Source organism: Podarcis raffonei, chromosome 4, assembly GCF_027172205.1.
Source record: "Podarcis raffonei isolate rPodRaf1 chromosome 4, rPodRaf1.pri, whole genome shotgun sequence".
Taxonomy (NCBI): domain Eukaryota; kingdom Metazoa; phylum Chordata; class Lepidosauria; order Squamata; family Lacertidae; genus Podarcis; species Podarcis raffonei.
In genome coordinates, this window is record NC_070605.1 from 35,903,940 (window position 1) to 36,147,054 (window position 243,115).

Here is a 243,115-nt window from a genome sequence, read left to right on the forward strand (position 1 = left end):
AATTAGGAGCTGTGGCACAGCCTGCCTCTGTTTTCGGCTTCTCTTCTTTCCAGGTCAGAGACACAGCAAGAGCTGTTGGGAAATATAGTTCTGGGGCTCCACAGTCTCCATGCAATACTAATCATGTTCTGGAAGCTCATTAACAGAGCTTTATAAAGCTCTGTTAAGGAAGTATGGATAGGCCCTATCAATGGCAGACTTTGGGCTCTCATATTTCAGGGGCGCCTTATGCAACGCTAAAATATTGTGCCCACTAAAACTTGCACTCCATTCCACAGCATTGTTGTGGTCACGGCACCCTAAAGCTGCCTCTGCCCACATCACATTCTCCAAATGGTCAGATTAACAAAAAGAATGCACATGGTAGCTGTTTGTGTTAGCGAATGTATTTCTCTTTTCCTGGAATTAGCAATTAGCATCTTTGTCAATAGCAAACGTATCACATTCTCCAAAGGCAGATAAATAGAGAGATTAACAAAAAAAGAACACGCATATATTAGCCAAAGGTATTTCTTTCCTGGAATAAACTATCAGATCTTTGTCATCAATTAATATTTTCCCTTTTAGACAAAGCAATCACCTTTCAGACTAAACAGTTCTCATCCAGCCTGTTACAGGCAGTATTCACAATTAAGAAAACAAAAGGCCTTGCTATCTCCATACTTTATTCAAAGCCATTATCTCAGCTTGGAGTGCATGCTGTGGTGACAGGAGTGTTTTAAAGCATCCCAGCGGTCTTTATCGCTGGTCTCAAACACAAGTCAGAGTTCTTTCACTTGGACGGTACTTTTCCATTAGTCAATATTTAGCCAATTTGTTAATATAGTTATTTATATTTCATAAAATGTGTGCTTGATTAAAAAGAAAAAGAAACAACCCTCAATGCAGTTTACAAAGAGAATGTTCCCTGCTGCCTAACAAATCCAAACCCCTCCTTCCAGCACCATCATCACATCAACACATTGGGACCACAAAGCTGCTCCTGTCTAACTGGCCCTGTACATGGAAGAGATAGCGTTTCAGAAAAAGCTACCTTGGAGGTCTTGGCTTTCAACATCCTACCTAGCAACCTACATTTGGCTTCCAGGACCTCATAGCTACATTATCTCATATCACTGATGCCAACATGCACCATAAGAAGAAGAGTAGAAGAGTTTGGATTTGATATCCCGCTTTATCACTACCCGAAGGAGTCTCAAAGCGGCTAACATTCTCCTTTCCCTTCCTCCCCCACAAGAAACACTCTGTGAGGTGAGTGGGGCTGAGAGACTTCAGAGAAGTGTGACTAGCCCAAGGTCACCCAGCAGCTGCATGTGGAGGAGAGGAGACGCGAACCCGGTTCACCAGATTACGAGACTACCGCTCTTAACCACTACACCACACTGGCTCTCACCATGACCACTCCTCCCCAGCATTATCTCTCAAGCTATCTAGGCAACTGGCAACATCCACAGTCTTCATGCCAGGTAGGCAATTCACCCTGTAGTCTGTATGCCCATTGCACACCCAACCTTCTATCAAATCATCCAGTACGATGATCCTGCCACCCACTGGAGAAATGTCCTTGGTATGAGAGAATAAATGTTCGTCCCCCCAGAATTGGTATCTTCTGAGGAAGGTTGAGGTTTTACATGCCTTACTGAACACAAACCTTTGCATCACTTTCAAAGGAACGGCTTTAATGTTTCAGGGGACAGCAGACCAAGGAATGGGTAAGGTCTCTATTGCCTGGTTGCCTGTTAATGAAGAAGCAGTGAACTGAACTCTCATAGCATGGACTTCTCAATCTTAACCTTGGCTCCTGATCTCCTTTCTTTCATCCAAATGCAGGCTTACTCTAATGAGAAGCTGAGGAAAGTACAGCTTTGCTCCTCTTCCTATTAATGTTACAGCATCATAGAATTGTAGAGTTGGAAGGTATCCCAAGGATCATCGTCCACCCCCCACCCCCCCGTAATGTAAGAATCTCATCTGAAGCATCCGTTAAAGATGGTCATCCAGCCTCTGCTTGAAAGCCTCTAAGGAAGGAGAGTCCACCACCTTCTGAGGGAGTCAGTTCCGTGGTCAAACATCTCTTACCATCAGAAAGTTCTTCCTGAAGTTTAGTTGGAATCACCTTTCTTGTAATTTGATTCCATTGGTTCGAGTCCTACCCCTCTTTGTATATTATAGTAAATGGATGCTTCTTGTGTCTAAAGAAGCCTTTGGTGTGGTATGAATAAACGGTTGGAACACATTTTATAAACAAGCGTCAGGTCTGATTCCTGCAATAGTTCCCACCTCTCATAAGTATGGATTAGGGTCACGTGTGGGATGCATGTGTAATAACAGAAGCTGGATCTGGACATATCAAAGAAGCATTTCAGTTAAACACATTGTAAATTTAAACAGGGAAAACAGGTAGAGAAAAATGGGACTCCACTGCGCCTTCTGGTGGCACAATGTTATATGGCATATACAATACATATTAATCACTTTTTCTTTACCAGTCTAGCTGAAACACTAAAGAGAAGGACTTACAGGAGAAATTATCATGCTCTACCAACTAAGCTACACACAAAAATTGGGAAGATGTCTTCATCAGATCAAATTCTTTGTCCATCTAACCACTAGATTCTAGCCATTGGTAGCTCTCCAGGGTCTCAGACAGAGAACTTTTGAGTTGGATATATCAGGACTTGAGTTTGGGACCTTGCACACACAAAGGCCTGAGGTACAGCTCCTTTTCCTAGCATTGCATTCTGACCATTTGCTGTCTTACTAGAGGCTTAAAATTTTAGCTACCCTATTTAATTCAAGAATTACTATGCTATAAACAGCAGATGATTACCATTTAAGTCTGGCACCGCTTTGTCAGAAGTTTGAAAAGCCTGGCAAAAAACCTTTGTTTGTAAGCAATGGAATAGTTTAAAAGAGCCTTTTTTATTATGGAGCAGGTTTCTTCATATCCTCCCACACATTTCAAATTTATTGTTGATTGTTCCATGCTTGGATAGGAAAGTGCTGAATATGGCAAACCCACAACTATGTAAAGAGTGGGACACACAAAATAAAGGAGAGATTTATGTCAGGTTCATAAATTCAGACTTTTATATGATGCTTTTATTCAAGCACATGATATCAGATATAAGCCTATAAGCCTTGAATTCAATGTGCCTGAAATCAGTAGGGGTCTACAAGTTTTGGCTGCTCTTGCTAGCCAGCCATTGCTTGTAGTCAATTTCTCTCTGGGAGAGGGATTGGGTCAGACTTTCACTTGTCACAAGACTTTGGAGGTATATAGAAACAGCAATATAATTTCTGCTTGTAAGGGTCAAAGTATACACGACATGGAAGGTCTGTGATGAGATTTCCTGATATCTTCCATAGTGACGACAGGAGCCATTGATTTGGATCAGGGCTGCCATGCAGGGAAAAGCAGGTTAACCCCCACACCCTGCTGATCTTCCCATTGTGAACCATTCCCCTGGAACCGAGCTACAGAAAGGGAAACATGCATGTATGCATATACGAATAATTTTTAATAGTGCAAGGAAACCAGTAATTAAACCCAGAACTGAAACTGACATTGGAGCAACAGAACAAGGATCTTCAAGGGGTGATTAAGAAGCTATGCATTAGTAATCCCCAAGCACGAAGGAAGACCTGCAAACAAGAAATGTTTAATTTGCACTAGTGAGGATTTTGTGGGCCATTACCTTGTTTGCATAAACAAATCAGAAGATCATGGACAACGACACTGCTGGGGAATCCATATTAAGTGTTCCATGGAACCACCAATTTTGGGCTCCATGGTATTGTGTGAGGTCGTGATCCCACACATTTTGCCCAAAAACGTATGCTTTGAGGCTCCCTGATTCTGTGCAGGTGACAGGACCCATGTGGGAGTGGGGCTATGACCCAGATTCTAAGGTAAAAATGTTGGAGGCTATGAAATATCCATCTTCCAAGTTCATTCATAACAATGAACGGATGCTAACTACAGATACAATATCAGGCAGGTGTGGCAGTTTCCAAAGGTTGTTGCTTTGTTTCCAAAATGCAAATAAAAGAAACACGCTAAAATAAATCACTGTCTAGGGTATCACAAATTTTCAGTTCATGAAAACTGAAATAAAAATCTGAAGCAAATTTGCAATTCAACATTTTCCAGAGGATCCTAATCCCTGCCTGGAGGTTATGTTGATGGCAAAGACTCATGCTGATGGCTTGGTTGCAATGGGTGCCATGATCTGTTAAGTCGTAGGCCCTGTTACAAGCATGTGCATCAGGATATAAGTGCTTCTGGGAACCATGGAAAGATTAGTTCCCAAAGTGCAGGGTCACCATGTGGCCTTGTGCACTCACAGAGGCCTTTTCTGGTGCCCACACTGTAATTAGGCTTGAAATAAACATTCTGTTGTAACCTGTAGAACAGTCTGCAGTGTGTGCTAGATTGGGGAAGAGAGAGGCAGTTGTCCATGATAGTTTCTCCACTTTGAAATATGCCCATGGGCCCCCCAAAAGTTGCTGACCCCTGCCGTAGTGCCTATTGTCCCTGGGATATTTTATTCAGATATATGTTGAATGTGTTCCTAAGGAACCAGTTTTACATCAATATACTTGGTTATGGCTCGAAATACAGTGCACAGAGTGAAAAAAGTGTGTGACAGTTTTACAGTTTTAGCATTTAAAAACCTCAATTATATGACTATATAAAATTAAATGAATGACGTTGCTTCATCTGTGTAAGAGACATTGTGGAGAACCTGGGAGCCTTGTGGTTTACCCAGTTTTGGAGCAACTTTAAATCCCATTTTAAAGTCTCATATTGAAATGTTTAGCCATTGTAAAATTCTCTTTATTCTTCGTTCTTCTGTGCCAGTGGATGTGCTCTGTTCATAATCAATTCAGATTAGGAGATGCCCCTTTTCTACCGCATTTTTCCTAGTCTGTGCCCTGATTTATCACTGGCTTGATTATTCCACTGGCTGCCATATAGCTATGCTAGCTATTATTCCCACCAAGGGAACGTGTGTTGATGCACAGCCATAGAAATCTAGTAATAAATTCCATTATCTACTGAATGGATGCTGCCAGACAATATGTATGATTTAGTTTTGACTTATAGTTTTGAGATCAGTAGAGACACAACAGTAACTAAGGCTGCAGCTCCTAGAATCACATCTTTGTGTCCAACAGCAGATGACACTTATCTAAGCACCCAGCAGATATGTTGTCAGGGTTGGCGCAGTGTGGTGCAAACACACCAGCCAAGTGAATCCTGTGCTCTTGCTGGCATGTTTGCATTGCACTGGCCTTGCTGCTGCCCCCACATCCTGGTAAGCAGCAATGACTCACCTGCCATGAGTGCTAGTAGGCACCTTCACCCCAGTCTGCTACTGTATGTGTTTCAATGCTCGCACAACTTGCTCCCTCTTGTTGGACCTGAATCCACCATAAGTGATGGCTCAGTCAACAGCACTATCACTGGCGTTGTGCCACCAGCTCAGCCCAGATGTGATTCCATTAGGACTGACTTTTCTAGAGTGGAGTAGAACAGAGAGTCATTTATGTAGCATAGGGATGGGAAACTTGCATCTCTACAGGCGCTGTTGGATTCTTAGCTGCCATCAGCCCTAGACAGTGTTGTTTGTAACTACACTGTGATATTTCTCAAGTATGACAACAGGAGACCCAGTAGAAAGGTCACTTACAAGGTGTTTCTCCCACTCCACCCCTGCCGAGTAATTTATGAGGTAGGTCCTCCACAGTCTGGAGGATGCTGTCGACTACTGGAGTCTTGAGAGCACCAGGCTGTTATTTGCCGCATGGCTGTTGCAGGGAGACCCCTAGTGCTAGTCCTTGAGGCGGTTGGAGCAGCAGCCAGCAGTATCCTTCAAAAAAACTGCTCATTTCCTCCACTGACAAGGCGATGCAAAGGCCTCTGATCTGTCTGCTCCTTGTGTAACGAATATTTAGTGTTGCAGTAACAAAGACATGGATGAGTGAAGCCTTGAAAATGTCCTGGCTTTTGTCACAGACCTATTATACTCTACTAAAAACAATTGTGTTTTGTTCTTCCACAAGTGAATGCAGATGAAAGCGACTATAATGAATAGATTAACATCGCAGAGAAGAAAACAACAGAAGTCTCCAGATGCATTTATGAAAAATTAAAAGTATTGACGTAAAAATGCTTCTCTTTGACCAAGGTTAAGATTTAAAGCAATTGGAATTTTCTCTCTTAAATGAATTTAAGAGAGAATTCATGTCATTCTTATTTTCTTCTCAAATATGTTTATTACTCCGGTGCCTGTTTCTGTATCACTTGAGCCACAGTGCCATGGTGTTTTAATGCTCTTTCTGTAGCAGTTATGTGCCTCCACGAGCACTGTTTTCTAGTAAACTGAATGTGCTAGGGCTGGCATAAAAGAAGAACATAGACAAGCAAACCAGGATGTAAAATGACTGCATGTGTCAACACATAAACAAATAAAGTTTCTCACTCTTCCTCTCATCACCTATATTTAGAGGAAAATGCTTTTGCTTAATAATTTCATAACAGCCCTTAATACTATCTCGAAAGACAGCTTTTGGAGAAAAAAAGGAAAAGCAGTAAGCAATGAAAATGAATATAAGGGCTACAGAAACTTATCTTGGCAACAGAATTCTGTTAGGGTCATCTCATAAGTAAACGATTTATAATAGTGCTGTCTTTCAAAGCTTTCCCAGTCAGTGTTGTTTCAGCTGCTGCATTTGGGCTCCCTTTGCTCCCTCAGTACCTTTAATAATTATTGCTTGTTTCATGCACTATCACTTTGTCCTGTCAGGCTAAACCAAATTGATTTCCTCCCCAACCACAAAACGTCTTACTTCAGAGCCTAGATAGCAACAACAACAACAACAAAGCAGGTCATGTATTAATATTATATGCCTAGAACCCTTTTTTAATATTTAGAATTTTTGAGTGAATCTTTTCCCACCCAACATCATTTTTGGGAAAATTCAACATCTCCTGGAGAAGAGTTATACACTGTTTTGAAATCCCTCAAATTGAAGTTTTTGGTTAATGTGGGCAGAGGTAAATTGTGGGCAGAGGTAAATAGAAGAGAAGGCCTGCTCAGGGCTGGGTCCATGGGTGAAGTAAGTTTATATATGTGAAGATGATCAGAGATGGTCTCAAGTTCTTCTGAACATCTATTCAATAAAGAAAACCTGTGTGCACATTTGTAAGTCTTCATTATTAAAAAATTAGATAAGTATATTCTCCTGTCTATTGATACTTTTTTCTTTGTTCTCCACAAGTAACTCAGGTGTTAATCCTATGTACAAATAGTGAACTCATTTGCTGAGCACTGAATCTGATCCTTATACAGCCAAAATCTACACAGAAGTGGGTTGTTTAGCAGACTTAGGAGAGCTCCAAGGTTTGCCAAAGGGCTCAGAAAATGAAAGAAAGACTGGGGTACAGCGGCGTAGCGTGGGTTGTCAGCACCCGGGGCAAGGCAAGTAATTTGCGCCCCCTAACCCGGGGCAAGGCAAGTAATTTGCGCCCCCTAACCTGGGGCAAGGCAAGTAATTTGCGCCCCCTAACCCGTGGATTTGCGCCCCCTAACCCTACAAATCTATGCCTATGAATGATGGTCCCTCCCTCTCTCTCTTTCTCATATTCCAATTGATTCCCATTTCCGCCGATCGATCCCCGAAGCTCTCACCCAGCGAAATTCGTGCGTAATTACGCTTCGCCATCCCTAATCCTGCCGCTTCCACCGGGAAATCATGACGGTGCGTTTCTCCTCTCCAAACTTTCCCCGGCCCTTTGCCGGCCGGCGCAGCCCTTTTGGCTACGAGCTCCCCTCCTTCTCTGCCCGCTTCCGACCCCACCTCCCCGTCCAGCCTCCCTACCTCCTGAAAAAAGGCGCCGGCGCCGAGCAGGACACCCCCGCGGCCATCAGAGAGAGGCGGGGCCGAGGGAGGCAAGCCAATGGGCGAGGCGGGGGTAGGTGGCCACAGGGGCAGGCGCTGCCGCAGTCCTCGGGTGGGCAAGGTAGGAGCAGGCGGAGGCTGGCTGGCCGCTCTGACAATAGGGGCGGGCCGAGGGCACGACGCGGCTGGGCCCTCTGGACTCGCGCCCCCCCCAGATGTTGCGCCCGGTGCGGCCGGCACCCCTGGCACCCCCCACGCTACGCCACTGCTGGGGTAAAACACCTAAGGAGGGGAAATATCTAATACACCCCAGTGATGACTGAGAACATTCAGTAGCCACAGAATGGTGATTGTCTGTTGGGGAAGGGAAAAACAGAAAAGAGGAGGGATGGAATGGAGCATGCTGGGAGAGGATGTGTCAGGAACCCTGAACAGGAGCACTGCACACTGTAATCACAGTACAGTACAGTGGTACCTCTGGATATGAACGGGATCCGTTCCAGAGCCCCGTTCGCATCCTGAAGCGAACGCAACCCACGTCTCCGCATGCGCGGGTCATGATTTGCTGCTTCTGCGCATGCGTGTGAAGTCACTTTGACCGTCTGCACATGCACGAGCGGCGAAACACAGAAGTAATGTGTTCCGTTCCTTCTGGGTTGCCGTGGAGCGCAACCCAAAAGCGCTCAACCTGAAGCAACTTCAACCCAAGGTATGACTGTAATGATGATGACAACAACCATCCTTTTTTAAAAAGGAAAATTCTGAGCCTGAAAAAAACATATTCTGGGATTCCACATCTGGAAAACATCCCACAAGCTGAAGACAGAGTAGCGTTAACATGTCAGCTTCTGAATCCACATCAGGCTTACAGAATAAAATATTAGCATATGGAGAAAATACCACTTTCAAACCTCAAATTTTATACACTAATGTTCTTTAGGCTTTAGCTGTTTACAGAGAAGTATTAAAATGACTTTGTACCCAGTTGTTTTGATGTGAGTTTCAGTAAGTTAAATGGTTTGGCAAATTTATAGTGGGAAGTATCAGAAACCAAATCCTGGTATATATATCTTTGACTTTAGTCAACACGCTTACTTCAATGTCTGTTGAATGTTGACATGGCTGGCTACCTGCGGTCAAGAAAGATTGGGTTTGGACATCTAATTGCAACTGACAATGTTTAGAGTCACTGTCAGGGCTTGAGTATAAACCTGATACAGGAGTAGAACCCTGAGGTAAATATATTACCCAAGAGGCTCCCTGCTTGTGCTAGGATGGGAAAGTCATTGTCTGCCAGGTGTTGTTAGACTCCAGCCTAAGCACAGGTTCCCCATCCTTGGTCTTGAGATTAAGCCTATTTTCTATTTCTTCTTTGGTACCCCTCTGAAATTCCCATGTTTTTCAAAACGTTGTGTCTATTCTGTTACATTCTAAACAGGAGGACAGTTCCCATTCTCCAAGTTTGGGAAAAACGTTAGGACTGTAGGAAGTTGTCTTACACCAGTGCAGACCATTGATCCATATATTGTCTATACCAACTAGCAGCTTCTCTTCAGGGGTTGAGACAGGGGCCTCTCCCAACCCTATCTAGATTGAAGATTGAACCTGGCAACTTCTGCATGAAGAGCAGATGCTCTACCAGTGATCTGTGGCACTTCCCAGGGTTAAACACAGGTAACCTAGAGGACAGAACTTACTTGATGCCAAGAGCCATATAATGGAGAATCAGAGTTGTACTAGGATTTCTGGTTCAGCCTCATAGAAGTCACTGCGTTACAAAAAGGCTATGAATACTCTGGGAGTCCTTGCCACATACTGAACAAGGTAAAGGTAAAGGTACCCCTGCCCGTACGGGCCAGTCTTGCCAGACTCTGGGGTTGTGCGCTCATCTCACTCTATAGGCCGGGAGCCAGCGCTGTCCGCAGACACTTCCAGGTCACGTGGCCAGCGTGACAAGCTGCATCTGGCGAGCCAGCGCAGCACATGGAACACCGTTTACCTTCCCGCTGGTAAGCGGTCCCTATTTATCTACTTGCACCCGGGGTGCTTTTGAACTGCTAGGTTGGCAGGCGCTGGGACCGAACGACGGGAGTGCACCCCGCCGCGGGGATTCGAACCGCCGACCATGCGATCGGCAAGTCCTAGGCGCTGAGGTTTAACCCACAGCGCCACCCGCGTCCCTTACTGAACAAGGTAGTTTAGCTTAAACTTCAGAAATCCATTATGGAGTCCATTTATCCACACTTTATCTGTAAAAATTAGCAAACATTTGCAGAGCACTTGAAGAGGCGGCTGTCAGGCAGCCATTACAAAAGGGCTATCGGATGTCACTTAACTAAATCCCTGAGCTTATTTTGAGGAGAAACTACAGTGGTACCTCAGGTTACGGAGGCTTCAGGTTACAGACTCCGCTAACCCAGAAATAGTACCTGGGATTAAGAACTTTGCTTCAGGATGAGAACACAAATCGCGTGGCGGCGGCGCGGCAGCAGCAGGAGGCCCCATTAGCTAAAGTGGTGCTTCAGGTTAAGAACAGTTTCAGGTTAAGAACGGACCTCCAGAACGAATTAAGTTCTTAACCTGAGGTACCACTGTAGTACACAACATCTTGTGGGATTCTCTTACAGCAAGTGTCAGCTAGCTAAACCCAAGTTAGGAAGACCAGTATTACTAGGGACTCAGCTATACAGCTGCAAATGAAACGTTTTAAGTGTGTTTTAAGTGCAATATACAATGTGATACTAGATGACGATGGTGAGCCTTATGGAAAAATCAGTTTATTTTTTTAAAAAAGCATTTTCAGAATTTTTTTTATATGTGTGTAGATTCCACCCTGGCCTCTGCAAATAGATCAAATAAACGTTTGCCATATGATAGGTCTGCAAAGAATGAAACCACCCTTGTGGCAAATACTTTTAAGTTTCATTCCTACACATACCCACTGGGAATTACAGAGCTGAAGGGAAGAGAAGTTTGAGTGTACGTACTGGATCACACTTTGGATGGTCGAGTGCCCACAGGAAGTGTGAAGAACTGTACAGCGCGCAGCACTTAGAAGTTCCCTCTACATCCATAGTGTTTGCCCTTTTAAAAATGAAAAGCTCAACTAACTATGCCACAGCATTAAAAAAGCAACAACCCCAAAACTAATTAGCCGTCAGTGAGCTTGACATTGTCCAGGATACCTATATCAAGAAGATGGTTTAACAATCAGCTTCTTATATTAAAAATGGGTCATAAAAGACTGAGCTGGTTGCAACAGAAAGAGGGAAAAGTTGGCCATCACAGTGGTATTTGGAAAGCTGTCTTACAGTAAATGTCACCAGCAATGGGCCAAGTCTATAAATGAGCATCACAGCTGGTATGGTATTACAGAAAGGCAGCACACTTTGTCTTTTTCTACTTAAGTTGTACTTCTTGTGATGCTAAATGTTGGACAGTAAATTTGTAAAGATTTGCAGTATTGGCAAAAGTGCTCAGAATGGGCAAGAGAGTGGAGATTTACTGAACTGTCCTATTTCTCTGTATTGTATTGTATATGCAATATCATGATGCCTTTTCTCTCTTCATTCCCATCTATTATGATGCCTGCAATCCTATGAAATCCCACCGAGATCCTATTTAAATCAGCAGAATTACTTCGTTCCAAGTCAACATACTTGTAATTGGACTGTCATTTTTTTGGTTTCGAGGGTCAATAAGAATACATCACTTTCTTGTTCCCCATACTTTATTCTCGGCTTTAGACCACAATTACAATAAATTATACAAATCAAAAGCAGTAATGGTTATTATTTAAGTCTACTATGATCAAACTCTTCCAGGATGGATAGCAAAAGCTCATTAAAGTAGCAATCCCTTATGAGAAGGAATTAATTTGTCAATTTCTGATCTGCGTGACTTTTGCATGCTTTTACCTACAATTCTGTTCCACCCCTACATTAATTTTTGAATTTTAAAAAACCCTCAAGATATCATTTAAATACATTTGTTACTATATATTTAAATGCATATTTTCTCTCAAAATGCATACTGTATTCATAGATGTAGTTCTCTCAAAATGATACATGTAGGTCCCACTATCTGACCACAATGTGCACAAATTGTACTCAAATAATTATACCTAAACCTCATTATATGCATGACTCATTCAGATATCCCAGCAGCCAGAGTTTGATCAGATTCCTTACATGTTTGTCCTTAGCTGATTGGTGGCTGCCATTTGGGGGCAGAAACCATGCAGGGAGGGAGATCTGACAAAGTTTTTACTTTGTTTCTCTTTTGCGGGTGGGCTGCACCCATTTTTGGAAGAAACCATTGTTGGAGTACAATTTTTACATAGGAGATAATGGAAATTGTCAGCCTGTTATGCAAAGACTTGCCTAAAGAATGATTTCCTGGGAATGTATTGTGTTTGGTAAGTGGGAGTTGCATGTATGTAAATGTATATTATGATCCATTTATTAGGTATGCACACAGGCCCCAAGACTCATTTTGTATCATGATTTTTTACAATTCTGATCTGTTTCTGAGTCACTTGGTGCACTCTGTGCTGAATCTGAAGGGGGATGGCACACAGACTAACTGAATGTGGATGCTCATTATGCACTGTATTACAGTATAGCACAGTGATTATAAAAGTATCTGCTGGAGTATACGTTCTCATCACGTGTAAAACTCATAAGGAATAAACAAATAGTTCTATATTGTGAGCAAGTAACTCCTAGAACAAAATTGTAAGTTTTAGCTTCAGAAAACCAAACTGTTTCCAGTTGCTTCTAGCCAACATCCTGTTGCCAGTGTAGCTAAAATTTTAGCACTTTTGATTGTTAGTTGATAGCAGTAAAGTATGACAAGAGATTGGTGGGATCCTCTCCTACAGATTTCCAAAACTGTTGTACTACAGACACAGCCAGGACATTCCAGAACAATTCTATCTGATACTGTAAATGTCAGGTTTCAGTTTCACTCTAGCTAGAAAGAACTGGTATATATGCAACATGTTCTAGAAGATTGCCAAAACTGAGCTCTTGGCCAAAGCATTATCCACTTCAGTGAAGTGTTATTTCTCACAAAACTAGCAATTGGTTTTCTAACTATACATGTTCCCTAATATGGTTAAAGCATTGGAATTATGAAATTCCAACTGTTGGGTTTAAAGGCTTACTAGATCCTAGGACTAAGAATGAAATCATTACAGTATTGACTTCTTCTTTACAATTTTGCCCACAGCTGCCCTGCTCGCTGGGAGAACAGGAAATGGATCCGGAACACTTCAAAGCAGTACCATTGCTCCCAGGTGTCATCCTGTTTGGGCTGCCATTTTGTTAAAGCTGTGGTCTTGCTCTTGTAGTTGATCTGGGTGAAAAAAGGCAGGTTCCCCAGGAAGAAATAATTTCTGTATGAGGTGTTATGGAATGATACATTTGGTTGCCTAATAATCTCAAAAGGGGGGTGGGTCTGGGAAGGGGTGCCTCTGTCCTGGAGACCAAGCAGGTGCTAAGTGGTGGCCCTGTTGGGTTCATCCCAATTAGATGTATGCCATAGTGTGACTCCAGAGGCGGAGCTAGCTGCTCCGGCACCCGGAGTGGCGCACATGCTGTGCACCCAGGGGTGGGGCTAGCTACCCGTGGGGTGAGGTGAGCGTCCCGGGGGAAGGGCAGCGATCCACCCAGGGGGCATTTTGTCACCCCCATCCTAGATGACACCAGGGGTGGGCCGTCCTCACCGCATCCCCCGCCACTGGGTGACTCTTTATACAGGGTTGACCCAACCTCTTATCAACCTGCAGGTGGGCTGCCTGATACCTGATGCAGACCCAATGCTTTTGCCCAAGCCTACTTACATCTGCAATCGATAAAATTTGTGGCCTACTTCAACCCAATACTGATGTCCTGAGTCTTATTTTCACTTGAGGTGGCCTCGCACATTTTGCTTTACTTCTTCCTTGTCCTTATTTGTTCTTCTGGTCTCATCACCTCACCCTATTTCAGCCTTCATTGAAATGCTTTTCTGAAATAAAATAAAAATCCCTGGATTTACACTCTAAAGAAATGTGTTTCAGATGCCCATGGAAGGAGACATTCAAAGAAAAAGGGAAGAGTGAATGGTTATGAACAGAGTTCAACATAATGTTTTGTTCTCCTTGTTTGCCTCCATTCTAATTTTGCCTTTACTTGAGTTAGGGTCCTTTTTTATCTTTTTTGCAAATATGTACATCACAAGCTATTCTGCAGCTACACACACACAAGATGGGTGATAATTTGGATCTGAAGCTTGATAGGACACTTTTTCATTAAAAAGTATGATAATTTAAATGATGGGATCATTTCTGCTTTGCAGGATATTACCCCCTTTTTTGTTCAACACTATACTTATCAATATGGTTTCAATAAAATGCATTCAAGTAATTATGCTAACAGCCACGCTAAGAAAAAAGGAAATTCTTATGTAATTTCCTCTGAGGCAGTATCTTACTCACAAAGAAGATAATCATGAGATTAATTCAAGTCAGATTTTTCTTTGAAGTGGCAGGCAGAATTTGATGAACATTGAACTAGTTATGAATATGAAATACTGGACAAGAATGGAATGAGAGTGTAAAGCCAATCTGAACCTACCAACATACTTATGGAAGTGTTTTCATTGCTATCTATGATCTGTGTAAATTGCACTTAGAAACTGCAGATAAATATAAAAATATTTTTATTTTTTTTTTGCTTTTTAGGGGGCGGTTTGTCTTCCTAGAAAGATTATTTATGCAAGTAGTAAATCTTACCGTCAGCACAGATATGTTGAGTCTCTGTATACAATACTTCTAAAGTACTGACTTCTAAAGTAACCCACTACTACTTGAATCATATAACAGTCGACAAGTCCCACAAGCTCAATGGGATCCCCCCCCCCCCCGTTTATCATTTTGGTTGCTCTCCTCTGCACAAATTCCAGATTGTCAAAATCCTCCTCAAACTGTGATGTCCAGAAATGGACACAGGTCTCCAAGTGGGGTCTGACCAAAACAGAATAGATACGGTCCATCATAGAGTCCGTCAATGGGTTACCAAGAATGCCCCCCTGTGTGTGGTGGTATTCTAAGCTGATTTGGTGCCAAACCATGATTGGGTAGACTTGCTATTGATGTACCAAGTGAAAGAGAAACAGAAAGATAGAAAGATAGAAGATAGACTTCTGCTTACCAGCTAGCTAACATCTGGGCTAGACACAGACTAACAATTTTAAGAGAGGTGAAAATGCAATGAGAGAGGCTTCATTGCCCATAGTCTACATACATTTCTTTGGCCGCACTGTCATTTCTGCTCAAAGAGACTTGCAGGTATGTGAATTCCTGTCACGCCTGCTTAGCATAGGAGAAAGTGGCTAATAATAACTATGTCACATCACCTGCAGCGTGCTGTAAACCAACAACCATCTGTCTCAAGCCCTAAAGGCTTTCAGGCAGAATGCAGTATGATGTTAATTCCATGTTTTGTGAGTCTTTGGGCAAGATGCCTTCAGATGACCCGCCTCCTGAATAGCCCCGCCTCCTCTCTTCCTTTGGTGCCGATTCAATTACCATTCTGGGCCCAATCCCAGAGGGAGAGAGCATGACAAGTGGAAGCTCCTCCTCCTCTTCCTCCTTGCTCTTGTCACTCCTCATTCACTTAAAGGGGAACAGGCAGCAATAACAAGAAATGGGAATAGCAGTTCAGAGGGCTCAGGTGATTGTTTTAATTTTTTTTTATTATTTAAGGCATTTATCTACCACTTAATCATTAGCATTTCTAAGCGGTGCACATTAAAAAATGACCATAAAGAGAATGAAAATAGAATGAAAATTCATCATAAAACCAAGCAGAAACCCAAACACGCCTGCTGGAATAAGAAAGGGCCTGAACAAATCTCTTGCTGGAAAGGCTATCCTGGCAGATGTTTTCCCTTGTGGGCTATGCGCACTGCAATCAGAATTGCCGATAGTCACAAATAATTGAAAAGGCAAGTGCACCAAAGTATTAGCCAAGTGACGAAGTCCTAAACTTTGGACAGTTCATTGGAAATAAGTATGGCATTGTATTTGTAACTGATGGAAGATACAGCTTGGAACTAACTGTGTTGAGGATAGATTTAAGGCAAGTGATCTAGGCATGTAGGCAGGCAGGGATTCCATCCACTCAGTATTTTCTGCTTCCCCCCTTTTCACCTGCTTGGATACTGCATGGGAGTTGTTTTAATCATCTGTAGCAGCTGCTTTATGTATAAGCACTTATGGGCAAGACTGGTGTTTCACCTTAGGCCACTAGTTTTAGAAAGTGTGAAGCTTTAAATTCTGTTAAATAAAATACGTTGATTGGTTTGAAATGTTTTTGACTGTTTTATTGATAATTTTAATGTTTATTGCAAACCGCTTGGATGTTTTAGTACAATCATGTTTTATATATGGAAAGAGGCACAGGGACCAGACCCCGCAGCAGACTCAGATGCCCACTCTGTCTCCATGCCTAATCCTGAAAGATTATTACAGGATACAATAATGTCATCTGCAACATCAGGGATTCATTCAGCTGCTCATCTTTTGGTGGGTTCTATGCCAAAATCTCCCAACAATGCCCTTCTGCATTCTCCCTCAGGCAAACAGGCCAGTCTCTACCCAAAAGAATGAATGGACATGTATCTGACATCAGAAATGAGAATATGCAAAAACTAGTAGGGGAATTTTTAAAACCCCTAGTACATTCTGTAAAGGACCTCAAAACCACCAATTCTTGAACAAAGGAACTTCAAAGGGAGACTGGAAAGTAAAACTGCACAATTACAATTTATCAAGAGGTTCAGTGCTATCATGTGTGGACTGATTCAGTACAAATCAGTGCTATTAACCATCTTTATAATTATGCTTGCCACACCACATGTGTTAACTGGCTTATCAATGTTAGCATGTCTGTTTCATCAACAATTTGTGTGCTTGAAAATTCAGCATTGCCAATGTAATTATCACAGTACTTTCTACATTTCCTTTGCTTCTGACCACAGTATTTACAGCCCCCCTTTTCAACCACATGACTCAGGATAACACTTCATTTGTCTAATGAGGCGGGCTGGAGTCCATAAAACTTGATGTCATAGTAAATATGTTCGTCCTCAAAATGCTGCAAGGCTTCTTGTTGTTTCCTTCCCCTTGTGCGTCTTTACTGGGCTGGAATGCAACACATAGTTCCCTCCACTGACAGTGAAACAGGAAACTGTTTCTGCTTCAGTGGATCCTTATAGGAGGATCTCAAATTGTGCTGTAGATCCCCCTTCATCAGTAAAGGGCCAGTGGGCAACATCGTTATTTGAATATCTTCTCCACCTGCCCTTCCCTTTGCTGATATTTTCCCCATATCTTTCTCTACTGCTCCCAGTACCCACTGCTGTGCCATTCTCAGCCCTTTTATTTCCTTACATCAGTAGCTTTCAACCAGTGTGCCATGGCACCCTGAGGTGCCTTGAATGATGGTCAGGGGTGCCACAGGCAACACTGGCCTCTGTCCCTCTTTCCTTCCTTCCCTCCTCTGATGCCCACTCAAGTCTGCCTCCCAAAGGCTTGCACAGCTGTTCGCTGTGGCAGCCCTGGCTATAAGCTCCACAGGCAAATGGTGCCTCTTGGAGGCATCTCTCTTTGGGGTGGGGGGGCAGCTCAGAGACCAGGGGCTGCAGCAGCGGCTGCCCAGAGGACTCTCAAGGAGAGAGGAGAGGAGGCTGAGGGAACACTCCACAAGGGAGGGTGTTCGAAAAGGAGTGAGGGGCTGCCAGCTCTGCAGGCAAGGAGTGACATAAACCCCACAGGAGTGCCACAGAAAGAATGTAGTTGGTTAAGGGAGCTGTGGACTCAGAAAGGTTGAAAACCTCTGCATAGTTGATGCAAAAGATTCAATTCCATTTGGAAAAGAGAGGCTTATTCTGGAATGCACATTCCTCTATGTACTTCTCCACAAGTAACAAATTCAAAATTCCGTATCATCTTGCTAGGCGCTTGAGAACTGCAAAGTGTGAAGTCATAAAACTCTTTGCCAGGATATATTGGAACAACCAGAGAATGTGTCGTGGTTAAAATGAGACTTGAGTGAGACTTTTTTTCATTCACCCATCGTATCTGAATGGAAAGAAACATTACATATAAGTAAGGTATTTAGAGCAGTTTCTTTTTATTTTCTTGTTCTTTTTTAGCCTGGAGACTTAACTTGTTAACATTCCCATAATAGCATGATTATATTAAAACGGGGGGGGGGGGGCGGACACCCAGAACTCTTATATAGCACAAGCTGAGACAAAGTATAAAATGTCCTGATATGCCCTTTGCAAATATGTACAGATGTTAACATATTGCGCAAAAATAAAATGAGCTTGATTAAAAGGGTTTGACAGCACTAGCACTTTTCCTCCTTTTCATCCCCAAGTCCTCAACAGTACTCGTTGCCATAGCCTTACGCAAGCTGTGATGATAACAATACTCCGACCCTCAGAGGCTGAGAGGTTCCCAGCAGTGAACTTGTTTTGTCTGTTGAAAATTGACAATGGAATACAAGCTTCTCCAATAATTTCACAGATTTATTAACAGCTCGCTAGCAGGGCTCTTACGGAGACACAGGTAGCATTGTGGGTTAAACCACAGAGCCTAGGACTTGCCGATCAGAAGGTCGGCGGTTCGAATCCCCACGACGGGGTGAGCTCCCATTGCTCAGTCCCTGATCCTGCCAACCTAGCAGTTCGAAAGCATGTCAAAGTGCAAGTAGATAAATAGGTACCGCTCTGGCGGGAAGGTAAACAGCATTTCCATGTGCTGCTCTGGTTCGCTAGAAGTGGCTTAATCATGCTGGCCACATGACCCGGAAGCTGTACACCGGCTCCCTCAGCCAATAAAGCGAGATGAGCGCCACAACCCCAGAGTCGGTCACGACTGGACCTAATGGTCAGGGGCCCCTTTACCTTTACCTAGCAGGTCTCTTAACACAGGCCTACAGCAGGGTTTCCTCTAGGAGAAAAGAGCAGTAGCAGGAAACAGGCAGCTGAGTTTTAGTTTGAAAAGGAGTCATATTTTGCTCATAAAGTCTTTGTTTACCTTGTATCAAGATTCATCATAGACTTTCTAGTTTTGAGGGAGGGTCCATTGCTTCTATTTTCATCAAATGGTTGAGTTGCCTAATGAAATTGTGGCTTGTGGTGGTTGGTTATGTATTGACTCCATGTCTAAACCAGGGATATTGTGTTTTTGCAGCCTGTTGGTGTTATCTTACGTGTGTGTATTTACATGCTGCTTCATCATTGAAAGCTCAAAGCAGTTTACATAAAGTATTCATTAAAATTACTAATAAGTTAGCCTAAATTTAAACATTGACCAGGTGCTTTTGAGTATGCGCACAATGTTCCATCCTGACCAATCAGCTATGAAGGTCAAGATGGAACATTGCTGTGCGCATACTTACATGGTAGAAGAACATGACTGGTGGGTCCAGGGTTTGGTGAACATGTCTTTGTGTGAAGGGATGGAGCCTTCCACTTTGAAGGAGGCAGTACTGTGGCCATTTCTGGGGTAGGAGGTACCATTCTGGGTCTGACAGTATTTAACAATCCAGTTGCAAAAGCCTCCTTTGGGGGCAAAGTACTGGAGATGGTTGTGGCAATTCAGTTCCAGCTGCAGGTCTTGTTTGAGGAAACACATTAGCTGGTGACATTTATTTACAAGTTAAAAAGCACTGGTCCCAATACCAATCTTTGGGAGACTACTTTCCACATCCTCCATTGAGAGATCTGTCCATTTATTTTTACTCTCTGTTTCCTTTTTCTGAATCAGTTACTGATCTATACTAAGGATACATTTAAACTAACACTTTTGCATATCTCTTGATTTGAGTGATCAAGATGATATAATACTGTGAGCTTCTACTGCCCTCTAGTGAGATGCTGTAAATAAAGGACAGATGTTTGAAGGGATCCAAATGTTAAACATTATTGTTTTTAAAGAATGTATTCAAACAAGAACATATGCCAAAAAGAATTAATATAAAACCCCAACAACGCTGTGATTTTCAGAAAAGTCTTATGTGTACATAGAACATTAAACATGTGGACACTACAAAATAATATTTATAAGGCACAGCAATAAGAGCATTCAGAAATATATTTAACAGCTGCAGTCAGTTTGGATAGGGACTAAGGGTGCTTCCTGACTGTCACTGTTTTGCAGGATGGAATCAAACGCATATCAGGAAATACAATTCTGCCCAATTAAAGTAGATTTAAGCACTCAGCTGCCCTAGCACAACCAGCATGCTTTTTAAAAAGTGGAGATTTACTGATCCGTTCTGAGTACCAAATGCATAATTCTTTTTTGTCTTTGCTCTGTCAGCTTTCTCACCACAAAATGAGACTTGATAAGATTGTACAGTTTCTAGGCAAACTGAAGTAGAAGCAAACTTCATCTTCCGCTGGTGAAGGTTCTCACAACACAAGCATATTTCTCCCTTTATTCCTGATCTAGAGTTATGGACCTTCAGGTGCCTTTCAGATGCCACTTTTATTGTGCATTCATGATTATTTGTGCTCATGATGGTACCAGGACACTTATACACAATCCCTTTCAATGCTGTTCTTGCCTGCAAAAGTTTCAGAGCAGACATTGTGCTTTGTTTCCCATCAGTGCGTGTTTCCTAAGTTCCTGATGAAAGCTTGTAACTTTTTGTACCACAAATGTTCCAGTTTATTTGTTTTTGTCCTGCATTTGTTGGGCTGTGGGTTAAACCACAGAGCCTAGGGCTTGCTGATCAGAAGGCTCCCGTTGCTCGGTCCCTGCTCCTGCCAACCTAGCAGTTCGAAAGCACGTCAAAGTGCAAGTAGATAAATAGGTACCGCCCCGGCGGGAAGGTAAACAGCATTTCCATGTGCTGCTCTGGTTCGCCAGAAGCAGCTTAGTCATGCTGGCCACATGACCTGGAAGCTGTACGCCGGCTCCCTCAGCCAATAAAGCGAGATGAGTGCCGCAACCCCAGAGTCGGTCACAACTGGACCTAATGGTCAGGGGTCCCTTTACCTTTACCTTAGTTAAAGAATACCCTCCAGACAGCGATATTGCAATAACATTTAAGTCCACCACTAATGCACTATTAGTGCATCAATATCATGCTGCAGAATACATCTCCAACCCCCCCCCCCCTAGTTATCAGCTACATTATCCGTGGCTTCCAAGATGTGTAAGGAGTAACAGAATTAATTGTCCTCCTTCTTAAGTAGCTCTCAGTATTGTACAACTATCTTAACTAAGACTAGGCAATACAATTCCTTTAGTCCCATCAGCACACAATTTGTAATCTAGTTTGATTGCAAGAGCTCCCTAAATAGGATCAGTGGACCTTCGCTGACTTCCAAGCAGAAACGGCATATGGAAAAGCAGCAGGTTTTTCAGTGACAAAAGGGGCTGAACCAACAGTGGCCAATAAATTCAGCATTTCACCTGCATTCTATTCTCTTTCAACTTTAACAGTGAGGTTTTGTTCGCTCATTTATTCTTATAGAACACACGGAAGGGAAAGAAATGTGACAATGTTTTCATTATAGATAAATCAGTGTTGGTGGAGATGGGAGAACTGTACTACAATTTTTATGCACTTACCAACTGAATTCAGGATCCTTGACCTGCTTCCAAAAGCCCAGTGGCATCTCTGGTACTTATAACAGGACAGGAACAAGAAAAGCAAATGCCACTTAAATTGCATCTCATTTTCAAGACAGGGACTCTGCCAATCTGCCACCCGGAGCAGCTTCCTGACAAGTGCTCCCTTTTTAAAAAAGACAATGCAGTTGGAAAGTTCCCAGTAATTGTTGTGTTACAATGGAAAACTGGAAGATGTTAGTAAATGGCAAGCTGGCATGTTCAGAAATCTGTGGTTTTTAAAAGAAAAAGCAGGTTCCTCTAAGCCACTTGTTTTTCTTCCAGCTGTAATATTTTTTCCTGTTTCCCTTCAGTGGCTGGAGCAAGAAAACATGCCAAAGTCCAGGGCCAACCAGCTCATGAGGCCATGTGAGGTAACTACCTTGGGAGGCAAGATCTGCCACCCACCTCTTTCTTATTCTGGCCTTGCCTTCCAGCTTGGCTTTGGATGTAGCTTCTGCCTCCTTTTTGCCCAGAGACCCCCGTGCAGCAACTCTGCCTTCTTTTTGCTGAGTTAGGAGAAGAGTGGCAGCTGGAGGAGGAGGAGGAGAAGCCGAAGTCGCCGCTTTACCAATGTTGATCTTCACTCCCTGCTTCTTCCCCACGTTGATCTAACCACTACACCACACTGGCTCTCTACTTCCAACCAGGATTACTCCAAGTATTAATTGTGGGTCAGACTGCGAATTTAATTTAATCATGATGATATGAAAGACACCAATGGAGGAAGGTCTTCAAAAGATCTATATGGGGTCTGTGTCCTTCAACAGGCTCAACCTAGATATTCTGTTAACTAAGAATTTGTCACTCAAAATGGCAGCCGTGCTTCTCATTCGCCCTCTTCTCACAGTAATATCTAATTAGAGATGTATGACATGACACCCACCCCCATTTCTCTAAACTGGCTGCACAATATTGGCTGATCTTAGTTTTCAATGTAAATTGAACACATTTTAGCAAGTACTTAAATCTTGAATTCTTGATCCCTCCTGTATATTTTTGTTGATATTCATTGCATTTTCTGTACATTTTGTGTGTGTGTGTGTGTGTGTGTGTGTGTGTGTGTGTGTTTGCAGTGCTCAGCCCCCAGAAAATTTCCTGAAATGGCAAGGCTATAAATTATTAGAATAATTTGTATATATGCCATACCAGTGGACTGAGTCTTGGACCTAGTCGGTTGTATAGACCTAGTTTAAGAGATCAAATGGGAAGTAGAAAACTCTCAAACCCACTTGATTAGCATAGGATGCTGCTGTAGCTGAAATTTTAAAATGGCCCTATTACTGATGTAGAAATCAGAGTCGAAGCATAGGACTGGGCTCCTGGGCAACTACTTAGCTTATAGACCATGACTACTGGGATTCAGTGTATACTTTAGTATAACTTTAGTATACAGTGGTACCTTGGGTTAAGAACTTAATTCATTCCGGAGGTCCGTTCTTTTTTAAAAAAAACAAATTAATTTTTATTAACCAGCCAATCAAATCAAATTAAATCACATCACATAAATTCCGAATTACAAAGCCGAATTTTAAATTTTGTTGGGGGGACCCATATTTCAAGATCCGAAGGGGGATTCTGATCATCTTCTTGCTACTGCGTTAATGTCCAAATCAATCCAAATCAGTCCAAACAGAGTTCATAATTCTATCCAGTCTTATCTTGCTGTTTCCACATCACATCTTGTTCATATATTTTCTCTTTTTTCTTTATGATCTCTTCTGATAGTCTCCTTAAGCCGATAAACACCAATAATAATCCTGTGTGAATTTTTCCGTTCTTCCAATCCTCAAATCGAGATGGTTTCCATATATCATCACCTTCATAGATAACATCGCTCTTTCCATCATTAATCTCGCAAAACTGTCGCTCTTAAGTCCCTCTGAGGAGTTTCACCCACAATATATAAACAGCTCTATTTCTCTCTTTCTCCTCCCAGACTCAAGACCTCCGACAGAACTTCCCAATATGGCGACGGCATTTTTAACTGCGTCATTCCAAAGCCCTTATACATTCCACACTCTTCTTAAAACATGCTTTGGTTCAAAAGTTTATCTCCACACAGCCTTAAATCCACAGCTTAAGTCCTTAAAACGACATTTCTGACTCGTGAGGGGAGGGGATTCTTGTTTAATCACATAAGGAAAGAAAGGAAAGTTTTTTCCCCTCCCCCATCAGTCATTTGCCATACTGTATCTTGGCGTATCTTCTCATGTTTTATTCTTGTCTTGTTTTATCAGAGATCTCTTCTGTTAGCAGTCTTTACTCCCCCTCCTTCCTTGAAATATGTGCATTCCTTCATCCAAATTGTTTCTTTTGAAGTTCTTGCAGCTAGTGGCGCGGATCAGGGACGGCGTCCAGGAGCGCCGGAATACCACAGGAGGGCTTTGTGCCTAGTGCCCCCATCCCCACAAATTCGGGGGTGGTATAGGGCACAGCAGGCAAGGGCAGTCCCCCCCACCATCCTGGGGGGGGGTAGGGAGGCTAATTACTCCCATCATAGCCTCCAAATTACCTCGTGTGGGTTGGAGAGATGTTATTGTCAGCCATCTTCCGATGCGCCCCTAGGGGCCCCCCTCCGGAGGTCCGTTCTTAACCTGAAACTGTTCTTAACCTGAAGTACCACTTTAGCTAATGGGGCCTCCTGCTGCCGCTGTGCTGCCGCTGCACAATTTCTGTTCTCATCCTGAAGCAAAGGTGCTATTTCTGGGTTAGCAGAATCTGTAACCTGAAGCGTATGTAACCTGAGGTACCACTGTACTTTAGTATATACTTTAGTATGAACAGCAAATATTTGTAGCTTTCTGTTCTTCTGTGAGTCTCAAACCATAAGTGAATTTAGATTGTTCTCTATCAGACAGTTCACATAATCCCAGTTTACTTTCGACCGTGCTACCATACATAAACCATTGTGGGAGTTGGATGGAATTCCTTCTTGGCAGGGGACCTGAGAGACAAAAAGGGAGCCCGTGGTCACACAAGGTAATTTGGCCTGTCTGTGAGCTCATGATTTAGCCCTTCCCACACAGTCTGACTTTAGCACGTTGCATCAGCAACAGATGTCCAGAAACCTGCAGTTAACTCCTTCTAGAAAAGGAATCACCCCCTGGTGTTGGCATCCATTTGGTTCAGGAGAAAATGGAAGTGTGTGCCTTTGGGGGTGAAGCCAAACCATTAAACCATTGGAGAGTTATAGTGCCTGCTGTGGCTGTTGAAACCAATACAGAAGAGACATGCTTTGTTGCAGCTGGGCAGATGAAGGTGCCCAGTTGTGCTGGTGTAGGTATATAAATATCAACCATTAATCCTTAACAGTTTGCAATCATCCTAAGTGTGGTTTATATAAAACCACAGCCAGATAGAAGTGTCCCACAGTTGAGGGGGGGAAAAACCATAAGCTCATATCTAAATAAGCACTCACACTTTTAGGCAATTTTCACACACCCAATGCTTCCTCTCCTCTTTCAATAGTCTATTTATTTATTTATTTATTTATTTATTTATTTATTTATTTATTTATTATATCAGTTGTAGTGGGATGAGCTATTCAGGATTTGAACCCCTTTGTTGTTGTGTTTGTTGAGTTGCTGTACATTTCTGTTATGACTTATCACTGCTGAGAATGCATCATCTGATTAATGTTTGGATCAATCAATTTGTGGCAAACGCCTATTGAATTTCATGCTTGATTAGTTAGATAGCTGCTGGCATGGCAATAGCCTATATTTAACCTAGCATTTGCCATCAGCTGAGATAAAGGAGCTCATCTGACTTATGGGAAATCATACAGCATACATTTTCCCAGCCTCAGGAGGGGAGAGGAGGGGACAGAGCCTGTCAGCTTAACAGAGATTTTATTCCACAGTTACCATGACAACTTGGTGTGTTTTTTAATCTCTTCCAATGGAATTTTAAATTCCTTTAAACTAAAGGAAGTGTGGTGTTCCTTCCCCCAATTGCATTTTGCATGCATTTTCTCTCTCTTAAATCTAGCACTGTTGTATGGTTGTTTGGTTTTAAGCCAAAGATCAGTAATGACTCCACTATCCAGGACACCTGGCTTTGACATCACTCTTAATAAGGTATAGTTGAGGTAAAATGCCTAGGCGTAAAGGTGAACAGCAAAGGTGAAAAGCAAGTACTCTGCTGTGGCTGAGGAAATAGCACAGTGCAGCAGGTGGGAGAACTTAAATCGAAAGATTCTTCACATGGCTTCCCATACAAACGCTTCCAGTTATTGTGAAGACATGATGTTGTTTTCAGAAACACTTTCCTCTCATAATTATTGTTGACTTCATGTGCAAAGGAAGCCTTGGAGGGAAGGAGGTTCCTCCTGAGGTTATCCCAGCCAATCCAGGGGTCATGTGGGCAACATGGAGTTAAACAGCAAATTTTTAAACAGCAAATAAAATTTTGGATACATGCTAACTTCACAAAGTCAGGAGTGAGGACAGGAAGCCTTGCTTTGATGCCTCATGTAAACAATCAAATTATGCTTTGTGATGATCACACAAAACCAAATAAGTGCTTCTTTTTCTTCTTTTGAAATTTTAGCTTATTTTGCAAACTCCTGCTTGAACAATAGCCAAAAGACAATTTTCACAATATGAGCTCCCCACTTTCAACTCAGCCTGAGTCCTAACTATTCAGATTCACTCTGTTTTTCATACAATACCATGTCTGTGTTTAGTATTATTTAGTACAGACTTCTGATAATATAAAGATTTTGGCCATTCTTCAAATCATTTGGGGGCAAAATCATTAAGGAGACACAAGTACTAAATTTGGAGATGAAGAACAGAGCTTAATAGATTTGTGAGGCAACTTTTTCCTTCAGTGGAAAATGTCTATTTAGTTGGAAAAACGCATTGGAAAATGCCTCTCAGGAGAAAGCAAAATGTAATTAAGGAAAAGTCCTCCTGGCTGAGGTGGTCAGTTTTGGCTGCCCACAAGGAAGTTGAGCCAGATCTCCACGTTAATGACTGCAGAGTTGAGCTGTCATTATGACCACCTGTCCATTCTAAACTGGATTGAGAACCCCAGTTAACTTCTCTGGGGTAATAAATTAACAGATGGTAACAAAAACAGATGGTAAATGCTGATCTAGCTGGATTTGAGCCGGTAATTGGGAAGAGAAAGGAACCATATGCTGATGTTAATCTCCGGAAGCACCAGGACCCTTAGCACACCTCTTTTTCCCATCATTAGTTTATCCTTCTATTCTCTCTTACTAGCAATACTGTTTTTCTAGAAAAAGAGGTGCCGGAACTCATACGAATGCCTCCCTTATTCACTTATAATGGCAATGGCGCCCACTTGAGAGGTGCCAGAACTGAGTTCCAGAAAATTCTAGCTGAGAAAAGCCCTGCTTACTAATCTATGTACTCATGGGCCTTGCCACTGAATTACAGTTTGTGAATACGGGGGTGGGGGTGGGGGAATGGACCTAGGCCATCCAGGTAAACGGCATTGATGCCACTGCAAAGAGGGCTGCTCCATGGCACTGTCTCACCAAAAGAGCCTCTCCTGACCCTGCCTTGTACTTGGTAGATACTACAAAGAATAACATCTCAATGTGTCCCCTGTTTGACAAGGGAGCCAATTGCATCATCTTAAGGAATGATGGCATGCAGGTTTTCCCTGAACATGGAGGAAAAGGCTATTCATGGCTACTAAGTGTAATGGCTCCCAGAACGTTTCCGAGCGCAATTCAAAGTGTTGGTGCTGACCTTTAAAGCCCTAAATGGCCTGGGCCCAGTATACCTGAAGGAGCGTCTCCACCCCCATCGTGCAGCCCGGACACTGAGGTCCAGCTCTGAGGGTCTTCTGGTGGTTCCCTCACTTCGAGAAGTGAAGTTACAGAGAACCAAGCAGAGGGCCTTCTCGGGAGTGGCGCCCACCCTGTGGAACGCCCTCCCATCAGATGTCGAGGAAATAAACAATATCTGAGTTTTAGAAGACATCTGAAGGCAGCCCTGTTCAGCGAAGTTTTTAATGTTCAAATTTTTTATTGTGTTTTTAATATTCTGTTGGGAGCTGCCCAAAGTGTCTGGGGAAAACCAGCTAGATGGGTGGGGTATTATTATTATTATTATTATTATTAATATTAATATTAATATTATTAATATAATAACTATGTTCTACCTTCACTTCTGGATGCAAAGAAGTGTGACTAGCCCAAGGTCACCCAGCAGCTGCATGTGGAAGAGCGGGGACGCGAACCCAGTTCAGCAGATTACAAGTCCACCACTCTTAACCTCTACACCACACTGGCTCTCAGGGGAGAGTGCTATTGTACTCAGGCTCTGTTTGAGGGCTTCCCATAAGCATCTGGTTGGCCACAGTGAGAACAGGCTGCTAGATAGGATGGGCCTTTGGCCTGATTCAGCAGGGCTGTTTCTTATGTTCTCATGGCAGAAGCAAACTGGGAATCAGCAAGGAGGAACGATCGCAATAGAAACTATTGATTCTGAAACACGAATGGGAAATTAGGACCGAAGCTTCAACAAGGCTGAAATTAGAGTCACATGCCTTTAAATTCCCGAATTTATGTTATAGGCACATAAACGGGCTGTATCAGCTTTGGAAATCTATATTGCTGCTGATATTGTGGCAACGTTTTAAAGTTAAGTAAGACTGTTTGAAATGTATCAGCTTAAGAATTCTAAGCAACCAGTCAACACATGAAGTCAAAGTAGGAAGAAAAATTTGAACTATGGAAAAATCTTTTCAAGCCTGCTGAGCCGAAAAGGAGGCACACTGAAAGAACAAGCATATGGTATACAGCTTAACGTGATGGAGTAAAGATCCTTACCATCTGTTCCTGTGCTATATTGTGCTAAGCAACCCAAAACCTTATTTGCAAGACTTCTACCATGAGAAATGTATTTATTTGGGCATTCATTACTTTTTATCATTGAGCTTGTACTTATGGTCCCGTTAGCATTCTGGACAATTCCTAAAATTCTTAGTCTTCAAGAATGAGTGCAATAATATGTCAGTATTTAGTCACCCTTACAAGTATTATCTTGGAAGTAGAACTTAACACTTCAAATGTCATCTAGTTCTGTCTGTGCTTGAAATTTCTCCCTCACTTTAGCTAGTTTTGGACTCTTCACGACTTTGGAAGATTGAAATGATCAAAGGGGAAGCTGATTCAGGCAGCTTTTTATCCCACAAGATATGTTTAGACTATGTTTCAGAAAAGGTTTGAGTTGCTGATAACTCAGTATTTTAAAGTGGAAGTTTGCAAGGAAACTTATATAAATCTCCCTCTCTCTAAATGCAGACATTTCTGATGTAGAGAGCTTGGACTCTCTACATCAGTTTTATGAAATACAAAATGGGCTTGAAATGATACAAATGTTTTGCTCTGGTATTCTTTTTAAAGTTAATAGTGTATTTTTGTTGTCACTTGTGTTATTTTGCATCTAGTGTTTTGTATACAGAAAAAGTAGAAATTAGCAACTAACAGGCCCTGAACCATAAAGAGGCTCAAGGAAAGCCATCAGAGATCCCACTTATGACTAGAAAACACACTCTGCTTCACCGTGCACCTGGTAATTCCTCACAACCACGCTACTAGCACTTAATACTGCATATTGCTGTAATTTTAAATATGTAACATTACAATACATTCACATTTATTGCATGTTGTAAAAAATACATGAAGAGAGTGGCAACAGTAACAAGGGAATTTGTGGCCCATTTATGGACTATCTGGCTTAATGCTGTGCAAAATACACTCTCTGTTATTACAAAACCCTATACATAACACTGTATATTTCCTTTAATAACACAGGCAATTGCAAAACTGTTCCATGTTGGCAGGTAAATTACTCCTGGTTCCAACATTTGTCCATGTTCAAAATGCTGGTCGTAAACTCTGTAGAAAGAATGCTGACCTATTTACAGTCCATTGGAAAAAGCAATTGACTCCTGTTGCTGATGTCCCCAAACTGCAAAATGATGCAGAACTAATTTCACTAGACAGCACCATTGAATCATCTCTCTCTCTCTCTCTCTCTCTCTCTTTCACAGAGGAGGCACAGACACAGAACAAACTCCTCTAGGAAATGTTCATGCATGTGTCCAAGTGAAATAAACAGGAGCTCAGCATCTACTGCACTTTTGTTCAATTATGGCTTCTCTGAAAGAACTTCCTGGTTGGAATGGAGAGGAAACTCAATTCACTTCACATTTACAGATGAACCTCCTTAAGTCACACTTTGGGAACCAATATGTGGACTGAAACACATTGAAATTCGCATTTCTCTGAATTTTACGTTGCAATTTTCCTGCCAGGTAATGTGTACAAAAATGCCTGCGCTAGGGTAACATGTGCATATTAGTGAAAATAACGTCTGGAAATGCATTATATTGGGGGAAATTGCTTTGCAAAAATATGTAAGGCAGGCAAAATTGCATACACAAAGATGCATATTAGAGGAGGTTTGCACTAAAATCCAGTGAGGACTTTAAAACATAATACTTCACAAACTTATGTGGAAATGTGGGAGACCTAAACTTAAAATTGGAAAAAAGGAGAAACTGAGAAAAAAACAAAACTGAAAAATTCATGCACCACTGATGGATTGTGTTAACCGTGTTCTCCATTGGATCTTGGGGTGTAAACTTCTAAAATTCTAGACATAGAACATATTTTTAATGGAAGTAATATTACTGGTCACAGTATGACCTTTGAATGTATGCATATAGGTGTTGGTGAGGTCAGTTTTTCTCAACTTTAGTCCATAGAATAGTCTTTTTATTTTTAGGTGTGATAGCTTTGATGTCTTGAGTGTACTTTGGAGTTATATATAAACATTCCTGTTTAGTCATATAAACCTATTAGCGTTATCTCTCTTTCTGGAAAGAGCAGAATGGAAGAATGGAGGTGCTCACTTCCTCAACAAATGATTATAGATGGATGCAATGTGTAGCAGGAAACCACTACCTGCAGGTCAAACAAGGAAAAGCCCCTTCATTTAGTCCTTCGCGAGGCTTGAGCTGCCTCAGGAAGTGCTCTGTGGTGCCCTCTTTCTCTGCAAGACGCCACTAATCTTTTGCAATATTCTTTCAGCTAATCCTCTTTCATCCAAGCTGAGAGGGCTCTTTTGTAACTGCCTCTGCGAGACTGTGCTGCTGTAAGACTGCATTTGTCCATATTGAGCACATTCCGCAGTCCCCTTTTCACAGTCATATTCCCCCAGTTTTACACATAGTAGAACTAGCTGCTGCTGCCTTGGTGCTTTTAGCTCAGAATGCCACACTTGGTTTACTATAATCTGTCTTTCAAACAATGCATCAAGCTGAACAGGTCTTTGACTCACATGATTTGGACTATTTTTTTCCTTTTTAAAAAATAATTGCAGCCATGGAGAATGGGGGGCGGGTATCCTGATCAGTGCCCCAACTGGGATGAATGGGTGAGTTAACCCCTTCCTCCCACTGGCGGAGGAAGGGGGATGCAATGGGTTCAGTCCGCCCCAGGTGGAATGCTCGCCCTGCCCCCACGGGCAGCTATCCCCACCCCTGGGTGCACAGCATGTGCACCCCTCCAGGTGCTGGAGCAGCTAGCTCCGCTTCTGTTCCCTCCCATACTGTTTTCCTGCTGAAAATTCCCTCTCCTAAGCCACTGACAGCAGCAAATAGCAGCTTCATCCTGTCTAAGCTCTATACCCATATAAAGAACACAGCTCAAATGCCAACTGGCTGGAAATTGAACATCATGCCAATTTATAGGTGTGGCAATATGTGCCATACAGGCAGGGGCTCCTAGATTTTGCTGCATGCTAATAACACTGGTCAACACCCCTCCCCCAATTCTGTCCAAATTAGATGGACTCCACTTGCAGTGCTGGATCCAACACTGTCGTTGGAAGCTCAAGTGGCCTCAGCGGCACAGAGTGTCTTCTACCAGCTTTGACTGGTTGCCCAGCTTCAACCCAGCTTCAGTTGGCTAGACTACTCCAATGCACTGCACATGGGGCTGTCTTTCATGTTAGTTCAGAAACAAAAATGAGTGCAGAATGTGATGGCTCAATTAACTGGGACAAGAAGACATGAACATGTAGCACTGGTTCTGGCCTGACTGCACTGGCTACCAAATGGTCTCCAGGCCAATTTCCAAGTCCTGTTTTTGACTTTTCAAGCCTTATATAGTTCAGGAACCCTAAACCTAAAGCAGCAGCGCCCCATATGAACCCGTCCAGATCCTGAGACCCTTCCCTGGGTGCCATCTGTGAGAGAGGTTTGGAGGGCTGTGGTGAAAGAATGAGCCTTTTCTGTGATAGCTCCCCCTCTATAGAATGCTCTCCTGAAAAAGGCTTATCTTGTGTTAGCTTTGTCATCATTTTGATGCCAGGCAAAGGTATCTTTGTTTCCCCCAACATGCGAATAGCACCTGTTGGATGTTAGATATTGGATGTTTTTACTCTGGTTACATTTTTAATACTTGCTTGTATTTTCAACTGTATTTTTTTGTATTTTATTTTTGTAAATCACTTCGGAACTCTCTGTTGTGTGAAGCAATTCAGAAATTCAGTCAGGTAATTAACTAACCTACAAGCCTTTAGGGCTTCTCAACAATTATACTGTTGCATCATTGCTATATAAATGATAAATAATAATCTTGGGAATTCTTGAAACAACAAAAAAGTTTTATTGCAGTGAAAAATAAACAGATATTATGTACAATAAGAAAAACATTTCCTGTATACACAATGAAATATTCATTTTTAGCATGACCAGAACCTCTTCAAGGCTAGCATTCAAGAAATCAGAAGCTGTTGTTGAAGGATGTGCACAGAGCCACATCAAACAGAGTTTGCCTACATGCTGGAGAATTTTCTCTCAGACTACATGATATATTACTTGTCAATCTCTAATGATAACTAAAATATTATTTATTTCTATAACGGAAGCTGTGTCTGCACTGCCGATTAGTTTGCTTGCTTTCGTTTTCATTGCTTTAGGCACATTTGCCTATGCAGTATCTCTTTTCCTGTGAACCCATTAATTAAATTTCCTTTCTCCACATGTTTTCATTAATTATATTGTGTTGTAACTGAGCTGTGTTTTAAGACTGGAGGATTATCGCAAGGATTTCTTCACAAGCGCATACATAGCAATAGCAAAAGTCATATGATAAGCTGCTAATTAGACAAAAGTGTGCACTCAGCTCCACCCAACTGTGACAACCTTGACGACAGTGTTTTGTTCAGCTGTATCTTCAGATGATGTAATATGGCCCCTTTTTATACTGGGATGATTTTTAAGTAAGATTAACTAGTGCCTCAACTCCAGCTGTGCTCCCTGCGGAAGCCACAGGGAAAAGGCACTTCGGATTCAGCCCAAGAGAACATTTGTGTGCAGCAAAGCAGCAGTGCAGACCAGCCCTAAATGGCAAATTATTGGTAGAGTATGAAGGCAGGAAAGAAGCATGAAGAGGTGGTTCCTCTTGCACCATGTTACACAGCAATGCATTTCAGAGCTAGATCCTAGGATGTACCTCCAGCTGCAAAGAAATGGAAGCTGGAGGATCAATCCTTTCACTTATTGGTCCTCTGCTCCTCAAATGGATTGCAATGGCCTTGGGAATCCCAAACTTTGCATAAATTGCATGGAGGAATGTTAAGGCTGCAGGGTAGCATTGTACATGTGGAGACAATGAATACTGATCACAGTTAAAACAGGCTACTTCTGGGAGAGAGGGCAAGCATATGGGCTGGAGTTATAGTTTTGGATTTGCCTTGATCCTCCATAAGGAACAGAATTACTAGAATCAACAATATGACTCAAACTAGAGGAGTAACGAGGTGTGCCGGATTTGAGCCAGCAATGTCTTTAGCACAGCCCCTCCCCCCCCCCCAAAATCCTGGGGTCATCACCTCTAAACCATGCAAAACTGCATCAAACCTTCAAGTATCTATGACTAAAAAAAGCTAAGCACCAGAGAGACACACAAATTGTGTATGTGAATTCACATGAGAAATAATTATCCCCTACTGGTATTTATTAAGAGTTACCTAAACAAAGTCATGCAGTTACATTCCAGGAATTACCTACTACCCAAAAGTATTCATTCTTGCCTTGTTGGGGGCAAGACAAAAATTATTCTTCAGTTCAGAATGATCTCAACCAAGAAGAGACAGTATGCAGATACAGCCAAGAAATAGTGGGGAGGGCAAATCCATAGCAAATCCAAAGAATTAAGAACTTGACTGGTATCTCTCTAGTGGGATATTTGAACCCAGTACAAATCATAGCATACAAAAACATTATCATGAATCCATTAATGAGAAAAAAACAAGATGCACAGAAAATACACTAAATTAAAACAAAACCTTTTTTAATTAAAAAAATCAGCAACAACAACCATACACTTAAGCAAACTTCTGACAAACTTCTGAACCCTTATTAGTTTAAAAATCCTTTATTTAACTGTAGCCCTTCTTGCCTTCAGTAACATGTGCCTGTGATATATGTAAAAAAAAAACGAGTACACAGCCACTCGTATTTCTTTTGGTGGAGAGATAACTTCCTAGATGATTCAGGCCATCTTATCTAATAAGTATAGCATGAAAGCCAACAGTCCGGACAACTTTGAAAATATGAGGAAACTTGCAGTCTGAAATTCTTCATTTAGTATGTTCCTAATAATAGATTTTCTTCTAATTTTATATTGGACAAGAAAGGCTAAATATGCCTTACGCGCAAAACAGCTAGATAACTAACTTCTCTTTTACCTTGTTCCTGTCAATGGACCAAATAGTTTCTTCTTTAAAAAAATTGCTTGTGCAGAAACAGTCGTTACCTATAAACCTGTCACATGCAACACAGCATTTTCCTCCCTACTAACACTTTTTCAACAGCAAAAATTAGCCCTCCAAAGCAGGGAACACCATCACTTTATTTTATTTTTTTATTTATATAGCCCCTCCCCACCAAAAAGAAGATGTGAGAAAAAAGATTTACAAAGCAAGAAAAGAATCATGTGTACAGTGGCCAGTAGCCCATTTAATTAAAACCCGCCCCTTTTTGCAAATAAATCAAACTAACTTTCATGATTGTTACAGCTTTGAGTCATCTTCAGTGATGTCCATTGCATTTGAAAATCCAAGGAAAAAGAGCTTTTCTTACATTTTTTTTTTCATTCATTTCAAGGTCAAAGGAATCCATTCATGAACCATTAATATCCATATGCATCACTGAAAAGACTATAAGAAATTCTGAAGCCGCATCAGTGCCTCGTTCCTGTAGCAACACCATCCATCTTCATCTTATGTGATTCTTGTACTGGATCCACTTTTAAGAGCAAAATTCCTGAAAAGAAAAAAGAGAAGTCTGCCATAATTGTGTAAGTTCTTATCAAAGGCTGTGTACAGATTACAAAAACACCTGGAGCACAGGTTGTTCTTATTCATAGCACCAAATTCATGTTTTAGGCCCTGCTATTTAAAAAAGTTTTTCAGGAAGCACCCTGGAATCATGGGGATGAGCCCCCAGAATAAAACAATGTTAACTACTGCAAAATTTTGATGTGATTGGAATGAGTCTCTGTCGGTTAGGAAACAACTCCAATAAAGACAAAGTAAATTTTTGAAGTAGTTTAAAACACATGTGTGGTTCTTTTTTCTTTAAAAAAATAATTGTGTTTTAGATGGAAAAAGGATGGTTGCATACACACATACATTCATGTAGGCCTGCACAATTTTTACAAAAGTTCGTTTTCCTTTTGGAACAAAATTGACTAGACCAGCCCCATAATTTCTTCCGAATTAATGAAACTGTACAATGTGGCTACAATGAGAAACTAGGAAGACAAAGAGACTTCATCACTTGCAGAGGGGCTCTTCCTCTTCCATTCCTTTAGTTTAGTTATCATGGTTACTCGGTTGCTGAAGAATGGACACCCTGAATGTGCTCAGGGGCAACCTGTAGTATATCCCCCTAATGTTTCAGAAGCATAAGGAGCCTCAAAGACTAATACATTTATTATGGCATGATCTTCCATAGACTAGCATTCACTTCATCAAATGCATTGATTATGATGGCTAAAGTATTTAAAATGATAGTCTTCAAAATGCTACAAGAACCCTTTCTGTTTCTGATGAAAAAAACAGTCTAAGACTTCTGGCATTAATAACATGTTCTGGGACAGAGCAACAGTACACAGCACCTGTGAAACATCATCCTAAACTGAGGAAACACATGAGCTGTATCCATTCCAAATAAATAAAATATTTATTTCTTGTAAATAAAAATGTTTTATGTAACAAAATCTTCCTTGTGTATGACATTCATGTCTTAACTCCAAGAACTTTGCGGCTTATGTTAGAGAAAGGCATTTAAAATAAAATATAGCTAATAATGTGATGACAGAGGAATTTAAGATAGAGAAAGGGACACGGCAAGGCTGCCCAATTTCCCCATTGCTCTTTATTTTGGTCCTGGAGGTTTTGTTAAATATGATTAGAAGGGACCGTCTGATTCAGGGTATTCAGGTCGGTGCCAAACAATACAAATTGAAAGTTTTTGAAGATGACCTATTTTGACATTACAGGAGCCAGAATCTAGTACGAAAAGAGTATTAGAACTGATTCAAGAATTTGGTCATGTGGCAGGATTTAAATTGAACAAGTCAAAAACTAAAGTACTTGAGAAAAATTTAACACCGATTGAGAAAGAAAGGTTTCAGAAGGAGACTGGTTTAACATTAGCTAAGAAAGTAAAATATTTGGGGGTTAATATGACTTCTAAGAACTTAAACTTATTTAAAGATAACTATGAGAAATGTTGGACAGAAGTGAAAAAAGACTTAGAAATATGGTCAAATTTGAAGCTTTCCTTGTTGGGTCGAATTGCAGCTATAAAGATGAATGTATTGCCAAAAATGTTATTTTTATTTCAATCATTGCAAATTTTGGACAGGATGGACTGTTTCAAGAAGTGGCAGAGAGATATTTCTAGATTTGTCTGGCAGGGCAAGAAGCCCAGAATAAAATTTAAAATACTAACTGATGCAAAGGAAAGAGGCGGATTTGCCCTGCCAGACCTTAAACTTTACTATGAATCAGCAGCATTCTGCTGGTTGAAAGACTGGCTGCTTCTTGAGAACATGGACATTTTGGACTTAGAAGGTTTTAACAATGTTTTTGGGTGGCATGCATATTTGTGGTACGACAAGGTTAAAGCACATAAAGCATTTAAAAACCATATTGTCAGGAAAGCATTGTTCAATGTCTGGATAAGATACAAAGACTTATTGGAAAATAAAACCCCAAGGTGGTTGTCACCAATGGAAGCAAAGGCTCAGAAAAAGCTCAATATGGAGGCCAAATGGCCGAAATATTGGGAAATTTTGGAACAAGAAGGAGATAAACTGAAATTGCAGAGTTTTGAGAAATTAAAAGATAAAGTGCGAGACTGGCTTCATTATTATCAAATAAGAGAGGCCTATAATTTGGACAAAAAAATTGGCTTCCAGGTGGAAAAATCAAAATTGGAAACAGAATTGTTAGATCCCAAAACTAAGATACTTTCAAGAATGTATAACTTGCTGTTGAAATGGAATACGCAGGATGAAACGGTTAAATCTGCTATGATTAAATGGGCACAAGATATTGGTCATAACATTATGTTTGCAGACTGGGAACAGTTGTGGACCACCGGTATGAAATTTACGGCATGTAATGCCTTAAGAGAGAATATTATGAAAATGATATACAGGTGGTACATGACACCAGTCAAGCTTGCAAAAATATATCATTTGCCCGATAACAAATGTTGGAAATGTAAAGAAAATGAAGGTACATTCTTTCACCTTTGGTGGACGTGCCCAAACATTAAGGCTTTCTGGGAGATGATCTATAATGAAATGAAAAAGGTATTTAAATATACCTTCCTGAAGAAACCAGAGGCCTTTCTCCTGGGCATAGCCGGCCAATTGGTGCCAAAGAAGGACAGAACTTTCTTTATGTATGCAACAACCGCAGCAAGAATACTCAGTGCAAAGTATTGGAAGACACAAGATTTACCCACTCTGGAAGAGTGGCAGATGAAGGTGATGGACTATATGGAATTAGCGGAAATGACTGGCAGAATCCGAGACCTGGGAGAAGAGTTGGTGGAAGAAGACTGGAAGAAATTTAAAGACTATCTTCAGAAACACTGTAAAATTAATGAATGTTAAAAATGATGTTGGATTGAAAATAAGTGGCATTAGCAACAAAGTTATGAGAATATGCAAAAATGGACTGATAATGGATGAAAACATATAGCTATAATATGTTAAGATATAGAGTTAAGATAAACGAAAGAGGGTAAGGATTTGCTGACTTGATTACTTAAATGGGAATACAAAAAGGGGTGGTGTGAGGAGGTCAAGGAAACAAGCTAACAAATTTAAAGTTATAAAAAATGGATTTGTTTTTAATTCTTTTTTATCTATCTGGGGGTTTTTTGTATCTTGTATCTTGTATTTTTATTTTTATTTTTTATGAATTTTTGTATGTTTTTGTTTTTTTATCTTTTTCTTTCACTATGTTTCTCTTTGTATTTTCTAAACCTATGTTTTTGTAAAATCTCAAAAAATATTTTATTAAAAAAAACCAAGTAAAATAAAATAAGCACTGTGTATTTTCGGTTGCTGCCTTTTGCTAAATACTAGCCTAGAATATATTTGAATGCCACAGTTTACCTTGCCCTGCTAGATATGCCAATAGATGTCATGACGACTGACCATATACTCAGTTAAATTATCTACCCAATTTGGCTTCTTCAAGATGAGAGCAGCAATAGACAATTAATGTTTTGGCAATACATTGCACTTTAATGTCCCTCCTAGTAATAGCAAAGTAGTCTGAGCAACTCAGAAAGTTTGCAGACAAAAACTTATGGTCTAATATAATAGAACAATCAGAATCAATTCTACATAATTTCCATCAAAGATGGCAAATATGGTTGAGCTTCAGGCACCAGCTGGAACAACCTTTGTAATGATATTCTTTGAAACGAACAAGCTTTGTAATGACATAACAGCATGACAAGTTTGCAGTCTCATAGAACCCACAGTAGCAGACATTACATTCTACTAATAACTACATATTCTTAGTCATTACCTTGTTGAATGTGTAGAACTCAGGACTAACTTGTAGTGGGATTTGTGCTTCTGACAGCTTTCAAACTCCTATTTTAAAGGGGAAGAGACTATTGAATATTATCTAGTCTTAAACAAAAATACCGAAAATAATCTCTTTCTCATATCCATTTGATTCTGCTTAACCTTAAGCTTTTCAGCAGCAAATAATGGTTCTAGACTGGCTCATTTTTACTACCTCCTAAACATTTAACTGCTTTTGTAATATGTTGAGATATAATTTGAAGTTGCAATGGCACTAAAATTGCAGTTGTCCTTACAATATGGGATTTAGAGTTACAGTATTAATTTTCCACCATGAAATATAAATAACTGGGGAACAGTGAGGAATTCAATTTTAATAATTAGGGAAATAAATGCTATTGACCTAAGGCTAATAATTAACTCTTTTGAACAGTTTTATACTTTCAATATGCCGTATAATCATGAAGGTTTTGTATCTACTTTCTTCCTTGCAGCCTACAGTATGATAATTTAGCTGATCACTGAATGAATCAACTGTTGCGTAGAACACAATGAGTAGGTTCAATGGAAAAAAAATCTACAGAAGTAGTTAAGAAACATTTAACTCACATTTGATGCTGCCTTACAAATTCCGCAAACTGCCGATCTTTGGCATAGAGTTCCAGGATCCTAATTCTGTCTTGAATTTCCTGGAACGTTAGAAAATAATACATTACACAATTGTCCTATATAAAACACAACAGTTCCAAACAAAGGTGTTCTGTACTTAGTACAATACGGAGCAGCATAATGTACAAATTTTATATTTTCAGTACTTTTGACTATGCTTTCATCAAATTAGCCTTTCATATTTAGCACTGAAATTGCACACTGATGTGCAATTAGCTATTAGCAAGTCATTCTGATGTGATAGAGGTCACATCAAAACAAGTAAGGTTACCCACCTCCTTAGTTAGCTCGCTGTGTTCATAAATGTGCCTGATTTCTTCACTGCTGTACTCAGTGGATGTCTCATTGCTTGTTGAACTATAGGAAGTAAGCTGTGGATATCTCCGATAATAGTGGCTGTGTCCAGTAGCGTCACTTTCATACATTGGGTTGTATTTCACTGCATTTTCAATAGATGAAAGGCTGTCTCCTTGCCTGTAAAGAAAGTAAAAAGAATTTATGTCAAACACAGGAATCCCCTCTTTGCAAAATATTTCCCAAAGCTTAACTGACAATCTCTGACATTCCAGGGAATAAGCTAGACGTTAACCAATGTTCATGCTGCAAAGTGGAGCAACACCTCAAACAGGTAACTGACAGTTGTGCTCTTCCAGAAGCTGTGTTCAACTCTTATTGGGGATGCTTTTCTAACATGAATAGAGCTTCCATGTCTGAACCACCTGAGGGGGTTGACTTTAAAGGTAAAGGTAAAGGGACCCCTGACCATTAGGTCCAGTCGTGGCCGACTCTGGGGTTGCGGTGCTCATCTCGCTTTACTGGCTGAGGGAGCTGGCATACAACTTCCGGGTCATGTGGCCAGCATGACTAAGCTGCTTCTGGCGAACCGGAGCAGTGCACGGAAATACCATTTACCTTCCTGCCAGAGTGGTACCTATTTATCTACTTGCATTTTGACATGCTTTCGAACTGCTAGGTTGGCATGAGCTGGGACCGAGCAACGGGAGCTCACCCCGTCATGGGGATTCGAACCGCCGACCTTCTGATCGGCAAGTCCTAAGCTCTGTGGTTTAACCCACAGCACCACCCACGTCCCTGGGGTTGACTTTAGATCTTTTCAATAGGCTAGCACTTTGCAGCAGTCACAATGTATGTGCCCATTCCTCTTCAGGCACCTATGCTTCCCTCCCATGACCAGGTTGATATTGCCTATTGCTACTCCCAGCTCCCACTTATCAAGCTAAAGTTACCCACTAGGATTTTTTTGGCATTTAGTCCTAACAAGAAGCAAACTGAAAGTCAATTAAAAAAAGAACTGAATTTAAGATTGGAAAAATGAGATACTGAGAGAAACCACAAATCAACAGATTTGTTCATCTCTAGTATTTGTTTGTTATTTTTTTTTTATAATAAATTTTTATTAAGATTTTACAAAACAAAAGATTCATCATTTCAAAATGTATCATTTCCATAAATAAGATTCATATAAAAAGCAAAAACAGTATAAAAACAAAAATATATAGCAGAAAATAAAGAAAAATAGAAAAAAGAAAAGAAAAGTGAAAAACCCTTTTTCTTAAATTTCCAAAGTTCCATACCCCTCTGTCTTGACCTCCTCACATCCCCCTTTTTTTGTGTTCCTCTTTATTCCAATCCAATTCAGCAAATTCAAAACCTTATTTAAGCCATACTTAATTTTACATTCTTCTAATTATTATGTCTTTATTTTTAATCCATATCTCCTCTTATATACTATGACATAATGATGTTCTGTTCATAACCCCCTATCCTTTTTAACATTCTTCTTTTAAATCACCTTTAACCAAGTCACACAAACCCTGTTACCTTCACTTCCCACATCATATTAACACTCCAAGATTTTACAATATTTCTGTAGATAGTCCTTAAACTTTTTCCAGTCCTGTTCAATCAAATCTTCTCCCTGATCGCGGATTCTGCCAGTCATCTCAGCCATCTCCATGTAGTCGATCACTTGCGTCTGCCATTCCTCCACGGTGGGTAAATCTTGTGTCTTCCAATACTTGGCGAGAAGTATTCTTGCTGCTGTTGTTGCGTACATAAAAAATGTTCTGTCTTTCTTTGACACCCATTGGCCAACTATGCCCAAAAGAAAGGCCTCTGGTTTCTTAGGAAAGGTACTTTTGAATACCTTCTTGAGTTCATTATATATCATCTCCCAGTAAGCCTTGACCCTTGGGCATGTCCACCAAAGGTGAAAGAATGTTCCCTCAGCTTCTTTACATTTCCAACACTTGTTGTCAGGCAGGTGATAAATTTTTGCAAGCTTGACTGGGGTCATGTACCACCTATAAATCATTTTCATAATATTCTCCTTTAAGGCAATGCATGCCGTAAACTTCATACCGGTGGTCCACAACTGCTCCCAGTCAGCAAACATAATATTATGACCTAAATCCTGCGCCCATTTAATCATTGCTGATTTAACCGTTTCATCCTGCGTGTTCCATTTCAACAGCAGGTTATACATTTTTGACAAAATCTTAGTTTTTGGTTCTAACAGTTCTGTTTCCAATTTTGATTTCTCCACCTGGAAGCCAATTTTTTTGTCCAAATTATAGGCCTCTCTTATTTGATAATAATGAAGCCAATCTCGCACTTTGTCTTTTAATTTTTCAAAACTCTGCAGTTTCAATCTGTCACCTTCTTGTTCCAGAATTTCCCAATATTTTGGCCATTTGGCCTCCATATTGAGCTTTTTCTGAGCCTTAGCTTCCATAGGTGACAACCACCTTGGGGTTTTACTTTCTAGCAAATCTTTATATCTTATCCAGACGTTAAACAGAGATTTCCTGACAATATGGTTTTTAAATGCCTTATGAGCTTTAACCTTGTCGTACCACAGATATGCATGCCACCCAAAAACATTGTTGAAACCTTCCAAATCCAAAATGTCCGTGTTCTCAAGAAGCAGCCAGTCTTTCAACCAGCAGAATGCTGCTGATTCATAATACAATTTAAGGTCTGGCAGGGCAAATCCACCTCTTTCTTTTACGTCAGTTAAAATTTTAAACTTTATTCTAGGTTTCTTGCCCTGCCAGACAAATCTAGAAATGTCTCTCTGCCACTTCTTGAAACAGTCCATCTTGTCCAGAATTTGCAAGGATTGAAACAAAAATAACATTTTTGGCAATACATTCATTTTTATAGCTGCAATTCGACCCAACAAGGAAAGCTTCAAATTAGACCAAATTTCTAAGTCTTTTTAAACTTCTGACCAACATTTCTCATAGTTCTCTTTAAATAAGTTCAAATTTTTCGCAGTCATATTAATCCCTAGGTATTTCACTTTCTTAACCACCATTAAACCTGTTTCATTCTGAAACCTATCCTTTTCCATTGGAGTTAAATTCTTCTCTAATACTTTAGTTTTTACCCTGTTTAATCTAAATCCCGCCACATGACCAAATTCTTTAATCAATTCCAAAGCTCTTTTCATACTAGATTCCGGCTCCTGTAAAGTTAGAACCAGATCATCTGCAAAAGCTTTCAATTTATATTGTTTGGCTCCGACCTGAATTCCTTTAACAAACCGGTCCCCTCTGATCATATTTAACAGCACCTCCAGGACCGAGATAAATAATAATGGAGAGATAGGGCAGCCCTGACGTGTTCCTTTTTCTATCATAAAATCTTCAGTATTTGTTTGTTATCTGGCTCCCCTTCAATACTAATGGAGTCTCCAAGATTAAATAACCTACAAGTTATAGTTACCCTAACGAGTCTTCAATTTCGCTCTTTGTGTACTGATCACGAAGAGTTCTAGCCAGGAAGAAAATAACAGCAGATGCTACGAGAAGGAAGCCAGCTACCGAAGCAATTGCGATACCCACGACTAATGGCTCCGAGACGTACTCTTCGCAGTGCTCTCCTCTGTACCACCAGTTCTCACCCACACGGCATCTGTGATCCACCCATGTCAAAAGGGATGTGATAAAGAAAATAGTTATTCTACTGTCAACATGAAATGACTGAAGCTCGTATTGGATGCTAATCTTCACCCATCTAAGATAGCAGCTGAGTGAAAGGCTAAAATATTCTGCAATGGGTCAATTGAATAATGTGAGAAGAAGCTGAGCAGGGGAAAAATCTGTATAGCTGCACCGCTTCCTGATCTTGGGAGGGTCACCTTTCAGGGAAGTATTCTGGGTTTCTTTTGTTTTGAAACCAGATTCAATGTTAAAACTGGATTATCACATTAATAGGCCTATGCCTCTGATCTTCTGCATTTGAAATGTTTCACAAATGTTCACTTACCTGCATATTGCCCCTTGCCCTGGGATTATATCACATTTGCCATCATTTTGACAGAAGTCAGGCTGCAGATCACAAATGCTATTACAAGGCAATCCTTCAATGCTTAGATAGCCAGGATAACAGACACATTCTGCCTCTCCACTCCACTGGTTCACAAGGCATTCAGAGAACTCATTGCATGCCTGGAACTTGCAAGGATCAGCTTGATCTCCTGGAGGCACCAGCAAAAAGAGAACTTTTACTGCAGTGGCACCAGCATTTTGGGAAACTATTCCTATTGAATTCAGACAGACACCTACAGTTTGTATATTTCTTCCCCTCCTGAAAACATTTTTGTTTCACCAAGCATTTTTAGAGAATGAATTTGATTCAATGGCAGTCATTTGTTTGGCATTTGATCAATCTCCTGGGCACAGGAATCACGACACTCACTGCCTCCATCTTCCCAGGGTTCAAATACTGTTTATCTGGACTCATCCAGTTCACTGTTGTGCCCAGACAATGATCCAGATCTTGCACAGCCCCTTGTGACATCAATATTATGGAGAAATAGACATATGGAGAAATGGAGCTGTGTGTTTTGTTGGATGAGACCAAAGGCCTTCTGTTATCACAGTGGCCAACCAGATTAGCAGGACAAGATTGCAACAGCACTCTCCCCGCTTGTGATTCCTAGCAGTGGAAGCACAGCTTATTCACCATGGCTAGCAGCCATGGGTAGTCATATCCTCCATGAATTTGTCTAATCCTTTTTCAAAAGCCATTTAAGTTGGTGGCCATTACTGCATCTTGCGAGAGCAAATTCCACGGTTTAACTATGTGCTATGTGAATAAGTGCTGTATTTTGTCTGTCTCAAATCTTCCAACATAATGTTCAACTGGCCATGAGCAGTAGTAGCTCACTGGGTGAGACAGTCACTATGGCTCATTTTTGCTTACACCAGCGGAGAGGAGGAGGGGGAAGATAGAGGGGAGGCTCCACAGTGCAAACACACCACTGGAAACAGCCAAGTGCTCCTACTACTAAATTTGTACCATGCTGACCTGCCACCACCTTGCCCTCTATCCCTCCAATAAACAGCAACTCATCTGCCTGGAAACAAACATAGCAGCTCTGCCCCCACCTAGTGAGCCACTTCCAGCCACAAGAAAAACCTATCCCTATCTACTCCCTTCACACCAAGCATAATTGTACACGGGTGGCGTTGTGGTCTAAACCACAGAGGCTTGCCGATCAGAAGGTTGGCGGTTCAAATCCCCATGATGGGGTGAGCTCCCATTGCTTGGTCCCTGCTCCTGCCAACCTAGCAGTTTGAAAGCACGTCAAAGTGCAAGTAGATAAATAGGTACCACTCCGGCGGGAAGGTAAACAGCATTTCTGTGTGCTGCTCTGGTTTGCCAGAAGTGGCTTAGTCATGCTGGCCACATGACCTGGAAGCTGTCTGCAGACAAAAGCTGGCTCCCTCGGCCAGTAAAGTGAGATGAGCATCACAACCCCAGAGTTGTCTTGTGTGTGTGTAACCTTCAAAATGATTCTGGGTGTTTTAGCTTGTGAAATTAACTGACTTGTCACTTCAGTGAGAATAAGGCTTTATCCTGACTCACTGACCAAGCAGCAAATACTCCTTCCTTATCATACCTGATTCCACATCGAGGGAGTACTTGTCGATAGCCAGGTTCATGGTCTGGTAGGCAGTGTTGCAAAAGTCTTCGAGAATCATGTATACAGCATTAGTAACATTGCGAGGCACAGGTCTTGCAAACTTCATTCGGCTGTTCACCACAATGCTACCATTTCTGAAGTTCAGAATTTCCAAATTCTGGAAGCCTGTTAGATTGGACTGTAGGTAAGGAACCAGCTACAAAACAGGAGAAATAATATAACAAGATTACATCCATTTTTCTCTGTGTTTGTGTGTCTATCCATCTATATGTCTGCACTTGTATGCACATAAACCTAGTTGTTTAATTTAGTTCGGTTTAATTCTGAGTAAACAGGCATATGATATGTGATGTTAATTCTGTCGGGCTCATTTGAACCTGAAGTTTGAATTTTCCCGTGTATGCCTTAATGTTTAGTTAGTATGCAAGCGGGATGAAGCTTGCATACTTTGCCATTAGTATGGGCAGGAATAAGTATTCTTAACAATTTCATTTGATATTTTGTTTTGCCACATAGGTGTAGTCTAAAAGAGGAAATAATAAATCTGAATAGAAGTATCTGAATGTGAACTATCACAGCAGATCAAGGTGCATTTTAGTCAATGTAGTAAACAAAAATTTAATGTGATGTGACTGGCTTGTAATCATTTGTGCAAAAGGTGTTTCGAACCACCTTGTGCATCTGGGTTGATGCTCATGTGCTAAATGCGCCCTGGCAAAAAAAACTCAGTTCGAGACTATATCTTACCAGCTCTAAGAATCTCTGTTCCAGGGCTTTATATTCAGGGGAATTTTTATTAAACAAGTCCTCTGAAAACATCATGTTGGTAACTCGAAGACTAAAGAATACCACTAATGCGCGTGCAGGGACAGTAACATTGCTGAGGTTTTCATGTGTTGCCCCAGCGACACTGGCCATCTCTGTGGAATGGGCACTTGTAGAAAGCTCCACATGACTTTCAGTCATATGTCTTCCTTGGTCCTGTTCTGTAACTTCCAGATCTTTTGCAATCAAATCTTTTTCCAATTCTGCTAGGATAACTGTGGATTGAACTACAGTTGGCTGTGTGGTGGGCTTGTCAGAGAGGGCATGGACAGAATACTCTGTAAGAGTCAGAGTTGAGGAAGAGCTTACTTCACTGTCAAAACTGCTAGGAGGAGTATTAGTGATTAGGATTGTACCAAACTCTCCAGTGAAGTCACTGGGGCCAGTTGTCATGTCTTTTAAATAGGGTACCAAGGTTGAAATTTCAAAATCAGCTGATGCTATTGAACTTGTGACTTCAGCTGCAGGCCGATGGGTGGAACTTTCAGCAGAAGGAGTAACAACAGGCTTCAGAGCAATTGATCCAGAGGCCTCTTGAGCCGTTGTGTCAGGGATCTGCTGTTCTACTATAAAATTATCCAACACTGGGCTTTCCCCAGAAGGTTTTGCTGTTAAAATTATTTCTGGTTTATCTAGCGCACTCCATGGAGAGAAGCTATCAGGTGGTGTTATTGTAATGGTTATAGGTGGATAGTCTGTTGGTGACAGTTCTGTTATGATTTGGTCTTGAATTCCAGTTATTTCAGAAATGATTTCACGATCCTCACTGGAATCTTCCAGTTGTGTTATGCTGTAGGTCTCAGTCAATGTTGCCATAACACTTTCTACTGTAGGGCCTTCTATTTCAAGAGATGACAGAGATACGACTTCATCTGGTAGGTCTTTAGATGTGTAGTCCTTTAAGGAAGGCAATATATAATCTGTTTCCTTGTAGTCATATACACCCGATCCCTCTGTCTCCAATGTAGGTCTATACCAAGGCCATATGCTTGTTTGTGGTTCTTGTCCTGAACCAGAAGCATAGTCATCTACGTGGTCTTCTATATGTACAGTGGGTTGCAGAGTTTCCTTTTCTACTAAAATTGTTGGTAATGGTTCTTTAGTGCTAGGCTCTATGGCTGATACAGAGGCCACTGGTGATAGAGGAGCAAGAGGAGTCACAGAATCACTTGTGGGTGGGATGTCACTTGGCACAATGTGAGGGGCAGGACTTGAAGGCAAAAGGAGCTCTTCCAACTCTTTAGAATCCTCAAGCCCTACAAATAAACATATGCAAAGTTAAGTAGTTCTTATAAATTTAGCTTATTGGATTTTATTTACTCAAATTCTCTCCCCCACCCCACCCTGGCAGATTATTATCATATTCTTTCTCCAGTAAATGCCATCATCTCTTCAGGTTACAATGACTCTTGCTTACACAGGGAGGGGGCCCTGGAAAGGAAGTAACTCCCCAAGCTTTCTAAGATCAGACATGTAACTCTGCTGCTACCAAGCAAGACAAAATAACATACCATCTTCTAATGAAGACAAATCAGAAATGCTTTCTAAGTCCACAAGTGAGTCAATCTCTAATGCTGTTGGCGTGACAGGATGCAATTTCTGCTTTTCATCCACAAAGAGCAGATCGTCTGGGGGAATGGTGATATCAGATTTTGAGAGGAAAGTATCTTTTGGTGTTGAACTGAAGTTGCCCAGAAATCCATCTGGTCTTAACCAGATTTCATTGCCATTGAACTGCTCGATATCAAAGATGAAACCTGGCTTGGTAAAATCAAGTGGCAAGATGTTGCTTACAGTTGACTCATCCGCAGAGGGCCATTCAGATACCACAACACGATCCTAAAATTCAGATCCATAATGGTTATAAGCCATTATGACTGCCCATATTACCTTACAAATCACAGTGCATAAACCCCAAGGCATAGTCCCACATTCCACCACATCAATAAGCTACACACCAAGACCATAAGTGACCTATGAAGTTTACCACACAATAATTTCAAAATTACTGATCAGAAGTTGTATCTAGCACTAGTCTTACTCAGAGTAGACTCATTGAAATTAATGGACACAACTAACATATCCATTAACAACAATGGGCATGTAGCCACCATCTATAAATTTGTATTGTCCCATCTGGAGAACCAGGTGTGGCGGGTGGGGATTCTCTGTACCACTTTGCAGGCAACTGATTAGCTGCACACTATGTCTAATTACCATTCTGTTCATTTATATTCATCCATCTTCATGTAGCCATTAGTTGAATGCCATTGAGCATTGCTGACGCAGTACTAGAAGGAGAAAGTGCTAGATTCTCTGGCCATCAAGCTTAGAGATGTGAGCAGAATATACTTCTGATCGGGGCGGAGGAAGGGGGCAGTGGGGACAAGACGCCCCGGGTGTCATCACTGAGGGGGGGTGACATTCAGTGTGCTGCCCGTGACTCCCAAGCCTACCCCGAGCTGTCAGGGGAAAGGGGGGAGCTGCACCGCTTTGCTGGTGGCCTTCCCCCCTTCGTTTTGACAGCTCGAGGGAGGCTTGGGAGTTGCAGGCAGGCGGTGTGCCATTGCCCCCCGCTCCCGGACTGCTTCCTGGGGGGGGGAGCCTCCCCTGAGCTGTCAAAAGGGAGAGGGAGGGAATGAAGGCTGCTGGCAAAGTGTCTTGCCCCTGGGATGCTCACTGTGGCACCCCCCTGGCCCTGGGTGCACAGCATGTGTGCCACTCCGAGTGCTGGAGCAGCTAGCTCCACCTCTGCTTCTGATCTGCATGTAGTTAAATCAATCTCCTATTTTCAACAACCTGTGCTGTCTTAGTGGCAGAGATGTTACACAGTAATCAGACAAAGCTACAACAGCTCTTTTTTGTAAAGTGCTCTCCAGAAGCAACCACAGTGTGCAGAGAAGTTACAGGAAGCTGCTTAATCCCTACCCACAATTGCTCCAGCTCAAATTGCTCATTTTCCGTGATTAGAAAAAGTGTATAGATGCATGTTTACCTTCCATCATGCACCCGGAGCTCTGTGGGGTGGGAAAGCAGCTGGGGAATTCAGAGAATAAAATAGCCAGTGGGGAAAAGGTTCAGCACCTACACACTCTACTGAGAACTTCCCAATCATATCACTGCTCTTCATTGAAAAAGCTGTGGGGCTTCACTGTAGAAGACAGAAGATGATCTCTCCTAATGCCTGACTCCCACCCTTCTCCCAATCTTCATTGGCTGTCATATGAGTAACTAACATTTTAAAGGAATGTGAGCAAAACCATGAAAAGATAGTACTATGTAACCTAGAGAAATGTACACAAGTAGCAAAATAAACACAAAGACTGGGAGCAATTACTTTTCAATAGAAACATTTGGAGCATTTGCATATGTCTGCCAGGAATTACACTTCATCACTTACTTAAATTCAGAGAGATGTTCCTGTGGCATCTAATATTATTCAAGAATTCTCAGAATGGTACACTACATTAAGAAATGCAATATGATGCTGGCAAGTTTGGATTTTTATGCACAAGCTATTTGAAGAATCTACAAAATACGATAGAAATACCACTCTGCAAAAACAAATTATTTTCCAAAGCTTTCTGCCAGCAAGACAGCATATTCAGTCTAATATTGTACCTGTTTCGTGGATATATCCAAAATAATTTAAATGACTAAGAAAGGACTAAACCCTGTATGAAGTACTTATTGTTGCATGAAGGATTTGAGAATATTTTGATTCCCCCCCCCAAAGAAAATATTTGAGTGTTACCTTATTGTACTTGAATTATTCAGTTAACTTCATAAGTGGCTAAAGGGCAAAGAACTGCTAGAACAAAAATGGCTTAGTGTGAATGGCTGAGCCTCTTGGCTTTCTAAAGAGAGATTGTGCCTCCTTTGACCCTCCCCAGTTATTTTGCTGCTGCACCACACTGAGCTTAGCCATAGTTTGGTCCAGCATATCAACCAAATTCCTGCTCATGCTTTAACTGTTTACAGATGAACCACGAGTTGTAATCAAGGTTCGTCCTGTGGTACTTTATGTCATGTGGTTTTTACAGAAGAGTTAAACCATGAGCTCAGGTTTAAACTAACTGCTAGGCCAAACTACAGATTAGCTCAGCACAGGCTGCAGCAAAGTGACTGGGGATGAGCAAAGGAGATGTGGTCTCCTCTTCGGCAGCCAGCATGCTTGTATGTTTGCACGAAGCCAAGATTTGGCTTAGCATGATGTTTGAACCAGGCCAATACAAGAAAACAAACTTACATCATCAATGGGCCTAGCAGTAATTCGAGTCGGGTCTTCTGTTACAGAAGAGAACACTTCCTTTACTGTGAAGACAAGAAACAAGGAAGACAGTCATGTATCTTATACAGAGTTCTAAATTGCTTGTGATCTTAAGTGCACTGATTTCATTTCCTATCTCAATGAAGAAACACGCATGCTTCTAAGCAACAATACTGCTAGTAGGAGTTCGGAGAATAGCAAATGTGCACAACTCAGCTTGCTCTCCGGGGCAAGTGCACGACTATACTCTACTTGAAGAGTACTGAATGTACATTTTGTACTCTCTAAATTGATGATCACACAAAACAGTTACAGAATTTGATTGCCCAGTTTGACTTTTCTTGAGATTGTGCTCTCCTCTGGCAAAGGATTAGGTTATTTTCAGAACAAAGGTTCTAAATATTTCCTAAGACTTATGTGTAGTACTTTCTGAACAGGGTATATTAAACACACACACACACCCTGCTCAGTCCTATAGGAGCCAGAAATGCTAGAGTAATGCCCAAGTTGTGGCTGGAGCAAACAGAATAGATACAGTGGTACCTCGGGTTACATATGCTTCAGGTTACAGACTCCACTAAGCCAGAAATAGTACCTCGGGTTCAGAACTTTGCTTCAGGATGGCCCTATTAGCTAAAGTGGCGCTTCAGGTTAAGAACAGTTTCAGGTTAAGAACGCACCTCCGGAACGAATTTAACCCGAGGTACCACTGTACATCCAATGGCATGAAGAGACTGAGGAAAGCAGCCACAGGATGCAAATTAGCTTATTTCCCAGGATCCACTGTGGTTTCAAATTATACTAGAACACGTTTGGTTCATTTGCATCTTGCACTAGAATGAGTTGCCTAAGAGCCAAACTAGAAGTGATGTTAAATGTGTATTTGCATTTAAAGTGTGTTTCTATGAGTGTGTCAACTGAGGGATCCATCAACTGAGAGGACTGATTAATTATCAGGAAACCTGGAAATGGAAAGAAAGATCTAATGTCATATACAGATTGGTTCTAAGGGCAGTGGCTGCAGAGAAAAGCAACACGTGTTAGGCTTCTCTGCAGTGCTGTAGAAGATTCTTTGATGAATCACTTTGCTAGCATCCTGAATTCATTTCCCTTGCTCAGTTTTTTACTCTGTAGCCCACTTCTCAGCCACCCATCCTCATAATCTATGGACTGCATATAATGGGGACATGGGCAAGGACTACTTGGCCATAAATTCAAATACATGAGGCTTGATCTAGAGAGACAAAATAGTGGCTTTGGTTTAAGAGCTTGAAGAGGAAACCCATAACAAGTCACAATCTATTAAATTCCTGGGGGCAGACGTTGCACATTTTTAAAGTGGACAGAAATGACATTTCTTATTTAATACACACCATTAATGAGCTGGAGAGAGTCGGGGTCCAAGTTCAATGAGGCATTCTCAAGTAAAGCATTCTTATGAAGGATTTCAGCAATATAATTTCTGAAGTCACTGACTGTGTAAACAACGGTGGGATTATCTTCCATCTCTAGAAAGGCATTGTCTTCCACTTTGTTGGACTGGAGGTTAATCAGGTCCCAGGTGGCATTGCTGATGGCTTCTCCATCAAAAACCACAGTGTACAGAACCTCCACGCCACTAAATGTTTAAGAAAGGAGCTGTTAGAGAGAAGGATGAATGGTACTACTGTTCTATTCTTTCAAAGATTCCATACCCGTCACAAATTATATTTCATTCTGATCTTTCTCTCCAAATCTGATAATGGCTAAATACTTGGGAACTGAACTTTCACAGGCTAAGTGGATTTATTCACATGAACAAACATAAAGAACCTGGAAATGCATTGATCTCAACAGCTTTCAAACAATATCCTGCTGCTATAGTTTGGCTCCATCGTTTCACTGGAAAGGGATGCTACTGCATATAAGGAAGGAAATTAATTAGCTATCACACAAGTAAGCATTTGAAGGTTTTGTGTACCTTTCATCCTGAGAAGATCTAAAAGTGAGGGGAGAAGGGAAGGCAAGAAGTTAAAATGAAGTTTTTTCCCCATATGTAAGCATTACCATTCAGTGCACCTCTCTAGCCCCTGATAAGCTAAAGAACACATATCTGAAAATATTTGTTCATGGTTCATCATTATTCTACTTCCATACTGCAGCAAACTTGAATTAAAATACACCTCAGTTCATTTTTATCAGTTTATATGAAGTCAGAATTATGCCCTTGCCCACAGTATGTTGTGGTATACAGAACATTTTGAATTTAGACTGCATACAGTACACTCAGTGCAGCCCTGAAACTCGCAGTGTGGTGTTTGGATATCTCCCAAACTAACAAGCTGATTGTGGAGAAGGCACAACATCATACAAATGTGAATTATTATTACTATATTCCCCCCTTCACCAGAAGATTCCAGGCCACGTCACAGCAGTGTAAAATAAAACATTAAAAACAGTTTAAAACAGTTTACAACCACAACCAGTCCTAAAAACAATGTAACATAATATCAAAGGCCAGAGCAATTGATCATGAGAATGATTCGTTCTTCTGTAGACAGAATTATGTCATCCACTAACATTGTTATAATTTTTAAGAGGAGAGAGAAATAAAGCAATGGACTTATATGACTTAAAGCAAATGACTTTCTTCAAAGAATTCTAGGAACTATTGGTTGTTAAGGGTGTAATATAGCTCTGAGAGGGGTAAGCTACTGTTCCCAGAATTCCTTGAGGGAACTCATGTGCTTTAAACACATGATGTGCATGCAGCCTATTGTTGGTCCACTTAAGTGCATTTAGGTCCACGTAATGCTGTGCTCGATAGTGGCCAGTGGAGGATTGTGTAAATAATTAGAATTACTGTTCTGAAATCTGTACTAGTCTGAAGAAAGGGAACATTTCCCTCGTATAAAAATTGTGGTTTTTTTGAAATGACATAAATGGGGCATCACTTTTCTACACGTTGGGAAATGTAACATATGAAGACACCCTCAGTCTAACAAAGGAAACCAAACTAACTCACAACACAAAACAAATGAGTAAGTCAGCAGCAGTATAAATGTGAAGTTTTGTACCAGCAACATTAATAGAATAAAAATGTTTTTATATTACAGGATATCATACCTGAACTCAGTTACATGGATATTCTTGTATCCAGGCAGCCCTTCATATGCATTTTGAATCTATTTGAAAGACAAGAGGGAGATTATAGCTCCTTTCCACTGCCCAAACCCTTTGTTGTTCCATCTAAACATTCACTTATTGCTCATTGTAGTGCAGGTTCTGGAGGCTAAGTCTCTAGGAATAGTTGCATGAAAGATATAGCATTTTCCCTTTTGCAGTGTGTTCTCCTTTATGTGAGGGCTGAAGTATACATCTGCCCCCTTTTTTCTTTTCTTTTTTAAGCAGCAAATGACTATAACCTCTGGAATAAAGGATAATGTATAAACTGTATGAAGGGATATCAAGCCATCAGTTGGTCTTCAGTACGCTAAAATATTGGGATGTATTCAATGTAGTGCAACCAAACAATTCCCCCCTCTCCTCCCCCCATGAGCCCCCCAATGTGTTCCAGGGACTCCCCAACTCTCCAGAGCAGATTTAGAGGGGGTACAGGATGTGCATGGGGGTGCACAGGGGGAGCAGAGGGGGAAATTCCCTTGCACTAATCCTTGTGCTAGTGCAAAAATGCCGTTTAATACTACCCAATGCTATTTCTTCCCTATGTACATAGTGTTGTAAGTTTGCAGAGGGCGGGTAGGCTGATTCCCTTCTAATTGCTAAATCCAACAAGAATTCAATGTTGGAGTAGCCAGGCAAGTTTCTTGGTAATAGGCTAAGTATGGGTCGTCAAAGTAACAAAGGAAGTGTCTCTGTGCCAGAGGAAAAATGGGTGGGGCCTGCTCTGTCAAGTGTCAGTTGGAAAGACAAAAGGCAAAGCTGAGGTGTGTGAGCTAAAAGCAGGAAGCAGGCTGGGCAGCTGAGAGGCAGAGCCAATACCTGATTCCTGCTGAGATCCAAGGTCATGGCTATGGGAGAAGCAAAACCTTCTTGGGGTGTTAATGCTGTGAGCCCCTCCATTGTAGGCTTGGGTTGTATATATGTGTAAATAAACAATATCTCATAAGACACCACAGTCTCCGCTGCCCCTCATTCTGAGGAAACCGAACCCTGGAAATCCTTTGATTTGAGAGGTGTGCAACAATATAATACAGTTTAGAAAAAAGACAGGTTTACTTAAATAGAATGTAGGTTATGCACAGCTATGAATCCTAAAAGCAAAGTCTGCTAAGGTTTAGAAACGAAAAGCAAAAGAATTGTAGAAATGCATCCCACACCTCGAAGAACAAGGAAAAGGCTGCTTCATGTGCATTCACAATAAAGCAGAAAAGCAATTTGACCCTTCATCTCAACAGAATAATTCCTTTCCATTTTTAAAAAATCTGCTTTTGAAACACACTTTGCCCAGAATCAAAACCATCCAAGTGCTGCAAAATAGGAAGGGTGTCTTTGTCCAAGCACAGAAAGAACTAGGCAAAGGATGAAAGGGCCATTCAGATGCCAAGTGGCCTTTGTCCGATCAGACATTTCTTTCGTTTATAGTATGGCACCGTTACTTGGCCACGTATGTAGGAAAATTAAGACGTCTCTCCTAATCTGGCCATGTATAACAGTTGCAGTGGTTCTCTTTGGCTGTGGGATAGAATTTATCTATTCCCCATATGATACAGTATCTGTCAGAAGATGAGTCCCAGTATATTGAATTCAAAAGGGTTTGCCAAGGCATGATCCAGGTGAGTTGGGGGGGTACTGTAATTGTTACTGTTATTTCACAGATCTCACAATAACAGCTGGACCAAGGTGGTTAGAGAGGCAGTGGTGATCAAAAGCACATAATGCTATTGGCAACTTAAGGCAGGCCCAAACTAAAGAGACATTTGGAAGGTGCCCAGTCGTGCATGTGAGCGCCTTAAAATGATCCCGTCACCCAGACCAACTTGCTTTTATAAGGAGGGAAAGATCAAAACCGATCATTCATGTCGCTTATAATATAAACAGATGTTAGGTTATGAGAAAGGGCAACAATTGTGAGACGAGGAAGGTTTGGTTACAGTAATAATATGAGGTCACAAAGAACACACCTGCATCTGTGAGCTCAGATCCTGTGAGAGCAGGGGAAGTCAGGAAGATTTCCAGATTCCAGAGGGTTTGTTTTCCTCCAGTGCCAACCTCTCTCAGCAAGGATGCCAGATGCAGAGAAAAACAAGTCTCAGCTCACAGAACTTCCTTCACCAGAAGGTAGAAGGAAGGGATGAGAGACCTTTCTGTGGTTGGTGTGTGGATGGGTGTGACAGAGAAAGAGTGGGAAAAAGCTTAGGGGCAGAGCATCTCTTGTAGGCACAAGGTCTCAGGTTAAATCCCCAGGATCTCCAGGAAGAGACACTTGTAGAAAGTACTGAGCAAGATGCACCAATGGTCTCACTCAGTATAAGGCAGCTTTCTATGTTACTAAAGATTTCAGTACTGAAGAGCTGGAAGGATTAGTCTGCTCCTGGTGCATGTCACATTCCTAAGTCCTCTTTCCACTTTATTTCCTCATGAATACAAAAATTCGTAAACAAGTACATACATACATATTTACATATATCAGTGCATGCATTTCTAAATGTATTTCATTGTAATATATACTACATTTTAGTACTTTTCTGAGTTTAAAATTATACCGCAAAATTTTTGAGAAGTGTAATCTGTAGTGTATTTATATTTCAGTCCATATATTGGGCTATGTACACACTATGCCCGTGGTTCCCAACGTGGGGCACATGCCCCACAGGGGGGCAATTTGATTTTTAAGGAGGGCAATTTGAGAATGAGTTATTAACAGTTAATGGCCTTTTAGGCTTCCTCCACGTGAATAGGACTTTAATTTCTGAATAATAAAAATTATATGTCATGGGGGGGCAGGCATTAGGATTTTAGAGATGCTTAGGTGGGGCATGGCGAAAAAAAGGTTGGGAACCACTGCACTAAACCATTAAAGCACATTCAAAGCACATTTCCCTTCTCAAAGAATTCTGGGCACGTATACCATATCAAAAAAGTACAAGTAATGCAATTACTTCAGAAATAAACTGCAGCGAGAGTTGCTGGGATTCTTCAGTAAAGGGGTCGCTCAGCTCAGTGGTGTATTTCTCCTCAGGAAGAAGAATGCTGAACTCAACCATCTGTTCATGAGCTGGCGTCACCAGTTTCTCATCTCTCTTTATCTCATTATTGATCTGATGAAAAAGAAATTAATTTTACTTAGCGAATTGTGGTTAGAAACCATCCTTTCACCAGTACAGGTTAAACACCAACTTAAATTAGTACAAAGGGGGCTATTCCTCCATTATACATGCAAAGGGTTCCTCACGCGATTACTGGGCAGCAAGGCTGAATTGATGGCTCCACCTTCAAGGCTGGGTGGCTTCCACCAGCTCCAGCCCCAACTTGCCATGTTAGGCTTTTCACCTGCATACAGTTACACCTATGTGCATAGATCTCTATGCAAGTAGGCTTCACAAGGAGCTGAACCCCTGGAAAACCGGAATTCAAGTTCCTGGGGAAGCCTACTTACATAGACAGTCCTTCAACAGAGGTCCCCACCTATTCCAGTGATGTTAGTGGAGAGAAAGTCATGTGATCTTAAAGGTGGAGCCAGCGGGGCAGTAATTAAGTGAGGACCCTTTCACATAGGAAGGCTCTATTGTGCCACTTGTTTCTGGTGCAATGCTTTTCAAATTTCTACCTCTTAGGCATAGGAATGTGGTTGAAGATAAGACTCAATTTCCACTGCACCTCGACTAGAAACAAACAATAGTTTCTGAAAAACAGTCAAAGGTGCTATGGAAGTGTCATAGTTTCCTATAATGTACTTATTTATTTCATTCAGCTGCCATTGCTAGTCAACCACTTCTTATAAGGTTTTGAAACAATGCACAATCCTGCTAAACCTGCTTACCAGAACAGAAAGTGAGGCAAGGGAGATATTGGGGAGTGGTGATGTCAGGACATATTGGGGAGTAGGAATCAGGAAAGATGGGGCTAAATCAAGGGAGGTAGGTGGGGTTAGGAGAGAAGAAAGAAAAGGTATTTGCACCTCTTATTTGTCTTGTAGGCATAAGGACCAACCAATTTGGATGACTTTTGTCTCCCTTCTAGACTTTTAAGGCTATGAAATGCTATCAAACACTGAATAGAAATAGAATTCTTTCTAAATAAAGTGCTGGATTTTCAAAAGTGTCAGCCTTCAAGGATTTGGAAATAAAAACATATGTTACACATCATCTTGGTTACACTTCTGTCATCATCATTGTGATCCCACCTCCCCCCCCCCAACAGAGACTCAAGGTTACAAGCTAAAATAGAAACAGCTTAGAAACATATAAAAAGCAACCACTCCCACACACACACACACACACACACACACACACACACACACACACAATGATCACATAAGATAATTACAATAAAATCACCACAGCACCAACTCTTGCCTTAAAAGCAGTCAGTTCCCCAAAGCCTGTTGGAACAAGGAAGTCTTCACCTGCCACAACAAGGAGCCAGTCTTACTCCTCTAGGTAGGGAGGAAGTTCCAAATTAAGGGAGCAGCCACCAAGAAGGCCCTCTCCCAGGTCCCTTACCAAGTGTGCCGGTGAGGGTGATGGGATACAGAAAAGAACCTCCCCGAAGGTCTCAGAGCCCAGGCAGGTTTGTATGAGGCAATACAGTCTTTCAGATAGCCTAGACCTAAGCCGTATAGGGCTCCGTAGGTCATAACCAGCACATTGAATTGTGCTTGGAAACAGAGTGATAGCCATTGGAGCAGTTGTAACAGGGGAGTCATATGCTCACTATAATTTCTAGAGCAGGCTTCCTCAACCTCAGCCCTCCAGATGTTTTGAGACTACAGTTCCCATCATCCCTTACCAATATTCCTGCTAGCTAGGGATCATGGGAGTTGTAGGCCAAAAATACCTGGGGGCCCGAGGTTGAGGAAGCCAGTTCTAGAGAGTGCCTTAAACATGAAAGACATTTTTACTAAGAAGCATTTTTATTGCTTGGAGTTATTTACTTATTTGTTTTGTTATTTCAGTTTGTGTGCTGTTCTTCCACATAAACAGCTTGACAAATCTAGAAAGGAAAAGTGAATGAAAAGTGAATACAGTTTCTTATCCCCAAAACCAGTCTAACAAGGAGCTCATTACACATACTTCTGTGTCTTCAATTTTGTCAGTGGTACTCTCTGAAGGACTCTCAACTGAGACCACATCAGGTGGTGGAACATTGGCAGCTGCATCTAAGGTGGAAAACATGCAATATATACCCTTAGTCAATTAATTCATTGCTAGATGGTATAAACAAAGTTGAAAAAAATGAAATCTGCCAACCTGGGGGGGAAAATGTCTTGAAATGTTCGCAAAATTTAAAAATGGTGGTCACTGTGATTCAGTAAAGCTACATCAGACATTTTGTGTTATTTTTATGGTTTGCTTCATGACAATGTGGCAGGAATAACACTGACTCGAACCTGAGCCACAACACAAATACTGACTTGCCCTACTGCAGCTTAATCACAGCTTTCTGGACACACGCAAATATGCCCCTTCTAATTTCAGATATGTTTAGAGCAGCTCAGTGTCAACCTCCATGTACCCACAAGACACCAAAGAAAGGAAAGTCATGAGACCCTGCAATCCTATGAATAAAGATGTCCTTCACTAATTGAAAGCCTCAAGTCTTCTTACTCATTTACTGCAAAATTAACATATGAATAAAGGAGAACAGACCTCTCAATGTGGTAGCATCCCCAGTCGGAGAAGGCGTTGGCAGCCCAAAACTGAGAACCAAAGACAACAAAAGGATTAAGTGTAAAAATGGGATTAAGTTTTCTTTCAAAAACAATCTTGCCCTTAACATGTGTAAGCCTCAGGGACCTTTTAACAAGCTGAGGAGAATTGCTGAATAAAATCCTCATAAAACTTTGCTGGTTCATGTTGTGTGGGGGGGGGGTATATGTGCATCACTGGTAGGTTGTATTCAGTGGACCCCATAAAACATGAGAGATGGGTGCAGATAAAATATGAGGAGGGCAGAGTTTGGCGATCTCCCACAATGTTTCTGGTACTTTTCCAGCCCCAAAACTGAGTGTGAAAGAGGCAGTGGCCTCTAACTATCCTAGTGTAATAATATCTCACCAGCCACCATTCCATGGTGAGGTGTACTTTGCAACTTGTTCTTGACATAATGATGATGATGATGATGATGATGATGATGATGATAATGCATTAGTGGTGGATTTATTCTGCTTGAATTGATTATGTGATGCTTCCCCAATGCTACCCACATGATTACTGCCCAGAGAGGCTATAGTACAACATAAACAGGTCAAAAATGAACCAGAACATTCTATGTTATGAAAAATTATGGGATTTCAGCAGGGAGTTACAGGATATGAACTGACTGGAAGGAAATGAAGCAATGTGACTGTCCCAAAACTTTTGTAGGTGCAAACTTTATTGAAAGCAAGACCGCACATGACCACTCTGGCAGCATCTGAATAGGGAATAACAACCAGACGTCTGGAGGGGCCCATAGTTCTTTGAATTAATCATAAGGAAGAATTCACTAGCAACAAAAACCCAGTTAAGATTCTCACATTGGGACTATAAATCCCACCTCTTTGTAAGATGGGGTACAGTCCTTTTCACACGCTGAACACCACACGTACAGAATAACACGATGCATTTTGTCCATGCAATAAATATGCTTGATAGAGATGGTTGCCACAATATTTCCCTCTAGCAACAGGAATTGACCATATTGTCTCCTGACATTTTAAGTCTACGTTACAGTTCTGCATATATATTGTCATGGCCAATCCCACTTAGTGCAAATGATGGTTAGGTTTGCCAACATGTAAGCCAACTCCAGGAATAAATTTATGGAATGTCATGTATAGTCATCATGTAATTTTGGACTTGGAGAAAACTGTTTGAATTTAGGAATCCAGTACTAAAACCACTCCCCATAAATGTTTATCTGGCACCTTCTTCCAGCAATACATTGCACAACTCCAAGAACGCAGGAAGCTGTGTCGTATTATTTGTCCATCTAGTCCAATACTCTCTGACTGCCAGTGACTCTCTAACATCTCAGGCAAATGTCATTCCTGCTGCCTGATCATCTTTTAACTGGAGATTTCAGGAACTGAACATGAGATTTTATACAACATATTCTCTACCATTGAGCTGTGATCCTTCCCTCTTTAAGGGAACTTTTCTGTTGTTGAATTCCTAATAGAAATAGGACCTATTTTCGTATTATTAGATTAAATCTAAACAGCCATAACTTAAGCACATTTATTTCATGAGTTTTTAAAATAGCATAAGAATATAATAGTTGTTGGGCCATTTCTTAATTCTTTTTTCTTTGTCAGCAATAAATTAAGCAAATATTCAACCAATTCCTAGAAGGAGAATTAAGAAATATGGCAAACTAATCCAATCTTGTTTGTCGTTTATCCAGGTTGGATGCTAAAGAACAGCTTTGCGGCAAGATGCACAAATTTAGGACATGTTGATACATGAGACAGTATGATACAGCATATGGAAACACCAAGATAGGTTAAGTGAGATGTGCTTTCTCCAAATAAAGCAACACCTTTCACATTTTACCGTGGGGAGAGATGAGTGGATTTTTACTTCATACATTATAAAGGAATGCAAAGGGGAAATACAAGGGATCAGTACTTCCTCTGTCTCTCCTAAAATCAACCAAGGCACTGCTGATTGAGGTGTGATTTTGAATGGTGTTGTTCTTGTCTAAATCAAACACTATCTTCATCTCTGCACCACACTATATGTGGTTCAAGCAGAACCAGAACAGGCTAAAAGACAAGAAGACACAGCTATTACAAAGTTCACAGGCTGTCATGTTGCTGCTGTTTATACATTAGCTTTGATTATTATATCATTACAAAACCTAATCATTTATTCTAGCAACCTATTTTCTATTTAAAGAATAGTTTTGATCAAATTACAGCTTTCTCTCTATTAGCAATTTCATTATTAGTTATATAGATGAATCTTGGAATGAAAATATAAAGTTATAATATGTTAAGATATAGAATTAAGATAAAAATAAAGAGGGTAAGGATTTGCTGAATTAACCATGTGAACAGGAATACAAAAAAGGGAGATGTGAGGAGGTCAGGGAAATAAGTAAATGAAATCTAAGATATGAAAAGATTGATTTGTTTTTAACTATTTTCTATTTTTTCTGTATTTTGCTTTTTCCCCCCCTATGTATTTTTGTTTTTTTGTAGTATTTATCCTTTTTCTTCTTTTTTGCTCTGTAACTTTTTTCTCTTTGTAAAACTTCAATAAATATCTTTTAAAAAATATATATAGATGAATCTTGGATAGGAAAAGATTATGACAGCAATTGTAGACTCATTAATAGTTTGGAAAAGCTTTTTCTAGAAGAAATGGTAAAATACCCTCTAAATACAGGAGCTTTAATTTCCCATATAATCATGCCTACACCTACTAAATAATAAAGTATAATTTCCAGTGTGACAGAGTAGGGACAGCCATTAGGCAGAAAGAGATAGACCAGTTCAGAGTTTGGAGAACCACCAAAAGGCAGCAAATTGTCACTTGTTATATTTTTACTACCATGGAAGCCATTTGGATTTTCAAATCTAGACAGAAATTTTGAACTAATTTCACCATGCCTTTGACCAAAGAGGATTCTTCATATTTTTGGACATCTTTTTCTTTCTTCCACATGATTATAGTGGTTTTAAAAAAATAATGCACACCACCACTTTCTCAGAGAGAGAAACCACAATTCACCACTAGCTAAATCTCATCTTTAAATGATAATATTAGAAGCTGTGTATGGTTCTTGAAAGAATGATAATAGCTACATTACTAGGAACTTTTTCGATGCAGCGTTCAAGCTGGAAGAGCTTGATAGTAGCCTCAGTTAGGATGTCATTGCATAAATAGTAACCCTTTTTGAGGGAGGAAATAGTCACGTTTGCACAAAATGAACCACCACAGTGTGCATTCTCTCCTGCCATTTGTTTCTGAATACTGAGCAAAGAGGGGAGAAGGGAAACAGCAACCCTACCAAGGAAGTAGGTTCACCCAGTCAGCCATCTTTCGTTGGCAGAGGGAGTGAGACTCTCTCACTAGGAGGCCTAAAATTATTCTCCTGGTCCTGAGTGAGGCCTCCTCACGAGTAGTGGCCTGCTTGTGATTGAAGTAATAAAGACAGGAAATTGACAGGACACACACATATAAAATAAAAAGGAAGGGGAAAGCATAGAAGGAACACCCTCCATGTCGCCTCATGGCCAGAGAGGGAACCAGGAATCTCAGAGAAGAAATTGAGTGATTATAACTTCCCTGCTACTGAAGCAAATGGGGCCTGAGCCTTGTTCTACACTTCCTTTCCTCACAATATGTAAAAGACAAATTATATAAAATGAAATCCAGGGGGTAACTTATGCTAAGGGCATTTTCTGAACTCTTGCTAAAAAGGTGTTTTAATGTTGATGAAATATTTTAAATATTTCTATCCCACCTTTCCAAATAAAATTTCCAACGTGGCTTTCAACATATAGTTTTAAACAAATAACAATTCATTACAACTGCAGCTGCAGAAGGAACAACACCATCTTTTCCCAATAGCAATGGATCCCACATAAACCATTTAACAACCACCAAATCACTGAAAGCCACTGAAACCATAGGAAAACACTTTTTTTAACCTGCTGCCCCCCACCCCACATCATTAAAGGTGTTACTATGCAAACTGATTGGTACAACTAAGGTACCAGCATTGAGAAGACCTGATTAGCCATCCCATCTCTCCACAGAAAATAATATAGAAAAACAAATGTTTACAGTCAAATAGTCTTGTTTGTTTTAATTCATAATGAAGGAGAAGAGAGCTGTAGGGTTTTAAAAAACCAACAACAAAATAACAACTAGAAATGTTTGTGTAACTTTTAGTATTACGCAATGTAATGTTGTTATATTTAAAGTAAAAAAAATGTTAAGGGGGAAATCACATGGAATGTAAGAGGTAACAAATTTATCCCTAAATACATCTTGAAGCCAATGACGTAACTTCTGGACAGAACCTGGTCTATTTAATTGCCTAATTTTTCTCTTTAGAGTTCAACCATATTACAAAATTAAACAGTGGTGCTTTATTGGTTCAGAAGGGACATAACACACCACAAACTTTTATTTCTCTTGCAGAATGGGAATTCTTGTGAAAGCTCAGATCAAGGTATAGGGGTCCCCAGATATTGAAAATGAAATATCTACTACCTGTTTAAATTAAAATATATTTTCTTTTTCCTTTGTTCTACCCTTGCTGCAGAACACAAAACTGGTGAGGTGGATTTTACCTTCAGTTATGCTTGTCCAACCCAACAGCTTCAGTGAGAAAAAATTGGTCCATGGAGTTCCTATCATAACTTACTTATCGATAAAATGATACATAACAATACTATAATATCTATTGCCTACCTGCATAAATGAAGCTCTGGATCAGCTTGGCTGAGTATTAAGCAAAATATTAAAAATGTATTAAATGTATAAGCAGATTTTTGTAAACAATAGAGACCTAAGTACAGAGAACAGAGAACTTCAGTCACCTAGGCCTATTCAACACTGTTAAGGTTTGGAACTCAGGCAACCTCACCAATAGACAAATTCCATAGTAAGTGTAGCCATGCTTCTGCTGAAAACCTGAGGGAATCTGCATGTTAATTTTTACAGAGATTTCCAGTTATGAGGTAAAAATACTCTCTGCAAAAAGGAAACAGGCCAACTGTCCTGCAATGTCATTGTACCCCTTTTACTTTACCAAGGGTGAAACAACTCAGGTAAATGCATAGTTTGGACTATTCACATGCTTAATATTTCTATTTTACATACCACCTTGAGGGGAACTAATTGGGACTGGGACCTTCATGAGGGCAGAGTGGTCTTCTAACATTTCAATTCCATAGCAAAATCCTGACAAATATCCCACCCCCAATAGCTGCTATTTGTATTGGCAGCTTCCCTCACAACACAAAAAGCAGCTTTTGAAGAGGGATTTTCCTTAAGATCACATCATGAAGGTAAAGGTTTTTGTTTTGTTTCTAAAATCCCCTTCTTCATGACTCCATTTTGATTTTTCTCCTGCTGCTATTTAAAGTAGAGAAATTTAGCATGGAAGTTATACTCTGCTCAACAATTATTTTCAGAGTAGATAATTGTTTTATTTTTATGATATGCCAGTCAGGTGAGCAAGGGCTGTTTCCCACACTGGCCCCAATTCATCCAAAATTAGGCTGCAATCCTAAGAACACATGTGCTTGGGAGTAAGTTCCATTGAACTCAGTGGGACTTACTTCTGAGTAAGATGCACACAAGATTGCTCTGTCAGTCTACAATTTTGCTTGCCACTGATTGCCAACCGTTGAGATTCCTGCATTGCAGGGAGTTGAACTAGATGGTCCTCAGGATCCCATCCAACTCTACAGTTCTGCGATTCTAAAAGGGGAATGTACTGTACCATGAAAAAACACAAGTATTTAAGCTAGAAGCATATTTTGGATCTGTACTGAAGTCTCCTGGGGTAAACATTGTAAGTTTAAACACATGCTGGAGGTTGTGATAGAACTTCAAGGTTCTAACTTTAGGTGGATCAGAGCCACAGTGTAATATTTTTGGGAAGCTGCAGAAAGGCTTCACACCTTTGTTTTCTAGAAAGGCATTTCTGGGCTTTTTCTGGGTTTTCATGGAGGAAACACTATCAAAAGCATAGGAAGAGGGCCAGGGCTCAGTGGTACAGCACGTGCTCTGCATGTAGAAGGTTCCAGATTCAGTCCCTGGCATTGCCCGATAGGCTGGGAGAAAGCCCTGACTGAAATCCTGGACAGTCGTTGCCACTCAGTGTAAAGCAGATTCCTATATTCATTAGCTCCCAGACTGCTGGAAAATCTAAATTCAGTTGGTTAAGTGCTGCAGGATTACTAATTGCTCTGGATTACTGGCATTGTCGGGGTTACTGACAATGTCTGATGCACACTGTCAGACAGAAGACATGGGATCATTATTGAATCCCACCCTATCAGCAGAAGGCCTGTGCAAGGACTGCAGGGTGGGGCGGGAGACCCCTCAGAACAGTGAGGAGGTTAGCTGAGGGAATTGTTTCATTAGGCAACCTGCAATGCTTGTGCAGACAAAGCATCCATCATAGCACAATGTTTAATTTTACTTTAGCCTTTGTATCTCCTATTATCAAAAAGTGGTAAGATACTCTGAATTTGCCATATAAGGTGCATTTCAGGTTGCCATATTTCAGAAAGTTTTTGAGCTATTTTTAAGGAAAATCGGCAAAAATGACACATGTCTTGCCATACGTCTGTATTTTCCCAGACATTTTTTTGGCGATCAGACACTGCTTCCGACTACAGTATTCCAGGGATGTCCAGGAAATTCCAGCCATATGGCAAACCTTAAAGCACCTGATATCCTTTGTAATTAAATGAATATGAATTACTGGGAAATAACTCATTTTTGCATTGGGCTTATCAACTATTAAACATTACGTTTCAAAAATCTGAGATATAAATAAAAGAGCCCCCAGCCCCTCTTTTAAGATTAGACAATACTTCTCTTAAGTTTACATCCAATTATAATAAGGGATATCCAGTGTTAGTTAGGATTTAGGTCTAACTAACTCTGGATTCCACACACATATTCCATGTTTAATCCAATGAATTTACAAGGTGGATTGCAGTCAAAGAAAACAATTATAAAACAATGAAAGAACATATAAAGTTCCAAGTAAAACAACTACAACCAATAACATGAGCAGCATCAACAAAACACCAAATAAAACAACAGCAGAAGCAGTATATTCATTAAAATCTGACGTGAATAAAGCCGTTTTAGGCTTGCCAAAACCTCAAAACAGTGGGCACTAGTCGGGCCATGCTACAGTTTCTATTGTTCTGGTAACATATATTGTGTGCTGTTTGGTTGTGTGTTGCATGTGGGGCTGCCCTTGAATACAGTTCAGATACTAGAGTTAGCAGTTAGCACACAACTGCTAAATTTATAACCAAGGCCAGATGTACGGAGCACATCTAGTCAGTCTTGGAAGAGCTGTTCTAGCTTCTAATCCTTTTCCAGGCCTAAATTAAGGTGCTAGTATTTATCTTTAAAAGGACTGTACAATATGAACTGCCCTTCTCCCACATGATTCTGCCAAATAATGGATTTCTTCTACAGAGGCATTTCTTCAGTTTCCCCCACCTACTGTGGTAAGAAGGTTGGTGCAAGGTGCTCTTCTCATTTACCCAATCTTTTATTGCTGTGGAGTCTTGCATTGTTTCAATATTATTCTTGCCTTCTGTTTTTTTACCTCTACTGCTATTGGTTTTTATGCCGGTTTATATTGTTTTTATGTATTTATTGTAATATTTTGTTTTTGATTTTGTTAGCTGCCCTGAAAAACTGACATAGAAATAGTACAAAAATAATCATGAGTGTAGAAGCCAGCTATTTTATTATCTGCTTAAATTCTATAATATAATCATAAGGCCAAAATTTGAAAAGCTATGTGTTGGAGCATAAAGTCAAAAATACCTCAGCATATACACATTAAACACACATCAACAACAATAATAGATGGAAATTCTCAACTGCTGTTTCAAGATCACCCAAAAAATTGGAGGCTGCAAACAGTAAGTTAAGGAACTATTCGTCATTTGCAAGTAAACCAATAGTACTCTAGGTTACTTCAAAGGGAAACAGCCATAGCTCAATGGTAGAGCAAATTCTTAGAATGCAGAAAATTGTTGGTTCAACCCCTGATATATACATGTGGAGCTGAGAAAGATGCCTGTCTGAAACCCCAATGAGTTGGTTGGGATGTAGACAATACACTGGTACCTTGGGTTACATACGCTTCAGGTTACATACGCTTCAGGTTACAGACTCCGCTAACCCAGAAATAGTATCTCAGGTTAAGAACTTTGCTTCAGGATGAGAACAGAAATTGTGCAGCGGCGGCGCGGCGGCAGCCGGAGGCCCCATTAGCTAAAGTGGTGCTTCAGGTTAAGAACAGTTTCAGGTTAAGAACAGACCTCCAGAACAAATTAAGTTCTTAACCCGAGGTACCACTGTACTGAACTAGGTCTGGACCACTGGTCTGAGTCAGTATAAGGCAACTTCCTATGTTTTGCAAATCAGGAAAGAGTGAATGTTTGTTAATGTTTGTTTGGCTTATGTGGTGTGAGAACCAGGACATTGAATTGTCCAAGGGAAGGCCCAATTTTAACCTTCGCCTCCCAAAGTTTCATAGTATTTGTTCTGAAACGAATGTACTCTCTTAGCATTTATTAACCATACATGACGTTCTAAAATCCCACACCTGATTTTTCTAATTATAATAGCAGAGGGTGGGGTTGTATTTAATAGAATTCGTCCATTCTGGCCACAATCACAATTTTGCGACGTTATGCGACATTTAGAGGGCTAACAACCTACGTTTCCCACGCTTTGCAAATGCTGCATAGGTCTGTGTTTTACCGTAAATGCTGCTGGTTGCTGTTTTGGTTAAATAGTGAGTCAAGATCTGTATGCCTTTCTGAATTCAGGCAGTCAGCTGTTTTTTGTTTGTTTTTTGTTTTGTAGTTCCTTACATAAGTGGGATTTTGGGGTTAATTGGCATTCCCAAATTATTTCCCAATGACATCTACAATCACCTATAGTGCAAATCCATTTCAGAACAAAGAAGTCATAATCAGCTGTCCATGTTGTTATTTATTTAAGCATCTTCAATGTGCATGGTGTTTCAAACAGTATAAAAGGGCAGATCCCTGCCCCAAGGAGCTTATAACAAGAAATGTAAGAGCAGTTTTGCTGGATTAGACCAAAGTTCCATCTAGTTGGTGATCACAGTGACTAACCAGATGCCTGCAGGAAACCCACAGGAAGACATGAGCTAAATAGCACTCTTCATCTAAAATTCGACACAAACAACAAAAGAGGAAAGGGAAGGCTGGAACTTCCTAGGTAGGGCATTCTAGGTGGAATGTGCCACTGCAGAGAAAACCCTGCTCTTCATCACAGACAACAGCAGAGATGCTCTGAGGATCTTAACTGAAGAGGAAGCAGGTGTTCTTTCAAGCAGGGCTGGACCAAGACATTTTGGTGCCTGAGGCAAAGCACAAAATGGTCCTCCCTCCCCACTAGGAAAGAATGGGGGAGTGAAGAGATACATCAGGAACAAGGGGGGCGGGGAAGATCTCCATTGGGATCTGCTGCCCCTGTGGATTTTGCTGCCTGAGGTAGTAACCTCACCTTGCCTCACAGGTGGGCCGGCCCTGCCTTCAAGTATCTCAGGGCCAGATTAGTTAGAAGCTAGACAACCATCTTATGAGTCAGCACTCTTGATCTTTGGAGTAAAAACAAAAATTAAGTCAATTCCTTCCCACTCCTCACAAGAATCCACAGGTGCTTATTTGATTTCAATAACAATTTCGAGCTTTCATTATGACATAGATTATATAGCAAGGTATGAAGGCAAAGTTTATGATTTGGTGTGCAGTACTGAATATATTGCCATTTTTTCTTTCAAGTTTAAGGCTTTTTTACCCTGAACACCATTTCCCATTTAAATCATACATGTGTATAGAAGGATACAAAGCCTAATAAAAAAATAACAATCAATACTGATTTAAGGACTTGGTCTTCTACAACTTTTAAAGAGCCAAGTCTCTTTCTACATTCATGAAACATCAGTTATATTGGAACATACTTTTATCCTAGTGTTGCATAATAGTCAGTAAAACCAACTGAGCTATTCCTGGAAGTAAGTTATGCAATAAAAACAAAACATCTTCATTTTCTAGCTACTCCAAAACTATCCAGTACACAATAATTAGCTGAAATCACCTATGCACAACTATTTTCCCAAGTCCGGGTGAGATTTTATGAGGTGCTAAGGGAGACATAGCCAAAGCTGTAGTTTTATAACATTGTGCCAGACTTTTTTTGTAGAACAACTTGTTTTAAGACTATGAAAACAAGGCGAAAACTAAGGCTGCCAACAAAGCATTTTAAGTTGATTTGCCACCTTAATTTATATGTCCTTTAAGTTTGAACCCTTCTCTTTGATCTCTAGAAGTTAAATATTTGAGTGGCAGGTTGGGTACCTCTCAACTCTCATACACAAGGCAAAGTGAAGTGGCTACCTTAAACAGGAGACACTGGTGTGTGGGGTGTGGCAGCAAGGAGTTGGAGGACAGATCTGTGAGTGCCCCACACAACCTGAAACTGCACCTTCTAACCCTTCCCATGGCTCTCAGGTGCAGAGGAGGATGCTGTCTGGCCACCAGTGTTGAACTAAAATTCAACTGCCATTGAAAGGGTGTGTGTGCACCATCTTGTCCTTTGAATCGGGATAAAAATATCTTGGGCTGCCCTGCTCATGCATGCATGTATGTAATGGCTGGGCAACCTTTTTGAAATTGAGGACTGCATCGTGTCGGGGGAAAGTCACTGGGGCCATTTATAAATGGTGAGCAGAGCCAAAGTGCATGTGAATAACTGATTCTCACATTCCCTCTATCACCCCTTCTCTCTTTCCCTCCTTATCTCCCTCTCACACATCACCCGCCCATTCAGAGAGACACAAAAGCACACAAGCAAGACCCATCCATTCAGGCACATAACCCATTCATCCATTCTCTCTCACACACACACAGCCTCCAGGCCGGGGGGGGGGGCAGCCAGTTACACTTGCCCCGGGCCTTGGAGGGCTAAGCTGGCTGGGGAGTGGGCACCAGGAGCCTGCCAGACTTACACTCTCATTCGAAGAACACCCTGGGCCTTCCAGCCGACTGGGGACATCTGCTTCGGGCCTCAGACAAGCTCTGTACGGGCCTGTCCTCATGCCTTCACAGAAACACAAAACACCAAGCCAACTTGCCCATGCATAAGACCCTCACTTTCCAAATCTGAAGCCAGCCTGATAGCTCTGCCACTATATTTCAGGTCACTAGTCCAACCACCATGTTGCCACTGGAGAAAGAGAAGAGCAGGCAGGCAATGCAGTACCTCTTCCCTTTGTCCTCTCCATACTCTCCCCTGTGAGAGTGTTAAGGGAGCAATCAGCCTTGAAGTGTTCATAGTATTTAAGAGTGCAGTTGGCCATCTCTGCCCTGTGGTCGGCATTCTTGAGCATGCCTGTTGGAGCATCTCTTTGGCACCTACTCTCAAAGGGCAGAAAAAGGAGTGTGCACAATAACTGGACACCTTCTCTTTGTAACCCCCATATTTTAGTTAAACCTTCTCATTGGAGAACTTCTAAATGCATTCATGTGGACATCAAATGCCAGTGAACTGCCTCCTTTCCATTCCATCTCCCCAATGGCCTATCCACATAGGATTGTATCCAGTGGTATCACTGTTGACAATAAGAGTCAGCAGAACAGGGGGTGAATAAATTTCCAGCTGTTCTATTTTCCCCAAGCTCCCCAAATGTCCTCTTCAGGGTCCTCCAACCATCTAGAACAGATTCAGGGGTGTGAGGGAGCTTCAGTGGGGAGGGGTATCTCAAAAAATGGCCTCTTTCCCCATTCTGCTGACAGAACTCCTACTGTCAGCTGAGCAACACTGTTGGATACATCCTAAATTCTTGTGGAAATTGTATCAGTTGTGAAATTATAAATATTCTTAAGGTGCTCCTTGCCCCAAAGGAAACAGTTATAGTCAGTGTGTTTATAAACTGCTTCAAAAGCCACTGCAGGACAGACTACTGCTGAGTTAATACATCAGAGTAAGTTAAGACAGGAAATGAAGCTTTTTGTGAAAATAGATGTGTTACAAGCACATCAAGTGCATCTCTGTTTTCTTCAATGAAATGTTGGAGAGTATGGTAGCCACATTTGGCACCTGCCTAGCATCTGGTGTAAGAAGTGAAAACAACACATCTGCTAACTCTTGCGCATGCTTGGAGATGCATGCATCCCCTTCACACTTGGTGCATGTTGGACACATAATACAGCTGCCACACAGCATGTGAATCTGCTGCGATTTCAATTATTGGAATAGTAACTATGCTGAAGTTAATTCTACTTCAGACATATTTGTTTTCTTCTCTTAGCTGCTCTTTGAAAAAGAGCAGCTTTTCCTGTCATGTTTAATAGAAAGCAGCATGATTTCTTGACATCTAAATGCAGTTCTGATTCCTTAGTTACAATGCCAGTTTATTGCTCCATGGAATGTCTGGACTTGGAAGCCATCCCTGGCTGCCTCCTGATTTTCGGGGGGTGGGGATGGACCACGTATTGGAATTTCAGCCTTGCAAACAGAATCCAGCCTCTCAGCACTTGAGTACACATGTCCCAGTACTTCAAAAAATAATGACACTATAAAAATTCCTTTAAAAATTAGTTGAAGTTGTTTCTCACACAAGAAAAATAGTTGGTTTCAAACAACTCCGTGTTTGAAGTGCTCTTGTTCTCTCCAGGACAGGCCTCAACTTAGACAGATCTTTGTGGTCAAGATTTAAAAGCACATCCAAAGACACGCCAGGTTTATATAAAACAATGCAGTATTGAAACACATAGTGCAGAAAATTCTGTTCAAAATTAAAGAGACTAGTGCCATATAGAATAGGAAGAAATCTAAAATAAAGGAGTTTTGGATCTCAAAACTTGATACGTCCAAACTTGAACTTGGAGACAGATTTTGCATGCAACTGTAATTACTCTTCCAGTAAAAAACACACAAACCCAGATTTTGTTCATGGGGAATTCCACAAATGTGGTCAAACCCCAGCCTTGCTATTCAAACTTTTTACATGGACAGCATAGTCAAGAAGGTATCTCAGTAGTTGTGGTGATTTGGAAAAAAAAGAAAGAAAATGGTCTCTGGATATTTAAATACCAAAAACATTATATAATAATAAAGCACACAGCACTTATATCTATGGCCCTTTGAATGTTGTTGGACGACAACTGCCACAGTCCCCTAACACTGGCCATCCTGGCTAGGACTGATGGGAGTCCAATAACCTCTGAAGGACCACAGGTTTACTATCCCTGGTTTAGAACCTAAACTAGTCAAACTCTTAGAATGTCATTTTTTTTAAAAAAAAGTGCTATTGTAGTTATGCAGTCATTTTATAAGAGCATTTATATTCTGTTTAAGAGTATTTTGTGTTATCTTTCCAGTGAGTGCATTGCTTACATTTGCATTCCCAAATCTACCTGCAGAATTTATTTGCAATGATGGCCAATGGCAGCCACAGTTAGTTCTAGCCCTTATACACAATATATAGACAGGAAGCCAAATAGTTCCTTGGACCCACCCAGCCCAGGAGGGTTTTTAAAATGCTTTTCTTTGAATAGCAGGCCTCCATACCACATCACAAACTGCTTTTGAAAATCGCCTGCACTTTTGTCACGTGGGATGAGCAGCTGCTATTCCAGAAGCACAACTGCAAAACTCCCTTGAGTGTGAGGAAACAGTTGCACACAGTTCTTTGATTAACAAATTGAATCGTTTGTTATCTTATCTTTTGGAACCCTGGTTATCAGAAAAGTGCATTAGGGTTTGAATGTCAACCCTTCATAGGTATGAAATTACATATATATATATGAGAAAGACACATGCCAAAGGTGCATTGGGTCGTGAGTCTGCTTTGAGGTTTACACATGGTACCTTCAGTCTGTTTAAGCCTCTAGTGCCACTTTTTGATATTTATATGAAGCATATTCTTACGATGCTTTCATAAAACTGAACACCAGGCAGAGCAGGAAAGGGAGTAGACTAAAGCTTTAAAATTGTATAAGTGACTTACCCACACGCCCAGTCGCTGCAGGAACTGACAAGAAACCAAAATTTTAAAAGAAGCACAAATGGTTGAAATGCTACTTCATATGTCTAATGATATACACTATTTGTAGAATGCAGGGTAATGTTGATACTCACCCACCCATTGCGTCTTTAGCATAGGACAGCTTCTAGAAAAATAGAAAATTAAATTCCGGGTAAGTTATTGCATTTTGCTAATTTAAAAGTTATATTTTTGCACCCTCTGTGATCCCACTCCCATTCTTGTCTAGCGCAGGTGAGCCTACAGAGAGAAAGCCCCTTGCAAAGATCCTTGGCTGCATCTGTTCAGGTGAACAGGAAAACTTCAGATGGATTACTCAAATCACATTGCTAGGTTTTTTGGTTTATATTAAATGGTGCTTTACCACATGGCCTACTGTATATTATATTCAGAAAATTCAAGACGGGGAGGGGAAAGGTTAAATTGAAATCCAATTTCTTCATGTCGCTTTGGAAAACTTATGTGGTCTTGTTAATGTGATCAAACGCCATTCAAGCTTTCTGAGAACCACCAGCAAAACTGAACGCAAACAACTGGAGGAATATGATTTGTTTAACTGTTGAAGAGCTATGCCCAAAGCCATCCACAATTAGTGTGGCATTCATCACTACAGTTCTCTAGAACCATTATAATACAGGCAAATTCAGAAGAATAGAATGACAGATTTTGGTTGCTGTGTGTGTGTGTGTGTGTGTGCGCGCGCGTGCGCGTGCACAAGCAATATCATTTTGTGTTTTTAATGTATTATATATTTGGTGTTAGCTGCCCTGAGCCCAGTCTCGGCTGGGGAGAGCGGGATAATAATAATAATAATAATAATAATAATAATAATAATAATAATAATAATAATTAATTAGGGCAGCATAAAAGCAAGCTATCAAGGGAGTGACAAGTATACAATATAAAATTGTACTTTTATCATAGGCATGTGTACAGGCTAAAAAAAGTACCAAAAATTGGTATTTTGTGCCTCATTTTTTAAGTTTGTATTTTTAAAGTAACATAGTTGGAAATTTGTTTAGTTAAGTTTTAGTTTCTTTGTTTGATGAACAAAAATTAATGTCCTTTTTAATTATGTGTTCAATGTTCACTTTTAAAATAAATGAATAAAATTTGCTGAGTGCACGCCCTCATGAAATTTTACGCAAATGCCTATGACTTTGCTAATAAAATCCAATAAAAGGTTAAAATCAGGAATATCCCTTGAATGAAGGACACTTCAAAAGTGTTTGTCTTTCTTAACACCTTAGTCCTATGACTCTGTATGGCCAGAGAATATTATTACAATAAATTGCTGCGTTCTCGACACCTTTCTAAAACCACCAATAAAGCAAAGCATCAGTAGTCCATTTGCTCCCTGAATAACAACCAGGAATTATCCTTTTTCCCGCTCCATGGCCATACAATTCCTCTAAGTAGTAAACTTGAATAAGGAAAATAACTATTTCCCCAAAACGCATCTCTCTCTAAATTGCTTAGGCAGGTGACCCGGTCAAGACCAGCAGGCTTAAAATAGCACTTACCAGAAGTGTTTCGGTTTGATGGCACATGTAAGCGTGCTGTCACCCTGGATATTGTGGGATTAGGCACTCACTCCTGCTGTCTGGGCTTAGGACTCTGGGCAGGTGGCTTTGAAAGAATGCACGAAACACACTGCACGGGATCAGAAATACTGGTGCTCATCCCTTGGCTTTATTTTATTCTATTTATTAAATTTATGTCCTACCCACAGGAGCCCAAGGTGGCAAACATCAAAATGTTAAAACAATACAATTTAAAATAAGCACAACGGCAGACGACTGCTGTATCTGGAGACAGGCACTCAGGTTCTGTACTCACAGCGGTGACCAGAGGAGGAATAACCATTGAGAAGAGCACAGAGAGAAGAAATACTGTGGTGCCTCTGTAGCAGCACAACTGGACACCTTCATCTGCCCCAGCTGCAACAAAATATGTCTCTCCCGCATCACTCTCTACAGCCACAGCAAGTGCTGCAACCTTCCAACCGTTTGCCTTGACCCCCTAAGTCTCACTCCTCCACTGTCTCCCGAGATGGACGGATGCCAAGAGCATACCAGTTTGAAATGAATTGTATTATGTCTGCCTTCCAAAAGTTTCCTTCAAGTCGAGCAATTCTCATTGCTCCCTCAGTGCATGAGTTTCAGGCAAACTCGGGATTTCGTATCTAGGGGCATTTTCCCAGCTCAGCAACAAGATGCTTTGTGCTCCCTTCCTTGGCCCAAGATGCACATAGAGCTTCCTTGCCTGCAAGGAATCCCCAGTTCAGTGGTGGGAGAAGCTGCGTGCAAAGGCTTATATGTGTGTGCAGGACCTCCTCTGCCTTTAGGCTGAGTGAGGCAGCTGCCTTAGGCAGTGAGAGAGCATGGAATATTAGTGAGGTGTTGGAGAAGAAAGCTTGTAGCCTTGCCCCTATACCCTCTAAGCTAGCCTGTTGCCCTCAAGCGCAGTCAAGGATGGTGTCCTGTTGCCATTGTTAGAGTAAAACTCAATTGCTAGTCTGATTAGTTTCTGGGTGTGTAATGGGGTAGGGGTGACTAATTCTCTCTTGTCTAAGGCAATCCTATGTCTCTGTGTATGAGTAGTTTCCTTTTCCACTGAAAAGAAGCCGGCCGGCTGAGTTCTTAGTGTGCTTCTCAGTGGCTCCGAATTGGCAACGAGAATACTAAAGTAACCTTGCAACTATTTCATTGGACCTGCCAGTGCCTTGTGTCTAATTCCATAAAATATACAGGGTCACAGTCTAAACAGGCCTGTTAAAATCATAATCAATCCCTCTTCACAGGGAACTGCTATCATTCCTGTATTGCAGAGGGCTGGGCTAGACAATCCTATGGGTGCCTTCCAACTCTCCAACACATAGAAAAACCATTCTGAAAATGCTTTTTTTTTAAAAAAAGATTTTTTAAAAAATACATTGGATTTTTCCATAAGCCTCACCATCACTGTCTAGTGTAACATTGTGTATTGCATTTAAAACACACTTAAAATGTTTTATTTGCAACTGTATAGCTGAGTCCTATGACTCCCCTAAAAGAAAGGGAAGGCTGTCTATGCTTTTTAATATTAAAAAAAAAACCAAGTAACATCAAGTGCTTCACTAATAAACAACTAACAGATAATGCTACATGATTATTACGCATGCAGTAAGTACATACACTAATATGTTTCAACCATAAGCTGTAACAAAATTGGACAGGGTTTACTATTAAAAGTGAAAAAGACATATCTAGAAAACCTGTGTCTGCATAATATAGTACTAAGTGCCTGGCTGAAAACTAGAGTTGCAAGTTGAGGCAAATTAAGCTGCTAGGGTTGATGAATCCCAAGTAAATATAACTGTGAATAAACATCAAGACATCTGCACATGTTGTTAGTTAAAAAGAGGGAAAGGATAAAGTCGTGCTTATTCATATCTAACTTGAGCCTTGGCATACTTGTCTGAAAGTCTTTGCCAAAGACTTCCAAAAGAAGCCACTTGCAATACTAATGTGATAACAAGCTCAAAGTTATAGGGAAATGTCTGGAAAATCTTGGGGCTCTGCTCCAAAGTCTGGAATTAAAGATAATCTTGAAGTGCACACAAATGTGCCTTAAAAACAGAAATAATTGTTTTTCTCTCTCCCACAGAGCAAAGCACCACTTCTCCCCTCCATTTTACAATGTTTTTTTTGACAGAGGTAGTAGCCACTATGCTTCAGGCTACTTCTGTTTTTTAAAGAATTGCTTGTATATTTGCTCATTTGTTCATCTGGTGCCTTCTTTATTTACTTTTAGCACACACGCACACAAAATTGAAAAACTGTTCCCAGGGTGATGGGAAGATGGGTTTGTGACATCATGAACCTCCAACCAATCAGCACTGTGCTCTGCCAGTTTCTGACCCAATTACACATAGTTTTCCCTGAGTTTGATCCTGGGTCAGAAGATTCTGGGTGCAGGGACTGAAGTACTTTAGAGACATTTCCTGACAATAAACATTAGGGAGAGAGTTTAGAGATGATCCCTTTCGAATGGTGTGAAAGTGGATTTGAAGAAACTCCAGCAGAAAACTGGCTGTTGTTTTCTGCTAATTAATAAAACCACCATGTTAATTCTTGTCTCAAGATATTGAACCCAAACTTGTTGTACTGTGTATGAATAAAATAGTGATTGTGCATCACTAGGTAGAGAGTGGACAAGCCAGGAAACCAAACACAATATAGTTCAAGAACAAACATTCTTGAAATAGGCACAATAAAACCCAAGAAACCATATGGAATGGAGAAGAAAAGCCATTTCATTTGCTTATTTCAAGTTCTGGTGGAACTGTACGTAACTAAGGATAGAACTATACATTACAAAAAAATGCAAAACCGCCACTGCCAACTCTATGTTGCATTCTCCGCATCTCTATTTGAAATGTCTAATTCAATGTACCGTATACTCTGACATCACTACAATGTTTGTTTCTCTTCCCCCAGTTTTCTCCATAGGCTTCTGTAGGGACACACTCAGCATAATGATACCAGAACATAAGGGAAATTGAACTCAATATTAGGTAGGCAAAGGAGGGAACAAGAAAGAGGGCTGCCATTTCCTACAGCAGTTGTTTGGGTAATACCCCTACCGGAACTACATATTAATAATCAAGGGTTAAATTCCAAACGCTAACATTAATTTAGTTTGTTCTTTACTTAAAACTGCCACACCAAAGGGGTTTGAAATTAGAAGGGACCCTGAGGGCCGTCTAGTTCAACCTTCCGCAATGCAGGAATCTCAACTAAATCATCCATGATGGCCAACCAGCCTCTGCTTCAAAACTCAATGAAGGAGAGTCAAACACCTTCCAAGCTTGCTGCATCTTCCTTGCGACAGACCTTTAGATATTTGAAGATGACTATCATACCCCCTCCCAGCCTCTGCTTCTCCAGATGAAACATACCCAACTCCCTCAACTGTTCCTTAGAAAGCTTGGTTTCCAGAACCTTGCAGAACCATATTGGTTGTTCTCCTCTGCACACATTCCAGCTTGTTAATATCCTTCTTAAAGATGCTGAACAACAAGGGGCCCAGGACAGAACCCTGCAGCACCTCACTTGTCACTTTTTTCCAGGATGATGAGGAACTATTAGTGAGAACACTTTGGGTTTGGGTCAGTCAACTAGCTACAAATCCACTTAACAGGTAACTCGTCCATTCCACATTTTACCAGTTCATTGCAAGAATATCATGGGGGACTTTGTCAAAAGCCTTAATGAAATTAAGATATACTACATCCACAGTATTCCCCTGATCCCCTCATCCTCCAAAGCTTGTAACTCTATTAAAAATAATAAAGAAAGAAATGAGATTCATTTTGCATTACATGTTTTTGAGAAATCCATGCTGGGTCTTAATAACCACAGCATCCTTTTCGAAGAGCTCACATACCATCCATTAAATTATCTGTTCTAGGTCCTTTCCTGGTATGGACATCAAGCTGACTCAGGAGTTACCTGGGTCTTCTTTTTTCTCCTTTTTGAAGATGGGCACAACATTTGCCTGCTTCTGGTTTGCAGGGACCTCACCTGTTCTCCAAGAATTCTCAAAGATTATAGAGGCTTTGAGATTACATCCACAAGCTCCTTTAGTATCCTTGGGTGCAGCTCATCAGGCCCTGGAGATTTGAATTCATTTAACATAGCTAAGTGTTCCTTTACTACCCACTTTTCCTATATTGGGCTGCAGTACCAACAGGTTGGGCACTGTTTTCCTATTGGGTGAAGACAGAGGCAAAGTAGGTGTTGAGCAATTCCACCTTCTCTCTGTCACCCAATAGCATTTCTCTGTCTTCTCTATACAGAGAACCTATCACCTGCTTGTTCTTTCTCTTGCTTTGAAAATAACCAAATAAACCTTTTAAAATTATTTTTAACCTCTCTTGCATGTCTGAGCTCATTCTCAGCTTTGGTTCACCTGACCTTCTCCCTATAACTGTTGGCAACTTGTCATTGTCTTCCTTTGTGATTTCCCCTTTATTCCATTTCTTTTACATGCCCTTCCTAAATCTCAGCTCATCTGTAAGCTCTTTAGGCAGTCACACTGGCTTCTTTAGATGCCTCCCACTTTTCTTTATTGTTGGAATTTTCTGCCTTCGTAGCTACAATATTACACCTTTAAGAAATTCCCATCTATCTTATACTCCTTCCTCTTTGAGTACAGTGGTACCTCGGTTTAAGAACAGCCCTGTTTACGAATGATTCGATTTACGAACTCTTCAAAATCGGAAATAGTGTCCCAGTTTTCAAACTTTACCTCGGTATAAGAACAGAAGCCGAACGGTGGAAGGACACCGGCGGCAGCAGGTCTCATTAGGGAAAGCGCGCCTTGGTTTGAGAATGGTTTCAGTTTAAGAACGGACTTCCAGAACGGATTAAGTTCATAAACCGAGGTACCACTTTATTTCTGACCATCACCCAGTAGTTCCTTAAGCTTTTTGAAATCAGCCTTATTAAAGTCCAGAGTGCGTGTCTGACTACTCAACTTTCCGTTGCCTCTGTATCATGAAGCCCAAGAGTACATAATCACTTCCTCCCAAGTTTCCCAGTACTTCCACTTCGTCGATCAGTTCCTCCCTGTTGGTGAGGATAGATAGATAATCCCCTTGTTGGTTCTTCTACCTTCTGGGAAATGAAATTGTCAGCCAGGCAGTAGGGTGTCACCTACCACCACATTTCTCTTCCTCCTAGGGAAGTAGCAGGAATCATTCTGTACATTGTACCTTCCACAGCCACCTGGGTGCATTCTGAGGTCTACAGCAGCTGTCCTTGCTCCATTGGCCCAGAATCAGTGTCTGGGGTGAGGGCATGGAATAGATTCTGCAGCTCCAGTAACATGGCTCCCAACAGTCCTGCTTCGGTGTGCCACATTCCTCCGAGGATTTATCTCCTGCAATGGGTTATCTCCCTCCTCTCTAGGGGCACCCCACATGCATCGCAGTTTCAGGACAGTCCACTCTGCTCTATCACTAATTTCCTCGCCTTGCCCAGCAGCTCAAAGTGTGGGTAGATGGACCTCAAGTTGCTGTACTTTCTCTTCCAGGAAGGCTTGCACTTACTGCAGGTGTGGATTTGCGTACTCTCACGCAGAAAGACAAATATGGTACAGATGTTGCAAGTCACTGCAGCTGCTCCCTTGCCATTAATGTCTCTTGGTCCTAGGTACACCGTGAGACAGAACTCTGGGCCTCCCCTTCAAAACACCCCTATTTACAAGTCCTGGTCACAAGCTCCCGGAGGCTGCAATCAGCTAAATAGAACTGCTGGCTGCTAACTCCTCCTGCAATATGTTCTTTGACAATAAATCCTCTAAGGATTAGGGAATCCCCTTTCTGATCCCGTATTACTTTAATCTTGTGCATCTGAACATTGAAGATACGTGATTAAATATTTCTATGAGCTACAAATATCAAAGGAGCTGTAATATACATACCGATCATGCTATTAAAAATATTAACTGTTTTCAAAATGCAAAAGAAAAATAATTCTTCAGTAGTTAGTGATGTGTTATCATAATAATGAATATTTCTATTTAGTATAATGCCCGCATGCTCATATCTTAGTTTGGTGCTGAGATCTTTGGCTAGGTAGCCCTCCTTCCCTCCCTACCCAGTTTCATTCCTGGGCTCTGTGCTAGCACAAAATGATTGGGTGGTGGGTAGAAGCAAGTTTTGCATTGGCTGATGAGAAAGTGGGCTGGTTAGTATAGCCCTTTGGAAGAACTTCAAATCACTGCCAAATATTACTAATTCTTTGGTTAGGCTTTTGGACACATGCAAAAATTGATAAAAAAAATATCCCCCTTTGCATGCCATGCTATCACTTTGCAAATCCGGATAATGTCATAACATTATTTTTCTTACAAATGTAGCTGACTGGAAGGTAAGCTTTACCTTTTCTTTACTTCCTTGCCACACAAGGCACTTAGAATTATTGTTTTTTGAGCACTAAGAAGAAAGTGGAATAACTTAGTGGAATAACAAAAGCATGGAATCAGAGTTGGAAGCAACCACAAAACCTGTTAAGTTTGAACCTTTGCCTAAATGCCAGGACCAACAATCCCTAAACCAATTTGTCTCTATTCCCCATAGATCAACCCAAGCATGCTATGCCAGAAAACAAGAATAGCTTATTGTCTGAAGGTGCCTGAAAGGCAAATTAGGTACAGATGATTCAAACCAGCTTGGATTATTTATCCCCACCCAGGTTCACACATAGTGCTAAACCAGTACGTTTCCGAGCACAATTCAAAGTGTTGGTGTTGACCTTTAAAGCCCTAAATGGCCTTGGCCCAGTATACCTGAAGGAGCGTCTCCACCCCCATCATTCTGCCTGGATACTGAGGTCCAGCACCAAGGGCCTTCTGGTGGTTCCCTCACTGTGAGAAGCAAATCTACAGGCAACCAGGCAGAGGGCCTTTTTGGTAGCGGCGCCCGCCCTGTGGAACACCCTCCCATCAGATGTCAAAGAGATAAACAACTACCTGACATTTAGAAGACATCTGAAGACAGCCCTGTTCAGGGAAGTTTTTAAAGTTTTTAATCTTTGTTAGAAGCTGCCCAGAGTGGCAAACAAATCAGTGGACTGACTGTGAACATCACTCAGGTGGTCCCCTGCATGGCTGAAGATGGTTGAAGATGGGAGCACATCCATTGCATTAAATACTCATATTGATTTTAATTGCACTTTATTGCTTTTACTTCTTATGCTGTATGACAATGTGAATTCTATGGAATTCAAATTGTAATGCAATAAAATACAATATACAAGCAACATTGAATTCTACCCAGTATCTCCAAAATCTTCATTAGATGGCTTGGGCTCCTTCACCCCCCATAATTGGGGATCTTCTCCTTTGCTTTGGTTATGTATTTTTTGGCAACAATAATTTTTAATACATAAGTCAATATTGAAACAGCAGAAAAATAACAAAAATCAATATAAAAACATTGGGGAATGGAAACAGACCAGTCTGCGGATTGTTAGTCCTGGCATTTGTGAAGCCAGTTTTTTTTTTGGGGGGGGGGTTTGTGTATAGGGAGGTATACTACTACTACTACTAATAATAATAATAATAATAAGCAATAAGCTAAAGAGGAAAGACATCTTTGTAAAACTTCAGAAAGCTAAGCAAGCGTTACTGAAATTTAATTGTGTGAACTACTTCCATTTCAAGGCGTTAAATAAAAGTCGAACCAGCAAAATAACATTTTGGTCTTTCTTACTAGTCAAAGGCTTCCGGCTGAGAGATTTTTAATCTGTTCCCTTACCTACCTTCATTATGAGGCTTTGATGCTCCTCAGACTGGCTGAAGTTGGTGCCCATCTCAAATATACTCATAGTTTCTTCTTCACAGAGATCCAGCCAATTTTGGTACTCTTTGTGTCCTGGGAGCCTATCCCAGAATGTTTTGAAGACTTCCCATACTGCTTCCTGGCACACTGCAAAAGAAAAAATTAAAAGTATTATTATTGTGCACTACCATCACAGGTTGTCATGCAGACAATGAAACAGACTTGAACTTGGTTGCTCTGGGAGGCAAGAATAGCCCCAATGAGCAGAAACTGCAAGGAAACAGTTCACCCAAACGTTAGGAGAAAGTTCCTAATGGTAAAAACTGTTCAGCAATGAAACAGACAGCCTTGAGAGGTAGTGATCACTCGTTCACTGGAGGTATTTAAGCAGATGCTGGGCAACCATCTCTCAGGGATAACGTAAGTCCCATAATGCATTGCAGATCCTGCACTGAGCAGGGAGGGCTGGACAAGAAGACGTCTAAGATTTCTTCCAACTCCCAATTCTATGATTGATCTGCTTGATCAGACCACTCATCTAGTCTCACATCCTGTTTTCAGCTGGGGGGGGATGTCCAGGGGTAAAATCCATTGTCTTTTACTGCAAGAAGTGGGAAAGCAGACACTGCTGTGCAATATATGTTTGTTGTGCAAGCAGAAGTAGCATAACAGTACAAAACAGTGCATGATCGGTTAAAACAGCACAACACTTCAGCTGGCCCAAGCTGCCTGTTGGATCCAGCTATAGCCCTATAGGACGTGGGTGGCGCTGTAGTCTAAACCACTGAGCCTCTTGGGCTTGCCCATCAGGAGGTCGGTGATTTGAATCTGCATGACAGCGTGAGCTCCCATTTCTCTTCCCAGCTCCTGCCAACCTAGCAGTTCGAAAGCACGCCAATGCAAGTAGATAAATAGGTACTGCTGTGGCGGGAAGGTAAACAGCATTTCTGTGCGCTCTGGTTTCTATCACAGTGTTCCGTTACACCAGAAGTGGTTTAGTCATGCTGGCCACATGACCTGGAAAGCTGTCTGTGGACAAACGCCAGCTCCCTCAGCCTGAAAGCGAGATGAGTGCTGCAACCCCATAGTCGCCTTTGACTGGACTTAACCGTCCAGGGGTCCTTTACCTTTTTTATTTTATTGCCCTGTGCTAGAACAGGGCTCTTCCTAGCAGTGTAGCTGCTGCGCTGGTGGGTTGCCACAGTTGAATCCCACTCCAGGTCTTACACCTCTTCATTCATTGAATTGTTAACTTTTATTATAAAAAAATCGTTTCGGAGCAGCAGTATACTGCCTCTGAGCATAGAGACCATGCTTCAAATCCAGTGGTGGGTTGGAACACTTTTGTGAGGGGGTAAACCTGTTTTTTAGTGATTCCACCTTCCTGATACAGCCTCACTACTACTTCCTGCCATTCTAATCTAGAAGGTCGCTCAGCCCCTGGAAACGGGGGGCTGCAAAGTTGTTTTCTCACGTTAACAACTGCTAGCATCAGGACCTATATTCAGTGTGCGGGATTTGGATTGGGGAGCACAGATCGTCTAATTCAGAGCTTGGGCCAGTCACCGCATTTCTGCCTAACTTACCTAGTAGAACTGTTGCAAGGATAAAATGGGGAGCCCCATGAATGCTTCCTACATGCCTTTCTGGAGAGGGAGGACAGAATTACTCTAAAGATTCCAGGTACAGCCATTGAAATATTCCTCTTGCACTTCTCAGCAGAATGGATCAGAGTTGTCCAGTGGCTACAGGAGCGTAGTGAGAAGGGAATGAAACTGCAGCAGCACTCAGCACTGAAATGCTCTCTTAGCAGGCTCTTGTTAGCTCTGCAGTTTGTAACTGCAAAGCTCTCTCTCCCCCACCTCTACCTACCCCTCCCGCCATTCATCTGAGCACATTATAGTTGGTCGCATTATGCTCTGCAACCTAAGATTAAAAAAAGATAGAGGAAGGTTCTTTCTTGTTGCTTAGGGGAAAGAGGGGGAGAAATTGGAGGGGTGGGGAGAATGAAGTGGATTTAGCCTACAAAAATCAAGTACAGTGGTATCTCGGGTTACAGACGCTTCAGGTTACAGACGCTTCAGTTACAGACTCTGCTAACCCAGAAATAGTACCTCGGGTTAAGAACTTTGCTTCAGGATGAGAACAGAAATCACGCGGTGGCAGTGGGAGGCCCTGTTAGCTAAAGTGGTACCTCAGGTTAAGAATTTTCAGGTTGAGAACGGACCTCCAGAACGAATTAAGTTCTTAACCCGAGGTACCACTGTACCAACATTCCAGCATGCTAGCCACAACCTTGTTCCGAGGTTACACACAGAAGGGAGGACAAGTGGGATGGGGTTTGTTTCAGTGAAAGTCTTAAGAGGCAGAAGCAGGCCCTGGCAGAAAAGGATGACCTTGAACTAGTCTCAGGAAAGTGGTTTTCGTCAATCAGCTTAGAAAGGTGGGGGTTGGGACAACTCTATGCTGGATACTCCCTGGACTTAATTTCAAAGACAGTGCAAGCCTTTATAGTATCAACGACCATAAAACCCAAATTTTATTCAACACAAAAAATTATACCGCCTATATTTTTATGTTCATTTACATCAATTGTGCTTTTCCTTCCTATTTTCCCTAAAGATAAGGAGCTTTTGAAATTAGCTTATACCATTTTATTTTATTTTAAATAAACATAGACATTTACATTGCATCTTTACTGTCTGCATCAAGTCAGTCATGTATTAGTAATTTATTATTGTTATTTCTGTAATCTTTGGTATGTGCTAAATGTAGCTCACATAACGATGAGTCGATAAATGCCACACTCTTCTTCCTTATTAAGCAGTTATAAACAGACTGCTTTCATTAACTCGACCTCCAGACAGATAACTTGGGACTGTTGTAGATGGGTTTGGCAACTGCAATAAATTTCCTGTAGGAGATTATAGATTGAAGTAGTGTTTGAAATAGGTGCTGTAAGGTATCTGCCTCTTTATATTGGCATTTGAGGAGGGACTGTGGCTTCCTATTTGAAAGCTATATTTTTGTTGCACTGAGACTGATACATCACAGGCAAATTTGAGTTGCAATAGCTGAAGACTAGAACTGAAATACAACTTCAAAATCTGGCATTTCAGAAACTGGAGGTTTTTCATTTTAAACACTTATTTTAAAAAACTTGCTTTTGGGATTTAACTTCACGGGACACTGTTCAAAAATTACTCTTGTGGCTGAACACAGAAACCAAACCTTAATAAAATCAGTATTACCCCCCCCCATATATATATATATATATATATATATATATATATATCCCTCAAACCAACAATATCATTAATGGTAGAGGAGAATACAAATGCAACAGTTTGCAAGTAACATGTTCAGGAACATTTTGATATTCTCTAAATTTTCTTTCAGCGCTAATGCTGATGCAATGATATCATCAGGGCCAGACTTTGGGGCTGAAGGCCAAGGAAGGGGGGAGCAAGTGGCATAATGAGGCACCTCCTAAAATAATGTCATCCACTACACAAATCCTAAAAAGTACAGGGGCTCTGATCTGCTCGCCTTCACAGCAGAAGTAGCGCTACCTTCAAGAAATAGTCTTGCTCAACACCAGCACCTCCTTTCCAAGGTGTCTCATGTTTGGTTCTATACTGAACAGCGGCAATTTTCAATCATCGGGGGGGGGGGAGTATGTTATGACAATAATTAAAGAAAGACAGGTAGAGAACAGGGCTTCAGTGTGTGGGAATAGTCCACCAGAAAAGTTTGGGAAACCAAGGCTTTAAACACACCCCTGTTTACTCTGCATCAAGTGCACTCTGACTTCTGTTTTGGGAAGCGATGTACGCATGACATTAGCCACAATCCACATCCATCTAATATCTATCCTCTTGCTTCTTATGAAATACTGCATTTTGATGGGCTTTCCCCCCAAACAGCTTTGATCCAAATTGAGAAAAAGAACAACAAAATGCATTTTACGGCAGTAATGTGTATGCAGCCCAAAGCTCATCTGACAAGAACAGAAATTACTACAGTATATAAGTGCTCACTGAGTGCTCACAGGAAGGACAGATCCTGAAGTTGAAGCTCCAATACTTTGGCCACCTCATGAGAAGAGAAGACTCCCTGGAAAAGACCCTGATGTTGGGAAAGATGGAGGGCACAAGGAGAAGGGGACGACAGAGGACGAGATGGTTGGACAGTGTTCTCGAAGCTACCAGCATGAGTTTGACCAAACTCTGGGAGGCAGTGGAATACAGGAGTGCCTGGCGTGCTCTGGTCCATGGGGTCACGAAGAGTCAGACACGACTAAACAACAACAACATGTCTTATATGGCTGTTTCTTTGTATATATTTTAATTTTTTTGTATATGGATGCTTTAAGGTGGTTTATATCTGCAATGCCTAATAAAGGTTTGGAGAAAGAACAATATTTAGTAAGAACACTAAATAATATTTAGCTTCATTTGTTTACAATTCTAGCAAGTGATCCAGTTCATCTTGCAGGGAGGGAGCTATATGGACACACAGGGCACTGAGTGCAGGAAAAAGGGAATGATACGGAGGTGAAGAGAAGACTGTGGTAAAGGACTGGTGTCTGCTTCTACTAAGTTTTCAAATGCCAACAGACAATGGTCTGGCTACTCTGACACTTGCAGTAATTGCAAATGTTAATTAATGGCAATTTTATTTAACACAGGCCAATTTTCTTGCTAAGGACCCCTGTTGTTTTCTTTAATAGTTTCATGCTCCTAGTCCTCTTGATTACAATGCCTCATCCCCTTTTAATTGAGGTTTCATTTAAAAAATGAATTAGGCAAGGCTACGGTATCTGAATGCAAGCTGTTCTTCCTTTTAACTGCCTCAATCAGGTCTTGCTAGCTTAGGGATTTAATATCCGTCCTTCCAGTTAGTTAGTGTGACAGCAGCCACCCCACTGAGTCCAGTCTCAAAAGCTCGGCACCATCTGTAGGTTCTTATTGCATTAGCCAAACATGAACTTAGCAAGGTATGTCCTCTCTGGTGGACAGAAAGGATAAAGCTTCAGGAAGTCAGTGCACCTTCTGCCGTGCCAGGGAAACCCACAAAAACCAGACTTATATGCTTCCACCACACAGGAAAACGAAACACGTTATCGATAGAAATTCTTATTGTGCACACTGAGCAATATTGAAATATGAAAGAGAATCTTATTACTCCAAGGATGTTTAAAGCATTAGCATGGTTGAAAGAGGTGCAATTAGCCACTTCCCTGCTTACCAGCAGTCTGTGATTTTGCAAACCACTGAACCCCACCTTAAAGAGAGTTGTGTGGTATCATGAAAACCACAACCAGTTCAACACAGAAGCATATTTTGAACCTAAGCTGCTGAGTAAACTTCTGTAGCATTCTACTCGGGTGGTTGGACATACAGTGGACTTAATTCGTTCTTAACCTGAAACTGTTCTTAATCTGAAGCACCACTTTAGCTTATGGGGCCTCCCACTGCCACCATGCCGCTGGAGCACGATTTCTGTTCTCATCCTGAAGCAAAGTTCTTAAACGGAGGTAGTATTTCTGGGTTAGTGGAGTCTGTAACCTGAAGCGTATGTAACCTGAGGTACCACTGTATATAGTCAACAAGAGGTAGGTATCAATCAGCACTATCAGCTGTTGAAATAAAACATACTGGTGCCTGAGTAGGGCCTCCAGGCCACAGAATGTATTTGAGCAGCTCTGAGGGAAAAACTGGTGGGTTTCATTGGGTCAGGGGTTCAAGCCTAGCTCATACTCTTTCTGTGCACATAAAGCAGGGTTTGGGAGATTGCGACCCTCCAAATGTCTCCAGCTTCCATCACCCCTGACCGCCGGCCATAGTGGCTGGGGTTGATATGAGTTGGAGTCCAACAATATTTGGAGAGGCCTTGGATTCTTCATATCTGATGTAAAGCTTGAAAAACAGCAGAGGAAGAAAAGGAGCTGGCTTTGCATCTTCCTCTGTCAGCAGCTGGTCCAAAAGCAACACCCACACCACCCACACATGCACAAACCCTGGCCAGGATTAGTAAACCCTAAAGCTGATTTTGCAGCAACTTGTCTCACATAATGGCTAATAATGGATAGCTAAAGCATCTATTGCAGCTGGATCCCTTTGAACAGCCTAGATTTTCAGTATTTATTTATCTCTTTAACAAAATTTATATACTGCTTGATTGTAATAAGACCTCAAAGCAGTTTATAAAAAAGTTAGCAATGCAAAAGTCAACATGTTGGTACAAGCTATATAAATTGACTTTGTTGGGCTGAAATAAACAGTCTAAAGTCTACTGTACATCTACTACAGTAGATGAGGACTTTCACATGGGAAATGTGAAGTTGTTTTTCATTGGCATGACAAGCTTCTGTTTCAGATACTACATTTTGCCCATTACTCAAACCTCAGTATAGTCAATAGGAAAATATGATCCCCCCCCCCAGCTATTAAGGCAATCAAAAATTGGAGTACTATTTGAAATACGTTTCTGCAAGAATCACAAGCACCTATTGGACAGTGCCCATGGCACTCACCAAGGATGTATAATACAACTCCCTCTCATCGATCCTGAACCCTTCTGTGACCTGTTCCTTTTCATCTTTACATCTATGAGTACCTTATTTGAGAATAGTTTTCTGTTATAAATATTGTTGTTTCTACCAAATGCTTTTATTACATTCTCTTTCTGAAACTGTATGACTGAAAAATTCTCACAAGATTTTGTTTCTTACAAGAGGCATGATTCTTTTCAGGAAGCGCTCGTTTGGCATGGGTTTTATTGTTCCAAGAGCTATTTATCTTTCCCAGCAGTAAGAGTGATTTAGCCTATTACGTCTCATTCTATAGAAAGGGATTTGCTAGGTTAACTGGAGGGACAGCACATGACAGGTATGGGATGCTTACAAGGGGGGTGGCGTAGCTTGCTTGGTCATTTGTGTAAGTGAGCAGTGCTCAGATGTAATCCAGCCATAATCCCATTTGTACTTCTTAAGGGTTGAATCATGTACGGCAACTAGTAGTATATTGACTCAGGCAAACTATCTTCTTTTAAAACTGCACAGACAAATGTGCAATTGTTGGTTACTCAAGAGGGAAAAAAATAATGTGGGATGCCTCTACAATTGCCAGCTTTAAGGGGGTGGGTTGCTTAAATTAGAAATTTTAAACCAATAAGATTAACTTTTCTGGCAGCACATAAGAATCCTCTAGCTCTTGACTGCGTGTGTGGGTGGATGTTAAAGAATGCTGGGAATTGTAACTCTGTGAGGGGTAGACAACAGTGCCTGGAATTCTTTGAGGGAAAGAATGAGAGATACTTTAAAGGTACAGACTGTACGCAGAAGGAGAAGGGGATGGAATAATTCACCTAAGATGAAAAGTTAAGGTAAGAGGAGTGCACAAACAGTTTTTCCTCCTTCTTAGTTCTAGAATATGAGGGCATCAAGTGAAGCTGAATGCTGTAAGATTTCAGGCAGACAAAATAAAGCACTGCATCATACAGCGCAAAACTAGAACTATGGAATTTGCTCCCATAAAGTGGTAGTGCCAGCCACCAGCTAGGATGGCTTTAAAAGAGGACTAGGCGAATTAATGGAGGATACGGTTGTCAAAGGCTGCTAGCCACATTGGCTACATTCTACCTCCAATATCAGATGCAGTACCAGTTGTCTGGTACTCACAAGTGAGGAGAATGCTGCTCTGCTCAGGTCTTGCTTGCAGGCTTTCCACAGGCACCTCGATTGGTCACTGTGAGAACAAGATGCTGGACTAAATGGGCTTTTGGCCTGATGGAGAAAGGCTCTTAGAGGAGCCTCCCTCTAACCTTCCCCACCCATAGCAAGGCATTCCTCTACGCAAGAAAGGAAAACCTTGTCAGCATCCTTAAGCTTATCTAATAGTAGTGGCAGAGAAAGAGGACTGATAGGAGGTGAAAGGTGCATAGTTCAAATGCTAGACTATACAATCCTCCTTCGATTAAAAACCCAATGTTGAGTGAGGAACTTTGTTCAATATACTTTCCTACAGTCATAATGATCCCTTGTGGTTTTGTTTATGTTACTCTACCTATTTTGAATGCATTCCCCACAAAATATGCATTTTTAACATGAATTTTAAAGCACATTTTTGTATGCTTCTTGTGTCAAGAACTGCATTGCGAAATCTAGAGAAGCATGGGATCTCATGAATACATCCCAATGTCTGAGGGCAGGAGGTTTAGAGCTTGCCATTTCATACCAGAATTTTGCAAAGAACACATTTCTTAAACATGCTAATCGTAAGTACATGGGAGTGTCCATAATTTGATATCCAAAATGTTAGAGGGAAATAACCCTGCAAATAGGGGCTCTTGACAAGTAATGTTATTTGGCCTGAAATTCAAAGGCAAAGGGATTCCCTTCCCTGCTCTGTGCTCCTCTCTAAATGGTACCCCTGCTGTGTGTTGTCCAGTGCTCTGCTTCTGTGGGGAGACTGACAGGAGATTTGCAAATTGGTTCCAGCTGTGAGGCTATCAGGGAACAAATATTTAGAGCAAAGGCCAATTTCACACAGGCAGGCGCAGAAGACCAATTGTCACTGAGATGTGAGCTAAAATAAACTTTGTTGAGGTCTGCTCTCATATTTCAATGTGTACTCAATTGCATTTTACCCTCTCAACAGCTGGCAGTGCATTATGGGTTGCCTCTGAAACTTCTCTGAACTGTACATATTGGGCGGCATGATGAGGGGTTTGATTTTAGCAAAGGGAACTTCAAAAGTTCTGTTGCATGCCTGACGTTTGCCACGTAAATACAGCTTACTTAGTCTTGCAAAGGCCTTTCACAGTGAACCCTGATATTTTGTACACTTTACAGCAACATTATTATCACAAACCACCTCTAAACTGGTTACATCTCTAGCCATAGCAAACATGTTAACCTTAAACACCCACATGCTCATAAAGACTTTGAGCCTAGCCTGAACATTTCCAATGCTTGTACAGTTTCTGTCTGTATCTACGATCTTTTCTATCTCCATCTTCTCCTTGCAGGGGTGGGTCTAAACCCACTATCTTTACATATTTTATGACATCATTTCCTTGATAAGCATGCATGGGCCTCTTTCAGTAAGCTTACAATTCTCGGAGACAAATAGGTTTGCACATGTATCTATCTAATTGATCAGAAGTCTCAAGAAACTTCTTGAAACTTTTAATTCAGTTTTTTGATCAGTTATTCACCAGACATCTAGGGTTCGCCTCCCTACTAAATGCACTGATTTGCAAGAAAGTTGGTCTCAGCCTTACAACACTCACTTACCTCTGAGTTTGAAGTATTTCAGATGGTTAGCAATAGCCTGCTCAATAGACTCATCTGGACACACTTTAACTCCAGTAGGAAAGAAAATTGATCTCTTTCTTCGCAACAAGCGTCTGCTGAATTTCTCAGATTCCCTGAAATCAAGAAGATGCTTAGAATCTGGAAACTGGGGAAAGCTTCTAACTGATCGCCAGCCATTTGGTGGAAGATCTGATGTAGGCTCCTTGGCTTCTATGTCCTCTGTAGCTGAATAGGTTTCTTCTGCAAAATTACATCACAAACAAATCTCTTTAAGTAGCTGCACATATATTTCACAATACCGCTGAGTTTCAGTTAAATAAATAGATGCAGAGATGGATCTAGACTAAAGTTGTTAATCGTACTCAAGAGCAGACCCATTGAGATTAATGGGTCTACTCTGAGTATGATGAACATTGGACATCATCCTCAATAAGTTTAACTAAAGTCCCATTGAAGTTAATGGCACAAATCAATCCTGACTCAGATTAAGCCCCAATAATTTAAATGGACCTAAGTTCAATTAACTTTGTATGGATCCGTTCCATAACATTTAACCAAACTAATTTGTTTTGTGTATGCTTATTTCTGTATTCATTCAGGTAACATAGGTGCTAATAGAGACAGAAGGTTCTGGCTCCTGCCCTGCCTGTTTGGTGCTATATTTTAATAACTATCCAACATGCACCATTATTCTCTTGTTCTTACTATGTCACTCTAAGGTGGTTGCAAATAAAAAGTAAATCTTCAGTGTAAGCCTAGCTAAAGAAATCTAACTTGTTCATTATTGTTTTCGCTTAGCACACCAATATAATGGACAACACCAAATAATGGTCTATATTTCAAAGGAGGCTATCTTCACTAAGTTTGTTTTCTACATGTCCCCCAAATCTATTTTAAGGTTATATTGGTTGTAATGAGTGAATGCTAAGGAAAACAAGGAAAACATGAGTGAATGCTAAGGAAAACAAGGATTTCTGCTTGCACAAGGACCTGGAAGACATAAATGCAACTGCTTTACCCTATTGCAAAGACATTATATCATTGCTTAGGTGTAGATACATCATGTTCTGCCAAGTCCTTTCTCACAGAGACATGGACTAGTGTAGTAGTCTTCAACTTTTGCAGACCCAGGAGGACCCAACTTTAATACAAACATGCATTTGATGGGCCATTTCCTTTTTTCTTTACTATATATTGGTAAGTCGGTAGCACAGCTGCTGTGACCCATCTTAGATCAGGCTGTGACTCTGAAGTGGGTCCCAACCCAACAGTTGAAGACCAGTGATCAAGTGTCACATCTCACACATTGTAAGACAGAATTACTCCATGTTACAGGGCTTGCAGCAATTTATTTTAAACCTGTTTACAACATCCTGCAACTAGTAGAAGACAAAAACACATTAAACCTGCCACAATTTATGTATCTAATTTCATAAAGGAGCTATTATCGAGTGGACGGCTGATGTGTTCAAGTCATGTTGTATTAAATTTTGTATTTGGGAACCAATCACATTTTTTCGTTCATGTGATGCACCTCAAATGACTTGCTTCTACAAGTGCAGGAATAATCATTTTAACTTGGAAAATTAGATAGGGGGAGATATCTAAACAGTTAAACAGTCCAGTAAATGAAAGACAGCAACTACAGCCAATATAGACTACCACATAAAAGTGTTATGTGATATCAAACTGAACAGCTAACTGTAACTACTTAAAAGACTATATAGCAGCCTATTGGGTGAAAATCTATAGGCAGATGGTATGGGAGATGGGAAACATTATTAATTGTAGAGTGAAGCCCTATTGCAACAAAAGTTGCTACATTAACATTAATGCAAAACAGATACTCAGTTTTTCACTTACCTCAGCACGTATATATTTCAGTGGTCTGACTCTGTATACATGTAACCCTATTTTCTATCACTCTAAAATATTTTTTTTTGGTAAACATAAGATTCAAAGACAGTTCAGAGGATGGCAGAAAACAGGAGTATTTTCTTACCTGCAAATGCTTGAAATTCCCCTTCAATCAATATGAATATCCAGACTCCTAAGTAGATCTTCCAATAAAAGTCACACATATTTCTTTTGGAATTTTTTTTTTAAAGGCAAAGGGAAAAGAACCAAGTTCCTTTTTAGCAGTGCTAGCTGACCTGAACGTGTTAACCATCCAGTAACAGTCTGTTCTTAGAGAAGGTCTGGTGTCACTGGTAATTGTCTTGGATTAAAAAAAGGATTGATTTCTGCAACAAAAGTGAGTCCCAAATGTCTACAATTGTTTTGTTAAAAGAAATTATTCCATTTTCATTTTGGGAATCACAAGAGGCGGCGAAGAAGAAGCTCCTTGATGTTAGCCAATAGACCAGAGAGATAATTTTTCAGTTTTAAGCTGGCCAGCTAAGCCAGATTTACCAGAGCTTGTCATGTCGTTAACTGGCAGTCCACACAAGGACAGTACCTTTCACACTTAATTAAGAACAATTTTCATTGACTGTCTTAAAAGAAAAGCAGCAGCAGCTTGCTGTCCAAACAATAACTTATGTTAGCATCATGGTCATTGCTTGGAGATTCTCTTTCGAGGGTGCTTTTGCTATTGTCATAAGAGACCACAACTGATCCATTTTAGCCATGTGACAACCCTCAGGTATGCTGATGCAAGGTCCTGTCTATTGTTCTTCCTGGCAATTTCTCCACCCCTACCCGTTTTGAGGAGACAGGGCAAAAAGAATACACCCTCCCATCAGGTGTCAAACAGATAAACAACTATATGACTTAGAAGACATCTGAAGGCAGCCCTGTACTGGGTAGTTTTTAATGTTTGAGGTTTTGTTGAGTTTTTATGATTTTGTTGGGAGCCGCCCAGAGTGGCTGGGGAAACCCAGTCAGATGGGCAACATATAAATAATAAAATTATTGTTGCTGTACTAGGCAGTAGAAACAGTGATTCTCATCCTTTCCGTTTTGCATAATCGCACTAAACAAAAACATGTATTTTATACATGCACATACTGTGCATACAAGCGGCAACTATTTGGCGGGGGGTTCCATGGGTCAGCAGAGCACATATAAGCATGGCCTGCCCCACTTCTGTTGTGCCCTCTTCCGGGTCCCAAAGGGCCTGCATATCAATCGGATGTGCCTAAAATGGTTGCTGCCTATACTGGAAATGAAAACTAACTAGAACACAGAATACACAGCATACTAAATTGCACAATACCAGGGATAGACAATGTAATGCTTATGGGCCCCATTGAATCCAGCTAGAATAGTAGCCAACATGGTGCATTTTAGATGGAGTTGGAATCCCAGCTCCCATCAGCCTCAGCCAAAATTGTCAGTGGTCACAGATGATAGGAGTCAATAGTCCAACATTAGGAAAGCACTGTGTTGGCTATTCTTGACCTAGAATACTCCCACCAAACTCATACCCTGGAACTACCAGCACAAAAGACATCACAGGTTGGAGAGAAATCCCAGCCTTTATATTGCCCAACCTCTGCATTTTGTTACAGGAAAGGCATTGGCACAGCTCTCTAGCACTGGTTAGCCATGAAGGCAGAGGCTGAGTGGTGTAGTGGTTCAGAGCGGTGGACTCATAATCTGGTGAACAGGGTTCGCTTCCCCGCTCCTCCACATGCAGCTGCTGGGTGACCTTGGGCTAGTCACACTTCTTTGAAGTCTCTCAGCCCCACTCACCTCACAGAGTGTTTGTTGTAGGGGAGGAAGGGAAAGGAGAATGTTAGCTGCTTTGAGACTCCTTAGGGTAGTGATAAAGCGGGATATCCAATCCAAACTCTTCCTTCTTCTTCTTGTAACAAAAACAACTGTACAACCGAATAGCAAATAAAAGTCTATATTCTGCACAGGAAACACCTATTTAATATACTCTCCACAAGGGCTCCTAAACTAGTGGCTGTACACTTCTTACCATCAGCTTGTAGCCTTTAGGACACTGAATGATTTTGGGGAAGGGACATGATTTGCATGGAAGAGATCCCCAGTTCATATCCACTGACATTTCCAGGTAAGGCTAGGAAAGATTCCCACCTGAAACTCTGGAGAGCTGCTGCCTGTCCATACAATCCTTCTAGACCAGGGGTCTGCAACCCGTGGTTCCGGAGCCGCATGTGGCTCTTTTACACCTTTGCTGCGGCTCCGGGGCGGATAGTAGCGAGGGGAGGAGGTGCATTGTGCGCCCTGACACTCCCCACTGTGGCGGGCGCTGTACTGGCTGTGACGTCGCATGGGGGCGGTGCGTGCGTTAGTCACGCCCTGCCCCGATGTCACCTTCCCGCCCGCCCGCTACATTGTAAGGGGCATGTACGCTGGTCACTGCATTGAAAGGGAGCATGTACGCTGGTCACTGTTTTGAAGGGGAGTGAAGAACACACACACACAAAAAGGTAACTTGTTAATTTAACGTTTATTTCTATGAGGAGGAGTAATTCTGAGGGGTCAAACAAAGAAATAATAAAAAAGTGACAAAAAAGTTATTTTTATAATGATGAGTTTTGCGGCTCCCAGTTTTTTTTCTTTGGAAACGGGTCCAAGTGGCTCTTTTTGTCTTAAAAGTTGCAGACCCCTATTCTAGACAATTGCATGCAGAACTTTAAAGTTTGCATACTGATGTGGAAAATGGGGCAAACGGAACTTAAAACTGAAAAAAACCCTTAACTGTATGCATGTAAGATATGTGGCCAATATGGTATAATGTCTTGGTAGACATGCATCAGAACAACCGCACGCCTTCATCTACCCCAGCTGTAACATAGCATGCCTCTCTTGTACTGGTCTCAACAGCCACAGCAGGCGCTGTAACTCTCCAACAGCTTGCCTTCATCCCTGAAGGCACACTCTTCCATTGTCTCACGAGACAAACAACTGGACAGCCAGGGACACCAAAGTTTAGTCATGTAAAGCTGGCCAAATTATTACCTCACAGGATTGTTGTGAAGATAAGAGGTAGGGAACCCGGTATATGATCCTGAACGAATGGAAGGGTAAAAAAAAATGCAACAAACAATTATGTTCTAACAAAGTTGCTGCTTCTTTTAATTTGAAAAAAAAAACATACAAATGAACTCAAGATCCAAAACAGGCAGGTAATTTTATGGAATAAACTTAAAACAGACATTACAATTTATAAGAATTAAACACCCATCCACTCCAATATGCCATTCAATATAAACAATGTGACCATTCTAAATTAATAAATAAGTTTGGAGGCATTTATTGCTGCTGGGTTCTTACTGAGATGCTTTAGATTCTGAGGGAAGACAGCCCTGCAAGCTTTATCACCTTGTACTCTATATATACTAGGGCTCAGATGGTTCTTCTTTCCTCTGGTATTCTCATTGATATGAAGCAAGTCAATAATACATGAGAGAAAGACAGTGTGGAGCTCATATGAGAAAGAATGAAGATCTGGCTGAACACGAAACATGTAAGCCCCATGAAAGTTACACCAAGACGATTCACATTCGAATGGCAAAGGACATGGGAGTATTTTCAACAGAAATGTGAGCAGAAAATCCAATTAAACAGCCATAGGCCAAGAAATATATGTGTCAAGTGTCCCTGCTAGGTACCACTGGCTGTAGTGAAAATACTTAGCAAAGTAACTTCTAAGCAACTTTTTCTTTTTTCTGTGACACTTATTTTGGCTCAGTGCCACACTTCTCACATACTTTAAAAAAAGGGGGGAAAAGATAGTTACTATGTGCATACAGAAAATGTACATTTGAGGGCAACATCAAATGTCTATTTTGCTGTGATTACATGTATTGGAAATTTTGTTTCAAAATATCTGGAATCATAGCGAAATACACAATCTTACCATGTTCACAACTGGCAGTGTATGTAGTCTCTCCCCCCCCCCCCTTTATCTCATGCAGGAAAAAGGGTATGCGACGTGAGTCTTCAAAAGTATTTGTACTTGATAGCCATTACAATTTCAGTAGTCAATGCAAAGAAACAAGTATTTCTGTGCTTAAAAGGAATTTTCACTTCAAGTTTCCGGGCTTTGTCTTGTTTGTCCCAAGTCATTAGTGGTGGTTCTAGTTTATAATATGGGAGTTCTGGGTTGCTGTTGTTTGAAACACAATTTTCAAACACAGTAATGATATACAACCCCTTCTCTAACAGGTCTCTTATTCCTTCTGTTATGAATTATGGCAGAAGCATGTCCGTGAGCCAACTCACATCTTTCTGAAAAAAGGAGCTATATTTATTCAGTCAGTGCTTGTAGCTTATCAAATACATGATCAATCCAGATTTAAATATTTGACAATGTAACACAAATGACTTTTACTTCAGCTGAACCTCTTGCATGATTAGCTCTTCCTACAAGTATAGGTACTTGGGGGAATCACAAGCATTCAGCTTTTCAAAGTATATTATGTCTCTGAAATAACTGAGTCAGTGCCTGTTTTAAAACCAGCAGTTTTCCCTTCCATAGAATTTGGTTACATTATTCACAACGTAACCCTGCGCATGCTTACCTGGTTCTAAGTCCCATTGTGTTCTGTGGGACTTAACTTGCAGGTAAGGGTGACAACCAATGGTGCCCACCTGATTGTGCAATGGAAATGCAGTGGGGCTTCCTGTTTCTCTTCTCCTTCAGTTCCTGCCACCCACATACCACAAATTCTGCCCCAGAGTCCCAGAGTGGGCGGCTGGAGAAGCAGAAGAGGGAGAAGCCCCTCTGCACAAGCAAATGCCTGCTCATGCTACATGGGCTTCACCCTAAGTGAAAACAGGATTTTAGCTCAAGTGATTAACAATCACATTGCTCTCCCCACTCCCCACAAACAAATACAATTACTGAAACACTAAAACAACTCTTGCCAGGGTGATGCCCTGTCAGATGTAAGCTACAACTGTATCCAGTACAGCGAAGACCATATGGCCTTATATTATTATATCGTGAAATACATAGTATTCATAGCATTCGTTTAACTGCTGCACAGCAGAGAACGATTACAGCTCTGAATCTGGTTTAAGTGATCAAGTCAGACACAGGAAAAAAACCCGAACATCTCTTTCTAAATTTCAGGAATGGTTTTACATTCCACTCTTGAATTCCAAAAATGTAACAGAGCAAGGTTTTAGGCATGTCAACTTCTAAGAAAGAGCAAGGTATGTCAGAATCCAAAAAAACAACAACACTGAGACCAGTAGCATTTGTGACCTATTCAAAGCAACCAGAATAAACATCTGTTCAACAACACCATTTTTGACATGGGAGAGATGTCTGCAAGAGCACACACTATGACTTTAAGACATCACAAGGGAAGAATCCCTACCTAAAATGGGTTGTTAATGTCTCCCTTTCGTGTAGTTTCACACAGTTCCAGATGTATCTGGAAACTAGGAATGAACCCTTTAGGGCTAAAATGTTTTCCCATCTCTGCAGCACATTCCAGTTATGCTGCTTCTATATTCCAAATAAAATTGGTCGATGTCACAAATATTTACTTTAAGTTACATAATTGCTATTTTGTAGTTCCATTTTCTCACAATGACCTACAGATCAACTCGGATATAAAATGCACACAATTTTATCTGCAGTTTTTCTTCTCTGCAAGAATGGAGGCACAAACGCTGCCGATCGGATTTCCAGTACGTCTGGGACAAAGTTCTTTTGCAAAATCGGAAGGAAATTCAGGCTAGCTTTTGGTGCCACTCTGCTGCTGCAAGTGAAGCTGCAAGACTAAGTCTCTAATTTCTTCCCGCTTGCTTCTCACCATCTGGCGAGGGAACCACCGCTCCAGGTGCATTGGAAGTTCAAAGTTAACAATAGGATTCTGGTGATTAAAAAAAGAGAGAGAAAAGAGTAGTGTTACATTAATTTAAAAAGGCACAAAGACACAAAATATCCTGCTCTCCTGGCAAAAAATCCCACTGTTCACTTCGTATTAAACAAACTATAATTAAGACAAACATACGTTGTCAATGAGTTGGAGGGGGGGGGAAAGGGTGCGTGGAATGAGTTTGTGCATTGTTGCTCTTCCGAGAACTGTTGCACAATGCTGGATAGAACTGCACTTCCAGGAGCTGCCTAGAACAGGCATAGGCAAACTCGGCCCTCCAGATGTTTTGACACTACAACCCCCATCATCCCTGACCACTGGTCCTGTTGGCTAGGGATGATGGGAGTTGTAGTCCCAAAACATCTGGAGGGCCGAGCTTGCCTATGCCTGGCCTAGAACAAGCGCAAGCCCATATTGGTAGATCATGGGGTGAGGTGTCCACATCCATCCAACTACTGCTAAACATTATGGATACTTAATGTTCTGTTTATGCTCTGCCTCTTAAGATTCCCCAAGCCTTGTCCTCTTATTGTAATATGAAGCTAATAAAAACTTGGGTGCAAAGGCCTGCGCCGATTATTTCCTTGATTTCATTTTGTTGATGTTTTAGTGTTATGACACTAAAATATGTTAATTTCTATTACTGATTTTTTTTTATTCTTAAGCCTCTTTGGACCTTTTTGGAATCTATATCCATATCCATGCAGATAAGTATTTAAAGTAAGATGAATAAATGAAAAGGGTTGCTCGCTCAGAGTTTTCTCATAGAATGCCAGAACTGCAGACCAGGAAGGGGATTCAGAATAATCAGAGTCCCCTGCAAAGAGACAAGAAATCACAAACCCCCCCACATATTCCTGAAACAGGAATAAACTTATGTTGTTTGTAAATTTAATCAAAGGTTAAATCTGCCTGCAAGCAGAATAAATAGTTACTACCAAGTAGATAGGTCATTCTGCACCAGATATTGAACATAAAGTAAATCCAGAAGCAGTAACAAAAATAGCTAAGAATGAAAATACTACCCCCCCCACCCCAAGCAGGCACTGGAAGCTATCAAATCGGCCTTCTCATTCCTCAAGTTGCCTATGGAAGGAAGGATTTGAGAGTTCTATCCAGAAAATTTAAAATGGCATCCCAAAGGACCACTGAAATGCTTTGCACCTGGAAAAAAGTTTCCACGTATTGGAGTAAATATACTCCACAGTCGCTATTGTTATGCTGCTTGGGAACTCTCGGACAGAAATCCACCATTGTTGATTTGTCAAACACCCGAAATGTGCGTTTTGCTTCACACTCTGCTTCTAGATATCTGAAATAAAAACAGAGAAAGATATGGTGGGTGGATGCAGGTTAAGACTGCAATCCTAAACATGTCTACGCTAAAGTAAGCCCTAAAGGTTCCAACAGGGATTACTTCCAGGTAAGTTGTAACCTAAGTTAGCTGCATTTATATCCTCATCAACGTGGGAAGCTAACCATCGTTAATTTGTCACACTGATTTTAATATTAGGGCAGTATCTTTATTAGGTATCTTTATTTATTGGGACGCGGGTGGCGCTGTGGGTAAAACCTCAGCGCCTAGGACTTGCCGATCGCATGGTCGGTGGTTCGAATCCCCGCGGCGGGGTGCGCTCCCGTTGCTCGGTCCCAGCGCCTGCCAACCTAGCAGTTCGAAAGCACCCCCGGGTGCAAGTAGATAAATAGGGACCGCTTACTAGCGGGAAGGTAAACGGCGTTTCCGTGTGCGGCTCTGCCTCGCCAGGGTAGCTTCGTCACGCTGACCACGTGACCCGGAAGTGTCTTCGGACAGCGCTGGCTCCCGGCCTATAGAGTGAGATGAGCGCACAACCCTAGAGTCTGTCAAGACTGGCCCGTACGGGCAGGGGTACCTTTACCTTTAAAGAGACCCCTGACCATTAGGTCCAGTCGTGACCGACTCTGGGGTTGCGGCGCTCATCTCGCTTTATTGGCCGAGGGAGCCGGCATACAGCTTCCGGGTCATGTGGCCAGCATGACTAAGCCACTTCTGGCGAACCAGAGTAGCGCACGGAAACGCCGTTTACCTTCCCACCGGAGCGGTACCTATTTATCTACTTGCACTTTGACATGCTTTCAAACTGCTAGGTTGGCAGGAGCAGGGACCGAGCAACGGGAGCTCACCCCGTCGCGGGGATTTGAACCACCAACCTTCCGATCGGCAAGCCCAAGGCTCAGTGGTTTAGACCACAGCACCACCCGCGTCCCTAGTATCTTTATTAGGTCTAACTAAATACAGTATCACAAAATAGTATGCAAGCTATTGAGTTCTCCAGAACTCTTCTTTAGGTTAGATGGCAAACAGAGCTATGTATGGGGCATAGAGAGGAAAAACCTGACTGAAGTTGAAGCCATGGAGTCTCCATCTGGCCACAGTCTTAAGATGGATCCTATTTGTTATCAGACTCCATGAGCTTCCCACCCACCTTTCCATCTGGCTTGATTGAACTTGAAAGCTAGCACACTATTTATTATGTGATATTCTGGGGGCTATCCAGGTCTTTGGGTCTACTCAATGTTGGTTCTGGAGCAGATTGTGTTGGCTGTCCACTGCTGCTTATTGGCAATGTAACTTTCAGTTGAAATGTGCAACTTAAAATGTTCAAAACATGCAGTCTCTTGTCTTGATTTACAAAGCAAAATTACATGCAAGCATTTATCGATTCGGTTGCAGGGATCTATAAGAGTAAGGCTATAAGAAATAGAAATGAACATACTAAAATATTAGAGCAACACTCTATATTACATACCGTTTTAATAGCATATCCTTCCTTCAAAATACAAGAGCACCAGGTTGCTCACAGTATATACAATAAAAACAGACTTAGATCAATATCACTTTAAACACAATTATCCGTTAAAAAGCAGAATCAAATGAAACACAGCATTACTCACTCTCTCAAGACCTGAACTGTATTCTGCACAGAACTTGCCTTTAGGGAATCTAAGATGAGGATACATGGCCTATACAAAAGAAAAAATATGTTTATTTTCCATTACACAAAGGATCAATGCTTGTTTTAAGAATTTCAGGAGAAATTTCAATAAAATAGATTTGTACCACTAGGATAACTAATGACTATTATTAGTATGTGTAGAAAAAGTGAATATGGCCCCATATTGTAGTATTATTACAAATGTAAATGCCCACCTTTTGCAAATTTTCTTCATTTTAGAAGTGCTTGAGGAGCTCTGAAAAACACATTCACAAACTATGATCAGAAGAAGCAAGACCAAATAAGCAAATATGACCCTTACCCAATATATTAGCAGTTAAACAAAAGCACTTCTTGTTCAGTTTAATTAATGTATATCCTGCCTTTCCAAACCACAGTTCACTGTAAGCTTCCTGCTTTGACTGGTCACATTGCTGCAGGTGTGAGCAAAAGGCTCATTTACATCACAGCTTGTTAAGCTGAGATATGATCATCCAAACATGGCCAAAGTCACTTACTTTGAGAGCTTTGTGATCCAATCCTGGGGACACAGTTGCTTGCGGAACATTATCTAATATGCCAAAGACAACAGAATATAGTTTAAAATAACAATGACATTGGAGGAGGGGGGTTTATACTGAAAATGTGTGGCATGCAAAAGCCCTGGTCATAAACTGAAGGAAATCTTCTGCAGCAAGGTAATTCTCAGTGACAGAATAATATGTAAAAGAATATTATTTCATCTTTGCCAGCTGGTTACCAACACTTCCACTGCATTAACTCAAGCGCTCAGTTAAAATGAAACATTTTTTTCAGAGCTACTTCTATTATTGCAGCATTGATGAGCAAATGCTGAGACTGTACGCCTTGTGTTGACATTCAGAGATAATTTTATCAGTGAGCGATTCATAGAACACTGGTGTACTCTTAAGTCAACAAACTGATTCTTACATGGGTAAGTAGTCTACAAATTGTTCTCTGGAGCCAATTAGCTTACCTGCAAATTCATTCGTCCAAGAGGTTTGTATACAATTGTATTTCTAAACCATATATCATCATCTAGCATATGTTCTTAAAACATTACCTTTGGACTGTAGGTTGCTATTTAAGTCTTGCTGCTCTTTATCACTCCTGGTATCATTAAAGACCAAAACTGATTCTGTTCTAATAGTGCCATGTTTAATTTCTGGCTGACGTGGAGATTGCTGGGCGCATGACTGCGGTGAACCTTGATCTGGGCAATCCTCATATACAACTTTTTCCAGCCAAGGGAAGCAAATAACTGCAATGTACCAATGAGACCTGGAAAGGAAGAGAAAGTCAGTATCTGATACTTTAAAAAAAGAAAGAGGGGGGGAAAATTGGAACTACGATTGCCTTTTCCCACTGTGATATCCATTAAGATCTGAGAACAACAATGCTCGATATAATCAAAAGAGTGCTTCCCTCTTTCTGCATTGTGCCTAACTAAAAATTAAATTACAATAAAGGATGCATGCAGACATTAAACAATTTCAGGCTTTATACTCACTTTTAGAAACACCTACCCAAGCTCTAGATATCAACTGTACATACACCAAGTACGTAGACCATTTCTATTTTAAATCTGTAAGCAACATTATAATTCCTCCTAATAGCAAACTTGGGCAACTGAGTGCTTATCAGTTTGGAAACTAAACAGATATAGGCTTCTATATACACAGGCAACTCTTTGAGTGTGCAGAGTATAAATACAAGCTAAATGTTCTGCAACTGAAGTTACAAGTTGAGAAAAGACTTAGATTTCAATTAATGCAGCAAACTTACTCTTCATTCACAGGCACAAAAATGTAGTCTTTACTAAAAATGTTTACATGTCGAGTCCATCTTTTTACTCTTCCGTGTCTTCTTTGTGCTATCCTGTGTGGATAACAAACCAGTTAATTCCGTCTGTCAGAACCAGAAGAAGCATTTTCTTCAGACCCTCCAAATCCAGCAAAAGAGGATATAAATTGTTCATATTGATCCTTAATACGCAAAATAGGCAAATCCATTATAGAGTATTAGCTGGCCCACACCAGGTATTAGGAAACACCTTTTTCCAGAAGGAAGTGACTGCAAGGCAGACCAGAAAACACTGAAAGATAACTTACGAAAGATTTGGGTTTTCTTCAGTGCTTGCCTCTGTCCTGGTCAGGCACTTATAGAAGAAGCTGCTAAATATATGGGACCGCTCAGCAAGTTCTTTGGGGGCTTTTTCCAACAACAAATACCTACCAAAAACGCAAAAGATGTGCAAATATTATGCATGTGGAAATTTATCTTGTATTCATTCATGTACAAAGGCAGGGGTGGAAATGAGTCTCCCCACAGGCGTTAGATAGATAGATAGATAGATTCTTTATTGTCATTACACACGTGCAACATTGCACAAGTGCAACGAAATTGGATGCCATCCCTTAAAAACAACAAAAGCAAAACAACAACAACAACCAACAAACCACATTCCAGCCACACCCACACCCATCAATCTCCCAGGTCACACTATCGAGTTACAGCATTCAAAAGGGCCACAGCTCTCGGGTAAAAACTGTTTTTCAGTCTATTTGTCCTTGACTTGATGTTTCTATATCTCCTGCCAGAAGGCAGTAGTGCAAACAGACTGTATCCCGGGTGAGATGAATCCTGCAGGATGTTGTTTGCTTTCCTAAGACAACGGGAACCGTACAATTCTTCCAAAGATGGGAGAGGTTGACCAATAATCCTTTGTGCTGTGGTTATGACCTTCTGGAGCACCTTCCTCTCCCTAGCTGTACAACTGGAGAACCAAGCACAAATACAGTATGTAAGAATGCTCTCTATGGAGCCTCGGTAGAAGGACACCAGCAGTCTCTCACTCAGATTGTTCTTCTTTAAAAGTCTGAGGAAATAAATTCTCTGCTGGGCCTTCTTCACCAGAGCAGTGGTATTTGCGCTCCAAGTCATGCCCTGATCGATAGTTACTCCCAAAAACCTGAATTCCGCCACCCTCTCCACCCGTTCCCCATTGATATGCAAGGGCTGAATGTCCGCCTTTTTTTTCCTGTAATCCACCACTAATTCCTTGGTCTTAGCCGTATTAAGAGCCAGATTGTTCTCTCCACACCAAACACAGAGCCGCTCCACCTCGTCCCGATAGGCGGACTCATCCCCTCCTGAAATGAGCCCTACCACCGTAGTGTCATCAGCAAACTTGATGATTTTGTTGCTGGAATAGGTGGCTGTACAGTCATACGTATAGAGAGCATAGAGCAGGGGACTCAACACACAACCCTGTGGTGAGCCGGTGTTAAGGCTAAGGGCTGTGGACATATGTGACCCTACTCTAACCCTCTGAGAACGTTCTGACAAAAAATCCAAAACCCAGAGACAGGTGGAGTTGGAGAGTCCAATCGCCTCTAGCTTGGACACCAGTCTATGGGGGAGGATAGTGTTAAAAGCTGAGCTAAAGTCCACAAACAGCAGCCTCACATAACTCCCCGGCTGCTCCAGATGGGACAGAGCAGCATGGAGAGTGGTGGTGATAGCGTCCTCTGTGGATCTATTTGCCCTGTATGCAAACTGGTAGTTGTCAAAAGTTGATGGAAGACAGGAAATAATATGACGGCGCATCAGTTTCTCAAAACACTTCATGATGATTGGAGTCAGTGCAACTGGTCTGTAGTCGTTCAAACTACTGATTGTGGATTTTTTAGGCAGAGGGACAATAGTTGACGACTTCAGGCAGGGTGGGACAATAGACTGGTGTAAGGACTTGTTGAAGATCTTAGTAAAGACCCTCGCCAGCTGATCCGCACAGCCCTTCAACACCTTTCCAGTGATGCCATCAGGTCCAGCCGCCTTCCTCGGATTCACCATCCTCAATACCTTTCTCACCTCATGCTCCTCTACCGTGAATGAGGGGCCCCTATGGGCTGGTGGCTGTAATACCGGCGTCTCAGGTGGCTCCTTCTCGAAGCGAGCAAAGAAGAGGTTAAGCTCCTCCGCCAGCAAAGGGTCACCGTCGACAGCACCAAGGTTAGGTTTGTAGTTGGTAATGTGCTGAATCCCCTGCCACATCTGTCTTGTGTTGTTGCTCCTTAAATTGTCCTCAATCCTCAGCCTATAATCCCGTTTTGCCTGTCGAATACCCCTCTTCAAGTTTGCTCTTGCCACACTGTAAAGCTGCACCTCGCCTGACCTGAAAGCCCTGTTCCTTTCCCGCAACAGGCCCTGGACCTCTCTATTCATCCAGGGTTTCTGATTGGGATAAAACCGGATGGATTTGTTTACTGTGACAGTGTCTGTGCAGTGATTGATATAGCACAGAACTGCCGCCGTGTGCTCCTCCAGGTCTGAACGATCGAAAATATCCCAATTAGTTCTCTCAAAACAGTCCTGCAGCTGGTGAATAGCACCTTCAGGCCAGATTTTAACAGATTTTAATATTGTGGGAGCCCGTTTCCTGAGTGGGATATATGCTGGTACCAGGAACAAAGACATATGGTCGGACTGGCCCAAGTGTGGCAGCTGTAAAGCCCTATAGCCGTGATTTACATTCGAATAAACTTTATCTAGTGTCTTGTCCCCTCTTGTGGGACATTTCACATGCTGATAGAGCGTTGGGAGCACTGTTTTAAGTTCTACATGGTTGAAGTCTCCCGCAATGATGTTAGCACCACGTAACCAGAGTGGAATATATTATATACTATACTTACTTTACTCTACTACACTTACTTAAGGTAAAAGTCAATGATCACATCATTGAGGAATTCTCCATACTCTAAACACTCCAAATCTTCTCTTGTGACACCCAGTCCCCCTTTGGCAGGTGGGGGAGGGTAAACAATCAAGCTAGAAAGCAAAAGAGACATTAAATACCTTCTGATAATTCAATGAAAAGCAGATCTAGTTCTTATTAAGTTGTAACGAATGACAGGAGAGTACAACAAGCTATTTTATCATTTATCTATAAAGGTGGACAAGAGATAAATGGCTCTGTTCACAAGTAACACCAAGCTAAGCCATAACATAGCATGTGCTAAGCCATAGAAAAAATCTTGGCTATACCTCATGCTTTGTCTGGGGATAAAACCATGAACAAAGGTTTGGATGACCTGCTCAGCCAAACCACAGCTTAGCTCACAGCAGCACCACGGCAACAGGCCACAGGAGCAAAGCAGCCTCAATCTCCTCTCTGGGAGCCCATGTATTCATGCTATGCCACTGCTGACTCAGCATTCCATGCTAACCAAAAATCAAACAAACTCAAAAAGACCATCCTTTATCTCCTGCTTTGTCTACAATGCTTTCCTGGTTTGGAGCTAGAATGACGAATGAAGAAACACATCTTCACCAACAACTTTATATTTCTGCAATGTATTTCATTTCAGTCTTTCAAGGTAATTCTTAACAACTAATGAAGCCAGTGGGTGTTTCCCTACACAGTGGTACCTCGGGTTACATATGCTTCAGGTTACATACTCCACTAAGCCAGAAATAGTGCTTTAGGTTAAGAACTTTGCTTCAGAATGAGAACAGAAATCGTGCTCCGGCGGCGCGGCAGCAGCAGGAGGCCCCATTAGCTAAAGTGGTGCTTCAGGGTAAGAACAGTTTCAGGTTAAGAACAGACCTCCGGAACAAATTAAGTACTTAACCCGAGGTACCACTGTATAATTTCCTTCTGGACATGTCAGTATCATGTAACCAACCATACATACTTCTGAACGGGTCCAGTCGCTCGCAACTCTTTCCACTCGTTCTTCTGCACGGAAGTGATGGAAAAGGAATAATGACCATTATTTGGCTTCTGCAGTAGCATGTAACTGGGCTTGTTGAGGCTTGGTTTTGATTCCTGCCAGAGAGAAAGGCAAAATCATCTTTCTTTGTCTTTGTTAAAGGCTCCAGTAAGGATAAGAAAGTTGCAAGTAGGTCAGCTGAAACTTGAAAGTTGGCTTCAAGAAATCACATATGGCGACTTAAAATACACTTTCCCATCCCCCCTCACTAAATCTGTTATTTGGCATGTAAGATATAGGAAATCGTCAATTCAGAATAGAAATCTCCTTAGAAAACTGTTTCTCCTGCGTATAGGGACAACTTCTACACAGAAAAGACCTTCTCCTTCAGCACCTTGAAATGTTACCCTATTCCTATTGAAGTATATTCAACATAGAATTATTACAAGAGCAATATCAGACAGAATTAGAATATGTTCCATTAAATACATATTCCAGGGACAGGTTCTAAACTAATGGCTGCTTTCTAAGTGCCTACTTGTTACATAAAGCTGATTCCAGTCAAACAAAATTTTTACACAAAGACTGAGAAACCCCATAAGGTTACAGTTTCTTGCCTTTACATGGCACCTCCTCTTGGGAATGTTTTATAAAGGTTGCTGCCTTGACCAGCCACCCAATGGAGATGGTTATCATCATCAATTTACAGAAAATGGAACAGAGGTGCACAAGGATGAACTGCCAAGTGTTTGGGCCCCAAACAGCTTGCATAGAAGCTGTGGGTACTTCGTACCGCGGAAAACCTGGCCTCTAGAGACATGCCTGGGGACAAAGAGTCCGTGTTAGAGATAAAAGCATAGTTGGGAGTTCCTAGTGCCCAGCATCACGTTCAAATGAAACCAATGTCCAGATATCTCATTGACTAGAATATGCCACCCCTAAACAAATGATATAATCCATAAAAATACTTTTATTGCATACATTTCTCTCAATAATATATTGGGACCAGTTAATTATGTGAGTACACCACACCAAGTTACACTAACTTCCCTTGTTCCTGGTCAATGTGAAATTTTATTTGGCTGCTGAAGTGACCAGCTGAGAAATCTAACCCCTGCTCCCTCTCTCCTGATACTGGAAGCAGAAGCTGGTCTGCAACAGGGAGGCAGGGCGGATGATATAGGTATTGGTCTCTAGGAGCTGACGTCAAGGGAGCGAGCTATGGATGTTTATCTCACTTTGATTATGATGAACTCCACATAGGGAAACCCCTGAATTGCCAACAAGCAAGAATGAGGGCTCTCTCTTCAAATCAGCTCTAGACCCAAGAACTAATCCTATAACTCTGAAAAATATGAATGCCCCAAGGCCAGTGAGACCCTCACATTTTGCACAATATAGAAGTGAATGGTAAAATAGAGCAGGGAAGTGGCCATTGCCCATATAGGGAGTTGCTGGAGATGAGAAGAACACATAAACGCAAAGCTTGGCAACCCAGAAGTGCAGAAGTGGCTTAGAAGATACCCTAGTAGCTGGAAGATAAAACAGCAGCTGGTGGCAAAGGAGGTGCTGGTGGCGTCCTGGACAGGAAAGGGAGGGAGAGCGCATCCAGGAAGGACTAACAAGAGTAAGGGAGTGAATGAAAGAAGCTGTCCAAGCAAGTGTCTGAGTTGGCGAGAGGAAAAGCAGCCTGGCACTATAGGAGAGAAGGAAGTGAGTTGGCGTGCGAATGCTTGAGAGAATAGGGCTGGGGAAATGAAAGAGCAAATGGAGGGGGAGGACAGGACAAATGAATGGGGGGAGTAGAGGAAAGACGAAGGATGCAATGAAGCACCTGCAGCTCAAAGGAATGGCTAATGAGAAAGTTTGGTAGATTCTGCCTAGAAGGAAATCTGTTGAGAGGTAACACAGTCAGGTCTGTTGTTTTGTCTCACTGGTGGCAACTCAAGGGAACATCAACAAAACAGTGCAATTACAGAAGAACGTACAAGGTATGCTGGATGGCAACACCCCTGACTCTAAATTGATGAATGTGTCTGATCATAGTAAGAGCTCTGAACTGGTGCTCTGAAGATAATATGGGTGCCTAGGTATAGAAGGCAGGGGAGGGTTAAAGGCCTTGTAGCAATAGTAAAGGCTTCATAATATGTGAAAATATATGACAATTCTATATGGTCTAGTGGAGATTCCTGCAGGCCCGTGCAGAGGGTGGGGGGCGGCAGTCAGGTACACTTGCCCCAGGCCTCTGAGGGATCAGCCAGCTGGGGGGGGGGGGAGGCTCCACCAGGGACCGGCTGCTTTTTTGTTTGGGTTTATAACTTTAACAAGACTCCTACCCAAGGCCTCAGATGAGCTCTGTATGGGCCTGGATTCCTGCACTGCAGTGTGGTTCTAGAACCAGCGGTTCTCAACCTGTGGGTCCCCAGATGTTGCTGGACTACAACTCCCATCATCCCTGAGCTCTGGCCTTGCTAGCTAGGGATGATGGGAGTTGTAGTCCAACAACATCTGGGGACCCGCAGGTTGAGAACCGCTGGACTAGATGATCCTGAGGGTCCCTTCCAACTCTACAATTCTGTCATTTGTGGGTGGGGGGCATGCATGAGGCTGCAGTGGGGAGGAGAGGATGATGAAGTCTTCTCAAGCGTCTCTGGATTCCACTCTCAGTCTTTCAAGGTGCCGCAAGATTCTGTTGTTTCTACTGCAGAAGACTTAACACAGCTACACCTCTGGAAAGTGTTAAAATTAATGGTAAAGGTTCTGAGTTTTAAATGCACAGTGTTCCCTCCAGGAAACTGTTATTTTCCTTCCCAGCTCTGGCAACTCCAAATAAATCATTTGAGAATAACTGATTTACCCGAGGGGGTGGTTCCATCAGAACTGAAGTGCTGTCCTTCTGTAAGTGCTGCTGGGATGCTTCATAGCACTGATCAAGGAAGGCATTTTCCTCACGTGGGATTTCTTTAAGAAACTCAACAGCGTCCTCCCACAGTAAGTAGTCACAGAGGTCTGGAGAGGCATTCTTCTTGCTCACTTCCACAATTATTTTTTTCAGAATGACCTGATCATCTTCTGTGAGCAGCTGAGGCAGCTTAATAAAAATAAACTCAACACTCTTAGCTGTAAGAAATGAAAAAGCAATGTGTTAGCAGCGACTTACAGGAAGCACTATGGAGCTGCAATTATTCACTTATCTATGCAATTCAGTCAGTAGCTTAGGCAGAAGGCAGAGCAGAAATAATACAAAACAAGTCTATGAGACAAAATCTAATTAATTTAAAGGTGTGCCCACTTTCCCTCTTCACAAAAATGAGTCGATCAAAGCAGCTTACAAACAGAAGTGCAAACATGACAACAACAACATATTGCAATGTCTCTGTAAACTGTTATCTTCCACTGAAACAGTAGATTTAAAATATTTTCTTTCTTTGCTTATTCATCTGTTTAATACTGCTCTCAGCGTGGGGAAACAACAACAAAAATTAAGAAAAGAACAGAAAGCAGAAAACTGAAAATATACAAGTAGCAGAAGCAAACAGGACATAAAAGCATTGTAGGTGAAAAAGAAGAGCAACCAAGTGACATTTAAGAAGTTCTGAGAGCATAAAAAGATATCCACCTGATGCACAAGAGTTACTGCTAGGAGGCCATCCACGAATAGGGATTACAGCTGGTTGCCATCAGTTGCCACCTACTGAACTTGGGCTCGGTGGTGGTGGTGATGATGGGGTTGCTCTCCCAACACTTTAGCTTACACAGAAGGGAAGTGGGAGTAGGGGTGTCAAGGTCGTGGATATGCACTTCAGCATGACTCTTTGCTCCCATGGAGGACCTGGTTCACACTGGAAGCTGCCTACAGGTGACTCCCCACTTATTTGGGGGTTACGTTCCGGTGCTCCGCAAGTGTTAAGGGAAAAGCACCCCCTAGTAAAAGGTAAAGTAAAGGGACCCCTGACCATTAGGTCCAGTCGTGACTGACTCTGGGGTTGCTGTGCTCATCTCGCTTTACTGGCCGAGGGAGCCGGCGTACAGCTTCTGGGTCATGTGGCCAGCATGACTAAGCTGCTTCTGGTGAACCAGAGCAGCACACAGAAATGCTGTTTACCTTCCCGCTGGAGCGGTACCTATTTATCTACTTGCACTTTGACGTGCTTTCGAACTTGTAGGTTGGCAGGAGCAGGGACTGAACAACGGGAGCTCACCCCATCGCGGGGATTCGAACCGCTGACCTTCTGATCACCAAGTCCTAGGCTCTGTGGTTTAACCCACAGTGCTACCCTAAGCGCCATTTAAATATCCTCTCTGCGGCTCTCCAATCCAGATCAAAAATACTGTACCAAAAATATCCACAACTAGAATAGAAGCTCTGGGACCAGCTGGAGGCTGCAAGAAGAAGCAATGGCAGTGGCTGCTGCGTCACCATGCACATCAGCTATTAGACGGGGAGCCTGAGCAGCCGAACAAAGCCCCACTGCGCCTCTAGTCCCTTCTCCGCTCTCACCAACATCCTCTTCGGGCTCGTGAGCCACAAGGACTCTCCAGCTCTCTCCATCCATTTCTGGGTATGAATCAAATTATTTAATTATTTCCCAACTACCTTGCTTGTTTAATATAAGCGTTCCAATTTGTTTTTCAATCTGCTCCACATAATCTGATGACAGCCAAAGAAAAAAGGTATTGCAGTTCCTTGAAGTTGAAGAATCTTTATTTATCCACAGCCCAAACTTTCTTAAGTGCTCAGAATCCACTGACAGTTCAATCTTCTTATGAGCCACTGCAGGGAACAGAATTTGAAATACACAAGATGATATACAGGATTGACTTGCACCAGCAACCACAGCTTCACATTACCGTTTTTCAAGGAAATAATCACTAAGCAAGATGCAAAACCATGATTCTCAAGAACATGAAATCATTTCTGAAAAATGTGAACAGTCATTCATTCAAAACTTGTCACGCTTCTGGTATATCAGATATCCTAAGCTTGACTCATTATCTCTAGCAGCCAACACTTCTTTCCAAAACAACCTATTATGTGAAATTGAAGGGAGACTGACTTATACCAGGTCAATTTCTTTGTCCATTTAATTCAGTACTGTCCATTCCGACTGGAAGCAGTTTACAAGGGTCTTTAAGGCAGAGTTCTTACAGTTGTTTGCTATCATCTTTTTAAAATTGGAGATGTTTTAAACCTGAGCCTGGAGTACTCTACTTCTCTTTTTGCTGGAGTTGTGAATTGTATTCAAAATTGCCATCCTGCCCCAATACATGTAAATATTAGACACTTCTGAAAAAGCTGAGGGAGTATTAGACTTTATTATTTATTAGCAATGCCCTGGCTCCTGCCCAAGACTAAACCACTGGTGTGTTTACTTGTAAGTACTAAAGTGAACATTTATTACAGCAGTCTAACAGTACAAATTCAGTGGTCAGCAAAGAGCAGAATCTAGTCCAGGTGTTTCTGCAAGGCAAAGGAATAGCAACAATAGAGGCCAACAGGAAGGGTCAAAGTTCAGGAGTCCAAGATTTTCACTAAGTTGCAAGACTGGATGGTAGCTGTGAAGTTGTTCCAACAGGTTCCTCTGCTGGCCTGCCTAGCTGTTAAGCAAAGCTTGACTACTTGCAAGAATGGCTATGTCTGTAGGAATTCCTGAACTGAAGCGAGGAACCTCTTCCAGGGGGACAAGACTCCAATCTTCTCTTGAAGCACCATCTCTCCGCAAAAGAGATCGCTGGGCGAGCCTCCTCCTCTGAACTCTCCCACTCTGTCCCAGCTTATTGTGCCTCTGAACCCTGTTCATCGTCCACAGGCTGGGAAGGGGCAGCCCCTGGGACTCCCACCATGTCAGTTGGGGGTTAATTGGTGGCCGGGGGCGTTATCAAGAAGGCTGTGCTGTACAGTCTCACTCCCCTTTCCTCATATTCCGAGCTCTTGTCCTCACTCCTAGTCTAGGAACCGTGACATGCAACACTGTAAAAACATAGCTTATTTCAATCTTCTAAACATAACTGTTATTTATATAAATGGCTGACCAAACTGCAATAAAATATCATAGAGCCTTACCTTCAAATGGGATCTGAATGTAGCTGACGGTAAACTTAAAAAGAAAAGAGAGAGAGAGAAAAAGTATTTTCAACAGTACTGTTTGGAAACACATTCTGCTAATACATTAGAAATTAAATCAGAGGAAAGTGAATAAGTGAGTGTTTTGACCAAACTTTATGTTGCAAATTTGGAATCTAAAATTAACACTTGCCTGGCAATCTTAAGTGCATTTACCTCGCAGTATGTTCTACTCAAAAGGTGAACATTTAATAAACTTATTTTTAAGAAAGTAGCTTATTTTTAAGGTAAATAGCAGCATCCCCACTTCGTGCCACAAACCCTTTTTTAAACTGAGGGACTTTCAAAATAAGATCACATTAACATACAATGAAGCAAGCTAATGTATAACACTTAGACTGCAGTTTTGCACCTTTTTTTTTAGCATGTCTACATCTCACTACATCTAAGCAGGATATGCCTTTGTTTAGTCGTTTAGTTGTGTCCGACTCTTCGTGACCCCATGGACCAGAGCACGCCAGGCACTCCTGTCTTCCACTGCCTCCCGCAAGGCAGTGATCCCTTCATGGATCATGGATCACTGCCTTGCCGTGGCGAAGGGGCTTGAATAACTCAGAGAAGCTATGAGCTATGCTGTGCAGGGCCACCCAAAATGGACAGGTCATAGTGGAGAGTTTTGACCAAACGTGATCCACCTGGAGCAGGAACCGGCAAGCCACTCCAGTATCCCTGCCAAGAAAACTCCATGGACAAAGGCAACAAGCAGGAATATATATACTTGCAATTGCAGACTGGATGCTGGCCAGAGACAAAGCTCATGAGCCAAAGAGCTGCTTAGGCACACATTAGGGGCTACTATTGGAAGCTCAGTGGAATCTTTTCACCTTTTTCCTTTGGATAGCAGACTCCAGTGCTATATTCAAAAAATTATTCTGATGCCTTCTGCCCCCCGTTTCTGGCTCAGAATGAGGGGAGGCTGTTGTTCAAGAAAGGCAAGTTCAAGAACTTTATGCAAAAGCTCCCGACCGCCATGGATCAGTAGCAGTAAACTTACTCTGGCACAACCTGTTGCTTTTCCTTTATATTTTCCAATATAAATTATTTCAAAATTTATATCTAATGCAAGACCCATCTGATCGCCAAAGGTGCTATGATCTGCAGAGGAGCACGGTTTAAGTGGTTCAGCTGAAACCTATAAAATAAACAACACACACATGTTGAGGCTGTCTCCTCTCCCCACTCCTCCAAATTTCAAACTTCTAAGAATGTTTTTTTTAAAAAAATAAAGAGTTTTTAAAGTAGACATTCCATATCCCCCGTTTTACATGTGTCATGCACAGATAATGATAACAATCAAGTTTCTACTGCTTGAAGCAAATGATAAGGTACCATACTGAATGTACCGGGCTGATAATGTACTGAATCCCTGGTAATCATTTTTTGCCACATGGTGGTGCCATTTATGCAGCTATTACCAAAGGAATAGAATTCACTGTGAGGCCGTAATTCTAAGAAGAGCTTCGTGAAGTAAGCTCCACTGAAAATTTGGTTAGAAGTGGTGTGCACTATGCTTTTTGATATCTATGGGGGTGACCAGATCATACAGGAGTGATACATGATATGGCTTCTAGCATGATAAAGGGAGGGAAAAGCTCCTATAGAGCTGATTGTTTACCTGTTCTGTTTCACCTTCAGCTGCAACCTGTGATAGCTGCCCTTCTGACAAAGGTAACACAGCTTCTTGTTCCATTTCCTTCTTCTCAGGTTTGAGGCTTTTCCCAGTCTGCAGGTCTCTCTCTGGATCTTCTGTCTCTGCATGTCCCTCTTCTTCATCGCTAGAAAGCACAACTAAAGCAAAATGAAAGTGGTGTAAGGCTCTAACTCCAAGTGACTGGAAACAAGGGAAGGGAGTTACAGTTACATACTTGGTTCAGCTGAATCAGCCGACTTTTTATTCCTTTCAGATCTATTCAGTGGCTCTTTGGGAGGTAGAGTTGTATTCGCTTTCTTCTTCTGAGGAGAGCTGAGGAGTGGGGAAACCTGCTCATCCTTGCTGGTGAAGGAAGGCTGCTTTCTCTTGGGAGAAGAGTAGGACCATTTTTCCCCTGGACAGTGAGCAGCAGTGTTCTCATTAGTGCTGGCAAATGCTTCACTACAGTCCGTTTCCAATGGTTGGGGAATATTTTCCTGCTGAGGGCTGTGCGTATGACTCTGGCAATTCTCACCTGAGCTCCTGCAGCCAGGTGACTGAATTGGTTCTGTTCTCTGTTCTTTCTGCAAAATTAAAATGCAATGAAAAATTCAGGATGACTCTGGGCAGTAAAAGTGAAGTTTCTTCACACATGGGAATTTACGAATAAGCTTTCAATTAAACCCACTGCTGCGTGAACTCAAAGGAACAGTGGAAAGAACCCGATTAAGGTTAGGAGTGGAAAAAGTTGCACGGAAGCTCCTGAGCCTCAGATTGCCTCGAATGTGACCACAGAGACAGTCACTGCTACGGGCCTCCCAGCTGTTCTCCTCCTCATAAAATCAAGTATCTCCTTCCTGCAAAACCTGCCACGCTCATGCAGTAAACCCGGACCACTATGGGAGGAATATAAGCTCCACCAGAGGTGGGAAGCTCAGAAACCTCTATATCTCAACATGGCCTTGAGCCTAGAGGCCTCTGGAAAATCTAGATTCTTCTAAACCTTTTCAGCCCATTTTTGCGTGCAAAGCTTTTCACATAAGACTCGAAAACAGATTGCCTTGCTTATGTATCTGAGCCTTTTTATTTTCAGAGCTTGGTACAAACACTATAGGGAATTATATCTTACTATATACTGACGTATGTATGCATTAAATGTAAAATGACTTATAAGGCACTGGCACAATTTCTCAATCTTTACTGCTACCAAAACATGCAAAAGTTACTTACACTTGGTAGTGGTGATTTCGGTGAGGAATATATGTTCCATTGATTTGAGAAAACATCACTCCTTCTTTTTCTGCTCTCATTGATTTGAAAGGTTGCTTCCCTCAATCTCGGATAGAGATTCTTGGAATCTTTTCTTGTTTTCTCTGGCCAATCTCTTTCTTTATTCTTTATGTTACAGTCTTTTTTTTAAATAAAGGAATTAGCAAATTAATATAGGCATACTCTTAGCCATGCATGCTTGTTTTACTGCTTTAGACATAAGCAGAAAACTTTACATTAAAGGGGATATTAACAGGGCAACCCTATGCATGTTGCTCAGAGATAAGACTTACTGTGTTTGCTAAGCCTTGATAAGATTGGAGTCTAAACATTTTTGCAACCTCACATGTTCCAAGTTGAATTCTGACTCTGGAAACTATTCCTCCCTCTCTTCATATATATGTTCTATATGTTTCACAATCAAGGTAAGAAATATTTAAAACTTGCCTTATTCCTCTAAAAAAGCCACTTTTATCCCTTATTGAAGAATCTAAGAATGTGAAATAACTGGCACCTTCTGGATTCAGTTATTCAACATATTGGAACTACCACTCATTCATATATGCAGGAAAAAGATATCCATGCTATATCATCCATTAACTGAATTTATGAAGGGGTAGTTAACTGTGCTAAACATTAGGGCAACCTTGAATTTCCAAGACCCTAACCCTAAACTCATTACACAGAAATAAGTTTCATCAAGTTTAAAGAAATTAGCATGCTTACAAAATTTGCATTAAGGCACAAAACACATTTCATGGCCTGAAATCTGTCAAACTTATTTCAAGGATTAAATGATCAAAGAGCCTGGATTTCTATTTTGTGGAGATAAGAAAACTTTCATAAACTGTACTGCATAAAGCATGATTAGGCAAACCAAGGCCCGGGGGCCGGATCCCGTCCCATCGCCTTCTAAATCCGGCCCGCAGACGGTCCGGGAACCAGCATGCTTTTACATGAGTAGAATGTGTCCTTTTATTTAAAATGCATCTCTGGGTTATTTGTGGGGCCTGCCTGGTGTATTTACATGAGTAGGATGTGTGCTTTTATTTAAAATGCATCTCTGGGTTATTTGTGGGGCATAGGAATTCATTCATTATTTTTTTTCAAAATATAGTCTGGCCCCCCACAAGGTCTGTGGGACAGTGGACCGGCCCCCTACTGAAAAAGTTTGCTGACCCCTGGCATAAAGCTTCAGAGACAGAGAACCATGACTTAGTTTGGACGAAGGAGAACCCTATCTCAGCAAATTCCGTTAGTTCAAATGCCATATCCAAATACTAAAATATATTACATAATTTCTAAAATACTAACCTTCTAGAAGCACGTCACATCTTTTTAAAGGCAAAAAAGTGCTATGAGTTTCTGCTTCTTTATATGGTTTCTGGTCATTCGGCCTTCGTTGAGATGTCCCATGCCTGTGGAGAAAAATACACCAAAACATTAATCACCCATATGTTTTCAAGAACAATGAGTACTGTTTAGGTATATTTCACGATGCTACAACTGCTTACCTGGTTTATAACCTTCACAATGGTCACTAAAAATAAAACCAATTCATGCTCCTTCAAACAGATCTCAACAAGACTCATAGTCCATCTCTGGCAAATAATCATAGTCTAAGTGATATCTGTGACAACAATTTGGATTGTATGGTTTCAAGTTAGGCTCAGTCTGTCCCTCCTTCCTTCCATACTATAGGAAGGGAGGAAAAGGAAGGTTGGGGGAAAGAAACATTTTCCATTTCCCCTGATATATGTAATCAAAAATATGTTTACATACACAGGGGCTGCAACCCTACCTCCTAAATGCACTTAATAGGATGTAAGCCTACTGCACACAATGGAACTTAATTGTGGGTAAAAGATTGTGCTGTTATTAAACAAGTTAACTAGACTTACGTATCAAGTAATGGGTGTTACATGCAGGCATATTAAAAAATACAAATATAATAAATTGCTATTGATTTAGCATATCAATCAGAAAGAAGCCAGCAGACAATCTCACTATATTTCCACCGCCTTAGCAAATTAAAGGAATATAAATAAGATCTATCTATCCATCTCCATCTTCTGTGATTATATTTCCATTAGCAGTAACAACTAGTTGGACATATCCAATCCTGATTTTCCACTAGCACAGCAGACTTCTGTTTGCAGAATGGAACTTTCTCTTCTTCTCCTCCACAGCCCCTCGCAAACCCTCACAATCTGCTTCAGAGGGACCCCTCAGAGCAGATTCTGAGGGTGAGCAGTGAGAGAAGACATTCTGTTGTGTGAGTGTTAGACCTGCATGCACAGCGTTAGACACAGCCCACAGAAAAAGAAATACAGAAATCAACAGACACTGTTCAAGAATAAGAATTTTACTATTAATATACTATATATTCCTCTGATGCATTTTCCTGTGATATAAATATACCTTAAAGTACTTTGAGACTTCCCTTTGACTGAGAAAGTAATGTACAGTCGTATCTCCACTTACTTATCCCTCTGGATATGTAAACTTCGGGATGTGAACGCAGCAAACCCAGAAGCATTTTTCCAGGTTTCACCACACCGCACGCATAGAAGCACACATTTACAGAAACGGTCCTCCAGTTGCGAATTCCTTGGGATGCAGCCGGACCTCTGGAACAAATCCTGTTTGCAACTGGAGGTATCACTCTATTTATTTAGCAATACTCAGGAAAAGACTTCCAGTTAGTATGAAATTATTACTTTTCCTTGTAACCATAAATGTCTGTTTGGCCAGTTAGAAAAAAAACCCTCACCTTTCCTAACCATCCTTTTACAGATGGTATTTTCTGTAACCTCCGTTCTTTAGCATACAGTGTTCTGCTGCTCAAGGCAGCATATGTAGTTCTCCCCCCTTGCCCCTCTTTAAGGCCCACAAGAACCCTGTCAGGTAGCTTAGCCTGCGAGGCAGTGACTGGCCCAAGATCACCCAGTGAGCTTTGTGGCCACCTGGGATTTTAAACCCAGGTCTCCCACCACACCACATTGGCTTTCATAGTCTTATGTCCAAACCTTATGCCAAGGAAATGAACTCACTGACAAACAACAGCACTTTGAAATGTGGACAAAAAAATATTTATTGGATCTGACTTGCTGGGATATTTTCAGTGAAATAAAAGAAAGAAATAGGAAATAATCTGTTATGTTGATTCAACTCAAACACACTGAATTTTGAAAGTTAAACCAAGTGCAAGTATCAAAGACCCACATTTTCCCTCTATCATCTCCGGTATCAGTCTTCACACATTTCGCAAGAGTGTAAAATGCAAAAACTACTGCTAAAGTAATTTTTAAAGTTGGTTACTTGTACAGTGGTACTTCGGGTTAAGAACTTAATTCATTCCGGAGGTTCGTTCTTAACCTGAAACTGTTCTTAACCTGAGGTAGCACTTTAGCTAATGGGGCCTGCCGCTGCACCGCCTCTGCGCGATTTCTGTTCTCATCCTGAAGCAAAGTTCTTAACCTGAAGCACTATTTCTGGGTTAGCGGTGTCTGTAACCTGAAGCGTCTGTAACCCGAGGTACCACTGTACTAACTCCCTATAAAGCTTAATCTGTTGGTTTTCAATACCCAGAAGTCCCCCATTTCAAGCAATCACATACAAATATTTCAAGCCCAAGTGCTATATACACGCATACTTCATTTTGCTGTGCTCTGCAGATATTGCTCCTCACGAGGATGTGGGTACAGCTGCAGGCAGCCAAGCCCCCACTGCCCCTCTTCTGGCCACTCAAGTGGAGCTGGCTAGGGCTGCAGCTGGGTTTTCCCCCTCCTGCCTCTTCAGCCAGGGGGGGCCTGGCTTAATAGACCACAGTATAGTGTAAACATAACTTCTATATGCACTGGGAAACAGTATAAATGGTGTGACTCCCTTTATTGCGGCATTTGCTTGATTGCAGTGGTCTGGAACTGAACCCGGAATATCTCTGAGGTACGCCTGTATTCTGAAGATGCAATAACAAATACTGTCTGTTCCCTCTATTATTGTTTGTCCCCCCTTCTGTTTTCTAGTAAAAGAAATGCCAAATAACCCATAGTGAGTTTGAGTGTTTCTGCTTCAAAGTAAACCATATTTTTCCTCCATCTTAAAATAACTGCTGGCCCATTTGCATGGCACCGGCTTGTCACATACTATGTCATAAACTTGTGGATTTCCAGTAGCCGTACCCCACCCTTCCATAGTCAAGATGGCATACAAAAACCAAATGTATATTTAGTGTAACATTGTTGAAATAAGCAAAGCAAAGCAGAATCGGAAGCAGCAGTAGTTGCAAATTAATCTAGTACCCCACAAAAAGTCTGCTAAAATAAGTGAGTCTTTGCCACCTGGGATGGAAGCTCCCTAGGAAAGTTGTCCTAAATTCTGAACACCACTGCAGAGCAGACCGTCTGATGTACAAACTCATCACACATCTGGCCACAGAGGAACCTGAAGAAAGGCCTCTTAAAGTGGCCCATATAAGCCGCCATCTTCTTTTGGAGGAGGGGAGAGAGGACTCTTACGAAAACAGTTTACAACTTTTAAGGGCAAAGCTAGCACCTTGAATAAAGGTTGAAAACAGATAGCCAGCTTAGATAAAACATGATTGTGGTAATGTGCTCCATTTTACCAGTTCCAGTCAGCATCCTAGCAGTCACATTTTGTACCAAATTCACTGCCACTTCAAAGGCATCCCACATAAAGTGAGGAGGCATGTAATGGGATTGCAGTGATCCCATCATGTACCTCCTTCTGCTGCCCAGCTAATAAGCACAAGGAATAGCTAGAGAGCCCCTCTCTGTTAGAAACTCAGATATATAAGCACCTGAAACCTAGGCTACGGTTGCCACAACAGATGGTCTAGTCGTCATTTCTTTTTTACAATGGCGCTTATTAATGTTATTATTATTCATTTCATTTTATGCCACTTTACATTTTAAAGAAAAAAATGGCCAAGTGGTTTACAACACATTAAAATATCAAGTAAAACAATCCAGAATAAAACAGCGACAAGACATCACGGATTGGCTGGCTGGCTGGCAGCAGCGTATTTTGTTGCTGGGGTGCATGCAGCAGCAGAAAACGCTGCTGCGTGCCAGCCAGGTGGTGGAGATGTCAGTCGCAAAACCTGGCAACAAGACATCTTCACTTGGTCACAGTTGGACTCGCGTCAATCCCAAAAGGTGCCTGGGGGATTTTGAACACTATCTCTATGGCTAAACAGCTGGGCAGCAGAGGTGGGGGGAATCAGTTGGGAAGAGGGGTCTGAGGGCTGCCCAGAAGTTGACCACTGCTGGAAGTGGGCTGCCCAGATGCACAACTTCTGCACTAGCTTAACACAAAGGGATGAAATGAGTTCCAGGTCTTTAGTATGACAGCTCCAGCATATAGCTACAGTTTTATATTAAGTGCTATGATGGAAAGAGTTGAATTCCAAATACAGTATAGCTTCCATCATGCTTTAAAAAGAACCTCTAAGCTTCGAGTTTTATATTTTAGGTAGTATGTAGGGATATTATGCTGGCTTCTGATTTATTTCCATGCTGGCACACTAAAAATTCTGAAAAAATGCTTTTCTCCGTAATAGTCTTTTTGGAGGAATAAAGGTGAAAGGCATCATTCTACAGGTAGTTACATCCATGGCAATCATTGCAAATCATGGCTATGAATTAAAACAAAACATAAGCTTGCACAAAAACAAAGGGTCAAAGTTATTCAAAATCCTACTGATTTCAATTAGTGAATTAAGCATGTGCGTAGCTCCCCAGCTGAAATCAATGGCATTTCAAAGTAATTAACTTTGACCGGATTTTGACCAATGGCGATTACGTATATTCCTGTACAGTGGTACCTCGGGTTAAGTACTCAATTCGTTCTGGAGGTCCGTTCTTAACCTGAAACTGTTTTTAACCTGAAGCACCACTTTAGTTAATGGGGCCTCCCACTGCTGCCATGCCGCCGGGGCACGATTTCTGTTCTCATCCTGAAGCAAAGTTCTTAACCTGAAGCACTATTTCTGGGTTAGCGGAGTCTGTAATCTGAAGTGTATGTAACCCGAGGTACCACTGTATGTATTGTTTTCAACCAAATCATAGTTTTAGTGATAAATTAAGGACCAAAAAAAATAAAATTTTTTTTTAAAAAAATCAATAAATTGCTGAATGACGTACCTTTTAGGTAAAATACGGCTTTCTTGAGAGCTTATTTTTTGACATGACTCTAGGCTGGCAATGGTTGAGGAGGTCTGTTCATCTGATTGCAACTTGTTAGCATCAGATAGACTAGGATCAGTTAAAAGGTGCCTTTGAATGTATTTTCTTCCTGTTTTCGTCCTCAGAACATCTGTCAAGGTAACTTTGGGTTGCCTGCCATACATATAATAATTAGCATTCTGAAACCCATCAAATGAATGTTTGGCTGAATTATTGTATTGAAACTGTTTAAGTAATCCCGAGTTTTATTAAACATAACTATCAAGAAGTTTACAATAAAAGTGAAGAAAAACAGATGATGGCAAATAAGTGAAGGGTCCCAAAGGAGAGATTCAGATAAGATCTATCAGAAGAAGTGTTACCGATAATTTTAAGCTCCTGTTGGCATCTCGGCATTGTTTTATTACATGTCATGCAAAAAATGTAAATCCGCTCTCAACAGAAGAAAAAATGTTCAACTATAGCAGATCTTACTATTTAAATAGCTATAAGCTGACAAACTATGTATACAAAAATGAATGACAAAACCCTGATTAACTGTAGTCTTTTGCCATCCATTTCAGAAGCCACTGGCTGATATTCTTGGATGTGCTAATCATATCTGCTGACACTGAAGAGAAGGAGCAGCAAAAATAGACCTACGTAGAGATGGCTATCTGTTCAAAAGTACAAGACTATTGCAAAATTATTTTTCAACCAACTTTGTATGCATGAGTAATGGTGCAAACTATGAACATGCTACTGAATATGGCAGGCACTGCCTTCCTATGGTGATGATCCAGGCTAGATCTTTTAAAACTTTATTGTATTAAGTTGATGGCTCCAATTTGTCTACTTTTTTATGTCACTGCATCTTATGTTATGGCCTGCATGCAGGCGTCTGATTTAAAATTCAATTCCTTCTGCATTCTAATGCATCTGTAGCAAATGAAGAGAAGGGAAAAGTGTAGCTTTGCTAATCATCAAGTAGACACTACAGTACTAGGTTTCTTGCTTATTTAAAATATTTGGCTCAAGCCAGGTTCTTACATCTTGCAAGACACTGACACATAAGTCAACCAGAATACTACAATTCGGGGATGAATGCTTTTTTCTTGATGTTCAGTATAGCTGCACTGAACTATAGGTAAAGTTAATCTATTACCTCTCCACGTGCCTTATCTATCAATCAATTATTTTTCATGTCAAAGGGTATTTTCAATGCAAAACACAGTGTTTGGTTGGGAGGAGTATAAAAAGTCCTATGGGAAAGCCAAGGGGCTCACAAAGGAATGGACAAGTTGCTATTGGTAACATAATTATGTTTTCATTGCAAAGAGAAGGACTGAGAAAATAGTCCAAAGAAGATTCAGCATGTGCAGGGGTGGGGAGGGGAATAGAGGAAAAACTGCAACTCACTCTTTTCTGAGGGGGAGGAAGAGGCAAGAATGGAAATTCATGTCTCCTGAAGATGTTAATGATGCTAAACAAAAGTTAAGCATTACGAGAATAACTCACTATTGAATAATCCAAATAGCCTAGCTAGAATTAGTCCCACTGTTAGAAAGCAACTAGCTGAAGTTTTACAAGAGACAAATGTAGACATATTTAATCTCATTCTAAACAATCCCAAAATGGAAGTCACAAGGGTGCTTCATAATGATGCATTGAAAAGTGAGAAACGGCTAACGTAACAGGGAATACAATCACATGCAATTTATTTTAATAATATGTAGGCAAAGCTGTATTATGTCTGAGACAGCCAGACTTAACAAAACATACCTTCTAGATATAAAAAGGTTTTGCTGAAGAAGACTTAATATTTCCCGTATCTCTACACTGTCAACAGATGGTGAGGTTTGTTGATCTGACTGCAACTGGACACCATGAGTTATATCAGTTATAAGCTGTGTCTTTATGTATTTTCTTCCTATTTCCGTCTTCAGGACATTCGTCAAGATAACTTTGGGTTGCCTGTCATACATATAATAATAATGATGATGATAAATAAGGTAACTAAAGTCTAAATAAGATACACGAGTTCAACTAAGATTCTTCGGAGGGTGTAATAATCCCAACATTGTATTTTCATTTTAGATGCCCTCAGCCAAGAATGTATATTGTATTTTATTTTAGAGAGATGGAAGTAAATGTTCTTTCCACACCTAATCTTTTTACATATTCTTCATTGAAAAAGCTTTGCTTACTATATATTGTGTGCTTGGCCACTGAAGCCTTCTTTAAAGTGAACCTAGTGAATCATGCCTTAAAAGTTTACCAACGCTTGCTTCAGAGGCACCTGCAGTGCACTAATTTATGTCTTCAGAAGTGACAAATGAAAATTAGATGACTTCACTGAAAGATTATGAATGGCAATGTAAAACTCTGCAAAAGCCAAGGTTGGAAATTTTCTGATACAGAATAATCCTAAGGAAGCCAGAGAAATCAGGACTTCAACCTAGAAAGGAAATAGCTGTACTAGAAGAGAACCAGCCAATTCAAAATCCTGGCTAGAAGTGCCTCACAGCTGTGTAATGTCTTCCACTGGGTTCAGAGATGCCAGGAAATTGGAGCAGTCTCTTCTTGTTCCTTCCGAGGTCACTTCAGAAAATCAGCTGGAGTCCAGGACTGTTTAGCAGTGTAGAAATGTCTTTTTTAAAAAATGAAACTTTAGAACTGTACAAACCAGCAGCTGCTACGCTGGCCAACCATAAACCAAAGAAGAGACATGAACGCTGCACAGAACAATAAAGAGGCTTCCCTGGAGGCTATCATGCCTTTATCGCAAACACAGCATGTAAACATGGCCTCAGAGAGATTATATATGGCTGCACCGGATTCTAGTCTGCACAGAGAAAACTGTCACATGCTAATGCATTCAAGATACTTCTTAGATATTTTCCACAAATGTGTGCCTATATAAAACACAAGCACCAAATAAAGGAAGTTGCATTTACTTTAGTTTACTTAAAGTCACAGCTACATGCATTTTTAAACAAGTTGCATCTCCAATAGAACAGCTGCTAGTTCTGTTGCCTAAGAAACGCTAATAGTCACAGTGATGTAGACATGTATTCACTTCACATTTAAGAACCGGCCTGTTTCTTTTACTACTGCTGGCAACAGAGACAACGGTATCTATTTTATAAGATTATTGACTCAAGCCTAAAGTGAAAGTAAAATGAAAGCAGCGCAAGCTGGGCTGCACAAAATAAAATCAGTACATTTATGGAAACATTCTTTGCGTAGTTATACCTATGATCTACATAACTGGCCATTAAAAATAATATCTGCTTGTCACAGGCTTTGAAGGCTCCACTTCACTGACTTGAAGTCAAGAAGCAGAACCCTGAGCAAATCTTCAAGGGCCCCCAATTACATATTGAAGGGGACAGGTTAGGACAGGTTAGGTTACCCAAAAACCTGTGTAGTCACCCCCCACAACCAGGCCTCAAGACTTTTTAAATTACTTTCTCTGAGGATTCAGTAGCTAGAAAAGCATTAGCTAGCATTAGTTTCGCTGTAACAAAAAGGCTGAGAAAACAATGCTTTTTGCTTCCCAGGCCTCCAGTGGCCTTGCCAGCGCGCATCCAGCTTATCTTACCCAGTTGCAACAAATCTTGGACACGCTGACGCGCAGGCTTCTCAACCCCCTTTTCCTGGGAAGGGCGCCAGGAGTCCCAAGACAGGAGTTTCTGTTCATGCTCAGGGAAACTCATGAGGCAGGGCTCCTGGGTCGGGGGGGGGGAGGTGCTGGAGGGAATATATGCTGTGTGCAATGGCTGTAAAAGTTGTACTTGCTTGTGAATTATCACGCAGGTTCCTTCTGCTACCCGGATGGCAGAATAAAAGCTCTTTCTCTGAATTAACCCCTCGGTGTCTGTATTGGCTCCTTCTTCCTTCCCCGGGAGCAATGCTCTTCCCACCCGTGGGCAAGGCCTGAAAGGCTACAATACAAGTCCTCTCCTCAGCTTCCCTTACCCCTCATAATTATAGGCCTAGCACCAGCCAGGTAGAATAGTTTCTATAACAACCAAGAAGCATCATTAAATAAGGATGAAGCACCAATGCCAAGCTTTTTTAGCCTCTAAGAGTTGTTCCATGGGTAAAATGAGACAAACATATACTGTAACATGTACTGAGTCCATGAGACACAGCAGGGAGCATGAGACACAGCCCGGTCCTAAAAGCCACTGCTCCAGCACATAATTGCTTGCCATGGGGCATATCAACAGTCAAACCAGTGCAATCCCAAAGAACGTTTGTTTGTCACCTTTTAGAGCTGGGGTGGGGAACTTGAGCTCCCCCCATCCCACACCAGAAACCTCTTTGAATTCTGTGGTTTTAAATATCAGGACATAATAACAATCATCTGTTCCTTAGCAGGTCTTAAAATTAGGTTAATACAACCTCAGATGAACAGAAACACATGACATATTACACTGTGTCATGTGAATGACAGAATTCAAATGAGGGTGTGCTTTCTTTTTCCCATGACTGTGTGTGTGTGTGTGTGTGCACCCACACACCAAGAACAAAAAAAATACTGGGGAATTAATAAATAATAATAATAATAATAATAATAATAATAATAATAATTGTTGTTGTTGTTGTTGTTGTTGTTGTTGTTGTTGTTGTTGTTATTTATTTATACCCTGCTCATCTGGCTGGGTTCCCCCAGCCATTCTGGGCGGCGTCCAACAAAATATAAAAAATACAATAAAACTTCAAACATTAAAAACTTCCCTAAACAGGGCTGCCTTCAGATGTCTTCTAAAAGTCAGATAGTTGTTTATTTCCTTGACATCTAATGGGAGGGCGTTCTGCAGGGCGGGCGCCACTACCGAGAAGGCCCTCTGCCTGGTTCCCTGTAACTTCGCTTCTCGCAGTGAGGGAACCGCCAGAAGGCCTTGGAGCTGGACCTCCAGTATCACAGTAGTGATGGGTGAGCTGGTATGCTTGGCAAAACTGCTAGTATCTGCTGTGTTGTGATAGAGATGGACCAGGGATTCCTTCCATTGCCTTCCTGTGCTGAGAGGCAGCAGTAGAGGTTAGAGTGCTGAAGCCAACATTGTACAGGGACATGATGGCTGGGGATATTGTTGCTCCTACTGATGTCAGCAATCTGCATCAATGCTGGCACATCTATCCAACATAGCAACAATACACTTTCACATCTCTGACTGTGGCAGCATCACCACGCTCCACTGCTATGCAGTGTTGAAATGTAAGGGCAAAGTTCCCCTCCACCTTCTGTTGCCACGTGGTTGACCACTGGTAGTTTTGCCTAGCATACAGCCTCACGGCTCGCCGCTTCATTCGAAATAATGGAAATCAAGCAGGTACCCACAATGAACTCTCTGAGGTGTCCAACCATCAGCCTGATTTTACTAAGAGAGACAAGAAATATTCATATAACAATATGTAAGAGAAATAACAGAAAATCTGGAATAATCCTTTAGCAAATAGCAGGACCAGGCATCTGCTTCCACCCATTATGGTCTAATGATTGGTATAAGATTTTCATTGCATTCTATACTATAATATGGAATAATCATTTTTACTGTCATATAAATTGTTACGGGCCTGTCTAAGCAATATACAGAACTTATTATTATATTTATGCTTAGACCATGTATATGTGGAAACTCACCTGAAAATCATTTGGATATCCATGTAAATATGCTTGATATTGAGGTTTTAGATGTGCAACAAGCCATTAAAAGTTTATAACATTCAAGGTTGTGTGAATCGTTACAAACACAACTTACAAATAACTTGACTATGAATGTATGTCAGTATTAGTTATTGTAATAATCTATCTCCCATGAGTTTAATCTCAGGTATGTTCCTATATAAATTAGAAGTCACCCCTTGCCTTGAGAGCAAACAGAGGAGCACTCTCAGTGGATTATTCAATGACATACAGTCATGGTACAGTGGTGCCTCGCAAGACGAAATTAATCCATTCCGCGAGTCTCTTCGTCTTGCGGTTTTTTCATCTTGCGAAGCACGGCTATTAGTGGCTTAGCGGCTATTAGCGGCTTAGCGGCTATTAACGGCTTAGCGGCTTTAAGAAAAAGGAAACAAACTCGCAAGAACTCGCAAGACGTTTCGTCTTCCGAAGCAAGCCCATAGGGAAATTCGTCTTGTGGAACGACTCAAAAAACAGAAAACCCTTTCGTCTAGCGAGTTTTTCGTCTTGCAAGGCATTCGTCTTGCAGGGCACCACTGTATTCTCCTCTTGGAGATTCATCAAAGTGAGCCAATAATTTCCCACAAGTGTTGCAAGATTTGTTTCTTTGTACTGGCATTCAAACCCAAACTGGTGGAGTTTAAACTTCTATGAATATTTTTGTTGTGGTATAGACAATTTTATATTTTGCTTGTTTCATTGCTTATTTTTAATACAGATCACCTCAAGATTGGTGAGCTTAGAAACCTAAATCCCCTAAAAATTCAACTTTGAAGACTATGGCTTCCTAGTCAGGCTGTCTTCTGATTAAAGATGTTTAAACAAGCATATGACTTGTAGGCTGCAATTCCACTTCCCTGGAAGTTATGTCCCAATGACCTCCTCTGAGCACACAGATACAGGATTCAACCACATTCTACTAGATTAAATCTGCATACATTTGCATATGAATAAAACGCTCTTTCTTTTCCTTTGTTTCTAGATCGTACACACAGTACCATAGCAGGAGTCACCTTAGAAAATATACTCACTCCTATGTGAAAGAAAACAGAATTCTTCTAGGAAGGCACTTGCCATCTAGCTTTGATAACTTACAAAAAATTAAAAACCTACTATCCGATTAATCAGGAGCACTATTTTAATTTTTCCCCTTAATTGATCAATCTAACTAACTGTTTAATTAGCTAAACACTGCTGTCCTACATCATAGGCTTGCAGTACCCAAAATACTCAGCACTGTGGCCTTGAGTTCTGAAGCATCCTCCACTTACCCAAATGCTGGTCCTTCATCATTGATGTAACGTTTCTCAAAAGGTCTTTTTCTTCCCCACTTTGCGTTAAAATTGTTATTTTTAGACCTTGATGTCCACTGAAGTTGACGGTCAGGCAGCAGGGTGTTTGAACAAGGGGGGGGGGAGGTGTGAAAAGAGGACAGAAATAAATGAAGGAAAGCCACTGCCAGCAAGTATTGACAATAATGGGCTAGATGGACCAATGGTCGGATGCAATATGAAGCAGATTCCCAAACAATTTCATTTATTTCAGTTACAGTCTTGAGTCTGTGGCCCTTCTCACTCCTTACACTTTACCCAAAGGGCTGCACAAGCATTCAGCAAATGAACCCAGTTTCACAGTGGATGGAACTCCTCTAACTCTCTTATCTCGCTAGTATACTTCAATCTGCTCCATGTCCCACAAATCTATGGAAATTATGGAAATGGAATGCTATACAGGCAGACCCCCCCCCCCACACACTTTCAATATGTGTGCGACCATGTAAACACAAATTGCTCCAAACCAGGAAGTGACACAGAATCATAATAAAGACGTCACTGAAACATCTCTGAAAGGATGGAACCAGGGAAGGGGTGGAGCAGGGTATTTGCAGGCTTTTTTAATGGGTTCCAATTACAGTGGTACCTCTGGTTACGTACTTAATTCGTTCCAGAGGTCCGTTCTTAACCTGAAACTGTTCTTAACCTGAAGCACCACTTTAGCTAATGGGGCCTCCCGTTGCTGCCGTGCCACCGCCATGCGATTTCTGTTCTCATCCTGAAGCAAAGTTCTTAACCCGAGGAACTATTTCTGGGTTAGCGGAGTCTGCAACCTGAAGCGTCTGTAACCTGAAGCGTATGTAACCCGAGGTACCACTATATACACGATTTGGCATATTGCATCCCTGAAAACTAGCAATCTGCACGTGTAGCCAAAGGCTGTGATCTCAGACCTTGCACATGCGTAGTGCAGGGCACAGAATGATCTCTTTTAAGGATAGCCTCCCTTCTGCCACCAGGTCTCTGTGCTTAGTGCACCACCATTGAGCAAAAACACTGTGGAAGCTTGGCCAACCTGCCCTTCTCAATAAAGGATTGGAAAACTATGACCCTCCAGATATTGCTGGACTGTTAATTTCCATCACCTCTGACCACTGGCCATACTCTTTAGGGTTGATGGGAGCCCTGTAACTCTGGAAGGCCACAGCTTCGCCAACTCTGCTCTAAGTGGAGGCCTCTCCTTATAGCAGTAGGTTCCGTAGTCAAGCCTTCAGCGCACAGATGCTCCCAGCAGAAGCAAAGTCATGCATGTGAGGAGGAGCAGCCTGCTGGATGAGCCAAGGCATCCTCCAGTCCATGGGCTGGATGCAGCCAGCAGGCCTCTCCCCATGCTAGCCCCTCTCTCAAGCCTCTTTTGTCCTGCTGGTTCCCTCTGATCAGCTAAGCATGGAAGAGGGGGGGGACAAGATTGCAGGGTGGGGAGGTTTCCCCTGTACAATTTGCCACCACCACAAGTATGGAACAGCTCAGCAGCAGGGAAGAGGAAGCATGACTGAGTCCTGCTATCAAGTTGCCCGTGAATAAAGAGTTTGCTTTCTTTCACAAGGGCAGTTTATTGCCTTTCTGTGGTGTACATTGAGAAAGGAAGCCTTTCAGTACACAGCACAGAGACGCTCTCTTTCTCCCTGGGCACTTGCTGACTTTTTGTCTGTGTCTGAGTGAGAGAAAGGGGTGTGTATGAGATATCTGTCTGTCTGTCTGTCTGCTTCAGACCTGCCCATTTAAATGGATGGGCTTGCTGAGATGCAGTGTCCTTGCAACAAGCACGTGGGGAGGAGAGGACATAAGTGCTTCTTATGAGAGACCCCTCCTCCGTATCTTGCTTTTATTGCATAGAAAACTGCAGTCAAAATGAACAAATGAAAGGTGTTAAATAGTTTCGTCCTTCTTCGTTTTTCATAAAGTGTCAGCTCAATGTGTTATTTATCATAAAGTGCAAAACTAGATATTTAAATACAGTGGTACCTCGGGTTACATACGCTTCAGGTTAAAGACGCCACTAACCCAGAAATAGTACCTTGGGTTAAGAACTTTGCTTCAGGATGAGAACAGAAATTGCGTAGTGGCGGTGCGGCAGCAGCGGGAGGCACCACTAGCTAAAGTGGTGTTTCAGGTTAAAAACAGTTTCAGGTTAAGAACGGACCTATGGAACAAATTAAGTACTTAACCAGAGGTACCACTGTAATTATAGAATATTTAATTTTCAAAACATGAATAATGCGTGCCCTAAAATAGCTCTTCCCAAGCCCTTCATAGCAGTGCAGAAAACAATAAACTTCTGTTTACCTCTTGCAATGTGCGATCCCATGGGTGGGAAAGTCTAGACAGTGGGGACTGAACATGGACATCATCTGACTGTGAGGATTTCTTCTTTGGTATTCGATACTGGAATGAAACATTGCATTTGCATTTTTTGCAGCAAAAGAATGGAAAAGAAAACAACAAAACAACACTGAACTCCACACACTAACATTCAAGGAAAAAAGAGTTAAGGTACAGAAACTAGTAAATTATGATATTTGCATTTGGAACTCGGGGCACTGAACTTGTGAGACTTCCAGTGAAGATGGCAACAAGTAAGGCGTTGTTGTTGTTGTTTAGTCGTTTAGTCGTGTCCGACTCTTCGTGACCCCATGGACCAGAGCACGCCAGGCACCTCTGTCCTCCACTACCTCCCGCAGTTTGGTCAAACTCATGCTGGTAACCTCGAAAACACTATCCAACCACCTCGTCCTCTGTCGCCCCCTTCTCCTTGTGCCCTCCATCTTTCCCAACATCAGGGTCTTCTCCAGGGAGTCTTCTCTTCTCATGAGGTGGCCAAAGTACTGGAGCCTCAGCTTCACGATCTGTCCTTCCAGTGAGCACTCAGGGCTGATTTCCTTAAGAATGGATGCGTTTGATCTTCTTGCAGTCCATGGGACTCTCAAGAGTCTTCTCCAGCACCATAATTCAAAAGCATCAATTCTTCGGCGATCAGCCTTCTTTATGGTCCAGCTCTCACTTCCATACATCACTACTGGGAAAACCATGGCTTTAACTATACGGACCTTTGTTGGCAAGGTGACGTCTCTACTTCTCAAGATGCTGTCTAGGCCTGTCATTGCCCTTCTCCCAAGAAGCAGGCGTCTTTTAATTTCGTGGCTGCTGTCACCATCTGCAGTGATCATGGAGCCCAAGAAAGTAAAATCTCTCACTGCCTCCATTTCTTCCCCTTCTATTTGCCAGGAGGTGATGGGACCAGTGGCCATGATCTTCGTTTTTTTGATGTTGAGCTTCAGACCATATTTTGCGCTCTCCTCTTTCACCCTCATTAAAAGGTTCTTTAATTCCTCCTCACTTTCTGCCATCAAGGTTGTGTCATCTGCATATCTGAGGTTGTTGATATTTCTTCCGGCAATCTTAATTCCAGCTTGGGATTCATCCAGCCCAGCCTTTCGCATGATGCATTCTGCATATAAATTAAATAAGCAGGGAGACAAAATACAGCCTTGTCGTACTCCTTTCCCAATTTTAAACCAATCAGTTGTTCCATATCCAGTTCTAACTGTAGCTTCTTGTCCCACATAGAGATTTCTCAGGAGACAGATGAGGTGATCAGGCACTCCCATTTCTTTAAGAACTTGCCATAGTTTGCTGTGGTTGACACAGTCAAAGGCTTTTGCATAGTCAATGAAGCAGAAGTAGATGTCTTTCTGGAACTCTCTAGCTTTCTCCATAATCCAGCGCATGTTTGCAATTTGGTCTCTGGTTCCTCTGCCTCTTCTAAATCCAGCTTGGACTTCTGGGAGTTCTCGATCCACATACTGCTTGAGCCTTCCTTGTAGAATTTTAAGCATAACCTTCTAGCTTGTGAAATGAGTGCAATTGTGCGGTAGTTGGAGCATTCTTTGGCACTCCCCTTCTTTGGGATTGGGATGTAGACTGATCTTCTCCAATCTTCTGGCCACTGCTGAGTTTTCCAAATTTGCTGGCATATTGAGTGTAGCACCAGTTAGCTTTTATTTTGAATACTGTTAAAGACAGCATGCTCAGCAGCATTTAACAACAACAACAACAATTAAATTTGTATACCGCCCTTCATCCAAAGATCACAGGGCGGTTCACAAAATGAGAACACAAGATACATAATACAACAAAAACCAATAACCCTTCCCCCACAAACACATTTAACAGGCCACAGAATGTTAATCAGGCCTACTCACAGAGGAACATATTCACCTGGTGCCTTGATGGGTAGAGAAGGCACCAGGCAAGCATTCCACAAACGGGGAGACACTGCAGAAAAGGGGCACTCTTGTATTGTCACCCTCCTCATGGAGGAGACACAAGAAGAAGGGGCTCAGATGATGATCACAAGGTCCGGGTTGGTTCATACAAGAGCCATTTAAGGCTTTTTAAGTCTAAACCAGCATTGTGAATTGGGCTGGGAAACTAACTGATAATCAGTGCAGTTGGACCAGGATCAGTGCAATATGTTCACACCATCTTGTCCAGGTGACAAACCTGACCACCAAATTATGCACTAGCTGAAGTATCCAAACTGTCTTCAGATGCAGCCCCATGTATAATGTAGTACAGTGGTGCCCCGCAAGACGAATGCCTCGCTAAACGAAAAACCCGCAAGACGAAAGGGTTTTCCGATTTTTAGCGGCTTTGCAAGACGAATTTCCCTATGGGCTTGCTTCGCAAGACGAAAGCCCATAGGGAAATCTCCGGGGACAGCGGGGAAGCGCAGCGCGCCTTCCCCTCTGTTCCCGGACCTGTCCTGAAGGCTTGTGGTGGGAGGAGGGCTTTCCTCCCCACCGCCAACATTCAGAACAGCATTCATCCTGCAGGGCTCCCCAAGCTGCAGATGTCTGCCCCACGCGAGGGGCGCTCTGCTTAAGAGCACCCCTCGTGTGGGGCAGCAGGCTGCTATCCGCAGCTTGGAGAGCCCTGCGAGGAAGTCCTGCAGGGCTCCCCAAGCTGCGAATGTCTGCCCTGCGCGAGGGGCGCTCTGAAGCAGAGCGCCCCTCGCGCGGGGCAGCAGGCTGCTATCCGCAGCTTGGAGAGCCCTGCGGGGAAGTCCTACAGGGCTCCCCAAGCTGTGGATGTCTGCCCGGCGCAAGGGGCGCTCTGAAGCAGAGCGCCCCTCGCGCCGGGCAGCAGGCTGCTATCCGCAGCTTGGAGAGCCCTGCGGGGAACTCCTGCAGGGCTCCCCAAGCTGCAGATGTCTGCCCCGCGCGAGGGGCGCTCTGCTATCCGCAGCCTAGGCAACCCTGCGGGAACTCTTCTGAAGGCTGGCGGCGGGAGAAGGGCTTTTCTTCCCACCGCCAGCCTTCAGAAGGCTGGTCTGAAGGCGGTCTCCATAGGAACGCATTAATGGATTTTCAATGCATTCCTGTGGGAAACCGTGCTTCGCAAGACGAAAAACTCGCAAGAAGAAAAAAACTTGCGGAACGAATTAATTTCGTCTTGCGAGGCACCACTGTAATAGTACAAACATATATCAACGTTACGTAAATAGAAGCAATATTCATTAGACATAAGAGTTTTAATTATCCAAACAGGTCAGTCTTACGGCCATTGTAGTTATGCTCATATATTTTTCATTTCTAAGAATGTGGCAGACATTTGTTTATTTACATGTAAATGTTATTCCGATCCATCCAAATGGTGACATTTTAGAAAAGCTACCAAATATTATGAGCTACACTCCCAAAATAATGGATGTAGATCAAGGACAACTTACTTTAGGCTGACTTGGTGATGATTTTTTTCCATGTCCCTCCATAGCTGCTGCTGTAAAAGGCAGACAGAAAGTAGCAGTATTGTGAATCGTGTTATAACCAGCATTTCCAAAAGTAGCTAATTAAAGTATCATCAGGAGGCAATGCATATTTCCCAGATGTTAAAGGTAGGCACATCCCAGGTGAATAAAAATGCTTCTCTGGTGATTGCTTTCTCCAAAATCTGTATACAGCTCCAAGGCAACTGCTGATCCCAAGGATGTCAAATCATAAGGAGGCGGCATTAACGACATGCCCATTGTTTTCATTTCTGCTACTACAAGGACATTAACTGATAAAAAGCTGGTCTGTGCCGTTTCGTTTGGCAAGTTCCAAGTTGATTGGGAAACAGAACATCCACCAATCCAGGAGCCTTTTCTATGCTAAGCACTACTTTGAAAGAAAAAGGTCTAATTGGTATGGCATCTTCTGCATCACAGATTTAGACTATTAAAAGAATTCTGACACAGGCAAATGTAATGGTGCAATGGAGAGGAAACTGAAAATGCCCCATGGACCGGCATATTCCTCCCTCTTCTTCCTCCTCCGGGCATGTTCCTTCCTTTCCCCCTCTATTCCACACCCCTTTCTGCACTAGCTATACTGAGCATTATGTGTAAATGATTCTAAATAGACCCATTGGGTTCAAATTTCTGAGTGGCTTTTGGCAGATTTGACTACAACATCAATAGGTAAAGGGTAAAGGGAACCCTGACCATTAGGTCCAGTCGTGGCCAACTCTGGGGTTGTGGTGCTCATCTCGCTTTACTGGCCAAGGGAGCTGGCGTACAGCTTCTGGGTCATGTGGCCAGCATGACTAAGCCACTTCTGGCGAACCAGAGCAGTGCACGGAAACACCTTCCCGTATTTATCTACTTGCACTTTGAGGTGCTTTCGAACTGCTAGGTTGACAGGAGCAGGGACTGAGCAACGGGAGCTCACCCCGTTGCGGGGATTTGAACCGCTGACCTTCTGATCAGCAAGTCCTAGGCTCTGTGGTTTAACCCACAGCGCCACCCGTGTCCCTGTGTTCTGTCTGGATTTTGAGTCGTGCTCCTCTTTATAATTGGTGCACACTCAGTGAATCACTAGTAATGTTAGCATATCTCCTTGTGGGTTAACATGTAGTGGTCCATAAGGCTTGGTACAGCAAGAGATGCTGGGAAAGTGGTAGTGTGAGACATCATCTACAGCACGGTTGGAGAACCTATTTTTTAGTGTGAGAGTGACATTCCCTCCTGGGAAACCTTCAGAGAGGCCAGCGATAGGCTGACCAGAAAGAGCAACAAGTGTAAATGTTATGTCTGTAAAAGAAGTGAGTTTCTACACACACGCACATACCTCTCTCCCTGTCCTTCATCCAGTTAAGCAAGAGGCATTATCAGAGTTCAAGGACACATCCCAACCAAGCAAAAATATGCAATGTGCAAAGCAGAACCAGCTGGAATGCAGTCTTGGAAGCGTTCTGAAGGCCAGTCAGTGATGCCTGGAAGGAGCCACGTTTGACACATACACACACCGCCCAAGTTAGTGCTAGTTAACTATTAGTATTGCATTTCTAATTGGGAGAGTAAAAATGATACATCTCCCCCTATAACACATACATGTGTGTGAAGTAGAGATATTAACCCACCATGACAGCAACAAGAACACAATACAATACAGTGGTACCTCGGGATGCGAACGGGATCCGTTCCAGAGCCCCGTTCGCATCCCGAATAGAACGTAAGACGCGACAGTGCGTCTGCGCATGTCACGTTTCGCCACTTCCGCACATGCGCGTGATGTCATTTTGACCGTCTGCGCATGCACGAGTGGCGAAACCTGGAAGTAATGCACTCCGTTACTTCCAGGTCACTGCGGAGCGCAACCTGAAAGCGCTCAACCTGAAGCGTATTTATCCCGAGGTATGACTGTATCAATGAACAATTGGGGGGGGGGACAAAAACCAAAAGCTGCATGTCACTGTAAAAAAGGTTGTTCTCTAAAAATCACCTGACAACAAGAGTCTCACCCTTCTTTCAGCAAGACTTTTGTAATTAACAGCTAGATGCTTGACATGACAAAATGCCACAGTCAAACCTTTTCTTGGCCTGGAGACGAAGTAATAAGAAAAGCTTCATAGCTGAATCAATGTCTTTTTGTGAACTTGAACCTTGCAAGGAAACATCTGTACATCTAGACTGCATCTTTTGCATTGCCTCAATGTTTACAGTATTTTATCTATTCCTGTTATTATTAATGACTGGGTGAACCGGGGATAACACACCATGCATCTGATGAAATGGCCCGAGCCCCCAAATGCTGATGGCATAAATATCCGTTAATTTCCAAGGCAATAAAAGGCTCTCGGTTGTTTTCGCTGCGGCAGCAACAAGGACTCCTTTCTGTAAGACAGGTGGGCAAGGGCTTCGTTGTTGTTGTTTAGTCGTTTAGGTCGGACACTTCGCGATACGCATAATATAAAAAACCTGGGGATTTACAACCCCCTGTGTACGTTTAACTAGGACGTGGACGCCAACCGAAAGCAGCCCGGCTTCCTTCCGAGCAAGCATGCACAGGGACTGAGACTGCAACCCTAAACGCGTTTACATGGGAGTAAGAAAGGCACACTGGCAAAAGAGCTACGCCGTCAACTCCTATTAAAGATGAGCCTCCCCTGATCCCACCCGCTCGCCTCTGATGGGACAAACATCACATTATTTATGGTGCCTGGGAGTATTTAAAATGCAATCACGACCGCAGGACCAGCATCCCTCAGAAAGGAAGCGGATCCGGGCGTGTTCCGGGGAAAAGAAAACAAACCCGGGGTAGGTCCGGCCCCTTCACCACCCGCCCCTCTCTCCTCTCACCTGGCCACGGAAACGCCACGGCACCCCTCCGAGCGCGCTCGGCTTTGTTGATCCGGAGTGGCGCCGGGAGCCGCTTGGTCTGCCCTGCGCACTTCCGGCACAGGCGCCGCCCCGCCGCTTTCTCTTCGGTGGGGAAGCCGAGCCAGGCGGCCACGTGCCGGGCATGGCGCATCAGTTTCCTCGGCTTTCGGGCCTCTCTCCGCCCCACTTTGCCTCTCCGGGGCTGGCTGAGGAGGCCCTCCCCTCGCATGCACTCACGCCTCCCCCCCGCCGCCATCCCTTCATGGTCTTGTTTCGAAACTGCAACGGGAAAACAAAGCTTTAAAAAGTTAACATGGGGGGGTGGTGGTTGCGTTGGTTCATTTAAAGTAAGAAAAATAGTAAGCCACTCTTGAGTGAGCTTTGCAGCGCGCTTGCCTGCCTTTTCATACAGTGGGTGTTGCGCAAGCGAAGGGAGAAAAAGGTTACTGGTTTGCCTCTTGGAAAAAACGGAATACAGTATGAGAGATGAAGTGACGCCCTGCAAGGAGATGGCTTTCTGGGCTGGGTTCCAGCCACCTGTTTCCTGTTGCTTGCCCTTTTGTGCTAATTAAGCATAGCTCTAACTGCTATCATGTTTTCCTTTCTTTTTCTCTTCCTAAAGATGTACTCTCACCCATTTCAAGTACAGTATTGTTCATATGACTTGGCTTACACTTTCTTTCTGCTTGGAGGTGTAGACACAGTCGTGCTCAATCCCAGCAATATTAAAATCTTCACTTCTGTCTCTAGAAACAGGCATGAGGAGATAACTGTTGTATGAATTTTAAGGTCTTTTTATATCTATCTATACAGAAGGGACGCGGGTGGCGCTGTGGGTAAAACCTCAGCGCCTAGGACTTGCCGATCGCATGGTCGGCTGTTCGAATCCCCGCGGCGGGGTGTGCTCCCGCTGCTCGGTCCCAGCGCCTGCCAGCCTAGCAGTTCAAAAGCACCCTCGGGTGCAAGTAGATAAATAGGGACCGCTTACCAGCGGGAAGGTAAACGGCGTTCCGTGTGCTGCGCTGGCTCGCCAGATGCAGCTTGTCACACTGGCCACGTGACCCAGAAGTGTCTGCAGACAACGCTGGCTCCCGGCCTATAGAGTGAGATGAGCGCACAACCCTAGAGTCTGGCAAGACTGGCCCATACGGGCAGGGGTACCTTTACCTTTACCTATCTATCTATCTATCTATACACACACACACACACACACAGTCATACCTCGGGTTACAGATGCTTCAGGTTGCATTTCTTCGGGTTACGGACCTGCCGAAACCTGGAAGTACTGGAACGGGTTACTTCCAGGTTTTGGCGGTCGCGCATGTGCAGAAGCAGCGAATCGCAAGCTGCGCGTGTGCAGATGCGCCGCTGCGGGTTGTGAACGTGCATCCAGCACGGCCCACGTTCGCAACCCAAGCGTCCAGGCTTTAATAAAGATCAGGCTTCCTAGTTGCTTTTATTCTCAATATTCTCTGGTTGGTCTGTTATTTTCTCCTACCAATAGAGAACCTACAAAAGGACTCTATATGGGCTCTTGGATACCCTATAAGGGAAAAGGAGCAGTTTTTTTCTCATCTTGTGTATCTTGTGGGCTTTTTTTATTGATAATTTATATACTACTTAATTACAATAATCTCTAAGTAACTGAATACAAGAGAGATAAAAATCAGTTAAAACTATAAAATTAGAATACAGTTAAACTGTCTGCTGGGATAAAAAAAGGTCTTAAGCATTCACCAGAAATTCAAAAGAGAGGGTGTAGAATCTTAGAAATATATTTCTAGTCTGTATGTAACATAACTACAGTCATACCTTGGGTTACAGATGCTTCAGGTTGCGTTTTTTCGGGTTACGGATGCGCCAAAACCCGGAAGTACTGGAACGGGTTACTTCCGGGTTCCGGCAGTCGCGCATGCGCAGAAGCGCTAAATCTCACTTTGCTCAAAAGTGCTGAATCTCAACCCGCGCGTGTGCAGACGTGGCACCACGGGTTGCGAACACTGCAGGTTGCGAACGTGCCTGCCGCAAGGATCACGTTTGCAACCCGAGCGTCCACTGTAATGCCATTTGCTTCTGTAAACAGAAATGCTTGCTGAAAGATATTGCCTGCTTTTTCATATGTGTCAAAGGAAGTTAGTGGAAAGTTTTCAGATACCCTTTGAAGCTCCTCCCTGTTTTTGTATCCTGCAATCCATCAAGTGCTTGAAGTAATTCAGTCCCTGCTTTGTTTCGCCACTAATGGCCTTTTCTTTCTGTGCTCGCCAAAGGAATGTAACAGATAAGGGGCCTGAATTATAAGGTGTGAAGGAGTTTCCCTATGTCTGGTTTTCTCAGGTCTTGATAATAGCCAGGAGGCTCCTGAGAAGGAGGGAGGAGGAGGAGGAAAGGCAGGGACAGGGTCTACATTTATCTGGGAGTTCCATAAAATTGGAAACCTGAGTTTGCTGCTTCCTTTTCTTCGTGTGTGTATATGATTTTGGTTATATCTTTCTGCATGTAATTTTCTTTATATAAATAAATAAGGGTGCAGTCCTATAATGCTTCTTTGAAAATAACTTGTTGAATAGTAGAAATTGTGATGCACAAGTAGATGTTTAGATGTGTATTGTGGGCATATGTAGGTTTACAATCCCCTAGGTATCAAGGTTAGTTTCATACATCACATTCATAAGGAGTAGGCCTACAATATTCTACCTAGTGCACATTTCAAGTTGTGTGGATTGCATAGGTGTAATGTTGTATGTGTTTTGGCCATATAGGGCACGTATGGCAGTTTTAACTTGGGAGCAATTTAAAAATTCAATATGGTGTTTACAGAATTAAAGAACTGGATGAAATGCAAAGAACAAGGAAACCTCAATACAACGATTAGGAAGCCCTTTCCTACATTATATATTTTCATGCCTATCTTTAGCATGTGGTGCACAACTGAGTTTGTATATTGTTTGCCCTTAAATTTGGCACCATAGCTATAATTGATTAGGAAACAATAAGCCCTGAACTACAACATCTTAATAGTTGACTCTGTTCAGACAGATCTCTGAAGCAAAATATCCAGAACTGCCTAGAAGCCTTTGCTGTTTTTCTCAAGCAACATGAATGTAAGTATGTTCTGTATTTAGGGGTGTCTGTGCAGGGGGCATAAGGGGAGAGGAGATGGAGAGGAAAGACTGCTTCACAGCCAAAAGTCTTGGCACCAATAGAACTACTTCACTGGATACTGGCAAAAGTCAAGTAGAAGTATACTAGAAATATATCCTGGGTTTAAACTGATCTACTTTTTATCTGTTACTACAGTGGTGGCTAATATTACCCAGTTTAGAGAATGATCTGAAGGTATCTACTAAAGTTTTACACTGAAGTTTAGTGGGTTTGGGCCTCACCAGCACTTTAAAACATCTAATAAACCTCTCATCATTCTGTGCTACTTTGAAAATGGAACAGGATACAAATGCAACAAACAGAAATATTTGTCACTTTTTAAGTTGCACTGATTTACGGTAAGTTAAAGTTATTTTTACTGCTGTCCCCACCTGAACAGTGATATTTTAAGATTTTCTACAATATTTTTACAAGAACTTGAATACAGTTGTTTAAGAAAAGTATGGTTTTTTGTTTATGTCATGATCTGTCTGTTTTATTTGTAGTGGTCACAGATGAATGAAGACTTGAGCTTCAGAAAACTAATAAATGGTTCAGAATGTCCAGAAATTCTCAAATATGACTTTAATAAAAATGGGGAGCTTAGGCATATGGATACCAATGAACCTTTTGTTTATGATTATCAAGATTCAGATAATGCTAATCACCGACATTATCAATTTCTTGGATGCTTAATTACGCAGTATGTTTTCGAGCTCCTGGAAAAGAAATGCAAACTGCAAAAGGTTTACATCCCAACAGATGCTCCAGACAATGACCTCTGCAGTTTTTTTTTCATGAGTGAGAATGCCTTAACTAATTGCTCAACTCTTGTCATCCTTCTTCAAGACAAGGGACCTTTTCATGCAGGTCAGTGGGGACGAAAAGTCATCGTTCATGAGGGCCTCCAACACGGATCTCAAATACCATTCATCATAAAGGCTCTGCAGTGTTCTTGGGGAGTGATTGTTTTAAATCCCAATGATAACTTCATTGAACTGAAGACAGAACAAGAATGCTTAAGCCTGTCTGAGAAAAAAGACTCCACATGTCCACTACAATTACCCTTGACAGTCCCAAAGAGAGAGAGCAGTAGTCCTGAAGAGCATACAAGCTACGTTTGGGACCATTTCATTTCAAAGAGCAAAGCGGAAAAGGTGGCTTTCATTGCCCATGGCTATGGAGGTTTGGTTTTCATCGACCTCCTCATGCAGAGAACTTCAGAGGTAATGAACAAAGTAGGTGCAGTTGCACTTATTGACTCCGCACACCACACACCGCACCAGACACAAGGCATTTCCCAGGTGCAGGCCTGGATATGGAAACATTGCCGAGAGTGGGTATCACACAGTGAACCTTTAGATAAGTCAATAGGCTTTATGGTGAAAGTGGATTGCCCTACAGTCTCCACAGGAACTGAAAATTATAGCCTGGCTCCTTCCTCTAGTCTACAGTCCATTTTCAATTATCTTAAGAATGCACTGAAAATCTTCACCAAACAACCGTTCAATCGTTCACCTATTCTTACAAGGAGCAAATCAATGAAAACAAGTTAAGCATCTGTTATTCATAACCATTTTTTCTTCTAATAGAAGTTTTGTACTAGCTTCGATGCTTAAGCTTATCGTTGAGGTAAAAGTACTTTATCTAAATATGGAGCATACCATTACCAGTTTAATATTTGTTGTCCCATTTCCATTTCTGAAGCTTTATGTGAATGTAAATGTAACAACTGTTCCTTGTTTCTGGCAAAACTTCCTTCCTTCCTTTGAAAAGTCTGGGGTTTAATCTGAATAAATCACTGTATACATTGCAATTTTGAGTGGAAACTTCAGTGCATAGCAAAAAGAATGAGAAAACTTTGCTTGAAAGATGGGTTTACTCATGCATCCTTCCTATTGCATCATCATACTTTGACACAATACAGTTGAGTTTAATTCTTAATATCTTAAAATATTTATTTTTTAAATAAACCAATTTTAATATTTAAACTCCCACCCCCATCCTTTTCCAAAAGAGAATTTCCCATTTTGGGTTGTGAAACTAGAAATACCTTATATTTCTGAAGATGTAGTGTTCAGCTGATGGCTGGGAAGTTAGGACAGATATTGGGAGTAGTTATAACATTTCAGAATAAAAACCCAGTCATTACTTTTACCTTTTCTTCAGGATGCTTCTACAGGACATGGCAGCTCTAGAATGATTCTTGTTAATTATATCCTTATATAGCCCGAAAGCATTTATTTAGAACAAGAACATATTATTCTACTGCAGCTTCTTTGACATATTAGAATTAAATAAGTTGCAGCCTAAGCAATTCCAGTCAATTCCATTGAAAAATGAATTAATGAATGTCTGTCTCTGAGGCTGACCAATATGATCCTGTGTACAAAAGACCAGTCTCGGCTCCTTTCTTCCATTCGCTTTCAAAATGCAATTGGCATATGTTTGCAGAAGACGTGGAATCATCAGCTTTAAGCAGTTCATATTCCACCTGTCACTCCTCTCCCAGTGGGGCATTAAATGCCTTGATACAGAAGGTCATACTTGGGAATATTCTTTGGATCAATCGGGCTTCGTACGATTAGTTTTCCACGCATTGCTCCACGGTAAATCACCTCAATCAAATCTATGAAGTCTTGTTTTGTTTTGAAACTTCCCACAAATTTAGTGTGATCTGGAGATCTAAGTAGGAAAGCAAAAGGGAACAAAGTAAATGAAAGCTGGAAGCTTAAATTCTGAAATAGTCATAGCTCCAAGTCTGAACCCTAAAAAAACTCATGCCTCAAATCATTTAGTCTTTAAAGCAGGGATGAGAAACATTAGGGGCCAAATGTAGCTTTTTGAGACTCTACCTCAGGCTTTGAGACTCTTCCTCAAGTACCTTGGCCAGGCTGGAACATGTTCTTAACTGTGATGTTGCATTTTGCTTACCTGGATGGAGAGATGCAAGCCACTTAACAGCAGGCTGGGGAACCCTATGGGCCCACTCCCCTGGGCCAATTTTGACAGGTGGGCTGGATAGTTTTGCATGAAACAGCCTGGCTGACCAAATAAGGAGGCCTGTTGGGCCAGAGGCTCCCTACCCCTGGCTTAGAGGCGTTGATGATTAAAAGGTATATCCTGTTAAATGTAGTATACAGTGGTATCTCGGGTTAAGAACTTAATTCGTTCCGGAGGTCCGTTCTTAACCTGAAACTGTTCTTAACCTGAGGTACCACTTTAGCTAATGGGGCCTCCTGCTGCTGCCATGCCGCCGGAGCACAATTTCTGTTCTTATCCTGAAGCAAAGTTCTTAACCTGAAGCACTATTTCTGGGTTAGAGGAGTCTGTAACCTGAAGCGTCTGTAACCTGAAGGTACCACTGTAGAAACCTTTGGTTTTTGTGTGGTTGAAATGTAGCTTATTACACAAACGTAAGAGCTGCATCCTTCACTTCCACTTTTGCTTGTCTCTGCCCACGAGGTTGTCCAGGACAAACTGCAACCTTCCTGCTAAACAAAGTTCCCAGCCCCTGCTTTAAAGTGACAGAATGCCTACATGAACCTTGCAGGATCAGATCAAAGATCAATGTAGTCCAGCATTCTGTTTTCCAGAGAGATGGTTCCAGGAAGCCCACAAGGAATTCAAGGCAGCAGCTTCAAGGGCAGGCCTCCTCTGAACATGGATGTTTTATTCAGCTGCAATTGTTTTCTCCTTGAACTTTGTCTCATCCCCCTTTAAAGCAACCTGAGCCTGTGGCTGTTACGTTCACTGTGGCTCTTGTGGGTTGTATCCAATGTTAAAACAATATTCACACCAAACCCATTAATGGACATGAATAATTTAGGTCTATTGATTTCATGGAGTCTACTCTGAGTAAAATATAGTGGGATACATTTGGAATTAAGGAGTAAATCCTTTGCAACTCTAGATTTGATATGACTTCTGTGCACAGAAGGTATTTACAGAGGGTGGTGAACACAGCACATGATATCATGGGCTGTCCCCTGAGCCAGCTAGATGACATCACAAGGGATCAATGCCTTAGTAGAGCAAGAAAAATTCTCAGGCACGATTCACACCCTGGCCAGCACCTCTTTAATCTTCTACCCTTGGGCAGGAGATATAGAAGTATAATCAGACGTACCAACAGGCTAAAAAACAGTTTCTATCTGTGGGCTGTTAGGCTGCTGAACGGAAAATAATATAGAGCAACTAACTTTCGGGGTTGGTGTGTTGTGCAACAAGCACACAGAGTGCAATAAGATTGAGTGTTTTTGTGGGGGGGAGGGAGACTCGGTTAATTTAATTGTACACAGTTTGTACATTGACAATAAAGGTATTATTATTAATAATAATAATAATAATGGTTTTACCTCTCAGAATAGACACCTCTCAATGTCTTCTTGCCTCCAATATTAACAAATAGGTTCTATAGACAAGATACCAAATTTGATTTTTATCCCATCTGGCTATATACGCACACATGTATGTCCATTTGTTTACATATGAATGCTCTGTGCTCCAGTGTCAAAGCAAAACTAAGAATTAAAAGATGTTAGGCCTTTATTATAGAGATCCTGATTCGTAGTAATGGCCATAGTGCATTTGATACATGCATTTAAAAATCTATGTTGCAATTAAGCAGCCACTCTCCTTAGTGTTAAATTACTACCTATATTGTTAATAGATTTCTGTACCATTTTTTATTTACAAAGAAAATACCAATTATGTTCACAGTAATAAAACAATATTCAGTAAAATATTTATCAATAAAATCAATTAATGACCAAGGACCTTGGAAGCCAGTATTAATAATATTAAGGGTTAGGGAAAGGCTATAGATGTTTAAAAATTACTGGGGGGGAAGTAGTGTATTGTGGCACCCACACAAATTTCTACAGTAATGTAGAAGGATGGAGTAAAAATCAGAACATAAAATAAACATAAGGACTTGGTCATATTATGATAAATCTAACAATAATATTTATTAGGTGCATTTATTTGTGCATAATATTTGTGCATTGTTGATGCTTGCTAACATCACAAATGGCCACAAGCAAATATCATACCAAGAATAGCTTGGACTTGGGTTACATGCAAACCAACTTACCCATAATCCACTTTCATATGCTGCCCGTTGAAAAAGAAGACAGTTGATGGAATATAGCTGATGTCAAAATATTGGGTGTACACTGGCACTTTGTTTACATCCACCAAGTAAATTGCAGCCATTTTACTTAAGTCATGAGATGTTTTTGCAAGCTGTAGAGAAAAGGTTATAAAAAGTTATACTGCCCAATATGAGAGGGCAAGAAATAAAGTATTGAATTAAATTTAACACATTTTGAGAACAGATTGATAATTGAAGCACCAGTGCATGTGGGGTTTTCTTTTTTGCGGGGTGGGGGGGTGGGGGCGGGAATGACATGAAGGAGTAGCTAATGCCAGTTTAATTCTGGGGCCAACAGCAGCACAACTTTGTGCTGTCAAAATATCAGTAGGGCTGAAGTGTTGGTAATCTGGGTTAGGACCAGGATACCAAAGCACTATCTCTTGCCATACAGTTCTATGTAATGTAAATATTTTAAAGGGGGAAGGAAATTAAACCAGTAAAAATGAAATTTAAGTCTTCCAAAGAGTGTTTGATATTTTACCCAGTGTCTCCTTTTCCCTCCCTTGCCCTCCCGACTTCCCTTATTATATTTTTATACTTAAGCCTCTGCATGGGACCCGTTCTTTGTAAAGCACAATGTACGCAGATGCTACTTTATTAATAAAACATTTATTATTAAATTACTTCTTATTAACACTGAATACTTTCATATGAAATTTGGCAGTAAAATGTCCTCTTTTGTTCACAGCGGTGGGTGTGTGGGGGGAAAAAGTGTCTGACTTGGTTGCCCCAGACAACAAATTCCTACTGGGAGTGCGGGGGGAAAATGCGATTGCAAGGAGCAAAATTCGCCTGCTCACAGTATCGTCCAGCTGCATGCAGACACGATCTTCATCTCTACCAAAGCGGAGGACCAGGACTTTCTCGGCCACGCTCTTGATTGCCTCATCCACCTCCTTTTTGCTGCCGAGCTTGGGCAGCAAGAAGCTCATGGCGATTGAGAGAGGTGGGAGGCTCAGACAAGCTGCTGCAGCGCGGCCACCGACCCATGCGGAGCGCATGCGCACAAGCTTCTTTCACGCAGAAAGCGGGCAGTCGCGAAGCTCTTACTTCTCTCCTTGCAGCGCCCCGTGATTGGCTCGGAAACCGGCCAACCAGTGGCAACGATTGCTCAGCTCCTTCCGAAATGGATAAATGGCCTAGTGACGTTAGCGGAAGTATTCGAAGGGAGGGGAGAAGGGAGCATGCGCATACCCACTTCCGGCGGGAAGGTGATTGGAGCCGGACCGGGCATGTGCAGAGGAGTGGAGCGCGCGGAGCTTCAGTTTGAGGTGATTGTTTAGGATGGCGCCGAAAATATTTTCTGAGCGGGTGTAGTGCTGGGATAGCAGAATGTGAACGGCATTACGGACCTTCAAATATATAAAGTTGCGTTGGCGCACGTTGGATTTCTGGGTGTACCTACTCAGAAGTAAGTCCCCTCGAGTCCAGCTAAGAGTTACTCCTGGGTAAACCAGTATGCCAGGCATGGCCAAACTTGGCCCTCCACCTGTTTTGGGACCCCAATTCCCATCACCCCTGACCACTGGTCCTGTTAGCTAGGGATGATGGGAGTTGTAGTCCCAAAACAGCTGGAGGGCCAAGTTTGGCCATGCCTGCTGTATCCTATAGGTTTGTAGCCTCCATCTGGTTGAAACTAATGGGCTTAAGTGCACTTAGCTGTGTTTTACTGTGGCTGCTGTGAGGAAGACACTTGAACGAATGTGTGTGGAGCTGGAAGATGGGTGTTAAAAGTGCACAAGGCAGTGAATGTTGATTCCATAGAGAAACAGATAACTCCCTCTTTTTCCTGCTTCTCCTTTTATCAGAAAGGCAACTGATTTCCTCGTCTGGAGTTAAAAGATCATAGGAAGCTTGTTTATACCAAGCTAGATCAGCGGTCCATCTATTTTAGAATTTTCTGCAGCTCTCTTAGGGTTTCAAACAGGAAAGCCTACCTGGAGATTGAATCTTGGACCGTCTGCACAGTGCTCCACAACTGAACTATGGCTCTTCAGTTTCTCTTCCCCAATGGTGTAGATGGCAAAAGGGAGGTGTCCTGATAAAGGACAACACAGGGGTGAGAAGACTGACCTGGGGGGGGGGGACCTTTAAAAGAGTTATCTGAAGTCTTCAAAAGAGTTCTATATGACATGTGTCTTTTGTGCAGCTTAGAGAACAATTCCCTATGATGCTGTAGCTGATCATTGGTGGAGGAAAGTTGTCAAACTTCTTATTTCTTAAAGCACTTTAACCATGTGGAAACCAGTTTTAATATTCTCAAACCTATGCTTTCTTCCAGAACCTGTGGGCTTCAAAGCATAGTAGCAAATAACTGAATACTTGACAAAAGGAAAGGTAACTTAATATTTCTATAAAACCAATCTTCTTATTTCATAGATATTTCTGGCCCGAGGCCCAATTGCTCCTAGTCCTCATTTTAGGACTGCAAATTGTGTTTATTGAATTTAGCCACCAGCAATAAAATTAGTTATATATAAAGTTATTTTGAATCAAGGTGGTAATGCAGATGGAGCTCATTTGAAAGCTTTACTGAAATTAGTGGGGCCCATGTACTGTAATTAAAGATGGGCATATCAAAAAGTTTCTGGTCTGTGAGATTTTCACATGAGTTCATTTACAAGTCTTGTACATGCTGTTTCCACATTAATATTTGGGTTTTTAAAAATGCATTTTGAATGTATTTTCTCATATGAATTTCTAAACATTTTATTTCAAAATATTGAGTTTTTAATAAATGTCTGATGTAAAGTGAATAACCTATTTTTCCCAGTTAGGAAGACTTTTGCATTATGCTTTGAAATTGGATGACTTTGTTGCTGATGTAAGCGAAGGGCCTATGAGGGTGAAAGGAGAAAAGGCTGATAATTCTATTGGTTCTTCAGTGTTATTTGTTGTTAAAATATCAATGCATGGAGCTATATAGAGGGCAGGGTTATTGAACTGAGGAACTCTGATGCTCCTCCTTATATCCATACACTGAGTTTTCCAACAAGTTATTCATAAGAGACAAACTTATCCCTCTCTTTGAAGCATCCCACAGCTTTGTCCCACCCCAGCATTTCCTTTTATGTCCAGCCTTTTATTTCTCAGTATCTATCACATTCATTTCTCCAACTGGCATTTTCAGTTGCCTAAAGTCTCTTAATTTCCACAGTACAATCCTATTCATCAGGGCTCGGGGAGCTTGTTTTCGTTTTAGGGTTGCATTCCCTAATGAGGAGACCTCCAGGGGCTGTATGCAAGTGGAGGGTAGGGTCTGGGGCAAAAGAGGGTGGAGCAGTGAATTGTAGCCACCCAAAAACCAGCCATTTCTACAATACCCCTCCTCCTCTTCTAGGAAGTAAATGACATTATTACAGTTCAGTGACACATTCCAGGTACACTCAAGCAGGGCATGAAGGAGGCCTAGTGAGGGGGTGTGGCATTGCATAGGAAGGGTCCTGTCGGTCAGAAGAAACACTCAGAAGGCTGCCTTTTGGCCATGGTTCCCCCACTCCTTTAAATCTTTACCCTGAAGAAAGTCCCATTGAGTTTACTTCTAGGTAAAGAGGTACAGAACAGCACCTTTAGACAGCTTCATCAATTCTCCCTTGCTCTATTACAAGACTAGAATGCATGTTTTTACTGACATACAAAGTGAGCAGTATTTTAAGATAGTTAAGATTAGGAGCAGCTTCAGCTTGCTAATACTGAATTATCTTCTGTTTTCTATGTATAATTGCAGATAACAGCCAAACATCACATTTCCAATTACAAACTTCTAAAATATGCATCTATTTAATATTATTAGAAGATCTGTCTTCCAATTAGCAGCATCAGATGGGACAAAAAGGAGATTCTTTTTAATAATGCCCAGCAGAGTCATAACTTGTAGAACTTTGGTTTTGTCGGCTTGGTTGAACAAGGACTCCTCCCCGAGTGCTACTGAGAAACTAGATTTGGATGGATGGAAACATGTAATGCGGTCTGCACAGCAAGAAGAAGCCACTGAAAGAACATCACAGAGTGAAGAAGATTCTCCTTTAGCGGTTACTAGGGAACTTATTGAGATGTGGAGACTATCGGGCAGACTTGTTCCAGAAAATATTAGCGAAGAAGATTTCAAGACTTTAAATGAATGTCCCACCAAGAGTTCCATAAGGAAGTACTTAAAATTCTTGGCTATAAAAGAAAACAGGAAGAAAGCTGACAGAGAAAAGAAAGAAAAACGAAACGAAGCAAACAAGGAACGAATGCTAAACACTCAGGAAAATGCTGGTGGTGAGCTACCAAATACATTTCTCCCTAAGTTTTGGACTAGGTCACAGGATGCCGTGTACAACTGGAGAGCAGCCCAGTCTATGATCTTTGGTCAGCCTCTGGTGTATGATATGAACTACGAAAATTATATGTCACGCAGAGAAATGGAGAATACAGTGAAACAGCTGATGGAATCTGAAGGGGCCAATCGTAGAGCTTTGGACCCATTTCACTTGCATTATTGTAATCTCAAAGCAGGTGGTCCGTATCACAAAGAATTTGTCAAACGTTACGGAGAAGCATGGGACAAGTTGTTTGTGACTGTGACAGAAAAGTCTTATGTTGAAGTCTTTCCAAAAGATCAACTTGTCTACTTAACTGCTGATTCTCCCAATGTGATGAAAACATTTGAGCATGATAAGATCTATATAATTGGGTCAATAGTTGATAAATCAATGAAGACTGGACTCTCCCTTGCTAATGCAAAACGGCTGGACTTGGCAACAGCACGCCTTCCTTTGGATAGGTGCTTGCAATGGGCGGAGGGTGCCAAAAATCTCACTCTGGATCAAATGATGCGCATCTTATTAACACTGAAAGATACTGGGAATTGGAAGGAAGCTCTGCAGTTTGTTCCACAAAGAAAACACGAAGGCTTTGTGAATATGTCTTCCTGGTCAAAGGAGCAAATTGACACATGGAAGAAAACAAAGTTGCATGAAAAAATGGCTGGTCAAAGAAAGGCACACAAGCAGTTTGCACAAAATTTCTCCAGGCGGCAAACACAGAAAAACTGGTGGGAAGATGTGTCTTAATAGCATGTTAGCCACCCAGTGTTTGACTGATTGTAAGTTTGAATTAAATCAAGATTTAACCTTAAGATTTTAACTGCTTAAACTTTTCTCTTGCTCTTGAGTTGCATGGGTGTCAGCCAAAGTGACACAAGAATATGCTTTTCTACAAAAATGAATGTGACATATTTATTGCCTGTTATTCAATATTCAGTCATAAGTTCCAGAAGTTATTCAAGAGCCCAATAATATCAAAATGTGACAGTGCATGTTGTAACCTTCACTCCTTCACTACCCTATTCTAGTAAGGGAATTGGCTTTCAAGCTGTGGATGCCAAATGAACTTCCCTCACAATACTTAACTATAAGATGAGGTCATGAAGGTTTATATCATTAACAAGCACCCTTGGCTTCTAAAGATCCACAGACGATGTCCAGGGTGTCAGTGCCCATACTTGGTAAAGCAGAATAGATTTCTTCAGCCCCCACTGGTTAGCTCAGACCTGAAGCAACTGAGAGTTCAGCAGCATGCTGCTGTTGCTGTACTAGGAACAATTTCTGAATGCTAGGGCAGCACAATGAATTTTACCTGCTTTATAAAGTTGTTGGACAAGAAGGAACCTACATTTTCTGGTAAATTGCAAATATGACCATTGTATTCAGGTATTACGTAGATGTATGTAAATACGAGCTTAGCTGTGGTAGCATTGAAAAATAAATGGAAATTTATTTGATTTATGTTAGTTATGTGGCCTTTTTTTACAAGGAAAAAGCTAGATATTTAATGTTAATTACAAATTGGATCCATCATCATTATTGTGGCTTATGTGGTGCTTTTTGGCCCAAGGGCCACCCAAGCATTGAACAACTGATAATTACAGCAAAAGATACAATAGAAAAAACAATTCTAAGAACATAAGAAGATCCTGCAGGATCAGATTCATGACCCATCAATAGTCAAGTACATGTCTATGGAAAGCCCAAAAGCAGAATATGAATGCAGCTCTCCCCGTTCATGTTCCCTAGTATCTGGTGTTCAGAGGCATACAGAGGTAGTATACATCCACCTGACTAGCCACCATTAATACAGTAGTACCTCAGGTTACAGACACTTCAGGTTACAGACTGCCAACCCAGAAATAGTACCTTGGGTTAAGAACTTTGCTTCAGGATGAGAACAGAAATTGTGCGGCGGCAGCAGGAGGCCCCATTAGCTAAATTGATACCTCAGGTTAAGAACAGTTTCAGGTTAAGAACGGACCTCCAGAACGAATTAAGTTCTTAACCCGAGGTACCACTGTGGCCTTATTCTCCATCAACTCCATCCAAATTGGTGGCCATCAATACATTGTCTGACAGCAAATTCCAGTTTATGTACTGTATGAAGAAGTACTTCCTTTTGTTTTGCTGAATCTTCCCATATTCAGTTTCATCAGATTACTCCAGTTATTTTGACAGGGACAAAACCTTTCTACAACTTGCATAATTTATACATCTTTTCAGTTTCTTTCCTAATGACTCCTAATACAGAATTCACATTTTTCACAGCTGCTGTGCATGAATCAACATTTTCATTATGCTGTCCGCAAACCTTTGCTTACCAATTCACTCTTATTAGCATATCTGTCAAGGGTTTTTTTTTGTCCTAATGTGCATCACTTTAGACTTGCATACACTGAATTGTTTTCCTTGATACCCATTCACCCAGTTTGGAGAGATCATTTTTGGAACTCAAAATCCTGTTTTTGCTTTTATCATCCTGAACTATTTGATGTCACCAGCAGATGTGACTACTTCACTTCTCACCCTGAATTCCAGATCATTATGAACCAGTTAAAAAGCATCAGTCACACATAGATGCTTGAGGGGGCCCATTTGTTATAACCCTCTGTGAAAACTGTCCATTTGTTTCTACTTGCTGCTCCTTAAACAATTACTGATCCAGAAGAACACATGGCCCATTATCCCATGACTGATAAGCTTACTTGGGACTCTTTGGTGTAGGAGGGTAAGTGAAGTTAACTCTTTACTCAAGGAAACAGTCGACTCAGGAGGCCAGGCTCCTTCCCACGTATTACTAGCGCGCGGGAGAGGACTTTTATCCCTCCGGAATGCGCTGCCCATTTCACTGGATGGCCTCGAGCTCTTGAGTCAAGGAGACTCCCTCGCCCTAATTCAGCTCAGTCGCTAGAGCATGAGACTCTTTAACCTCAGGGCTTGAGTCCCGCAGCGGGCAAAAAAAAAGATTCCTGCATTGCAGGGGGTTGGACTAGATGACCCTCGTGCTCCCTTCCAACGACGATTCTCCGAAAATGACAGCGCTCCTCAGATCTGAACGATGGAGGGTGGCTGGGTGCGGGGGGGAGGAGCGAAGCGCGAGGGATGACGTCACGACCAATCAACAGGCGTTCGAGGAACACCAATCCCCTTGCGTCTACTGCTAGAAAAAAAAGCGGCAGCTCCAAACCGGAAGTTGCGACCACTTCCGCCCGGAAGCGGAGCGAGCCGAGAGAACGCAGGAGCCTCTCTAGCCGCCTCTTCTCTGCTCCCGCTGACGGCGCGAGGCGTGGGCGGGCTTGAGCGGCGTCGCTGCGCATAGTCCGTGGACGCAGCCGCGGGGAGGAGGAGGTGGGGCAAAATGGCGGACGGCAAAGGAGGCGACGTGAAGCTGAAGCGGCCGCTTCTTGACGGAGGTAAACACGCTGCGTTGCTATGCGAGGCTCTGGTCGGGAGTGTGGGGGGGGGCCCGCTTGTGGCTGGGTTTGGGCGGGAGAGGGTCGAGGGCTGGTTTCGGAGGGGGGAGCGGCGGCGGGCTCCAGGTACCACCTTCTTCCCTCAAGAGCCCTTGAGAGATTTGGCTGCTTACCGGAGGCGAGTTCGCTGCCTCTGACGGGAGCCAAGTCGCAGCTTCGTCTTTCGCGCGGCTTCTGACGCCCCGTGGCTTCCGTGGGTGAAGGTCGTTCTGCAGACTCACCAAAATCCCCTCCCCTCCCCCCCCCGGGCTGCCTGAATGCTGCATTTCCCGGTGCCTCGGCTTTCCAATCTGTATCCTTCACAATTCCGCTTCTTCCCCGTCCCTGTGGCTGGGCGGGAGTGGGAACCCCTCGTGGAAGACGTCGTAGTGCCTAATACACAGTATATCACGCCCTGTGGCAGGGCAAGGATTGCAAAGAGCCGCTTGGCCTGAAACATTGCGCTGCTGAAGTGCAGCTGTTTCGTAAAGCAGATGGGCGCCCGTGTAAATAATCCCAGTCCCTTCAAAATGTAGCGCAACATTGGCCCAAGGCTGCAGTCCTCTATAGACGCAACACTGGACTCTCAGGGGCTTTCGTGTAGCTGGACATGGGCAGGGTTTGACTACAAACACACACTATTCCTTTACAGGGATAATGCTACAGTAGTTGCTTTCTTCTGAAACTTCGCCGTGTCAATTTTTAGGAATAAAAGTTACGTTTCCAACTAAATGTGTTCAACCATATGCCCATATTCTCAATTTGGCATTACAGTTTTCAGTATTTTTAAGGATGTTTATTGACTTTCATATTTTTTAAAAAAGTCAAAGGAGTGTACCATAAAATAAAAATGAATCCAGTAAAATTACGCAATGAACAGAGGCATGTTTGCATACAGCTGATATCAATGTTCTGAAAAATGCCTGGGGAGACACAACAGTGTTAAGCAGGTGTTAAAAACCATCTTCTCTATGTATCGTTATAACTTTTAATGTCTTAAAAATATAAAAGAGCCCTGCTGGATCAGTCCAAAGGCCCATCTAGTCCAGTATCCTAGTCTCTCAATGACTATCCAGATGCTTATGAGAAGACTGTAAGCAAGACCTGAATGCAACAGTGCTCTGACCACCTGCAATTCCCAGCAACTGATATTCAGAGGCATGTTGCTTCCATGTGTTGTGGAAGAACATAGCCATTGTGGCTAGTAGCATTCATAACCTTCCATGAATTTGTCTAATCCTTTTCTAAGAATGTAGGAAGGTGCCCTGTTAATCTGTATAAAGTTAGCCAGTGCACATGAAGAGATACAATATTGGTGCTACCCACCCGCAGTATTATACAATTCCCGCTGTAGACTAGGCCAGGTAACATTTTGGGATTAACTAAGTATAATGAATGAATTGAATAATAAGAGATGGACAGACTTCCCTTTTTTTGCTGGTTAAAACAACTCTAATTTGAGTAACAATCCCTGTAATTTGAGTACAGTTGCACACTGGTTGTGAATTTGTCGAGGACTGCAGCCATTTCCTCTTCTTTTTCCCTGCCCTCAGCATCAAAACTTAAGTCATGTGTCATTTTAGACTTTTTATGGTGGTCACATATTTTTAATCCTGATTTCCTTCTTTGAACCCACAAAGTGCTATATAAATACAAGTGCTATATTCTTAAAAGATGTCAAGCTTTTTTCACTGAACTTCTTAAAGTCAAAGGATGGAATTCAATTAGTGCCTTTGCACTTGCAGAAGGACTTTTGTTCCAGCAGATGCCTCTGCAAATTAGAGGGGAGGCATTTCTTGCTGATTTCTTCCTGTACCACCTTCCTTGCTATTCAGCGGGACTCCCAATTCTCTGTGTCCAGTTTTTCTGGGCACTGTTGTAGGGAGAAACAATGGACACTGTTGTTCCTTAGCAGAGGCATCTGTGATCTGCTAGATCAAAAGCTGTTCCATGAGTGCAAATACACCAATTAGATTCCACCTTAAGAACTTTATTGTGATGTAAGCATTTGTGCTTTAAATATCAATGTTACAACTATAATCTAAGATAGATACAGTAATGAGTATAAATGGGGGCTGTTCAAAGCAAGACCTCTAAAATTATTCAATCAAGATGTGTGCTTTAATAATTTGCTGTACCTTGATCTGAATTGCCCTTGGCAGTAGTAATAGTGGTGCCCTGTGGCTTTAAAGACTTATTTTGATTTCTTTTTGTGTAACTGAAGAATTTTGTTCTGCATTAGTCACGTGATTGGAGCTCCCTTCACTATATGTCTATGTTCTTACAGTGTGCTCTGTATAAACAGTTGTGGAGGTGCTGACACTGTAAGTGCAAAAGTCTCCTCTGCATAACAGTGCTTTATGAGGTTGCTGCTCCCATCAGTCCACTCAGTAAAAATAGCTCATCTTGGTAAGTTGTTTCGACTTCACCAGGACCTGAAGAAGAGGCAGAAAAACCTGTGAAAACTAAGACTGTTTCTTCCAGTAATGGAGGGGAAAGTTCGAGTCACAGTGTGGAGAAGCCGGCAACTGATGAAGAAACTGACGACCCCGACACAAAGCCTGCTCCTGCCAAAATGTCCAAGTTTGGGTTTGCCATTGGCACACAGGTTGCAAAGAAACCACCTGCAATATCCATCAAGCTTGGAGCAAATGTAAGTTATTGGAATGTTTTATTGTGAATTATAAAGTTGCAGTGTCTTTTTTGTGGTAGCATGCTAGTTAAGTAGTAAAAAAACAAATTACAGTTTTTTATTTCATTATTCATTGATCAATAAACATTAAAAATATTGTAACTGTTACAAACTATGTATCTGAACCCACATGCATGTCCAGCATGCACGTGTATTCATACACACACTGCCAAGTGTTTTAGGATATTTTGCTAGAGTTATGGTGTACATCTGTTATGACTATGTGTCTACACTTAATCTTCTGCCCAAAGGAAGTTCTTACACAAAAGGATTAAAGAAAGCTTGGTTTATTATGTGAAATGAAGGTGACAGAATAGATATACAGGCAGCAAATCCTACAATACCGACACACTTTAATCTAAAGAGTGAAAGAATCCCTAACTAGTCTCAAAAATCTACAGAAACTGAGTGTGGCAATTTCGCCACAGAACCCACACTACTAGCAAGTCAAGAAATGGAAGCAGGGTAGATTATGCCTGTCCAGGTATACACAATTGGAGCATGTGTTGGCTCTTTAAGAACGCTGAGTAAGTTCTTGGTTGGGGCTTCAAAAGCTAACTAACAATTGGAAATCTAGGGGTTTTGTATTAATTTTAGGCAGTGAATTCTAATGGAGGAGGAAGGTGGGCTTTGAGATAAGCATTCCCTATAATTCCAATCATTCTAATGTGCTAATGAATTTATCCTAGTTTCCTGTCTATTTCCTATTTTGCTTATTTGCTTAATAATATTTTCATTAGATTTACATATGATGATCTTTACACGAGGAATTAGGAGCGCTGTATGTCTCCTAATGCTTTCCAGGACACATTTGAGATGAGGTTATGCTAACCTTCTTACGCATGCCATGATCAACAGTAATAAATTGTAGAAAAAGTTCAGATTGACATACACCTATTCACAATTTCTTGTGAATTATAAAGTTGTATAAAGGTGTTTTTTGGGGTAGGATGCTAGTTAAGCATAAAAAATAATAAAGCTATTTATTTCAATATTAATTGATCCATAAACATTTATAATAATACACTGCTGCAAGGGAATGAAATTCTGGAAGCTATTGGTGGGTGTGGTGTTTGCTTGAAAAAATTCTTTTGAAGTTGGTGATTTTTCTGACTTAGGTGTTATGCAGTACTGAGTACATAGCAAAATACTGGTGGTCTTGTTTAGCTACACTGGTAAAAGATAGCTACACTAATATATTCTTATATCAATAAATATAATGCATGAGCCTTGGTTAAAGGTACAAATATCCATTGACAAGCATCTAAAGAACATAAGGGGCTTATTGCTGTTTTCTAAACTATTCCACCTTTCAGTGGCTAATGGGGATTTCCAGGTAGATTTGGGAAATACCACAAGAACCACAAATACGTATAACAAAGCAAAAAACCCTCACAACACAGGACAAAAAACAAGTGCTGTCTTTGTTCTCTTTCAGAAACCTAAAGAGCCTATTCCAACCCTAGCTCCAAAAACGCTTTCTGTAGCAGCAATCTTCAACGAAGATGAAGATGTAAGTAAATATATTTTCTTAGAATAGAGAAGTATGGTGTTCTCTGACCAGGACAAGTATGGGTACAGGAAAGAGAAAGTATCATATACTACTAGTCCAATATAACAAACACATGGGATTCTGCTAAAATCTGAAATCTGTAAATGCCCTTTGAAATTTGAATTTCAAATAATTTAAACACTTTGGCATGAGGTCCAATATTGTGTCAGTGATTTCCCCTTCTTCCCGAAGCCCTGCCCCACCTCCTGTTTGCTCTGGAGGGGACACATTTTGGGACACAGCAGGGGGCTTGCAGAGAACAGAAGGGGCAAGCCCATTTGTGAGAGCAGAAGCCAGCTGTGCCAGCAGGCACCATAGCTGGGTATCACTCTTTGTTGCCAAGCTGTCTTTAAAATTTGACAGTTGACATTTTCCCTGTTTCTGCACAAGGCTGATATACGGTACAAATCTAAAGTATTTTTCCAGCCTTTGCTTTTTTCAGACTTGGAGTGGTTTTTTTATTCCTGTGTTTCTAAAACACATTACTACTGCCCCCTGGTGTGTGAAACCAATCGTCCCTCTGACTTGAATTTGAGTCTGTTATCTTTGCTTCTTAATAGAACTGGCAGAAGGCAGATGAGAGAAATGTAAATGCTATGTGTTCTTTGGGTGGGGAACTTGGATCTGTTTTGGTTTTTGTCTTTGGCAGTATTGGTGATAGAACCTTGAATTTTAATTTGAGAATAAAAAAAGGTTCATGGAAGGGGGCATGTGTCAGAAAAACGTGTATACTTCTCCCTGGCTCAGATCTGATCCCTCTAGATATAGAGCTGCAACTGCCTGCTTTGTTCTGAATGTAAATATAAAGTTATTAAGTGTAAACATGAATTTAGAAGAGGCTTGTAATGTGTTCATTATTTCATATGCCACAATTTTACTCCTACTGATCAGAATTTGTAACTATTTTCTTATGTTCATCTTTTCTTTGAAAATAGAGTGAACCTGAAGAGATGCCACCAGAAGCTAAAATGCGCATGAAGAACATTGGAAGGTAGAGTTGCACTTGCTTGTTATTTTAGGGAAATGTGGGGTGACAGAAATATGTTCTACATAGTAGCTTTTGTAGTTTTGCTTTCTGCAACAACATCATTTCAAAACCTTTCACAGTTTTTCTTGTTATGGCCAAAACTATATGAGATCTTCTCATCCCATCCTGTCTTGTCTCTTCTGTCTCATACCCACTTTTCACCCCGCTCAGGTTATGTCTTTCAGTACAATATTTTTGAAAGTTATGTAATATCTCTGAATCATAATGACCCAAAACCTGAGAGTTTATGGAAGCTAATCTGGAAAAAGTATCTTAGCACATTGAACAGTCTGTGACTGTTCATTATGCAGATACAACTTTTATTATAAACTGACTCTAAGGTCATGGTCCATCTAGCTCTAGGCAGACAAGCAATATTAATATATTGGGGTTTTAATATTCAACATATTAAAAGTGTGTGTGTGTGTGTGTGTGTATGCGCACTGCATAGTATTCCCAGGTTCAATATTGTGGGCATTGTCACTAACTGCTGCTTTGTAGCTGCATAGAAGACATTTCTGCACTATTATTTTTTTCATTGTGTGAGAGTAGTTCTAGAGGCATCTTTCATTGCCTCACAATGAAAGATATGATGGTGTTAAATTTTTCTGAACAGCAAACTTAAGAAGGTACCTACTGCATGTTAGCAGGTTAGCGTGTGTACCTGGACTTCTAAACTTAATATGAAACTGATAAAGTTGGCTACATGCTTATTTTTCTGTTATCACAGGGATACTCCAACTTCAGCAGGACCAAATTCTTTCAACAAAGGAAAGCATGGGTTTTCTGACAACCAGAAGTTATGGGAACGGAACATGAAATCTCACCTTGGAAATGTCCGTGAACATGATGACTAGTTGTGTATTGAGATCTGAGTGTTGGGAGAAATGGGAGGGTATGATATTAAAGGAACAGTTTCCTTTTTTAGAGTGGTGTATGGCTATTTTGGGTGCCACTTTTAAAAGTTTCTAAGTGGTGCACAAAAAAACTGAGTTTAAAAGTAGAGGTAATTTATGTTTTGTATACAGATTTCAAAGCATTTGCTAATTTTGTAGCTTCGTGCAATTAATTTCACAAGGTTATGGAAAATAAAGACATTGGAAGTGGTACCTTTTTAAGAATTTTCTTTTACAACTATTCTTATATGAAGACAGAGGAAAGGTTACTGTCTCTTTAATCCATTTAAATTAAATGCTGCTGCGCTCAAGAATTCCAGCTCCTACTTTGTAATAGATTGCTTGTCTCCTTAAGGCTACTTTTATAGAAGGGGAGTAACTTGCTATACATTGAGTTTGATAGACTCTAGCTTTCTGGTCAGCATAGAACCTGAAAAGACTACTGCAAAAAGTCATTTAGTATTTTAAACATCCATAAACTCAGACTTCTGGCTGTGGTAGTTTAGATCTATAGTCCTGTTTAGAAACTTTGTGTAATTTCTCTGTGGCCTATTCCACTCTTAGACATCGGTCTTACATGTGTATAAATATTAGGAAAAAGGTAAATCAGTATTTTGATTGTTTTCTTAATCATGAGTCTTGACCAGTGCTTGTTAATGTTCCTTTGTCAATTTGAGACCGATAAAGAATATCAGCAGAAAAAGGCATTATCAAAATGATGATTGTACTTTTATCCTGCTTTAGTTTTGTTTTCAATATTTCCCATAATCCCTTAAGAGGAAAAGAAAGCCACACACAAACCAACCGTTAGAAGCATTAATCCATATTTTGGTTTAAAGCTTTACTTTAAATACTAGAAGACCTTCATATTGTATTTTTAAGTAAGGGACACTCTTGGATTTTCAGACAGCATTTTAATCCACTTTAGTTTTGTCATTAAAGCAATCCGTGCAACATAACTTTACACTTTTATCCCCAGCTGTTTTACATTTTGTATTGCTGGAACACTGTTGAGACTTAATTTCTTTTAGCAATAGAGTTTCCTGTCAATTCTTATTTCCCTAATCTACCTGGACAAATACCTAAAACACTTGAGGACTTTTCAGCAGGATTTAAGTTGTGTAAGTAGTCTGGGGTTAGGTAATATCAGCAGTCCCAATTGACCGGAGTAGCTGAAATAGATAAAACACTTCAGAAGCAGTATATGGGTCTAAATTACTAGTTTTCATATGTAGTGTGAATATCATGATCATATTACAGATCACCTACTGTATGTTAGTCACTCTCACTTCAGCACAACGAGATTATCTGGTGGGGGAAATATGCGTCCAAGTTTTCTTTTTACAATTTAGAAGAGCTTTGACCATGTAGACATCTGTGTGTAAGATCTAAGCAGTTTTGTATTTGTATGTGAATTTTTGTTTGCAGTTAAAAATCTGTAACGTATATTTTCTTTAAAGGCTTTGTTATAAACATAAGAGATGTAAACAAGTTATTTCTCTAGAGCTGCAGTTGTTGAATTACTTGTGAAAGTTCAAGACTTTAAAAAAGATGATTTATCTTGGCTCCTTATTATTGAAGCCAATGGCACAATTAGCCCTTAACTAACCATTAATCAGGGAAAAGGAAAGATGGCACTTTTAACCATTTATGTACCTAAACTCACCCCCCCACACACACACAGCCCTTCAATTTATTAATTAATTTATAGCCTTTGGGTGACCAATGCCATGGTCAGCTTTAGCCCCATTCTAAATAATAATCTTAATGTGTGCTTGTTTTCAGTACCCTCCCCACCATCAAAGCAATGAAAAAGTTCACAAATCCTTTACCTCGGGCTTATGATACGCTAACCTCTTGAAGTTTCACAAGAACTCTTTGAAGGAGGAAGGAAAAGTCTGGAGTATTTGTCATGATTTATTTCCAAGTTGGGGAAGAAATGGTGGGAACCAAAAGCTGTAACTTATTCTTCTTTGAGCTTTGCTTGTGCTGATGCTGTATAATCTTTAGCCATGGACTCTAGCTGCTGAGGCTAGTGTTTTTAAGTATAAAAACTTGTCAAGTAAAACTAAATTCCATGTCAATTTCATGTATTATAAACAAAGGAAGTGGTATATATGCTTACATTTACCAAGGCAAGTATGAACGCAACCTTTTTTTACAAAAACCCTTGGCTAACGTCACTGTCTTATTTGTGTGTACACAATTTTTTCTCCCTGCTACATCTGACTAGCCAAATTTCTCAAAGTGGAGAATTTATTTAAGATAAAGAATATTTCCAGATTAAAGGAGCTTCTCAAGGCCACCATGAATTTCAACAAATTATGAATCAGACTTGGAAACTATTTTGAAGAGAGCAAGATATAAGATGTGCTCCACTTAATAATTTACCATCCTTTAATGAAGCACCTGTAAGTAGTATGTTTAGCTTAAGCTATCAGCCCTTCATTTTTCTGATTTGAAATACTGACCACTGAAGTGACTGCATTACTTCTACAAAAGGCAGGAGTTGCTTTTTCAATTTGTTTTCTTATCACAGATTTCTTTTGGTGTAGAAAAGAATTTTTCAAAGTGGGTTCTCATGATTCCTAGGATTTCCCAGTGAGATCAGTAGTGACAAATGTACTTGGAAAAACTGCATGTTTTCTGTTGCTGATCTTTAGTCTGTGCAGCCATTGGAGAAGTCTGGGGGCACTTTCATTTCTGGTGATGATGCCCAACAGGCATGGCTACTACCCTCCGTAAACTCAGTGTAAACCTTTCCCAGTCTCCTGCTGCTCTGCGGGTTCCATGATGGGTTTGGACAGGGCTTTGTGAAGATCTGAAAGCCACTACTTTAGAGGATTTGATATGTTTGCATGCTAACCTCTCTGCAAACAAAATATTTGTCATTGCTTGTTTGTCAAATAGAGGTCAGGAATGGGTGTCTAGAGCATTAATCCTGTTTTTCAGGATGCTTTTTAAAAAAGCAGCTTGCTGTCAACTGCCTTTTTCAGGAATCTCAGTGTGCTATTCCTGCTCCTTTGCTTTGTCTGCTTATCTCCAGATCGGAACTGGGGTACATGCTGCCAGCTCAGCAGCCTTCACCTTGATTTATTACTCTTTAGCAGGCTGAATTTGGCAAAATTTCAAGTTATGGTAATAAAGCTGCACTCACGGAGGTTTCTGAATCTGCCCTAATAGTGAAATGGTATCTAGGCGGAATTAGTAATTGGAGAGAAGAATATGGAATATTTGTTTAACAGCTAACACGTTGCTATAAACTTGCTGCTCAATTCCAGCAATTGGAACTAAATTAAAACTGCTGTATTGCCAAAATGTTGGTCTGCTTATACAGAAGTAAAATGTGAAATAAACAGCAGAGGGCCAGAACATTTGTGTGTACATATATAGAGCTCAGTATAAAATATGAAGCATTACAAATAAGCGTATGACCAGGCTGTTACTCTATAACTCTAGCACTATCATACTATAGTTGGTATTGTACAATAAGGCTGGTATTGCCCCCAAAGTCAAATGTCAAAAGTGTGAGGCAAGAACACAAATCTAACCAGCCTCTTTTTGCTGAACTAAGTAGTAGTGAGTACTTCATCTTGGTGTTTGCTGTTGTTTTATTGCTTGTGATACATTAACAAGAGTATTAAAATTGTACTTTTAAATGGGTGGCAAGAGGTTACCAAGCTGAGAGGGCTCCTGTATTTCTAAGAGCTGCTCAGAAAATAATTTCACCCAAAGCTATCATTTCATGTACATGCAGTTGCAGTGACAAGAAATGTTATGCAGATGAAAATTTTGGTTTGAATGAACTTTAAAGGGATAGGAGCACCACTAAGAGCTGGACCTACCAACAAAAAGAAAGCACACTGTTTTCTGCTACCCATCCCATTTCTAGTTGTTTCATGAGATCACTTACAGCGTTTGACTTAGCTCGACTGAAACTGACGTACAAAACACAAATTCCTCACTACACGCAAATTGTGAGCATGTTCTACAATAGTCCCATCTCCTGGCACAATATTTTTATGTGGCTCAAGATATGTAAAATTCCTAAGTGCCAGCTGCTGGTTTCCAGGCATCGGAGCAGTTCCAGTTCATGCACCTGTGGCAAGCCAGTTAGAGGTACTTCAATTCTGTTGATTTTAATTAAAATGTGTCATCACAGGTGTAACGATTGGAGCGTAGCAACATGTTTATTACACTATTTAATCAAATTACAGGTAGTATTTCAAAATGGGGAGCAAGCTTAAGTTCCCTAGAACACACACTATCATACTTTCGCCACCTTTGCTTAATATCTGGCTTGCAAGAGTTCTGGGAAACTCAAAAGCTTGCATACTATTTTGTGCCAGCACTATTGAATCCTAAAAAAGGTTTTTTTTAAAAAAGTTCAATATTGTATACACATCTCAGAAGCTGTCAAAATGAATCAAATCAACTGCAAGATATAAGAGCAGGTGCTGACTTTTAAGACATACCAGTGCATCTTTACAATTGTGGAGCTCCTTTTTCGGAGGACCCACATTGTGGTTTCAGGAAGAATGAAAATATATCAGGGAATCTTGCTGTTTAAGTTTTGTTGTCTTACTGTCATTTGTATATTTATGTGCCACTAAGCTGGTTTGAGGCCTTTTGTTAGGATAGCAGTACATCTGTTTTAATGAATTATAGAAAAACGAGACGATGCAGCAATAAGTAAACCATTTTGAAAAGATAATGTAAAACAGGCACTAGGAAATTAGGGGTGCAGGTTACGATATTAGTCATTACTGCTTCTTTCTTGGTTCAAGAGAATGTCTTGTAATTGGGCATTCCAGGGTGACGAGTTTTGCTTACACAGTGGGTTGTAAGGCATTGTGATATTTTCTAGAGCTGCTTGGAGTATGGGCAAAAGATCCTAGCTTCTAATACCCCACCACTCCCACTGGGTACCAGTATGGGTGTCTGGGATGAGGTTTTTAACCCAGCAGAGGAAGACTACTGGCTGCAAGATTTCCGCTCTAGTCGAAACTCCCTGTTAACTTCAGTAGCTGTCAAAGCCTATGATGAACCTGGGTTTGTCCAGTGGAGGATATCTGTCAGGCATGACACCAACTGCTAGTGCTACCTCTTGCCATTGTTAGTGGTATAGTTAAGGAGTACAGCTTTGGGACTATTAGAGCAATGGTGATGTCATCTGCTGCAGCACCAGGGTAATGGATATTTCCTCCTTGCTCTGAGGAGTTAATATTTTGACAATACCTTAGCCTCCAATACTATACTGCAACTTTCCCCAACCCTTCAGATGTTCAGGACTGCAGCTCATCATGGCCAATGCTTCGAGATTATGGGAGCTGTAGTCTAAAAATCTGAAGGGTACCTGCATGCAAGGTGGTTGCTTTTCTGTAACCAAGCCAGTTGCATATTCTAGCCTGTTTATCCTTCCATTTCTCTCCCCTTCTGCATTGTTGGCATCTGTCTCGAGAGACAATGGAATGCACCTCCAGGGAAGTCAAATCGCTGCTTTAGCAGCATTGAAGTGACCGCCTTGGGGCTCAAGTCTGGGCAGTGCATATGGAGGTTCTGAGCTGCCAAGGCATTACAAGACCCCTTGCTGATGTGGTTCAAAGGAAAGCACAGCTTGGCTGCAGGAGTTGTTGGAAGGAGGCATTCAGGGTGCCATCCAATCATCTTAGGGACTCCACTCTTGAGGGTTTAATCCTTAGCCTTTTCTTCTCCTACAGGGCAGCAGAGGTTTAAAATCAGTTTTCCTTCTCCTAGATGGGCTACCTTCCCAGGTTGACGAGCGCCATCTGCCCCTCACGTCTGTCTACAGCACATGCAGAAACCACCACCTTGACTATTGGACCCACTATTGGTCTTGTCCACTAAATCTGCCAGAGCCTGTATTCACATGCAGGGGAAGCCCCTACCTTACTGAGGGTTTGAGACCCATCACCAATCTTCACCTGCTTTAGCTGGCCAGTTGAAGCTATTTCCCGGGTATAGTCACTGTTTCAGGCTGACAGCTTCTAGTAGCCACTGGTGAGAGCTGAGTGCAGGGTGGGGACCAAAGGTGGACAAATTACTCCAGAAAGAGCATAATGTGCGCCTTCCAGAGGTCCTACCCCTTCCAGTTCATTACCTACAATGTAACCACTTTGTGAAAGAATAGCCTCTCCTATCCTTTGAACAGAGAAATTACATCCCAGTAGCTCTTTTCTCTTTTTCTTGCTTGTAAGTCCCTTGCTGTAGATACCTTCTTTATATAGTACCATGTACATGCATACTAATATAATACAGGAATACTTTTCCAGTTTTAAACAAGCTCTAGTTTGTTTCTACTATTAAAATTTGTGTTTAGATTTAAGGTCAAGACTAAAATACCTATACTGTAGATTGATATAATCCTGAGAATTTAAATTTCTGCAATATCAGGGCTTCTTGCTGTCACTGGAGGAAGCAATGTTTCAAATACATCACGACTGAACAACAAACAACTTCACATCTTTTCTCACACCAACTAGCAACATAACACAACAGTATTCTTTAACTGGCGATCCTTTGTTTAATGAAAACAAAGTGAGACAGATGAAAACTTGGACCCCTGTAAGTTAACTACTGTTGCCAGGTATCAGAATTTCAACCGGAATTTCATGATTCTTTTAAGATAGGTGAAAGCCTGAACTAGTTATGTGTACAGTAAACAATTTAGAATGTTTAGAAGGAGACATCATTACTGACACTATAATATTTTAAACAACTTTTGAGATGAAGCCACGTTGCCACTGACACAGATGTTGCCATACTGGATCCACATGGTTGTGCTTATACCCATTCAATCGCTGGCTTGACTGTATTTTTAAAGTAGGGGGGGACTAGAACCTGTAGCCAAGTCTGCTCCTGTTACACGTCCCTTGCCTTCATGTTTCACATGGTTACATTTTGTTTTTTTAACAAGCATACTGAGTTCTATAGTCCTTGTGAATAGTTTTCTTGAATATATGACTAATCAAGGTATACATAATTTACAGACACTAAACAATTTTGCTTTCTGCTTCAGTAAATTGTTACTGGTAGCTTTATAAGAGACAATCACCACTTACAATCTGCAGAAAACAAAGACTCAATATCCCCATTATGGGAGGAGATGCTGTACTTCATATAAGGCATTGGTTCTGTTGGTCTGTTTTTACAGAGAACAGGTAACAGCTTAGCTCCTAATTGATTCAGAAATTAATTTCTTTACAAATACAAACTTCAAGCCTCTATAATAAATAGTAATTGGCTTGATTAGAGTTTACCAACAGTAGCTCAATATCACTGCTATGGATATAGATTTCATCTGTTATGGTTTGATAAACAACTCAATTGGAACCCTATGGTGCTCTTTTGCATCTATCTCTTAATGGGTCAAGTTTTTCTTTTTAAAATTATTAATCTTGGCAACTAGGCTTTAATTCCTTACCTCTCAAAACTGCATATACAAAAGTTAGGTTTCATGGAAGTTGAAATGTACAACAAAATAAAATAACCACTCTTGGCTTTCATATACACAGCACATTCCTTAGTTTTTCTTTGTTTACAGTGCTCTTAATGAAGCATAATTGCACCAGCATGTATATATAAAGTATACAAATATGTTTGCTAGTTGTAGGACATGCAATCTTAAAAGTACTTTTACAGGTTATGCAAGAGACAAAACTGAAAAAGTGCAGGAATGTACAATGCAGCAGAGATTTGCCCCAACATACACACTGGAGTACAACTCACCGCCTCAGTCCTTCCCATGATCAGAATATTCATCTATATCGATAACAGGTTCATAGGTAAACTTGCAGATCAAACTCCTATCCTGCTTTTCAGTGAACTTCAAACATAGCTGGGTTTTTAAGTGACTGGCACAACTCCGTAGCATACCAAACTGCCCAACAAAGCCAAAACAGCAGTATACAGTGGTACCTCTGGTTACAGACGCTTCAGGTTACAGACTCCGCTAACCCAGAAATAGTACCTCGGGTTAAGAACTTAGCCCCATTAGCTAAAGTGGACCTCCAGAATGAATTAAGTTCTTAACCCATGGTACCACTGTAAAAGCAAACTGCAGAGGGGAAAACAAAAACTACAACATACCTAACACTACCACACCAATGACTTTATTTTTGAGATTTTACTAAGTGATTACAACTGATCAGTAGTCTTAGTACATGTCCATGGCTTATATGGAAAGTCTTTGATTTTGCGTTTTATTACAGAGGTTGGTATTACACATTCAAGAAACTCTGAGCAGTGTTCTGGAGCTATTACTGTAAAAATCCAACCAGTACGACGGTTAATACTTTGATAATTGCATGCCGCTTCACCCAGGTCACCTTCCTTATTTGTGAACTTTTGTATTCAGTCTGGATCAGAAACATGTTCTACCTCCACTTCTACAGTTTGAATGGCTTCTGTGACCTCAGTCATTTTCTGTCCTTGTTGTGCCAACACATAATTGACGACCTGCATGATACTTTGGTCAGAAAGTGTGGAAACTGTTGTACAGTCTTCAGCAGTTGCACCTGTTTCCAGTGTTTCTTCAGTCACTACTACTGTTTCAATCTCTTCACTGCAAACCTCTGTTTCTTGTTCTGGCACATCAGATGTTAGAATGCTGATGGCATGTTCTACTTGGGTTCCCTGATTATGAAACTGAAGTGTGTCCTTTTCCAGCATAATTTTACAAGGTACATAATCCCGGTGGAACTTGGTCATGTGCTTCCTTAAGGTGCGGGCATCTATGTAGGCTTCATTGCATACTGGACAAACATAAGGCCTCTCTCCAGTGTGTGACCGTACATGGCGCTTTAAAGAACGTGCATCAGCCCAAGCCACTCCACAGGTCAGACATTCAAAGGGTTTAACACCTATTTAACAAAATAAGAAAGAAAGGAGGTAACAACATTTGAAAAGCGAAGGAAAACCTACTGGTTACCAAAAGAGTAATTAAGAAATACTCCTGTATCAATTAGTTCAGACCCCCAAATTACAATAGAGTACTCACTCTTTTTTCATCTGCCCATGTTACAATATATTGCTACCAGCCACTTGGAGCGTTTTCTGCATTTGAACCTTTGTTGAAATAGTGTTTTTATTAACATTACAATACTTTCCTTAACGATTTACTGCATGGGTGGGCGATTGGATCTGGCCAGTGGGTCAAATGGTTACCCTCCTGTTTTGTGGGCAAACTTTGGCACATGAAACCCAGTCACCTTTTGCCCGCAGGTGTCTTCAGGAGCCCCTTTCAAAGTGCTCTTGCACAATGCTTTGAAAGGTGCTTCTGAAGAGCCAACAATCAGCTGACTGATACCTTACTCAGTGCTTTGCTTAAGGCTTTCCATGCAACACTGATCAGCTGCTTGGTCTGCAAATGCCCTTTCAGCTGAGCAAGGTTTCTTCCTGCCCCACACCTGAAGACACTGGGCATTTCCAAAATGGCATTGCAGGCCCAATGGGGAGCTCTGGTGGGTCTAATCAGGTCCATGGGCTGGATTCATAAAGCATACTTGAAAGTCACTGAAGTCCGCTACAAAGATTTATGTAGAAAAATTATAGCGAGCTAAGAAAAGCATGGCAGTCTGGCTACTGCATGATAGTCTCATTCGTTCATTAATTTTTTCGTCATTTCATAAATGCACCATTTATTTATACCCAGTCCATTATTTTTAGCCCATCTCAAAGCAGTGCTGACTGGAACCATTTCCCCCTTAAATTTAATGTTTTCTAAGTCCCAATTTTTGTTCATTTATTGAAACATGGCACTATTCTTAAGATTAAACTTGTCAGATTTACCCTCATGGTTGTTCATGTGTCTTCTGTACTCCCGAAGCTGGGTGAATTTTCTCCCACAGTGCTCACAAATACGTTCCAAATTTTGCTTTGCTCTTCCTTTTTTCCCATGAGTTGCTTTCTTGACATGCCTTCTGTACAAAGCTTTCTCATAGAATTCTTTGCCACACACATTGCACCTAAAAAAACGAGAGAAGACGTTTAGAGCAATACAGTGGTGCCCCGCAAGACGAATGCCTCGCAAGACGAAAAACCCGCTAGACGAAAGGGTTTTCCGTTTTTCGATGCACTTCGCAAGACGAATTTCCCTATGGGCTTGCTTCGCAAGACGAAAACGTCTTGCGAGTCTTGTGATTTTTTTCGCTCCCCCCCCCCTTTTCTAAGCCGCTAAGCCGCTAATAGCCTTTTAGCCGCTAAGCCTTTAATAGCCGCTAAACCGCTAATAGCGCTAATCCGCTAATAGGGTTGCTTCGCAAGACGAAAAAACCGCTAGATGAAGAGACTCGCGGAACGGATTATTTTCGTCTTGCGAGGCACCACTGTATAGAAAAGTCCTAAAAGTATTTATAACTCTTACAATAATATGTATTTGGGCTGAGAAGTCATTTTTACCCCAATCAGATTACTTGGTGAGTACAAAGTCCCTGTGTGGCATGAGTTGCAAGCGCACTGTACTCTTTATTCCTCATGCTACAATTGCATTATACAGCTTTTTTCTGGAACTCCAATAGGACACACACTGTAAAATGGATAACCACAGGCTAGATTCTATATGGGCTAATCTGTTAAACAACTTTTGGAAACCACCACCCCCACCACCCTGTCTTGTGAAGGAGGCTGGAGTACCTCCAGGTCACAACAAATGTAGCAAGCTGCCTTTTAACATATTAAGAAACTTTTAAGGAGCTGTAGGAAGTCTAGTGACTAAGTTGAGGCGATAATTTAATATAATTCCTGATGGCTGTGACACAGAATTTTAAAATATTCATCCAAAAGGCATTCCATTATGCACAAGCAGAATTACAAAGTACACACTGACTTGGCTACAGGTCTTTATCATCAAAGCTTAGACTATTTATTCAAAGCTTAGACTAGTTTATTTACCTGTAAGGCTCAGTAACAGAATGGGACTTCACATGAGAATACCAATCTTTTTTCCAACTATAGCACTTTCCACAGGATTGGCACTGGAATGGTTTCACCCCAAGATGCTTGTTCATGTGCTGTCGGAGATCTCGGGGTTCATAGAAACTTTTCTCACATCTGAAACAGTACACAATTGTACACATTTGGTTAAAGGAACCTACTGGGAAAGGTATTTGAGGTACAGCTATAAGCTGCATGCCCAACCAGACTGTTATTTCATGTTAATGTAACTATGGGATGGATCTGGAGAGTTGCTTATTTTTATTTATTAGATTTCTGTCCTGCTTTCCCTCCCAAAGGAGCCCAGGGTGGCAGGTTAGAATAGATACACTGAAATTAATGTTAGTCAAAAAAATTAAAACCTATAAAAATAATCCCCATTAACAGGCGTCTAATACTTCACAAAAGTATGGCCCAACTTGCTATGCTACAAAAGTCTGATGACGGGCTAATCCTCTACCCTTATAGAAAACAATTTGATTCCCTCCCCCCCTCCCTTTTTATTCACTTTCTTTTTTTTTCTTGACAAGCAAGCTTGTTTGATTTATAGTGGTCTTAGCTACAAAATGTAATATAACATAAAAATTTTTTGTAAAAAAGAAATGAGTCTGATTTTGAAGCCCAAATTTTCTACTGAAAAATTGTTCCCATGCCTTTTAAAGACAAATAAACTCTCCTTCCCTAAGAAACCCACAGCCACTCACTCACCCCTATGCTATCACAAGTTACATTGTACTGGGTGGGTCTTTTAAAAGATGCCCTGTGGAACATGTGTACTCTGTATCCACGGGGCCTCTTTTAAAGGACTCACCCTGTACAAGTCATAAGAAATGAAGTGTAATGAGAGCAAAACTCTGTTTTCACATTAAAACCACATATATTCTATACCAGGGATGGAGAACAGTTTTGGCCTGGTGGGCCAGGTCTTCATCTCCCAACCACCACTGTAGCTCACCTTTGACAGATGGGCAGGACCAACCACGTGTCTGAAATCAAAGTGGCTTTGAGCAATTGACACCTGTAAAAGTTGGTCCAGGGGGGAGAAGCAGTTTGAAGGGCTTGCTCAGCCTTGTGTGCCACCCTTCCCAAACACCTGACAACCAGTTAATTGTCAGATGATTGGAAAGTACTGCCTGCACACAGCGAGCCCGGTGCTCAGTGTTTGGGAAGCGTCAAGCACAAGGTTTGCAAAGCACTCTGTGCAGCGCTCCCCAAATCCCTCACAATGAGCTGGTTGTTGGGCACTTGAGAAGTGATGTGCAGAGTGCTTTGTATGGCACTTCTGAAGCGCCCAACAGCCAGCTGATTGCTATAGAATCGTTGAGTTGGAAAGGGACCACAAGGATTATATAGTCCAAACCCTCCTGCAAGGCAGGACCCACAATCCTGAGATTAAGAGTCTCATGCTCTACTAACTGAGATATCTCAATGTCAGGTGTCTGGGAAGCAGGGAGTCAAGCCTCACCCTTATCTACCCCACACACGACATCATATATTGTGGAGCGGACATGGCTTGCCTGAAACAGCCTGGCAGATTTCTGTAAAAGTAACATGGGAATTCATTTTGATACCCACTGAATTTGGCAAAAATACACTTAAAACATTTAAAGGCTTGCAATTCTATTCATACTTACTGAGTACACTGATATCCCCGAATTTCAGGTTTTGGCTGGTGTTTCTTTATATGCTTGCTAAGTCCTGAAGCTCTATGGAAAGACTTTCCACAGTGTGAACAAAAGTATTTTGATTCTCCTGACAAAATAATAGCGGCAATGGCTTTAATAGATGCTATCGTATTCAACTTAAGGCAAAAAAACAAAATTCTTTTTAACATTAAAAATGCTTTTGAAATGCATTTCCTTTCATGGTTTTGACTAAAATATGAGAGAAGACAATGCGAGCAAATATAACAGGAAGGAGGTTAGTTGAGGAAAATAGATACTTTGCTCTCAGAGGTAGTAGCAGCTAGAAACCATCAGTGGAAGAAGTGAGCTGTTCATCTGGCCCTCCTCCACAGCTGCTGGAATTCCTCCTCTTGAGGAAGCCAGCCTTTTTTGCATCTTTGGTCCTCAGAAGGAATCCTTTCCCACTCCAGTCTCTGCTGACTGACTGAGAGCCCAACTAGGCTCCATCTACCAGGGAGTGTAGGCTATAACAAGACAGGAGTTTTGGAGTCCATTGTCAGCAAAATGCTATGTTTTTTAATTATGTATTTTTTGTTCTTGTTTTGTATTTTTATGCTGTGTACTGCACTGTGATCTTCAGGTGAAAGGTGGTATACAAGTTTAACAAAGAAGAAAAAGAAGAATATTCACTAGGAAAAGGGGGTAGAGGCAGCAAATGGGATGAAAGGAAGGTGAGAGTAGGTAGGTATGCTGTTGACAATTATGGCACAGGGACAGCTAAGGCACTCCAGTCTTTTTACACATGTAGGAAAAATATTTAGGCATTGAATAATTGACCAATAATTCAACTGACCAATAATTCAAATATTCTTTAGAAGAAGCCAGCTAAGGCAGAAGAAAAGAATGAGTACAACAGGGTCAAGAAGGCATCAGAATTACAGAGAAATTTGTAGAGATATGGTTCTGTAGAAATGGAAGCAGCTCACAGGAGATGATGAATAGTTAGGCAGTGGCTACAGAAAAGAGACTGCGGGAACAGGGACTACAAAGAAGACAGAGGGAAAAGCCTCACCCTGTACTACAGACAAATGGGAGATAAGTTGTGGTAAGGGATGCAGAGAAAATAATTTCATTCCCCTTTTTTAGCTGATTCAACTGTTCATAAAATAAGCAATTAATATAAAAACTGTTCATGAAACAATGAAACAATGTTCATAAAATAAGCAATTAATATAAAATAAAGCTGAATTTAATATACTGATTCAAAGCTGCCAGTTGAAAATTGAAACAGGAGAGCTCTAGTCTCTCAGCTCCCTCATCACATATGGCTGGAATGCTGAATTTCACTGAACTGAAACCACTAGCTAAATATTTGTAGTTTGAGTGCATTCAGTTTATACACCCCCATGAAAGCATAGTGCAGGTGTTACTTTTTCATTAATAAGAAAGGGTCTCTCTCATTTACCTGTGTGAATGCTTATATGCTCCTGAAGACTTCTTTTTGTGACAAAAGACTTATCACACAATTCACATTTAAACTGCTTCTGTGCCTCATGGAGCGCGAGGTGCATCTTTAAACCGTGTTTGTAAGTAAACGACTTTCCACAAATCTGCAAGAGATCAAATTGTCAGCAAATGTTACCATCCCTCCAAACAGACAGCAACTGCCTACGATAAAGGAAGCATTAGATGGTAAAGTAAGAGGAGTTTTATGGCAAAACTAGGAGACAAGAAGACAAAGGGATTTAGTATCCAACTAAACAGATCCACTAGTGCAACTACCTTTGGCTGCTGAAGGGACTTCATCTCCCTCCCCTCTCCTCTTCCTGTGCCCCCTTAAATCTGTTCTGGGGGGCTTCCCAATCCTCTGGAGCAGATTTGGGGAGTACAGAGTGGACATGTGGGAGAAGAGAGGGTGGCAAACCTCCCGTGTGAAAGCAGAAATCCTTGGGCTAGCAGAGCTACTTAGTTGGATACAGCCCACAATTTGTACCTGAAGAAGTAGTTTAGCATTTCAGTGATGAAGAAAAAACTTATTCTAGTAAAACTCAAAGCTCCAGAGAGACAGAGAGCACCTGAGAAATCTTTTTTAGGTAATGCATACCCTTTAATGACAGTGCAAACTGAGATAATAATTGATGATCTTAGAAGCCTAGCATGACCAATTCAAATTTCAATCTTGAAAATTGCAAAACAGAAAATAAACGTAGCAAGTCTGCCTACTAAACTCCCAACACCTATGGTACACCTGCAAATGTAATTAGATGTTTTTATAATCAATGAAATCAATCGCTACTGTTCTGCTCACATAATAGCTTTTGATCCAGTGGAGGCATCAGCTAATGTAAGAAAAGGTGATTTTCTCCCACGTCCATTCCCTCTGCAGTCGTCACACCCCTCCAGTGGGTTGTTGGGAGGTCTTGAAGAACAGGTCGCTCAGAATATTTCAGAAGCGCTCAGACACCACTGCTGGATCAAAAGCTGTTCTGCCAGTGGAATGGCAGCATTGGATTTCACCCAATACATATAAAAGCCAAACTGGCTGGGTGATATCAACATTAGTTGCGGAGCAGACATAATGAAATGAATAGGCTTCAGTAACTTACCTCAATTGATTTCAACTGTACTCTGTACATATCTACTCTAGGTATGACTTAGCTAAATATTATTTAGGTATCATTGGAGCCAATGCGAGTTCAAACTGAAATCTAGGCCTTTGGGATTAAGTAAATGAAACATGGTGGCCATAGCATCCAGCTTTTTGAAGTAATGCAGAATCAAGATTTTAACTATGGTTTATAATTAATGAAAGGTTTCACAGCCTAATACTGAAGTTTTTCAAGGTTTTTCTAGGCTACATTAAAACTTAACACAAAGTTCCCATCCACTTTTCCTTCATTTCAGCAGTATTCATTGTTATGAATTCTGTTACTTTCAGATAGCAATTGAACTTCGTATAAGCTTTAAGCCACATGGCTAAAATATCACAAGAAGAAATACATCAAAAATGTGAGACCATAAAGCATTACTTTTACCTTACATGCATGTGGCTTTACACCTGTATGTTTCAACATATGGATTCTCAGAGAGTAGAGTTTAGGCAAACTTCTTCCACATATATCACAGATAAACTCCCGTTTAGTTCTGCCCTTCATAGCTGCACCACTCTCCTCTATACTGGCAGTTGCAACAGTCACTTCGTTTTTTCGGGTATGGCGAACAAGGTGGGCTCGCAGAGAGGCACCATACTGAAACTCTTTTTTGCACAGCTGAGAAACATAAAATTGTTTTGATATGTCACTTGAAATCTTAACACTAAGAATCAGAGATTCATGTAACAGTTTTGTAGCTGGAAGAGTTCTCTCCATCTACTAGATAAGCGACTTACTTCTAGGCTTGCATACCTTACAGATAAAAGTAATGTATAGATCTGACTAAGAGATCTGTGACAACTCAAATTCTAAAAGTCTGTTCCACTTTATACATATTACAAATTGCAGACAGGAATGGTGACAACATTTGCCTTGTAACACTCCAAGATGTAGAGACTATGAATCTAAGCTATCTGACTGGAGAGCTGAAACATATTTAAGAGCAGTGATGAGAGTTTAAGTTGGAATTGTTATCTTTTGAGAAACCACGCTGGGAGATTATTGCAATGTTAAATGCCAAATGGATTATCAAAGGGAAGTGGTAGGCTGTACACAACTCAATTAATCTAGCATTTAAAGAATAGAGAGATCATAGAATCATAGAATCATAGAATCATAGAGTTGGAAGAGACCACAAGGGCCATCGAGTCCAACCCCCTGCCAAGATGTTGGACATGAAACAAGAACTGATGAATGGAAATGACTGTGTACTCATTCACTAGCCAGGCTAGTTTCAGCAAATTTAAAGGGAAATTTTAAAATCTAATAGCAATTGAATTTAACACCATACACATTAAACCTGATTTATAGAAAAGGACAGGACAATTGCTGGAGCTGTGAGATGACACAGGCAGATTTTTCTGCACATATATTGGGAATTTCCTATCTTTCAGAACTTTTGTAATATAATCAGTTACAAAAACACTTGGGTAACCTAAGCTTTGGTATCCTAAGATACTACTGGGGTTATCTAAAAAACACAGTTCCATATGTCAATTTGCTAGAAGCAACCAAACAATTTTAGCAAAAAACAACAAGGGGAAACAATGCTCCTCTAACAATACTGTATATTGGTTTGAGACATTATGGTTTACCGAGAGACTGTTTAAATTAATATATTCTAGGACAACACAGATTAACAAAACCAAAAGATTTATTGAAAGATCTATATTTCTTAAGTTATTGAATGACAAATCTCAGGGAACGTTCAATCGCATGATGCTTTTAATTTATTGTTAACATTTACATAACATTTGAGCCGTTTTTAAACTCTGTATTAAATGGTAGTTTGTACAATTTAAAAAAATAAAAAAATAAAGTTAAGTAATAAATGCATGAACAAGCATTGCTACAGAAGTGCCAGTTTAGAGTAATTTTAAGGGGAAACTTACTGGACATTTAAAATTCTTTGTCCTTTCATGCTTCAGCGTGTGCATTATAAGAGCATAACGCCTCTGAAAAACCATTCCACATTCACCACATTTGTGCTGAGCTTCTGTCTCACTGTGCTCTGAAGTGTCTCTCTTGGGCTGCTTCATCTTCTTGCCTCTTTGCACTAGCTTCATGGCAACCTAATTGAAAAGGATTGGTTACAATTAACATTACATAGGGGGAGGGAGGGACTGTAAAATCAACAACCCAAATAGCAAAGGAAGTTTTCTTTTAGAATATCTCAGCAATTTTAGCAAAGGGACATGAGGAAGATATATGTGATATTCCCCATAAAACCTACATGCTCGTATTAGCTCAGAATTCCACAACATGTGAACCCTCTTCAGACATGTGAGCCCTCTCCACAGGAGCAGAAGCGTACCAGGTTATTCCAGCACCTGTTCTCTGTGTGTACAGCACCAATGTATGTTAGCACCAAAGCGTTTGTGTGTACAGCTAGAATTCTACATGATTGGGGACCCAGGTCACACTGAAGTCTTCACTTGTACAGCTGTATGTCTGCCATATCCTTTGCTACAGATGTTCATGCTGTACATGTAGACTCCAAGGAGTGACGCTATTTGGTGCATGCTCACCTCTATATAGAGCAACGTAGGAGCTGCAATGACCAAAGTGTTCAATAATGGAGCACAAATCTAGTTTTGAATTAAGAGGCATGTCATGGTGAAGTTGTGATTACAGTTTTCTGCTTACACATTACCAAACCACTCTACAGTGGTACCTCGGGTTATGTACTTAATTCGTTCCAGAAGTCCGTTCTTAACCTGAAACTGTTCTTAACCTGAAGCACCACTTTAGCTAATGGGGCCTCCTACTGCCGCCGCGCGGCCGGAGCACTATTTCTGTTCTCATCCTGAAGCTAAATTCTTAACCTGGGGTACTATTTCTGGGTTAGCGGAGTCTATAAACTGAAGTGTATGTAACCTGAAGCGTACGTAACCCGAGGTACCACTGTACAAGTAGTTTACATATAGGCTGTGCTTACTCAAGGCTTCTACACATTAATTCATAGGTTCTCAAATGTTGCAATAAGTCTCCTGAAAGGAAGGAACAAGTTAGGGCATATTCACAGTGAAATCATCATCATTTATTAAATTTGTCTGTCGCTTTATCTCGCCCAGGCCAAAGCAACTTACAACCAAACAAATAGACAATAAACCCCACACAGATATATTTCAATGAAGAGGAAACAGAAATATATTAAAAACATCCCAACCACTTCTAAAAGGCCAAAGATAGCTGAAGGCAAAGTCCTGGTTATAAAGGAAAGGTTTTGTTTGCTTGGTGCCTAAAGATATATAATGATGGCAACAGGCTAGCCTCCCTGGGGGGGAGCATTCTACAAACAAGGAGTCACCAGAGAAAAGGCCTGTACTCAGGTTGCCACCCTCTAGACCTTGATATGGGGGAAAGCGGTCCTTGAATATCTCCTGCATATCTTTCTAGTGAATTCACATGCTCTGGCAAGGCCCTGTTATGTCTGCCCCTGATACAGTGGTGCCTCGCAAGACGAAATTAATCCGTTCTGCGAGTCTCTTCGTCTTGCGGTTTTTTCGTCTTGCGAAGCACAGCTATTAGTGGCTTAGTGGCTATTAGCGGCTTAGCGGCTATTAACGGCTTAGCGGCTTTAAGAAAAAGGAAACAAACTTGCAAGACGTTTTGTCTTGCGAAGCAAGCCCATAGGGAAATTCGTCTTGCGGAACGACTCAAAAAACGGAAAACTCTTTCGTCTAGCGAGTTTTTCGTCTTGCGAGGCATTCGTCTTGCGGGGCACCACTGTATTAAGGGTACAGCAGGAAGCAGCGAGATCGCAAACAGACAGTGGAACTGGAATTGTTTTCTTGTACTGTTGAATTTACCTTTGTTGACTGTTTTAATCATTACATCTGATGATGTTTCGATTTTGTATACATTACATCTTTTAAAATTATTTTTTATTGTAAACCACCTTGGAAGCCTTGCTGGGATTGAAATGCAAGAAAGGGAAGCAAAGATATATCCTTATTACTACGAACAAACAAACAAGCAAACAAATAGCTCAGTGGACACAATTAAAGTTTTTTGGGCGGTAAGATTTTGAGCATACCTGCTGAATGGCTGATTTGGCTGCTGGCTTTCTATTTTGTAGTTTTTTCTCAATACCCTTGTGCAACTTGATATAGCCTCCCTCACTCACAGAACGCTGACGTAGCTTGCTTTTGTAGGTGTCATCTTGACCGGAAACTGAGGTCTCTGACTGAGACTGAGGAGTGCTCTGCGTTTTACATGGCCTGCCACGTTTTCGCTTAAGTCCTTCCGGATTATCTTCAGAGGCAGCACCTGCATTTGCTTCGCTGATCACGTTTTGTTCACTTCCATCGTTCTGATCGGTATCGCTTTCTGCCCGAGTGCTGATAATGACTTGTTCTGCTGCTGGAGGCTCTGACTGCACTACAGAAACAGTCTGACTTGTGGTACATTCTACGATTTGGGTTTTTTCTTCAGTTTCGGTCATTTCTACACAAGTAGATTGCACTAGAGGCTCTGGAGGATTGTCCACGAGAGGCTCTGAAGCAGTTTGCGGTGCAGCCTCAGGTGTAGCCATTTCTTCCACATCAGTACTCGAACATGTTCCATTCACAGTTGCTACAGCATCTTCTGTAGGTAAAGGCTGCTCCACGCTGTCCGCTGGGTTCAATGGGCTTTCGTTCTGCTCAGAAAGATTCTGAGCTACCTCACTTTCGTTCTGTTCTAAAAGAGTTTGCGCTACCTCGACTATCTGAACATCTCCTTTTTGGTACACTGTGATTTGCTTATCTTCCATTTGCTTGTGCACATTTTCGCAGATTTCCAGGACTTCTGTCATGACGAGATGTTGGGCCAGCTCAGCTACTGCTGCCATATTGCAGAAATCAAACGTCAGCTCAGAGGTATAAGCAAATTCTAGCAAAGGGAGGAAGCTGGCCTTGCGAAAGCCTGCAACAAATAAGGAAGAAGGTGACAAAAGGGTTTTAAGAGATGATCACTATTCAGAAATAAATTGCTGTTTTTGTTCATTACCAGCTAACTATAATAACAGCCTCAAACCATATGAACAAAGTCCTCAGGGATAATTTTTGATTTGTATGACCACATTCTTGGAGTTCTGAAGAGAAAATGAATACTGCCAGGACAAATTAGGCAACTTTGGGAGGAATACCTTAGAAGTGCAGCTGAAGGATTTTAGAAATCAGACACTGTGTGGCCTATCCATATGACAGTCCCAGAAGCCCTCTCAAAGTAAAGGTTGCCTGCTCTGGTCTCTATTGAATAGGAACCCCTAACATATTTTCTGGAGAAACTATACAAGCAGAAAAAGAGATGTTCCATTTGTTTGAAACATGCTTAAGAGGCTTTTCTGCAGCTAGATGTAACTAGTTTCTTTAAGTTCACTTTGTTTTAATGTCTTATGTTTGTGGCTGCATGATTTTTAAATATGGCCAGTATAGCAGTATATTATTCCCTGTATTTAGGATCTAATGCAACTTCTCCCATACACTCTGGCAGCAGAGACCTAACTTCCTTACTCACATATCAGCAGCAGTAGTTCTGTGTCCCTGACATCTCCATCCTCTACTACCACACCCTGTTAGCTCCTCCTGTTTGTGCATATGAAATGCCAGCAGAAACAAAGAAACTGTGGGACTTAGTTCTGGAGACAGCATATCATACTGAATGGTATGCATGTCTTGAAGGGCAGCCCTGCTGGATCAGGCAATGTATATAGCCCTGCATCCTGCTCACCATCAGCTTTCTGTCCTTCCATCGAGGTCGATCATTCATATATATAATTTCAATACCACCCTTCATCCAAAGATCACAGGGCGGTTTATAATATGGCAAGCATCAAACAGGCTCTTTTCAGCAGTGACCCAACATCTTGTGGAATTTTCTCTGTAGGGAAGTATATATGGCCTTGTTGCTATCTGTCTTTCAGCATATCTTTAAAAACTTCTGTTTTGTTCAGAGTTTTATTAATTTTTAATGTGCTCTCTGCTGCTTTTATCTGGTTATTTCAATATTTTTGATCTGTAATTAATATACTTAATAAAGAATTACTGTAAGCCTTGGGGGAGTTTCTTGTCCTGAAAGGGCAGGGTAAAGATCTATTAAATAAATAAACCAGCTGGGGAAATTTGTCTGACTAAATCAACTACCTATCAATCTAAGCATAGTATGCAAACAGACAAAATGAAATCATTCAGTCCTTTTTGATGGTGTTGGGGGTGGGGGGACGGGACAAGATACCCTACAGGTTTTCAACATCTTTTCTATTTGACCAAACAAATTCTGAATAGTCCCCCCCCCCCCATTATTTATGGGTTGTTGTTTTTGCTTAGATCAGATTACCTGAAAGATCCACCACAGCTTCATGACTGGAAATAGCTCCTTTTTCGATGAAAAGTTCTCTGAAGTACTCACTGTTGGCTGCCAATATAGATTTGTGTGCTTTGTGCACTTCACCTTCAATAAGCAAAGTAACATCACAAAACTGACTGGAAAGCCGCTGCTGATTCAGTTGGTTTAAGACTGACAGAGAATGCTTTGGAGAAGTTTGTTTCACAAGACCTTTACTATCAACCTGGGTTTTTTTAAAAAAAGAAAAAGTAACAAGCAGTGTGTTTAAACTTTGTTCACTTGTAAATCCTAGCTTAAATCTTTCATTTACATCATTAAGTAATACAAATATAAAATAAACCTTGGTACCAGATTGTATAAAAAGTTACTTACAAAAACAAGCTCATGTTTGGCTATTGGCTTCTTTTTCACAGGTTTTGGCAAAGTTGCTGGAAGCGACACTGAGTTACTTAATTCATCATCTGTTTCATTACTATCTTCGTGAGATATTGTGTCTAAACCTAGTTCTTCCAGCATTTCAGAAGGATCAGACAAAGATCTGGAACGATCCAATTTTTCCTGGCATTTGCTACATTCCTTAATATAATCTTTAACTTGCTTCAGAATACCTAAAGAAAGGCATGCCAAAAAAAAAAAATCATTGTAAATATTGCTTCATTGATGCAAAAAAGGATGTATTCACCTTTGTCCTTTCAGGTAATATTCAGCAAGTAATTCTAGAAAATAACAAAATTTGTCTTTCATTTTGATGATAATTCCACTCAGACTGTATGGAAACAGAATAAACAAGAATCAACAATTCCACCTTCTACCAGACCTCCTTGTGTGACTTAGTGCAAATCAGAGTTGCATGCATTAATTCAAGACATCCACTCCTTCAAGCTGCATCTCCATGTTGCCTACTTGACCCTTCCTTCTGATCCATGTGCCAAATCATGGCAATGATGCACTTGCTGAAAGGTGCACACATTTCCATGCAAGATGGGCCTGCCCACCGCTTTTTTCCTTTTGCAATCCCCACACTTTGGAACCAACAACACAGGAAGTTCCTCAGCAGATATGTCTTTGTTAGACCGATTGCCATGTCACATTCTTTGACCCTCTGAGAAATGCTCCTGGTTCACAAGCAAGCCTGTGCATAATGCTGCTAAAGGGTTTTGTTTTTTTTGTCCTTTGTAGACAATGTTTAGAGTCTACAATCCCTACCAAGTTGGTCCTCTGCCTACACAGCAGTGAGTTGCTATATTTATATGCTTGAAGTTGCTAGTCTTCTTTCTGTGTGGTCCTCCCATTACAGGCTTTTAAAAACAAACCCCAAATAAGATATTGTGCTAGATATACAGGAAAACCTCATATTTTGAATTAAAATATTCTTAATAATTGTTTTTAAACCATTAATGTCTCTGCAGGTCCACTGTATTAGATCTTCTCTGAAACAGTTATATTATCTAATGAACACATTAGCACATTCTATACAGCTGAAATATCAACTTAACCATGTTAATGTCTGCTCTTATTTTTGCTCTTTATAGTTATGCAAAAAAAGAAAGAAAAAACCTTGCAAAAACGAAGTGCGCTTCCAGGATTAAAAAACAACAACTTGCAGTCAACCCGTTTACTCAAAAATAGATTTTTTTCATCTGGAAATAGGAACTTACTTGAAGATCTGCTGAAATCAGCAGAACTTGTTTCCCAATGAGCACAGTTGAAACTAGACTTCCCATCTGTGCTGATCCTAAATCATGGTTTAGGTCTCCCAGTCAAATCATGATATTGCTTGGTTACAGGATAAACCTTGGACAGAACCAAACCGTGAGCCTTGGGTTTGGCCAACATGCTAAGCCAAACTATGGCTTAGTTCAACATGACAAATAGGAAAACAAACAAGGAGGACAAGTCTTAGTTGAGAGTCTCCTTGTGAGAACCACATCAGGGCAAAGCCATCTGAACACAGGCGATCTATGTAAAATGATAAACGTTAAAACAAAAAGGAGGCATCTACCTAAGTTTCAAAATGTATTGGGGGGACGGACACTGAGCTGAAGACACCTGAAAACTACGTATACCTGAAGCAGCGTCTCCACCCCCATCGTTCCGCCCGGACACTGAGGTCCAGTGCCGAGGGCCTTCTGGCGGTTCCCTCATTGCGAGAAGCAAAGCTACAGGGAACCAGGCAGAGGGCCTTCTCGGTAGTGGCGCCCACCCTGTGGAACACCCTCTCATCAGATGTCAAAGCGATAAATAACTACCTGACATTCAGAAGACATCTTAAGGCAGCCCTGTTCAGGGAAGTTTTTAATCTGTGATATTTTACTGTATCTTTGGTTTTTATGGAAGCCGCCCAGAGTGGCTGGGGAAACCCAGCCAGATGGGCGGGGTACAAATAATAAATTATTATTATTAATTATTATTATTATTATTATTATTATTATTATTATTCACTTTAAGACTCTGCCACAGCCAAAATCCACAAAGCAGCCCACCACCCTTCTTGTCAACATCGCCCTCTGACTGCAAGGGATGCTGCATTGGGGCTGGACAGGCGAGCACATGCTCACTAAGGAACGAGGCTCGGGTGCATTCGGCGGGGGATTATTTGTGTGTGTGTGTGTGTTTTTAAGGGGAACCCCTCCTCCTCCGAGTTCGTCCTAGGACACAGCCAACCCCTCGCTCCCCTCCTGTCTTGCAGCAGCTCCGAGGAGGAGGCGAGCTCCGTCCGCCTAGACCAGGGGCGGCGCTCCTCGCTCCAAGCCCGGAGCAGGAGGTGTGGCGGGCGAGTGGCGCGTGTGGCGTTTGGCTGGCTCGGGCCCGGAGACCCGTCGCTTCCCCGCCCCCCCCTTTCCCCGCTCACCTCGCCACCAGTAGCGCTTGGAGAGGCGCTGCCAGGTCTGCAGGCGCGTCCGGTGGGCGCCGTCGGGCTCCAGATGCGCCGCCCGGATGAGCCGGGCGCGTCGCTCGGCCTGCAGCACCACCTCGAGCTCGGCGAAGCGCTGCTGGTCCCGCTGCCGGCGCTGGTAGTAGAGGGTCCCGCCGCGCACCACGTAGCAGGCGGCCGCCTTGCGGATCTTGCGCTTGGCGTTGCCCTCGGTGCCCGGCGCGTAAGGCTCGCGCTCGTTGGTCAGGTAGCGCAGGATGGCCAGGTAGCTCTCCTCGCTCGACATGGCCGGGCGCGCGAGGGAGGGACGCCCGCCCGCCCGGACCTTGCCCTCCTCCTCCTCACTCGCTTTCCCGAGGCTCGCTTCGGCGGCGGAGGGAGGATCGGGACAGCCGAGCCTTCTGAGGGAAGTGGGGTGCGCACTTGGGGTCCCTCGGAGCCGAAGGAGGACGGGGAGGCTGGGGTGGGGGAAGCGTCTCCTGTCACAGGTTGCCACGAAGGAGACGGGACCGGGGTGAATGGGTGGGAAAAGCAAGAACGGGGAGCAGGTGGGTGGCGGCGAGAGTGGTCGGGGGGAAAGCAAGTTGCCTGGCGGGGTAAAAAGCAAGCCGTCGGGTCTAGACTAGAGTCAGGCCCCAGGGGGTGGAACTGGAGTTTCGTGGTCCGCGGCGACGGGTGGGAGGAAGAAGCTCGGGCAGCAGGATCAACGGAAAGACAAAATGGCTGCTGCACAAGCGGAAGTGAGGTCAGGGATAGATGTCGCCTAGCCCTCAACGGAGATGAGGGAAGGGGTTTGGGGGCGGGGGAAATGCCGCCATGTTTGGAGCGGGCAAGTGATGCCTGCTTCGGCTCGGGTTAGTGGCTGCTTAAGCGCAGGCGATACTAGAGCCCGGTGTTTCGGCTGCCGCCGCCATCTTTAAAGTAGGCAAAATATCCCACCCAAACGTCCCAGTGTACTTAACTGTTTGTTCTTTTTACTCGTATGGCTGCATAATAAATTGTGAACTCAATGTAAAATAATTTATTGAAAGGACAATAGCTAATTTATTAAATTGCCTCGTTTGAAGATTGCTGAATCTTTGGTTTTAGATTTCTTGTTCTATTCGATGATACAACTCTGAAGTCATTACATAGGGACAACTTTGGAGCGTCTACCTCAGCTTCGTCTACTTACAAACGACTCCAGTCCTATGTTAAAAAATTTGAATGCCCGGCATGTGCTTTACCGCTGCTCTTCAGAACTTTCTCTCCACTCCTTAAAATAAGGCCAAACAATGGAGAATATGGAAAATGAAATTACCTTTCTGTACTGTATGTCATTGATATACAGTATAAAATCTAGTAACATGCCAGTCAAGTGCCCATCTCAGATTTCTGTGAAATCTGAAGAGTACTATTAAGGTTCTGCTCATATGCAGATAAACAGAACAGCAAAATCCTATACATTTTTTATTCAGCTCTCAAATTTTGATGCAACTTCTTTGTGTATGCATAGAATTGTCTCTTATAAACCCATCTAGTATCAGGCTATATGGTTTTATCAGGCAGGAACACCTAATGGAATCAGTCAAGGTAGTGGGTAGGGTGCAGTGTGTCTGGAATATAGGCTTGCAGTAATGGACTGCAATCCTAAACATACTTGCCTGGGTTTAAGTCCCTTTCAACGCAATGAGTCCGATTTCTGAATAGTTGAGAAAAACTGTGTATAGGAATCTTAACACCAGTCCTGAAAGACCTACATTGGTTCCCAGTATGTTTCCAAGCACTGAAATCTGAAAAGTGTTGGTGCTGACCTTGAAAGCCCTAAACGGCCTCGGCCCTGTATACCTAAAGGAGCATCTCCAACCCATCATTCAGCACCTTCTGGTGGTTCCCTCACTGCAAGAAGTGAACCTTGCACACCCAGTCTTCAAGGCGCCAGGGAGCTCCAAGATGGGGTTTCTCCAGGGGAGCCTGCTCTCCTGCTGTTTCCAGTCCAGGCTGCCTGTCAGCTCCACCATGTGCTCCAGGCTCAAGGGGATCCTCCACCAGTACTCCCACCACTTGAGAGGTTGTCTGTTTTTAGAATACTTGTTTTGTGGTCAAATTTGCACCATTGTTTAGAAAACATATGAAGCAGTATGGACAGCAAATCTGAGTAAAATTTATCAATTCTGCAGTGGATTTTAGATTCACATGAAACACTGAAGGAAGGCAGAGATAACAGGGAGAACGTAAAGTGGAGTAGAATTTAAGGTGAATCAATCAAGGTGTGTTTGAATACAAATGGAATGTTACTTGTTTTCTTTTTAGCTACCATTGGATTTTACTCATCTTTTGAATGTTTTTAAATACCAGTTATTAAATTGATAATTTAAATGTTTTTATTTTATTTTTCTTAATTAAATGTTCCCCAACATCTTTTTGCATTCTAACGAAATAAACACTAGCATTTCTTAACTGTCTTACAAAAGGCATTTTTAGTTTTCCCCCACAAAAATCCTTGCCTATCATTCTAGCCATTATGCCCACCTTTCTAGTCATTAATGACGTATAAATAACTTTTAATATTTAAGGTAAGAAAATTACACAAAATCCCCAGAAGTGACCAAGAAACAGACAGTTTACATGTCAAATGTTTATTTCATGTAACCAAAGCAGTCAAAAAAGTTAGCGTTTTCCACCAACACGAGGAGCAGAAACTTTTACCGGCTTCATGATTTTTTGCTTTGGAGCAGCCTTTGTAGGTGCCTATGAACAGAAAACAGAATGAATGAGAATATGCTACTTGGTTATTTATCACTGTAAATTAGGTCAATAATTGTGAATGCACAAAGGGAAGTATCAGGTTTAAAGTGAAAATACAAATTAATGCCTGCTATTTAACAGGGACAATAAAGGAAGACAACCCCACACTATTATATTATTCCCAACCAATGGAAGTAACATAGGAGAATGTGAGCTATACCCCTTGAATAAACTAGCAGACCTGAGGATCAACCAGACAACAGTCTAACTTTCACTTTAATTCTTTTAAAGCTTACTGTGGCTGTTCCCTGTATGGAAAGGATCACTCAAGTGTTGACTTTGCATAGCTAGAGATAGGAATGAGACCCATGTGCTACCAATACTCATGGCTATATGACACTTACCTGCTTCACAGCAATTAATGAACTACTATTTTTCGATTATGTTTGTGCCCTGATAGACATGATACAGGACAATTACAAATATGCTTAATTAATAAATTTAGGTAAAAATAGAACAGCCAAATGGTTTCTTAATAGTCTGCTCCTATGCGGAACAGAGCCCCAACATGATGTAATGGTTAGAATTCTGGGCTTAGAAGGACTACTTGTGTCATCTTTTGCGCCTTAGCTAACAGGGCTTCTCAAAGGATAACAGAAGGAACCCCAATGTACAAAACCCTGAAAGGCAGGAAATAATAAAAAATGGGATGGTGCAAGGGATTCAGCAAATTAACTGGAACAGATATTTTCATGGGATTATTATGCAACACAGAAAAATGCTAAATTTAAAGGTCATATCTTGCTTTTGGAGTTTTAAAGAACTATTAGGAGGAAACTCAGAAAGCACACACAACTTCTCATCTTTAGCCATTCTTTGGGTAAACATTACCTTTGTTGTGGAGGGTACAGTTTTCTTAGTAGCCTGCTTAGCCTTCTTTGCTTCCTTGGCAGCTCTGTAAATGATATTTACAGGAACAGACTTTGTGTTAAGAATAAATGCACAATTCACAGTTCAAAGTGTTGGTGCTGACCTTTAAAGCCCTAAACGGCATGGGTCCTTTATACCTGAAGGAGCATCTCCACCCCCATCATCCAGCCTGGACACTGAGGTCCAGTGCCGAGGGCCTTCTGGCGGTTCCCTTGCTGCGAGAAGTGAGGTTATAGGAAACCAGGCAGAGGGCCTTCTCGGTAGTGGCATCTGCCCTGTGGAACGCCCTCCCATCAGATGTCAAGGCAATAAGCAAGTATTTTACTTTTAAAAGACAACTGAAGGCAGCCCTGTTTAGGGAAGTTTTTGATGTTTGATGCTGTATTGTTTTTAATATTCGGTTGGAAGCTGCCCAGAGTGGCTGGGAATTATATTATTATTATTCATTGCTTTCACATTCCAGAATGGATTAAGAAATAGGCTTCGTCTTCAAATACAGCAGAATGAGGTGACAGTATTGGCCAGTGGTTTTCAACCAGTATGCCGTGGCACCCTGGGGTGCCTTGAAGGATGTTCAGGCATGCCATGAGGAACACTGGCCTCTGTCCCCCTTTCCTTCCCTTCCTCCTCTGATGCCCTCTTGTGTCTCTGCCTCCCCAAGGTTAGATGGCTGACTGTTGCAGCAGCCCTGGCTACAATCTCCCCAGGCAAATGATGCCTCTGGGTCTGGCCAGGGCATGCTGGTTGCTAGGAGCAAGCCCAGCCAGGTTCCACGCTAGCTTTTCTTGCCTCGGAGCTGAGTGCCCAGTGCTGAAGGGGAGCCTTTCCGCCATGCAGGTCTGGCAGCCCCCGCTAGCCTCACATTCACTTCTGGCCAGTCTCCATTGGGCCACAAAGGCTGAGGGCATCCTCTTCCCCAGGCTCTTGTGAGGCAGTGTGAGGAAGCACCTCTCTTTGGGCAGTGTGTGTGTGTGTATGTGTTCAGAGACCAGGGGCAGCAGCAGCGGCTGCCCAGAGGACTCTCAAGGAGAGGAGGCTAAGGGAACACTCCACAAGGGAGGGTGTTCGAAAAAGGTTGAGAGCCTGCCAGCTCTGCAGGCAAGGGGTGACATAACTGGGCTCCTGAGCCCCACAGGGGTGCTGCAGAAAGAAGGTAGTTGGGTAAGGGAGCCATGGACTCAAAGGTGGAAAACCTCTGGGCAAGACTATTCCTGACTATAGGTAGGCAACCCCATTTTTGAGCACTTCCTTGCAAACTGAGGAAAGAAACTTTCCCAGCTCTGTTTAGCTCTCTTTACAGTTTCTTTTAAAAAAAAAGTGGAGCATTGAAATCTGAAACTGCCTACCCCATCTCCTAAATGCAAAGACCAGGTCATAAAATGCATTACTTCTTATTGTACCATTTTACACAAAGCATAATAACTGCTTTGAATTATTTTTCTTACCATCAGTAAGTATATTCATTTTATAAAATAAATACACAAAAATTAAAACAAGGCTAATTACTTCACTGCACTACTTTTACATCTGACACTCGAAAATGATATAGACGGCTTTGGAGATTATCCAAGTCCCTAAACTTGGGAGGAGAACTAAAGATAGCCTGTGCTGCATTGTCCATTATGAGGGCTCCAAATGTTTTGAAACTGGTGTAGAATGGATGAACCCCAGCCCTCCTCTTGAGGTTGGGGCAAGGAATTGGGAATGTCTCCATATTTCAGCATGGCATTGGAGACAAGTACTCATCGTTAGGGAGTGGACAGGATCCTGGCAATCACATTTTTTTAATGCAGGCTAACCAATATTTAACCCAATTGTCAAAAATGGATATTCTACAAGGTGTCACCTGTTTACATTCAAACAATGATCACAATGAAAACAGAAAATAAGTTTTTTGGCTGAATTCGCTGGTGGTTTAATTGCCTTTAATTGTGTCAGTGAACTTGTTTTAATATTGCATGGTTTGTTTATCTTTTGTTTCCACCCCATCCCCACAAAATATCTGTATTAACAGCATACTTTTTAAGTAAAATAAACAAATTATAGAATAATGCCATTATTGTAAAAATAGAAACCAATAAAATGTTATAATTACTCACCTAATGGCCTGTTCCCTTTGGGCTTTTCGCACTTCAGGCTTTTGATTTCTCTTGGCCATTATTTCAGCCAAAGAGGCACCTGTAATTGCCCTATGGCACTTGACAGCACGGCGGGTACGTTTCTTTTGTACCTCTTCCTAAGCAATGAAGAAAGAGAAATACAGTAAGAGCCTGCAACTTGTGCACATTCAGCTTTACACACTTGGCAAAAAAGAGGGGCGTCCTATCTGGGAATTTTGGCAATCCCACCCGCCGTTACACCCAAAATTGAGGGCTTACTCTACTAAAAAAATCTATTCACTATTGGGAACACACCTTTTTCATAAACCTCTGAAGAGCCTGATAACATAAGTCCATACACTACACTTCTAAATAACTGCTACGATTTCTTTCTTTAAGCTTCAAATGCATCCACCTCTAAAAAAAGTACAGCTTGTGGAATCAATCATTTGAACTCAGGGTATTGATGTTGCATTTCATTTTTATATGGCATCATTTCTATTCTGTTGCTATATTTGTTATCCAACTTGAAAGGCAAGGTGCAAATCATTTAATATAAATAAAAAATCACATTGAATTTTTCTAGATTTAAGGTCTATTTCACGTTCCCAGAGGAGTGCTCAATGGACACTGCTTTATCATCTAATTATTTCAGACAAAATATGGATATATCAAAGGGTGATTCCAACATAAATCTGTCACAAAGAATGCATAAAAGCTCACATATTCTCTAAATAACACCGAGTCAATGTTATGTTGGCTATTTTTCTCTGACTTTAAGACTGAACATACTTCAGAATATATATGTACAGGATTGTGCTACCAAGCAGTTCTCTGCTTTTTCAATGAACTAGCCACAAGAGTTCATTATTGAAAACATTTGCTACAGGAGGCAAAAAACTTAAAAAGAACCATTTCCAACCCTAGTCACCAACTTCAATTAATAGAATAATAGAATCATAGAGTTGGAAGAGACCACAAGGGCCATCGAGTCCAACCCCCTGCCAAGCAGGAAACACCACCAGAGCACTCCTGACATATGGTTGTCAAGCCTCTGCTTAAAGACCTCCAAAGAAGGAGACTCCACCACACTCCTTGGCAGCAAATTCCACTGTCGAACAGCTCTTACTGTCAGGAAGTTCTTCCTAACGTTTAGGTGGAATCTTCTTTCTTGTAGTTTGGATCCATTGCTCCGTGTCCGCTTCTCTGGAGCAGCAGAAAACAACCTTTCTCCCTCCAAAACAACCTTTCTCCCTCTTTCCTCTAAAGCAACCTTTCAGCCTCTTTCCTCTAAAGCAATGTCCTAATACTGTATTATTTTTTATCACCATCTATCTCAAAACAATATTCACTTTTCAGTCATCACAAAAGAGCTCTTATGTGAAAACCAGACACTACCACAAAACACCGTAGACTAACTGAACAGATCATGCTACATGCTAAGCTGCTACATAGGCATATTTAAATATATATAACCCCTTGTCCATTTATGAGGCACAGCATACTTACCGACTGTCCTTTCTTGTGCTTCCGCCTGTACAAAACAGTCCAGTTGATCTGACGGGGGTTTCTCTTGGAAAGGAATGCAGACTCACATTTTGCATTCAAAAACTGGAAAACCTGAAACATTGAGTTCATTTTAAGTGTTTACTTTACATGCCACACATACAGTACTATGTACCAGATGTAGGCTCACAAGCTTTCCAAACTTTTCATGTTGGTGACACACTTGTTAGATGTGCATGATTTCACGAAACAGTAATTCAGTTTTAATAGCAAATCGTAGGTTAAATTAACCCCTTTCCAGACCTTCTCAGCCCTACTGAGCGAATAGAAATATACGATACTGCCATGTACTATTTATCCTATTCAAATGCTAAACCACCAACATTTTAACTACCGTAAGGTGTAAAAAAAATCACACACATACTGACCAAATGGACTCAATTCTATTTATAACATCGCCAAATACTTTCACGCAAATAGAATGAATCAGATTATTATTCGGACTTCAGTTGTTCTTGTTATTCTTATTTATTATCCAATTTCACTTCAGGAATAGAAAAAGGAAACTTACATCATTTAGAAACCATTATAATCCTCCCGTAACACAAAAATATCAGTCTCGTAGGCTAAGACAGTTTTAGATCAGTTTGCAAGACCTCGAGTCAACAGCAGCTCCTCTCCCTCACGAAATATCACATTATACCATAAAGAATCTGGGACACCATTAGTTCCCACTTGGCTACTTCCAGGGTTTAGCCAAGCCCGCTGCTACTCCCAATTCCTCTGCCCCTTATTTCCTCTTTACCTTGCCGTCCGTACGCGCATAGCGGCGGCCGTGGCCTGGGTAGATCTTGTACCCGCTGAAGCTGCACAACTCGACCCTGCATTGCGAGAAAGAGAACGCGAAACGGGGAAAAAGATTAGCGAGGCCAGCATCCCCCGTCACCCAACCCTCTCCAGGCGCTCCAAGCGAAGGATGGCGCCGGATTAGAGCCGGGCACCGGTCCTTACTTCATAATGGCGGCTGCGGGAGCTCCCTCACAGGCAACTCCAACGGCGAAGAGAAAGAGAGGATCATGGGAAACCGGATTCTATACTCGCGCGGGGCACCCTGGGAGCTGCGCCGGTGCATGATGGGAAGCGGTGCGCTTTCTCCGGAGGCTCGTCTATTTCCTAAAATGCTCGAAAAAATCACTCTTCGCGACGCCGCGGCCCCTTCAGAGCCTTCTATTGCCACCTGCTGTTTCTGAAAATTGTTTTTTCCCTCAGTGGTTTTCACCGTCCAATCAGCGTCCAGAGCCCGCCCGGTTGCCTAGCGTTGCGAGCAAGCGGGAAGTATGGCGGCGGCACCAGCGGCGGCGGCGAAAACGGAGGCGGCTAAGCCAGCCATGGGCGGCAGGGAAGGTACGGAGCGGGTCGCGGTGCCTAAAGGCGTCCCCTGTCCCTCCCCCCTCATTGTGTGTGTTTTATCCAAGTCGGGAAGACTCGGCGAGAGCTCTATTCAAGGCTTGGACCGTTGCGGGGCTGCCGCGCGGTGCCTTGTGGGGGCCGTAGTTTTTTCCTCGCTGCGTATCTTTGTTAACGTCCCGAGTCTGTTTTGCCTTGGACTCTAAATCCCAGAGGGCCCTGCGTAACACAGTTCTCTTTTTCTCTATTGTGGGGAGTGGGTGCTTTTTGAAACCTTGCAGGGCCGGTCAGAGGAGAGGCTAGAAGCTCTGCTGTCCCTTCGTTGGCACGAAAACCTGCAGAAGGGAAAGGGACGCGCGTCCAAACCTATCTTCTCCTATTCCCGATCCATAAGCAGGCGCCTAATGGGCAGGTGCAGCCTGCCATATAAAACACACAGGACAATGGTTGGCATGCAGGGTGCTGCTGTCATGGAATAATCCCATGTTATCTGGCTAGCATTTTGAAGGGTGCTCTGGTATTAGTTGCCAGCATTGCTCAGAGTCAGAGAACGGTTCCACCGTGAAAGAGTTTGCTGAAACTTAGATTCCCGAGTTACATTATAAGGCTTTCTCAGGAAAAAACAACAACTAGCTATAATAACATGAGACATTTTTATCACCCAAGAAAGAACACAATATTACACAGCATTTTTTATTTCACACAAGGAAAGGGATTGACATACTATTGTTTTAAGTTTGCAGAAATACCCTGTAATTAGAAGGAGGATTGTTTTGCTGGATAAGACCTCACATTGCGCACCAGAAATTAACATCTGTAGAATGTATCTTATTAGCAGGCTGATTCCTGGCACATTTTGAACATATAAGTCCTCCTTGGGAAGTGGGAGTTCACGTTCAAAACAGCCCTTTAGTAGGATGTATTTTCTAGATTCCACCCAAGCAGATTGGCCTTACGGAAATGCAGCTGAATGAATGAGGCAGACGGCCCACACCCATTTAAGTGGTGGCTTTCCATAGCAGCCTTTGTATACTGATAAAACTTGATTTTTGGTGCTAATTCTCTGTTTCAAAAATTAATTGGATAAAGATTCATCTTCTTTCTATTATCACCTTTACATTTAAATATAAATATACAGAACTGAGAATTCACAGTGGCTTCTAAGATTAGAGTATTTTGACATTATTTTAAATATGTTGCTTATGGTGAACGTTCTTTTAAACCTTTTTCCAAATATAAAAAAAATGAATTTCCAAGCTTTAGCTGGTTTGTGCATCACATCAAATCATACTTTAAACTATGGCTTAATGCAAACAAGCAGTGTGCCTGTACAATATGCTTGTTCATGAGTCAATACTCTCCCACTTTGGTTGCCACTGCCTCCACATCACCTTCGCTTCCCAATAATAGAAGGAAATGAACCTGAAACATTGGTTTGCATGTAACAGGAAGCCGGCCTCTGATGGGCTTCCTCTCTAGTGGCAGCATCAGGACTGGGGAGGAGTAAAGAATGTGCTCACATGAAACTGCAGTTTAATTTTAAACACTTGTTTAAAATGAAATTCAAACCTGACTACTATGTACCTTTCCCCAGTTCTTCATTTTTTAAAACTTCCATTCCCCCCCCCCTTTTCTCTTAGGTTCATTAATTAATTGGTCAGGCCAGGGTTTACAGAAATTGGGTTCCACTTTGGCTTGTGACGCAGATACACATACTTTGATTTTGGATAAAAACCAGCTAATTAAATTGGAGCACTTGGAGAGCTGCAAGAACCTGATGCAGGTTAGTTCCATATGTCTGTGATACAGTGCTGTGCTTATTAGGTTATCTTTGCTTTATACTTAAAGGAAAAAGCATAGGAAAATAATTTTGGGTGAAGTTAAATATATATTTAAAATCCATTCTCTTCTGTTTAGCTTCAGAGCACTATGCAACTTCTTCTCCAACCATATACACTTGGTGCTATCTTTACTCTCTCAAGCAACAAAAGAGGTCTGTCCTCTGATGCCTTTAGTGGCTTGGGAGGTGGTTATTTAATGAACCTCCTGAACTTCCATAAACCTGGCTGCCAGCTAACATCTGCTTTAAAGGCCCTGTTCTGAGGACCTGGCCTACTGACATTATGGGTAGCTCTCGGAGATGAGTTCCTGTGGAACATCCTCTCCAGACATTTAAACCTGATACTGCCTTTATTCTTCAAGGAAACAGGGGAGGTCCATCCTCTCATGCCTTAAATGACTTTTAAACCCTTCTCATTGCTTTTTATATTGTTTCTGTAAATTCTGTGTTCTTTCATTGTTTTTAATTTGAACTTTCTTGGGCCTACATGCGAAAACTATAGAAAAGGTTGTAATTAGACTGTGAAGTCAAAACCCATATCATTACTGTCTTACATTCTGCTGACTGAATATCTCAGTCCTATATACAGAACTAAGCTGCTTTGAGTTTGATGGGCCTTCCTCCCAGGAAAATATTTTAGGAGTCCTACCTCAGTGAGGCCTTTCTTTGCTCTGTTATTTTGCAGTTGTCAGTAGCCAACAATCGGTTGGTGCGGATGATGGGTGTAGCAAAGCTGACTCAGCTTCGAGTATTAAACTTGCCTCACAACAGTATTGGCTGTGTAGAGGGACTGAAGGATCTGGTGCATTTGGAATGGCTGAACCTGGCCGGAAATAACTTGAAGGTAAACTTAATACCATAATTCTGAAGAACCGCTTCCTCTTATGAGTTTCCCACCACACTAAAAGGTCCTCCTGTCAGTTCTGAACTCACATTTCAGTGGAAAAAGGGAAATGACCTTTTCTGCTGTCACACCCAGACTTCGGATTTTTTTTCATTTTCTCCCGCAATCCCACAATCTTCTTTGGTTCTCCTTCTCATTGACCACCTGCTGCGATGTAAAAAGTTTTCATTTTAAAAAGACCTTTAAAGGCCTAACTATCACCAGGCATATATGCTGCTCTTGGAAAGGGCAGGGCTTTTATGGGGGGGGGGGTATATGAAATTTCATTGTTACCGTCTTAACTGTTTTTAATCTCTTGGCTTGCTATTTTGTTTAGTTACTGTGTTTTATCTTTAATTTTTTGTGATATCTTATGGTTCTATCATGAACCACCTTGAACATTTATAGGGAAAAGCAAGGTGCAAATGTTTCAAATAGGTGTCATATTTTAAAACCAGAATGTGTTTGCTTCCCTAAAAAAAAGTAAAATGTGTTGTCTTTCAGTGGTTTCAAAAACTAAATGTTGTCTTTCTGCTGTTGGCAGAGCAGTCTGCATCACATCCTCATCCTACCTTTGTGTCCCTTTTACTTTATTTCTCTCTACTTCTCCTGCTTCCATAGCCATTACATTTCTCCTCCTTTATTGCCCCAATCCTGCTTTAAAAAATAGGTGTTAGTTTAAGACAGTGTTCAATTTTGGGAGGAAGTTCTATGGCTGATGCAATTGCTTTCTGTGGATGGTTTGTTCAGAAACATGCATAATTTATGTTTTCTCTTCCTGTAGACTATAGACCAGATCAATACCTGCACATCTCTTCAACATCTTGATTTGTCGGACAACAATATATCCCAGATAGGAGATATCTCCAAGCTATTATTGTTAAAGGTGAATGCTGGTTGGATTGAATTATTTTCTTTGCTGAGAGGAGAGGGCTGTTTTTCATTAAGGCTGCAGTCCTACAACCACTTGTCTGGGATTAGGTTCCACTGAATTCAGTGGGATTTACTTCTGGGTAAACATGAACAGGATTGTGCTGTACAGCTCTTTCAAGTGTAATGCTGAAGTTCTGAGCTATCAATCCCTTTAAAACTGAAGGAAGTTAGTCACATTTTAGACCCACTGAAATTAAGGGGAAGTCATGGCTAATTTGTCAATTAGTTTCACTAGAATTAAAGCGTAAACTAGCTTCCACTTAAACCAAAGGCAAATGCCTTTTTGTTAAAACATTTCCTTTAATATTTTTTAAAGCCTATATTGCCAGTCATTTTAAATTTTATGTTTGCACTATTTAACAAAGGCATGTTTAGTAATGATGATGATGATGATATTACACAGGCCTTTTTGAATGTTTGAAGGAATTCTTGTATGTTATTTAAACAAATGAGTACATGTTGCATTTTTCTCCTATTCTGTTGTCTCTTAAGACTCTGTTACTGCATGGAAATATCATAACATCCTTGCGTACAGCACCTGCTTGCTTGCCTCAGAGTCTGGGTATTCTTTCATTAGCAGAAAATGAAATCAGAGACTTGAATGAGGTAAGAAAACCATTTGTCAACAAAACTGAATACTGTACATATTTTGAGAATGCTTTACTTGCAACTTTGTCTTATATTCAGCTAAGTTTTCTTCACTACATTTTTAGTTTCCTACTTGTATCCATAACAATATGGGACTCAGTACAAAGCAGCTGGTGGTAGCGCAGTGTCAGCTACTAAAGCAAATAAACAATAATGATTAGCCATTATTAAACATTTACTCCAGAAAGGCAAGAGGCATTATGAGGGACAGAGTCTCTTTTGGTAGTAATTCACATTAAGTTTCTTTGTTGTACAGCAGGCATAGGCAAACTCGGCCCTCCAGATGTTTTGAGACTACAATTCCCATCATCCCTGACCACTGGTCCTGTTAGCTAGGGATGATGGGAGTTGTAGTCCCAAAAACATTTGGAGGCCCGAGTTTGCCTATGCCTGTTGTACAGTGTCCCTGCCTGAATCTGTTGATAACAACAACAACAAAAAATCAGTGTTAAAGTACATAAAATGTATAAAACACTGTACAAAGACTAAAAAGCTCCTGTCTGCAGGCTGAAAGCCAAATAGATCCAACCCAAAAGCAAAGGAGAAGGTGAAATGGTAGAGCCCCCATTTCCTAACATTAGATAGCTCTCATAATTGGCAGCGTGAATGCAAATAGTTCAGGTAGGAAAGGACCCAAATGGCAGCCAGTCTCCCAGGTGAATAGATCAAGTGAACCTTTCTGTTCCACTTCTCCCTCCATGTGATTTCTGGCATCCATCTGTCTCGAGAGACAGTGGAGAGCACCTCCAGGGGTAAAGTCAAACCATGGGAGAATCACAGCGCCTGCTGTGGCTGTAGAGACCGGTAACTCATAACTGCCTCCTACAACTAAAAGATGATTTGAGGGTAAGAAGTGTCAAACAGCAGTTGGACTCTGCTGCCCCTTATTAATTATTGCTCTCCTGCAACAGCAACCAAACGGAATGCTAACTTCCTGAATCTCCTCATTATCTGAAGCCATCAGATGTCCTTATGAAAATATTTAAACCTTTTTCTCTCTCTCCAAATATTTTTCATGCCCTCTCCCCTTAACCAATGTCAATTTCAGGTCTAGACAAGGGTTGTCAGTGTCTGAACTCTAAAGTATCCTGAAATTTAGATTCCTATATATTGTGAATGTTTTGTAATTAAGCAAAATCTTTTATGCTTTGGGACATCAATATGATTATGACCATGCATAGTCCCATTCAATAGGTTAAAAAGCTTTGATTGGTATCTATTGAGAAAATCTTAGGTACGTGCTATTCTGTTTGAGGACAGGGAATTGAACTAGATTAGGGCTGTAGGTTGCATATTGGTGAGTAGTAGCATTAATTTATGTACTAAGCTAATCTCTGAAAAAAAATCCATTACAAACAATGTAAGTTTTGAGACACAGAACAAAAAGAAAAGAGCTGCTCTGAATGGAAAGGAGCAAGTCATTTTTTTCTTCTTTCCTCCCTCAAATAGCTCATTGTGTATGAAAAATGTGGCTGAATGTGCCATGCTGTTGTTTATCCCATGAAAGCAAATTGCTGAGCACAGGAAAATTTCAATTAATCAACAAAGCTATTGTTTGCTTTCAGATTTCGTTCTTGGCTTCCTTTACTGAGCTAGAGCAACTGTCAATAATGAACAATCCCTGTGTGATGGCCACACCTTCCATCCCAGGATTTGATTATAGGCCATATATTGTCAGTTGGTGTCTCAATCTTAAAGTCCTTGATGGCTATGTGATATCTCAGAAAGAAAGGTAAGAAACTGAAGGTCACTGGATTGAATCTGATTAAACGGAAGTAGCATACTATTCTGTATGTTTGTATTTTATTAAATTTAATTGCATTACTGGCTACTTTTGCTTACAGTGTAAAAAAACTACATTTGCTATTGCTGTTATTTTATTCCACCCCCATTGCATCTACAGTCATCCAGCAGAGTTATTGTGAGTCTATTTTGAGTTGGATTACCCATCTGCTGCTGTGTCAACTTTGTTAGACACTTTGAGAATAAAATCACTATCATCCATTCTGTCTTAGATGCCAGTGGAATAGCAGATCCTAGTGATGTAGCTTTGGTATCTCCTGTTTTGATAAATTTATACAACCGTAGAATGTAGACAACGTCTTTGTAGTATTCTGTGAACTGCCTTGAGACCCCTGGGTATAGGGCGGTATATAAATTCTAATAATAATAATAATAATAATAATAATAATAATAATAATAATAATAATTAGTAAGAAATTGTCCACTAGTGCACTGGATCTTTGCCCACCTTGATTGATTAAAGAAGCCAGATGAGGTCTGGTTGGCAGCGTAAGAGTGGTAAATGACTTATTGGAGTACAGAGTGATTACCATCCAGACTTAGAATAGCTGTTGTGGGACCTTGCTCAGGGTAGGGGAACTCCCTCTGGATCCCACTGGATAATTTCCTCCAAGACTCCAATATGCCATTCTTGGGCAAGGTTCTTAAGTGTGTGGTGGCTTCTTAGCTCCAGGGGTCCTTGGAGGAAATGGATTACATAGACTTCAATTTTACATACGTTCAAACCAGTTTTGGACCTGGAGTTGAAACTGAGTCAGCTTGGATCACTTTGGCAGGCAACTGCTGTGCAAGGAGACAGAAAAGGGGAGTAGTTTTTCCTTGGTTTGCTAAACCTCTCTGTGGCGATTGATACCATCATTCTGGGCTGGCAGACACTGTTTTGTGGTGGTTCCAGTCCTTTCACAATGGCCAATTTCAGAAAGTGATGTTGTGAGACTCTGTTTTGGCACCCTGATCATTTGGGCATGGTGTTTCTTATCAATTTTGGTTAAACTCTTTCTTTATTTTTATTGCACAGTGTTTTGTGCAAAAGCATTTTATAAATGTTCACCAAGAATATTTCTTTTCAAGGTGATTGTTCTTCCCTCTAGCTTGAAAGCAGAATGGCTTTACAGTCAAGGAAAGGGAAGATCGTTTCGGCCAGGCCAGCACATTCAATTAGTACAGTATCTTGCCAGTGTTTGTCCTCTTACTAGTATGTTTGGGCTCCAAACTGCAGAGGATGCTAAACTGGAAAAAATACTACATAAGCAAAGGTAAGAACATTATCTTTTGTCAACAGTTGGGAATTTTAACAAAGTAATTGTTATTTTGTGGCAGAAAGAATAAAAGGATAACTAGTTAATCTTGACAGCTTCAGACCCGGCACTATCAACCCTAATTGTTGTTGTTTTGGACTCAAAGGAACTGGTTTGCAGAAAGACTTGTTCACCAGGCTCTTGGCTGATATTTTGCTGTTGGTTTAGAACCACTCTGGCATTGATGTTTTAATGAAACTCCTTGTCTTTAGGTTGCACCAGAGGCAACTGATGTACCAAAGCCAAGCTGATGAGCCACCTGTATCTTCAACTTTGCATAAAGGGCAGCCTGCTACCAGTGAGCCAAACAGCCCTGTTCACAGGCCACAAATAATGACTGAAAGTGGTAAGATTCATGTGTTTCTGTAATACTATTTGTGATGATGAGCCCATTGTCTAATATACTGATATCCAGCAGGAGCTGGTGGAGAGAGAGGATGGCAGAACCTTATGACTTGAAATAATGAAACTAGGGAAGCAGAGATGGAGTTGAAATTGAAAGGGGAAAGGGTTCTAAAGACCAGGATTCTGGGTTAGACAGAGATAGTGTTTATGATATCACACCTTGACCAATGTGATCAGCAGAGCATGCTCAGCTCTAGCAGGGTAGTCCTGCAGAGCATTGGACTCTTCTTGCTCTCCCTTTGTCAGCCTTTCCAGAGTGTAGAGTGTTTATTGTATCAAAATACAAGATAAGTCAAACACACTATCTACATAAACTTAAGGGATCCTAGTGCATCATGAACTATTATCTGATCTTACAGGTTAAACTGTAGAGATCCAAATAGATAGAGAGATCCATTCACTTACTTCAGCTCAATACTACAGTGGTACCTCGGGTTACAGACGCTTCAGGTTATGCGTTTTCTGGTTGCGCATTGCGCCGAACCCGGAAGTACTGGAATGGGTTACTTCCAGCTTTCAGTGCATGCACAGAAGTGCTAAATCACGCAGAATTGTGACCCGTGTGTGTGCAGACGTGATGCTGCGGGTTTTGAACACTGCGTGTTGCTAACGTGCCTCCCACAATGATCACGTTCGCAACTCGAGGTTCCACTGTATACAGTTCTGTTCTGCAGCTATGCAGTAATAAGTAACTCCTAACTCCTTCCTGCTTAATGCAGCCTTGGCTTTATACCCACCAATGCATGGGTATTCTCCATGCATTCTCCACACATTTGTTGGAGAAAGGTAGGGTGGATGAACTTTAATTTCATTGGCAACCATGCATTTTTACGGGTGAAAGCCTAAAGAACGACATTCAAAGACACCTCTTGAGGTGAGAGTTTAGCCTGTTCCAGAGGTCGGCAACCTAAGTGGCCCATAAGGGTCACTTAACCGGCACATGAGCCGCCCCCAAACTGAGCCGCACATTTGGTGAGTCCCCGCATGCTGTGCTAAACTGGTGTGGCGCCGGGACTTTCTTCTGCGGCTCCGGAAATCGCATCTGTGCATGTCTGCGGTGCCGGAAATAATTTCTGTGCATGCCCAGAAGCTGAAAATCGCTTCTGCACAGGCGCAATTTCCAGCGTCACGCTGCACTGGCCCGGCCCACGGAGGTTCTCCTCAGGAGTGATCCAGCCCATGCCCAGTAAGCCTTGCCAACCCCTGGCCTATTCCTTGGTGACCCTAGCCATTTCATCAAGCCTGTAGATTTATATGGCCCTTGGTCATATTAGTGTGTGGTGGCATGTTGGAAGCAGGCTTCCAAGATGCTCTATTGCCCATAGCACAAGAGAAGACTCCCATCAGACAGTGTTAAGCTCTTTCCCCACCTCTGCATCCCTGCAGATGCTCATGGTACTGACAATCCCACCTTTCATCCAATTAATGGAATGGACAGACATGTTGCATACTAAGGTGATGGCTAGCAGGAAGCGGGGGGTCACTCAGTCATGCTCTACAGAGGTTCCTCAGGTATACAGGGGAGACCTAAATGGTTATGTTACTGTCTAGTTAAGTGTTTGTCTTCTTACCCTTTTCCAGAACCTGTTATCAAAAAGAATACATGGGTAGCAACAAAGTCAAATGATGATCATTCCTATGCAGTTAAAAATGTTTTCCCCTCATCACAGCAAACTGAAATAAGTATTTCTAGAGATCTCTACCTGGATGACATGCAAACTGACGAGGACAAGTTGAACAGTAGTCTTCTATCCTCAGAGTCTACTTTTATGCCTGTTGCGTCTGGCCTCTCCCCAGTGTCTCCTACTACTGCAGAACTGAGACTACACAGAATTAATATTGAGACAGAAGGTATGGAGGATGCTGACTTTGAATTTATAAAAGAGGTTAATAAAAAGGGAACGCAGGAGATGACTTCTGTGATTCTTGGGGAATGTGCCATCAAATCAGCAGAGGCTGTGGAAACTCAAAAGGAAGATCAAGAGGAAGGACTATCGTCCACTTCTAGTTTGTCAGCAGCCACCGCTACTCTTTCTGCTAGCATTAGCAGTTGTCATGTATCCTCTGAAGACCATGTTGAGCACAGTGACCTCAAGCGATCACAAACTCCAGAAGAGGGTGTTATCAAAACTGTTTTCCCTGCCAAATATCCAGAAGAATTGCCTTCTAGCGCAACTGCTACTTTAATCCAAAAGTCAGATATGCTTGAAGAAATGAACAAAGCAGCCACCAAGATTCAAGCCTGTTGGAGAGGATTTTACACAAGGAACTACCATCCCAGAGCCAAGGAAGTGCGTTATGAAATTCGACTTGGTAGAATGCAGGAACACATTATACATTTAACTGAAGAAGTAGACAAGTAAGTTGGCAGCCGTCTTCAAATTGGAAGTAATTACAATTTTGAGGCTAAATAGAAATATTGACTTATCTAACTGCTAACGATGTAACACAGTAGGAGTGTTTGGGAGGTGTAGCGTCCGGCCTCAGTTGATGGGGACTCTTAATTCTCTAATGTCTCTAATTCTGTGTTTGGAGCAAGGTGGGAGAAAATTGAATAACCCATCAGCTTCAGAAGGTCTTAGAAGTAATAGAAGGTACAATCTGCTCTGAAGAATTACATTAATATAATTATATACAGAAAGAGTCATTCTCTTCAAAAAAATATTAGTTAAAAATAAGGGTTTTACTGTGGTCAGAAGATTGAAAAGTTCACCCATACAGATCCCATACAGAGTCCACCAAACTGCTGATAAAATGCATAACAAGTACTGCAGCAAATTGTTTAAATTTATTTATAAAATCATATATATTTATATGTTTACCAAATGTAGATTAAGAAAGGAAAAAGATGAGGAGAAACTTCAAAGACTTGTGCAAGAGGAAGCTGTAAAATTCCTTTGGGACCAGGTAAAAATATCATTTCTAAATCATTTTCTGACTGTGTGTTAATAAAAACCATGGCTCGCTAAGCAAATAAGCTGAAGAGATATATGTACCATGTTGGATAGTTTACATGATTTATAGTGCCTATCTACTCAGAAGCAAGTTTTGTTGAGTTTAGTGGGACTTATTCTCAAGGAAGTGTCAATAGGATTGTAGCTTAAGGGTCACCTCACACAGGATGCAGTTCTTAATATTGCTCTTTCATATGAAACTATAAATATGGTGGCACATGATGTGCATATAAGTCTAATTGAAATGATAACATTTCCTTTTGTGTGGTATTTGCAGGTTAGATGCATCCAGGAGTGGCAAATTTCAGTGAACTCACATCTCACTACTTTCCGGCAGCAGAATACTCCTTCATCAAGCATTTTGGGTCCCTTCAAGGTCCATATAGACTCACCTGGACGAAATCAAGTACCTTCTCCTGTCGGCAGTTCAACCTGGTTCGTTTCAGCTACTGAGGCTTATCATCAGAAATGCTTGCCAGAATTTCCTGACTCGGGATTCCATTCCTGTGTGACTGACCAGAACTGCCTTCATGAATCTCAGCGCTGTGGAGAAAACATGGCAGAAGTAAATGGTGACAGCTCTCTAGAGAATTCTTTCAAAACAGTCAAACCATGTGAAGATTCGCTTTCCGAGTGCCCTGCAGCAGCTGAGGAGATTGAACTGGACCACGAGGAATGTTGCAAAGAGAGTTTCAACAGTGAGCAAGACAGCAGTAGTCTTATCCAGCAGTATTTAAAATCGGTTGAGCAGCTAGATAATGATGACAAGACAAGTTGCACCAATGGAACAGGCAGTTGCAGGCTGAATACAGCTGCCTCATCAGAAGACCCAGATGTGTTATGCAATGCTACATCAGGCTCCCAAGAGGTGCTTGCATCGGGACAAGGTGGAACTGGTCAGCCAGAAATCTGCAATTTGAATGCAGAAAGGGCAGAAGGAAAACAGACAGACTGTGACTCTTCTTTCCAGGCACTTCCTGTTAGCATAACCGTGTAGCAGGTATTCCGTTAGAAAAGCCACATTAATATGTTTTTGTTATTGTTGTTTGTATGAGATTTTTATACATTTTTGGAGACTTGTGCTCCTGTGCTGTTGAAGCATCTTAGGTTGTGAATAGTTTTGCTAATAATCTAACCTCTGACTGACACTGTGTTAATCTGTAACAAGTATGTTTCACTACAGTGGACATGATGCACTTAACTTTTTATGTGATCTGAACAGGTTTTTATGAAATATAATTTTGAAGACTCTAACTACTTTTCTTATTACCTTACTACGTGAACTAAGCAGTTCTCTTTTCCCAAAATACTAAGCATACATGTGTGTTATTATCTTCATTTTAATAAACGAATGGGAGTAATTGAAATAGTTACATTGAGTACTTATAATTTGATGGCTATACAAGGTTAAGACATTTCACTGTCAATAATTTTTAAGTATTTTGACCAACAGTTTGAAAATGTATGCTTAAACTCAGATACTAAGCCATAGCTTGGATATTTTATTCGCCAGCCTTTTTTCATTTATAAGTCATCTTTTTTAAAAAAAAGAAAAGAAAGATGAAATAGTTGAATATCAGTTTAGAAACATGGCTGCTTGAGGTCCATTTATCACAGAGTCCTTTATCATAGGGGTCTTTTATCTAAGAGGATTTGCCATGATGGGGAGTTTCTGTATGATACCATAGAGCTTACTAGGAGCTTTCAAGGGCTAAAGTATTCTTGGAAAGGAAGTTGCAGTGCTTCTAGCATTGCATTCCGAAGGTCAAAATAACAGAATTGTTCCTCTTTCACCAGTGCACATTCTGGGGAATTTCTTAAATAAAGGTGGCTGAGACATTCTTTTTAACATGTGAGGGTTACATGACCATGGTTATTAACTGTTTATAGGATACTATAGCTATTTTAGCACAAGCATGTCTTGGTGCTGCAACATCTGAAGTTTAAGGTTTGCCACTTTATCTTAGGAGGTGTCTTGGTTCAAATCATTATCTGCACCCTAGCTGGGACCTAAGACATTGGTGGTTGGGACGTAAGAAACCAGTGGTTGGAATTGTTCACTGCTGAAGGGGAATTGGCTACATGGGATCTAGGAGTTTCCTGCATTAATGGAGACTTGGAAACTCTCCCTTTTCCGGTTGCAACTGTCAAGAGATTGACAGCTCTTCTCCCCACACAGAGCTTACTGGTTTCTACAGGTGTAAACTCCTTGACAGGTTTTCAAAATTATTATGAATAGTTACTGCCATGAGTGGTAAATAGGTATTTTTATTCATAAGACTTGGAAGAATTCAGATGAGATAGTGATTTGTACCATCACTACCCAAGCAATATTGTTTAATTCCTAAACAAAGATTGTGCATAGGGGTGGGGAACCTCTGGTCTGTGAGCCTAAGGAGGCCTGGTATGGCCCCCTAATTTGGCCTATGAGGCTGTTCCCTCCCACAAAACCACACCTACCTGATCCACATCTGATGGTAGGAACACTTGAGAACATTCCCAATTGTTCCTTGGTAAGTGGACAGTCCTAATCAGGTGATGGGTGCCAACAGACAGTCCCACTTCGTCTGTTTGTAGGTGTGGTTTGGATTCAAATCGATAACTTTGATGATGTCATCTGATGTCATCATGATGACTGGTGACTGACTGGTGCACAGCTGTGCTGACCTGTCAGAGTGGCCCGTGGGTGAGGTCAGGATCCAGTATGCCACTGCTGCTATAGGCTGTCTGAAAAATGATGTCAACTTCAAAAATGGAGGAATTATTTTGCCACGTACATATGGATAGACATTTTATAAAAGTAAATGCCTATCGGTTCAAGGTGTACCATCATGTATTTTAGAATGCAAGAATGGAGTGATACGCAATGTAAGATCTAATAGATTTCATTTGAGCATTTGCTTAAGGGGTCTTGAACTGACATCACAGCCACATAACTGCTTTTCATTTTATAACCCCCCCCATAGGAATTTATATTGTCTATATGATTATAGGTCATTAGATTAAATTAATTCCTGTAGGCACAGGACCAATGCATCACTTAAGAAGGGCTGCAGGCAAGTAGTTAATTGGCTAAATGCCTGTTTTGTGCAAGAGAGAGAGGTCTAAAAACACTAGGCACAATTCAAATAGTTATGTATTTTAGGTCCCCTTAGTTTTAATGGGAGAATTTTAAGCATGCACTTGAACTTCGCCCTTTTAAATCAGTTAGCTTAATTTTGAACATTTTAAACTATCTTTGTGAATTATAATATCTGCATATTATAATGAATAAAGGAATAAAGCGCATATGCCTTCCAGCTGGCTTAATGAAATCTGTCTTCCATTAGAAAGCTGCAAGTGTTGAATGACTCAACACTTTAGAAGCTTGGAGTGTTACAACCTTGGCCCAGTTAAGTAAAAATTCTCACAGAACATTGCAGTATACCTAGAATTTTTAAACTATTTCCTGCTATGTCCAAAAAAATTCCAGGAGATGTGCTGGAATGACCCCCATCTCTCTCAAAAGAGAATGTTAAATTAACAAAGCATGTACCGGTATCTGAAAAGCAAAGGTGAAATCAAATGCCGCTTCAGCAGACTTTGCTTGTAAAATACAGCTTTCTCTTCCCATATGCCCACCTGATCTGTCCCAGAGGACCTCCAAACCTCTGGAGCAGGTTGGGGGGGGCTTTTGGGGGAACTGCAGGGGGGAAGAGAGAAAAAAGTAAGCCCCACCTCATAATGGCTTGAAGTCCGTTCTGCTTGGACATGGACAGCACTGGTTGCTGCCCAAAGCTATTGTGATCACTTACTAAAGTCTGGCCTGTGTCATGACATTTTGACAAGTGCCTCACTGGCTGCCCAATAGTTACTCTGGAGTGCTTTCATGCTACAATGGAGTATTGTCTGGATGCAATCTAACGGTCTCATTGACAGTGAAATGGGTTGGCCGTGTCCAGCTTGAAACATGAGAACTCTTTCTCTGCTTGTAATCTGGTGAAATGCCTGACCAGACTGGGTTGCGACAGGCTGTTCAAAAGCATCCTGAGGAAGACAATACATTTTGTAGGTGCAAAATGTAAGGTACATTTTGTAAGAGAGCTGATGCCACAGAAAATCACATTTTCAGAGAATCCTCAGAATTTTGATAGTTTATCTATGACAGTGGAGCTTGAAAATCATATGCACAAACACTTTTCAGTTAACTGTATTAAATACATTTAGATTTAATTTTGCTTGTATGTTGATGTCGACATGTAACAATGAAAAGGCTTTTAGCATGTAAAGACATTCACAGTATATACCAGTGTGTAAACTTTCAGAACTTTGCCATACTGAACAATTTATACCAGTATGTTTTGCTTACATAGAGCATAAAAGCTAATTATGAGCATTTGGGGCAGGGGGACTAGTCTGCAGGGTTATGGGTCCTTTGGAATATATATATATATATATATATATATATATATATATATATGCAGAAAAATTGTGGCATTATGTAGACTAAACAGGATCACAAAACTTCTTGTTTTTGTCATGGGGAAGAGTAAGTGTTAAAAGTACTCAAATTTACATAACAATCTGGTTCCTTTTCTATCACTGCATCCTTAAAAGATGTGTTACATTTATATGAACAGCTGTCAAATATGTAAAAGCCTGAGTTAAACTTTAATAAAGTCAAATGCTATCTTTGCATTAGCTGGTTCACTTAATTGTGAGGCTGGTTATGTCAGTGTGGTGTTTGTTGCAGGATGTCAGACTGAGAACTGGGAGATGAAACAGGAAGAGCAACTTTTTTCTAGTTCTGCAGCTGCTCTGCTTTCTTGTGAATTACCGTATTTTTTGCACCATAACACTCACTTTTTTCCTCCTAGAAAGTAAGGGGAAATGTCTGTGTGTGTTATGGAGGGAATGCCTATGGGTGGCATGCCTACGGAATTTCCTCCTCTAAAAACTACGTGCGTGTTATGGTCAGGTGCGTGTTATAGAGCGAAAAATACGGTACTATAATTGTAAAGGAGGAAAAGGGAATTGTGATGCACAGCAGCAGGAAGGAAGCTAGTAGTACAACTGGTGAAGGAGAGAATCTGAGAATATGGCCTATTGGTAATCATAGGTCAGTCATAAACAAAGTAGGTTATATCCACCTCTGCTGTTCCACTTGTACAACAGACATCCTCCAAAATCTATTCCATTGTGTTGGGGGACCCTTTGGAGATATTGGGGGCAAGCGAGGAGAGGAAGGTTGAAGCCATGCTATGGAACTCTGCTTGTACAGTACAGCATTGGATACAAGCCTGCAATCTTGAGAGCGCGTGGTCAAACACTGCTCTAAAACGAATAAAGGTTGTATCCAAGCTGCTGTTCTATTAATGCAAGAGACAGATGCTAAGACAATGGAACTTTCCCCCACCCTTGCAAGCTCTCTGTGCAGCCTCAAAAATCTGCTCCAGATCCACTCCAATTTGTCTTCCAACTCTACAATGTGATTCTAAGAATAACGAATTGCTCTCCTTTTGTACCTGGCTACTCTAGCCCAACTCTGGGCAAATATAATCCGATTAAAATACAATTCAATTTTAACAGCGCTTTTAAATGACAGGAAGCAGCTGTCTCGTACATTTAATTTAATTCTAACGGGGAGTGTGCTTAGCGCACTTCGCTTCGCTGCTCCCAAATTGCGAGCGGTTTCCGCTCGTCACGTTGCTTCCTAGTGACCTGACGGCGTCGAAGGGACCCCGCCCCAGATTCTCCCATAAAACCAGCCCACCCCGAGCCCCAGGCTCTTGCCCTGGAGGAGCAAAGCAACGCAGCGAGCGGGGTGCGAAAGAACCGCAGCAGGCCAGGCAGGAGACAGGCGCCGAGGCCAGACCGCAGTGCGGGGAGTGCACCGCCCCGCAACAGCGAGGATGCAGCAAAGATAAGAGACGCTGCTGCTCGCCAGATGCCAGTCTCCCCCTGCGCGCGCACAGGAGCCGAGGCAAGGCGGGCAGGTGCCCAACGCACCAAGCCAGCAAAAGGAACCTCGCCGCCCGCCGCCGTCGGGGCTGGGCGGACGACTTTCCTCCCGGGCACGAGGAGGGGGAGCGCGCCGCTATCTGCAAGCGACACCCGCGAAGCAGCGGGCGGAGGCGGCGCCGGCGCTTCGTGAGGAATTCCCCTTTCCGCGGTGGTCTCGCCCGCCGAACCCTCCTCCGAGCGGAGGGCAGCCAATGGGCAGCTGCTGAGCACCCGAAAGAGGAGGTGGGCGACGCGGGAGGGGAGGCTTCCCTCGCAGTCGCCTTCCGTCGCTCGGGAGGGTCGGAGGGGCTGGGTCGCCGCGAGGCACGAGGGCCCTGGTGAGTGGGGAGCCGAGTCGCCCCGGCGCGGGAGGCTTTTCCTATTTGGGGATGGGGGAGGGTGTCGCGAAGGACTCAGACCTGCTGTGACCCCGAAGCCCCTCTTGCTCGGGGCTCTTTATTTCACCAGGGAAGAGCGCTCTGCGTATGCTCTCCGAGGGGTTCCTTCGCTTGCTAAGGAGGGTCGGTTTCTGCTCGCTGACTGAGCTTGGAGGGGAAGGTAGTCCCTGCATGGGAGAAGCTTGGATCCAGCGTCGGTATAACATATTCGGCCCAGCGGCGCGGGAAGGGAAGGAGGCACTTTATCACTTCGGGCGGGACCGTTAGTCGGGCTGCAGCGTTAGGATTTCTTGAAAGCTTTATAGCCCTATCCCAAGGTGTCAGCTTTATATAGCATATAGATCATCTTTTTTTTTTTACCCTCCTGTCATTCCTGCAAGATAGTGCTTCCCTCCCCCTCCCTTGTTATTGTCTTACTGACATTTCCAGATAGCATCTAAAATAGTAGGAACTTGCAATGCATTAAAATGAAGAAGGAAAGGAATTGATGCAATGACTTGGCTAAAGCTTCATGGCTGAGCTGGGATTTGAACCTGATAACTGAAGGTTCAGCAATATATATGGCTGCAGGTTCTATCTTTCCCCTGAGTTTAGCTTTTCTGTTTTAGATCTTGTTGACGTGCGAAGGATTTTTTGTACAGCTTCTGGAATTTGATCTATTCCTTCACAAGTTCTTGAATGGTCTAGGGCACCTTCCATGGGAATCTCTTATTGGATCCACTCACACCTTTCTGTTTTGCCTTTTCATGTAGGCCTTTTGGGGGCTCTGAACTTGTGGTCCTGGGGTCTTTAGCTCTTCCTCTGTGCTACCCCCTCCTAGCAGCTGTAACCCATAAGGCTGTGGTGGTGGTGGGGATACAGAGGGTATGTATATCCTTGTTGCAGACCATGTTTTTTGAATGTCCCCAGGTGGATACACAAAGATTGTAAAGAGGATTCTAAAGATTTGGGGGCAGTCGTACTCTTCATTTTATTTCAGCTTCTTCTGCAGCTAAATCCTGACTAGGGAAGACCCTGAGAGAATCTTGCTGGATCTAGCCCAGCATCTTTCCCACAGCTGTCACTCAGATGCCTATGAGAGGCTCACCAAGCAGATTATGAGGGCAATAGCTGTCTTCCCACAGCAATTAGTATTCAAAGCCATGGTGTCTCTGGTGCTGGAGGTAGTAAAAAAACAAAGGTGGTAAAGGACCCCTGGATGGTTAAGTCCAGTCAAAGGCGACTATGGGGTGTGGCTTTCAGGCCGAGGGAGCTGGCGTTTGTCCACAGACAGCTTTTCGGGTCATGTGGCCAGCCTGACTAAACTACTTCTGGCACAACTGGACACGGTGATGAGTGCCAGAGCGCACAGAAACGATGTTTACCTTCCTGCTGCAGCGGTACCTATTTACTTGCACTGGTGTGCTTTCAAACTGCTAGGTTGGCAGGAGCTGGGACTGAGCAATGGGAGCTCATCCCGTCGCGGGGATTCAAACTACTAACCTCCTGATCAGCAAGCCCAAGAGGCTCAGTAGTTTAGACCACAGCGCCACCCATGTGGAGGTAGTATAGCTATGATGGTGAGGAGTTGCTGATAGCTTTCATGAGTTTGTCCAGCCCCATTTAAAACCACCTAAACTAGGGGCCATCACCAGATCTTGTGGTAGTGAATGCCATGGTATAATTGTGTGTGTGCTTCAGTACTTCATTTTGGCTGTCCTGAATCCCTCACTTTTCAGCTTCATTGGATGATCCCAGATTCTAGTATTATAAGAAAGGGAGAAAACCTCATGTTTATCCACTATCTCCATACCTTGAGTAATTTTCTACACCTTTATTATGTCCAATACCCTACTCTACCGTACCCTTTCCCCACTCGCTCTACTCCCTTATCAGTTTGGCTGCATCTTTTAAAATTCTGCAATATCTTTTTTTGAAATACAGCAACCAGAACTGTAAATGGTATTCCAAGTGTGGTCGCACCATAGATTTGGATAAAGGCATTATGATATTTGCAGTTCTGTTTTTGATCCCTTTGCTAATCATCTCTCACAGGGAAATTCCGTTTTTCATAGCTGGCACATACTGTCTTTGCATGTCATGGTAAGCCATAGTTTATGGCTTACGGTGATTGAATAGAACCTATGATGAAGAACCTATAGTATCTGAGTAAGAATAGTAAAGCATGTGGGGTCCAGCTATGGCATCATTTGAACTCGTTTTCACAAACCTGCTGGCCTGGGTAGGTTTGGCCACCCCTTTTTACATTGGATCTTGCAAATTCTGACTAGAATCTGTAGCTTTGGGGTTCACTGAAGAGTTGTTGTTTTTTCCTGCTAGCAGATCCTAATTATTTATTTCTACTCCAAATTAGGAATTGTATTTAGATAGAGCTCTTAGAATGCTATATCCCAAGAGAAGGTCTGAGGACCCCACTCCAAACTCCTTATATGGGGCTCTTTCTAGCTTCAGCCTTGTTCTTCAGACTGCTAATTTAACTGGTATTTTAGGCATGCATAGTTGTTATTGAACATGCAGAACTATCCCATTTGGATTCCCACAGAGTTAAAGGCATCCAAAACTATAGGCAATTCAGAAAAGAAACCCGCTGAAAAGATTGTTTTTAAATTCTCTCTGCTAGTTCTGTACTGATGGTAGTTTGCTGGTTGGAACTTAGAAAGTTACTAAGGGTTGTATCCATTGGATCCATGGAAATTTATGAACCTAAGTAGTCAGTGGAATTACTCCATGGAGTAGCCATAAGGCAGTATCTGTATGTGGTTCTCAGTATTCACACACAACTAGATCAGAACAGTGGTAGAATATGAAAATCCACATACAGTTACTAGCCTAGACTACGTCCAAGGGGACATAGCAAGTTGGAGGTTTCTGAATCTGCCTCCAAGGAAAAGCCTTGGCTTCTCCCCCCCCCCCTCAAACAAGCACTTTGAGAATTGGAATTTTGCTTTGAGACTTGAGGCCTTTGAGGGTGGAGTGTTTAGTATCACTTGCTAATTTGAAACCCATCCATGGGAAAGTTAGGTTTACTGATTGGCTCCAAATCTGGGGTTCACAAACTGTGGCTGGCAGTTAGATGCTCCTGGCTACTTGTGATTTGTAAAAATGCGATTAAAAGCAACAGAACACCTAACACAGTGCATTACAATTGCTACAACAGGCAGAAGAAAAAAAATTAAGTGAGCCATCCTCATAAATGTTCATGTGGGACACAGGCTGTTCGTATGTGGAAACCACTGCTCTAAATAAACCAGACATGTTTTAAAGGGTGGGGGCAGAGAAGGGAGCATGTTCCAATAAAAGGGTTTTGCCACAGTGAAAACCCTATCTGCCTCTCGATGATAGTAGAAAGTAGGTCATGTTGTCTGAGTGCAGGAGGCCCCTGTGGAAAGATTCCATTAAGTGGTCTTTAATACAGACTGGCCTTGCACTATTTGACATAAATCTTAAGCAAGGCATTATGTGTTTTGCAGGAGGGAAGAAGAAGAAAGCCAGCTGCAGATGGAACAAATAGCACCTGTAGTGGCGTGCTGTTCCTGGCTACCTTTGTTTTTGTTCTTGCACAGCAGTCTGAACACATCTCTATAACCAAGAGTGCCTGGATCTGAAATGACCACCCTTCTTGGACCTTGCAGCTTGTTTATTCATACAAATAAAACAGTAGGATTCCCCCTTTTACTCTTATTAATCTATTCTCAAGCATGTGTTCCCCCTTATAATGTGGAGTCATCTTTCAGAATTTCATATGATCTCTGTAATCCCTTTATATAATCTGTGCAATGATTAACACGTGGTCTCTGCACTGCAGGAGCACTGATTATTTTTAAATATGTATCTGTGTGGCCATGTTCTGCTTCATAGCATTAATTTTCTAAGTGCTTACTGTGTTATTAGGATTCGCTAGCTAATTAGAATTCATTCTCTTACATAATGGAATGAAGTGAAAGCACATTAACAGAAACCCATCCTTACTAGAATAGTTCACAAAATGCAGCTTGTTTCATAATGTGTCCCTGGAATAGTTTTCTGGAGCATAAACAGGAATAATTGAATCAATTTACAGACCCTGAAAGAAGGCAAAGGTCAATGGAAGCAGCAGCCTTCAGATGATCGTTGTTAAATATTCAGTGCCGTATAATGCAAGCACCGACCGAGTCTTAAAACTGCAAAGTTTATTCAGAGTAAGTCTCTCTGTCTTTTAATTTGTTTATTTCAGTGTATTCTTAAATAGAATTTCACAACCATCTTCCACTGAGTAGATTCTATATTGCCCAGCTAGCAATATATTGTATGTGTTGGGCAGCATTGCCAATTGTGGTGTTCAGAAAGAACTGAGAGAGGAAAAAGAATAATTCAGTTTAGCATTAGGATGTTTCCTAAATTAAATCTAGGATCTTGAAATTCATGTAGCTTTCTTAAAACAGGAGATTTCAAAGTGATGCTGAAAGGCTAAGAATTGCGTGCTGTTGGCCATCCATTAGCTGAACTGTGCTGAAGTTCTAGAATGCTCACAGATATTCTAACTGCTCTGGCAAACACAGCAATTAGTTTATTGCCCGTTTAGCTACAGAAAGGGAAGTGAAATGTTAGTTTGAGTCTAAACACATCTTCACATAGGGCTTAAGGACAAGAGAAGCTATCAGCAGGGAGGTGGAAAAGAAGAAATGGGGATGTCAGGCAGTTGGGAAGTGCAGGGAAGAAGGATGAGAAGAAGGCTGAGGTGTAGAGGGAGCTTGAAATAATAGGCATTGGGCTGAGGGAAAACTATGAAAAGAGTGAAGAAAAGGAGGAAATAAAAATAGGTCTTCTGGTATTATGTCCGTATACTGTAAACCACTTGCTGAATTAGCGGCTTTCTAGAGAAGAAATATCCCACCTCTGTCATGGACAAAGGCACCATAGGGTAGAATGGAGAGGCCCTTAATCTGGTAGTGTTCTCAGGACGGCTGGACTCTGAAAAAATCCATTCAGGTAAATGAATTAATTTCACTGGGGATTGGTTACAAATTCTGGTGCAAGACTTATTATCTGTTTGTTTTACTATTGGTGTAGCCAAAAGCAACATTGAAAAGGTATATTTAATGCTAAACAGCCGTTCTGCCTCAGCTGAGATATAATGAGGATTTGCCATGCCATTATCAGTTTTTCTTTCAGGTTCCTTTTTTAAAAATTTTAATTGCTTAATTTATGCTTCTAACACTCCTAAATGTCATGTGGGAAACCCATTTTTTATTACTTTAGCTGTATTTTAAGATCTAACTGGAAGCTTTTAAAAATGCATTTGCAGGAAGAGGAAATGCAGCAGAAACCTCCGGATGAGATTTCCTGTGTAATACTGAGTAACAATGACACTGGCGCCTGTGGGATATGGGCAACATGGCAGCATCTTACGTGGGTGAGAGAGAGATGAAGGGATCATGTGGCCCAATTTTTCCAAAATACAGATTTTGTGCCTCATTCTGGCAGTGTTGGCGATTCTGGCTTTACTACACAACTTTTACGAATTAGAGGTGAGTGACTCACCTCCTTCTGGGGCAGGGCAAGTAAGTTGGGCAACATTCTTCCTGTTCACCAGAGCTTTCTCCATGCCAGATTATATACATGTGACTGCACCATATTTTCTTCTTAGGTACATCGTGAAAAGGGCATACCAATAAAATAGCATGGAAGGGTGGGGATTAGGGTGGGAGGAATGTGTATGACAGGAATGTGGCCCTCAGCAGGGGGGGTGGAGTTCCTCAGCCCTGTGTTAAAAGATGGAAGAAGGATTTAGACCTATATCCAAAAAAACCTGGAATGTGTTCATTTTGGAATGTGCTCTTTCATACCTTAATTTTACATCTGTCTGTAGTAGAGAGCTATCCTTTAAACTCTTGGAGTACCAGCTGTTTTGCCAGCCACAGCCATTCCTGGACAGTGATAGATAGGCATGTAATCTGTGTGCTAGTCACCTTCCATGGGAAATTTGCTTGGAGATGGTTTGGAAGCTGCAGCTTATGTGGAATACAGCTGTCAGGGTCTTCACTGATTTAACCAGGTGAAATCCTATTACAGTATGTTGATTCTGAAGGGTTTGCACTAGTTGCTTATATACTACTTTGTCAATTCAATATCTTGCCCTTAACTTTGAAAGCCCTAAATGAGTTGGGGCCTTCTTCTTGGGCCCCTCCTGTTTTTGTTTTTTAAAAAGGCTTACAAATAGTTAAAACAAGCATCTCATGCAGAGTTTTATTATCATTAAAAAACCATCCAGCTGAACTCCCAGTATTGCTTCCATTTGAAAATTCTACTGTATTAGAGCCTCATCTTGGGCAGAACTTTCTACACTATTTTTTATTTATTAAAATATTTATGAACTCCTCTGTGTTGGTAGTATACAATAATAAAGGAATTCTTGAACACCCAAAGCCACAAAAACGTAAAGGAAGTATCCCTAAATTTTACTTAGAGTAAACCTACTGAATTTTAACGAACCTAAGCAATTCACGTACATTAATTGCAATGTGTCTTCTCTAAGTAGGGCTAACACTGAATACAACCCATAATAACCATGTTCAGCATAAAATCTTCAATAATGCCAACAAACAGGTCAGATACTGAACTACCCTCAACATGCCCAAATGCCTAAGTAAAAAGCCAGGTTTTAAATTGACACCATACTATAGCCAACATGGTTGCCTGCCAGGCGCCTATGACGGGCAGGACATTCCAGGGCATCACAATGAAGAAGAAGAAGAAGAGTTTGGATTTGATATCCCGCCTTTCACTCCCTTTAAGGAGTCTCAAAGCGGCTAACATTCTCCTTTCCCTTCCTCCCCCACAACAAACACTCTGTGAGGTGAGTGGGGCTGAGAGACTTCAGAGAAGTGTGACTAGCCCAAGGTCACCCAGCAGCTGCATGTGGAGGAGCGGAGACGCGAACCCGGTTCCCCAGATTACGTGACTACCGCTCTTAACCACTACACCACACTGGCTCTCATCTGCATCATGCAGCCCCATGTATTCTTGCAGTTTAATGGGAACTCTCTGCATTCAGAAGGTCCCAAATTCAGTCCACAGCAGCTCCAGGTACTGCTGGGAAATACCTCCTGATCTGAAATACTCCAGCCCTGCTGTCAGTCACTGTACACCATGCTGAGCTTGACAGCTCAAGGGTCTGACTCTCTGTATGAGGAAGCTTGTTACATTTTGCTGTTTGGGGGATCTTTCTTACCATGCTTTTCGTTGGCTGCAAACCGCTTGTGTAGCCCATGAGTGGTATATAAACGCTGTTCGAAAGAACACTTCACATCTCTTTCTTTGTGCTGTGAATAGGCCTGCTTCTAATAGCTTCCTTCTTTTGCAGAATCTGAACGAAGCAGGTTTAAAGTGGTTGGTAGAAGATGATGACCAACAGCCATCGTTACAGATGACTAAAATACCCAGGAAGCTGTACTGTGGATATGAGCACCAAGTCTTGTCCAAGAGAGAACAAGGGGAAGAGGAGTCCTTATTTGCTGCTATACAGTGGCCCAAACCTCCGGAGGACAAAACCCCATTTGTGAGAAGCACTGACCCCTCCCATAGCAACTTTGTGATACTGAACACCCGTACACATTTCAAGGTTGGCGATCAGCTGGAGGTGCTGGTCCACATGAAAGACTATGAAGGCAAGCCAAAGCGTTACGGTGGGGACTACCTTCAGACAAGAATCCACTCCGCTCACCTGAAGGCTGGAGCCACAGGAAGAGTTGTAGATTACCAGAATGGATCTTACAGAGTTTTTTTCACTTTACTCTGGCCAGGGGAGGTCACAGTATCTGTGGCGCTGGTCCACCCTAGCGAAGGGATCCAAGTACTTCAGCGTTTACGAGAAGAGAGACCAGACAGGGTCTATTTTAAAAGCCTATTCAAATCAGGGAGAATTTCAGAAACGACTGTGTGCAATGTCTGTTTGCCAGGAGATATGCCGGTGTGTAACTTTACGGATCTTTACACCGGTGAGCCATGGTTTTGCTACAAGCCAAGAAAGCTCTCTTGCGCCACGAGGATCAGCCATTACAAAGGGGGGTATCAAAAGGGCCTTCTGACCTCAGAAGAGAGTCGCCTTTTCCAAAGGTACATGCTCTCTCATACCCCACTGTTGCTTCTGTTTGGGACTGTTTTATGTTGGTTCTCTGATATTTTCATTTCATTTTAAATTACTTGTATTGTTGAGGAAAGGTCCATAGTTTTCAGAGACCCCTTACCTTGGGACTTCTGTCCAATATGTATATTGGGACCAATATGTATGTCAGTATGTACAGTCAAACCTCGGTTGCCAAAATTAATCCATTCTGGAAGATGGTTCGACTTCCGAAACATTCGACAACCGAGGTGCAGCTTCCGATTGGTTTGGTTGCAAGAGTTTCTTGCACTCAAGTGGAAGCCGCGTCGGATGTTCGGGTTCCGGGTTTACTTCCAGGTTTTTGGTATTCAGGAGCTGAGACATTAAAAAACGGAGCCATTCAAGAACTGAGGTTTGACTGTATATGTTCTGGCCATAACCCCTAGTAATATACATTTTGCAGAGAAGAGTTACCATTGGTATATTAATGGCACAGTTAAGCCCTCTTTTGACTGTGGATGTGCATCTCTATGGAGGGATTTCCTACATATGTCGACTGCAATAATTTAATGTGCCAGAACTTGTTTTTTATAAAGCCAAGTTGGGATCAGGTCCACAACAAGCAGGGAGAGGAATTTTAACTGTTTCATCCTGTTGCTGCAATCCTCCCTTTTGCATCAGGAGTGAAGATTCCATTTATACCAGTTGTAGCTTCCCTCCAAGTGTAAATAGCAACTTTTAAAAACCGGGGTGGGGGATTTTTTGTCAAGACCACAGCAAGATGGGAAATGGTTAAACTCTCCCTCCTAGCCTTCCATGACCCCAGTCCTGAATGCATCCCTTTTTTTAAAAAAAAAAAGCAGTCACATTAAATTCAATAACACATTTTACAAACCTGTAATTCACCACCTGTGTTCCTCAAAGTGTAATAAGATGAAGTTTGAGGAATAGGGAAATAGGCTGGAGAGGGGGGAGGGATCCCTGTATTCTGCTTTGTAGTCCACATACACCCACCCACTTGCAAATAAGAGACTTCTGGGGACACTGTGTGCCTGAACTAATAATAGCTGGGGAATCTACATTGACACGCAGAGCTAAAATCAAAAGAGGAGTGTTATAACTATGACAGTGATGTACCAGTTTGGCCTTGGGTATTTGACCTTAGGCAAATGTGACTTTTTATCACTGAATTTTGTTTTGTTTTTGTTTATTTAGTGATGTGAATATCAAAGTGCCAATATCCTCCAGTGGCCCTGATACTGTACTCGTAAGGCCCTTAAGGCATGCAGGTAAAGTTAAACATTTGAAAGACTTTGTTTCAAACCACAAAAAGCCTTAATTTATTTTACACCACAAAAGTCTTTTGCACATGTTAGATTTAATCCTGTACTGTAGGTCCGTATTGTTACCCTTACACTGCTGATGAGGAGGCTGAGTGAATCATGACTTTGTGGCTGAAATGAGTTTTGAACCAAGGACTGCCAAGCATACATTATTGACAACATTGTTAAACGCAAGCACTCAGTGCCTGCCAAATTAAATTAGATAAACACCAACTCAGCCAGTCATATGGATTTGCTCAGACGTCATGTTAAGTTCCCGTGATTTTGTGGTGCACCTACGTAAATTTAAGAATCTGTTATTTTTGTAAAAATTCACAAAATGGTACCGGTCATGAGGGAAGTATGTAGCACCTCACAAATGATCTCCATGGGTATGAGCCAGTACAGTGGTACCTCAGTTTAAGAGCAGTCCGGTTTAAGAACGATTCGGTTTACAAACTCTGCAAAACCGGAAATAGTGTCCCGATTTGAGAACTTTACCTCAGTCTAAGAACGGAATCCAAATGGTGGAAGGGCACCGGTGGTGGAAGGCCTCATTAGGGAAAGCGCGCCTTGGTTTAAGAACAGTTTCGGATTAAGAACAGATTTCCAGAATGGATTGAGTGCATGAACCAAGGTACCACTGTAGTTGCCTTTTCACTCCCCACAGCCATGATTTGCATTAGGCATGTAGGTGGAAAGGAATACTGGATTATCCTAGCAACAAAATATCGATCACAATCCAACAGGAAAGTGAGTGCTGTGTGCTTTAAGTTTCCATTCGACTGTGGCCATTGATTGCTGGGGAAATGCAATCTACTTACAACAAAAATACTTCCTTGAAGAAAGATATCTAGAGTCTCCATGATAGGCAAGTAATAACAGCCTATTCTCTCTCTTGCACACACACGTGCCTGGAAAAGCCTTGGGTCTCTGAATTTTTTGGGGGAATTCACCTGCAGATAAAAGGATTTGTCTACCAAGATGAATGTCATTGATTGCTTTCCAAAATATGGAAACTTAGTACAGTGTGCTTATTAAATCTCAGTTATTAAATGTTTTCAAACTTCATGAACTTAATTACCAGCATTTTAGCAGGCTTGATGTTATGCTCCTATTTGATTTACTTATATAATTATAACACACGACTTTTCATTTCTAACTAGCAATTCAAAATTCTCTTTCAGAGATGGACAATCTGGAAAGATCTCAAAGCCCTGATGTGTTTCCTTCTGGTTACTATTATGAAGATGAATGGCGAGCAAGAACACAGTGGATTCGGCATTTTAACAAGTCATCAGATATTACCGAATGTTTACAAGGGAAACTTATCCACTTGTTTGGAGACTCTACAATCAGGCAGTGGTTTGAATATCTGACAACATTTGTTCCAGGTCACTATTTTTGCCTTGCCTTTGCAGGTGTTTCAGATATATATACAGAAATATGAGAAAACGTTAATGCTTATACTCTTGATGTAGAGATTGTGGGATTTTGGTCATGACTTTGTAACTGATTTTAATTTCGCTGATTGTGTTTCTGGGATTTGGAAGAGCTAGAACTGCAAAGTTTTGGCATTTACTTTAAATCTCTCTAATTCTGTGTCACCCTAAGAGTTGGCTAAGAATGGCCTTTTCATGTGCTTCAGGATTATTCTTTCAAGTCTCACCCCTTTCTCACAAAATGGTTTCTCTTTCTCACTGCATATGTTAATAGTGATGGGAGAGCTATCGCTAAAGAAAAGGAAAAAAATAGGAGAAGCAGTAATAATGGGAAGGGCATGTGCAAATACACACATTTAGGCTTGCATTGGTAGTGAGGAATCCAGGATTGAGCCAAATGCCTTATAGAAGAGATGGATTTTTGAGCAGTGATGGAAAAGAATAGAGTTCTCCAACATTACCGGATGATCTAATAGGGAATATGCGTGTCTCTTTGTGTGTGGTTTGCAAAGGAGAAGTTGAGAGGTGATGCAAGGGCATGGAAAGCTTTCTGAAGGAGTCGTTTGTTAAGGATGTAGACAGCGATGGGATAACAGCATTGGATTTGGAAGAAGGGGAATTGGATGACCTGAGCAGGGCAACTCTACCATTAGGCAAAGTCAGGCACCTGCCACAGGCAGCAGTTGATAGGGTAGTTGTCAGCTATTCCTCCTGAGCCCCCAGTTGCTCCCCTCTGGGAGGACAGAACTGTGTAAGCCTGTCTTGGGCCCCTAAAGCAAGCTGCTGCTTCAGGTAGAGTGGAGGGTACAATACTATTGCCAGTTTTGAAGTAAGATTCACTTGCAAGTCCAATCAGTTTTTTATATACCGTATTTTTCGCCCTATAGGACACACTTTTTCCCCTCCAAAAATGAAGGGGAAATGTGTGTGCATCCTATGGGGCGAATGCAGGCTTTCGCTGAAGCCTGGAGAGCAAGGGGGGTCATTGCGCACCGACCCCTCTCGCTCTCCAGGCTTCAGGAAGCTATCCGCTAGCCTTGGGAGACCCAGCTCTCCCAGGGCTAGCGGAGAGCTTGGCTGCACCCAGAAGCTTGGGGCGCGCTGAGATCCGCATGCCCCAAGCTTCGGGATTAGCGCAGTGCTCCACTAGCCGTGCGGCTCTCCCACGGCTAGCGGAGACCTTGCCGGCAGTCAGAAGCTTGGGGCACGCTGAGCTCCGCACGCCCCAAGCTTCAGGATTAGCGCAGCGCTCCGCTAGCCGCGCGGCTCTCCCACTGCTAGCGGAGACCTTGCCGGCAGTCAGAAGCTTGGGGTGCGCTGAGCTCCGCACGCCCCAAGCTTCAGGATTAGCGCAGCGCTCCGCTAGCCGCGCGGCTCTCCCACTGCTAGCGGAGACCTTGCCGGCAGTCAGAAGCTTGGGGTGCGCTGAGCTCCGCACGCCCCAAGCTTCAGGATTAGCGCAGCGCTCCGCTAGCCATGGGATAGCCACACGGCTCTCCCACTGCTAGCGGAGACCTTGCCGGCAGTCAGAAGCTTGGGGCGCGCTGAGCTCCGCACACCCCAAGCTTCAGGATTAGCGCAGCGCTCCGCTAGCCGTGGGAGAGCCGCATGGCTCTCCCACGGCTAGCGGAGACCTTGCCGGCAGTCAGAAGCTTGGGGCGCGCTGAGCTCCGCACGCCCCAAGCTTCAGGATTAGCGCAGCGCTCCGCTAGCCGCGCGGCTCTCCCACTGCTAGCGGAGAGCTTGCCGGCAGCCAGAAGCTTGGGGCGCGCTGAGCTCCGCACGCCCCAAGCTTTGGGATTAGCGCAGAGCACCTGGGGGGGAAATAATTTTTTCCCCTTTATTTCCCCCCCAAAAAACTAGGTGCGTCCTATGGGCCGGTGCGTCCTATGGGGCGATAAATACGGTATATTGACCGGGTGGCGAGTGCTTGCGTGTGCCATTTTGTCCTTTTCCTCAGGCAGCAAAACGTTGTGCTCCAGCCCTGGGTTCGATTGACAAGAAAAGAAGTCAAATTATCTTGGTTGCAGAGCTGTGAACAGAGATAGGATAGCTCAGGAGTAGCGCAGGAAAGGCAGGAGGAAAGAGGTGGTAACAAAGGTGGGGGATGAACAGTAAGTGATTTTGTGTTGTAGCGAAAGGAAGGGGTAGATGTTTAGAAACAGTGTATAGCAAGAAAAGGTAATGATTTGGTGGCAGATCAAATAAGGGGAACAAAAGAGAGGCACCAATGCTGAGTAAAAGGCCAAAGTGGACTGTTTTAATGAGGGATACCTGTTTAGATGGTTCAATTAATGTAACAGACTTTCCCTTCTGCAAAGAAGGTGTTTCTAGTTTAGTATCTTTGTCAAACACTGTTTTAAGATTTGGGCCCAGTTCATTACTGCAGGCTTCATGCAGCTGGGAGCGAGTCGGGCTGAACACTGCTCCATGCGACCCTTTTCTCCTTCCTCACACCTTGCTTATTTTCTTGGTTTTATTAGCTGACATTAGGGCAATTCTGACTCAATACAAGGCATTATCTTATTGCCAAAGTGCACTGGGATGGGTAAGAGGAGAAGCATTTGACCCTGATGCTTCTTCCTGGCTTCATATTGATCCTCCAAGCTGTGCCAGTTGAAATGGTTGGAATTGATACTCATGAAAACTCTTGTGTGTTTGCTTCCCCCCCCTGTCCTTTGTGAATGTTATACAGAGGACCCTAACAATTACAGTGGTACCTTGGGTTAAGTATTTAATTCATTCTGGAGGTCTGTTCTTAACCTGAAACTGTTCTTAACCTGAAGCACCACTTTAGCTAATGGGGCCTCCTGCTGCCGCTGCACCACCAGAGCACGATTTCTGTTCTCATCCTGAAGCAAAGTTCTTAACCCAAGGTAATATTTCTGGGTTAGTGGAGACTGTAACCTGAAGCGTATGTAACCTGAGGTACCACTGTATTGTTTTCCTTTGCAGAGAGTTGCAACAGGCAGTCACTCAGTAATTCTTTTTTGTTTGCTTGCTTGTTTGTTTGTTTCAGATCTCGTGGAATTAAACCTTGGCAGCCCTAAAAATGTTGGGCCCTTCATGGCTGTGGACTCGGTGCATAACATTCTACTAAACTTCCGCTGCCACGGGCCCCCTATTCGCTTCTCCACCGTGTTTAGCAGTGAGCTGCATTACATTGCCAACGAACTGAATCGCATTGTAGGCGGGAGGAACACTGTGATAGCCATAACTATTTGGTCTCACTTCAGCACTTTCCCTGTAGAAGTGTACATCAGGAGACTGAGGAACATTCGCAAGTCCATCGTACGGCTTCTGGATCGGAGTCCCAAGACACGGATAGTCATCAAAACCGCTAACGTTCAGGAGCTGGGGCCGGAGGTTAGCCTTTTCAACAGCGACTGGTATTCGTATCAGCTTGACACAATCATGAGGAAGATGTTCTCAGGAATTGGAGTGCACTTTGTGGATGCTTGGGAGATGTCGCTGGCACACCATTTGCCACACAAATTGCACCCAGAAGATGTTATTGTCAAAAACCAGTTAGATGCTTTCTTGTCTTTTGTGTGTCCGGTAGAAACGCACTACAGCCTCGTAAAAGGAATCCATAATCAATTGTGGTCTCTGTTTCTGTAGTTCACTTTTGGACACGTTCTGCACTAGTTGTTTGTTGCTGATTTGGGGTGCCCCTAACCTGCATCTGATTCTCCAAGCCTGCACTGTAGCATACATAATTCATACACTGAATGTCTGGGGACTGGTTTTTTTTTTTTAAAAAACAAGACTATATGTGTGGATACCTCTTTGCAATGCACACCTGAGAATGAAGGTGTCCACAACTCCACTTGCCACTCTCACTACAATAAATGTTCTGCCACCATCTGGTAAGATAATGAAAGTATTCGCAGCAGCAGCCGCCTCCTTCAGCCTGGAGCTAGGGAGAGAGGCCACAGCACAATGCCAGAGCACATGTTCGAGATACTGAAAATTCCAGGTTCAGTTGTCAACATTTTCATAATAATAATAATTTATTATTTATACCCCGCCCATCTGGCTGGGCTTCCCCAGCCACTTTGGGCGGCTTCCAAAAAAATACTAAAAAACTGCAATACATCAAACATTAAAAGCTTCCCTAAACAGGGCTGCATTCAGATGTCTTTTAAAAGTCTGGTAGTTGTTCTCTTTGACATCTGGTGGGAGGGCGTTCCACAGGGAGGGCGCCACTACCGAGAAGGCCCTCTGCCTGGTTCCCTGTAACTTGGCTTCTCACAGTGAGGGAACTGCCAGAAGGCCCTCGGTGCTGGACCTCAGCGTCTGGGTAAAACGATGGGGGTGGAGACGCTCCTTCAGATATACTGGTTAAAAGAATGCCGTGAATGTCTAGCTTGTGGGTCTCCCTGTATTACTATTGTTATAAATTTATTCATACCCCTGATGGGACTCAAGGCAACTTGCAGGTATGGACCTGCAAAGATATGGACCTGCTAAAAACAGGAAAACAACAAACTGGTATGCCACTGTGAGAACAGGGTGATGGACTAAATGGCCATTTGGCTAGCTCCAGCAGAGTTTTTCTCACGTAGCAGAGCTGGAAGAAAACCTTTCCTGAGACCTTAAGAGAGAACTGCTTCAAGTCACACAATACTGCCCTAGATAGATTGTTTGATTTAGGCTATGTACACAGGCAGCCTCTGAAATGTGCAGGAGTTGTTTTTACAGTGTACACACCTATGCACAATAACAGCATCTAAACCAGCAGCTACTACAAGGGATGTCTGTACACACAGGTGGGCTTATTTTCAAACTAGTACACAATAGTGTTCTCCATTGCCTTCCATTCAGTTAGTGGTTCCGCTGAGTTTTTGCAAAACAATATATATATATTGCAATCTTTCCAAAGAGAGGGTCTCTTTCCAAAGAGAGAGCCCAGCAGAATGGGCTTTAATTGGACAAATAGTGTGGAGCAGGGACAACATGGGGTGATGTCATTTGTCCAGCACTCCCCAAAGGTGCTTACATCCTGCACTGAATGCACAACATACATAAGAAGAGCCTTCTGGGTAAGGCCAATGGCCCATCTAGTCCAGCATCCTGTTCTCTCAGAGGGTGAACAGTTGCTTGTGGGAAACTAGCAAGCAGGATATGAGCACAAGAGCATTCTCTCCTCCAGTGGGTTCCAGCAGCTGACATTCAGAAGCGGTACTTGCCTCCAACTGCGAAGGCAGAGCATAGCAATTGCGACTAATAGACACTGATAGCCTTACCCTCATGAATTTGTATAATCCATCTAAGTTGGTGGCCACCACTGCCCCCTGCAGGATTGAGTTCCATAGTTTAACTCTGCGTGGCATGAAGAAGTATGTGCATGCCCTTAATGCACATTTACATCTATATTTGCTAGCTCTGCTGCTTGAAATTCTTTTAACTGGAGATGCTGGGGATTGAACCTGAAGACAATTATTTCCAAAAAATAATTGAAATATGAAAAAAAGGAGGAACTAAATCCAAATTAACTGAATACTAATGAAAGTTTTACAAAAGAAAGGAATTACCAAAATATTTGTAAATCTAAAAGAAGAAAAGTAACCATTTCCCCGGTGCACACCCCTACCTCCCCATCCCTTTATCTCCCCCTGTTTTGGTGCCCAAGACATCTGCATGCAGGACACCCACTTTACTAATAGTTGGAGTGTTTTAATAAAATAAACATTTTGTATGGCTCAGTGGCTACCTCCTGAGTTATTTGATACTTTCCAAGGGTTATTCAAGTTATTCAATACTTTCCAAAATCCAAATGTCACCCACACTGGTATAAGTTTTAAGATCTTAAGACTGATTAGCTTTCTCTGTGAACTGCATGTTTTCAAGGGGCTTTTGGTAGCTGACATCTGAACTGCAGGTAGCAAAAAACGATGCTTGAGATCGCAGCAAACAAGTCTGAAATGTCATTGATTCCTGATTTTTTTCCTTTTAAAATAAAAGTCTGCAAGAGCTGTTTTGAAGACAAACTGTTGCTATTTAACATTTTGGTTCACTTCAGTGATGTGCCTGGGTACAGAAGGCAGACTTGACATGGTCCTCACCTAGAGGGGACTTGTAGATTACAGTAGATGGATCAGGGCATGGATTTGGATGAAGCCAAAGATGTATTGGCAATAGGCCGGGGGAAAGATGGAGGGGCAGGAAAGTAAAGCTGGTTTGAGTAAGGGGTGGGATGGTTCAAGGGAAACTGTCTTGCAGGAGATAGAGGTTTGATCAGAAGAAGGCATGGCATCAGGCATAAGAGATGGGAAGGAGGCTAAAAGACATTTGGGAAACAAGCATGTCTACCAGTTGTCCAACCTCCTGCAAGCCCACAAAGAATGTACAGAAATTATCCAGTCCTTTAAAAACTGTTGTGTGTAAAGTAGGCCCAGAACATCTTACCCGTTGAACCATAAAGAAACTGAATTTCAAGTTTTGTTTACTCTGAACCTGTTCTTGTTGATATTAAATAAGTACACCAATACCTGCCATTAAACTATTTCTCTATCCACAATCCCTTCTCATGTGTATGTTTGGTGCTGTTACTGTGACAGCTTTTTAAAATCACCAAATCTTATCGCCACCTCTTTCTTTTCATGGCCAGCTGAAAGGATGGCAGTATATCTGACTATAAAGAAGGGAAGGACTTGACTGTTGGATTTGTCACCTTTGATGTTTCTGTTGTTTGTTCATCCTACGTCTGATACTGACAAGTGGCATCTATTTACAATTTCCCAACATTTCATCTCACACTCTGACTAACAGTTTCAATCATCCACATAGGCTGGTGTTTGGACCAAGACTATACTACTACAGTACAAGTAAAATGCAACTGCGTGGTCAGGCATCTAGGAAACTTGGGACATGATTAGCTGTTTACTATGACACTTTCCAATCGGGGTGTCCAAACTTTTTTCAAAGAGGACCAGATTTGATGAAGTGAACATGTGTGAGGGCCGACCATTTTGCCTGACGTTCTTTGAACCATTAAAATTAACTATTTTATGCAAAGTTCATTGCAAACGACATACTTTTCATTTCGTCACATGGATGACAAATCTAAACAGGTGTTAAATCACTCTGCCTTTCATATCTGAAGGCCAGATAAAAAAACAAAACCAGGAAGCTGAAATATATGTCAGGAAGATTGTAAAGTGGATTACATATTATTGGTAATAAAGGTTGTCTGTCAGCTTTTAAGTTCAAAAAACATGAACAGGAACATAACACCAGATATACATGTTGTGTCCAAACATATTTATACCTGATTTAGACCAACTGACATTAACTGAGATTTGACAATGTATTCCTCTCAATTCAAAACAAAACAAACTTGCCTGCACTAATGTGAAGGGTGAAACTGAGATCTGGACTGCAGCACATAGGCTAGGTCTGGCTCAAAGGTAGTGGTTTTGATTCGCAAAATGTCACACAGGTGAGAGTCACTTAGTTTTGTGTTCGCAGTTCTTGTTAAATTCCTTATAAACAGCCACAGTCTCTTGGCATATCACAAACACAGTGATTCCGTATTTCAGTAAAGAAATATTCGACTTTCCACCTGTCCTGGAAGCAGCAGCCCTCACTGTCAACTTTCCTTCTCTTATTTACAGTCGCCATTTTAAAAATTGGCCAGAAGGGGAAGAGATCATGTGAGCGCAGTGCCAGAGGTTTTGGTCTAAGTGTGTTCGCCCAAGCCCAAATGAATCCTCAATAAAACATTTGCCAACAGATTTGGCCAGCTCGTTCCCACCAGGTAGAAAATATTTTCCCTGCAAATGATAGAAGAAGGTCTCAGGAGTTGATTTGTCAGAGCATAGATCTTTTCCACAGTCGACAGCTTGAGGAGGCTGCATGGATAGGACTGCTATTTTCCCTGATGGCACAATGAAACCAGATGTTATCTGTGTTAGAACAACCAAAGGTACCATGTGCTGGCACCTATTGCACCAAACAGCTACAGCTCCCAAAATACATATGAGGAAATAGCTATTGAACCCACAAGTTTGCAAGAAATGCAAATGTAGGCTTTTAGAAATCTATGGGACTTCATGTTCAGGAAGATGGGGTTATGAAACAAAGACTGCTATCCCAGCGTTATCTATCCACCCATCTTTCCATTTTTGTCCCATCTGTCTCCAAGGAGCTCAAGGCAGTCTATGTGGTTCTTCTCCCCTGCCCTCACTTTAACTCTCACAGCAGCCCTGTGAGGTGGGTTAGGCTGGGAAAAAGTGACTTCCCCCTAAACCACAGCAGTGAGTTTTAAGTAAGAGTGGCAATTTGAAGCTGGTTCTCCTGCAGGCCTCTAACCACTACATCACAATGGCTTTTAAACTTCTGAAAAGAAGGAAGATATGAGTAGTGTGTGTGTGTTTGTGTACACACACACACAAACATGGGGTGGGAAAGAACATTTGAATACTATAAATATGCACACGATTGGGCGTTTCGCAGCAAAAAACCACAATATAAAACCACAACGTATAATGAAAATAGAAATAAAAACAAAAGCAACCCAATCATCCCACCCCCTTCCGCCACACATTTTAAAAGCACCCACTGCAAGAGCAGCATCGGCCAAGCGACCAATCACGCAGCGCCGCTGCTGGAGATGCACCAATTGCAGCCCGCCTTGCCTGCCTCTAACCTTCCTTGGTGGAGCGTTGGCTCCAGGGGAGAACAAGCAGAACAGCAGGCGCTCAGGGGCCGCAACAGATTGATTTCTCCGAATTGCCTGTGGGGCCGTTTTAAACCGGGCTGCGGGCCACAATTGGCCCCCGGGCCAGACTTTGGACATGGCTTACAAGGTTTCTGGCTGGGTGCCGGCAAATGTATTCAGGACCGAAATGCCAATTTTGGTTGTTGTCGACTGACAACAGTAAGGAATTCCATGCTAAAAATAGGTTCTTAAATGTAGATTTATTGAGCTTAGTCAGGACAGCTAGTGGTAATAACTTGGAACACATTTATACATAAAATTTGGCAATTCCAACCAAATCATGCTTTACCCACATCAGCCAGGCACTTGCATTGAGCACACAGGTGCAATGTCAACTTTTTTTTAAAAAAAGGAAGCCTGATTTATTATATGCAAAAAATATGTACAATATACTTATAAAAGAGTCAAGTCCCATGAGTTGCTCTATTCCCGTAGCATAATTTTATAAATTAATATACAAGTATACTGTATTTTTATACAACTTTATGCATTGATGTATGTATCTGTTTATCTGCTGATCGCTTTAGGAAACTTGGAGTCTACAGTATATACATATAATATGTGTATATTAAATGTATAAGATGCAGAAATGATTTTTACTTTTAGCAGAACCAGCAAAAAGTATCTGCATTTTGTCAAGATCAAGATTTTCAGAAAATTCCATTTCTAAGTAGAAACTAGAAAAAACCAGAGTTGGCTCAAAGGAAATATAAATTTGAAAATTTTAAATCACAGCAAGGATACAATGAAAACATATATACTCAGTAATAACTGAACTAGTAAGAATGAAAGGAATGTATAAATGAAATATAAAATGGCAGCATAAAAATAAATTGTAAAAAAGAATTTGAGATAACGTGTACTATATGGGTGGTTATGGAAATGTGGAAAAAATCCTGTAAATAAAGAAACAATTGAAAATTAATCTGAAGGACAATATAATATAAAGGAGATACAAGACAGCAGAAATTCACACAAGAACAATTAGCTAACAGAAACAGCCTGATAACTTCCAATAGAGCACATTTATTTTCGATCCCTAAATTGCATCATTTCCCTAAAATTCTCACTAGTCTAAACTGTTTGGGTTTTTTTTTAATGGGAGTTTCCCACCTATTCAGCAATTTAATTTAATGATTAAACAGGTGAGGGAAAGAATTATAGCTATCAATCGAAAGCTGGGATCCAAGGAACAGGTTTCTATGGATTTAGGGTGGAAAGCAAGAGAGATGAATCCAGGAGGAGCCAAATGGAAAATTAGTTCAGGTGGTAATAGAGAGGAAATATCTAAAATGGGAGAGTGGAGTCTGAGTCTCACAAGGTGATAAAAGGAAAAATTAAAAATCTAGCATGAAGCATTGAAACAGCCCAAATGGGAAAGTATCAAACATGCACACAGTTGACCCCACTTCTCCAAATAATCTGTAAACAGTAATCTGGACAGCATCCATCAAAAATTTACTAGAAGACGCCATAGCATGATACTGTGAAATCTGGAGGTGGAGCTTCACTTTTTGTAAAATACTGTAATAACCAAATAGTGACCCATAATAAGTCTGCAGTACTTAAACAAGTGGGAACCACTGCCTTATATCCCTTATATGAATTTTTTTGCTATATTTCTTTTGGCCACCTTAGTCTACAAAAGTAGATAGATATTAAAAAACAAACTTTGTAGGAGTCCTATGCAGTTTTGATGTGGCCACCCCACTTCAGAAGTCTGAGTAGAGAAAACAATTTGATTTCTTGCCCATTCATTAGTTCTCCAGCCAAAGGCCTAGACACAGAAATCAAGATGTCCAAATGCATGACAATATCTTGAACTGGGATCAATGTTAGCGTCTGAATATTCTTTTGAAATGAGATATAAGAACAATCTAGCAGTAAAAAAAATGTACACAAATGAACATAAGTTATGCAAGCAAAGAATTAAAAGGTTGAAATCGGAAGGCTATTATTTTTTTCTCTTAACATGTAGATTTACTTTACAAGGTTTCCTGCAAAAGTAGAAACCCATTTTTGAAAGAAAACTGTCAGTATTGCTTTGGGCATAGTTTAAGATCCAGCTGCAATGGTGGATATCAAGCAATTACCTGCAATCTTTACTACCTCTCCAGATTCATCGTACCATAATTTTACAATGCTTAATATTGCAAGAGACACACCTTGTTCTCCTCTCCATTGATTACCATGATGCAGAACACCACAGTCCCTAGCAATTAACTTGTTTTGAAAGTTTGATCATTTGCTGAAAGTGATTCCTGTAACCGGAAAGGTGAGTGATGCAAATTTCAAAAGCGGCAGAGCGATCAAATCATTGCCTTCCAATTTTGTAACCGAGGGTTTGGCCCTGAATACTCTTGGACGTTTTAATCTGATACCGTGTAATATGGTATATCTGAAGGAGCGTCTCCACCCCCATTGTTCTACCCAGACACCGAGCACCGAGGACCTTCTGTTGGTTCCCTCACTGCGAGAAGCCAAGTTACAAGGAACCAGGCAGAGGGCCTTCTCGGTAGTGGTGCCCTCCCTGTGGAACGCCCTCCCACTAGATGCCAAAGAAAACAACAACTACCAGACTTTTAGAAGACATCTGAAGGCATCTCTGTTTAGGGAAGCTTTTAATGTTTGATGTATTATGGTATTTTAATATTTTGTCGGAAGCCGCCCAGAGTGGCTGGGGAAGCCCAGCCAGATGGGCGGGGTATAAATAATAAATTATTATATTATTACAATCACTTAAAGCAGAGGTTTTCAACCTTTTGGGTCCACGTCTCCCTTGACCAACTACATTCTTTCTGCAGCTCCCTTGTGGGGCTCAGGAGCCCAGTTATGTTGCCCCCTTGCCTGCAGAGCTGGCAGCCTCACGCTTTTTCGAACACCCTCCCTTGGGGAGTGTTCCCTCAGCCTCTTCTCCTCTTCTCTCCATTCTCCTTGGGAGTCCTCTGGAAAGCCAGTACTGCCACCCCTGGTTTCTGAGCTGCCCCCCCGCCCCAAAGAGAGGTCCCTCCTCACACTGCCCCACAGGGGCCTGGGATTTATCTGTCCATTCCCAACAGCAAGGGCTGGAGGGCTGGCTGGCTGGCTGGGCTCCCTCACCCATTTGCTTGCTTATTCTGAAGCCACCTCAGCTGCTGTTAACCAGCACCTCCTGACCAGCCCCACAGGCACCATTTGACAGCTGAGCTTGTAGCCATGGCTGCTGCAACAAACAGCTGTGCCAAGCCTTTGGGAGGAAGACACGCAAAAAGGCATCTTAGGAGGGAGGGAAGGAAAGGATACAGGCCAGTGTTGCCTATGGCATCCCTGACCATCATTCAAGGCAACCCAGGGTTGCCATGGCACACTGATTGAAAACCACTAACTTAAACCATTACAGTGGTACCTCGGGTTACATACGCTTCAGGTTACATATGCTTCAGGTTACAGACTCCGCTGACCCAGAAATAGTGCTTCAGGTTAAGAACTTTGCTTCAGGATGAGAACAGAAATAGTGCTCCGGCAGTGCGGCGGCAGCGGGAGGCCCCATTAGCTAAAGTGGTGCTTCAGGTTAAGAACAGTTTCAGGTTAAGTAAAGACCTCCGGAACGAATTATGTACTTAACCTGAGGTACCACTGTACATTTATTCAAGTGCTGCTTGTCCTCAAATTTCCCATGTTTATGTTTGGTTTCGCCTGTGCCCTCCTGCTTTTCTCCATGCTCCAGCACAATATATGATGCTCATACCCAGATATACTTGTTTTCTACCTGGCTTGTCGTGATGGTTATAACAATGACTGCACTTTCTTCTTTGTTGCTGTGCATCTGTGCACCATACAGCCTGCTGAGACACAATTTTATGTGGCTCTAAGATAGTACAAATGGGACGCGGGTGGCACTGTGGGTTCAACCACACAGCCTAGGACTTGCCGATCAGAAGGTTGGCAGTTCGAATCCCCGTGACGGGGTGAGCTCCCGTTGCTCGGTCCCTGCTCCTGCCAACCTAGCAGTTCGAAAGCACGTCAAAGTGCAAGTAGATAAATAGGTACCGCTCCGGCGGGAAGGTAAACGGCGTTTCCGTGCACTGCTCTGGTTCACCAGAAGCAGCTTAGTTATGCTGGCCACATGACCCGGAAGCTGTACGCCGGCTCCCTCGGCCAATAAAGCGAGATGAGCGCTGCAACCCCAGTCGGCCACAACTGGACCTAATGGTCAGGGATCCCTTTACCTAAGATAGTACAAAAGAAGATATGCATGAATGAAAAATGATGATTAAAGGAACTGACACATAGCTGTCAACGTTTCCCCTTTTTAAAGGGAAATTCCCTTATTCCGAATAGAATTTCCCTTAAAAAAAGGAAAAAGTTGACAGCTATGAACTGACAGGAAAAGCTTTCATGAAGTTCTATACAGGTGGCACGCACACTATATCTTCAAACCACATTCAGATTTATTTATTGGTTTTTTGTTTGTTTGCATAATATACTGCCCTATACCCAGAGGTCTCAAGGCAGTTCACAAAATAAAATCAAAATATAAAACCGCAAAATACATAATCAAAATAAAAACAATACCTCCCCCAAAAAACACACATTTTAAATGGCCATAGGATGTAAATCAGAACAACCAAAGGCCTGGTTAAAAAGGAACATTTTTGCCTGGAGCCTAAAGGTGTATAATGAAGACACCAGGCAAGCCTCTCTGGGGAGAGCATTCCCCAGACGTGGAGCCGCTGCAGAAAAGGCCTGTTCTCGTGTTGCCACCCTCAAGAGCTTTCGTGGAGGAGGCACACAGAGGAGGGCCTCAGAAGATGATCTCAGGGTCTGGGTAGGTTCATATGGAAAGAGGCAGTCCTTGAGGTATTGTGGTCCTTCAACGGATTTCCCTTGAAGAATTCTAGACATTATAGTTCCCCCTTCACAGAGTTCCAAGCAAGGAGGAGAAAAAAAAAAGTGTCTCAAAAGTACCTGCAATACCTAACATTAGCCTCTAGATGGTATGGTATGGCAATCTTTTTTTATTTCTTGGCGCTTTCTTGACAACATTATTGTACTGTATAGATAAAATCAAACCTATATTCATTTAAGAGTCACCCAGCAATCGGTCGGTGATGAAAGGAAGTGCCCAAAGTTTGAAGGATATAGTATTTCCAATTTACACCTTCCTGTCAATCCTGACATTTGCAAACAAAAGTTATACAGCCTGATCAATGAGGATAATGCTGTATATGTTTGATGAAATGGACTCTAGTCCATGAAAGTTTATCCTATAACACATATCTTAGTCTTTAGGGAGCTTCAAGGCTTGTTGCTGTTGCTGCTGCTGCTGCAGAGTAATGCTGCTACCCCTCTAGAATATTTTAAGAATCCTTCCTCGGATCAGACTGAATACAGACAATATTGATTTCAGCAGGAACTAACTTTTCACAAGGTGATTTATTTTCAACCACCTTAGGTTGTAATGATATACATGCATACTTGTAAGTCCCATCGAACTCATTGGGGCTTAATTCTGAGTAAAGATGCGTAGTTAGTCAAGTTCTAACCCATTACATGTTGCTCTGATTCTTTTTGAAGACCACTTTTGTTTTACAAAATGAAGCTACTGAACCTTAAATTTGTATGTGTGTATGGCGGGGGGGGGGGAGGGGGGGAGGTTCTTAACTTTTCCCCATCAGATGTGTCAACAGAACTTCGAATGCTCAGTACACAATATGTGGATTGGACCCTCCACTCTATTAACAAAAGAGGATCCAATTTGCAATCAATCAATCAATCAATCAATCAATAATCAATCAATCAATGCATACAGCATGTCTTATGCAGATGTGTATCCTCTTTTGCAGATGATGTGGAGGGTCCAAAAATAAATCAGGGGCCACACACAAGTAATAAAAAGTCTGACAGTTTTATTAACAGGTGACACTTTCCTCATAATTTAGAAAATAGAAACCTAAGAAGACTGCTGGTTCAGGCCCAAAGCCCATCTAATCCAGTTTCCTGTTCTTTACAACAACCAACTAGGTGCTCATGGGAAGCCCGCAAGCAGAACATGAGTGCAGCAGCACCCTCCCCACCTGTGAGAAAAACTTTCATGAGTCATGAGTCTCATGAATCACAAACCAGTTATGTTACTGTAGGTCTTTTATTGATTGATCTTAGGCTGGCAGTACTACATTCAGTGCACTACCAAGAGTAGAATTTCTGCTTATGAGGTGGGGGAGGGGGCTCCCAAGAGATTTAAGATTTACAGCAACCACATCTGGGACGCCCATGAATGGATAAATCCAAGATTAACCCTGTTAAATAGCAAGCAGTGTATTCCAGCAACATTTGTTGTGTGGTTCTCCTAATAACTGCAGCAATATTATCATCACAGGTCAAACAACGTTCCCTTTCCTCCTTCTGTTTTGGATTTGAACCACCGACATGAATACACAGTATTATGCATTCATTTTTAGGGCTCGTTCATATCTGGTTCAGCTTAAATCGGCTTTAAGTAGTTAGCGCCAAGGAGAAAGTTTTGCATGTCTGAACTCGGCAGAACATCGCCCTCGCACCCACTCAGCTAATCCCAACTATCTCGGTTCTAAATTTCTTCATCAGTGTGAATCACCCTTGTCTTTTGCATGCCCTTTCTTTCTGCCTGGTTCAGCTTTAGGAAGAGAAATTAGCTGCTGGTCTTCTCTCTCCCCCCCCCCCCAGTTTCTGTCATTTTTTCCTGACTGGTGCTTTCCACACACAAGCTCTTGCGCTATTTTCATTATGTTTCTCTTGGCACTGGAAGTGTGAAAGGAGAAAGTATAAGTAATTTTGAAGCAGCCGTTCACAGAAATGAAGTATGAAGGATTTTTAAAAGTGTCAATTAGGAGGCATAAATGGGTAACTCTTATACACACACATTGACAGGCAGGAGAGAAATCCAGAAAGGTTAGCAACGTTCCCACCACTCTTGCCAAATTTTGCAGCTACGTATGAAAGGTGCTTTTGTCTTACAGGTCAGGTACTTTGTCATACTTAACAAATTCTTACCACTTGAAATAAGGAAGATTTTTCCACAGCTGCAAGCACTCAGGCGGAGTTGGATCGAGGAGTTATGGCTCTGCCACTGTGCTGCTTTCATGACTTTGAGTGTTCTCTTTCCCCTCAGTTCTTTCTCAAGATCTTTCCTTGCTCCGTAGAAAACATAATTCCAAATAGTTCTGCCACCTTGTGCTGCGACTCTGCCTCCTGATTAGCATAGAGTAGAGCAGTTGACATGGTGCCATTCAGATGTGGTGGACTACAAGTCCCAATCATCTCTGGCCATTGGCCATGCTAGCTGGGACTGATGGGAGTTGGGAGTCCAGCAATATATGGAGGGCACCATATTGGCTACCTGTGGAGCAGAGTGCAGTTTTTTTTTAAGACAGCAATCCTATGGTCACTTACCTTGGGTGTGGTAAAGGTAAAGGGACCTCTGACCATTAGGTTCAGTTGTGACCGACTCTGGGGTTGGGATGCTCATCTCGCTTTATTGACCGAGGGGGCCGGCGTACAGCTTCCGGGTCATGTGGCAGCGCATGGAAACGCCATTTACCTTCCCGCCAGGGCGGTACCTATTTATCTACTTGCACTTTGACGTGCTTTCGAACTGCTAGGTTGGCAGGAGCAGGGACCGAGCAATGGGAGCTCACCCCGTCGTGGGGATTCGAACCACCAACCTTCTGATTGGCAAGTCCTAGGCTCTGTGGTTTAACCCACAGCGCCACCCGCGTCCCTTCTTTGGTGTGAGTTGCACTGAAATTGGTGGGCCTTAGTACTCAGCAAAACATAACACATGGAGTCACATCATCGGTCCATTGAGTGAGCACAATACTATTGCCTACTATTACAAGTGACAGCAGCTCTTCAGACAGAGGCCTTCCCATCCCTGATCCTAAAGCTCCTTTGAATCAGAGATACCTCGGACATTCTGCATATAAGGTATCTGCAAGACCCCTAAGCTATGTCCTCTCCCTAGCGTTTTAACTTCACAGAGCATGAGGCAGGGACCTGAGTTTGAAGGCTGACAGCTAAAACGCTAATGAGAGCACCAAGGCTAAGCTATGCAACCAGACAGCTGAGGCAAGGGCTGTATCATTTGACACTGTGGACTCCACCACAGATAAAGGCAGGCTGTGCTTCCTCAGGTGTTGTTGAGATGTCAGCTCCCATTGCCCATATTGGCTGGGGCTGATTGGAGGAGAAAAGGAGAATGCTACTTGCCCGTGTTCATCTTTGAAATCCAATGGGTACAAAAAGCTAACATGATAGCCAGTTTTCTCAACGCATTTCAAAGGAAGGTTCTGTTGTGCGTTACCTTTGGTGCATCTGGATATGCCAGGGCAAATGCATACAACAAAATGACTGTTTTGATAGGTTTGGGAATTTTAGGGTCCCTCCAGACTGTCATGTTTTTTGCAGGAGGGATTCAAGTGCATACCAACATATTTAGGTTTGCACAATGAAAGTGGATTAAAGTGCCCTGTTGCTTTAGCTCAGTCCCCCCCCCCTTTACTAGACTTTTTTATGGTTTGGAAAGGAAAAGCAAAATGCATTCAAAAGTGTGGAATAAATGAAAGGTTAATGGGGAGATATATGAACAGCCCACAAGCAAGTCAGCATGCTTGAGCATAATAAATGCTAATTGTTATACAACTTCCCAGAAGACATATCAGAATGAATAGTCAATCACAACCATATTCAATCAAACCTTGTGCAAGCATGTGATGAATGCTCAATAAACAGATCCCCTGGAAGAGCCCTTAACTGGTTTGGAACTGCCCAACTGGGCACATTGTGTTCTGCTCTCAGAATTTGATTCACAGTCCCCCAACACATATTCTTCCCAGTCACTGTATTGATTAATACTCAATGGGTAGTCATTTTAGATCCTTCCTGGCTCATAAGAATGTAAGGAGATCCTGCTGATCAGGCCAATGGTCCGTCTAGTCCAGCATCCTGTTCTCACAGTGGCCAACCAGAAGCCGATGGAAAGCTCACAAGCAGGACATGAGCACAAGAGCCCCATCCTCTCCTGTGGTTTCTAGCAACTGGTATTCAGAAGCATTGATGCCTCTTACCATGGAGGCAGCCATCGTGGCAAATAGTCATTGATAGTCTTATCCTCCCTGAATTGGTCTAATCCCCCTTTAAAGCCATCCAAATTGGTGGCCATAGCAAACACACTTATTTCAGGACCATGTGTAATGTACTCTTGTAGTCTAATCCTTTCTGTATTTCCTTTACTGAGCTCGAAGCTTACTCCCACAATAACGTGTGCAGGATTGTCTTGAACATTTTAATCCTGTGTAGAGCAAGGCATCCCTAAGGCAGTTGACTTCAGTGGACAGGCACACCTAGCTGCATAGGACTGGACTGCAAATGATGAAATGTATCTGCTCCTTGGAACAAGTAGCTTAAAGCGATTAAGGCCGGCGGTGTTGTGCATCGACACAATCCGATGATGTAATTATATAGCATCTCTCGAGAGAACGGGAAGGCTTCACCCACTCAGCGTTTCCTGGCTACGTGGAAAGTTTCAAAACGATCATCTTTGCGAAGGGGTAGCAGCAATCTTGGGCATCTTCCCGCTTACTCAGACAGGAGAGGGCAGAGGTTCACACACGCTTGCTTCATGCCCACAGTATCTGCTGTAGGCAGTGCTGAGGCAGGAGGCGGAGGGAAGTCCCGGGGAAGAGGCTCCACAATGAATTCATGCATCTGCCTCTGGCATCTGGGGTTGGCGCTCATTCTGCAAAAACAGGCTCAGGAGATGTATGCAAGCCTGTGTAGATGCTAGTAGGCTGTAAAATTCTGTGGCTGCTTGCTCAAGCTGGTATGGTACACCCTGACGTAAGTGTGATTATGCACACGTATACCCCAGTTGCCATGGGTATTTTATCCAGTATGCTTTGAAAACCATGTTGCTGGAAATCTTCATACTTTTAACTCTAGCTTTAATGTAAACTGATTGAAAAGCGTGTGGCAAGTGCTTGGTTGTGCGAGTCTAATATGCCAATCCTTTCCTCATCACTGACTACTGCTTAAACCCATCTTGAAACGACATAGGATGGATAAGGTGAGATATAAATATACCGTACTTAATAAATAAAATTAAATGAGTGTACAGTGGTACCTCAGGTTGCATATGCTTCAGCTTACATACGCGTCAGGTTACAGACTCCGCTAACCCAGAAATAGTGCTTCAGGTTAAGAACTTTGCTTCAGGATGAGAACAGAAATCGTGCTCCGGCAGCGCAGCGGCAGCAGGAGGCCCCATTAGCTAAAGTGGTGCTTCAGGTTAACAAGAGTTTCAGGTTAAGAACAAACCTCCAGAATGAATTAAGTACTTAACCCGAGGTACCACTGTATCAATTTCCCCAGCTCTCTAGCACACGCATCAGACATTTTCATCCATTCAAACCTACTGGCTCCAATCCAGCACTCATGAATATCTTCCCAGAGGTACAGAACTGCTGATGGAAATGTCGGCAGACCTGGCCTCCCCAGGGCAGAACATCCTGCTTGGTAACTGCTCTGGAATCTAGAGAGCTAAGTTGGAGATAGATTTGTGATATCCACCAACTCAAAATGAGTCAGATCCCCTAAGCCATGCAGGTGCCTTCAACGGCTGAACTTTTAAGAAAGGGCTCGTGTTTCTTGCGCTGTTTATCTGAGCCCTGTGATGTAAAAGGCCTTTATGGTTGCCCGCATGTCACTGTCCGGTTGAGAGAAGTGAGCAAAGCACCCCAGGACATCATTGCTGCCGTACTGAGATTGGGGATGACCGTCAGTCCTCAGTCAGCGGATGAGTAGGGCTGGGCCTGAGTCTTGCGGTACAGGAACTGGGCCCATTCACACCTGTCCCTCTTTTGGTAGTAACTTCATAGTGCATTGGTCTTTCCCGCTGAGGGAACTGGTTCCATTATTTCTCCTGCCATGTCCTCATCCCCAGTCCTGGCTGGCTATCTGTCAGCTTCTGTACAAGGCTTCTCAGTGTTACGAACCCTTAAGGGAGAAAGGGGGACTACTTAAATCAAAAGCCCAGTGGGTCGTAGAGATGTGCTGAATTTTATACAGAAGTGTAAAGGTACGAATGAGAGAGCACCATATATCACAAGGTATTCCAAAGCAATACTTGACCACACTACACGTAGGTGGCTGTTTAGATAGATAGATAGATAGAGGCAATTGCCCTGAAGAAAATGATCACAACTTTATTTTATCCCCTGTTGGGCCAGGTTTTGTCACTGCCAAGGTCAGAGTTACTTTATTTTAGTTTCAAAAATCAAACAGAATATTTATAGGATATTTACTCCTTGCTCTGGAAGCATATTCTCAAAACCAGTCAATGCACTCGCTTCCCTTGTTTTGATCACTCTGACCAGCCTATTGACCATGTTGACAACCTTGGCTGGAGAGGAGAGACTAAACATTCCTAAAGACCCAGTGGATCCTTGCTGGCACACACACACACGCCCGGCCTAGGAAAGTTACCATTCCCACAGAAAGCAAAAGTCCATCCAAAACGGAAAGCGAAAGGACTCCGGTTTTCATAAAGAACTTCGTGCAGGTCTCTAAAAACAAACAGATCTTTTGACTGCCCTTAACGAACGGTGTGCAG

At 41.8% G+C, this 243,115-nt stretch overlaps 10 protein-coding genes across 23 annotated transcripts; 5 read left to right on the plus strand and 5 right to left on the minus strand.

The window, feature by feature from the left end:
• Positions 1–39,319: 39,319 nt before the first annotated feature.
• On the minus strand, positions 39,320–94,462 carry IMPG2 (interphotoreceptor matrix proteoglycan 2). Its single transcript, XM_053385235.1, has 19 exons — positions 94,450–94,462; positions 92,017–92,277; positions 82,696–82,862; positions 73,480–73,511; positions 73,349–73,372; positions 59,245–59,294; positions 58,663–58,754; positions 56,536–56,694; positions 53,540–53,598; positions 52,395–52,412; positions 51,808–52,052; positions 50,414–50,478; positions 47,676–48,003; positions 46,087–47,420; positions 45,316–45,535; positions 43,677–43,887; positions 43,134–43,322; positions 39,659–39,857; positions 39,320–39,403 (listed from the first exon to the last, which is right to left on the minus strand). The coding sequence occupies exons 1-19, from the start codon at positions 94,460–94,462 to the stop codon at positions 39,320–39,322; spliced, it is 3,750 nt and encodes a 1,249-aa protein (XP_053241210.1).
• A 5,118-nt stretch (positions 94,463–99,580) lies between these two features.
• Positions 99,581–139,657, minus strand: SENP7 (SUMO specific peptidase 7). Of its 5 annotated transcripts, XM_053386214.1 has the most exons (24): positions 139,419–139,656; positions 136,530–136,579; positions 133,085–133,183; positions 130,736–130,833; positions 125,552–125,743; positions 123,749–123,943; positions 118,896–118,999; positions 117,543–117,721; positions 116,548–116,896; positions 116,298–116,470; positions 115,677–115,814; positions 114,623–114,656; positions 113,156–113,332; positions 111,416–111,678; positions 108,541–108,674; positions 107,558–107,674; positions 104,956–105,075; positions 104,630–104,722; positions 103,908–104,125; positions 103,342–103,394; positions 103,039–103,079; positions 102,783–102,851; positions 101,013–101,160; positions 99,581–99,842 (listed from the first exon to the last, which is right to left on the minus strand). In XM_053386214.1, the coding sequence occupies exons 1-24, from the start codon at positions 139,588–139,590 to the stop codon at positions 99,705–99,707; spliced, it is 3,354 nt and encodes a 1,117-aa protein (XP_053242189.1). In that variant the 5' UTR covers positions 139,591–139,656; the 3' UTR covers positions 99,581–99,704. The 5 variants fall into 5 exon arrangements, with proteins under 5 accessions (XP_053242189.1, XP_053242190.1, XP_053242191.1 ...); XM_053386215.1 differs by lacking the exon at positions 115,677–115,814 and having other exon boundaries at positions 139,419–139,657; XM_053386216.1 differs by lacking the exon at positions 125,552–125,743 and having other exon boundaries at positions 139,419–139,655.
• On the plus strand, positions 139,283–144,396 carry LOC128412821 (putative protein FAM172B). Of its 3 annotated transcripts, none has more exons than XM_053386227.1 (3): positions 139,283–139,376; positions 142,476–142,540; positions 143,087–144,396. In XM_053386227.1, the coding sequence occupies exons 2-3, from the start codon at positions 142,535–142,537 to the stop codon at positions 144,134–144,136; spliced, it is 1,056 nt and encodes a 351-aa protein (XP_053242202.1). In that variant the 5' UTR covers positions 139,283–139,376; positions 142,476–142,534; the 3' UTR covers positions 144,137–144,396. The 3 variants fall into 3 exon arrangements, with proteins under 3 accessions (XP_053242202.1, XP_053242203.1, XP_053242201.1); XM_053386228.1 differs by having other exon boundaries at positions 139,286–139,376; positions 142,472–142,540; XM_053386226.1 differs by lacking the exon at positions 139,283–139,376 and having other exon boundaries at positions 140,677–142,540.
• A 44-nt stretch (positions 144,397–144,440) lies between these two features.
• TXNL4B (thioredoxin like 4B) lies at positions 144,441–149,763 on the minus strand. 2 transcript variants are annotated; one of them, XM_053386231.1, is made up of 3 exons: positions 149,676–149,763; positions 147,676–147,827; positions 144,441–145,265 (listed from the first exon to the last, which is right to left on the minus strand). In XM_053386231.1, the coding sequence occupies exons 2-3, from the start codon at positions 147,795–147,797 to the stop codon at positions 145,100–145,102; spliced, it is 288 nt and encodes a 95-aa protein (XP_053242206.1). In that variant the 5' UTR covers positions 147,798–147,827; positions 149,676–149,763; the 3' UTR covers positions 144,441–145,099. The 2 variants fall into 2 exon arrangements, with proteins under 2 accessions (XP_053242206.1, XP_053242205.1); XM_053386230.1 differs by lacking the exon at positions 149,676–149,763 and adding an exon at positions 148,539–148,759.
• On the plus strand, positions 148,912–153,505 carry TRMT10C (tRNA methyltransferase 10C, mitochondrial RNase P subunit). Of its 2 annotated transcripts, none has more exons than XM_053386224.1 (3): positions 148,912–149,009; positions 150,020–150,075; positions 151,466–153,505. In XM_053386224.1, exon 3 carries the CDS (start codon positions 151,509–151,511, stop codon positions 152,793–152,795), a length of 1,287 nt encoding a protein of 428 aa, XP_053242199.1. In that variant the 5' UTR covers positions 148,912–149,009; positions 150,020–150,075; positions 151,466–151,508; the 3' UTR covers positions 152,796–153,505. The 2 variants fall into 2 exon arrangements, with proteins under 2 accessions (XP_053242199.1, XP_053242200.1); XM_053386225.1 differs by lacking the exon at positions 148,912–149,009 and adding an exon at positions 149,022–149,149.
• Positions 153,506–155,277: 1,772 nt separating this feature from the next.
• On the plus strand, positions 155,278–163,743 carry PCNP (PEST proteolytic signal containing nuclear protein). Its single transcript, XM_053386229.1, has 5 exons — positions 155,278–155,464; positions 157,936–158,156; positions 159,634–159,708; positions 160,683–160,738; positions 161,505–163,743. The coding sequence occupies exons 1-5, from the start codon at positions 155,410–155,412 to the stop codon at positions 161,629–161,631; spliced, it is 534 nt and encodes a 177-aa protein (XP_053242204.1). The 5' UTR covers positions 155,278–155,409; the 3' UTR covers positions 161,632–163,743.
• Positions 163,744–169,780: 6,037 nt separating this feature from the next.
• ZBTB11 (zinc finger and BTB domain containing 11) lies at positions 169,781–186,465 on the minus strand. 2 transcript variants are annotated; one of them, XM_053386219.1, is made up of 11 exons: positions 186,081–186,465; positions 183,602–183,837; positions 183,221–183,452; positions 180,939–181,807; positions 178,792–178,971; positions 177,284–177,517; positions 175,714–175,858; positions 174,258–174,375; positions 172,582–172,740; positions 171,481–171,656; positions 169,781–170,552 (listed from the first exon to the last, which is right to left on the minus strand). In XM_053386219.1, exons 1-11 carry the CDS (start codon positions 186,388–186,390, stop codon positions 170,044–170,046), a joined length of 3,168 nt encoding a protein of 1,055 aa, XP_053242194.1. In that variant the 5' UTR covers positions 186,391–186,465; the 3' UTR covers positions 169,781–170,043. The 2 variants fall into 2 exon arrangements, with proteins under 2 accessions (XP_053242194.1, XP_053242195.1); XM_053386220.1 differs by lacking the exon at positions 186,081–186,465 and adding an exon at positions 184,888–184,949.
• Positions 186,466–188,706: 2,241 nt separating this feature from the next.
• Positions 188,707–194,489, minus strand: RPL24 (ribosomal protein L24). Its single transcript, XM_053386233.1, has 6 exons — positions 194,378–194,489; positions 194,172–194,247; positions 193,370–193,480; positions 191,861–191,997; positions 189,723–189,786; positions 188,707–188,834 (listed from the first exon to the last, which is right to left on the minus strand). Exons 1-6 carry the CDS (start codon positions 194,380–194,382, stop codon positions 188,754–188,756), a joined length of 474 nt encoding a protein of 157 aa, XP_053242208.1. The 5' UTR covers positions 194,383–194,489; the 3' UTR covers positions 188,707–188,753.
• A 9-nt stretch (positions 194,490–194,498) lies between these two features.
• Positions 194,499–206,904, plus strand: CEP97 (centrosomal protein 97). Of its 2 annotated transcripts, XM_053386221.1 has the most exons (11): positions 194,499–194,770; positions 196,414–196,556; positions 197,299–197,457; positions 198,281–198,382; positions 198,922–199,035; positions 200,643–200,809; positions 201,972–202,136; positions 202,391–202,524; positions 204,165–204,942; positions 205,415–205,490; positions 205,815–206,904. In XM_053386221.1, the coding sequence occupies exons 1-11, from the start codon at positions 194,704–194,706 to the stop codon at positions 206,532–206,534; spliced, it is 2,625 nt and encodes an 874-aa protein (XP_053242196.1). In that variant the 5' UTR covers positions 194,499–194,703; the 3' UTR covers positions 206,535–206,904. The 2 variants fall into 2 exon arrangements, with proteins under 2 accessions (XP_053242196.1, XP_053242197.1); XM_053386222.1 differs by lacking the exon at positions 196,414–196,556 and having other exon boundaries at positions 194,617–194,770.
• Positions 206,905–211,331: 4,427 nt separating this feature from the next.
• On the plus strand, positions 211,332–228,509 carry NXPE3 (neurexophilin and PC-esterase domain family member 3). Of its 4 annotated transcripts, XM_053386236.1 has the most exons (8): positions 211,332–211,857; positions 215,388–215,574; positions 215,978–216,095; positions 217,202–217,424; positions 219,260–220,011; positions 221,216–221,289; positions 222,510–222,716; positions 225,784–228,509. In XM_053386236.1, exons 4-8 carry the CDS (start codon positions 217,332–217,334, stop codon positions 226,383–226,385), a joined length of 1,728 nt encoding a protein of 575 aa, XP_053242211.1. In that variant the 5' UTR covers positions 211,332–211,857; positions 215,388–215,574; positions 215,978–216,095; positions 217,202–217,331; the 3' UTR covers positions 226,386–228,509. The 4 variants fall into 4 exon arrangements, with proteins under 4 accessions (XP_053242211.1, XP_053242212.1, XP_053242213.1 ...); XM_053386237.1 differs by lacking the exon at positions 215,388–215,574; XM_053386238.1 differs by lacking the exons at positions 215,388–215,574; positions 215,978–216,095.
• Positions 228,510–243,115: the final 14,606 nt, after the last annotated feature.

Coding starts and splice junctions, on each gene's coding strand:
- IMPG2 (XM_053385235.1), bottom strand. Junction 73,512..82,695: donor ATCAAAGCCTCATAATGAAG/GTAGGTAAGGGA, acceptor CTATTTTTCTAG/AAGCTGTCCTATGCTAAAGA. Junction 47,421..47,675: donor TTTGTCTTCATTAGAAGATG/GTATGTTATTTT, acceptor GTTTATTTGTAG/GGCTTGAGGATTCTAAAGAG.
- SENP7 (XM_053386214.1), bottom strand. CDS start 139,590: ATGCGCCATGCCCGGCACGTGGCCGCCTGGCTCGGCTTCCCCACCGAA. Junction 133,184..136,529: donor CATCACCAAGTCAGCCTAAA/GTAAGTTGTCCT, acceptor GTTTCATTCCAG/TATCGAATACCAAAGAAGAA. Junction 116,897..117,542: donor CGAAATCACCACTACCAAGT/GTAAGTAACTTT, acceptor TTAATTTTGCAG/AAAGAACAGAGAACAGAACC.
- TXNL4B (XM_053386230.1), bottom strand. CDS start 148,739: ATGCGCTCCGCATGGGTCGGTGGCCGCGCTGCAGCAGCTTGTCTGAGC. Junction 147,828..148,538: donor GCATGCAGCTGGACGATACT/GTGAGCAGGCGA, acceptor TTTTCTCTACAG/CTTGCAAAAACATCTCATGA. Junction 145,266..147,675: donor CATATGAAAGTGGATTATGG/GTAAGTTGGTTT, acceptor TTTCCTACTTAG/ATCTCCAGATCACACTAAAT.
- TRMT10C (XM_053386224.1), top strand. CDS start 151,509: ATGCATCTATTTAATATTATTAGAAGATCTGTCTTCCAATTAGCAGCA.
- PCNP (XM_053386229.1), top strand. CDS start 155,410: ATGGCGGACGGCAAAGGAGGCGACGTGAAGCTGAAGCGGCCGCTTCTT. Junction 155,465..157,935: donor GCGGCCGCTTCTTGACGGAG/GTAAACACGCTG, acceptor CGACTTCACCAG/GACCTGAAGAAGAGGCAGAA. Junction 160,739..161,504: donor CGCATGAAGAACATTGGAAG/GTAGAGTTGCAC, acceptor CTGTTATCACAG/GGATACTCCAACTTCAGCAG.
- ZBTB11 (XM_053386219.1), bottom strand. CDS start 186,390: ATGTCGAGCGAGGAGAGCTACCTGGCCATCCTGCGCTACCTGACCAAC. Junction 183,838..186,080: donor CAAGCGCTACTGGTGGCGAG/GTGAGCGGGGAA, acceptor GCCTTTCTTTAG/GTATTCTGAAGCAAGTTAAA. Junction 178,972..180,938: donor CCAAATCAGCCATTCAGCAG/GTATGCTCAAAA, acceptor CTTTTCAATTAG/GTTGCCATGAAGCTAGTGCA.
- RPL24 (XM_053386233.1), bottom strand. Junction 189,787..191,860: donor CAAAGGGAACAGGCCATTAG/GTGAGTAATTAT, acceptor TATCATTTACAG/AGCTGCCAAGGAAGCAAAGA. Junction 188,835..189,722: donor CTGTACCCTCCACAACAAAG/GTAATGTTTACC, acceptor TTCTGTTCATAG/GCACCTACAAAGGCTGCTCC.
- CEP97 (XM_053386221.1), top strand. CDS start 194,704: ATGGCGGCGGCACCAGCGGCGGCGGCGAAAACGGAGGCGGCTAAGCCA. Junction 198,383..198,921: donor CCAAGCTATTATTGTTAAAG/GTGAATGCTGGT, acceptor TTGTCTCTTAAG/ACTCTGTTACTGCATGGAAA. Junction 200,810..201,971: donor GTGATATCTCAGAAAGAAAG/GTAAGAAACTGA, acceptor TCTTCCCTCTAG/CTTGAAAGCAGAATGGCTTT.
- NXPE3 (XM_053386236.1), top strand. CDS start 217,332: ATGTGGCCCAATTTTTCCAAAATACAGATTTTGTGCCTCATTCTGGCA. Junction 217,425..219,259: donor ACAACTTTTACGAATTAGAG/GTGAGTGACTCA, acceptor CTTCTTTTGCAG/AATCTGAACGAAGCAGGTTT. Junction 220,012..221,215: donor GAGAGTCGCCTTTTCCAAAG/GTACATGCTCTC, acceptor TTGTTTATTTAG/TGATGTGAATATCAAAGTGC.